At 32.3% G+C, this 208,154-nt stretch overlaps 19 protein-coding genes and 1 long non-coding RNA gene across 59 annotated transcripts; 12 read left to right on the plus strand and 8 right to left on the minus strand.

Moving 5' to 3' along the window:
- The first annotated feature begins 18,562 nt into the window (after positions 1–18,562).
- On the plus strand, positions 18,563–73,505 carry LOC143190712 (uncharacterized). Of its 2 annotated transcripts, none has more exons than XM_076395215.1 (33): positions 18,563–18,724; positions 22,323–22,425; positions 23,369–23,490; positions 31,307–31,463; positions 40,565–40,727; positions 40,786–40,954; positions 42,273–42,392; positions 42,450–42,608; positions 47,366–47,437; positions 47,492–47,599; positions 52,964–53,133; positions 53,206–53,424; positions 53,524–53,598; positions 53,662–53,772; positions 64,299–64,389; positions 64,470–64,639; positions 64,698–64,895; positions 68,198–68,351; positions 68,413–68,564; positions 68,620–68,781; positions 68,839–69,090; positions 69,188–69,439; positions 69,495–69,621; positions 69,676–70,017; positions 70,079–70,311; positions 70,387–70,656; positions 70,707–70,868; positions 70,925–71,140; positions 71,197–71,450; positions 72,274–72,494; positions 72,550–72,734; positions 72,787–72,967; positions 73,100–73,505. In XM_076395215.1, exons 1-33 carry the CDS (start codon positions 18,622–18,624, stop codon positions 73,276–73,278), a joined length of 5,652 nt encoding a protein of 1,883 aa, XP_076251330.1. In that variant the 5' UTR covers positions 18,563–18,621; the 3' UTR covers positions 73,279–73,505. The 2 variants fall into 2 exon arrangements, with proteins under 2 accessions (XP_076251330.1, XP_076251331.1); XM_076395216.1 differs by having other exon boundaries at positions 47,495–47,599.
- Positions 73,506–73,980: 475 nt separating this feature from the next.
- LOC143190715 (dual specificity mitogen-activated protein kinase kinase 7) lies at positions 73,981–83,052 on the plus strand. Its single transcript, XM_076395234.1, has 10 exons — positions 73,981–74,225; positions 74,324–74,583; positions 74,634–74,858; positions 74,915–75,094; positions 75,150–75,370; positions 75,422–75,565; positions 78,077–78,410; positions 78,472–78,667; positions 80,723–80,915; positions 80,972–83,052. Exons 1-10 carry the CDS (start codon positions 74,102–74,104, stop codon positions 81,114–81,116), a joined length of 2,022 nt encoding a protein of 673 aa, XP_076251349.1. The 5' UTR covers positions 73,981–74,101; the 3' UTR covers positions 81,117–83,052.
- A 722-nt stretch (positions 83,053–83,774) lies between these two features.
- On the minus strand, positions 83,775–101,947 carry Sec16 (endoplasmic reticulum export factor secretory 16). Of its 26 annotated transcripts, none has more exons than XR_013004329.1 (26): positions 101,654–101,947; positions 101,245–101,353; positions 99,444–99,617; positions 99,199–99,382; positions 98,335–99,114; positions 98,134–98,277; positions 97,784–98,074; positions 97,609–97,731; positions 97,280–97,544; positions 97,059–97,222; positions 96,711–96,997; positions 96,440–96,645; positions 95,884–95,979; positions 94,162–94,558; positions 93,856–94,102; positions 93,622–93,791; positions 93,233–93,568; positions 92,677–93,151; positions 92,458–92,615; positions 91,983–92,012; positions 89,201–89,449; positions 89,024–89,141; positions 88,805–88,927; positions 85,307–85,515; positions 84,676–84,815; positions 83,775–83,995 (listed from the first exon to the last, which is right to left on the minus strand). XR_013004329.1 is itself a non-coding variant. In XM_076395222.1 (26 exons), exons 2-25 carry the CDS (start codon positions 101,338–101,340, stop codon positions 85,130–85,132), a joined length of 5,346 nt encoding a protein of 1,781 aa, XP_076251337.1. In that variant the 5' UTR covers positions 101,341–101,353; positions 101,654–101,947; the 3' UTR covers positions 83,775–83,995; positions 85,115–85,129. The 26 variants fall into 26 exon arrangements, 16 of the variants coding, with proteins under 16 accessions (XP_076251337.1, XP_076251341.1, XP_076251338.1 ...); XM_076395222.1 differs by lacking the exon at positions 84,676–84,815 and adding an exon at positions 85,115–85,153; XR_013004326.1 differs by having other exon boundaries at positions 88,805–89,141; positions 98,134–98,241.
- LOC143190717 (phosphoglycerate mutase 2) lies at positions 100,179–101,249 on the plus strand. The gene is made up of 3 exons (XM_076395235.1): positions 100,179–100,284; positions 100,335–100,911; positions 100,969–101,249. The coding sequence occupies exons 1-3, from the start codon at positions 100,219–100,221 to the stop codon at positions 101,187–101,189; spliced, it is 864 nt and encodes a 287-aa protein (XP_076251350.1). The 5' UTR covers positions 100,179–100,218; the 3' UTR covers positions 101,190–101,249.
- A 426-nt stretch (positions 101,948–102,373) lies between the features above and the next one.
- Positions 102,374–105,245, plus strand: LOC143190718 (polycomb group protein Pc). Of its 2 annotated transcripts, none has more exons than XM_076395236.1 (6): positions 102,374–102,818; positions 102,884–103,079; positions 103,137–103,295; positions 103,367–103,710; positions 103,977–104,093; positions 104,153–105,245. In XM_076395236.1, the coding sequence occupies exons 1-6, from the start codon at positions 102,759–102,761 to the stop codon at positions 104,393–104,395; spliced, it is 1,119 nt and encodes a 372-aa protein (XP_076251351.1). In that variant the 5' UTR covers positions 102,374–102,758; the 3' UTR covers positions 104,396–105,245. The 2 variants fall into 2 exon arrangements, with proteins under 2 accessions (XP_076251351.1, XP_076251352.1); XM_076395237.1 differs by having other exon boundaries at positions 103,137–103,289.
- Positions 105,246–105,831: 586 nt separating this feature from the next.
- Tbc1d8-9 (TBC1 domain family member 8/9) lies at positions 105,832–115,078 on the minus strand. 2 transcript variants are annotated; one of them, XM_076395239.1, is made up of 21 exons: positions 114,569–115,078; positions 114,349–114,515; positions 114,123–114,290; positions 113,972–114,068; positions 113,692–113,796; positions 113,471–113,629; positions 112,872–112,928; positions 112,080–112,284; positions 111,758–111,975; positions 111,444–111,703; positions 111,278–111,386; positions 111,100–111,221; positions 110,857–111,039; positions 110,621–110,800; positions 110,381–110,478; positions 110,113–110,298; positions 109,641–109,829; positions 109,288–109,577; positions 106,760–106,988; positions 106,529–106,693; positions 105,832–106,468 (listed from the first exon to the last, which is right to left on the minus strand). In XM_076395239.1, the coding sequence occupies exons 1-21, from the start codon at positions 114,610–114,612 to the stop codon at positions 106,253–106,255; spliced, it is 3,447 nt and encodes a 1,148-aa protein (XP_076251354.1). In that variant the 5' UTR covers positions 114,613–115,078; the 3' UTR covers positions 105,832–106,252. The 2 variants fall into 2 exon arrangements, with proteins under 2 accessions (XP_076251354.1, XP_076251353.1); XM_076395238.1 differs by having other exon boundaries at positions 113,972–114,290; positions 114,569–115,023.
- On the plus strand, positions 107,360–108,407 carry LOC143190720 (uncharacterized). The gene is made up of 4 exons (XM_076395240.1): positions 107,360–107,569; positions 107,631–107,864; positions 108,030–108,201; positions 108,255–108,407. Exons 1-4 carry the CDS (start codon positions 107,487–107,489, stop codon positions 108,354–108,356), a joined length of 591 nt encoding a protein of 196 aa, XP_076251355.1. The 5' UTR covers positions 107,360–107,486; the 3' UTR covers positions 108,357–108,407.
- Positions 108,439–109,241, plus strand: LOC143190721 (uncharacterized). The gene is made up of 3 exons (XM_076395241.1): positions 108,439–108,651; positions 108,703–108,946; positions 109,027–109,241. The coding sequence occupies exons 1-3, from the start codon at positions 108,557–108,559 to the stop codon at positions 109,180–109,182; spliced, it is 495 nt and encodes a 164-aa protein (XP_076251356.1). The 5' UTR covers positions 108,439–108,556; the 3' UTR covers positions 109,183–109,241.
- Positions 115,079–117,988: 2,910 nt separating the features above from the next.
- Positions 117,989–119,497, minus strand: LOC143190723 (uncharacterized). Its single transcript, XR_013004334.1, has 2 exons — positions 118,181–119,497; positions 117,989–118,077 (listed from the first exon to the last, which is right to left on the minus strand). It is a non-coding gene; the product is annotated as an uncharacterized LOC143190723 (long non-coding RNA).
- Positions 119,498–119,815: 318 nt separating this feature from the next.
- On the plus strand, positions 119,816–130,537 carry LOC143190724 (uncharacterized). Of its 8 annotated transcripts, none has more exons than XM_076395243.1 (19): positions 119,816–120,260; positions 120,325–120,438; positions 122,321–122,422; positions 122,516–122,572; positions 123,783–123,890; positions 124,001–124,057; positions 126,274–126,309; positions 126,363–126,487; positions 126,539–126,744; positions 126,794–126,982; positions 127,040–127,240; positions 127,292–127,412; positions 127,470–127,672; positions 127,724–127,905; positions 127,956–128,142; positions 128,195–128,400; positions 129,855–130,016; positions 130,075–130,262; positions 130,320–130,537. In XM_076395243.1, the coding sequence occupies exons 1-19, from the start codon at positions 119,999–120,001 to the stop codon at positions 130,443–130,445; spliced, it is 2,832 nt and encodes a 943-aa protein (XP_076251358.1). In that variant the 5' UTR covers positions 119,816–119,998; the 3' UTR covers positions 130,446–130,537. The 8 variants fall into 8 exon arrangements, with proteins under 8 accessions (XP_076251358.1, XP_076251357.1, XP_076251359.1 ...); XM_076395242.1 differs by having other exon boundaries at positions 119,833–120,260; positions 122,495–122,572; XM_076395244.1 differs by lacking the exon at positions 126,274–126,309 and having other exon boundaries at positions 119,833–120,260; positions 122,495–122,572.
- Positions 130,538–131,662: 1,125 nt separating this feature from the next.
- On the minus strand, positions 131,663–132,819 carry MED19 (Mediator complex subunit 19). Its single transcript, XM_076395256.1, has 4 exons — positions 132,560–132,819; positions 132,374–132,505; positions 132,191–132,315; positions 131,663–132,134 (listed from the first exon to the last, which is right to left on the minus strand). The coding sequence occupies exons 1-4, from the start codon at positions 132,738–132,740 to the stop codon at positions 131,862–131,864; spliced, it is 711 nt and encodes a 236-aa protein (XP_076251371.1). The 5' UTR covers positions 132,741–132,819; the 3' UTR covers positions 131,663–131,861.
- Positions 132,820–132,964: 145 nt separating this feature from the next.
- LOC143190726 (3-oxoacyl-[acyl-carrier-protein] synthase, mitochondrial) lies at positions 132,965–134,500 on the plus strand. Its single transcript, XM_076395252.1, has one exon. It carries the CDS (start codon positions 133,074–133,076, stop codon positions 134,328–134,330), a length of 1,257 nt encoding a protein of 418 aa, XP_076251367.1. The 5' UTR covers positions 132,965–133,073; the 3' UTR covers positions 134,331–134,500.
- Positions 134,501–136,609: 2,109 nt separating this feature from the next.
- On the minus strand, positions 136,610–140,694 carry LOC143190725 (gametogenetin-binding protein 2-like). Its single transcript, XM_076395251.1, has 12 exons — positions 140,457–140,694; positions 139,958–140,148; positions 139,758–139,898; positions 139,454–139,704; positions 139,234–139,402; positions 138,324–138,431; positions 138,001–138,265; positions 137,810–137,940; positions 137,620–137,754; positions 137,479–137,561; positions 137,273–137,421; positions 136,610–137,218 (listed from the first exon to the last, which is right to left on the minus strand). Exons 1-12 carry the CDS (start codon positions 140,556–140,558, stop codon positions 137,024–137,026), a joined length of 1,920 nt encoding a protein of 639 aa, XP_076251366.1. The 5' UTR covers positions 140,559–140,694; the 3' UTR covers positions 136,610–137,023.
- Positions 140,695–141,103: 409 nt separating this feature from the next.
- LOC143190727 (transcription factor E2F5) lies at positions 141,104–142,566 on the minus strand. Of its 2 annotated transcripts, none has more exons than XM_076395254.1 (6): positions 142,372–142,566; positions 142,204–142,313; positions 141,854–142,124; positions 141,686–141,802; positions 141,498–141,633; positions 141,104–141,448 (listed from the first exon to the last, which is right to left on the minus strand). In XM_076395254.1, the coding sequence occupies exons 1-6, from the start codon at positions 142,477–142,479 to the stop codon at positions 141,336–141,338; spliced, it is 855 nt and encodes a 284-aa protein (XP_076251369.1). In that variant the 5' UTR covers positions 142,480–142,566; the 3' UTR covers positions 141,104–141,335. The 2 variants fall into 2 exon arrangements, with proteins under 2 accessions (XP_076251369.1, XP_076251368.1); XM_076395253.1 differs by having other exon boundaries at positions 141,854–142,142.
- A 3,653-nt stretch (positions 142,567–146,219) lies between these two features.
- slv (sugar transporter SWEET1) lies at positions 146,220–147,467 on the minus strand. The gene is made up of 5 exons (XM_076395257.1): positions 147,367–147,467; positions 147,242–147,319; positions 146,986–147,187; positions 146,630–146,908; positions 146,220–146,565 (listed from the first exon to the last, which is right to left on the minus strand). The coding sequence occupies exons 1-5, from the start codon at positions 147,411–147,413 to the stop codon at positions 146,464–146,466; spliced, it is 708 nt and encodes a 235-aa protein (XP_076251372.1). The 5' UTR covers positions 147,414–147,467; the 3' UTR covers positions 146,220–146,463.
- Positions 147,468–148,813: 1,346 nt separating this feature from the next.
- LOC143190751 (uncharacterized) lies at positions 148,814–190,781 on the minus strand. Its single transcript, XM_076395303.1, has 5 exons — positions 190,627–190,781; positions 169,631–170,109; positions 150,780–150,987; positions 150,485–150,718; positions 148,814–150,426 (listed from the first exon to the last, which is right to left on the minus strand). Exons 2-5 carry the CDS (start codon positions 170,054–170,056, stop codon positions 150,233–150,235), a joined length of 1,062 nt encoding a protein of 353 aa, XP_076251418.1. The 5' UTR covers positions 170,057–170,109; positions 190,627–190,781; the 3' UTR covers positions 148,814–150,232.
- On the plus strand, positions 148,932–150,205 carry thoc6 (THO complex subunit 6). 2 transcript variants are annotated; one of them, XM_076395305.1, is made up of 6 exons: positions 148,932–149,073; positions 149,128–149,300; positions 149,352–149,477; positions 149,526–149,568; positions 149,624–149,789; positions 149,844–150,205. In XM_076395305.1, the coding sequence occupies exons 1-6, from the start codon at positions 148,964–148,966 to the stop codon at positions 150,162–150,164; spliced, it is 939 nt and encodes a 312-aa protein (XP_076251420.1). In that variant the 5' UTR covers positions 148,932–148,963; the 3' UTR covers positions 150,165–150,205. The 2 variants fall into 2 exon arrangements, with proteins under 2 accessions (XP_076251420.1, XP_076251419.1); XM_076395304.1 differs by having other exon boundaries at positions 149,352–149,568.
- A 1,527-nt stretch (positions 190,782–192,308) lies between the features above and the next one.
- Xbp1 (X box binding protein 1) lies at positions 192,309–194,890 on the plus strand. 2 transcript variants are annotated; one of them, XM_076397367.1, is made up of 5 exons: positions 192,309–192,561; positions 192,613–192,799; positions 192,890–193,182; positions 193,681–193,716; positions 194,217–194,890. In XM_076397367.1, the coding sequence occupies exons 1-5, from the start codon at positions 192,413–192,415 to the stop codon at positions 194,305–194,307; spliced, it is 756 nt and encodes a 251-aa protein (XP_076253482.1). In that variant the 5' UTR covers positions 192,309–192,412; the 3' UTR covers positions 194,308–194,890. The 2 variants fall into 2 exon arrangements, with proteins under 2 accessions (XP_076253482.1, XP_076253483.1); XM_076397368.1 differs by lacking the exon at positions 193,681–193,716 and having other exon boundaries at positions 192,312–192,561.
- A 1,663-nt stretch (positions 194,891–196,553) lies between these two features.
- On the plus strand, positions 196,554–198,437 carry Ref1 (RNA and export factor binding protein 1). The gene is made up of 3 exons (XM_076395312.1): positions 196,554–197,076; positions 197,192–197,633; positions 197,740–198,437. The coding sequence occupies exons 1-3, from the start codon at positions 196,855–196,857 to the stop codon at positions 197,835–197,837; spliced, it is 762 nt and encodes a 253-aa protein (XP_076251427.1). The 5' UTR covers positions 196,554–196,854; the 3' UTR covers positions 197,838–198,437.
- A 158-nt stretch (positions 198,438–198,595) lies between these two features.
- On the plus strand, positions 198,596–207,648 carry LOC143190736 (S1 RNA-binding domain-containing protein 1). 2 transcript variants are annotated; one of them, XM_076395272.1, is made up of 16 exons: positions 198,596–198,736; positions 199,525–199,599; positions 199,649–199,753; positions 199,808–199,894; positions 199,954–200,016; positions 200,072–200,155; positions 200,207–200,463; positions 200,519–200,711; positions 200,770–201,008; positions 201,066–201,222; positions 202,056–202,236; positions 202,298–202,577; positions 202,634–202,833; positions 202,898–203,087; positions 203,141–203,397; positions 207,032–207,648. In XM_076395272.1, exons 2-16 carry the CDS (start codon positions 199,546–199,548, stop codon positions 207,466–207,468), a joined length of 2,784 nt encoding a protein of 927 aa, XP_076251387.1. In that variant the 5' UTR covers positions 198,596–198,736; positions 199,525–199,545; the 3' UTR covers positions 207,469–207,648. The 2 variants fall into 2 exon arrangements, with proteins under 2 accessions (XP_076251387.1, XP_076251386.1); XM_076395271.1 differs by lacking the exon at positions 198,596–198,736 and adding an exon at positions 199,054–199,471.
- The last annotated feature ends 506 nt before the right edge of the window (positions 207,649–208,154 follow it).

The following is a 208,154-nucleotide window of genomic DNA, read 5'->3' on the forward strand; positions in this document are numbered from 1 at the left end:
GTTATACAGTTTGTTTTCTTTTAACATCCTTTCAGTATCCATATATAGACAGTGTTTGTCCTAAACGATAATTTTAATTTTATTAGGTCTCGTTCATCTTTGGAAATTTAATAAAAACATTTTATTGTTTAAAATACTGGTCCCACTTTTAGTTGTAAAAACTTCCAAATTGGCCCATTAAAAGTTTTTGGCATTAAAAAAGTTTTTATTTATGACCATTCGTTTTGTCCATTTTGCTGCCGCTACACCATCGTTATGCTTAGATTATGTCTCTTTTTTGTTGAATATTTTATCGATTTTACAGCCAAATGTCGTTAGAAGTATAGATTTTATAAAAAGTGCAGCTAAATTCAGTTGACAATAAAAATGTAATAATCACTCCACACAAGCCTATTTATAGACTATAAATGGTCAAAATATCTAAATTTATCCTTTTATAAAATGGGCTGGGGAAAATAATTTAGTTTTTTTTATGTTTATGAAGACCATTTTATTCATATTAATTTTAAACAGTAATCAACGATATATTTGCAGTTTTGATGTTTTGCGCCTTTTTTGCTAAAACCGTAATTTCAACACTGTAGAGCTGAAGTTTCTGAGCGAAATATTGAATCATGTCATTTTCGCAAGTTTTGAATGAAGTCGGGTTTACATTATTAAGATATTTTGCAGAGACAGGAACAAAATTAGGGGAATACGACGGTTACATCAAAAGTTCTCAGCCATGTTACATCTCTTCTAATGTTTGCCTGGTCGCTAAATATATACAAGTATGTAGTCAAACGTTGTTCTGATCGAAGAAATATTTCCTTTCCATTCTCAGCAAATATTTAGTATCATCTTCCGCGTCATTGCGGATTTTGCAACCGTTTGGGAAGCTTCTCCATGTTTCGGTTATGATCTCTATTTCCTTCTGTTCTAGATATAAAATAATTCAGCGATACTTGGAAGCTTGCTGGTGAAATAAATAATATAATATTCGAGCATCTTTTGGTATCGTCTTATTTAAATTGTTCAAATCTGTCGTATGATCAGTGATGAGGTCCGTAGCGATGTCGCAAAATGAAATATGTCAGTTTTCCCTGATATTTCAAGGTGACACCAGCTTTCATTTAAGCACTTATTACCATTCGCACCCCATAATATTAGATGGGCCTGTACGGCATTCCTCCTTATTGGATATTAAAAAAACAAATATATAAGGTTTCATTGAATTAGTATTACCAGAAGTATGATAGCTCAAGACCATCCCCATTAGGAAATAGTTATATTACTTTTTTTCTAATTTTATATTTTGTATTTCATTATTCATATTTTTTATTTTAACTATTAATTCATTAAAATACGCAAAACGCAAAAACAATTCGATGGATCGATTCAGATGTGGCTCTATCTAAGAGTGTAATATATATATATATATATATATATATATATATATATATATATATATATATATAAATAACATATATAAATAATATATATAAATATAAATAAATAAATATAATATAATTTATTAAGTTATTAATATATAATAATAAATATATATAAATATATATATATATATATATATATATATATATATATAAATAACTTTGTATCTTAAAATTAATAGAAATTCAAAAAACAAACGCAAAGCAAAGTAGGCGAAATGTCACCAATATAACTAAAAACATTGGGATAAAACCGACACTGAAAATATTACCAGATACCAGAAAATATAACAAACAGTTTTTAATGTAACACATTCTATACATTATAAAAGAACTTAGCTCGCAAATATCTACGAGATCGAATAAACACATTATTGTTCTGTGAATTAAGTTCAGTTTAGCTCGATCTGTCGAAACCAACACGGTTTACTTTCAATAATACAAAAAATATACCAATGTAATATAATATATAATTTATTCTACATGTAGCAACCACCATTATTGCGGCGGTTACCATGAGATTTTGGCTCTAACAGCATTTCTGGCACTTTATCGCAACCACCTACCGGATCTAATTGCGATTATAAACCGTTCTCGAATTCGCATACATACGGACAGAAGAACTATTTATGTAAAGATATATTCATATATTCAGAAAGTTGTCAGTTTTTAGTAAGGTACTCGATTATTAAAAACTCAAAGTTTTTCATGTTAATATATGAAGCAACTTATCCGTCAAAAAACTTTTACTTGGCGCATAATCCGACATATTTGGTTATCAACATTAATAATCCAAACCATGTATGATGATCGAAGAGAATAGCTATTTCTCTAAAAATATGCTGTTGTTGGTGGAGCAAGATTTCTTCAAATATTCTTCACCAAATCTCTTCATAGTTGACAAACGGCCGCAGCTGTAACTGTTGTGGCATCGCACAATATTAGTATCGCATTTTTCGGATCATCCGTCATCATTTCAATCTATGTATTTTTTGGAGCTTTCCTCCTACGTCTTTCAGCCAAAAGGTCGATTTCGTCATGTTCAAAATATTGGAGACATTAATACAGACTCCATTCTTACGTCAACATCGAAGTTATACAACTCTTGGATAATACCAGAACAGGGCACACACTCAAAAATATTAAACCATTTGATCTTTTGTTGTATAGTGTAGTGAGCTACATTTAGTAGAAAAACAATAGTGTTAAAACATAAACATTATTATATCAGAAACTAAGATAGGGCTGATGGGTCCTCCCAGATATATACCTAGTTATCATAAAGACATTCTAGGTTAGTTAGAAAGAACTAATAACAATATCATAAATACATTTTAAAAAATTGCAAACCATTGTAATCTTGATCTCTCTGACTTCAACTATGCGTTGATTATTGAATCTTAAAGTAATAACTTCATTTTTAATATGATATTTAATACCTATTTGATAAACATATATTACCGTTATTTACTCTATAACCTAACCTTCTCTAAAATACTACGACGTGATTTTAATATCTAAGAGTACATAAACTGCATAAGCCTTAACAATATTATATATCAAGATAATATATATATTAAGATCATTCTACACATTAAATAATAATAAGTCCTAGTGACCTTTTAATTTTTAATTAAATTTAAATCTGTCCGAAAAGTTCGGCCGATTACAAACCAATACTCCCACTGTCCCGGGGGACGCGCACCATCTCCTCAAGTATCTTTAAACCTCAAACAACGTTTTAATTTTGGGATCCAACGCGAGAAAAAAATTAATTTCTTACGGCGGAATAACGAAGGGAAAAAATTCAGCTACGTTTCCGGAAAATTAGGTTTAGACATCGCGATGTTTTTGCACGTTTCAAAAGCGAACGACTACGACAGCCGGAACGATCCGTAACAAGTTGTCTTTAATTTTCTGTAGGAGCGGCCTCTAAGTGATGAGCTTGACGACGCCGCGTCTAAATGTTTTAAAATGGAACGCAAAAGAAAAGGGAAATTTCTGTTTGGGTTACAGCTGGTTGTATAATTAAGATAAGAGACGTTGAAACATGACAAAGGGACGGGGATGACGACATGAGGTGAAATTAGAACAGTTTTGATGTTACGTACTGTCAATGACCAGATAAAACAACGAATAGCATGTACTTTGATGCGATATAATAAAAGAAAACAACTGACATTCTACATTATGACACAAGAGCAAATAGAAACGAGTTTGCTTTGAATAATATCGGTTATTCCAGCTTACATATAATAACAATTATTGATTTTATTAGAAGGAAATAATTTTAACTTTACTTCACTGATATTATCGAGTGCGAAATGAATTTGCAAATTCATATTACTTTCTATTTTTATATTTAATAATGTTCGCTATAGGCGCCGATATAAATATTGAAACTTTGATCATTCTTAACTATATAGATCGCATTGCAAAACAATATAGCTTGATAATTAATGAAAAAAGATGATATAAAGTATTGCCAGATTGACATAAAGAACTGACAGACCGCTTTCTATTTTAAATATCAAAGTAATCAAAATATCAATTTATACTTTATACATCAATATTTTAACGAGCAGCAACCACGGAAGGATAACGGCTTTTTGTCGAGCGTTTTTACCATCATCTAACATTAAAAGCTCAATTCATGTTGTCATACAAAAATTAATTATATCATAGTTTGAAAATAGCCTTAAAAATATCAAGAATAGTAAGACGTAAAAAATGTTGGTGTTTATTGTAAATTTCTTACGACGAACCAAACTATCAACAAGAAATTATTTAAATATTATTCATTATTTGCTTCAACCTATATCTTAACTGGCAAAAATTACCGTCCGATTTGTTCATCATAGTAGTCTTTTAATAAGTGAGAAAATACATCATCAGTTAATATAGAATTTTTTAAGAAATTTAAGACCTCAGTGACAGGATACTGAAGAAACACAACATCAAATACATATTTAAACCACACAAGAAGATATCTCATATTCCCCCGACACCAAAAGCTAAAAGAGATTTGCTAGATTTGACCCGTAGATATTGGATCGTCTGCAAATCAGAGAAACTATGAGTATATATGAAAACTGCGAATACAGGAATAAAAGGGCATTAGTGATATATGAGACATGAATATATGGTTCACCTAGTACACACCCTATTAGGAGTGTTTGAGCTTTCTTACTTCGCTGAATCTCCAACAGTAGTAATTATTTGCGAAATAGTGTCTGACTAATTTTCAACAGAATATTGTCCCAGTTTTGTACCAAATCATCCGCCAATTGTTTTAATGATTTTGAAAGTGGAGATCTATCCCTAACTCTCGGCTCTAAAAGTCCCAATGATGGTTCAATTATGTTGAGATCTAACGAATGCGGTAATCAGATGTTCTGATACTTTCCAATCCACTACTGAACTTCTTTTACCATACATATGGTTGCATCATTATGTTCGAATAAGAAAGTTTTTGACAGCAATATGTTAATCATAGCAAGAACTTCATCATTGGATGTCGAGATAATGATTCATAATTATTTCGGTCAATGATGTGAAACCGAAGGGCAGCTGAATACCAAAACTTTGCCACCCATAACGGAAGAACCTCAGATTTGTTTAATCGGGCAATCCGGATCGTATGCTTTTTTGGGGCTTCTCCATACATAAACCTAGCTGTAGAAAATATAGTAAACATACCAGATTATCCAATGTCCAGGTTTTATGATCGTCACACCTCTTCTTTCGCAGTTTAGCGTTAACTTCCGCTATAAAGGGTTTCGCAGTCGCTGCCCTTCCAGTTCTGTGAAACTCCCGCCGTACTATTTTTGTCGAAACAGTATTACTTAAGTGATTTTTGAGTTCTGCTGCCATTTTTCGCCACTATTTCTCTTCGCCGATGATGTTTTACCATGTTTTCGGTGTGCTGTCATAACCCTGGGTACTGCCTTAGATCTGAGTAATTACGCATTTCACCGAGCGCTTGTTTTAAGCATTGCAGGACAAAGCGTATACACTGAAATATAATCTACAAAGCTTGGCCTATATAGAGTAATACAAACGCATCGCATTATTTACAGGGAAACAGTGTCAACATGGAACAATATGTACTATATTGAACGGTGTTCACATTTGTCTATCCCCTGTAATTCCTCATCTAATTTATCACCAACACTATTTTATCTGACGTTTAAAATAAATCGAAAAGGTTCCTTCAATGTTATCAATATAAAAGGTTTTAAACATTTTTTCCCATAATTTAATGCACTACTAAGCAAAAATATTACATATAAAAATATTAACATTAAAAAGATATGATATATACAACAATATCAGTTTTTATAAAAACTAAGACTTAGTGAATTTCTTGTTATAATGTTTTTTTTATTAATTACATCTTACATTTGATATGCTTAGTACAATCTTAATTTACAAATTAATGTATTACTACCATTCTGTTGTACTTGCATTAATATATAAGCAAGGCATGTACGGGATTAATATATCAGTATTTTCCCAAATTAGAATAAATCTAAACTACTTAAGCTAAAGCTAAGAATACATTTATACATTAAACAAGTTCGTGTGATTTGGTTTGCTTCAATCTTCTGATTTCCTGCGTGTTGTCCAGTAGCTGTATTGCTTCCGTGTTGCTGTGATTTAGGGAACTTATTTCAGGTTTTAACGCGAAATCCATTTGATTTCGAGGTTAACGTGCAGCTCTTCGTTGGTTACGTAGCAATAAGCATTGGTAACTAATCGAACTTTATTTTCTGTGCGTTGGATTACTAATTGGTTTAATGTCTCAGTGTCACCCCATATTTGCACACCATTTTTATTTTAGGTCAAGTTGAAAATATCTTCCGACTAACCAGTACAGTTGCATTACTGTTTTAACCATCGAGATACATTCCGACGCATTTATCTGATTCCGATTGAGGAATCGGGCATCCGTCAAGTGATATAGTTTGATAGTGATATAATTCGAAATCATTAGAATAATACGAAAGAACATATTGATGGCTGTTTAAAAATATGTTCAAATTCAAATTAGAATTAAATATATATTTAGTGGAAAGGACAAAACAATCAAACATTAGCGCTAGTCATAAAGATGTTAATAATAACAAGTATGTTGAGTAGTGATTATCTACGAAAATTTTATTAATCATATATAATTTCTTTCTTAAAATTAAGGTCAAGAAAACTTTATATGTCGAATGCATTAATTTATTAACAATTAACAAAAACTTCGAAAATGGATTAATTCTGAAAGAACTATACGATGTCTTCCGCTAAATTAAGACAAAACTTACACTTTAACCATTGGCCATTTACTTTTTCCCCCTGATTTAGCACAAGAATATTCCACATTCCTAGAGACACTTTTAAAAACAACTTAAAAAGCTGATTCGTCATATTTCGTGAATGTAAAATATATTTCTTCTCGGTATATATGTCAGTGCCAAGGAGATAATAAACAACGCTGCCAAAAAAGTCAATATATCCGACGGTTTATATCAAATAATAAAATTCTATAAAAAATCTAAACATGTATTTTGGTGCATCATTCTACTATAATAGTTTTATTAACTATTTTAAACGTTCAAATCGTCGTAAATCAATGTGTGTTCCCGTAGGATTGTGTCGCTAATGCGAAAGGCGTACAAGCGTCAACTAATCTGTAATACACGACCGACTTTCAATTAGGCAATGACGTAACGGTACTGACTACGATGACGAGTAATCGAGGAATCCTGCACTTCTAATCGATTCGCCATATGGACTCAACTGGTTCGACGTATCGCAATTGTCATTAGTCAAAGATGTAGGCCAATCGAAGTGACATTATATTAATGCTACTAATTAGACCAAAAGCTCTGAAAAAAATCCATATTTACACATTTATGGCAGACTAAGAATGAAATAAAATCATTATTTTAAAACAGCAGAGATATAATTATGCTGCTTCTTTTGGAATGTTAATATGAATTACAATAGATACCAGGTCTGTTTATTTAGCACTAAAATTTATTTTATAATTTATTTATTTATTATGATCCAAATTTTAAAAAAAAACATAGGTTATGATATGAAATTTTTTGAGTTAATTAGCTAGTCATTACCGATTTTTTCGAAAAATAAACTACACAATTTTCTAGAAAATAGAAAAATGTATTTATTCAAAGTATTGGTCATTTGATTCTACATATCTTGTACATCTTTCAGGCAATTTATGGATGCCATCCCAAAAAAACCGTTTGCCAGTTGAGTATAACTACTCATCGAGCCATTCTAGGTGCTGCTCCCGGAGCACCTGTTCCATTGTTGCGAAAAATTGATAGTCGAATGGAGCAAGGTCTTGAGAGTACGGTGGGTGCGATAAAATGTCTTGGCCGGTTTTGTTTTATCAGACGGCGTATTGTCGTGTTGTAAAATCACTTTACCGGGTCTATAAGTCCATTCTGGAAGTTTTACGATCAATGCATGGTTCAAATTGATCATTCGTTGTCGGTAGCGATCATTATTATCTATTTCACTAGGTTTCAACAGTTCATAACAGACCACACCACTCTGGTCCCACCAAACACAGAGCATTGTCTTGCGACCGAAACGTTTTGGTCTTGGAGTTGATCGGCCATTCAATTGTGTGGCACCCAACATTCCATCTTTTGGATTTTCTCAATTGCTCGTAATCGGCCGCTAATCTATCTTGCGACACATTTAACGCTTTTGCCAATTGTTTTTGAGTTTGGGTTGGGTCTTCATCCAATAACAGTTGCAGTTTAGCATCTTTTCCTATTATAATTCGGTCTACCTAACCACCGAAATCACCACATTTGAATTTTCAAAACCACGCCTCACATGTTTAGAAGGTTAGAGCACGCTCACCGTAAGTTTCTACCAGCAAACGACAACTTCCAAAGGATTTTTTCTTTTGATTAAATAACAGAAATAGTGCGTGCCGCAAATGCACGTTTTCAGTCACGAAAATTTACTGAAATTTAGTGAAAGAACGTACTTTTTCTTTTATTTTGTAATTTGGTATGACAGTAAAAGTTGATCGCCATCTCAAAGATAAAAAAATTGTAATTTTTTATCAAAAATTGTTAGGTTTAATAATTAAACTAATTTGTTACAGAACAGAAACAAAATGTATCTATTCTGTTATTATCACCTTACTAATAAATAGGACTGCAGATTATGTGGCCTTGGTGTAACTATTTACCGTTTAATTTACAAATTCCATCATTTATTTGAATCTATAGGGGCTGCTGGAGCATGGAATATGATATTTAACTATTTTGTAAATAAGTAATTAAGGGGGTAAATAGGTAAACAAGGGTAGTCGGAATATAATACAAACATTTCTAGTGTTATTATGATATGATTTCCTAGAAAGTCTTATATAGCAGTTCGGTGTAACATATTTTAACACATTGTATATAAATCTTAATATTTTGGTGAACAAGTATATATATGAAACATACGGGTGACCTGAAATATCTATAGTGGTCCTTAAGGCTTAGACGGTCCCAATGCCTATTTAACATAGAAAATGTTCTTTTAAAGTAAAATCAGTCTTGAAAGGCCCTAAGTAAAAAAGCATCTAACTTATTCTGATCTCATCTTAATTCAAATTCAATAATATAAAAGAATCTAAAATTAATTAAAAAAAGTTACAATATATCAATCTACAAAACTTGTAAAACTACTCATCGTCAAACTCTTACATTTGTTTCAATCGAGCCTTCATTGGATCTAATTTTCTATTAGCTGCATGCAATAATGACTTATCCATATCAAAAAGGCTTAGATGAAATTACAATTATTATTGTTACTAAATCCGAGATATATAGGTTTTTGAATTTGGCCTCAATGACATGTTGAAGGATATGGCCGAGCAGAAAACATTTATGATTATACTATACATATATACATATATACATATACATGTATATTATACATGTGAATTGCTAAAAGTATTAGACAAATTGAGGATGTATAGAATTATTGCTAAGGACGCTATTAAGAAGGTTATATTAGACATAAAATCATAACACTGCTGAATAAATGTTGAGACTTGCTGTATTCTCTAAATGACAATTATGAAAATAATTATCGATTGAGTGTTTGGCATGATTGAATGGAAATAAAGCCATAGAATTGATTTTTCAATAGACATTAGCAATCTAATTGCACATATATTTTAAGGTGCTTGAAAATATATTCAAGATTTGAATTTGCCTCTATTTGTCCTCTAAAAAGCTTTTTCAGCATAGCAGTGGATGCAATTATGTGAAATAATTTATGAAAACAGACATAGCGTTTAATATAATACTACAAACAATGAAATATGATGCGTCCAAACTTCACACATCTGATGTTCGCTGATAATAGCGCTATATTCGCTGATATATAATTACAGAAATAAGTGGCCTGAGAATCAATGAAGAAAATATCAAAGTCTTGACAGTATATGGATCACCTGCTATTGTAATTGTAGGAGTTCGGTTATTTGAAATTAGTAATATAACTGAAGAAAGTGGTATCTGCTGGTGAACTAATAAGCCGAATCGGCCAAGCTACAGGAGCTCTAAGATGGTGCGTATGGAAGAGAGGAACTAACTAAGTAATTCGTTTAAGATGCGACAAACACTACACAATCAAGGAAGATATTTTTAGATGCAGTTTATAATGGTTTTAACATATATATCGTTTGAAATATGAACAAATTCCTCACAGAACATCTGTGACGAAATCGACCTTTTGGGATAACATCTCCGAAAAAAACCTAGAACAATATCTTCATTAAAATTACCCAAGTGCAATATGTCTAAAAGAAACGTATACAATTCTGGACATTTGCTTCAGTTCCTAGAAAAAATTGTTACGAATCACTTATAATTCGGGACGGGACGGAATTAATAACAATATTTATGGTTTTGAAATAAAAGAGAACATTGCTACTCTTTTATACATTTTTTAATAGACTCGATACAAATTACAGCGCCCTCTACTAGTTGTTCTTCTTCTTCTCTACATTGGTTCTTATACCGACAAAAACCATTTAACACCCATCTCATTTTAAATGTATCCGACAAATAACCTATTTAACATTATAAACAAATATTAGAAAAATACATTTAAATTGACAGACAAAACTATTACAATCTATATTCAAATTTGTTTGAAGTTGATATATTTAATTGAATAAGTATGCACAATTTTGTGAACACTCTTTAAAAAACTTTAAATAATCAAATCATCAAAGAAATAGCCGCCAAAATACTGTAACTTTTAATACTAATTATTTAGTATCTTCTTGGGCTGCCAAACATACATCTGTATTTGCCTTCGAATGAATTTATTCCCTGCCACTGGGTTGCCTCTATAAAATGCTATGAATCCATTAAAACTTTTTCTAGTTGGTCTTCATAACTTGCTCCTTCTAGTCCACTATCGCCTTGCATTAGTCCATAGTTTTTTGGTACCTTATGGATTTTCCCGTATTCTTTTTATGCTATGCTCTTTGATACATTTTTGAACAGCCTCGGTACAAATTACAGCGCCCTCTACTAGTTGATCTTCTTCTTTTCTACATTGGCTGCAGTTGTAGTTGTTGTATCGACATAAATCATATATATAACGCAGCTATACAATTTGGCATCCGTATAATTTCTCACCATTCAATAATTAAGATACCAGCTATGTTGATCGCCATAAATCAATACTCCAAAACTAATCGGAAATCGAGTAACACTTTTAAGCAGCTGCATGGCGTCTGCAAGCGCAACTAAAAGCCCAATTACATCGAGTTAACACGGTCCGATTGTGCGGTCTTCGAAGTTTAATAGACGTGGAGTTCAAGGAACCTGATGCGCTAAAAGCACACGACCGCAACGTATAAAGAGCTGCTAATGATCCTCATTGATCCGCCCCAGTCTCCTCGGCTTGGTCTTGTCTCCATTAATTTTTAATTGCCCGTAGTCTAGCGGGACTCGATAGATCGCACCCGATATAGGTTAGGTGCAATTTCTTCACCCCGTTAGCCCCCGCGGCATAGTTCACTTAAGTTTCTGGAACGACAAGATGATAACTAATTGGAGTATGTGTCTCTTCTCTCTGTGGGATATTTAGAATGTTAGTCTTAGAAAAACAATTAATAGTTAGTATTTAACAAAAGTTTTATTAGAGTGTAAAACATCTGGTGAAGAAAAATATCAGTTGGATGACATTATGTACAATATTTTGAGAAATACTAATACCAAAGAGTGCTCTGGAAAACATTCACGGATTATTTGTATATGATTTTCCTCGGTATAACTTCTATAATAAGTGAATATTTAGTAACATTAGTGTCACTTTAATAACTATTGACAGAATAGGTACAAAAATCCACCATCTTCATAATCTTGCTCATTTTATTGCAGAAAACACATCATGCTAGACAAAAAAGTAGCAGATCAGACTCTAATTTTGAGTTTGACTCAATTCGTTAGTCGTAAAATACTGCCAATTAAAAAAAGATAAGGTTACTTTCGTTAAGAAGGTAGATGAATGACAGCTACTTAGAAGCAATACAATCACTGAATAACGCTCAAAAATAAGCTTCAATCAGAAGATTGAAGCAAATCAAAGCACACAAACTTATATAATGCTACCGTTAATTTTAGCTTGATTTAACATTAGCTAATTTAATTTTAATTTCGGAAATAAGTATCGATATATATATATCTCGTATTCATCTTGCTTGTAAATTCTTGCAAGCACAACAAAACAGTACCAATAAATTAATTCATAAATTATGATTGTAGTTAGCGTATGTAAAGTATGATGTAATTTAAAAAATATATTACAAGAAGCCTATTATCACAAGCATATTTTGTTTGATAAGAAAATATAAGTTACTTAAAACGCATTTTGAAGTTGTTTTTGTTGAAGCTATTATGTTACGTAGATAGTATCTGAACCAGATAGAGAATGTTTGGTGAATCTTAAGGTAAGAAAACCATCAATTAATAATGACAAACTGTTTCTCTGGTTTAGCTCAAATAAATAAAAGAAATATTTAATTAATAATTAGTGTTATTAATATTCGAAATACTAAGTACTAAAGTAAGGAATTTGGTGTGTAAGTCATGATCATCATCACTATCAGCCAATTAACCGCTGTTGCTGTTCTGGCATCGGACAATGTTAGAAAAAAGGTACAAAGTCAATTTCCACTTTTGTGGCGCGCTTTCTATGATCTTGATCCACGTTTTCTCGGAGCTGTTAGTCTTCCACCCAAAAGGTTATTTTCGCCACAAAAGTCTGTTAGAAAATTGTTCCAAACCAAATTATTGTAATCTGCATCTCCAAATTTGTTGCATAAGTTGCGCACTAATTGTTGCATTTTAAACTCAATGTTTTCATATCTAATGCGATTTAGGAGAGAAGCAGATAGAATTTTCCTTCAGCATTGTGTGTGAAAAGTAAATTTTAAGCATAAAGTATTATATAGAAATTTAACTTAACTAGGTGAAACCGACGACATGTTTTGCAAGGTCCCACCAATGCCAGCATTGAGACTACTTTTTTGATTGATTCGTTTGAATTGTCCTATAAAAGCTTTTGATTGGCTCATTTATATAATGCGATTGTTTGTTTCTACGTTTTTTTTCAGTTTGTCTATGACGCCATTTTTGTGTGCCTGATATACACTATTATTTGATTATAATGTCTAAATCTGTCTGTCTAGGGTTCAAATAGGGCGATGGCAAAATTATATTGAAGGTAAATGTGATTATTCTACGTGAAAAGTTTTAATGAAAAGCCATTCAATATATATATATATATATATATATATTGAATGGCTTTTCATACATATATATATATATATATATATATATATATATATATATGTATGTATGTATGTATATATATGTATGTATGTATTTTGGTTAAGGTAGTTATAATTAATAACTATTCAAGGCTACTTATTCCAGACAGGTGGGAATTTTTTAAGTCTACGTATGGAATCAGAAAAATTCATCCTTCAACAAGTCTATTTAAAAAATCTATTAATTGAATTAATTATGTTGACACTGATTGTATAGACAAAATAGTATCTCAAAATTATTTTATTATATTGTTAATACATCTTTAAGCTGTCTCTGAAATTACTAGATTTTGCCATCATATGAGCACAGCAGTAATTTTAGCACTCCATATACTACTCTCTGATTGTAAATAAATGTTAGTGCCAGGAAAAGTACGTAAAATATTAAATGTGTAATAATATATTGTGTACTTATTAAAATTTCTAACCCTACAAAACTAAATACATTGAAAATGAAAGTGATAGCAGTAGATGTCTGATATGGGAAAAATACACCTAAAAAGAAATAAATATGTTACAGATCTAGATCCTCATATAGAATCGTTTTATTTTTAAGTTCAAAATGACATATTTTGTTATAGGATAGAGTAACTACATTAAATATGAAAATATTTTTAAAAGTTTTTCACCAAAGTGTTAGAAATTGTGTAATCATTAAACATACATTCCACATAATATAATTTAATAAAAACTGCTAAATATATTAAAATATAATCATAAAATTTGTTAGCTTTGTTAATTAATTATGAATAATTTTCAGTTCATCTCCATATAACATAGAAATATATTTGCAACTCTATACATATCAAAGATATGTCATTGAACAATTTAAAAATTTGACTGATTGAATAATCTAAATGAATAGTTAACATGCTTTATCGATAAAAATATGAAAGATGTAAGTAATTTCAAGTAATTTTCGACGAATATTAATAACAAACATAAAAAAATGGTTGAACACTAATCTGATATAACATCTTCCAAAATTTTAAAAGTACTTTAAAATTATTCAAAAGCAAGTAAATATACAAGAATATTATATTATTATAACGAATACACGTTATACTAATTAAACTGTATTTATCCCTGCTTTATGCAAATTAATTTACAAATGTAGTTGGATGTAGTTAGATTTATATTTACTTAAACAACTCAAATTAAATTATAATTTAGTTAATTATACTAAAATGCCAATCCAAAATAAAGATGGAAATATTACAAAAAATTGTGAAATTTAAGGTTATGAATGGGAAATAAATCTTACGAGTTTAGATGACGATTAGACATGATGTCTGGTAATAGCGCATCGCTCTGAGCTCTTGATATTACCTATTAACTGAAGAGAATATAGAGCTACGATTAGATTGAGTGCGTTTTGAATACTTTTTTGTTGCGCGGACTATAGGCTTCATTATAAAAGATAGGAATCTTCTTACGCGTTTGGTTTGTGCGTGCTTTGTTTCGGCGATTTTTATTTTTGGTAAAAAACCCTGCGTGTATATATTGCTAATATACAGGGTCATAATGGAGATTTGGTCTATTTAATAAATACATCGCATTTTATCCCTCAAATTCTTCGTGGTGGTACAAACACATCTTTCTGTGTGTCTCTATATTAGTCTATTTTTACAATAGGAAATATTCCCTCTGGTTAAAATCTCGATGTTCTGCCTCCTGTTCTTAGTGTTTGGATTCTCATTATCTCGAGTGCCTTCCTAGTAAGAGGGAAAGTCTACATGTTCTTTTCGCCCTACATGCATTTCATCTTATCCCAAATAAATGTTCGCCTCTCAATTAATTTTTACACCTAATATATCATTTTAAAGATTGTCGAAATGGGCTGATGAATTAAACCTCTAATTAATGGCCTACAGTTATAAACAGATACATTTTCAGAACAAACTTTCTTTTTTTGAAATTTATTAAAACTTAAATCAACTTAGTTAAATCGTTAAAAAAAGTTATATTAAGACTTAAATCAACATCATAGAGATTGAGAATTCAAATTTAAGGTTTACAAATTTTGAAGCTTAATATTTAATTACTAGGTGGAAAAAATGATACATTTTTGTGTATTTTCGAAAATTAGAAGCTTATTTTCACCCATGAAATACTAAAATTTGTATGTGTGTATGTAACTAACCTTGTCCTAGTTGTTATCAATCTCTGTATCAATCTGTGCATAACTATTATTAAGTTCAATTAAAAAACGAAAAAATGACGGACATGATACAAATTGAACGTTGGTGCGTTACACAACATATCTTAAATTAGACGTAATTGGTTCGCTATATAACCAGTATTGGAAGCAATGCCTCCGTCGGAAGTTAATGACGTGACGAAAACAAAAGAAAACGTTCATAAGGACGGGCGTCGATACTTTTTAAATAAGTATTCGCTCATTGTAAAGGACAAGCGACGAGAGTGATATAAAAATAGCGTTCTCTGTCATTTCTAGATAAAGTGCTTCATTTTAAAAAGGTTTTAATTGGTGATCCGTGCTGATTTGCGATACTTGATGCGAAATAGATAGAGATATTTCAAATACATAAACTTTCTAAATTTTTAAGATATATTGAAAAAAGTAAAATCAACAATTTTCATCTTTATCTATGCGCAAGCATTTTGAGATATTTTTATTAGATATTTGCATAAATTCTGACAGTTACTTCAATTTACAAAATAATTGCGTAAAATTGGTAAAATAAATATTAACCAAAATAATATTAATCATTTTCTATAACTTTTTCCTATATTTAGGCATCTATCAATTTATTCAATCGACCTTTTTCAGCATTTAGCGTACCGTAATTTTCCATTCAAGCTGCAGCAGTATATTCTTCACAACTTTTGTAACGTGTGGCATTTTTATTGCAACAATACCTCAGTCAATTTGTCCGATTCACGTAAGTATCATTCATTTTCGTAAGTATCTCACCATATGCACATCAAGACTTTATGGCCATCAATATTCCGCTTGAATGTCGATGTAAACTATGACTTCTTTGGCTTGAGATTATCATAGTAGACGCATTTTTCATCACCAGTTACAATATGTTATGGTAAATTCCTTTTTTGCTGGAAATGGAACAGCGATGTCGAAACGGTTTCAAATAACATGTTCAGTCAATTCATGTGGTAGTAATCTTTCTTTTGAAACTGTCCCATCGCATGTACACTTCTGGAAACGTTTTACTCACCAACTTCTGAAAATTCTAAAAGTTAGGTTAGATTGTTTAACAATTGTTTAAATTTATACTTCACATTTTCTTCAATAAATATAACTACATATGCAAGCACCTAATATAATAAGTAACTATTTTGTTACTAGTCAGTGGTAAAAGGATTATCTATATATTATAAAAGTGAGTGCTACAATCCAACTAGTAATTACACACTCCAACTAGTACTTAATAATACCAAAGGACGGTAAGAAAAAACACACTATATAAAGTAATACATTCAACAATAATCTACTGTTCATTAAAATACAAGGATAATCAGTTAATAAAGGATTAGAATGAAAGACGCTCTTATTGCAGCTTATAGGGAAGCATTACATTTTAAGAGACAGTCAGCAATATATTTTGAGATCTCCTGGGTAGAATACATGAAAACAAATCAAGAAAAAAATAATGAAGAAAGGACGTTAATTATTTGATAGGAAACAGGGAAGCTCGATGTTACTAGGAAATGGCTTCATAATCTAATTGCTCCTTGGAATTCGATTGCCAGTTAATAGGTTAATTAGTAGATTAGATTAGTTCCATTAATCTTAAAATTCCTTTTTAATGTCATATTTTCAAACCTCAACAGGATTCTAGATCTTCTACACTTCATACCTATATACTATATTTCTATAAATAGTATAACAATAAACTTCCATAGTTATCTGTCTATTACTAAAATACTTGGAAGATTATTTCTGTAAGCCAATGCTGTTTTGACTATTATGTGTATTTCCACTATAATATTAAAATTAAAAGTTCTACTATATTTATCAAAGTTTTTTTATTGGTATCATTGAAATGTGCTATTCGTTCCCTATTGTCTATTTGATCGTTCTAGAATATTGGAATTATTTAAATCGATCTTTATACTACCAAAGAAAATTATCTGTTCAGATGATAACAGGTCACTCTTTCAATATCCCTTGACTTTCTGATCTTCTTGCAGTGTAATCTTTTGAGCTTCGGCAAATTTTGTACTCTTACCTGTTACTCTTTTCTGTTATGTTTCGCGATGTTAGTTCCACAACCTTATTTAATGGCTCAATGGAGAATCATTAATATAACAGCTTTACAATTGTTTCAAAAAAAGAAACTTTAATAATGAAAATGTTTTGGGTGTAATTATTTAAATTAGTTTAATGGCTAAAAATAGAGAGCATTTCCTTTAAGTGCTTGTTTTCTAGTGTAATTTGCTCTTTATCTCATCTGTCATTTATTTATATTTTTACGATAGCCGTCATCAGAAGGTACTTTCAACTTGACTAATGATCAAAAATATTGGTTTATCAGTCAATTATAAAAAATATTTGAACTTATAATGTGCAAACTTATAATGTAGAGTTTAATAGGGCAAATACAGCGTTAAAACATCAAACCGACCGGTAATCTAACGCTGCAAAACAAAAATCTTCGATTAATTATGAAATACTTATCATTATGCAACCAACAAAGAACTGCACGATGATCTCGAAGCAAAATGGATCTACCAGTTTATTCAAAATTTCGCCTTAACACCTGATAAGGTTACCAAACCACAGTACCATACAAGAAATACAACACGGGACAATAAAAAGGACATCAGAAAATTGAAACAAACCAAACCACTGGAACGTATTATTATTATTATTAATCAAATGTGATATTAATATCTATTTATCTAACTAACTCAAGGACTATAGAGAGACAGATACATTTATGTAAATAAAAATAAAAACCCACAACTGGTTTTAACAATCTTAGAAGTCTACAAAATCTACATTTGTTTGCCTGATAATCAAACGCATTATAAAAATATGATTGTTTTAATCGTACCCAATAAGTCGTATCAGTTACGTAACGCCAATTGAGACTGTATCAAGACCAGCATCATTCGAAACGAATGCAAAAAATCCTCATCTATTCCCGTTCGATCGAGATACGCGTCGTGGTATGTGTTAAAGGCACGCACTGTCGTCCTCTGTTAAACCAATTAATATTATGGTAATTTTTCTGTTGCGAACGCGGAGCTGGACGGTGGTGGTACGCGTGCCAGATTTCCGTCGCCTGGATCAGTTAGCTGCTCATCGATGGGTCGAACATGCGGTCGAGAATTAGGCTGAAACGTAACGCTGCGCGTCATCTGCTCGTCGAACTCTTTTGCGGAATTTTATGTCTTTCAATAGTGGCCGACTCTCAAAATGGTAAGCAGCAAAATTTTCTTATTTAGTCTTAATAGAAATATATCAGTTTTTTAATCGATTTTACGCTCCTTATCGTAATGGGATGGCATATCTCTAATTTTTGAGATTTAATGTTAGTTTCCTTAAAGTAAACCAATGATCAGATAATTAAATTAAACCATGTATTATTTATAATCAAGAAATAAGTTTATTTTATTAATGTATCGTGCATGACCTTCTGGATCATTAATTCTTTATAACTCTTGGGTGGCTCAGGTGATATAATCTAATTTATTGATCTCCATAATCTACCATGTTCCTTTGACAGTTTTTGACACTTCAATGCTTAAAAATGATGTAGAAACCGATTAATACAATTTAAAGTCACAACAGGAAGTTCCAATATGACATTGTTTAACCGAAACAACCAAAAATGATTATCTTAAGGAAAATCTTTAGAACCCGGAGTAGCTTTGTTATGTTAGAGATATTTTGGTTTCAATGTTTATTTTGAATTAGCGATAACAATCACTAGATTTTAACAGTTCATAATATAATTCGTCCTAGTTCCACTAACTATTGCATTAAAACGTAACTTTTGGAATATTAATGTACAGTTCTGAGAAAGATGCCAATGTCGATGATATTAGATTGACTCTGTACGTAGATACCTTTATTCTTATATTTGTTGGAAAATCACTAGGTATACATTTTTGTTTCTTTCTTAATAATTTCCATGGACCTTACATGTTTATATAAAGCTTCTCAACTGGTATTGTTGACTGTTTATTGTACAATGTTTTTCAATAAAGGTGGATCGATATTGAGAATGGAATTAAACAATGATATGAGCCGGCCCATTTGTCAAGGCGATAGAACGGTCCTTCTCCTAGTACTGTAGGATGTACCTTATGTTTGTGATTGTAATTGTAATTGTCTTTATACGCAACAGTTGAAAATCCGACATGGAATAACCAACCCAGTCACGCCAGTAACCAGGCTGGGTAAGACCCGATGTCTTCTGGGATGGTCTCTAAGTTGGTCACTGGCCAGTCAGTAGGCTGAATTTGAACAACGAGAAAGGAATCCAAGAATGCCAGTCAATTACTCAAGTTCCGCTCGAATTACCTGTCGTCCATTTTAATACAGTTTAATTTCTACTAAAATTAATTCCGTTGCCATCATACTTCGCCGTTGAAAGTTATAGAATCAGAACCATCGTTTTTGAAAATATATGGACCAGTGCCACCACTAACACAAAATCTCCACTAACCAGTAACCTTTCGTCGATTAATTGTCATCTGATGAAATTTGTGTAGATTGGCGCCTTTTGATACAATTATGCTTTTTAACATATCAAAATTGAGATTCCTTTCCAAACAATCCGAAACTCAGTCAAGAAACAAATGGCATTGTTTAACTATCCCGCTTGAGAAATCCTGATCGAATGTTTCTTGAAAGCATCAATTTTCGGACTTTCCCTAATGGCATCTTACAAAATTTTGCGTATCCTCATCAAAAAAGGAAATTACTGCTCAGTCAGATCATGTAATATCGATCTAATGTAGCAATAATTCCAAACATGAATGTCTAGGAAATACGATGGGTCAGGTTGTATATGTCATGTGTGATTCCATACAGGTTTTTGTGTAGCGGGGTATTATGACCTGATGACTTGATTGTCGGACGATTTGAACTACCATTTTCATATCTTCCAGCTTTTTGAACGATAAAGGCATTCTTAATTAATCACACCAATTCTAAAACATCGAAATGAATGCACGTATTATCAATGAAGTAAGTTTACTCAATGAAGCAAGTTTTCAAGCAGTCAGTAACTTGTAATTGGATACCTACAGAGAAAAAAAATTTTGTTTACATTTCAACAAAATAATCCATAATGAATTACGAAAGCATAATGACAGAGTTGTGAACAAAATATAAAAACAGAAGTGTCGGACATTACAAAGCATAGGTTACATCATCTGTTTTGAATTCTCAATCATTGAATCATATTTAAATTTCTAATAGTGTATTATGTACTGAACATTCTAGATTTTTCAAAAAGCCAATACGCATTTTGATGTTTTATATATGTTTTCTATATTCTACCCAATATTGTTTATTTATTATGTTAATTGATGTTGGTAATCACAAAAAAACATCCTGTTCCTTAAGAGCTTACCCGGTCATTGAGCTCCTCAATATCAATAAAATGTTGTTTTATTCGACCTCATGCCGCTCGCTGCGATGTGCCAATAAGGAAAGGCAGAGAGGGACACAATGACAGTGATCGAAATTAATGCAGAAGGAACTTAGGATGGATGGTTTCAGTTATTAATTGATAATTAATAAGAGATTAATAGAATCGAAAAGCGCTTAGAGATCGTAAGGAATAGAGGCTTCGGCGGCCAATGATATATTTTAATTATAATATATAATTTGCTTTTTTAAATATCTACCCTGTTAATTTTTTTTTTTTTGAAAAAATAACTAATGTTAATAAATATATTTTTTAAGAATAGAAGTCAAGTGTCAGACGGAATATAATTTCTTCCAACGACCAAATTAAAAGGTATCTTGTCATTCATTAAATTGTAAAACAATACTATAAAAACATTTCTTTAAACCACATCATTTTGGACAAATGGATAACACAACCAAAAGAAGTGAAACTAAGCGTCTTAAAAATTTACTAAAAACCCGAAAATAATCAATTATCACAAAACATTGTCCTCCTTTACTCAAGACTTATTTAAAATTAAACGTTGGACAGGAAGTTTTACCACTTCCACCACATAATCCAGAAATGTATCCATGTGGTTATTGTTTTTGTTAATTATTCATTTGTATAAAAAACGATACTAACAATAAAATTATTTGAGTAAAGTGTATAGTAAAATGTTTTAGCAAAATGCTAGAATAAAATAAACAGTAATAAAAATAAACAAAATCAAATCAATCAAATCACTCTGATTGCACCTATTGTAACCGCACAAGAAATGATATGAGCATTAATAATGAATACTACATATTGACAAATCTGTTCTTATCTTGTAATATATTATGTGGACTCTTCATCTTCAGTATAAATTATAATATAATGTACAAATATGTATTAGTTATTTTCACAGGAAAAAAATGTCACAAAAAGAAGAAAACTTCATTAACAAGCAAGTCATAGTTATAATGCAATGTCATGTTAGATCATGTTATTTACCTCGAATCATATCATCTATTATCGGAATAATACACTTATACAAATTTTCTTCCTCGATATGGCAAGATTCTATAGCTGATTAATAACAAAATATAAAGTATCGTGATATATCATCAAACATAATTCACCATATTTGCCAAATATTGCACCTATGCATTATTTTTGTCAAACCTGCAAAAAAGACTAGGTAGAAAAAATGGAATAAATGAAATAATAGTATTTTTAGTGCCGATACAAAAGATAAAGAACCATTACCCTAAGCCCATTAAACTGAAACATTTCAAACTTTCTTTATGTACAGATCACCTCTAAATGAGATAAAAAATAAGCACCACATTAATGATTTTTAAACGTTTTAATGACAATTGTAACGATAACCATTTATTTTGATTATTCCAGCCCGATCCGTGGACATTTTGGATATTGCAGACTTATCCACTGACCCAGGAGATCTAACAAATGTACCAGGACCATGCCCCACCAATAATTCACAAATAGAAAGGTAAACATTTTTAAAATAATTATACATTTTCTTAAATATATATTTAAGTTCAAGATATATAATATATACAATGTTTATCGTTTCTGAAATCGAGTTCGTATTCGAATTCTATTGTTAAAAAATGCGGCACTCATTGTGCACAATAGTCTGTCACACTATGTCAAACATTCAAAGTACAATTCATTTAATAATGCAAAGTAAAAAAAGAATCCGCACAAGTACCATTATCAAAAATGTTAGTAGTGCCCAGTATAATTAGAAACCCATGGATAGTCTTAATCCTTTGATTAAGTGTAATTATTTTTTCTTACTATACACCCATTTAACTCGTGCACTATTACACCAGTTTTCCGGGCTTGATCATCTACAGCCTGCGATCGATATTTTGTCTGTCTAGTAGCTGCAGAGCCTCTGGGTATTCATGGAGGTATCGTTTAGATTCAAGTTTGCCAACGAACATTTTAATTTCTTCTTTGACTATGACGATTGCTTAGTCTCATTGCGTTTTTAGTTTAGTGCCTACATACTAAAGTGCGTTATACCAAATCTTATTGTGAAACATTTAATTATTACTTATTCTGCTGCCCATGGTGTAAACCCCTAGTTGATCCTCTAGTTTAGATTTCCCTCCAAGAAGTTAATCTAATCAAATAAATATTATCTTTAACTCCACTAATTTATTTCTAACATATTCCTTGCAGTTCAATTTGACATCCAACATCATAGCAAAATATTTGATACTATTCTCATATGGACAGCTAGGTTGCTTATTATTTTCTGGTTTAATAGATACAAAATCTAAAAAACCTGTTTCCTCTCCCTATACTAAAAAAATGTAATCACATACAAAAAGAGACACGTATATCAGTGGACAAACAGAGTCCCTCGACGTGGTCTCCACCACCGCGATCGGGAACTAAAAAACGGTTTTTCTTTGTTGCAGCGCCGACAGTATCGCCTACCGATGGAGCCCGACGGCGGAGGTGGCAGTCAGCACCGAACAGCTATTCCCCGACGGCTTTCCCGTCGATTTTTCAATATTAATAGTGGCTCGACCGACTGCTGGTAAGTATCGGCGAAGAACGACCGGCCGACCGCCCGAGAGGGACGGGGGGCACGTAAATAGCGACGATTAATTCCACTTCGGGGGCGTCGAAGTTCGCGGAGTCTCTTAATTAAATCGGCATTACTGTTAATCGTCGTCATTAAAAACATATTTTTGTTTTAATTGAATTCCCACGAAGGTTCCCTCTCCCCACCAACGGCTCACCAAGCCGGTCGGATCAATTGGAGGGGGCGGTGGGACAAGGCGATTCGTAAATCTGGTTAAAAACCGAGGAGAATCTTTTTCCGGTTGATATGAACATCTCAGCCTCCATTAAATAATAAACCACCACTGGACTGACAGAAAAGTGTGTTATTATATATCTCAAATTTGTATTATATTATGGAAAAAAGAGAAATAGAGATAAAGAATATATATAACACATAACACAAGTTACGTTCCGCTAAAATAACGAGTTATAGTTTTATAATTTTCTGAAAATATAGAGTTTTGTCTGCCTCTTCTTATTTCATCAAAAGAAAGCAGCCAATGTCATCGTTTGCTGGTAAGAAAGAACGTGTTAAACGTGGTTTCGAGAATTCATATGTTTAAGTTTTGGATAAAGACCCAACACAAACTCAAACATATTTGGTAGCAAAAATGTGGGCGATTCAACGATTATAAGCGATAGGAAAAATCCAAAATATGTAAACATGAAGGCCACATGAATTAAATGACAATTAGAATATCAAAGAAACGTCTCGAAGATATGGATAAAGTCATTTCTACATCGAATAGTCACGGGTGGTGAAAAATAAATTTATTTCGAAAACCCAAGCTAAAAAAATTATGGTTATCATCTGACGAAGCCGGCCAATTGACTGCAAGACCGTGCTCTGTATTTAGTAAAACCGGGTTGGTGTCGTATATTATGAATTACTGAATTCTGGAGAAACTCCTAAAAAAGATGTTGAAATAAGAATTGGACTGGAAGTTTTGCAGAACCCTCAGTTGTGTCCAGACTGTCTCCGTCTAACTAGCACATTTTTGCATCGATGGGGCTCGCGCTTGCAAATCAGCATTTTGCCGATTTCGAAGATAAAAAATGACTTGATACATGATTTAGAAAAAGAAACTGTTTTATAATGCCTTTGATACATTTTCTGTGAGGAATATAGTTGTAAATAACGTATTTTCTTTAACTAAAAAAAAACGGATATGAACACCCTGGTAGATTATAAAATATTTTATTTCAATTAAGACATTAAATCGACGAATTTACATCAACCATAATGTGTCCCTTTTTAAGGTTTTTCCTGTTTTAAGGTTTTAAAAACAGTATATTTTTTCCATAAGGAGTTTTCGCTCACCTTTTATAAATTATATTGTCATCCAGATAGACATTTATGTTTAAAATTTATAAAGGAGATATTATATCATAGTTATTTCCAATGCACTTTCATAATTTTACCTGTAACTACTTTTCTACTTTCCATGACTTGTATCCAAATATTTCTATAACTTTCTTTTAAATGAATAATAAATTATCCAATTATACTAAAACCTGATTATACTATGAACCTACAAATAAAATTAATAGGTTCATGGTATTTTATCCTACTGATGATGAATGGAAGATGTGTTCATATTTCATATGTTCTTTTTTGTACTGATCTATGCCACGAACAAATTCAGTAGAAAAAGTAGGTATAAAAAGAAAAAACTACGGATGAGAACGTTGGTTCCATAATCAAATACAACATTAATATAAATGAAATGTTTTCAGTTAAATATTCATATACAACTTATATCAAAACTAAATACAAAATAAATGTTAAAAATATTTTTTAAGGAACATTCGAATGAATTAAAATTTCACACAGTACCACAATACTTCAAAAGCAAAAAACTAAGTTAGAAAATGAAATGAATGAATGAAAAGAGGCTTAAAACTTAAATAAAGGATAAGAATATCCTCCATATATCATCCATCTTCCAATATTAATTCTCACATGTGAATTTTTGGAACAAGCATATTAGTAGAGCTGAACGATGATTTAATAAAATAAGTACCTGTAATATACCTGGGTATGAAAAATGACTTTAAATAACATTAATAATTTAGATATTATACTGAAAATTGTGTTGCCTACTGAAAATTAATTCTACCCTATCACATTAAAACGATACCTACATAGGTAATTTGAAAAGCCCAAAGTTCAGTACTAACAGAAAGACACCTTCATGGTGTTAACAGTATACAACTCCTCCAACTGTTAAAAACGATATTAGTAATTGATTTTACGGTTATAATTTTAATGAACATTAAATCTGATTAATGAATTAACAAAATATAGATGCTTAAAATATGCGTACTCTAAAACTTAGAACTGGGTCAACCCGTTTCTGCAACACATTTGCCGCCACGCATCTAGCGCTCCATTTTCATATTGACGGCCCGTGGGCTGTCAGGGATTCAATTAAAACAAAAATATGAACGACGATTAAACAGCAACTCCTATTTAATTAAGAGACTCGTAATTTACGTGCTCCCTAACTCCTACTCTTCGCAATCCCTCATTTTTATAGCTAATTAAAATACCTAACGTGTTATTAGCCATGTGTGTTGTTCGACTGAAGGTAATACAGAATATAAGATATCGTAATTTACGTACTATATGTTGGTATTTAAAATTCATTTTAAATTAATCAACATAAATTTAATTTTTTTCTTACACCCATCTTTCGCATTATTTTACGGTAAATTTTTTCTTCTAAATTCGTCATTAATGTCGCCTATAAATTGCTTTTACAAGGATTCTACCCCAGTTAAAAAAAAAATTACCTATATCTCGAAAATAAATGTTGGTTCTCTTATTCATGCAATTGTACTATAACAACAAGGAAGATTTCTCTTCGCCAGTTATAGACCTTTCTTTTAGAGTTTTGTTTTAGTTTATTAACTACTGTCCAGCAAGTTTTTTGCCTCGATCGATCTAATTTACAGTTTGTTTCTACAATAACTTAAATCTAGGTATATATTTAGGAGTACCCATCAGCCGTATTTTACGTATTAAAATTACAGTTTTTCTATTAAAAGCATCTCACTACACTACACACATTATTAAATGGTTTGATTATTTTTAGTCTGTTTCCTGTTCTGGTGTAATCGAAAATTTCCATCACTTCGATATTGATATGAGAATGGAGTCTTTCCTCATGTCTCCTTGCAACTCTCTAGATTTCCTGTGTGATAGTCGGTATGTGACGGTATCGGTGTAACTAATCAGTCCTGTAATATCTGGGTGCACCTACAATAATCCTTAAGACTGTTCTAAAAAACTTGTATTGTATTTATATTACTTTTGCAGGAAATTCTCGATAATTCCGATCATATATCCATGTAGGTTTCAATACTTTTTAATAGCAATTTGCAATACCAATACGTTTTCTTGTATTTAAACACCAATTCTTTCCTTTTCTTTTTCACATATTCCTTCCATCAAATGTTTGCATCAGGATACTTACCGTTGTTGCTATATGGAATGATAGTATTATTTATTGTTATTAGTGCTTGTGTAGTCTGATACGTAAACTACACGAGCATCGATTTACATTAGTTAATTTTTATTTCCCAGGTTTGGATCCAATTATTTATATTGTCACTTGCCTGTTGTAATTTTCGTGTAACTCCTTCGATATTATCTCATGTAAAAGTAGGTAAAGAATTAGCACCAGTACACTTCCTTGTGGTACACCTGTTTTACCTTGTGTTATTATACAGCAGGCTTGTTCCTCTTGTTTGACTCTGTGTTTCTGTGTGACCACATATATCGGTAATATTTTCTGTAGTTTATGAACAAGACCATATCGAAGGCTTGTGCTACATCTAAGAATATAGCTGAACGTACCTTCTTACCTTCGTAAGACAATTATTGAATGTTTGTTAATAAACCCAAACTAATATATAGGTATTGGGTTCTCTTTCTCTTGTTTTTATTTTTATAAACAGGAGTTTTTCAAATACATTTGATATCACTGGTATCAGTGAGATAGGTCTGTAGACTTCATTCTGTGATTTTATTTGATAATTTTCCAAGTTGTGGGATCTTGATAATTTCAGCCATCTTCCAAACGTCTGGGGTCCGGCAAATTGACATAAAATTCTTCATCAACACTTTTCCCTTTCAATATCTGGATTTATTTAACGTAGTTAAAGCTATTATATTTCGCTAAAAATCGTTTTCCATGCATAGATTTCTTACATGTGCCAATAAGAAAAAATCAGAGGAGCTGACTAACTTCTTGCGACCCGAAACATGGCATCTAAAAAAAATCTCAATTTTCACTCTATGTAATAAATACTATCGTAACAATCTTCTACCATGAAGATGTACAAATGGGTTATTAATTTGTCTGAATGTATTTCATATCCTTCAAATTTTCCCAAATTTTTTGAATACTCATTGTTCAATTTTTGAAATAGTTGAATTAGATACTCCAAATGGCCTACTTAGATTCAATTTTAATCTCTTCAATGATAATGTCTTTGTATTAAATTTAGAAATAGCCAACGGAATTAAATCAAACGACTAGGACATGAGTTGAATATTTGACCGAAAAATCGCTAAAATCCCAAGTTGTAGGAGAGGCCGCATAATCAAAATGAAAACCTAACTAAATCAGACGAATAGCGCAGCGGCCTAACCTTATGAATTTGAACCTTATGAACCTAATATGAATTTTTGACCAAAAATTCGCTAAAAATCCATTTAAGATCCATTTATCTTGTGTAAGAAGTCGCATTATCATAATTGAAACCAGTAATTATCGGTAATGTTATATTCTTGATAAAAATTAATTAATTGATTATTAAATTAAATCATTAAAATAACATATAACACTCAATTAATATTATTTTCAGATTGGTCAAACGAAAGAATTCATAATAAAAAAACGTAAATTATATATCTTACTTAATAGTGATCAAATTGTGAGCAGTTGTTTGATATATATATATATATATATATATATATATATATATATATATATATATATATATATATATATATATATATATATATATATATATATATATATATATTCAGTGTCCGGGTCATAAAGGATGCAAATCAAGGATATAAATTGCAGTTGTTTTCATATTTTATGAATCGAATAACGAAATAATAGTGTCCTCACAAACTTCAAAGACCTAGTGAAGACTAAAGTAAAGAAGTCTAAAAAATTGGAATGATTGAATCTAATTTGAAAAACCAAAGAATGACTATAAACGGAATCAAATTGGACAGTAACTGACAATTAAAGATATCTATGATTCGATAAAATTGTTAATATATATCCTTAATTTTTGTCTCTATTTCATCCATTCACCTTGAAAAAGGATCAAACGCATTAAATTCAACTATTATAATCTCCAATGATCTTAAATTTGGTTATAACTTCCAATTCCGGGCCTGTGTTTAGTTTCACCATTTTACTTCAAAAGCAGCATCATTACCAGTATTTCACGAGTTTGATGACCGACAGCCACAATATTTTTTATATCGATAAGAAAATAAAAAACTCACCCATCATCTCTCTCTTTCTCTCTCATCTCATCTCTTTTTGGCTACATTTAGCGCTTTAATAATCTGCCCAATGGGTAATAAGTATTTCTTATGATATTAGTATATACATTACATATAGAAGATTACTTCGGTAAGTACCCTTCTGTGTGAAATTACTTATTCTAAAATGCGCAAATATAACATCATATTGATACAAAAATGGCAATAAAATATAAGTGTTTGTACAAGCTTGATGTTTGTACAAGCTATTGGTATAATAAAACAATTTTGAAAAGAAAAACGCTTTTGAGCAAACAGGTGATTGAGAATTGCTCACCGATTACCGTCTAATTTTCTGCTGAAATTTGCTAGTTTACTAAAATAAAGGTTCTTAAAAATCAAAGCTGTAAGTTTATGCAATCAAAATAAAAAGTAAAAAGCACGAAACTCTTCGCCAATGTTTGATCAAACTGTACACTACTGGAATTAATCAAGCAGCAAATTGAAATCGCATTTTGTTAAAATATTTACGAGATTAAAACACAGGCATTGAAGCCCAAGGCGTCCTCTCCCGAACGGTTCGAAGAGGCGTATTAATAGAATAAATATAAATAACCAATAAAGAGCTTGTCGTTGATGTACGCTCGCATATATGCATGTGCAATATCGAGCAATTAATTATATTTTTTATTTGACACGTGTCATGTGCATTCGCTATAAGCATTTTTTTCTTGTGGATGCATTCGACGAGCTTATCGACTCCAAGGACCGAATCAATAGGACCGAATTTTTGGTGAAATTGAAACGAAAATGGAGTTCGCTTTTATCGCTGATCCATTTATAATTGTAGTTGTTTTACAATGAATATCCAAAATTGGTGATTTAAAAGCTTTGTACTAATAATTTTTCGTTAGTTTTTTTAAATACTGTATTTAACATAGAGTGTACAAATCAGTTTTGATCGTTTTTTACATCTTTAAAGCTTTATTCAGAAAAAATGGTGCAATGTGTTTTACTCAAAATATCATTCGTATCGATCGTATGACTTTTTCCAATCCTTCAGACACCATCCGAATTCCGTGTGTTTCTGACTATTCCGTCTATTCTGTCATTAAATAATCTATGGAGTTCGTAACTTCTTCATAAAAAGCAAAATGTTGCTCACTTAGGCCATGAGTCATTGACCAAAACAAGTGGTAATCGAAAGGAGAAAAATACGACAGACAGCGAATAGGATCAAACTTTGCTTTACACATTTCCTTGTGTTATTCTATATTGATAGTCGCTACTCTTTTATCTCCCATATTTTAGCCAATTTACGGATTCCGACTCGGTGTACTCGTGTACTCGGAAAAAGTGTACTCCACTTTTTGGTAGGTTTATAAAAAATGAAGCGCTGCTCATACAGGTCACAACTCATATGTCAGAACAAATGCTAATGCATACATGTATTGTAATTATTATGATTTTGTCTCTACATAAAAGCCTTTATTGAGAAAATTTTGTACACGATATATGAACCAAGATACGTTTCATAAGTTTCTATAATTGTTGCTATTTTTCACACAGTACCATTATACAATTCTTTTTATCGGATTAGTATATCTACACGAGGTGCCAAGTCATGCTGCATTGATCCAAGCAAGCGGTAATCAGAAGCCGTAAAGTCTGTTGAATACACAGGGTGCGGCGGAGCTATCCATTCGAGCTATAACAATAACACTATACGAAACACGGTCGGAATACGCGCAACGTCACAACAATGTTATTCTTTAGCATGACAATGCTCGACTCCATATTGCAAAACCAGTGAATTAAAATGGGAAGTGTTACCCCACACGTCATATTCTCCAGACCTGCACCTTATCAAATCCCTTATGCTTAAAGGTAGTGTGGTTGAATAATGACGATATAATAACTTGAATAAACGATTTTACATTATTTAACTAACCGTCTGTTTTTGTTGAATAGAAGAGATTATTCCTACATATATTCAACTCTAGTATTTAATTTTAAGGAAATTCCATTAACTGGAAGCTTGTAATATATAATTTTACACCTTTATTCCGCAATGGCATCCATTATTCGATTAATTTTTGTAATTTCTCACAAAATTAAATATATTAACCTTACAATACTCTAAACGAAAAAATGTTTCTTCTACTCTTAATTTTACTCTTTCGTAACATTTTTGCATCGATGTTAAATTTACAGCAATTAGTTCTTGCACATAACAAGCGACTACTAATAGTAGCTTAAATAATTTCAGATAACAGGTATCCATTGCTCACCCTATACAGCGATGAAGGAGATGAACAATTGGCTATAACCATGGGATCAGACATTTCCTTGTATTACGAAGATATGGATGAAATGCCTATCGAAGGAAACTATATGGAGTTCGATGTTGCCCCAAAAATAGGAGAGTAAGTTATTCTTCTCTTTTAACTTCTATCAATATGTAGATTTTATAAAAAATAAAAGAATAATTATTTATCTGGTACCCAAAGCGTACTATTTATTTTGATTTTCATCAAACACATCCCAGATAAACGTCTCGGGGTTACCTATTCGTTATCGTGTTCTAGTTGTCGTTGCTGGCACCCCGTCCGTGTTCAACATCTGGGATTATATTTCTGGGTACTTTGTTGACCGTTATTCCACGATGTAAAAATCGACATGCCTCAAGGTCGCTACACAAGAATACCGATATGTGAGTTGGATCAAAAATAAAATTACATTATCTAAACTATAGGAAAGGGCATATTTATAACAAGGTTATTTCAATGAGAATATTTAAAAAATCAAAATTGAAAAGCAACAAATATTTATCTGCAAGGTCAAGTTTTGCTCAAATCAAAAGATTTGATGAAACTTTTACATGTAATAACAAATGAACTTACTTTTTAATCTAATAACTTTGTCGTTTGTTTTATTAACACATTCGATTTTTATTCTATGGTAATCAGAGCATCCTAAATATTGTGATAATATACCAAATTCTACACAATCAAGAAATTACTAAAAGTAATGTAATTTAAATTTTTAAATATTTTGCTTCGATTAACCGCTCATTAATAGTGATTGTACTGTGACCATTGAAATTTCTCAATAATCTGCGTTGAGAAATTATGTATTAGGATGCCACGTTAAGATATTATAAAAAACTTGTCCGCAAGCAATAAACGTACATATAACATTATTAGTTATTTATTATGCAAAATATCTATTATGAATTTATGTTCCTTATTCAATGGTGAAGTTGTTTTAATAAAATAATGAAAAAGGTATGAAATAAGTCATTAGAAATTAATGATTGGTTTAGTTTGATTCTTCTGGATAAACAACAGTAATCAAGTAAATAAAGTGATAAATAAAATTTTGAACGACTTCAAGCTTTAGTACAATACGTCAAACTTTAGTTCTAAAATTCTGCATTGTTTTGTATCACCACGTTTTTCTTCCTCCAAACGCTAGTTTCCTTTATGCTAGTCATACGCTCAGGTGCACTCTTCTCACGAATCTTCTTGTCGGTACTCGTTGCTCTAACATAATTTCATTTCATTATTAGTCAGTGTTCTCCTGTCACAACTTTCAGTAGCCCTACATACCTAATTATGTTGTCATATAACTTAAAACTGAATCGTATAACAATTCTGGATTCATAATTTTATTTCGTAACATCTTACTTTAACAACATAATGAAGTTCCCGACCACAGTGACAATATTATCAACAAGAAAAAATTAACAAATTAACGGGATCTTCTTGACTGTTCAGGGTTAATAAATTATAATTGCTGCTTCTTGTAAATTCTCAAAACATGTTGGAGCAATAGACCATTCTAAACTACAGGAGATTGACAAAATTATTATATATTAATATCTTTAATATATAATATAATAATATCTTGTTTCCTGTTGACAACATTATTTCCGTGTAAATAATGCAACGCATATGTATAGATTATATTGTCTGTTACAGTCTATTTCTATGACAGCCCAAACAAACGATAGATACCTTGTGCGATCTCTCAGGCTTCGAAAGACGGCAAATAGTTAGTGGTGAGTTAGCGGGAGCCTCTCTGATGAAAACAGCTGAATTGTTTAACGTAAAACGGAAGTATCACGCAATAATGACATCATACACAAAATATAGTAAAATATCATCAACGAAAAGCAATAGTGGGCGAAATCCAAAATTAACTGACAGAGACTGGTGGGATCACTGCGACTAAATATTTCGACATCCTTAAGAGTGAAGTTCTTCCTATGACTAGCACATTGCTATCAAGCACTATCAAAAAGGTTATCTTGCTTAGAAGAATATCAGAATATCATCGCTAGATCTCCACATAAGTGAACCGCTATGGGGAGTTTTAGAGTAGACATTAGGAGTAGATTTCCATCTTCAGCATTGAAACAATTGGCGAACATTTTGGTACAACAATGGTAAAAAATTCCGTTCCGACAAAACTATTTGGACATTCTACAAATCTACTCCGCGAAGAATTGCAGATATTTTAAAAGCAAATGATGGTTCAACATTTTATTAATAAATAAATATTATGTATATGCCAGATGTTCATATTATTGTGTCTATCCCCTATATGTACGGTATTATAAAATAAAATAAAACTTTCAACAGATTTGTAATATCTCTTCTTAGACGATATAGACTGTGTAGGAAATAAAAGTGATTGTATTAAAAGAGGAAATGCTGTCAATATTAATATTCTTGTCAATTATCTAATCATATATTTACCAAATCCCTTAATATTTTTAGATCAAACTCTTACAAATCATTCAGTAGAAAAACAACCATGCTTCTAATGCAAAAAATCTCTATTAAGTAGACATTTGTAACATAGTTACGTTATAAAATCATTAGATCGTTTGCCTTTACTAAATACAGTATGCCTTACCAACTACATCAAGAGAATTTATGAAATAAAATCGTCACGAACAAAAAAAATTGGGGGCTAAAAATTCGTAAGCACGCGCCATATACGCCTGATACCCTCATTCCGCTCCCCGACAGCGTAGTGCATATATTTTCATGATTTTTAAATAAATTTCGCGGTGATAGCGCCCTCTTCACGTCGCTCTCATTGTATTTGCGGCTCGACCGTTTCGGATATCATCCAAATGCATATCAGGACCACGGCAAGACAGATGTAATGCTGTCGAATCAGTTCACGGTTCCTCGCCGGCGGATTCATATTCAAATTCTTCGACCAGCGCGATAACTGAGGCGAAGAAGGGAGCGCTGGTGGCGACGCAGATGCCTTTTGAGATTTGTTTATTTATTTCATTTAGCACGAAACTGGTGGCTCTTGGGTTTGAACCGGTCGTTCTACTCAACACTTTATCCTAAGTATCTGCACGCTGAATGTCAGGGTTCATGATTGACATACCATATAAGAATAACCATATAAATTAATGCAATAAAACCGAGAATATACTGACGGTAAAAGTGCAGGTTTAATTTTATCTTATACTATGATAATATATGAGGACTATTATAGAAAAACCTTACAAGTCATATATGGTGAAACTTTCAACATTTTGCAATATTATAAACTGGTATGATAAAAATGGTTAATAAAATTCTTAAATTTGAAGCAAATGCAGTTGTTACAATATAGAGAATCTTTAAATGCAGTGCGAAAACCTATAAAATCCAAACTAATCAGAAGATATTCGGTAAAATATTTGGTCCTGTTTGCTATTCACATAAAAATTGAAATCGAACAGTTTCAGTTCATTCTAATTAATTTTTCAGTTATTATTATTAAATCGCCAGTCTTCATTTGAATCCTTCATTTGAAGAAGAACGAATAAGATTGAAATTTGTAACGTGAGTCTAAAGTATGTCAAATACATTATACATAATTTGGGAGTATTTTTCCGACTATAGAGTGGTTATTCTGAGACATACGATAGTACCCTACGATAAAAGCTCTTTGCTTTGGATAATTTTAGTTCTAACTAAACCTTAAATCTTGTCTTATATCTTAAAATATATAATTAATTTACAAATAAAACTTACTTATTTGATGCATTATTACCGACTTAAAACTTTATTTTTAGATTTAAAGAACAGGATAACTCATAAATGTCTTTGAAGATGTTGGAAATTCATAAAAAATAATTCTCTCGCAAACAATATCATCAATCCATAGCATGTTATTGATGCCGTAGGACTTTGAACATCATAGGACATTTCACTAAATTTGGCCACATTTGTTCACGTACCTTATCAGTTTCTTATTTATATTCTCCTATTTTTCCGATTTTTCATTATTTTTTCTTCGTTTTTAGTAATCTTGATCTATATCTTTGTTTTTTGGTAGACATGACAAAATCATTGCAATCTGCGCCTATGAGTACGTTCCTCAACTGTGTCGCATTTTATATGGATGACTTTGTTTCTAATATGATCTCGTAGAAAAACTAGAATAAGAATTTTCCTTAAGCATTGCATCTGAAAAATCTCACAGAGTAAAAATCTCGGAGCGGTACAGAATAATGAGCAAGATAAACGTACGAAAGAGGCAGATATTAGTCTTTATTGTCACTTCTTCTCTTCCACACGCGCCATCTTAAAGCACCAAAAACTACTGCAGCTTTGCAGATTCGGTTGATATAGTAGGTTTGTAGGGTCTAGTCGCATAGAGCATAGTTGCAAACAATAATGTTGTTCTAAAAGGATACCTGTGACGTTGCATTAGAGAAGTTATCATTTCGGCTAACTAGAATGCGCTGAGATGTTGATTTTCATCCATTTGCTTCACGCGTTTATCCATTCAGAATTACATTCTTTAAGCTTTCGGGTCGCGGAGACTTGCCATGGAGTGACAAGTTGGACCGGGTTATGTGGGACTGCCTCTGGGCTTACCAATACATTAAAACGAAACCGCTTGACAGTTGACCCCTGTGGGTCGCTGCTGATACTGCATTAAATTTGGGGATATGGCACCCGCTAATCGGGCACGAGGACCCGGCGAGATAACAGCTAGTGGAACTAACTATTGATTCTCGAACTTGAGTTAACACATGACTGGATACTGTCGTATGGGGGCATAAGTTATGACTATCGTTTCAGTCTGAAAAATAGGGAGGTTAGCGATGACGCGGTGCTAAACTCCCAGCATGTCGACCAGCTTGCGAACAAGCGCATTTTGAGAAGAACTTGAGCTAAATTATTGTTTGTGGAATATTTTTTTTTATTATTCAATTAATATATTGTTACTAGTCGTTTCCTTCTAACATACAATTTGCCTTTATGCTAACTTAAATCTAGGTATATAACTAGAAAGACCCATCGGCCCTAACTCAGTCTCTGGTGAAATAATGTTTATACATGTCACTGCTGAATTTTTTAATATATGCACCTCACTACACATCACTACACAAGATCAGTTGGTTTGATTCTTTTGAGTCTGTGCACCCACAATACCTCTCAGGACTTAGTTCTGAAAAATTTGCATTTTATTAATGTTACTCTTTGCAGAACATCCCCATAATTGAACTCCGTATGTCCATATAGGTTTCAATATTTGCTTATATAATAGCAATTTATTATGTACTGATAATTGTGATTTTCTTCCAATTAGCCAGTACATTTTCCTATATTTCAATTCGATATATCGAATGATAGTGTTATTTAATGTTATTGGTGCTTGTACGGTCTGTTTATAGGTGAACTGCACATGTATAGATTTACTTTCATTAATTCTTATTTTCCAAGCTTGTGTCCAATTATTTATATTGTCACTTGCCTATTGCAATTTTCGTGAGGCTTCTTCACTATTGTCTCCGACAGCTATATTCGCTGTATCATCAGCAAATGTAGCCATCGTGATATTTTCCATTTGTGGTATATCACAAGTGTAAAGTAGATAAAGCATTGGTCCCAGTACACTTCCTTGTGGTACACCTGCTTTAGCTTCTTTTATTGTAGAGTAAGCCTCTTCTTGCTTGACTCTAAACATTCTGGTTGTAATGTATGATTTTAATCGTTCGGTGTGTTGTTTTGGTAGCATTTTCTGTAGTTTATGAACAAGGCCTTCATGCCAAACCTTATCGAAGGCTTGTGCTACATCTAAGAATATAGCTAAGCATACTTTTTGACTTTCGTAGGCTTATTTAATAACATCTGTTATTCTGTGGACCTGGTCAATTGTTGAGTGTTTGTTAATAAAGCCAAACTGGTGTGCTGGTATTAGGTTTTTTCTCTCTATGATCGGTTTTATTATTTTCAACGGGATTTTTGCAAAAACCTTAGATATTACTGGCAGCAGTGATATAGGTCTATAGGATTTTATTTCGTTTGGTGACTTCGATTTTTTTAGAGGTTCGATTTTTATTTCTACCCCTAAAATTATTTTAATACAAAAAATGGTTTTTGTGTCCATATCATGTTCAAAGGCTAACATAAATAGAGGTAATGGCTTCTTGTGAACTAAAATTTCTCCTTTGTTATTTTTGGTCTTTACTTTTTTAAAATACTTGTCGCATTTAAGCATTTAAGCCCATTTTGGTTTAGTTCTGCGATAATTTTTTCACTTTTAGCAATAAATGACTCTGATTGTACTCTTCAATAACTCTGGTTTGTTTGTCTTCATAAGAGTGCCATTGCAGTTTCAGCAACTCTAAACAATTTATTATTTTTGTGAATGTTTGAACATTCGGCGTTCAATTTTTGTTTGTCCATTGTTTAGTACCGTTGCTTTGAATACGATATAGTTGGACCTCAATGTTTCGAATAGCAAGTCAAAGTCGGTAACATTAGTTACGATAATTGGGGGTGGCCTGGGAATTCTAATTTCCTTATTTTGTTCATTATTTTGTTTTATTTTGATTTGCTGTGGTGAAAATCCTGGAGAATTATTTGCTTTTCTTTTTTTATTTTTAACCGTTATCCAGCCTACTTCTTTCTGTAATTCTTCTTCATCTGTTTCGTATGTAACAATTGGACTGCTTTTGTTGGTTTGGTGGTTTATCGTTGTTTCTGGGTTCGTTCTGGGTACTCGTTGTGTTCTCTACATTCAAAACTGCAATATGTTATACGCCTGATGTCGATGTTTCCATTTTATCTGTTTTTTTGTACAGTGTTCTCCATATTTTTATATATTGTTGAAATAATACTGTTATTTTTATGTTTCAATTATCCTACGCCGCATTTGTGGTCCAGAAGTTGAGTTTCCGACCCTTAAGGTTTTATGGCATTTTGCGTTTATTTTCTACGGTATTGACCTTTTTTTCCGATCGCACATTCACTTTTTCACCAGTCTGTAAACTGTTATTGTTAGACTTTTTTTAACGCCGCATTTGTGACACAGATGTTGCACTTTTGTTTCGTTTCACTGACCGTCTCTCCGAACACGTCTTTACTCTGTGAAGCTCAAACGTCGACTGTTTGTGGAATGACTGAGATATGAAGTGCTTGATTTATGGAGTGTCAGTTTTCCTATGAATTTGGTTATTTCTAACAAGCTATGAAACGTTTAACATTCTCCTGAGAAGGTTATTTTGGAAAACTTGAAGCCGTTTCACCTGGTTGGGCGTAACAAACTTGAAGTAGACATTAGATCCGTAGAGGAGTACGGACCGAATTAACATCTTGCAAAATAAGCATCTGATGGATATGGGAAGTCTGCTTGAAGGGCAGATAAGAGAACATAGCAGGTTTGCTATCCCCGAACATTTCTGGAATGCTCTCTGGATTTGGGAATGCCAACCGAACCGTCGATGGAAGTGGATACCTAGGTCCGTAACCTTATCCATCCATGGAATTGTTGCGGTGTCAATCTTAAGTTACGAGACGCGCAATGATATAACGTTTTTTGTGGAAAATGATGGCATGGGTTTTCAGGGGGTTGATTTGCAACCTCCAGAATTTGAACCACTTAACCGCATGATCGACTGCTTCTGTAAACGTTCTTGAATTATTCAAAAAAATCATTTTGACAGAATTATTATGAAGATATTTTCTTTAACTTATTCTGAACATAACGTTCAAACTTCTCTAATGAACGTCGAAATCTTTGTCAGTCTCAAAACTTAAATTATTAAGGTTTGTAAAAAAACACGTAATATTTATTTATAAGTTCTAATATAATAACACTTAATTGGCAATATTTTTTATACTAATAACAAATCTATATAGTAAATAAAAATATATTTTTATGATACTAAAATATCAAAGTTCAATTTCTTACAATATAATTCATACAGTTGATTCTTCCAGTTTATTAAAATAACGAGAAACCGTTATGTACACAAATATCGATATCTGCAAACTGATAAAAGTAAAAAGGAGACACGAAACATCTCAAACAATAAACTGAAAAGAAGCAAAATTATAAATTATTTTGAAGTAAATGATCCACAAATTACCAAAATACAAATAAAACAAATATGAGTGATCTTGGAATAATGTTCAATAATATTTTAATGTTACTCTTATAAGCTTTTATTGCGATTAGAAAGTAAGGTAAAACAAGAGTTTAATATCTTAAAAATGCACATGGTTAAAAAATAACAATGAAAACATTCGGTATTTAATTACATTTTAACAAAACAAGACCCACAGGAAGCATTAATTTTATTTGATTTTTAATATAGAATAAATTAATAGATATCTAGATATACAAACTTCAATATATCTCTCTATAACTGCCTGTAACAACATACTCCTTACTATATTCATTCTAAAAATGGGTGACTGAGTATAAAGAGATTAGAAAAATACTCATAAACTGTTAAATCCTGCAAAAATTATTATATCCAACATAAACAAAAAAGAATGAAATAACACATTGTATTCAACATAATATTCAATTCAAATTCTATACCAAACAATCACTATTTAATAACCGAATTAAGCCTCTGTACTACTACATAAGAATTTGCTAAACATAATTTTTTGATGAACATAACACCTGACATATACATAACATTTATTTGTTTATTAATAAGCTACCATTTGCTTTTAAAACTGCTGCAATTCTTCGAGGAATAATCTCATGGAGTGCGAGTATTTTCCAACGTAATGTTGTGCCGTTATTTTACCAAAATATTCAGCAAGTGAATCAATGATATTGTCTCGCTCACTCCCTAGTCTAAAATTCTCTATAACGGTTGAATTATATTGAGGTATGTCGATTATACTAGCCAAGGAAGATGATGTTCTGATACTACTCAAACTAAGACTAAACCTTTTTGGCTGTTTGTAAGGCCGCATTATAATCCCGGAACATGGCAGTATTTTGCAGAAATATGCATAGTAAAAATTTTATCATGGAGGATATCTAGATATTAAATCGCATTAGCCGGAGGATACTTTCAAGTATTGGATCAAGTATGTTGCTTTGAATAATTTAGATAGAACAATAAGTTTCTAGATTTTCGTATACTTTATAGCATTGTTGATAACAAACATTCTTTGATAAAAAAAAATCGGCAATCAGTCACATAAATGATGGGCCCGGGAATAATTTAACATAATTTATTTCGTTTCAGATGGCAGAGACTAGCTTTCAGTGTAAAGGGAAACTCGGTCAGTCTAATCTACAATTGTGACACTATAGTGACGAAATCATTGCATCGTCCTCCAACATCCAAGCTCAGCAACCAAGGAATCATCAATATTGGGTACCAGTTAATCGAAGATAGCCGATTTCAGGTAGATTTTCCGCTCGACAAGCTAAAATATTTCTTTTAACTTGTTCGTTCGCTATTAGGGTGACATATCCACAGTGAAAATAGCCAACACTCCCGATGAAGCTTACGAGATATGCAAGAAGTATGCCACATGTTTAAATCAAAATAGTCGATCAGCAAACGGTTTCTTCTCATCCTCGTCATACAGTAGTTGGTCAAGTACTGATTCTCAAGGTCAAACAACAAGCGGTAGGATTTGTTCTTTTCTTATTTTAAACTCAGTGAATATAATACGTTATATATTTTCCAAGAGTAACTTAATCATTCATATTAATTGTGCCTACATGCATCTTGATCAACAAACAACTGTTTATAGTGTTTCCAATCGCATCATATACAAACGTATGATTTTATTCAATTATATTCCAATTGTCGGTTTTGGTTTCAATGGTGTAAAAATGGCGATTTATATGCCAATAAGAAAAAACAACCGGAAGAAACAAAAACGTTTCCAAACATAAACAGGCATATGAAAAGTTTCAAAAGGAGATAAAATAGCTATTCCATAAGTTGACTGAAAATGCCATTTCGAAATCGCTATTTCCCTGTTTTCTATGAACAATAAATGTCTTTTGTAACGTAATGTGACTAACTATGAAAAGTAGATGTACTAGGACAATTTTGACCTCAATGAATCATAGATTAGTCTAGAAGAATCATCCATATAACTCAGGTTGGTATATATACATACATATATATATATATATATATATATATATATATATATATATATATATATATATATATATATATACAACCTGAGTTCTTCAACGTCCACATGTTTTTATTTATACCCTTTGTTGTTACTGATTAAGTCAAATATGTGTTATATCTCCACAAATGCTTCTCCAATAAGTGCTTTTAACACCAACCGCTTCGAGTATATCACCAAAAACACTTAACAGTACTCAACTTCAACTACAATTTCACTATTTTTATATTTACACATTTCAAATCATAGAGACACCATTTAGATCATTTCAATAATTTGCAAAAGTCAGGTAGCATTTATCTAGCCGTATCATTTCATATCACTGCATTTTCAAAAACAAATATGCTGCTTCATAAGAATATATGATGCCAATCAAATTGAATACTGTCTGTTAAATATAAAGAACTAAGTTTTCGTTATGTTTATATAGATTGCAATAAATATCAGTTCATCCTCAACATCAATACTAATATTTTGATATATAAACCAGTATATACATGTTATTTCCAATAGAATATGTTCAAATGTTATGTTAGAACACCTTCGGGTAACATAATTTATTTGCATGCAGTATATAAATGCATTGTAACCTCTGAATCTAAATATTATCCTTTAAAAGTTCAAAAAACCTTTTCTGATATATTAATAGTGCCATAATACTTTTTCTAAAATCAGGAAGATAAATACTGGTTAAAGTATTTCTTTTTTATCTAAGTCCTCTTATAAGAATGTTGTTATAAGTTTTTTTAATGCTTAATTTATAATTATTTATTGTAAATATAAAATATTATTTAGGAAGTAGTAATACCTTAACGCAGGCTAGTGGTTTGCAAACAAATGGAGGTATACAAAAAAATATCAACATAATTCAAGGACAAACTGAAAACCAATCGAGTATTTTTGAAGAGGCTTCATGTAAGTATAAACAATTTTAAACAATAAGTTTGCAATATTTATATGATTTTTATTTAGTTGGCGGCAGTAGAGCATCCGGAAACACGGGTAGGAGCCTAGAAATTAGCGGTGGAGGTCGATATGGTGGAGAATTTTCGCAGCAGCTATCAGGAAGCGATGCCAGAGCAACTCTAACAATACAAAAAGAAGGGAAACAAAACCAAATGTCTGGACAAGGTACAATAATACTCTATCACGTTTAAGAAAAGAGACGATTAATCTTTTCATTACTTATCTCTTTGCTATTTATCTCAACATGATCAACAATTAAAAATTAGGAAATACCACTTTTAAATCTTCTAAATTCACAATCATACAGGGTGTCTGTTGGGAAAGTTTATATTTTAAATTTGAATTACGCGGCATGAATTAATATGAGGTAAACGCACCTATAAATTGTAGGCCTACTGTTTACACATGCTCGAATTCCCAATATGGCAGACAACCGGCAAACAAACAAATAGTAATATACAGTCCCTCAAATAAAACAGTGAATGCACATCATAAATGGTGTCGAATATACGCCAAATACACTTTGTGTAAAATTCGTTTTAAACTCGAATTTTTCCTTCTCATTTTACCCTAGCTAAAAAGAGACAGAATGTTGTCTGATGCGTCAATGAAATTCGATTTGTATCTACCCTGTTGTCAAACGTCTACAAAATTCTTTAAAATATTCGTGTTAATAATTAGAGGTTAGGAACCGGAAAACGTTGTAAACCAAAATTCTAAATTAATCCGGCTACATTGCGACGTGCTGACGTGATAAATTTTGATGACGTGCATTAATTGTTTTATTGTATAAAACCCATATTATTATATAAAATATATAAATATTATATAATTATATATAAATTATATGATTGATTCGCTATGTGCATGCACATTTCCAAAATCTAGATCTGGTTTATTATAATATATTGTAGATGTAACAACTCACGTAATAGCAAGGAATGCAAACTGTAACTAGTTATCAAACAGTGTTTAGAAAGGTATGTTAAATGTGTATATATCAATATATATATGTATCAATATTCAGTAAGAATTATCAAATTATATGATGTGTAAGCATATACATTTGATAAAAATATGTAAAAAAGGGATACTAACACTGTTGCAGACGATATTGTACACATTTAGACTATATAAAATGCGTAGATGCTACTAGATGAAAAATATAAACAAAATAGAACCTCACAAACATTTTTTCAAAGTCAAACAATATTGCAATAGACTGAAATTACTTCTCAACAAAATACAGGCATATAAATAATAAAAACTCCATACATAACCAGCCAAATTTCAAATGTCATAAGTGTGCCTGCGTTCAACTATCCCTTTATAGACTACATCTTGTTCATTTCTGTATAGTCTCCACATATGTGTTGTTCCTAACAGGTCAGTGGTCAGTCACAAAGATGTGGCATATGATTACCAGATATTATTTACAAGTGTTAAGTTGGATAAATCAGGTTAAGTTTACTTTTTCATTATTCTGAAGAAAATTAGCAGCCGACTATATAAAAATACGTTTATGAATTTAAAAAAACTGTAGGATATAAATTACTAGTAAAGTGTTATAATATTATAGCATTCATTTTTATTGCCATCGACGTGATGTCATAACGAGCTAGATAGTAGTCAAGAAGAACATAAAACTATTAACTTAACTATTATATGAAGAATGAGGCAAGAAAATAAAAAGCTAATACATTTTTGCATTACAGACTATTTAACAATTTATTATTTATTCAGGAAAATCGACCTCATGATACTTAAGGAGTGTAGTGCAAAAAAAGACAGAAAATTTTTCAACTTCAGAAGTCAGGTTTACCAAAATAGAGATGCAAAATCAGTACTACTGCTTAATCTATTCGAATATCTGCGAAATTATAAAAGTATGTTAAGTATAAAGAGTTTTTACCATTACCTTTGCCAGCATCTTCAAATTAGCCGTATTTTCGTACTATTTAACGTAAATATTAATTTGTTTCTTCAATCTACCAGTTAGTATAACATTATAGCTTTTTAGTATAACTATGAAACAAGTCAATTGAAAAATATTTTAGTCAGCCCTAACCGGCAAAAAGATGCATGTATAAATTTGACAGCTGTCGGACCATTAGTTTGTGAGTTATAGCATTTTGAGTGAAGCAACTTTTGTTATTGTGAAAAAAATTGATAAAAAGTAATTTCGCGTGTTGATAAATTATTGCTTTTTGAAAGGAAAAAATACATTTGAAGCAAAAACTTTGCTTGATGCTGAGTTTCCGGACATTGCCCCAGGAAAATGAACCATCAAGAATTGGTGCGCTAAGTTTAGACGTAGTGAAATGAGCACCGAAGACGGTGAACGCAGTGGACGGCCAAAAGAGGTTGTTACCGACGAAAATATTTAAAAAATCCACAAAATGATTTTGAATGGCCGTAAATTGAAACTAAATAAATTATCAGACACTATAAAGATATCAATTGAATGTGTACATCATATCATTCACGAATATTTGGGTATGAGAAAGCTCTGTGCAAAGTGGATGCCGCGCGAATTCACTTTTAACCAGAAACAACGACGAGGTGATGATTCGGAGCAGTGTTTAAAGATTATTGAGCGTAATAAACTCGAGTTTTTGCATCGATACGTGACAATGCATGAAACATGGCTCTATCATTTCACTCCGAAGTCCAATCGACAGTCGTCCGAGTGGACTGCACACGATGAATCCCCTCCAAAACATGGGAAAACGCAACAGTCGGCTGGCAAGGTTATGGCGTCTGTATTTTGGGATGCGCATGGAATAGTTTTCATTGACTACCTTGAAAAATGAACCTTGTTGACGGTCCAACAGCGACTATTACATAGTGTTATAGAGTCAGTGAGTGAAAACGGTGGCAAAAAAACCATGATTTGAACTTCGAATTGCTTCCTCATCCACCGTATTCTCCAGATTTGGCCCACAGCGACTAGTTCCTGTTCCCAGATATCAGAAGAATGCTCGATGGGAAGAAATTTTCGTTGAATGAAGAGGTGATCGCCGAAACTGAGGCCTATTCTGAAGCAAAGTACAAATCATACTACAAAAATGGTATTGAAAAGTTGGAGGGTCACTATAATCAGTGTATCGCCCTTGAAGAGAATTATGTTGAATAAAAAAACTAATTTTGCCAAAAAAATTAGTTTTACTATGGTAGACCGGGGACTTTTCAGTTGACCTGTTATACCTTACAGTTCCTTAATGCCTTACTTATTAATACATACATTTTCATATTTTTTACTGTTAATTTTTTGTCAGTTTAGTCAACTTATTGAAGTATAATGTACCTACTCTTAAATAACTTAAATTCACCTAAAACATTTAAGTTAATCTAAGTTGACCAGAAATGACCGATCATGGCAGAAGTTAGGACATGCACAAAGAGTAAGCCAATAACTCATGCTTTTTACTGTCACTAGCACTTTTACGGCTGAAGGGTGGTGATTCGTATTTTTGCGCCCCCCAGAAGTGTTGTGTACTCATATACTACTGAACATTACCCAACTAGGATATTCCCCCAGTATCACTTTAATGAAAAGATATATGAACGAGTGCCGTAAAATAGGTTTTACGTTCAATGAAACAACAACAAGACTTGCAACAACTATTTCAACTGAAGAAAACGTGCGCCGATTGCGTAATTCCCTTACTGCAGCTTCACAGTATTCTTTACCTATTCGGTGTTCTAGATATATCTATTAATCTAATTAGTGTAAATTTATTATTAGATTTTGATAGAAACTTGCACTGAAGAATTAGTGGGACTATTTCCTAGGCAGATTTGGTTAAACAACGTAATTTTCACTAATGAAGCCCATTTTTATTTAGGATACGTAAACAAATGAAACGGCAAATGTTGGGCTACAAATAACTGAAAAGAAAAGCATTAAATATACTTAACTGTCTAATATGCTTTATAAGCCTATTTTTACGTATCCAATTTAAAGTGTATATCAATGTGGATGTGAAATATTTGGAGACCATTTTATAGAAACATTAAAGCCGTTAAACTTTTGGTATTATTCATTCAACAATTATTTTTATTTTCTTTATAACTCTTTGAAAAATTAACTTTCCCACTGGACACTCTGTATATTGGAAAAGGTAGTTTGTTCACTCTAAATCCCAATAAGCAAGTATAAAATCCATTATAGTTTTTAACAGTATTGTTAGAGTGTAATTGGATATTTTTAACACAATAAAACTCTTTTGTTTGAAATTACTATAAACAATATAACAGGCTCTATATTCAGCTCTACATTCACTGGATTCAACAAAACAAAAAAAGGAAAAGTGACGAAAACTTCATAACTCAATCTACTGCATTTTTACTATTAAATAGAATATCTAATTCATGCTGCTGCATATGAGATGCAAATTTGTTTTGTTTCATTGAACAAATGAGTAATCGTCATTATCAAGTAATTTTATGTGTTTGATATACAAAAACGAACGTATTGTTTTTGGCTTTTTCATATTTTGTTGAGTTATTAATGTGTATTAATTGCAACGATCACTTATACAACTAAATTATTTTAACCTAGCAATGAAAAAACTATTAAATTTTAAGTAAATCGGATGAATACTCAGTTTTACATTTTTATCATATCAGAAACAGTCAACTCAAATACATCAGAAAGTGTGTTTGAAAAAAATTAATGAAATTTATAACGGAGATAAAAGTAGACAGTTCGTTTGAATTTTAACTATATTCTCCCAAACAGTAGCACCTTATATGCTGTAATATTACAATGTCCTACAAGTATATATTATGAATCTAGAAATGTTTTTGTGTAATTTAACCAAGTAAAATATATTGGAAAAATCTAAAAACACGACATAACCTTATAACAAATAATCACCAAACATATAACAATACTAACTTTAAATCTGCTAAAACAGTTGATGGTGCCCAAGGCCAAGGAAGTGTTATCTTCGCCAATGAACACAGCCAAAACCAAACGCTGACCATACGTAAGTATTGAAAATAATTAATCTACATATAAGAATGTTTATATTTATTACCAGAAGGTGGCACCAACAGTTCGGGAACTATAAATATTAGTGGAAGTGAAAGTCAAGAAAACGGAGAAATTGAAACTCAATTAAATAGTAATAGAATCATCGTTGGACAAGGTAAGATAATTATAGAAACCTTTTACCTCAATAGAATTAAATTGAAGCGCCAGTAATTAATTTAGAAAAATCTCCTGTCGGCATTGTATGTTTTCAATGAAACTATTTATGTCTGATACATTGTATTCCAGGCTTTTGTCTGTTTTGATTTTACTATGCCAGACAAGATATTAAGCCTGAAAACCTTATTGATTAAGTTCAGTAATATAAAGGATATGCTTTACGAGCATTGTACAACATGAAATGGGTAGAATATCTATTATTTGATTTACATTTACAATGTTCTGCAAAAATATAATATGTTTTTAATAAGATGTGTGTTACCGAATTAAGATGTGAAAATGTATAAACTTAGGTGGGCTGTACCAATGACTATTTCTTTATTTCCTTGCAGCTTACATTATCTGATCCTGTTTATTTATATTACTAAAGAGTTACCCTACCTTAGGGCTAACTATTATTTATTACATGTTATTAGCATTTATTTTTTGAAAAATAATTTATCTCGAATAAAATTGACCAAGAAACTTTACATTTATCTCCTTGGCACTTGTTTTTTTATATTATGAGTTTTTTACAGTGGATAAAAGCATCTACTACAGAATTTGTCTTAGATCTTACATTGAAAATTGAATTTTGTGTACCGAATAACATAAAATGTAGCATAGTTAATAATGTCCATTCTATGCAGATCACTATTTCTGAAGTACTACAAGGCCTCCACAATACTTATAAATTATATCCAGATTGCTTTTCTAGACACAACCCAATATCTGCATACCATATGCCCATATAAGCTTTATTTATACAGCAGAACTTACAATACTATATAAATTCTTCTATATAACCAATTGCTAATTGCTTTAAAGTTAATATACAGTTATTCTTTCTTCATTTTTACATGAACTCTTCGGACGAAAAGTTGTCCAATATTAATCCTTTTTTTATCACTCTTAGTGGTTGCACAATCTGGCCAATTGGCAATAAGTATTTCTTATGTATATATTTAGTTAATTAGCGAGTACATTGGGAGTACATTTATTTATAAAGAAAAATAAGTGGCGACTTGTTGAATCGACGGCATAAATACTTTCATTCGTTAGCCGACTTAATTATTAATTGGCACAATGGTTAAGATGAGAGGATATTAATACTATTGCGACAGTTACGGGTTCGAATACTGTTGGAGCATGGTTGTAAATTTAAGTTTATGGTTGTTCTTAATTGTTAATGTACAAAAAGCAAGAGTGCAAAATCCTAAAATGAAAATAATCCAAGTTACGCCAGTAACCAGGCGGGCTAAGGCCGGATGTCTTCTAGGATGATTTTTTTGATTAAGTCGGTCACTCGCCACTAGGTAGTTTTAATGCCGAGGACCGTGGTTCGGACCCCACGTTAAGCAGTAGGTCCGTTCCAGATAATCGCTAGTAGGTAAAAAGGAGACACAAAAATATAACAAAAATGCATTCGTTATATTTTAAATCAGTCACTAGCATACAGAGTTCTTAGTATATCCAGTACCCTACTAATCGCTCAATAGAACATATGTGCACAATATATTCAATGGGAAAATTTAAACTTCAAAGTGTTATAAAACAAAAATAAATGTTTAGTGGCGGAAACTACAGCTTATTGCGAGAAGGGTCCAAAAACAAGTCAACAACGACATCAATCTTATATTATAACCAGTTGCAATCAATCGTCCGTCGTAGTCGCACCAGTCCGCAACGAAGGAAAATGTAACGTGCTTCTTGGTTAAACTAAAAAATTCAAACTTGACATTTCGTGTAGATCATACCAAAATTAATTATGAATGACTCCAACCGAAACAACAATATTATTACGCATTCGCTTCCCTTTTCAGCTGTACATATACCAAAATATCAAAATATCTTAAAAGCACTCCTTTAAACATTTTCGAACTTTCCTTTTAGATATTTTACAAAAAACTAGAGCACCTTGAAATATGTACATATATTTATAAATTGAAAAACACTTTTTCCATTGTCCTTAAGTTATGATATCTAGCCTGAGAGCAAAACGGGGTTGAAGGCATAAATGGGGCATAACGGCGTAACAAATAGCCGACCATATATAATCTGTTCGCATTCACCTGAGTTAAGTAGACATATAGAACAAGGTGGGTAGGCGAGGGGAGGGTGGTATGTTAAGGAAACTACAGGGCCAGCAAGCGATTTATCTCCGACCACGCGGTTTCTGGAAAAGTGAACATGGAAAACTTTCACTCGAACCGGTGCCATAACAATGGAGTCCAAGGCTGTACGAATTAAGGCTCTCCTCGATTACGTATTCGGTTTTGATCGTGAGCGAGCCGCCCTTCCCCCGGCCTACTTCTGTTCGTGTTACGCTCTCCGGCTAATAGAGTTATGAATATGGAGACTGATAGATTCGTGAACGCTGTTGGACAACGCATGTTCAAGGATGAAAGTTTTATTATGTGTAACACTTTCGGGCTTTTTTTCTTCAAATATGTAGGTCAATGCGGTTGTTTCTATTTTCAGACATTCCTTATCGGGAACAATTTAGCTCTTGCACGTTTTTATTGGCCACTACAAATTTATAGTTACAGAGTAGCTTAAAATTGAATACAATTTTTAAGATTATCACGAAAAAGAAAAGCGGTTAAGTGTATGATTAAATGACCCATTTAATTTTAACTTTAACGCCAAAATCCTTATTACCACTAACTTTCAGTGTCTTTAAATAAAAAAGTAATTTTACTCAAATTAAAGTAAATGTAATTGAATATCACATAATACGCAATTGAATATCTCATCGATATAGACTTCTCCAAAACTGGATCAGTCAGACTCCAGAACTATTTTGGCTATATTTTTTTCTGAAAGATATATTATCTAGACCAACTAGTTATTTATAATTGCATAATAAAATAGTATTTAATTGATATAAATAATATAACCAAACAATAGTATCAGTCAGATATAGCCCATCCAAAGAAGTTTTGAACATATGTCGCAATGTATCAAATTTGAGTTTCAACAAAATTCTAATCTAAATAAAATAATTAAACAAAAATACTGTTATCAAATATAATTTATTTTAATATATATTATATATTTACATATATTTAATCTCTGATAAAGCTAACATGAAGCTGATCTTGATTCGTCACCCGCTTCGTATGAATGGTTTTTTCTCGGTAATTTCAAGATTATATTTTTCATTTTTTGAGATATTTCAGTGACCGAGTCCATACTAATATTCAGTGCAGCTGCAACACGTCAAAAATATTTTCAATAGAAATCGCAGCAAATTAATATTTAACATTAAAAATGCTTACTTCTCTAACAAAGTTTACTGGCAAGAGGGTCCTCCATTATCTCGTTCATGTTCAAAATAACTGATTAGAGACGCCATCTGTTCTATCTGGCTTCGGAATTTTCAATCAAAGTACTAATAACATAAGCATCGAAATTTATCAAAACAAACAAAGCATTAAAACAACGTTAAGCGGTTTATAACCTCATATCACTATTGTTTTGAAGAATTTTGCATACGTTTGAAAACCGGACGACTTTGACCGGATAAACTATTCTTAATTATAGCCCCCTCAGTTATTTTTAATTTCTTCTTATAAGTTAGACAAGCAATGAACAATGAAGTAATGTGTTGTGTTTTCATTAAAGCATATTTGTCTTTTTACATTTAATTGATGGAAAGTATTGCTGTGGTTACGTTTCAAGTCATTATCTGGATGTATTTTTGGTATTTGGAGTATTGTATTAATAGCGCGGGCAACGATAGTAGATTCCACAATCTTAAACTTCCACCTATTTAGTCTATAACCAATTATGTAACTTAAAACACCATTTATGATCACCACAACACTCGACCAGGCTTTAAAATATTTCATCACCTAAAAACCTCACCTGGGTCACCATCGCCTAAGAAATGCTAAACTGTGGGCTCCTAATGAATAATTTTTAAGTTCGTATAAAATAAATAACTTGATATATTGAAAACAATATTACCGGTTCGAAAAATCCATCAGAATTATTTCTGAGCTTCCTGATTTATCAAATAAAATTTAACTGAAAGCCCGAGCTTCTGTCGTCCTTAATTAATATTATGGTCCTTAATAATATTACTATTATTAATAAAATAGAAGCCATATCAGCCAACTGCGCATGCGCCATTCCCACCAATTCTACTACCAGGACTCTCTCATAATTGTGGAGTCTCATTTAGTCCTCTCTCGTAGTACCATTTGTATTTGATTTCCAAATAGGCTTTACCTAAATTCAGCGCAATCACTTCAACAATCAAATTTTCATTTAAGCCATAACCCTTTCACTGAAGTATTCTATTTAGATCTGCAAATAGACAGTAGTCAGATCCAGATTATAAGATGCATGACAAAGTAATTCGAAGTGCAATTCGTTCAATTTGACAATCGTTTTTTGTCCATTGCCTTAAAAATAGGGAAAGTACTTTCACTGAAATCATATAACTTTTAAACTTAACTCCAGTTTGCTATTAAACTTTGACACGTGTCATTTGAATGTCAGATCTGAGACTTGTTGAGTTACATATAAATCTTTATTTCAACCTAAAATAAAACGTAACATTTTCCTTGGTTTATAACTACATCTGACCTAAATTAACTTTCACAAACATTAAACTATTAACAAACTAGGTTTTTAATTGTCCTTAGTAATTCAGCGATCTATTTAATGAGACATTAGTATTTATTAGGATAGTTATTATCCACAAGACATGTAGGTTACTTCAATAACTGCTCTCGTGTGCAAGTTATTGGGAAGTATACAGACTAAGACTAATTATACTCGTTATGGGTTCTAGAAGGATATCACGCTGTGTCACTTCATTAAATATATAGTGAAAAGCATTTAGCACGCGGCATTATATTTTGGAACCATTGAACGACTACTTGGATTCAGTAGGACTAAATAAACTTAAATACTGACATGTGTAACAATATTATGTTATCTTATGTTAACGTTTCTCTAACCAATAATTTGGATTAGGTTGTTTAATTTTAGTCCTTAAGGGAACTATTATATATTTACGGACGTATCTACAGAGTTATATCTGCCATCTTCGGATTATCGCAGATATACTTATAGAGAGACTGTACTTTTTAACTATTATATTTTTTGTGTATCCAGCTAAAATATGTTTCCAGTGGCAGATTTGATTAGGTTTACAATCATTTGATACACGCCAACAATCTTGCTAAAAATGACCTGACATTTGATTAATTATTTTTAAATAAATTCGTTTCAGTTTCAACAATAAATTATTGTATATTAATTTTTAAAAATCTACTCGAATATAATCACTTCCTTTCCAATTCGGTAGGATCTACGGCTGCTTCAGGACAGGACCTTTACTTCGTCGCATCCGGACCACAAAATCCCGAAGAGTCTTTGTTAGGCAACACCGATGACCTGCCTAAAAACTTAGTTGGCCCTGATTTCAATCAATCTGAAATAACCACATTTAGTCCAGTAACGGACCGCACCAAAGAAGTATATACTCTTAATTTAATATAAACTGTTATTAGTTGTAATATCTAACACTAACATCCAATAACTTTACAGATTCCAGACCTGGACACAGGCAGTGGCGAATACGATTCTTCGCCAAATATCCCAGATGTTGTCTACGTCAATCCTAATCGAGGACCACAAGGACCTAGGGGATATCCTGGACCACCTGGGGCACCTGGTGCTATCGGGCCTAAAGGTGATACAGGCCGGAGAGGCTTCGATGGAGTCTCCGGTGTTCCCGGTCCTCCGGGACACGTCTTTCTAATACCGGTAGGTATCGCCTGCTACTAATGCCCTTAATTATTGGCAAAATTTAAGGTATAACAAGGATATATCATGATTCTATACTATATTATTGTTTATTTCTAGACCAATCAGCAAGGAAACGAAAAAGGACCTGATCAAGCCGTGGAAGCTTTCCAGCAAATGTTAGCTCAACATATGGTAAATTATCTCAAGACCATTAACAACTATAATTTAAACTGCTTCAATTTAATTTGTTCGTAGATGTCAATGAGGGGTGTCGACGGACCGATGGGTTTAACAGGTTTACCTGGTCCTCAAGGGCCACCGGGAGCTGATGGCGTAAAAGGAGAACCAGGAGAAGTAGGGGAAGCGGTAAGTTTTGACTTAAATTTAAACAAGTTGAACAGGTCGATTTATATCGATATTACGCAGACAATAGTTGTAATTGACGAGATACTTATTGCATTGGATAAATAATAAATTGCCAGCTTCGTTGACGACTTCTGCGACGTCGACTCCTGCTGTTGCGATAGTCGCGCGTTCGAATCCTGCTGTGGAATGGATATACTTTATGCCTGTGATTATAATTGTAAATGTCTTTAGACAAGAATAGAATTTCCGTCAAGGAATAGCCATCTCAGTCACGCCAGTAACCAGGCTGGGTAAGACCGGATGTCCTCTGGGATGGTGTCTAAGTTAGTCACTGGCCAGTCGATAAACCTTTCCAGGTAAACCCTCGAGGTAAAAAGGAGACTTTAAAATATTCAAACCAAGAAAATAATTAATGGTATTATTTATTGAATTACTTCACTTGACGTAATAAGTTTACGGTAGTATTTTCTGAATAATAATAGAGGTAACAGAAATAGTTTGTGTCTGCTAAAATTACTTCAAAACGCTTACATGCGTTCTAATTAAATTAAGGGATTTAGTATATACTTCCCAATAATTTAAATATATTCCGGTCCAATAAGTACTTAGCTTCACCGACCGATAGCGCCATTATCGAAAGAGAAATTTACTATTCTGAAGTACGTTCTCGTAGACGAATCAAACTCGTAGTCTTGTTTTGGCCGCGTATGGAAGTGGGCGTGTCCGGGGATTCTAGAAAAATGGAAAAAGAGCTAGTATGTGATTCGAAATGAAAAAGCGCTTACGACGAGTCTTCTCCTTCGATGGTAACCATCGAAAATTAGTTTGACGAGTTTCAAAGAGGTCGCACGTCGGTTTTTGATGAGCCATGGCCCAAGTGCCCCGAAAATGACTGCCACGGGTGATAACATGACAAAAATCTACGATCTCGTATTGGCAGACCGCCGATTGAAGGTGCGCGAGAGACCTGAAACAGTGACAGTAGGCATCTCAAAAGACCACGTACGCAATATCCTGCGATGAGTGCCGCATTTGCTCACTTGCTTGCATAAGAACAACAGCGAGACCGCTTTAGTGCTTCATGCTTTGAACAGTGTTTGACGCTGTTTCAGAGCAACGCGAAGGAGTTTCTGCGTCGTTTCGTGACCATCGATGAAATATGGATCCACTGGTACACCAGAAACCATGGAATCGCCGAATTGCAGAAAAAACGATTTAATTCGACAAAGTTCTATTCTACCATGACAACGCTCCAGCTCACACCTCCGCAAACGCCAAAACCAAATGTGACCCGTGCGACTTCTTTTTGTTTCCGAACTTGATAAGTCACTCGCCGGGCATAAATTTGAGCCAAATGAGGAGGTCATCGCCGCCACAAAGGTCCAATTGGCTAATCTCGATATAACGTATTTTTCAGACGGATTAAAGAAGTTGGAGCATCGCTGGGTCAAGTGTATCGAAATAAATCGTAATAAAAATAAAATAAATCGTAAAAAATATAAGTATATATATAAATATAAGTATATATAAGTATATATATTTCTATACTACATATAGAAATTATTTTCTTAAGAACTTTGTATATAGTAATAAAATCCAATCGAATAGAGATCTTACTCAAACGAGTCTAACAGACATGCTATGTTCCTTGACATTTTCTTTGATATTTCCGCGAGTTAAAGTGGTCAAAGGTTGTCCATAACGATGTTCTCGACAAACCCTTAAATCCGACTTAAACGCTCTATGTCACTCGTAGACACCGGTCTATTTCAATTAAATTTATTTACCATAAACGGACGACATGTAAAGAATTAAATTATTGCATTCAATAATTGCTCTGTCATTTCGGTGATCAGAATTAATCTCTTTAAATCATGTTGTTCAACATCACCTGATTTCATTTTATGGGATTATCTAAAGCCAATGATCTAAACCAGCAAACCCACAATAACCCAAGCATTGAATGGGGAGATCCAAAACATCAATTCAGTAACATTCATATAAGATGGGTATTAAACATGTCGACAAAAGAGTACGTACGTGATAGCAAAAGCTGAGACAATTTCCCTGATATGTTATTCCATACAAGTTATGGAATATGGAAGGATAAAACTAAAAGTTTTTATTTTTCGGAAGGAACTAGCGACGTGTTGAACGGCGGTACAAAATGAAACTGAGAGTTTAAATATATTCTAATACAAACTAAACCCTTATGTCTAGACGTCGCACTCACACTATACAGTCTTAACATAAACACACTACCTCATTCCTTCCAAATGCATAGTCTCCATAGCCAGGGCCGTATCAGTATCGCAATATAACATATATAGCCATAGTCTATGTAGATTGTGATTCAGTAATATAATTACAATCTAAAAAACAACTGTATTCTTTATTTACTTCAAATTTTGTGTAAACTTTAGAACACCCTGTATTATTTGAAGATTTCTCCCCTTAGAACCGGTGTTTCAGTTACATTGATAGATCACAAAATATATACAGTAACAAGTCTGCTATTGTATAATATAAATTCGTAAATATATGGCCTATATAAAAGTATAATTTATGGCAACATTAAGAGTTCCATAAAACTAACCCCGTTCCCTGTTCAACACTAAAACAAGTCTGTATCGTATGTTGATTGGTTCGTCCTCTACGTAAGAACGCGAAACCTCCACCCACCATCTGAGAAAAACACGTGTACCATCTTACAATAAAATGATTTGTATTTTTGTCGCTTAAAATTTAACTTGAAATAACAATTCTGACCTCGTTTGTCACAACCACCACACAAGCTCGGCAAAAAGGCCAGCAGGAAGTCGAAATTTTAATTAGGCCCAAACCGAAAAAATATTTACAAGAGCGGGAAGTTTCGTCAATGTACTTTAAGTTGACTCAATTTTACTTATCATAAAATTTAAATAATTAACTATTGTGTCTTCTTTAGGTATCAACTCGAGTTTTGATTAAAAAAACGAGGACAGTTGAAGATATTTAAAAAATCTAGAGTCCATTTATTTGGGAAAAAAAAATATTTTATTTTATTATATGGTAAAATTCCTTTCGATAAAATAGACTATGCACATCATCAAAATTTACAATCTTACGCATCAAATTTAAGTTTTGATCATAGAATAAAAAAACTTAGAAGCGCATCTCTTATGTTAAAATTGGTTCTAATTTACACTCGAAATCCCCGAGTAGTTACGGCGGGAAATTTAAAAATGTTTAGCGGGAGTTTAAAAAAATATATTTTAATTTTACTGGAAAAATTAAAAAATAAATATATTTAAATATATTTTATTGATATATTACTATTGCATTAATTTTCCTTGACCATAAAGACATTGATATAATCACAGAGATATCTCCACTACCCAAAACACGTAATCCACTGATATTGTCTTTTCTCTAATATTTAAAACAAACCTAAAACAAATACTAAAATAAGATAACATAACCATTAATGGTTCTGTTGTATTATTTTTTAGAATCAACTAAATTAACAACCTACCTAAATTGAGGTACATTTTATCAAATATGACAGCAGTTCAGTGTATACAGTCAAGTTTCTGAACGAATGACCAAAATTAGAGGTTACTACTCCAGCAACAAAAAGCAACCTTATTCAGTATCTGCATTAATGTTCTTCTAGAAGGCAAGCAGAATATCTTCGATAACAGTTTATATCCTCTGCCACTGCATTTCAATAAGGATAAAGCCATTAGTTTTTCATCCTACCTGAAACGAAGCTAATGGGACAGGCTGAGTTATCCGTAAATGAACATATAAATTTCAAGTTAGAACCTCCACTCTCTAATAATAAACATAAGTTTCTTATTATGTACTTACTTCTGGGTCTCGTTGGGGTAGAAGAATCTCCTATATATCTATCAGCCTCAAAAAACTTATGTGATTATAATATTGCCATTGATGGCATATTTTCCTTGTCTTGTAGTAAAGATAAAGAATCTCAATAAATATAGCTTAATTATTTCAATGCAATAAATCATTACTATTTAATAAAATACTTACTATTTAAATTACTGGTAGGAATTACATCTTGTTTCAGTCATAGCTTTCCACATTTTGGTCTATAGTATTCAACTTTAAAATGATTACAAACTTTCCTGGACCTACATAGGAAATCGTAAGAGATCCCGATAAGGTTTTCTTTTTATTACACTAATAAATTAAAATACACGGAATAATCTAAAGCAATTGTCAAATATATATAACCACATACCGAAAAACTTGACGTAAATAAACAACACAAATTATATCACCTAAAAATGGCCGTTAACTGTTTGGGTTAGAATTATTAATATCGATGCCAAACGAAAGAGAAGCACACATATAGCCATTTAGTTTTTTTTATGCATATAGCTGTTGCATTTCGAGGAAACGGGGATTTCGAAAAGCTTAAACGTGGGACCCGATATTTCCATATAATTTTCACTTCTAAATTTCTTTATTATGGTTTTGGTTTATATTGACTCCAACATAACAATATACTAATGTAAATAATAAAAAATAATGAAAATCACATACAATACAATTTATTTTAACATTATAGTATATCTAATGTATATATAATCGAAGTATTTAAACTACTATTAAACAGCCACAATAACTTTTAGGTTAGGGTTGCTTTATTATATTTACATTTAACTTTTTTACACGCCATCTATGAAATAGAGTTCCAAGTGAATTTATGTATGTAATAAAAAGTAATTAAAAATTATATATCAAAGTAATATATTTTAACTTCATTATAGAGCATATTTACCTTTTTACATTTAGTTCCTGTGTTTCCTCGTTAAGTCATTTTGATATATTTGAATATCTCCTAAGTTTCTCCTGTTAAAAATATAATTTACAAAATTATATTTAATAATTACATTTTTCCTAATGCATTTGTTATATCTGTCTAATGATGATGTATATTCTAAACAATTACACAAATATCAATTCCTGACTGACTATTTAATGAATTTGGTATTTTTAATCAGAATTATTACAAATTTTAAACAATAGTTTAGTAGTAAAAATATATCAAAACAAGGTCTAAAAGAACGTCTGCCGGTTTATAACCACTGATTATTGTTATTAATATTTTGAATAATTTTGCAGATATATGATAAAGGTGTCGACCAATACCACCACAAATGGGATTTTATTTTATTCGAATTATAGACCCATTCGGTTCGTACGCATCACCCTTTATTCTGTCTCTTTTTAAGTAATGTGTGAGTAATACTAATTAGGAATATGAGAAGCAAAAATCCATTCCGAATTTAAAACGTTTTTAATTTTAAATTTTTTTACGTTTTTGCAAACCGAATTTGGCGATACACATTGATGGCATGTATTAACTGTTTAGTTGGAAGGACTATAAATATTCAGCTTCCGTTTATCTGTAGAAATCAAATAGTAGTCAATAGATTGATCTGAATTTTTTACAGAATACTGCATTTCAACAAAAAGGCTTTTTTATACTTTTTATCTCCGATATTCCAACAGAAATGGAAGATTTAGCTTTAGTTTTAGCTGCTGCGCTGACTTATAATTTAATTGGTTAATTGAAATTTCTATTATAGTGACCTACAAAGAACATATATTGTTATGAAGACATTTAATTGATTCTTTGAAATTTGCTGCACCTTTTCAAAAGGCAATACAATTTGGTACTATTCAAATATTGAATGCCTTTGCATTAGAAATCTTCGTGTAGTATAGTCACATTTACTTTCAATGTAATTTTGACATTGTTCAATTTGAATACATATGCAATATTTCCACTTTTTTTGTTGATAAGAACTGGGTAAAATATATGTAAATTTTTTTTATAACATCTTTATTAGATACACTTAGTACAATCTTAATTATTATTATTACAATTAATTTATTACTACTTTTCCTATGTGCTTGGATTAATTAACAAGCAAGACGAGTACGAGAAAATACATCAGTATGTATTCCTCAATTATAAAATTATAATTATTTATTAATTATTAACTTATAGCTATAGTTTACACTAACAATATACACTAAATGTTCACACAAGTTCGTATGGTTTTGTTCGTTTCAGTCTCCTGACATCCTGTGCGCTGTCCAGCAGTTGTATTGCTTCCACGTTAGAATGATTTAGTAATCTTCTTTCGTGTTTCAAGGCGAAATCCTGCACAACTTCGCAAATCCATTTGATTTCCAGGTCATCGTGCAGTTCTTCATTGGTTACATAGCGATAGGCATTGGTAATCAATCGAAGAATCTTGTTTTGACAGCGCTGTATGATTAACTGATTTGAATATTTAGTGCAACCCCATATTTGCACCCCATAGGTCCAAATTGGCTTTATAATTGTATTATAGATCAACCTCTTTGATTTTAGATCAAGTTGGGAGTATCTTCCGACTAACCAGTACAGTTGTTTTATTTTGGTTCTAATCTGTTTTGCTTTTTGTCTAACGTGATGCTTCCAATTTAATCTACCGTCAAGATGGATTCCAAGGTATTTTGCTGATTCTGCTTGAGGAATCGGGCATCCATTGAGTGATATAATTAAGTTTTTATTATTTCGCCTTAATGCAAAATTAACGTGGACAGATTTGGAGCTATTAAGTTGAATTTTCCAATCTTTTGTCGATTTGTAGATTTTGTTGACTGCCACTTGCACTTTTTCTATTGCCCTAGGCAGAGATATATCTTTTGCCATAATAACTGTCATCAGCAAAGGTTCCAAGAAGTGTTTCTTTTGTTGTTGGAATGTCAGCAGTGTAGAGCAGGTACAGGAGAGGTCCTAAGACGCTACCTTGTGGAACTCCAGCCGAGATATTTTTAAATGTCGCGAACGCCTTTTCGTGCGATACTCTAAATTTTCTTCCGAATAAATATGACTCCAGCAATTGACAATAGTTACGCGGTAACAATGTGCTAATCTTACAGATTAATCCCAAATGCCAAACCCGATCAAAAGCTTGTGAGACATCCAGGAATATTGCAGGGCAGTATTTCTTTTCTTCAAACGCTCTTTCAATAGCCGCAGTTACTCTGTGCACTTGATCGATAGTTGAATGGTGATTTCGAAAACCAAACTGGAAATCTGATATTGTTACCAAATGTTTAACACGTTTATATATCAACTTCTCAAATAGCTTTGATATTGCAGGTAGTAGCGAAATAGACCTGTAAGATTCGACTTGTTCTGCAGGTTTGTCAGGTTTTTTGAGCATAATTATTTGTGCAACTTTAAAGCATTCCGGGACATGCTTCAGCCTTAAACAGGCATTAAATATATATGTCAACATAATGATTGCTTTTTGTGGCAGCTCTTTCAATAATCCAGGTGAAATGTCATCTATACCAGGTGCCTTTTTAGGATTCAGGTTATCAATTTCAGTGGCAACTTCCAGTGGAGAAATTAAATTTAGATCTACATCGGGTTGATAAATAGGGGTTGTATCCATGGTAGATTCTATATCATTAGGCCGAAAAATGTTAGCTAAATATTCTGCGAACAATTCAGCTTTTTCATTGTCGCGTCGAACCCATTCATTTCGATCATTTTTAATTGGCGGTACTCGAATAATTGGTCTTTTAAATCTTCGACTTACTTTCCATAGTGAATAATCTTTGTCCGCTTGTGGCCTTAATTCACTTAAATACTTTTGAAAGCAATTCTGTTTATACTCTTTGATCTTTTGATTCGTTTGATTACTAATTCTATTAAACGTAGTTTTGTCAGCAGCATTTCTGGTCCTGTGCCATACTCTTCTAGCTTTTCGCCTTTCTTTTATCATTTCTCTAATTTCGAGGGGGTAAAGTACTTCATATTCTGATTTCTCTCTTGCTATTGGGGTAGCATCTTTTGCAGCTGACCGAATTTGTTCAGTTATATGTTTGGTTTGTTGCTCAAGATCATCTATAGTTTTAAGTCTTACTTTTAAACTGATTTGTTCCTGCAGAAGTGAAACAATGCCAATAAAAAAAAACAAACAATAGTATGAACCATTGAATGAGCCAGTGTATGGGCCATAGTAAGGTGGCTATAAAATAAATAAATATTGTTTTATATATATTCTAAAGTCTCCTTTTTACCAACGGGAATTTATCTGGACTGGACCTACAGTTTAACGTGGGCTCCGAAACACGGTCGTCGGCATTAAGCCTACCTACTGGCAAGTGACCAACTTAGAAATGATCCCAGAAGATATCCGGTCTTACCCAGCCTGGTTACTGGCATGATTGGGATCATTTTCCTTGTTGGATTTTATACTCTTGCCTAGGACAATCACAAATATTAAACAATCATATACATAAATTTACGATCATGCCACTGCAGGATTAGGACCCGCGACTATCGCAACAGTAGGAGGACCGTCCTGTCGCCTTTACCACTGCGCCAACCAAGTCGGCTAAATATCAATTTGTTCGCGGGTCAAGACATATCAATTTAAACGAACCAAAAAAATGACTTAAAAAACACGATCATACTGTCATCTATTCAAAGTTTTTTTATATATGCGTCATGGAAATTTGTAACGTCAAAACATCGCAAGGTTGCCGCATCAACTCTGAGTTCAGTTTGGCTTTAACATACAAGAAAATTCTAATCTAAAAATAATTGAACAAAAATGTTCAATTAAAAATTAATTAATTTATTAATATCAAAACTACAATTAAGAACACAGATATAATAGTTTGTAGGTTAGAGTTGTTTTATTTACATTCAACTCTTTTCCACACCACCCATGAGGTGGAGTTTCTAGGCGCGTTTTTTTATATAGTGGTATCCCCCTAATCTCTCTAATTAATGATTATATATCAAAGTAATGTATTTTGCTTTCATTCGAGGGCATATTTACCTTTTTACGTTTAGTTCTTGTTTTCTTTGATGGTGTATTTACTTGTCAAGTCATTTTGGTATCACTGTATATTTTATTTCTTCCGCTACTATCTGTGTACACTATTCTTCATAAAATTAATCACTGAATTCAGTCTAACACATTTACCATATCTACAAAACAGTTAATATTCATTCTCTCATACATTCTAACCTAATGCTAATTTTTAATTCTGAACAATTACAATCATATCTGCGCACACAAATCTTTCACGCAGGAATAAAGCCATTCTTATTTCCTACTTGAATAATAATATATCTGCAATTAATTATTGATAAATATAATGACCAACAAAACCTAATCGAATGCTATTTAACTTTTACCTTTTTCCATCAGTTTTTGTTGTCTTTACACTTTTTTGTTACTGTCTTGCCAAGAGTGCCCCAATAAACCATTTTGAAATATCCAAGTTTCATCAAGATACACAAATTCAAATAATTTATCTTCCTTGATTTTATTGTAGGCCTTTAAAAATGTAATTCTTTTTAAGGCAATGTCTGGAAGTTCCATTAAACCTCTCCGAGGGTTTATATATATATATATATATATATATATATATATATATATATATATATATATGAATATATTTGTGTTCACATAAATCAAAAAGTAGTCGATTGGCATAACTTGAAACTTGAACGGTACGTGCTAAGCATTTTAAACTTTCAACAAGTTTAGATAAAAACAATTTTAAGTGGATTAAAATCATATTCATCAAAATCATATTCTATGCATAACATCCAAGAAAATAAATAAATAAAAGTATTTGAAAGCTTAAAAAGAATTCAATCGGCAAACACAGTTTCTGAACTTATCGACTTTTGTCAATGAGAAGTAACATCCAGAAAATGTAGTTTTGACCTTCAAGTAAAAGGAATTTATTAAATACAAATTATTAGGGGCTGGCGATCCCTTCCTGATTTTCCTTTTTTCATCAATAATTTGCGATAAACCAATGGTTGGGTGCCAATCAGAATTGACATTGCCCTAAAAATGTTTATCATATCACCAGTTTTCAAAAAGATAAAAGAAAAAATCTTTAGCTGGATTTTATTGGATACAAGTTATTGATTGAATACATAATTTCAAGAAAACATTTTTCTGAGCTAAATCTGACAATATATTGTAAATTGTAAACGAACTAATCTCTAGTTGTTGTTATACCCAAGTTGGCTTATCTCACAAGTACCTTGTCTTGATAATTAATGTCAAAAAGCATAATAAGTCTATGAAACGACAATATTCATAAGTTAGTTGCGTTTTTGCGCTGAGACGCAATTTTCAAGTCAAAAAAATTAAAACACATAAGGCTGTTATGTTATGTAACACCGTAGCTAAATATGTAGTTTAAATTAGAAGAAATAAAATATAATAAAGTAAATTAGAATTAATATAAGTAGGTATAAAACAATAAGTTTAATGTAAATAAGTTATTAGACACTCATATATGTTGTCAATCTGAAAACATATTCTTAGTTTTTTAAATGAATATAAATTAAGAACTACATAGTTAAATTACGCTAGAGAAATTAACCATTACCAAATTATATACAAAAATTGTAAGAAAACTCTCTCTAAAAATATTTTTAAAAATTTATAATTCATTATATATGATTATAGGGACCTAGAGGACCAAGAGGTCAACAAGGAATACCAGGACGACAAGGACGTAGAGGACCAGCAGGCAGAGATGGCGAAAGAGGACTTACTGGTACAAAATCAACTTAAATATTCAATTTAATTAGAAAAACAATATTTCATTCTCATAACCACTTATCCATTTGATTTCAGGTCCCCCAGGTGCCAAAGGAGAACAGGGTCTAATCGGATTACCCGGTCTACCGGGAGATAAAGGCGACAGAGGCTTACCGGGAGCTCAAGGGGAGATGGGCATGCCCGGTCACGATGGAATGCAAGGAGAAGATGGACCCCCAGGTCCTCCAGGTCAACCCGGCGAAATGGTATGTATGTCCAACACAACAACATTAATTAACCCGCTAACGCAACGTGCTTTAACAGGGTCCTAGAGGATTTTCGGGACCAAGAGGAGTACCTGGTCTAGCAGGACCTCCAGGAATACCCGGATCCGAAGGAGCCCCTGGAAGCAAAGGTCATCCAGGCCCAGTAGGTCAACCAGGTACCCCAGGCCAACCTGGACCTGCTGGTCCAGTAGGACCTCCGGGTCCTCAAGGAATGTTAGGACCTCCTGGCGTTTCAGTAAGTGGAAATATGGACAAAATCATCCATAATTAAAAATAACTTACACAATGAGAAGTTCAATTAACTAAATTAACTATTTTAGAAGGTATTAAATGTTTTAGTATGTTACCTCAGATTTATTGAAATAAAAAGATGTTCATTTTGAAATAACACATCTTTTCACTATCAAATATTCCTGAAATCAAAACAGTCTGATTCAATAAATTTAAAATTATACTTACAATAAACTACTTATTAAGCTACTAATTAATAAACTACTAATTAATAAACTAATAAATAAACTACTTATAATAAAAGCATATACTGTACTTTGTAATATTACCTGCGTGCGTAAAGTATAATCATATTTTCATTTTAGAATGGCTTTTATTTTAAATAAACTTGGTATAATATATGTTATGATGAAATGTATTTCATCATTTCTACAACTTTTTCACCACCTTTCAAAAAGTTTGCTATGTGTGACCAAGCTTTCGTCAAGCAAAAGGATACATTTTCCTCTTTTAGGTTTTAATAATTCGGTTTTAATAGCTCGTAATATACTATACCTTGCTGATATCAATAGGCTTTTTCATTCAATTCGTATGGTGGCCATTTTTCCTTTTTTCCGATGTAAATCCAATGTAAATGTAATCGCATGTAAACATTTAGAAATGGTTGATTTATCAACCCTTAATCTATCTGAGAGCTTTTTGAGAATTTGAGTTGGGATTTCATGCAATAAGTTCTGCAGTTAATTATCTTTGAACTTATTTGGTCCTTCAGGCCAATATTTGTTATCAACACAGAATTACCACTTTTGAATCATCGAAAGAGAAATAGACAATTGGATATACATCATAAGTTTCATAAACTTCGGTAGCAGATTTTTCAAATAAATCACCGAAGGTAATGAATGTAGAGAATTCAGTTTTGAGCGTTCCTTAACACTAAATAATTCAGTAATACTAAATAGAAAATTGTTATTTTATGTACAATAATTCTTCTAGATTTATGGATTAATTTTAAATAACAAATTTGTTTTTAAGATTGTAGACTTGTATGAATCACTATATAGTGCGGGCTCCTTTACCATATTCAATTAAAATAGATTCCGATTTAAACATTGACAGTTACACGACAATTTCAATATTCAACAGAGTGATTAATGATTGATTGCTAAAACTAACTTATCGTGTCTAACAATGTGACTAACAATATTATCGTGTCTCGTCTCTCTGTCCAGCTCGAACACTTTTATCAGAATAAACCACTGTATGGCAACTTCGCCATATTGAAATAAATTCGTTTTCAAGGATTAGTCCGATAAAATAAAATTTTATCGATTTTTAGTAAAATAATCGATCAATGCTTATTAACGTTAACGATCTAACGGTCGTGTAAATATTACGTGTCTCGTCCCTGTTGAATACACGCGTCTTGCTCGAACACCATCCGAAGTAATTACACCCCCCACCCCCGCGGTTTATTGCCCACGCCGTTCCGTCGCATAGTCCGATAATTTTATTAAGTATAACGAGAAAACTTTGTTAGTTTGGCTGAGCATCATCATCAGCGGGGCGTCCGTATTGTTCGTCGTTTTGTCATATTTCGCGGTAAGATGACGAAATAAACGGCACCCCATTATGACGACGATACTCGACAATCCGCTCCGACTTCTAAGCTGCAGGAATCGAGTTGAGGGGAGAACGGACGGTTGGCAGTCGTTCGGTTTCGCGGCGACCTTTTGAAAAGTTTCTAATGAAGACTATCTCGTGATATATTTGATTGGACTGGCTGCGCTTTGGCTTCGGGGCGTGTAAACTGTTTTCGGAAATTGTCCCATCTCCGCCCGTTATTAAAAGGAATTATTTTAAGAATAACGACGTACCGTTATTGGATTGAGTAGTTTTGTGGAGAAAAAAGCCACGAGGAAACCAAAACACAAACAGTCATTCACTTAACAAGAGTCTATACATAATAGAAATAGAATAAATTATCTTGAATTTACAAGTTAACATAAAATTTTATTTTTTTGCTGCGAGTTTGACTACAATCATATTTCTATCTCATTTTAAAAGAAATAACTTACCCAAATAATTGTCATACTCTACACATATATAAATATATTACATTTCATATTTCATTCCCTTTTGTATCATTTTTATACCAGTTTTTGTTTTTTCCTTATCCAATTTTAATATGGAGGAACGACTCTATATAAACAACGAGCTGTGATTTTGATATAGTTTGCTTATCAAAATCACAGTTGTGCTTTTGATAAAGCACATCTAGTCATATTTATCTGAATTTAGTACAATATTGAACCCAATTTTCAAAATTAAAATAAAAATTGAATAGATACCCACCAAGATGGAATTTCCTCATATGTCTTTGCACACTAAAACTGCTACAAAACATTTTTTGAAAATATTGATAAATCAATGATTTATCCACTGCCTACTATTGATATTCAAAATATAAATGGTACAATAACAAATAAACCATAATCTAACATATATAAATGTCTCTCTTGAATTGTCTGATTCTAAAACGAATTTACAAATTGCAATACACTAAACATCTTGATGTCGTATGTACAAAAAAAAATTTAATAGACTATATGTATTAGATGCTTGCATGTATCTTGGCAAATCAAAGTAACAATGTAAACAACTAATCTAACTGTTAAATTCGATAGTTCGGCATTTCTCTTCATAAAATAACAGGTGTTATTGAGATATTCATAATATACAGATGCTCATCATGGAACGCTTCAATTTTCATCATTTTCGACATATATTACTTTTGTTGTTCAATTTGTGAAAATCTGCTGGGGAAGCCGATTAAACGCCATGGGAATATGCATCTCACAATTATCGATATTAGTTTCAATTATTTAAAAGTGGTTATTTTGATATCATTGATAACGAATGTCCTAGGTAACCAAAAAGGTTTGAAGACAACGAACACACATGTATATATACCTGTCTCATGACAACAAACTATAAATTAAGCGCTGCCTAAAATATAAGACATAATAGTGTCTAGTTATGGACCTACACCTAACAAAGACAATACACAAAATTAATGCACCTAATTTTTCACAACAAATGCTTGAATTTAGAAAAATATCACTTAAATTGAATGTACAGTCCTTGTGTAGTATAACATTACTTGTATATATAGCTTAAACTATATGTAAATCAAACTGGCAATATTTCAATCACCCATTATATAATATAAACTCCAAAAACTACACACAAACTGACCATTCGATTCGAGATCATATAACATCATCCATTTAATCTTTCCGGTAGGGTCCGCCGGGCAAACCGGGCATTCCAGGACTACCGGGCGCTGAAGGAGTTCCGGGTCCCCCAGGAAAACCGGGTAGTCCCGGCCAAAAGGGCGAAATCGGACCGACCGGCCCGCAGGGCTCCATCGGCTTCCCCGGATCGCGAGGCGTCAAGGGTAGGTCTTCACTTTCGCGTTCGTCCGACCGCAGTTCGATTTTCTTTTACGTTTTTCAAAGGTGACGAAGGTAAGAGAGGTCTCGTCGGCGAAAAGGGAGATAAAGGGGATCGCGGCCTGGATGGGGAGAGAGGGGACGCCGGCGCCAAAGGCGAGCAAGGCCCGCAAGGCAATCAGGGAGCTGCGGGACTAGAAGGACCGGAAGGACCAAAGGCTAGTGCAGTTTAAACAGTATTAACAAACAAATTCGAATCATAACGTTCAATAGGGTTACGAGGGACCTAGAGGTGAAGCTGGACAGATGGGTCCACCAGGTGAAAAAGGTCGAGAGGGGCCACGAGGTTTCAATGGTTACCCAGGTGCCACGGGCGACAAAGGAGAGAAAGGAGCTACGGGAAAACATGGATCACCCGGAGAAAAAGGAGACAGAGTGCGTATAAAGCGCTAATGTTTTAACAGCTTCATATCCCCCTAACGCCTATTTCAGGGTTATCCCGGACAACCCGGTGAGAGAGGTGAAACCGGTCCTAGAGGATTTAGAGGCGCACGGGGCCGAAGAGGGCAAGACGGTCTCCAAGGGCCTAAAGGAGATACCGGACAACCCGGACCACCAGGTCCCCAGGGTGAAGTGGGGCCACCAGGTAACGAGGGTCCGAGAGGATTTGCAGGACTTACCGGTCCACCAGGCAACAATGGAAAGGATGGTCCTCCAGGGCCACCAGGTGAACGTGGAGCTCCAGTAAGTTATATTTTTCAACTTATAATATGTCTCCACTAAATTAAACATTTATAATCAACTCTTCTTACAATATATCTTACATTTAAATATGCATTAGGGCGAACAAGGTCCACCAGGTCCTATCGGATTTCCTGGAGTTATCGGACCTCAAGGAAATATTGGAGAACCAGGACCTATGGGAGAACCAGGCATACCAGGTCCCCCTGGAATACCCGGAGAACCCGGACTTCCCGGTGATATGGGTAAAGAGGGTGCTCCAGGTCCACAAGGGCCGGAAGGTAAATCGGGGCCACCTGGACCCGCTGGATTACCAGGTTTCCCTGGGGAAAGAGGTCATAATGGACTCCCAGTAATACCCTAACAATTCGAGTTTTAATATACTAACTAATACGAGCTTCATAAAGGGAATGCCAGGGCTAAAAGGAGATACGGGACCTACCGGACTTCCTGGACCTCAAGGTGATAAAGGAGCACAAGGCGAGCCCGGACAACAAGGACCTACTGGTCCACAGGGAAGAACAGGACCGCCAGGTGTCCATCTAAGTATTATAGAAAAATATCAAACTAAAAAATAATTTTTTAAAGGCTCTAGAGGACCGGGTGGAGCTAAAGGTGAACGTGGCGAACCCGGACCGCCGGGTCCTGCGGGAAGAGATGGATTACAAGGACTAAGAGGCTTACCAGGAGTACCAGGACCAGTAGGGACCCCCGGTGAAGACGGTGATAAAGGTGATGTTGGACCACCTGGCGAGAAGGGATTTAAAGGTGCTAAGGGAGAATCCGGTCCGGTGGGTAGCCCGGGACCCCAAGGCTTGCGCGGGGAGCCTGGCCCACCGGGACCAATAGGTGAAAAAGGACCACCCGGCGAAATAGGCCGTAGAGGAATTAAAGGGGAAGCGGGACCCGTAGGCTTGCCAGGACCTCCAGGTATCAAACACTAATTAATAATGGAGTAAAATGTTATTAATTATAAATGATGAAATTTAAGGGCCTAGCGGACCTCAAGGTTTTCCCGGACCATCAGGAATTAAAGGAGAAATAGGTGACGTCGGTCAAAGAGGTCCTCCAGGACCCCCAGGTGTACCAGGAGAACAGGGTCCCAGAGGTACAAAAGGCATAGAGGGGCTACAAGGACCAATGGGTCCAGAAGGTCCACAAGGCCCGAAAGGGGAAGATGGATCGCCTGGGCCAACAGGACCACCAGGAAAAGAGGGAAAACCAGTGAGTACAATCGAAAATACATAAAATAATACCGAGAAGTTTACAATATATTAATTATTAATAACATCCCAACAGGGCGAACCAGGCTCCCAAGGTCAAAAGGGAGACGAAGGAAAGACCGGCGCTCAGGGACCACCAGGACCTCGCGGACCACAGGGAGTTGAAGGTCCCACAGGACCACCAGGACCAATTGGATATCCCGGACCCCAAGGCAAAGCAGGACTACCTGGAGCAAAAGGTGAACGCGGTGTTGATGGAGAAGATGGTAAAACTGGTCTACCTGGTGCACAAGGAGAAATTGGACCTCAAGGCCCACAAGGACCCCCTGGGCCACCAGGGCGACCGGTAAGATAAACCTAACGTCATTAGGCAATTAATTAACATTAAGTGCGCAGGGCGTTGAAGGACTAGCTGGAATACAAGGAAACACGGGCCTACCAGGCGAGAAAGGTGATCGTGGACCAATGGGATCTGTAGGATCTCCGGGTAGCCCAGGCTCTCAAGGCGAACCAGGGCCACAAGGACCGATAGGTCTTCGAGGAGCTCCAGGACCTGCTGTAACTATTTAATAACTTTTTCTCTGAAGCGAAAACTGAACTCAATGCAATTTTAGGGAGAAACTGGTGCTCCCGGGAATCCAGGACTACTAGGCGCACCCGGAAAGCCTGGAGAAACTGGTCCAAAAGGGCCCAAAGGTGATCGAGGACGACGGGGTCCCAAAGGGCACCGCGGCGATATAGGTTTGAATGGGTTAAAAGGTGACGAGGGTGAGAGGGGTGAAAGAGGTGAAAAGGGTGATATGGGTCCAGACGGCCCTAAAGGCGACACGGTAATGATTAATAGATTTACAAAATTAGATAATCTTATCTAAAAATTATCCTATAGGGTCCGATTGGTCTGCCAGGTTTGAAAGGAAATGAAGGTCCAAGTGGGTCACCTGGCGAGGATGGACCACCAGGACCTAAAGGAACGCAGGGTCTAACCGGTCCAAAAGGTGAAACGGGTCCGATGGGCCTAGCAGGGCCTCCGGGACCTCCGGCAGACATGCCGCTAATACCACCGGAGATGCTTTTCCAGATTCAAGAATCGGGCAGCAACAAAGGCATTACTAGAAGACGAAGAAACGTCGAAAAATTACTGTAAGTTTACTAGTGTATTAATTAAATTTAACTCTAAAGGATTTAATAGATAATTCACTTATGTATTCACTTAAGCAATTATCTTTAAATTCTTTAATTTTTTTATTTGTCTGATTAGTAATTATATAAAACCTCGTTTTGTCTACAACATTCCTAGTTCTGTGCCATGCTCTTCTAGCTTTTCGTCTTTCTTCTATCAATTCCCTAATTTCGGAGGGAATTTACCTCATATTCTGATTTCTCTCTTGATGTTGGGGTAGCGTCTTTTGCAGTGGACTGAATTCGTTCAATTGTATTTCGGGTTTAGTGCTCAATATCGTCTATACCTTGAGTCCAATATTAGTCTAAACTTTTCCCTGTTAGTAAATTTGTTAGTGAGATTAAGCTTTTTCGTTCTTTTTCAGGATTGTCGTGCCCAATGTTAACAATACTAGAGTGTGATCAGATATTAGTTCGCACTAGCTTTCGATTTTTATTTGATTTGATGAGATACTTTTCGAAATGTAAAATTTCAAGTGTGATATTATATTATTGCCGGTGGGCTAGTAGGTGGTTTCACGCCCTGAATGATAATCAGAATTTGTAATATTAATTACAGTGAATACTTCGCGTTACACGAGCTGAACTCGGTTTAATTGACATTTGATTTCTTTTGATTTAAAGATATTTGCGCCAAATATTTACAAACTTTTGTGGAAATGTAGAGCTTATGAAGCTTCATCATATCGCAGCATAAATTTATTCGTTAAAAGACTATTTCAGCAAATAATTGGTAGAATTAATAGTTTTAAGGTGTAATAAATCATAATGTTCAATTTTGCAGAAGTGAGTTTGAAGACGAACTTAAAAAGGCTAAAATCGACTACGAAAACAGCGAAATAGGTAACAACCCCGATGACATCAACGTCAAGTTCCTTGACATGTACAGCACCATCTATGCCATGCGAATGGAACTGGAAAAGGACAGAAAACCACTGGGCGATCGAGATAATCCTGCAAAAACTTGCAGAGATTTATATTACGGTCATCCCTTACTAAAAGATGGTAATCTATTTGCAATCTCAATAACCACACAATAAAATTGGCGTTTCTTTTCTAGGATGGTACTGGATCGATCCCAACTTAGGAATGATTGACGACGCTATTTACGTGTACTGTAACATGACGGCTGAAGGCGAAACGTGCGTTTACCCCGATATAGAAAGTGCTAGCATGCCCCAAATTCCCTGGAAAAAAGAAGACGTCATAGACGGATGGTATTCCAGCTTCAGAGACGGTTCAAAAGTAAAAGATTCATCTAGCTACGAATCATATACTCTACATTGTATTATTTCAGTTTACGTACGAAGGTATCGGAGTTGTTCAAATGACCTTCCTTCGTCTATCATCCGAGGATGCCTATCAGAACTTTACCTACTCATGTTCGAATAGTCGGGCCTGGTACGACACTAATACCCAGAAATACGACAAGGCCATAAAGCTTCTAGGAAATAACGGACAAGAATATTCCTATGACGGTAAAATCTATAACAAGATATATCTGATAAATCTGACAAAAATATATGCATCTCTCCATAAGAACCCAATTATTACCCGAAAACGAAAGTCTAAAGTATTTTTATCCGCTTTTCTCCATTCGATTTTTCCAGGTCTGAAACCGACAGTCATTTTTGACGGATGCGGAACGCGACAATCCAAAGCCGAAACGATTTTCGAAATAAGAACGAAAAAGTTGGAACAGCTTCCATTAAAGGATTTCTATCCCCGAGACTACGGCAATCCAAATCAAGCATTCGGATTTACCATAGGCCCCGTATGTTTCAAATAAGAAAGCACCGTTTGCACATACACTTTTTGTACTAACATGTAGCTATCATTTTACGATCTTAATTTATTTTGTTTAAGCACTCTGTCGTATTTTTAAGAATTTTGAAAATGTGATATATATTTTAAGACACTGCCCTTAAACTGTATGTAAATATTTAGCGATATATTGATACCGGTATCTAATTATATAGCTTACAACTTTATATAGAAATAAATCTTTAAAAAGTATTTCTAATTATTTGAATACCTATAAATAAGGAAATAATAGCTGCACATATCAGATTTTATATTTAATCACTTATATTTAATGAAATAAAATAAACTAAAAAACTAAATTTTAATCACTTACACAACAAACAAGATTAAAAAAAAATTTAAACTTATTTCACTATTAAAACAATAAAATAAACCGCTGAATATTTAAATAATATCACAGTTTGGGATGTTCTTGTTACTTTCATCGTACTTATTTTAAAGTATACAATAAACAATTTATACCATAGGCCCATAGATGACGCAAGCAACCGATACACTGTTAAAACAACATCCTAAACCTATAAATTTATTATTGTGATACACATGGATCATAGTAATAAATAACTAATATTTAAAATGCCTATAACAAAATGTATGAATATTTAGCAATACAGATATAATGTAGGCCCAAAATCTCTAAAAGAAGACAATATTATTGTGTGTCATTATTGTCAATTAACTGTCAGCTTTCTTGGATTTTTTAGTTATGTCAGATGAAAAAGTTTAATTTTTTGAAAATAAATCTGAATTTTTGAAAAAGTTAGACGTTAATTTCCGGCTCATTGGAGATGTCCACACAACAAAGAATTGATAATCTTCTAGATAGGTTGAATCAAGAACGTTCCCCGAGAAGTCCACCTATGAGTAGCCATTCGTCTTCTGGAGGGCCTCCTACTAGGCCTTCCTTGCCCCGTAAGAATCTTATCAAGAATTAAAAATAGTTTGTTATTATTAGCATAAAAAAAGGTTGTGTTTTATTTTTCGTATATATATTGTCAATTTTTTTCTAGTTGGCCTAAACAGTAACAGTAATAGCCCAACAATGCAAAGGCCACGACATTTAACATTCGTTCAAAGACCAAATGATAATAGTGATATTGAAAGGCGTTTAAGGGAAATAATGAAAATCAGTGGTGATTTAATAATCGATGGACAACTATATAAAACCGATATAAAAGATATGGAACACATAGAAGAACTAGGAAATGGTACTTGTGGACATGTAGTTAAAATGAGGCATAAACCAAGTGGAAAAGTTATTGCAGTTAAGGTAAGTCTTGTAAAAGTTTCTTAAAATTTAACTAATTAATTTTTTTGTAGCAAATGAGACGATCAGGGAACAGTGACGAAGCTAAACGTATAATAATGGATATTGAGGTTGTTTTAAAATCGGACTGCACATGTATTGTAAAATGTTTAGGCTGTTTTATAACTGAATCCGAAGTGTGGATTTGTATGGAATTAATGGATACATGTTTTGATAAATTACTAAAAAAACTTAAACAACCCGTTCCAGAAAATGTTTTAGGCAAAGTCAGTGTTGCCGTAAGTAACTACTCTTTTCTCACTTGCATGATTAATACACATGTATTAAATTTTAGACTGTAGAAGCCCTGGCATATTTAAAAGATCAACACAATGTTATACATAGAGATGTAAAGCCATCCAACATTCTTTTAGATACTAAAGGTAATGTAAAACTCTGTGATTTTGGTATAAGTGGGAGATTAGTAGATTCAATGGCTAAATCTCGAAGTGCCGGCTGTGCAGCTTACATGGCAGTAAGTATTCTATACTCATATCTTTTAATATATGTATACTGAAGTGAAATTGCAGCCTGAACGAATAGAACCTGATCCCCAAAACCCCGATTACGACGTCCGAGCAGATGTATGGTCATTGGGAATTACTCTTGTGGAATTGGCCACTGGGGTATTTCCTTACCAAGACTGTAAGACTGATTTTGAAGTGCTCACCAAAGTAATTGGAACTGATCCCCCATCATTACCTCAAGATAAGAATTTTTCACCTGAATTCAGGGATTTTGTGGCTTGCTGGTAAGTTTGTGAAGATGTAAATTCTAGCTAATCTGATTATCTTAATTTCAGCTTGACAAAAGATAAAAAGCAAAGGCCTAAATACACCAAATTAAAAAATCACATATTTATCAAGAGGTACCAAGAAACCGAAGTGGATGTGGGCGAATGGTATGTAAGGGCATTACAAGGAGCAAGCGATAGGGCATCCACTAGGTACGTCGCATGGTTAGTCTCCCTTTGTCCGACTGATTTTTTAATTCACTCTACTTACCCCTCCTTATTTTAATATGTTTGATTTGTCATTCGACAGTTAGCTTTCAACACCTTTTTTTTTTCTTAAGTAGTTTTTTTTTGTGTACAGTCAATGAGCGATCTGGTTTGTGGCACGATTGCAATATAGGCTGCATACTTAAACGCAATAATACATTGTTAAATAAAAAAGAGTATTTTAGGGAACATGAATTGACTGACAAAACAGCTACGGCTAAATTATTTCCAAACTAAATTAATTTAATACAGCATTATATGTAAAATTAACTCACCTTCATTAGCTAAAATACATAATATAATCGTTTAAAATTTGACCTATTTTAAATTAAATTAGTAAAAATGGCAAGGAAAAATATGCATGTATAATCCTTTTGTGTCGGCTTGGCAGCCGCAGTGATTGTGATATTGATATCGCAGGTGACATGATAGTCGGCTTGGATAGTCACGGATTCAAATTCCATCAAGGAATGAAACTACTTTATGCTTATGATTGTAATTATTAATGTCATTAGGTAACAGTGTAAAATACAACTCACGCCAGTAACCCGGCTGAGTAGGACCGGATGTCATCTTGAATTATCTCTGTGTTGGTCACGGATATAACTTAAAGCTTAATAAAATACATTCCTCTAAAAGATAAAATTTGATGATGCTTTTTTTCGCATTGTTTTTATTTAAACTTGGCAAAACACTTAGAAGCTGAATTTATGTATATTTTTTTTTAAAGACATCAGAATTATAATGGAATCGTAATTATAAAGTCATCCTAAAATAGAAGATGTTACTATTTCCTTTAGGATTTTGGAATAAAAAGTATATAAAACATACTTCTGTTAAAATGCAATGTTTTCAGTCAATTCATCGACTACTCCGAGTTTGCGGACGGAACAGAATATTTATTATATTTTATAAATAAGTATCTCATATTTTAGTTAAAATACTTTAGATCAAGTCATATAGATTCAACAAAAATCTAATGGGACATAATTTTGACACGTTGGTTACTTGTAAATGTGAATTAATATTTAAGTTTATATATTGCCTAGGAATAAATTAAAAAAATTAATTGAAAAATGTGATCATTTTATTTATCTTATTTTAAAATCAGCAATTTAAAATCATTTGATAATACATTTAAGGATGATTTAATGCATTTAAAATACTCAATTATATAGTCTTTATTAAATTTGTAATAGTTATGTTAGAGTGAAAAGAGATGAGCCTGTTGTAGTCGTCCCAAAAACATCGTGAACATCAGTCAGTTCGTTTACTGTACAAGTAGCATTTTGATTATTTAGGAATGATGATGAGGAATATGATCCGTCAATCAGAGAGAATGCAGTGGCCGCGATGCATTAGGTTGCATTTTGTTGTGCTCATCCCCTCTTTACCAAGTAGGTTTGTATGCATTTTTTTGTGGTTATTTTTCCAGACTAGAAGGAAATTCAATAACAGCACTGCTTTGCTCTTGAACTTCTCTGATTATTTTTATCTGTCATCTAACCCACAACACTGTCTTTGAATTTCCTTTTCTGACACAACATGCCTTGGGTATAGCATGTTTCTGTGATACACTTGCCTGATTTTTATTGTTATTTAATAACTGTTTTATTGATCAATATATTATTGGAGAAAATCTATCCCTATTCTAGAAAGTTCAAACTTCATTTTTTACAATTTAGTAAAACTGAGTAAAAGAATAATCTAAGATGTTTCAATTTTTTTGAGGCATTCATCAATTTCTGATTTTCTCATCTGATATACTTGATTATATATTTGTTGATAAGAGCAACCAGAAAAGAACAATAAAAATATGACAAGTCGATTAATAATGTGGTATCTAACATTAACTATCATTAATCGATTAATTATAACTAAGAAATGCATTACAAATTATTTTTAAAATTTTTAGTTGTTTTTATTTCGTATTTCATTGGTGTATGTTCCAATTTAGTATTTTTGAGACCTACTCTTTTTTATTTTATTTATTTCAGTGTCGTAGCAGTATGTAAATAGAATTAAAATAATAGTTAAATGTTTTAAGATATTTGCACATTACAAAGTTAGATAATAGATAAATAATAGAAAACGTATACTGAACGCGTTGCGGAGATATTGTAATGTTTTAATTTACCTTAATTAAAATTAAACAATAAAGAATAAGTAATATGTACAATAATATTAGATAATCTAAAATCTTGTTTTTGATGGTTTGGTAATTTCATATCGAGGAAAAATCTTCAAATTTATAAACTTCCATTTTTGAACTTAAATTTTTTTTAGAAATAGGTTAAAACTAACTTTAACGATTTTATATGGTTTGAAGCCTATTTTTTCTTTGTTCTGTAAATCATATTCAGGCCATGTTCAAGGTGTAAACGTTAAAATATAAGTTATCAACACTTAGCAAAACAGTTCGGTATGCAGCTGACATCCAGCACTTCTGTTCTCTAGACAAGCCCCGCTTGATCCCGTCCGCAGTTTCTTCACGTCACAACCAAGAAACGGCACCAACGTATCCCCCACCAACACAATCACAATCAGCAGCAGCAAGTTCGAAATTCACCCGCGTCAAGCGCCCAGCTACGGTCACAACTCGCGCCTAGATGCGTTCCAAGCGCAGGAAGAACGTTCGCCGCACGCTACTCGTAGCTTCTCGCCACTGCAAGCCTACCAGAACCATTTGGCGGCGTTGCAACAAAGAGACGCTTATTCCACGGGCCTGGGCTCACCGATGCCGCAAAGGAAATTCGTCGGAGGCATCAACTCGGGTCCGTCATCTTTACCGGTACGTAGTCATATAATATATGGGATAGAAGTAAATTACGATAATGATACGTCAATTGCAGGAGACTAGAAGTTCGAGTGAGACCAGATGGAAATCTCCAGCGGGATCGCCACTGCCTCTTCGCAGTCAGTTTCAAACTGAGGAATCGCAATATATCAAAGGCAACACCAGTCCGATAATTCTGCAACGGTTCTATCACCAGCAAAAGCAGCAACAAATCCTCAAAGAAGCTGAAGAAGGTGCTAAATCAGATCCTTGTATGTATTGACCTTTTTTATTTTAATGTTTTGAAATATCCCTTAAAGAGTGCTATCAATATAGATCAATATCGCTATAGATCAATAACTAATTTTATTTATTTTTAATGATATTTAACTTAATGTAAGCATTGTTAAATCTTAGAAAATTAAGACGAACTTGTCTCAAAAAAATTATCAAAAATGTGCCTTTTCTTTCTCTCTCGATTTTACAATATTCAATTAAAAATATTCCTCAGTATTTGGTTCTATGATTTTTAGACTACTAGACATTCTTGTTGGCGCGGATCCATGTTTGATTTAGATTCTTGTTTATAGAATGTCTATTAAATAACCATTCAATTTGTAAATTTAAATAGTTTGCCACGGTACATGCCTAATGGTGGGTACAGATCTGAATGTTCGGTTCCAGCGGATGAGCAGATTGATGAAAAAAGGTCTATACCCACCATAAGCTGTTTTCTTGGTTTGTATTGAAAATTTTGTTCATAAGATTGAAATAACCAATAACCTTCTGTGTTCAATTTAATTTTTTAAATTGTTAAACCATCTTTTGATCCAAAATCAAGCGAAACACATCGAAATGCTACTACTTCTTATCTATAAAAGTGTAATGGGCTTTTCATAACAGCCAATTATTCTTTCCTCTAGCAGTAATCCCAGATCAGTCAGTGGGGTTGCTACTTTTGATTGGTTATATAGAAACTTGTCACAGGGTACTAGGAAATGAAGGGCCAATCAAAACAAAATATTTTCTCTACATCACATTTATTGGCCAATAGTATTCAAATGAACACCAAATTAATTTGTTATCCTAATGAAATCCTATAAAAATATAAATATATAATATAAATGATATTAAATGAAAATAAAAGATATATAAGTATATAAAATATATAAACAAATATAAGTACATAAATGTAATAAAAATACAGAAATATGAGTATATAAGTATAAATGAGAAAAAAGTTTAAAAGCTCAGTACTCCAGGCAATATAATCAAAATATTCTTCTACAATACCTTCTACCTTTGTCTTTGTTTTTAGTTTGTCTTTTAGTTTTGTTAATACCTAACTGTAATTTTTAAAATTTTATTTTTAAAGTCATTATAGATTGGATAATTAAAATGTATGTATTTTTTATATACCTCCAAAAATAACTAATAAGATCCAACAGAAATCTCTAAAAAATATTGGTTAATTCCGTAAACATATATAATTAATTGGAAACTCAGCCAAAATATATTTGTTTAAGGTTTTTTTCGTGATAATATGATATTTACTTGAAATGATGTCTCCGTTCTGTAGCAGGATGAATTGTAATCAATTTTTATATTTATTAATGATTTAGTAACAGTTAATGTAACACAGAAAACATGCACAACCCCAAATGAAGATTTCCTTCTGTTTTATGGCATCCGAATGGCTCTAAGCACTTCAGCTTTTATAAAATGATATAAGCCTGATCAAGATTATCTAATTTTCTTGATGAAGTGGCTTCATGGTTTAGTAGTGGAAATTTATGATTCTGTTCTCCTTCATTTCATTGAAAAATGTTTTATAATGCTGTGTAAGATTGATCTGACTTTTAATTAATTAGAATGGTCAGTGTTATCGTAAATCAGTCGCTTAATCCCCCACGCATTTGTTTATTATTGGTTTTATCTACTGTCATTCTGAACTGCCTAATGTATGTTAATAACTGATAATGTTACTTCTGCATAAAATGAATTACCTATTTGTAATGAAGATAACAAAACAATTTTTCAATGCTTAATGAAGTTGACCAGAGTTTGTAACATTAAGTGTTATGGTGCATTAAGTATTTGTACATTTACCAGTTGAACTGATTTGTTACTTCTGTCTCATTTTCATCCGGTTCCTGCCTTCTTCTATCTATCTTCCCATAACTTTCATAACGTTTGACATCATTGTTTCACCACGCGATTGAATTTAGGACTCAAATGGATTATTCAAAATAATTAAGAGTATATGCTACACTACTTACTCATTACTGCCTCATAAAATACATTTCTATATTCTATATTCGCTTTAGGTAAAAAACGTTTTGCCTCCTATATCAAACTGCAGCTGAGCGGTGACAGGAGCGGCCGAAGCTCCAGACATCAGAGCCCTGAACCACCTCCTCGGCTAAGCCGAGGGCAGAGCGTTGAAGGCCAGAGTCCCTTGGCGTTGCGGAGAGCGTTTCTTGAAAATCACACGCCCAGTTCTCCAGGCTTATCCCGCAGGTAAGATCAAATTATAACAGTCTGAATAATAAAGCAAGTGACGCTTCCGTTTTTAGGTATATTCAACCAACGCCTCCAATACCGCCTCCTAGACGATTATCCGAGAGCACGTCCGTACCCGGTTCACCTCAACACCTACGGGCCCGGTTCCACTATACACCTGAGCCTCAACGACGCATCTTTCATAACGATGTGTCATAACAACGGGCGTGTGGCGCCCCCTGCGCGTGCCTAGTTCGCAAATGTTTCGGCATGAAAAACGTAGAAGGTCGCCCCAACGGATAAACTTCGACATTCAGCCGAAAAAGGGCGCCGTCCCAGTTCGTCCGTTGTGGGCGGGTCTCGACGGGTAACCCGATGCTGCAATTGAACGTGCCTAGACCTTCTTTAGCTAATTTGTACAAATCATTGTTCCCGTGGTGTTTAGTCGGAAAAATTAACCATTTAGCAAAACCTGCTAAAATCAAACAAGGTGACCTTAAGGTAGGAAGATTCTGAATATATTAAAACTTTTATATAAATATTTTCTGTAATTGAAAAATAACAATTGTTGCCTGGTTCCCAGAATAGGACAACACTAAAGCATTTATCAGCTAATTTTCGTCTATTTTATGGAACGCCTTGTTTAAATTAAAAAATAATACCAAAATGGGTGCTTGACTTACATTCAGCGTTGAACTTTCGGCTGTATTTTTTTTTAGTTTTACTATCAAGAGCATTTTCTTTTAATGTCTTTCTGTGTTATTTTTTCTTTGTGACGATTCACGGAGAAAAATCATAGTCAAATACTAGTCTTGTATTGTTAACGCTGGGTTCTTTCTTGTGGTGAGCCACTGTGAAAAAGAACCAAGCTCAATAATGATCTGCCCAAACCTTCTGAAAATAACGAATTGAGCAAACTGGTGAAATAGTAAACAAAAATCAATATGACTCCTCTGTGTTTTTCACTAACTTAATCAGTAATTGTCAATATATAAGTAATATAAAACCTTTTAGTAGTGATATTTAAGCATTATACAGCGACCTATTTCTGATCTTTTTATTTTTAGAAGTGTGATATCTAAAATTATTTTCATCGCCTTTATTTAATTTTTAAAATATTAGTTGTACACGGTATGAATTTAACAAAAGTTGCGATATTTTATTACCTATTTAATCTTATTAACTTTTTTCTTCTCTCTATGAATAGTATTTTTTGTGTAGTAAAACTTAATAAACATGAAATGAAAAACATTAGTTTTTAGATTTTGGAGGTTTTACATATAATCTAATGAAACATATATGAAGTTATATGTTTAAAAATACTAAGTAATAAACAATAGTATTATTTTGTCAGTTTTTATTTATTTTTAATTAAAAGTAAACAAGGTGTAAGGACTGACAAATATATTCATTTATACTGATAATATTAATATTTTCAAGGTACATGCTAAGGTTAATCTTAAAAAATCTTTATAATTATATATTTATCCGGTATTTTCCTGTCTTTACATGTAATGCATGAGTTCATTAATCACTGAAGAGGTCACACACAGTTTGATTATCATTTCAGCAGGCCTCATTGACATCAGGACGTTGGGGCAGATCGACCACTTTAGCTTTAGGTTTGCGAAAACCAAAGACACTTCTTTGCACTGTCGGCTTTTGGTTTTCAGCTTTCTTCCGGTATCCCCGGGTCTAGGGAGCGGCGGGGACAACCGCGGCCGCTCCGCAGAAATTGTGATCCGATCAGACCCGGATCATCGGTTCCTAGTTTTAAGAAGTGATGTTTAAAGAAATAATGAGAAAAAATCATTGACTGATATTTATTTTAATAACGGAAGAAAACGAAGAAATACTACCCTAAACTCGTTCCTGAAGCCTAAAAACAAGTTAAAATGGTGTTTCTTTCTTTTTTAAATTGTGTAACTTCATTTCAAGGCTGTTGATATTTTTTCCGCGAATGTTATATATATATATATATATATATAAATATATATATATATATATTTATATATATATTATATATTTCGGCAATATTGAGTTATTAGTTTCAAATAAATTGTATATTAAGATGCCATACCTGAGATATTACTTGTAGACTTTTATTATGTATGTAAATACGAGTATACCTTAAATAAATTTTATTTTAAAATTACTTCGTGTCATTTCTTTCAAAAAAAGGAACTTATAGCCAAACAAGTGGTTTAATTTACAAAAAAATACAAACCCCCCCCCCCCCCCGCATTATATGGCTAAACTACCATTCCTCTTCTTATTATTTGACAAAGATCTGTACATCTAGACTTTCCAATGTTAACTCTATTATACGAGAGGGTTGATGAATCGTATTTTTTATCACAATTATATATTACAGTCTAATTGCTAAACAGATTTTATTATTTCTATATGATCCTGCCAAAGTTTTACTCCTACTGCAAAACTATAACTATTTATAATCTTTCTCCATAAAGCCTTATATTACCAAAAATGCCGACCATTGCTTTCAATATGACGCTGCAAACCTTGGCCGATCTGATGTTCGCTGACCGGGCTATTTAGCGTTACAAAAGTTGATGCTTCTATATAGTTCTATTATGTAGATATAATTCATATTGCAGACTTAAGAAGTAATAAAGAAAAGCCAAAGACTAAAACAAAATAAATTGCTTGCTATTGCAAATTTTAGAATGAACTGAATTTCAAACAGAGCCCAGTTAGATAAGAGCAAGAGTTCACGTATATGGTCATCTCTTCTTTTCATAAAATAAAATCATGTTTTAAAGCAAATCGATAGCTTTTGCGTTTTAAACCCTTTCATATTTCATAACTTAACACTAAGGTTCAAAGTATTTAAAATAGATCAATAAAACAAGATAATAAACCTGTACTCTCTGTTATAATACCCTTATACAATACAATATACACATCGGCTAATGTCTTTATTACAATATTTATAAGTAGTAAAACCAAAATCAGTTAAATCACATAATAAAGATTTCCTAGATTGGCGAACCATGTCCATATAGAAGCTTCCGATAATAATTTAATGAAGGCCCTTGTTCCTCTTCATAAGCTTCAACTGTATTCAATTATTGTTGCTGCAAAAGAAAACAATTAAATTAGCAGGAAATATTCAATGATAACTTGTTTATGGACGAAGTAGAACTGTGATTAACAGACTTATTTATCAGCTAATTCATCCACGACTACCTAAACAGCTCATGCAGTCAGACTCAAAAATGACAGCAGCTAAAACTTCGCACGTAAAAGCTGTAGGTTTATTTTATGATTTGTGGATTGTCCATCAAACCATTAGGTAGTAAGAAATGTGATTCACAATATTCCTTAATAAATATCATAAATTCATTGTTCAAAAATAATTTAAATAAAAATAAATAATAATTACATAGACCCACCATTTCTGTCTGAAGAAACACATACGCGCATATTATCATGAAGTAATAAAAAAGCACCTTTACGATTTACCAACAATGTGCCCATCTTGCAGGTGTCATTGCCACTTTTAAATCAATGCAACTAAAATCTAATATCAGTGATCTCCGTTAAATGCATTAACAAATAATTTGTGTTGTAATGACAGCTCTAATTGAAAAAAAAGAGAATTTATGATGAAAAACTTTTAACTAAAAATAAAATTCAAAAAAACCGTGAATCACTTTTTCACACACCTAATAAGTGTGTAAAACTGTTAGCAGGTTTTAGTTCGTTAATTAAAAAGTGGACGTAAACAACAGAATAATAGAAGTGATGTACATACCGTAAGAAAAATTGAATCTTGTCCACTAAAACTGTTGTTTTTTTTTGTGTGATATTGATATTTTAATGACGAACGGAATTTTTAAGCATGTACGATGCTACTTCTCTGGATAACGAACTTGTCGAGCTCCATCTAGAAATCTACCACAACCACAAAGACCGTGTCAGAGGTATAATAATGTGCTTTTTGCATACGTCATTAGTTAACGCATCTCGATTCTTTTTAAAGTCGCTGAAATTCAAAGATATCGAGACATGCATAACTCCGACGTACATATTACATTTACCAATAATAAAATTGGCCCACTCATGCAAAAAGAAGAATAATTCATGCAGTAATGAACAACGACCGAAGAAATAAATGTAGGTTAGTGTTCGACGTTTAGTTCTTAAGCTTGTTGTTCTCAAAAATTGTTCCACACTCAAACCAAAGATCTTACAGAGTTTTTCCTTCCTTAAGATGAGTTAGATTTTTTCTTCTAAATAATGAAATTATGTTAGAGCCATAACAGAAGATATGATGGAATCGAACGTTGACATTCTATGGGAATGATTTCATTTGTTCTAGGTGCTTTTGAAATCATGCTCATAAAATAGGCAACAAACGCTGAATGGACTTTCAGTCAAATTACCTGTGGTTCTCCGACTTGTACTGGAGCGCCACCTGGTGTCAGAAAGTCAACCGGAGCGTTGGGATCATTGACGGGTTGAGGAATGAAGAAATTCATCTGTGGTGGTCCGGGAGGCGATTGCTCTAGACCAGATAGTGGCCCTGGGCCACTGGGGGTCGCCGTCGTGGTACCGTTTTGTTTGAACACATTAACATAAGCATTCTTCAAATCTAAAACAGAATTGTCAAAATAAAGATAATTTGAATTATTTATTGAATCGACAAGAAAGTAATTTTTTATTAAAATATGGTTCGTCTAATTACTGAAATGTTTATCGTCCCAAAAGTAAATAATAGATCAATTGGAAATCAGATGGAAGAGTTATACAGGTTATAGTTAATATGACAGGAAAACGAAAAATTCTATTCTGTAGGAAAATGTACGATACAATCAGTATAGAAATTATCATCAAAAAAAAATATTACGTGTATGATTTAATTTAAGATTTTTCAGATAATTTAAATTACTTTAAAAAATAAACAGTAAGCAGCTTATCTACCAATAATGTACGTAATATGCTATCGCAAATGAAACTTGGCGATTCAAGGCAATAAACTCATCGACGACCTTCCAAAATCTTGATTTTTCTCCCATTTAATTCAAAGATTCGAAATAGCGATCTGAGCTATAAACTTGTTACGGTTACATCAGTCATCCATGAGGAAAGACTCTATTATCAGGAGAATATTAAAGTATCGCAACTTTTGGATACCACCAGAACAGGCCACAGATTCAAAAGAATCAAACCATCTGATCTTGTGTTAGGTACATATAATGTTTGCAATTTTGCGCCTTCAAACTTTGGAAACTAACGCATCCATTATTCTGGTTGAAAATGTCGTCACTGTTGTACTATAATGTTAAAATAAACATATATTGAAGATTTTTTTATTATTTAATAATTACATTGTTACTAGTCGTTTCCGACTAACCTACAATTTGTCTTTATGTGATAACTTAAATCTAGGTATATAACTAGGAGGACCCATCGGCCCTATCTCAGTCTCTGGTGAAATAATGTTTATACATGTCACTGCTATTTTTTATTATATGTACCTAACACAAGATCAGATGGTTTGATTCTTTTGAATCTGTGGCCTGTTCTGGTGGTATCCAAAAGTTGCAATACTTTAATATTCTCTTGATAATAGAGTCTTTCCTCATGCCCCCTTGCAATTCTCTTGATTTCTTGGCCGACTGTGGGTATCTAAAGGTTTCGATGTAGGTAGCCAGTCTTATAGTATTTAGGTGCGCCTACAATACTTCTCAGGACTTTGTTCTGAAAAAATTGTATTTTGTTTATGTTACTCTTTGCAGAACATCCCCATAATTGAACTCCATATGTCCATATGTATTTGCTTATATAATAGCAATTTATTATGTACTGATAATTGTAATTTTCCTCCAATTAGCCAATACATTTTCTGATGTTTCAATTCCAGTTCTTTTCTTTTCTTTTATTACTGGGATTAATGTCAGTTTTAATAACTTCGGTTAGCTCCTTCGGCGTGACTAATTCGATCATCTAATTTTCAGCTTCTATGTCCGGCAAATTATATTCAATATTAGTTTCCTTTCGTTTGAAAGTTTTTTCTAGATATTCAGCCCATTTCCCACATAGGTCTCTTATAGTTGGACTGTGTAGACATGAGCGCTTTAGATATTTCGTGGCTTTCCAGAGTGAATAATCATTTTCTTTATCATCTGTATATCGAAGATAAAATAAATTAAATGTCAAAATTAATGCGACAACATTGCAACATTTTGACGTCATAAATTGAGATGACGTGGTTCACTGCTACTTTGGATAGACTATAGATTAGAATATTGTTATATATTAAAGCCAATATGAAACTGAAAGTTGATAAGGTAACATTGCGACGTTTTGACCTCATAAATTTAGATGTCGTGGTCCACTGTTTTTGAACGGACTATATTTTAATATTATGATATTTAATTAAAAGCAAGTCATCAAAACAACAAATCATAAACCCAATATTTGCAGCACAGTTAATAAAATAAGTTATTTTCGTATTTAGGATTAAGTTACGTGTGCATACTAATGTACATTCTTCTCTATTTTCTTAAAGTATAATACAAATTATTTAATTATTATGAGTTATAATATTGTTATATAAGAACGGAAAACCATACGCTCGACGTCGTTTTGCGACGTCCAATAACTAGATATCACTACTATGAACACATTAGTTTGTTTGAATAACTATGCAGAGAGCTACAAAGGCATTTAATTGGCCCATTTCGTTTCTATGGTGCATTCCGACTCCTATTTAAAAATATGTTTTGTAAAAAATTTGGATTAAGCCTGCATGGTCTGTGAAATTGTTTTTACCTGGTATGTATACAATTATATACATAGGACTTGTATGTATATGTATATATATGTATATATATATATATATATATATATATATATATATATATATATATATATATATATATATATATATATATATATATATATATATATATACAGAAACATATTTTTTTGTTTTTTACGTTTACAGTACAGTTTACAGTTCTAGTTCTAGTGATCAAGAATCCTTTTAAAAATTGTATTTAGACTCATGAATTGTATTAAAATTTCATGAAAGAAATACAAGCATGTATGTCCATAGACACTAATTCTAACAAGAAATTTGAAATCCAACCAAATGTTTTCTAGTCAATTAATTAGAACATATGTAATATATATATATATATAGAAAATATTTTTATGTTTTTTAGAAAATTGACCTATGTTTCACCTTGTTGCCAACAAATGGGCGATAGTTGTAAAAATATTGACCGGAGTATAAATATCTTTAAAACATTTAAATAGTGTCAAATTGCATTGCATTTTAAAAATATGCTTATTAAAGTAGCACCAATTTTTAAGAGGTTAGTTTATATAAAGAAATATATTTTGCATTGATACTTAGCATCTTAATCAATATGCTGTGGCATAAGGCTTAAGTAGGACAGTTAGGATTTTTATTTTGGATCTATTAGAAATCATGCTTTAACAATTATGCAAAAAAAGAAGTTATTTCACGTTTGTTTATAATCTGTGACTAATTCAATTACTTGAATGGGCGATTATAACCCCATCTAGATATTGGACGTAGCGAAACTTTTCTCCAGATACCCCTATTTAGTTTACTTTCTATCACTCTATGATTAACATATCGTGTAATACTGACTCTCTTGTTATTAGTGTAACTAAAAATCAAATCGCCTAAACTGAAAGGTTGTGTAACGTAGATGTAAGAACGGAACGCCATTTGAGATTCTGAAACCTTGCGTCCCATCCTTTCAAAATTACCAAAAACAGACAAAATACTTCTATTTCAAATGTAATTCATCATACGCCAAATATACATAAACTTATAACGAATTACTTATTAATAGGAATTACTCGTGTTAAATTGACATTATCTTATTTAATGAGTGACTTACTTCGTCCTCGTTGCATCTTGAACATATTCGATTGCACAGGCTTGGGGGTCGCCTCGTCATCCCCCTGTGATCCGACCATCGCCGGCGACGCCGACGCCGAAGGCAACGATGTCGGTCTCTGATCTGAATAGAACGACCCAACGTTAGCCGTTAAACTAGTGTTGGCACTCGAACTACCATAAACAAAACTACTACTCTGCAAACTACCAAAACCCGTACCTGGCGCTGGCTGCGACTTCATGTCTGACATTTTAGGTGGAGGCTTAAAATCGTTCGCCGGATCGTTTGGATCCTCGTCCACATTTACCCAACGTTTCTTATCTTGATCCCAGACAATCTACAAAGACAGAATATGACCTAAGAAAATTCAAAAACTAGACCCAGTATCCTCCCCACCTTGGGATTCTTATCATCCGGTAGTTTCATTTGGTTCTTAGGTTTCATTGATAGCTTACTGAAGATCCCACCAAACCAACCAGTACTTTGTTGCTTAGACACATCAGGTGCTCTAACCGGGGACTGTGGCTTCGTCATGGGAGATGTATCCTGTTGATTTTCACTATGCGCTGATGGTTCCACATCGTAACTGCTCGTCCTCTTGGACTGGTTCGGCATGGAAATTTTGGGTTGCGGCGGCACCACGTCCTAAAAGCATGACGAAGAAGGAGAAGACATATTACTGGAGCTGTGCAAATGACTGACTAAAAAGCAACACGATTCATAGCGTGTGATGATTGACATGATGTGATATGATACATAAGCTATTTGATTATTATTCAGATTGAATAAAATAGATATGACAAAAGAGAAAAACACCTTCGATTTCATCACTTTATTTTCAACAACAAAGCTTCCAATAACGCATGCTTATATTATTACAAAAAATATACACAGGCTCTACACTTTCACAAATCATCCTTCTTTAACCGTGGCGATTCGATCACGTAACTTAAGAGGCACGGAACGAAGAAAAAAAGGCATATACAATAAATTTTTTAGTAATTAAATATACCAAGGACATATTAATAAAAGACATCGATCTCCATTAGAGAGAAGGCAGACCATCTCTGAACAGAGCAAACTGAAAACTCAATGAAAGCAGAACAGAGGGGACACGTGGTCTTTCTCTGCGACAAGAGAGAGATTTGTACATTCTATTCTGACGAGTCAAGTTAAACGAAAACAAATCTTCGTGATCAAATCCCCTGACAATCATATTCGAGTAATAAAAAGTTGGTACAATTTTCATATTCAAGAGCCTTTTTCCTCCGCGTACTTCATACAAAAAACGTTTATAAAATATTATCCATATTATGATAAATATTCAACAGATTGTTCATAACAATAACAAGGTTATGTCAGTTCAAATTTCGATATAAAAAACGCTATCAGATATTCTTGCCATCATAACACAACAAAAAACAAAATAATATAATGCACCATAACATCAACCTTTTCCCTTATTATATGGGGCAAAATATCGGATATCGTAATTTACTAGTTCAATACATTGGTTACAGAGGGTGGGTATGTGTGCATCAATAAGCAAGACACTGACATTGGGTTGAACATATACGTCATTATTTCATCATCACTAAAATTCGTGTTACTATAAAGCTTCTAACACATCTAAGGATGACTAACAAAAAAAAATCGTGACCAATGCATCGATTCTAATCCACTTTGGCTCCATAAAATCGATGCGATCACCTAGACCCAAAAACGAGGGCTTATATCCAATACAATAAAAATTAAAACTTAATACTGACAACAACGTTAAAAGTAAGGCATCCATGGACTAAAACACCTATCAATTCTACGCAAAGCGACAATCTTAATCATGGTACAATTAAACTATCGACAACAATCAAAAACTGGTCGTGTGTGTTGTTTTGTGTCCGCGATCGTATATCTCGAATTTAAAATTCAGTCGTTAAAAAATTCAGTCCGTAAAAAAATATCACAGTGTCACAAAGAAAAATAAAACAATGATAGTCGGCAGCTTAATGATAAACACTTTTTTGTATTGTAACAATGTAGCAAGATTGAAAACAGTTCTTACGTATAGAAATTGTCTCATGATTATATTCAAAACTAGGATAGTTGTTTTGGTCAAACCACTAGTTCAAATAATAAAATCATATATTCGGTGATCAAGAAGCCTTTTAAAAATTGTATTTAGACTCATAAATTGTATTAAAATTTCATGAAAGAAATATAAGCATGTATATCCATAGACACTAATTCTAACAAGAAATTTGAAATCCAACGAAATGTTTTCTAGTCAATTAATTAGAATATAATGGTCAAACGATAAATCAAGTAAAAGTTTCACCATACATTAAATTGATACTACTATAACGGGAAACAAATATTTTAAATTTGCCCTACATCTATAAAATCTCTTTCACAGTTCAGATATGAGCAATTTGATTAACAACTTAATTGCATTGTATGGTATGACCAAATCAAAAGGATCAAAGTGTGCCTATATGGGCTGATCAATGTTGAAAGTCTTTGGAGGACCATATTCCCGAACTTTGGCAGTTGCCGCGCAGGCGAAGGTCTTCCGCTCGGAGGTTCCTCTTGGTGACCCTCCGATGGGACAATCAATGGGATAAGTACCCCCGAAAATTAACGGCTTATAGACTATTTTCTCGGTGGACGAGGGACTTTTGCTGAACAAGCTGTTTTTCAAATTCGCGAACACGCCTCTATTATTCGAGCTTCTCTTCGCCCACGCGTCCACCGTATCCAGAATCACATCCTGCCTCAGTCTCGGATTCTTGAAGTCCTCCGCCGATATAGACACCTTACTCTTGCGGTCTACATATTTTACTGTCGTGTTCTTGAATTCGCAAACGTCCAGCGATTTGTACTTAGTTAGCTTGCCTTTCTTGCCACGACCGTCAAACGTGTTGTAACTATCAGCTGACACTATCCTGGCGCTGTCCTTTTTCAGCAACAGCAATCGCTCCTCCGATATAGATTTGTGACCGGCCACCGCCGCCGCTCCCCCTCCTTTCTTTTTACGCAAGAAACATTCCGATTCGTCGGAACTATCGCGGGAGGGGGTACGGTCAAAAGCGGAGCCATTCGAACCCGTACTGGACAAAGGAGCGCGCTTGCGCAACAATGTCGGCAATAGAATGGCGGCGGGTTGTGGGGGGCTACTTACTTCGGGAATGATCTGCTTGTCCTGCTCCTGCTGCGTCCCGAGTAAGCAGCAAAAAAGGACAAAATTTCAATTACAACAAGAGAACAACTGAATAGGTATAAAATCAAATACTATCTTAAACCATTTCAATGTTCAAGCTCACCATTATTTCCGATTGAACAAAATAAGGAAATAAAAGTGTCAAATTTTAGTGAATGACCATTACCTATTCAATTTTTAAAAATTAATATAGGTATGTAATTTATACTAAGTACTGAAGTGTATTTATAAATTTATATATATAAATTATATATATATATATATATATATATATATATATATAAATTATATATATATATATATATATATATATATATATATATATATATATATATATATATATATATATATATATATATATATATATATATATACAATTATTCCTAAAATATTGTATCCCTACTCACACTGGACTTTAATATGAATTGGAACTTACCTCAATAAGATTATTTAAATTCTCATTATAGCTATGTGGCTGTTCAAACTGTTGCTGCTCAGGTAACAGTTCTTGAGTATAATGATTAGACTGTTCCGGTTGACCAGGCCAGTAATTTTGATTTTGTTGCTGATCTATATATTGGTTAGTGAGTGTATCTATTCAAAGAAAAAAGAGATATTTTACTACAGGGAAAAATGTAAAGGGAAAGGAAAGTACCATCGTGCGATTGTCCAGGTTCCTCCGGGGGCTGTTCAGGTTGCCATGGTTTCTGAACATGCTCATATTGGTACACAGATTGTTGCTGCTGTTGATGTACCTGCCAGGCCTCATTGCTTTCGTTGTAGCTGTGTTGTTGGTTCAGGTCCTGTTGTATGTAGGCTTCATTATACTGATCTTGAATAAATTTTCCTGCCTGGTAATCATTTTGTATAGCCTTCAGGTCTTTCAACCACAAATTATCCGGTCTACTGGTCTCCAAATCATCGCCGAATCCAGGTTCATCTTCATCGGGATCACCCAAAGGATCATGAAATTTGAGCTTGTCAGCTAGAGAACATACTCTTTCAATAAGCGATAGATGAGTACTAACTGGCTGGGCGACTATGTGGCTAGCTAAACGTTCTAAGTACTGAAGAGCTTTATCCAGTAAACCAAAATCAGCCAATCTTGTCGCCATAATATATTTATAGACCTAGAAAAATATGAAACCATAAATAAAACATGTATAATTATATTTCATTATATATTGGAACGCTAAAGAACATTAAAATACCTGGAATTCATTTATGTGGAAACCTTGATCATTTAAACTGCAAGCAAATTCGTAGATCTCTGTCATGTGTATGGCCTCATTGGTGATGAATTGGGGGTAGGATTTCCTGTGATCAGATCCAAGCAGCACCAATCTGGTGTTCGAATTACCGTGTTGACCAAAGCCCACTTCAGCCATTAAATAACAAAATTGAGCAGCATATAAGCTACCCCTTCCTAGAAGAGTATCTCCCAACTGAGTTATGGCTCGACAGTTTAAGTCGGGCCGTAAAGTAGAATTAGACAAAATCATCGCCAAATGTGGACGCCAATCACCCCATTTCTCGTCAGAGACGCACTGAAAATTGCATATTTCTTAAATAATGAAATATCAGGCATTTAAAATCGTACCGTTACTGCTGCAGGTATTTTGCCGGAAAGTAACTGATAGAGTGACTGCAGAGGGTCATTGAGAGTTAAACCATTTGCGAAACGCATCATGACATTTGCATAGGTCCTTTTGTCCAGCTTGCTGGCTAGGAAAAGTGCATGACCCCATAATCCGCGTTTCATGGCCCATTCTAGGAATACACAAAAAATAAAATTTTACACTATTTTTAATAACAAAGGGCCATTAATTAATACCTAATGCTTCTTTACAGGAACCATATAGCAGGTACTCCCGGAATTTCCTGGTAACCTCATCCTCTTTCATTACCGAATGTGTACTGCCACTTTCGGAACTTCCATGTTGTGGAGGATAATCAGAGTTATCATTCTTCTCTACAGCAGCATTGCTGCTTGTATTGGAGAGAACCGACGAGGATCTTGGAGGCGCTTCAGTGCTCTGATTCTTTAGTAATAATTCAGCAATATCAGTTCCTACGACCATCTAAAAAATAAAAAAAACTGATACATTAAACATATACATTAAATGAATAATGATGTTACCCCATTCTGCCTTATTAGCAAAATAAGTAGCTCCCACATCAAAACGTACGAATCCACATCAGCAATATCCCGATTATAATGAGCCCCTTTTATCTTCTTATCGCAGTACTCGATGACCTGCTTCTTATGGGTAACTCCTTTGACTAAAGGTCCCGGAAACGATTTGAGTTCCAAATAGTCCGGGTCATTATCCAACAGATAATCGAAATTGCGTATCTCAACAGTGGCGCTTTGTCCATCCATAGGATAATGAGGTAGCACACGTACCATCCTACCCGAGGCGATGGAGGCCTTCAAGTGCACAGTGGAAAATTTAGCTGGAGTTAAGCGTTGCGCTACAGTAGACTGCTCTTCATAGGTCAGAGAGAGATCTGTTTGGTCGTAGGTACGATTAAAACTACAAGAAAAATAAGCGGTTTGATACCTTCCTCAAGGATAAATGTTGAAACAAATGTAAATTTATTAAAACGAAAGAATTGATAAAAGTGACCAGAAAGTCGCAGTATAAAACAATTTCAAAAGTTTGATGTGAATTTACAAATCAGCATGGCATATTAATTAGTACTGGGATGCAACACTTGTTTTTTATTTCATTATAAAAAAGCCTCCATCTTAATCATAAATAATAAATGACGAGAATTGCGGCAGTATACTTGTATTCAACAACTGCAATTCGATTAAAGAGCAATTTTAAATCAATTAAACCTTATGACTTTGGCGCTCAAGTTTTTATATGTAAATATTGTTTTACAACCCAGTAGACCTAAAAATTTAAACCACATGAATGAAATAAAAATTAAGCAACTTTACAATTTCCCATAGAACCTAAATTGAACCAAACCATTTTCACAAAAGCAAATAGGCTAAAGATTAGAAAATTGTTAGAGGGTAGGATAGTATGTTTACAACTTAATTTAAGGGGAGTATTAAAAACACACTCATACTAAATATATCAGACCAGTACTACACAGCCCCATTACATTCCATGTAATTTCATATTAACTACAATACCAATTCAAAGCAACATGTTAGCCAAAAATTATCCTCTTTTACGTTTTTGTACAAGTATATGAAAATATTTACAAGGTTAGATATCTATCAAGGGTTTTTGTAACAAGTCAAACTACGTTTTATATCGTTGGTGACCAAAAATTGTCCATTTTTAAATTAAAATTAATAAAATCAATAAATAAGAAGGGTTTTTACTTTTTTTGCAAATAACTTGCGTACCTAAAAAAAATTAAACAAAATTGAAAAAGTAATTGACGCTTGTATCAAATCGTAGGATGGATATAAATGGCTATCATAGCTATCCCTTAACAAACTAGTGGTTCTTTTATTTCCGCAACATTTAATAACAGAAATCAATCAAAATAAATAGATCAATATTATGTTTATATCAGACCATTATGTTTTATTCATAAGTAACATAAATAAATTATACAAATTCCATAAAAAAAAAACCATTTAGAACTGACTTAAAATCACAACTCTATATAACTCTGGAAACGAATTAGAAAAAAAAATCTTACATAATCATGGTGTTAATTGTAGTATACTAAATAACTAAATAAAACAGAAGAATAGTTATAAAATCAAAATAGTGAATAAATTTATGGACAGTTTTTGATCACTCTAATCCCATGCAAGTATGTTGATAGACACCTTTTCAAAGAATATTCATTAACAAAAATTTGGTTTGAAAGAATTGTGGGGGCTCACCTAGAACTGTCAAGGCCATATTGACCGGACAGCGACTGTGACTGCCCATAGTAGTTGGCCAAACTGGACTGACTATAAAAACTTTGCCGTGTATACCTAGACAATGCATAAAGTAAGCTTCAAACAGGATGAGTTAACAGTAGGTACTTGACAACAAAGGGACAAATGAAAGCGCAGAGAAATTCGTCTTGAATCTACTAGATCACAAAAAGCGCACTCTTGATCAAATGCCAATTACAATTAACATTGTTAAAAAAAACAAGGTTTTAATCAACACCATTTAAGATCAATTGTTTATTTTCCCGCAGATATAAAGTGAATATTAAGAAAATGAATGCAGCAATGTCTCATACATTACTAATTTTAAATAATTTTGATTTAAATTATGGTGGCATAACTAAAATATCGGTATATTGAATCTTTTTTTCTTAACAATGCACATCTTTTACTCATGATACTACAAAGTGACAGTGAATTTGTTGCGATAACTCACTTCAATGGTGCTCCAAAACCAAAGTCAGCAGTATTTTGCCCTAACAACCACATAAGATCTTACCTGTCTTTTGCCAGTTCATCGTTAGCGGAACTTCTTCCGGAATGTACAGAACCCCGATCATCAGCAGTGAAGGACACAGTACTACCAACTGTTTGCTGATAATATTTCCTATACCATTCTGCGTATGCCTGCGGATTAGTTCTGCGCAGATTCTCATAATACTGGTATTGTTGATAATATGGATTGTATGGATCATAGGAAAATCCCTAAAAAATATTTAATCATATAATAAAATCTAATATGATACCAAAATTATATTTCAAAAACACACTTGGTAAGGATTAAAACCGTCTCTATGTTCTCTATTCCTATATCTATCCCTTTCTCGGTCTCTATCCCTAGGCCGACGGTCTCTGACGTCTACGTCATGCCTTCTATCCCTATAGGAGTCGTGCATTGAATCGGACCTACTCGAGGGTCGACTAGAGCGATTCTCCGGGCCATAGTCGTCAGCGTACCGCCCATAGTACCTCCTAGAATCCCTGTAATCTCTGCTATCTCGTTCTTTCCTTCGGCGATCTTTTTCCTTACGCAGACTGCTATATTTCCTGTCATAATCTGTGAAAGGGGAAAGAGTTATTTAATTCTTAAAATATACCTGCATTATCTAAAAATTTACCTGGTTCTCGTTCGCTTCTTCCTCGTCTGTCCTTTTCTTTGTCACTATAATAGTCGGTATCTTCTTCATATCTTCTATCTCTGTACCTCTTCTCCCTTTCCCTTCGGTCTCTCCTGTCACGATATGCTTCAGGTGAATATCTATCACTGTCTCTTTCCTTATGCCTTAAATTCGAAAAAAAAACAACTATTCTCGGTTAGATTCATCAGAGTTGCGAATACCTTTCCCTTTCACCATCTCTGTCTCTATAACGATCCTTCTCTTTATCCCTATATTTAGATTTTTCCATGGAACGCTTATCGCGCCTAGACCTGGAAGGATGTTTCCGGTCACTGTCACTCTCGCTACTTTCCTGCCTACTAGGTCTTCGCGGAGAATGGTCATGGACACTGGTGTTCGACGCCTGACCGTCGGTAAGATTTTCACCGACGGTTAAGTTCCTAATCGAATTGGTGATGCTAGACACAGTAGTATCGTTGTTTTGACCTGAAAATATCCCAAGAAGTAGGTTAACTTTTGAATCAGCATGGATATCAGCATGATGTACTACCTTCGACCTTTTCCCGCCGATTTTCATGATGTTCGATCTTCTCCTTGCTTTTGGATAAACTTTTGGATTTGGTATCATTTAACGATACGTTTTTTGGTACGCTGGGCTCAGGAACATCATTGCCTATTAAAATATACAAATAGAGAATCTCATTTAAGAATATAACTTAAATTACCGGAATTTGGGCTCTCTTCGTCACCTCCGCCAATAACTTCAGAACGATTGCTGGGAGGCTGAACAGGTATCACCGGATTAGGGACTCTCGGAGGCGTATCTGCACCAATAGTCGCCGATCGTTGTGGCGGAGCGTTGGTTACATTACTGGAAACTGTATGATTCAGCTCAGATTCAGAATCATTATCATCTATATTCTGTTGATGCAAAGACGTCTCGGGAGAACTGGACTCTCCGGGAATCATACGTCTCAGACCTTCTGGTGGTCCAGTCATATCGTACTGGGCTTGACCTGTATCATAAACATGTGTAAATCAAAAAGCACTTTAAACAAGAAATGCCTAAACTTACCGATGTTGTTTTCTCCTACGACCATTCTACTTAATCCTAGCAATGGTTCATCTGTCCTTCTGTTAGCTTCGTGTTGCTCCAGCTGTCCTGGCACCATACGCTGTAAACCTGGTGGAGGTAGAGTATCATTTCCCACATCATTTCCTATGAAATATAATAAATTTAACTGCTCAAAATTTAAAATAACTTCTGTGAACTGACCTTCATTACCATCGGTAATGCCAACATCAGATAACTGTCCAGTCTCCAAATACTGATTCCTATCATTAATTGGTACCTCGTTGTTTTCAGTTTGAGTCCAATGTGTAGGAGGGCCCCTAGTCGGTACTTTCACCACTTCAACGGCGGGAGGATGATCCGGATGTTCCGAGTTATCTGGTAAAGTCTCTAAATTTACAGATTGTGACGTAAATGACACAAGCGGTGCGTTGCTTCTAAACTTATTGGCCGACTTATGAGACAAGCCCATGTTTCTCTTGTAAGGGTTATTCTTAGAATCATCTGCTGCACCCTGTGGTGGTGGCAGTAAAGGCGGCGTGAGGATATTTTTCGGAGGAGGCAGACCTGAGTTAACCTTCACATCCTGTTTGATTATTTCGACATTCTCAACCTGAGCTTCAGCATTAGCAATCTCGCTACCACCTGTCGCTAAATGCTCATTACCAGAGATAGGAGAGTGACTTATAGTTGACGAACGAGACACCAAATGGCTCTTGTCGCTCTCAGATGTGTGAGCAATATCGTCGGATGACTCCAACGACGGTTGAGATTCGGTAGACCACTGAGGCGTCTCAAGTTTACTACGATTTGCTCTAGACTGTTCAGTCTTTGCTGTTTGAACAGGAGCTTTTTTTATATCACCCACCTTAGGAAATAAGTCGTTCATCCTTTGCTCGGGCTGTTGAAGTTGTGCATTGCTATCAGACTGACGACTATCAGATACACCCCAGTTCCAAGACTCATCATTAGCAAAACTATCTGCTGTGGATACAAATAAAAGCATATCATAATATTATAATGTATCAATACTATGATTTGGAATAACATTTGACGGAGTTAATATACCTAAATCATTAACACCAGCTTGTTCCTGTTGCTGTTGTTGTGATACTATGCCATGAACATTCGAGTTGTCCTCTTCCGACCAGGTCCAATTCTCCCAACCGTCAGCATCATTAGTATGCTGAGCCTGGTTCATGTAGGTCCCGCTCTGATCGAACGGTTGATTGTACTGCAAATTTCCATATGCCTATAAAGAAATCAGTGAATAAAAAAGTTTGTTAAAAAAAGTTCAGTAAACTTGCTCTTACTTGCTGATCATAGTTTTGATAATAGCCGCTCTGATCATGCTGGAACTGTTGTTGATACTGTACTGATGAATTAGCATTGGGAGTATGACTAGGTGCAGGATAAGACTGGGGGGTCTGCCAATAGTTCTGTTGGGTAGGTTCTTGTTTGAACATCGGTTGCTGTTGCCATTGATTCTAAAAAATAATAAGATTGCTTCACAACTAAAACACTTTTTGTCCACTGCGTATCCCAAAAATATTTCCAGTATTATTAACATAAAATAATAGATATTTTAATCAGAACTTCCATTATAGTATAAACACGAAAAACTTACGGTTTTATATTTAAAAATATGAGCAACATTGATAATATCGAAATTATAGTATACAATGTTTTAAAGAATCAATCATACAATCATATAACACAACTAAGAACTCACGTTCAGATCATCCTCTAAGTATAAAAAAGGGCGACTATTTCAGTAAAGAAATCAACAGTAGTAGTTACGCAACGTTTGTACTACACTCAGTATAAAAAATATATAAACATAAGACGTGCAAAAAATATTTTTATAAATAACCCATGTACATGAAAAAAAGAAATCCAATTAAATTATCTTATAACAGTTGTTGAAAAAAAACAACGTACATATTCTTATATGAACTGTGAAACATGAATAACAAAGAGAAAATCGATACTCGTCCAACTTTGCCGGATGAAAAATCGTGCGACCATGCGACACCCGCTATCGCTGACCTTTAATTTAGTCAGACCCGTCATATAAATGTCAAATGTATGTCACATTTTTCCCTTTTAAATATCACAAAACTCTATCAATTCTCCCTCATAATGGCCACCGAAGTGAGGTTAGACACAGCTATTAGTTTTTCCATTAATCTTGTTGATTCCAGGGCAAACGGGGATGCTCCTGTGGATCGAAGACTTATAGAATCATAATGGTACGGCATGGTGAGTCTGAGTGGAACCAGAAGAATCTGTTTTGTGGCTGGTTTAATGCAGACTTAAGTGATAGAGGCAGGGAAGAGGCAGTTAAAGCTGGAAAAGCATTAAAGGATGCAGGGCACACTTTTGACATCGCTTTTACTTCTGTACTAATAAGAGCTCAAAAAACTTTACAGTCCATACTGCAAGAACTTAAACTTGAAGGCATCCCCATTGTAAAAAGCTGGAGACTGAATGAAAGGCACTATGGAGGTCTCACTGGTCTCAATAAGGTGGACACTGTCGCTAAATATGGCGAAGAACAAGTAGCTATATGGAGAAGGAGCTATGACACCCCACCACCTCCAATAACTAAAGAAAATCCCTACTATGATATAATTCTGAATGATTCTATCTACAATGAAGGGCCGCCAAAGAACGAATTTCCCATGTTTGAATCCCTTGAGCTCACAATTAAAAGAACTTTACCTTTTTGGAATGACACCATTGTACCAGCAATAAAGTCGGGAAAAAAGGTCTTAATAGGTGAAAAATACAGAAAATATTTTTATTCAATTTAATTTATTGCTTAATAATATTTAGCTGCCCATGGAAACAGTCTAAGAGGAATTGTTAAGCACTTAGATGAGATGTCCAATGAGGAGATTATGAAATTAAATTTACCAACTGGTATTCCATTTATGTACACATTAGACAAAGACATGAAACCAATACCTGGAGGAAGTCTACAGTTTTTGGGAGATCCCGAAACTGTTCGAAAAGCCATGGAAGAAGTCGCCAATCAAGGCAAAGCAAAAAAGTAAACATTTGCCCAATGTAGTAGAATTTTTAAATAAACTAATTAATAAAATAACTTACCTCTGTGTTGGAATGTTGATTTGGGTTGTACATTTGAGTAGGAGGATTATTGACGGGGTTGGGCCTCTGCGACGACCTCCTTTGCGCCCAAGACATCTTTAAATTCAGTCTGAAAATAGTACAAAGGCTCTTTCTTTGACAGTTGCATAACCTTACTTTTTTATTTTCTGTATAATAATTAATTAAATCATGATTTTTAACAAATATATCATAGACATTGATCGCTGCCAATCGTTTGAACACGTAAACAAATGACAAATTAAAATTTAAACCTGTAATAACCCTACAATATGCCAGGTCAATAAGTTACTGATTTCGATCGGTTTCTGGCCAACTCAAATGACCAATGGAAATGAAACGTGTTCATATTTGAAAAGTAAATAAGTTAGTATTAAAAATTACATCTTACCTTTAATTGCACTTTTTAACACTGACTCTCATTTCCACTTACACTTGCACATAAATCACAACAATTGCATATCGCCAGAATAGTTCAAATGTTATCGAAAAGTTAATTGAGATACGACAAGAACAAAACAGTTTTACTAACAAACAGAAAATACATACAAAATAATGACAAAAATGGTATATTCAAGAGAAAATATGTCTTTCACTTATTGAATGAATATCTACACCTCCCTCCCCATCAAGACTGAATTTTTCAAAGAAGACTCAATGTGATAGACAAAGATACACTATGGCCAAATTGCCTACCTGTAATTTATTAGACTTTCTATGACATGAGCTACGTGGCAATAACTATTATTATGCAACTATGAATACGTCTTTGAACGTAAGATTGCAATGCAGTTAGCATCAGCTATAAAGCAATAATTATAATAATTAACAGTTATTATAATAATAATAAACGCATATTACACAAATTTATTTTTATAATCTATAAACCAATATATACATTTTTATAATATATTTTTATAAAATTTAATCTATGTTATTACATACTTCTTACAGTAATAAAGCAATAATAAATAAATTTAATTTTTATAATCTATAAATTATTACATAATTTTCTGAATTTCTGCAAGAAAACAATACATTTTGATTAATGTTTTGCCTACTCTTGCGCTTCAATTATTATCAGAAAAGAAATCGTAATCCGAACATTACCGAATCAGTCCATTTTGTTCGCGGGGTGAAGTTACATCAAACGGCAACAAACAACAAACTAGGAATTATATATCCTTTGTGTCGTTTTTAAAGGTCTTTTTAAAATGTTTGGGTGAAAGTCGTCATAATAAATAGTTAAATGTCTATAAGAACAGTCAATTGTAATTTTGTTTATTTTATTATTGGAAAATCCGAAGTTTGTTTTGACATTTCAGTGCACAGCCAACTGGATACGAAGTGGTTCGGCAGTTTTAACATGTAAATAAACGTTTTTTCGAGGTAGTTTTGGTCCAGAAAACGGCGATTATTTGTGAAAATATGCTTGAAAGTTTATAAAGCAATAGTGTAAATTGATTCTCAATACACAGAAAAAAAAAGGCCAAACAATGGAACTGGGTGATAGAGTTTATGCCGCGGAAAGAATTATGAAGAAAAGAAATCGTAAGGTAACTTTTTTGACTTTCAATTATTCTGAGTGGACTTTAATTAACTGGATTTGCTTTGCAATTAGGGTGTAGTTGAATATTATGTAAAATGGAAAGGTTGGAGTCAAAAACACAACACTTGGGAACCTGAAGAAAACATTTTAGATAGTCGGTTAATTGAACTTTTTGAGAATTCACAAAGAAATGAAGGAGGCAATAAAAGAGGTCCTAAAAGAAAAGAGCGAAAAGAAGCTCCACGAGAAATAGAGACAGAAGATGAAGGTAAATAACTGAATTATATTAGATTTGAAATGTATTTTTGAACAATTTATAATCTAGGACGTAGTGGCGAAGAAAGCCAAGACGAGGGACTATCTAATCAGCCTACTACCAGCACAAAGGCGGATAAGAAAAAGGATAAAGAAAATCACAAAAAATCTGAAGAATTGGAAATGGTTTCTAGTATTGCAGAGGATGAAGAAACAAGGACAGGTAAAGGTAATCTCTAGTTTTATATTTTTTGTAGTGGAAAAATAATTAATATTTAACTATAATTGTAAAAATTGTAGGGTCAGATGATCAAATAGAATCAACCACCACACCAATGGTTACATTAGCTGATAATGATAATTCAAGTAGTTCAAGCAGTGAGGATCGTAGGCCACTTTTAGCAAGAATTGAAACTGGAACAAAACGAAAAGCTGAAGTGTTATCAAAAGAGAGTGGTAAAATTGGGGTTACTATTACTACAAGTAGTCCTATAAGTAGTAGTCCTCCACCTGCCAAGGTACCAAAACTTTCAACAAGGCCCAATGGAAGACAGTCAAAACATGAAGATGAGGCACCAGCATCAGCCATACCTTGTGCTTCGAGTCCAACAGTTTTAACAGCAACAGCACCAATATCTAATGAGGTTAATTTCTCATTCATAATTAGTTTTACAAACACTGGTTATAATTTAATCTATTCTTAATTTTGCTACCATTTTTCAAAATTTTTCAATTGCAGCAATTTTTTCATATATTCTTAAATTATAATATAAATATTTTATCTAGTTCTATGTTCTTATAGGTGATTAACATATAGATTTAATTATTCATCACGTTGGGCAAATATTTTTGGGAAAAACAAGCAACTTCAATAGGACACTGAATAAGTTAATAAATATATTCTTTATAGGACAAGCGACAAGCAATGGATAAAAGGCAGGTCATTACTGATGCTGCATTACCTCATTGTTCAACCAGGGAAGCGGCATCACCCAATGAGACTGAAAAAAGGCCAGAAAAATTGGAGGTAAATTGTAGAAGTTACTTATAATATAGAATTAAAGCTTGATTGGTTAAATGTTTCAGGTTAAATTGGAAAAAAAAGATGATAAACCAAATATTCAAGTAAATGGTCAACATAATAATAACGATTTCACTGAATTAACCAGTCCAGGCTCAGAATATTGGCTATCTAGGAATCCGGTAGCTGATCAAGTATTCATCACAGACGTGACTGTTAATCTTAAGACTGTGACAATAAGGGAATGCAAAACTGAAAAAGGTTTCTTCAAAGAAAGAGTGAATAACGGGCATAATGACGTGATATGAACTTAAAGCAATCCTGCAATGGTCGGTTCCAGATATATTTTTTATTTACCACGAAATCTCACTTTTTTTGAAGTTTTATTAACTTCGATTGAGGCTGTTCTATATTTTTGACATAAGTGAAATATACAGAGAAAAAAAAGCTATTTTTATAATTAACGTTTAAAGTAAATGAAAATCTAGAGTCGTCAGACAATAGAATGACAGAATATAACGTTTCCAATTAAGTGAACATTTTTTTGTAATCATTCCCATTTTTTTACTGAATTTGGGTACTATTAGCATAATTTGATCCAATTTAAAATATCGTCAATAACAACTGTAAAAGTTTTTTCTAATTATATCTATTTTTACTGTAGATGGTTTTATGTTGTTTTTTATGAAATATAAGTATATGTATATATTTTTATTTATATATTTCAGAAAAATTTTGTGGTTTTATGAGTAGTATCAATTAATTATGAGAAAATATTTGAGGTATATCATTATTACCTTATTATGTTTTTATTATTGAATATATAATTTTTAGATGGATTTTATTTTTTGTACATAAACCTCTTATTAAAATTATAAGTCAATTGCAAATATTTCAAGTTGGATCAATTTATAATGAGCATTATTTGATTAAATCTCTTGTTTTATTTTTTTGTCAGGAAAACCAATGAGTATTTGGCAATATTCACTATTTATTATTTTAGATTTAGTACTGTTTGTACTTTTTGATTTTTATATTATAAAAAACATTGTAAGATAACTATGTTTAGGAAATAAGTGTACATACTGTAAATTTAATTGTAGATTTAGTTGTTTCTGTTATTGATAAGGTATTTTTTAAATAAAATAATGTTTTTAACACCAGTGTTTAAATTTCTCACCAAACAATATTAATAGAATTATCACCATTACATCATTTCAAAGCAGCCTTGGTGCAAACTATATGTAAAAAAAGTTACCAACAATATTTCCAGTATTAAAATAAAGTTAATTTTACAACTGTGACAGAAGACCTCATTAGATTCACTACTTTATTATTGTTATTGTTATTAGGGGTTAGCTCATCCATGGCCCTCGTGCCTTGTCGCGAAAATCGCTTGACGCCCTTCGGAAGCCTACCTTCCTTATTCTCTAGCATACTTACAATTTGATGGGTGCCAGTTTGCTTATAGATAGGACGTTGCTATAAACCATGGATCATTTGCAATGACATATTTTAGCTGACTTGTAGATATAAACTGTATGAGCCATATGAAATTATAACACACTAGGAACACTTGAATCTGTGGAAGTTTGGGTTTTTTCAGTTGAATCTGAAAATTTTAATGTACCAGTTTCGGTGGCAAGCAATTGCGGGGGTTTTGTTTGCTCCAGAATTTACAGTTCCGTATAAGGCCAAGAAACAATTCAAATTTACCAGGTTAAAACGCAAATCAAAATAAATGTCAAATAATATTGTAATATATTTCTCTAATGCTAACAATAGTTAATAAAAATATATTTAAATGGCACTAGATCAGTATATACATAACATACATTTTTTAAACGTTGAAAGATATATAAAAAATATAAAATAAAAACCAGAAGGCATATTATATAAATCGCACAAGCCTATATTCATAGCTCACATCACATTAATATTGCACCAATGCCACTTAAATAAATAAAAAACAGCCTAAATATGCACAAGAAAAATTAGCTCAACATTGTACAAGAAAATGTTGAATACAGATACGCCTGAAGTAGTCGATATTATACAATTGTGGTTGGTATACAATGCCCTGAACTATTTTCCTGTCTTGTTCTACTTGAGAACAATAAATATATCCAAACAAAAACTTATTGCTTAGTTTTGTACAAATGCAATTAAATGTTGATTATAGCTGGAACTTCTTCAATAGACGTTAGCCTGTTAAGTCTCTTGCCTTTCAACGATTTGATGTTGTCGCTCAAAGACGTACGCTTGGAGAAAAAATCCACCAATGGTTCAGCATTCAGAATCGATGCCAGGAATTGCTCCACAGTTATGTACCATTCGATTTCCATCCTTGGTGTGGAGGGATTGCCGTTCTTGTCAGGTGACTATACATTATCATATTACGTTTATATAAGTCTAAAATTATAATTGATATGTATATATACCTCAACTACACTGGCTCCACTAATAGCAGTTTGTTGTTCACACACTACAGCGGCCGCAGAAGCTAAACTATCATCAGATTCATCTCTGTTAATGAAGAACTGTTTTCCAACATCTCCCAACTCGAGAAGTAACGTACCCACATTAGCCAGCGCATGATATGTCTCCTAGAACAGAATAAACCAAATACATTGGAATAATGTATCTTTTATCAGGATCCTAGATAATTTTACCAGATCCTCAGGTTCAGTCTGAAATATATCATAAACTGTTTTCCAAAGGGTGGTAAAGTGGCGCTGAGACATTTTCGGTACGCATTTCAAATTGTTTTTACTATCCTTGGACTGGACTAGATTGCGTAAGTTGGTTAGGCTTTTCGCTTCCCAGTTCAAAGATGCTCCCTGCTCGCTAGACTGGCTGGTTATCGAATTATCCATAGAAGACTGGGAATCATAAGTTTTTCTAACAAAAATGACATTGATTAAAATAAGGAATAAGAGCTTGCAAGGAAAATTATTATGGTACTTATGAATTCTACAAACACGACTAAACTTCGGTTTTCTTAACTGTAATTTCCTAGTTCCTTTCAGAAATGGTTATAGAAGAAAAACTCAAGGACTATCAAACTTCTCAGATATAAAAAATAATAATAAAAAAACAAATTGCAAATATGCTATGATTAGAGTTCACAACATCAATTTTTATTTATTATAAATTATAGTGTTCTTTCAAAGCTTTCATTTTTGTAGTTAAATCGGTGTACCTCTCGATTTCATTGCCACAGTGTTGAAGAACAGGTAAAAGTTAAACAAAGTATTACGTCAAGTCAAAATGTCACCGATGACGACACTAAAATTTTAGCGATGCATCCGCGACTGCCCAGTTACAAAATTCTTGTGCACGAAGACACTATCGGCATCTTAACTAAATACACCTACCGCATCTGCAATAGCTTCCAGAATGTTAACTCTGATCCACCTATTTTGGAAACCTGGAGCTTCCAGCGTAAAGAATTTGGAAAAGGTCACAAAGAGCCCGCTTAGGTAACGTTTCCATTCAAGCCTTCCATTCCGACATGATAATCTGTCCTGTTATGGCTTATAGACATTTCGGACAAAACAGTTGTTCGAAAAAACCGAAACCTCCCCGATGTTCATTTCCGAAGAAAGACGAATGTTCTGATCCGAAGAAACAACCGGATGAAGGGCGCCTTACCGGACAAGCCGAACTAGCGTTTTGTCAAAAGGATTGTCGCATAGGAACACCTAATTTGCCACCAAGAGCATGTTTACCATGGGAGCGAGCTTCAGAAATGTGCCCAGAAAAGGCAACAGCCAAGTAAGCATAAAGAATGGGAGTTGGCTTCCATTAAAAAATTCCAGGGATGAAATATTATTTTACGTATTATATATAATACATAATATTATAGTAGTAGTTCCTTAAATTACTGAAAAAAGGCTATTATATAAATTTATAAGCAAACAAATATAAATACTGCTGCAGGATTCTACACTCACAATGTTGCGAACACACTTGCGAACCCTATATAGGACAAGGAATTATCGACAAAATGAAGATGTCCGTTTGTGAGTATCGTAGATTCAGAAAATGCTACCTGAAACATGGAAACGCTGAAAAGTGTATGAACGAAGTAACAACATTGTACACCCAAAAGGTAAGTTAAATTATCAAGGTAAATAATCGGTTAACACTAGATTTAATTCATAGACCTACCCCATGATGCATGCGTTGTGCAAAAAGTACCTGCCAGGATGTCCAAAAAAATCTCCAAAATTGGTCATGCAAAGGTCTAAATCAGAATGCGATTAACTAATTGTCAGCTCTGTTTGAAATAAACTATTTAATGTCTCTTAACTATAATTCGTTACATCAACGTACTAAATCCCTAAATTGATAATTTAAGGTAATAGTGTTGCTGCGGTGATGATAACTTAATAATCCCATTGTGTCGTTTTTTATCTGTCATCACCATAATAACTCATTAAAACTAATTGAAAAAAAATAGAAAAATGCATCGTAATATAAGCAAAAAACATTTCTCCAGCTTGTTTAAAGGGTGGGGTAGTAAATGTGAGAACGAGTGTCCAAAACCAGAGAATCAAAAGTAAACAAAAACGCAATTGCTTTTTCAAGTTTGACACCAACGATATTGCAGGTATGTCATCCAAAAATCGTGCGAACCGTCCATATTCGAAAGCTGGCAGCCCAAGATTCCGCAGCTAAAATGTCTTGATGAACTTAAGGATGAACCTAGCTCCCACACTCCTGCAGGTAAATGTTGGCCAGGTATGGTAACGTCCAAACCAAGTCGTTGTATTACCGATGCTAACGCTAAAGCATGTCAAAAGAAAAACCATCCCAAATGGATTGCGTTTTGCCCACCAGCATCGAAAACAATTGTAGGTAGTTTCTTCAAGTATCAATGCAATTATGAGTGCGTATGAAACATCACTATTATTAAACCAAAAAACGATTGTAGCAAAAAACACCTCTACCACCACTAATTGATGCTAAAGTATCCTGCAAAACTAGCAAAGGAATAATGGAGAAGAAAAAAAAGCCAAAGGCGCAACGGAAAGTATGCCAGTTAAAGGTGCCTCAAACTGATTGGGATCACGACGGTGTTTTAACATAAAACTCAGCTCTATCGATTATGCACAAGCTGAATAATAAATATAAACTTTATCATTCATCCGTCATTTCTATTTTTTTAAGACTATATTTATACTATGAAACTTACTGCCATTGAAATCCTGACGCCATCGGTGAAGTTGGCGATCTCTCATCTATGATGTTCAACATGTCCAGACTCCTCTCTACATCATCGAAGAAATCTGTAGCTTCTGATGCTATCTCTGTTCCCGACTCATTCTTAATCGGCGACTCGATATCGCTCATACACAACAATGGAGGTAAATGAATAGTGTAGAGCAGTTTCAGTCTTTGAGCCGCTTCGGCCGTGGAGGTCAGTCCTAAGGCTGCCGCCAACTCCTTAAAGTTCAGGAAGCCATCTCTGTTACAGTCCATCAGCTGAAACAGAACAAAATAAATGAGGATAACGAAGGGCAAACGGAAACAAACACTATTACTGACATCAAATATCCTAGCCGCTAACGATTCCGCCGTCTCGCCTTTCCCCCATGGTGATAAAGCAGCGAAGAGCAACTTGAAATAGTCGAAATCGATCTTATATGCCTCATATGGCTGTAAAGTTGGATCATGTCTATCGGTAATATATTTCTTCTGGGTGATATTCTCTTCTCGAACTAGGCCAAGTAAATCCTAAAATATGCATATATGCGACATTACAAAATGTTACACAAGGACTGACAATGTGAAATAAATGAACAAGCATATATAGTCAAATTAACCGGCAAAAAAGTATGTATATATAAATCAAGTCATACCCGCCATGTTCAATGGACGACTCAGATCAATTGTTTTTTTGTTTAATATGAACTATGATTATTTTTCTAAGGCCATACTCATAAATAATTTCAGATTATTCAAGAAAGCCAAATATATATTTTAATAAAAAAACCCAAATTTCAAGTGTACTATGTACCTGTAATTCCTGCAGTGAGAAATATCCATCACCAATGACACATCTTAATACATTCTTCTCACACGTATCCTCCAAGTCTTGCACAACACGTAATCGATGCTTTAGTCTCAATCTTTCAATCTGACCTGTTGATAAAAACCCATATTTACGGTAAGATTCGTATATCAAAACTTGAATGGAGACTGTCTGAAAAAAAAAACGAATAGCTTAAATTAATGGGGTAGGTGTAATGCAATAATGTAACACGATAGCAAGAGTAAATACTTACCCGCTTTTGTTCGTCATAACTCTTATTTCTGATAGCACCACGCCCGTCATCATTGAAAATACCCATTAAATAGTCAGCCAATATTTGCATAGCCTCTCCTAAAATATATGATTATTTAATATATCATAAAATTCCGGTAGTACATCATGAAATACTTATCTACATTAATATATACACTTAAAATATATTAGCTCTTAGTAATAACTGAACAAAGAGTTATTTAAAATTATTTCCACAAACCTTCATCTCTACACTGAAGAAGCTTATCCTGATTCCATTCTAGAAGCATCAAAGCTACTTGAAATATTACTTTAGCACCATCATAAAAGAAGCAGTCCATAACATTAACAGCTGATTCATAAGGCATCACGCACAGGAATATAGTCAGAAACCAGGATAAAGAAATCATATTCATCATTCCTAAAAATTAAAACGATACAGGGATCAAAATATGGATTTTTGTTGAAAAAATTCACCTAATTGAAGCAATTTGTCATGTAGGATAGGTAAATACTCTAAGGTAAGCTCGTCCAAGATTCCCTGATCCACTACGGCACCAACTACTTTTTGGTTATAATAGTCAGGTAGTAGATTCTCGCATAAGGTTACTAAGAGCCAAAATGCTTCTTCTTCATTGCAGTATATTAACAAAACAGATGCTGAATAAAAATAATGCTAGTCAGAATTGAGCACCAATAATTTTTATAAATGGTCATTACCCACAATATTCATCGCTTGGCAATATCCAATACTAGGATTATGTAAAGCATAAGCACAAAGGACTCGCCTCAAGGCATCAATACCGAGACTATTCTGAAATGCTGGATGCTCGGGTAATGATCTTAAAAATGTAGTATATAGTTTACAGTTATGAGCTTGAAATGCAAAAAGTCTCACCTATGTAAATCTCTTTCTATTTCTTCATTGGCGGTAGATCTTTCTGGCAAGGCTTTGTCCACCAATAAACGATAATAACCTGGATGTGCCGCTTTCATGTTCAAAGCACCTATAAATCAAAATAGATACAGAATATAGTGCAAACAAATCAAACAAATACTGTTACCTGAAAACGCCATCCAGATTTCCATACGTAAATGGTCTGGTATGCCTTCAAGAACTAATTTCGCCACTTCTGTAGTTCTGTACATGGATATGCCGCAACCATACATGTTAAAATGCTCTTCCCACTGTCGAGCTCGTTGTTGTTGTTTTTTGTTCACTTCTGGAATGGGACTCAGCGGGAACTCCTTCATAAGTGCCTGCTGATACTTCCAAGTGGGTTTCAAATCTATCAATAGACCATTTGTGCGATCTTGCTGATCGCTGAAACAAATCCGAATAATAATTATCACGACCAATATGCTTCAGCGCTCTTACATTTTCATTTCTTGCGTTTTCGACAATAGTTCGGATAGTTTTGTTACTACGAAGTCCCTGTCAAGTATTTGAGCAAAGATAAAGTTGGTCCGATTCACTTCATTACCAGTGGTCACTATGATGGCTTTGTCAAGAGACTGGTTTGCGCCGCTCGTTTCTATTTTTTCCGCCACTATTACATCCCGAAGGGGAATAACCAAGCTAACTTGGGATTTTACCTAGACATATTAGTTATGTTAAGAAACGTAACTAAAAGTTTTTAAGTCATCAATACACCACCAAACACTTGTTTATTATAAAATGATATAATACATCAACTCACCCGACTTTCAAAACAGATATAGTTCTGCGACAAAAATAATCTTCCTGCAACATATTTCTTATTGTAAGGCGTCAACAGAGTACTGTCTATGGATCCGTCTAATTTTTCACTGGAAGGAAGTCTAAACATCATTCGGTAGGCTTCAGATTGTGCTCTAGCATCCAAATCCCTCTTAAGGAATGAGGCTTTCTTAGGTACATTCTTACTAACAACGAAAATCATTATTATTTTTTCTAGATTCAGCCAAATATATTGTAACTCAATCAAAAGGAAACATGATTTGGGCCAGATATTAAAAGAATCAAGTTCTAATAAGCTCATCAGGTTTTATAGGATTTTGCTTTCTGTTTATACTTTCCGCTGGTCACTCCGAAACTGATAAGAATTTTCAGAGCTGTCGCTCTCGTCTTTTGCATAGTTTTGTATAAATGTTCATTTTACCAATATACATAAACAGTTTTTTAGGAATTAAACCTTTTGTTAATAAGATGATTAAAACAGTGTGAATACCCTTTATCAGTCTAGATATCAAAATTTTGATATTTTGTAAGTTGTTGTTCAGAATAGCAACCTGAATGTTATACCAGTGTTATACTTTTTCCTCATCTATTACGATAGACTCTGGTGTGCATTCATAAACTGTCTTAAATGAGATTGTATTTGTTACTATGCCTTTTGTGAAGGTATGGAGGTAAATCATGGTATATGGTATGCCAATTTGACAGATTTTTATTATTATTACTATTATTTTATTTTGAATACTTTATACCTTATATATTGAGAAATGCTTACCTGAGTTTACTTAACAGTTCTTTATCTTCCCGATAACTTTTCTTGTCGTCTATAAGCCTGGAAAATAAGCAATAACCTGAGAAATGTAATTATGTAAAATCATTAAAATAACAACATATAATATTAACAACCGTAAGAAGAAAAACAACTATCGTTTCGCAATAGAAGTTGAAGCTGATATTGTTTTTCTGATGAGTTTTCTCTGTAAATATATCTATTGCTCTTTAGTAAGGACGGGTCGATATTGAAATAGAATGAAACAAACTAGATGTATGGTATTAACTTTTTTAACTTGCAATCTTGTATTCTCCATTTGGCTTGTCTCTAGCATGAATCTGAATGGTCTAGTTGGTTGGTTGGCATCACAGTCTGCTAACTTCAACCAATTCTTATTTAAAAAAACCCTATATTTAAACATAAGCTAATGATTATTAATACTTTAAACAAAATTAAGCTTATCATTTTTACGAGAAACATTTAATCATTTACTGAGCCATTATAAAATAATAAAACATTTAAACTCTATATCAGATCTCTCTACTATAACTAGATACAACTTTTTCCTATTTTCGATTATGTTAACTATCTTAAAATAATACCTTTTTACTGCTAAATCTACCAGCTGTTCCATAAGACTAAATGTTTCATTTTTACTCAAAAACATACTGAAATAATATTCCTTCTCTCTAGTAGTGATTTTTATTGAATCAGTTAATACCAGATGGTTCTTCTTGCTTAACTTGGTAACTTCTGACCATCTACAACCATTGCAACCATCTAATAATCAATTTAAAGCTATGCAAATAACAAATAGATGTACCTAATACAGACTTTAGTATCTAATCCCAAAATAAAGGCATGAAAACAACAATAATTTATAGACATATACATCCATCCCTGTCTAGGTAACTTTCCCTTCCAATAGCTGAAAAAAAAAATGGAATGCTAATTTATATAAATTGTTTTCAATAAAAATCGTCTGTGATTAATTACAATATGCTGTTATTTATGTAACTAAAATATAATTAAAATTCATTAAAAACTAGGTCAAATGTGCATATTTCAAAGAGAAAAGCTATGCGGAAAAGTTGGGTACGCACCTACACGAGTAATAATTAACCAATTTTTCTTCTTTTGATAGACCAAAAAGTCTTTGGAATTTTTCTGAAGTGATTTTAAATGCTTTTGAATCTTCATCTGAAAAGTATAGAGACATTATACACACTCTGTAATCCTTGATACTACTGTTACCATCTATATCTGTTTCCTGAATTGCAGCTATAGCAGATTCAATTTTGCACATTACAAACTCTGTTATATCTTCCTCTGTTTCAAAGGAATGTAAAGTTCCACTGACATTGGTGAACAGCCATTCCCAATCGTTTAAAATTTCATTTCTAGTCATAGCACATGCTACTACTATAAAATTATTTAAAATACTGTAAAATAATGAGAAATATAGAACTGAAAATCATACAATAATAAAGTTCCGAATTAGGAGTTTGGTGTAATATCCTATAGGGTGTAGGTTTAGTATCAAAAATACTGTACATAGTGCCCACCAAAAGCGATGATAACCCTTTAGCAGCGCCATGGCCCTTTCTATGTTGCAATACAAAATATATGGAACTTTTTTCTGTCTCCCTAAAATAACAATAATAAATGTATTACAATCTAATCCTTATGGTCTAACATACCAAAAAGCATTCGCTATCAATACCTCTTCAGGCTTGACAAACATATTTACGTTAGGCAGTTCTAATTTCCAAAAGCTACATAAATTTAAATCATTTAATCACAAATAATTACAACTACACAATTAACAGTTACTCCAAGAACAATCCTACACATAGGGCTTAATTAATTACACCCGATAAAATCGCATACAAAAGATAACAGTTGTTTATTCAAACTAAAATAGAGAAAAAAAATGTTTTGGTGCAGAACGAATATTAACATCTACTCAGCTGATCTGCTTGTCAAAATAGAAGACAAACATCAACAAACAATACTGTTCACTACATTATTCTAAAAAGTCTCTTTGTTTTATTTGGTTGAATATATAAATAATTTAAGATAGTTGAGATATAAAACTGATTTTGTTTTATTCTATGTAAAAAATATTATTTGTATGGCAACACCGTAAAATAATGTATTCTTATTATCATTACGGAATCGCTGGCACACAAAATAATAAAAATTCCTCTGTTTTTGGGCTGGCATTTATATCCCATATAGGGATGCAGAAAAATTATCGATATGGTAATTCAATATTTTCTGGAAAAAATAACGATATTTTTTGACGCTTTTTTTTGGTGATATATCGATATTATATTAGCCAGTATTTTTCGATATTTTTTCAAAATAAATTAAATATAATTTTTAATAAACCTTTAAAATTGGTCCAAAAGAAAAAATTACTACTCTTCAAAATATTTAGAAAAAATATATTTTTTTAGGCTAATTCTTCACTATTTTTCGAAAAATATCCGTACTTTTTTCTGATATATCGATATTTAAAAAATAAGGGAAGAAATATATCAATATTTCGATATATCGGAGGAAAAAAATATCGATAGCTTTTTTATATAAAATTATAGCTATTTTATATATATTTTTTTTATTATATATTAAAAAAATATATAACGATGTTTTTAAAAAGAAATAAAAATGGTGAAATATTATCAATACCAATTTTAATTTTTTTTAAAAAATTGTATTTAATTTATTCTGAAAAAATATAGAAAAATTTTGGTTAAAAAAAATTGGATATATCGTCTTAAAAAAATATCGATATATTTTCTGCATCCGTATTTTCGACTATGAACGTGTATTCTTCGCCATATTGTTTATGTGCGGTGTTCTGTCCACAAGAAAAAGAGAGTATTCTTTAGATTTTGTGATTCTTTCGATAGAATAAAGAAACTTAGAAGCACACATAGAAAAAATAGAAATTTCACGGTATAGGCGACCTTGGGGAAATGTTTTGTTTAGTTCAATCAACTGTGGCGCTGCGATCGCAAATTGTGATTGGCAGTTTAAATTCCAGGTGCCGCCACTAACATGAAATGTGATTGGTCGATCAAATTGTGTAAAATCAGCATTTTCTATGGGCATCCATTTTTATGTTTGTTGTTTGTAGGTTATGGTTTTTGTTTAGATCACGAAATTTTCGTTTTACGTTGTCCATATTTTCTGTTTTACATTAATTATTATGGGGTAATAATATAAAAATTGATGACAATACGTCAGTGTAGTAAAAGATGTAGTGTACCGGGGTAAAATTCTACTACGGAAATTAGACATCGTTTCCCAATGAATGATCTCGCTCCTTTCCAAAAATGGGTTGCTCAAGTAAATAGTAGTAAGTTACCTGGATAAACCACAATGCAAATATATCAACGTCATGGTGTTTGTTATGGACATATTAGTAAAAATTTAGAATTATCCTTCACGAACAGATATTTGGGTAAATGCATATCCATCATTGGTTTTATCAGGTACATATAAAATTATCTATCTACTACATGTCTGTTTATATATTGTTTGTTTACAGAAATTCAAAAACTTATGAAGATGTTAGTAGTAATAAAATTCAATTAATCTACCAAGTTGTGCGTATGTTGTCAGTGTGATGTCTCTACATAAAGAAGTCTTACAAGAAGGTAATAATTAATATAACTGGATAATTAGTAGTAATACTTTTAATTGTAAAATATCCCTAAAATATTTGCAATACTTTAACTTTTTAGAACAATCAGTGTTCAATCATTTTATAGTAGAGGAATTATATATTTAAATTTGATTGCCTTGTTAAGAAAATATTTGTTATGGTGCCATCAATTAAAAATTTAATTGCTACTTTTAGGGGATTTATTAACTTAAAGAAATCTATTTTGTCTAAATTTACAAATAACTACATTTGTTTAACAAATCTTAACCAAGATTGCTTAAAGATTTTTGTTGGATCTATTAGAGGTCATAGAGGTAGAAACAGCATCCTTCCCCTAGTATGTTCGAGAAATTTTTAAAAGGGCTCATCATTTCAATTTTTTCACATCATTCTCCCGGAGAAAATTGCGAAGAAGATGAACATGTTAGATAACTTATATTCTTTTTTAACGGGAGATCTAGTACCACTTGAGGTTGTTAAATCACCAGTTGAGTCTATATTTTCAGTTCCAGAGAATTTTGCTCTGAGGAAAACAAAAGTCTAATATTGTATTTTAGTCTTATTTCAGGCTATTTAACAAAACTTCTGAAAAAGAGACAACATGCAATATTTGTCTATATTCTATATTAAGTAGTTCCACAGATACTCTAAATAAAAAATAGTTCCGTAAATACTCTAAAATCTAAATATTTTTAAAAAACACATAAATTTTTAGTGTTTCGACTGTCCAATCCATAATGATTTTCAAGACAAAATTTTAAGTTATTCTGAGGTTTGATTGTATTTTTGGTTTAATGTAATATCAACAGGAAAGGATTTAAAGTTTACCTTCAATATATCAAGATAAGTTAGAACTCTAATAGATCCCATAAAATTGATGACACTAAACATATGGGAAGGCCTTATAGAAGAATTATAGATATTTTAATATTGCCTAGAATAGAGTTCATAATTGTTTTTTTTTTTGCTTTTTGTTTATATATATTTATATTATTTACACTTATGTATATTTGTATAGGATTTTATTTTAATAAATTAATTTTAAAATTTAAATTTGATTTTTATTTAAATACTATTGGCCAATAAATGTGACGTCACAAAATAATCAGGGGAAATGGCAGACCAATCAAAGCAAAGTATTTTCCTTACAGGTTTCTACATAACTATTTTAAACTAACCAATCAAATTCGCGTTATCAGCGCCGCCAATGATTGGACTAAGCGAAACTTTGCCCCACTACTTACCATTGCAGTTGCACAACCCTGGAAGCACATGCCCCATGTTAAAATTACTTCTAAGTTACGCTCGGAATCCCCGTGTGAGGGCGCTTACACAGACGCCGTATGACAGTTAATTACGGCGGGAAATTCAAAAGCGTATAGTTAAAAATTTTAGTGGGAAATTTTTAAAAATTCTTTTAATTTTGCTGGGATAAAAAAACAAATATATTTAAATATATTTTATTGATATATTACAATTACATTAATTTTCCTTGGCCATAAAGGCATTGATGTAATCACAGAGATAGCTCCACTACCTAAAACACATAATCCACTGATATTATCTTCTCTCTAACGTTTAAAACATTGTTCTGTTGTTTTTTTTTTTATTTTTTAGAATCAAATAAATTAACAACCTACCCAAATTGAGGTGCATCTCGTCAAATATGACAACTGCAGTTCAGTCCATAGTCAAGTTTCTCAACTAATTCAATTGTAAACGCCCAATAAATGGAATTTCCAAATACTGCTAAATCTGTAAAGTTGCTGCAGTACTTGGAGTAATTACTTCTTTCATTCTAGCCATTTTTTTATCAAAATATCTCCAGATGTCCATACATTCTTGGTCAGTAGTTTTGTCTTGAATTTCGAGTTATGGAACTATATTTGTATTTTTTGAAGATAGAATGGAAGATACCTCTCTTATGATAACTTTTTGTATCGCTTCAGTATTATTTGCTATACCAAATCCTGCTTTTTTAAATCTAGGATTTAAAAATGTTGATTTCCCGCATATCGTATTCATTTCTAAAATTGCCAGTCTTGTATTGATGACATCTAATAGACAATTTAATCATTTTTCCCCCATTCACTTGTTAAATTCTTGGATTTGATAGAATGTTGCAGTCCTCTTATTAACCGTATAATTAAAGACATCCTTGGGATATCTTTCACCAGATAAATCGGTGCTCCTTATTTCAATGGGCTTTAAAGGTTGAACAGATTCTGTTAAGATAGTCCATTCGTTAACAAATAAAAACTGTGGTGCTCTTCTTAATAGCCAACAAAATAAATTGTTGAACATTAAAGTAGAGTTTTCCTATCAGAAAATGTATTTATTACAAATATTTAATATACTTTGTTCACCTCTTTATGGTTAATATTTTTAAAAGTAATTTAACAACTGCTACTGTAAAAAATTCTTCAAGTCGTTTGGATCTATGCAATTTCTGAAACCTTTAGAACCTAATTTTAGTTTTCAAGATTTTAGGAAAAAAGTTTCGACAAAGAAGAGGCTTGGACAAAAATCGTGAAAGTTTATCAAAAAAGTAGTACCTATTATACCAGTCTAAAGTATTACCAATTATGGCAGTCAAAAGTATCTTACTATTTATCATTTACAATTTAATTTTTTTGTCCTCGAAAACTAGCGTTCCAAAATGCTGCTATATTAATTTTCAATATATAGTTATTCACAAGCAAACTACAAAAAAAAACATAAAACCACATATATTACATATAAATCCATATAAGCCTAAATGCGGCGCATTACTTTCTCATTAAGGTCGCGACAAGGACAACACAGCTACATTGTTAAAAATCAGTGGAATGAACTAGTAGAACCGAAAATAGTAATTTATAATATATAAAATAGTAGTTTACTATTTATATTCATTATGCTATGTTATTTAGAAATAGCAATTTATATATTAAAACAGAATAAAACATTTGTGGTGTTATTATCCCATTCCTTTTTACACATCCACAGAACATTCAGTATAAACATAATCCTATTTCCTTTAAATTTATATTATTTATTACATGATAATATAAATTAGTTTTTTTTCCTTTTCTATTTTAAAGTTATCACGTGAATTAATATATATACATCTCTGTCTCGCTTATACTATCATTGAAGAATATAAAGACATTTAAATTTAACTGCTCCAAGTATTCATCTCCGTCCTTTCCTATCTCACTTTTTATACAGACAAGAACTCGTACATCTTCGTCTAATATCTCGAATGGAAAAAAACAGCCCAACCATGCATTTGTGCAAAATATTAGTTAGTATTTTCAGTGGTTATTTTTTACGACTGTTTTCAGTCGATAGTTCCCAACGCTTTTAATAAGTTGGTTCTTGAAGGGGGCATCTTCATATCTGCTCTGCATATTTTTGTGTTATATTAATTGTTACTAAATTATTAATCAGTATAAAAATTAAAAATATCATAATGCATCCTTGTAGTAAAAAATGTTCTGTACCCGGGTGTAAAGATAGTACTGAAAGGAGACATCGTTTTCCAAAGAATGATCCCGCTCTTTTCCAAAAATGGCTTGATCAAATAAATAATACTAAATTAACTGGATTAAGCACGATACAAATATATCAGCGTCATCGTGTTTGTCACAGGCATTTTAGTGATGAATTCAGAATTACCCTTCCTTCACGAACCAGTCTTCGGGTAAATGCATATCCAACATTATTTTTATCAGGTAGACATACTATTATCTCTCTATTATATGCTTATTACATGTATATATTGCTTTTTTTTTACAGAAAGTCAACCTACTTCTAAAGGCATAAGTGACAGTGGGGAAAATATTAATTTGAATAGTTTAGCCAGTTGTTTGAAAGATGGGATGTCATTGCCTAAAGAAGTCCTCCAAAAAGGTAAGAATTAATTAGTAGTTTAGTAATTTTGGAATAGAGCTATTGTATATTTAAATAGAGATTTTGTTCTGTCGATAAAATCTTTGTTATAGTGCCATCAATTAAAAATTTGACTTCTACTTTAAGATTTATTTCCTCAACTCATTGTATTTATATAAGGGATATTAACTAAGATTGTATAGAGTACATTTGTTTTGGATCTATTAGATCACATGGAGTCAGGGATAAACATCCTTCAGCTAGTATGTTTTGAGAATGATTTAAAGTGTTCATCAATTTATATATTTCATATCATTTTCCTAAAGCATATTTTGAAGATGAAAAAGGTGGCTCTTGGGTAATACTCTATTTATATATGAAATGATATTTCAATATTTTTCTCTCAATCCTAGTACAGAATTCGTACATTTCTGTCTGTCATCACAATTGGAAAATGTTGAAGGGTCCATTTGACTGAAATAGTAAACACTATTCTCAGCCGACTACTCTTTTAACTATGGACACAGAATATAGAGATTTATATACATCTTTATATTTTGTGATTATGGGTTAGTTACACTGTTTTGCGATAATCGACCAGTTCGATTACTTTTTTGTTTATCTCTTAGTTCTATTGTTTTGCGACTATCAATAGTTCCCAACTCTATATAAAGTAATATCAAAGAATAAGGAATATATATATGTATATATATATATATATATATATATATATATATATATATGTATACATAAATATATATATATATATGTATATATACATTTTTTTTATGAGTAATATAAATATTCTTATATGATATTAATGTATGCTCAATAGCAAGTAGATTTGGGTCTATTCTTTCCTTATCTGTAATCTATATCTGCTATCAATTATGTCCTTATATATAGTAAGCACTGAAAGCATTCAGATTAATTCAGTGTTTTCCTTCCTGTCGATTTAAAACCACGTCAAATTCGTACGATACGTATATCGAATTTTCCGCCCCAGTCATACTTTTCCACGCACTTTTCCAAATTCACTCAATTACCGTCTGGTGGAGTTTGAATAACATATGTTCAATAGTCTCCTTCGTAACCCCTAGGATTTTAATATCGATATTCGCATTTGCAACTGAAAATATCGATATTTTTCGGTTTTCATATCCCCAATACTATTATTTATGTTAGGTTAAGTACATTGTATATAATTTTATGTATTCTATATACATAGAGAAATCGAGATTTAACTTTATAGGAAATTTTGGGGAAATGTTTCGTTTCGTCCAACATGTAGATGTCGCTACCTTTAAGATACTACTTGTTTTAATCGCTATACTAAGAACCGCGACGGGATTTAATTGATTTGGTTTTGTCTCATCGTTCTACACATTGTTTCTATGCTATGTTTATTTTGAATACCACTTTCAATGTGCCTTATATAGAAAATAGTGTGGTCAACTTTTTATAACGTTTATAGATTAAATTAAGTTATTATTTTATTAGTATATACAGGTCGGTAGTTGAAATGCATTCTCGTTCTAGGAAGTGTTGTGTGCCCGGATGCACAGATAGTGAGGAAATGCATCATCGTTTTCCGTTAAAAAAGTATCCGGCGATCTTTAAGAAATGGGTAGAAAACATTAAAAATCCTAACCTGATTGGGTTAAATATGAAACAAATTTATGATCGTTACCGCGTGTGTCATAGACATTTTTGTGATAAATTTAAACTTTCTGTTCCTTCGCGAACTGGTCTTAGGGTAGATGCTTATCCGACATTGTTTTTACCTGGTAAATATATATATATATATATATATATATATATATATATGTATATATGTATATGTATATATGTATATATATGAATATGTAAATGAATAAACTTGAATTGATATAATTTATTCTAGAAAGTAAATGCAGTACTTATGAACAATTTAGTGATGGTGAGAATAAAACCGCGAGCCCAGAATATATACAAATGGAGGATCAAAATCAAAATGATAGAGAAGGTAAATTGAAGGAGTCAGTCACTTTTCTGTTCATAATTATTACCATTAATTTATAAACTACTATATTTGTAGTGCCTATTTCCATCATTCCAGGCGCACAACCAGGCTGTTCAAAGCAAGTGTCATCAATATTTCAACAAACTCCAGAAGGTAATGGTAAATTTTGTATTAATTCAACCAGTACTACTCTTTTGCTCATCAGTTTTAATTAATTACTAAGTTCCCTTTTCCTATTCCCCGTTTCCAATTTCCTACTTTCATTTTTCTAGAACCTCAAAAAGAATATTCAAATTATAAGCCATCTATGCCTGTACAAATTCCAAGAAAAGGAAAAAGAATAGCTCCTGAATGCAAGCCTTTCGAGGGAAAAACTATAAGTTCGATACACGAATAATGTTGGTACAGAACAATTCAATATCTCAATAGTACAAAATTTTATTGCCCAAGTAAAAACAAATTTGTTAGAGTGTCGTCAGTTACAAATTTAATAATTACCGTTGGGGGGGTTCATTTTATTAAAGAAAAAATTTTGAGTAAGTATCCAAGTAAATATTAAGGACTTAAGGACTCTTAACCGAGATAGTTTGAAAATTTTTTTTGGATCTATTAGAGCTCATGGTTTCAGGAATATACATCTTTCGGCTGGTATGTTGAGAAATTATTTAAATAGCTCATTATAAGTTCTGATGAAAAACATGTGAAGATGAAAAGAACATCTCATTCATGTTTAGGAAATTGTGAAGAGGATGAACATGAGGGTGCCTTAGATAATTTACAATCTTTACTAACAGGGAATGTATTACCAGGAGTTGATATTAATTTGACTCTATACCTTTAATTCCAGATGTTCCTATAAGGGTAAACAAAGTTTTACATTGCGTCATAGTGTACATCTCAGGTTATTCAGTAAACCTTTGGAAAAAAGAAATTAATTGTGATTTGTTGTTTACATGCAATTATGAAGAAATCAGACCCACAAATTGAGGCTGAATTAATAGAGGCAATATCTCCATAGAGTAATAGAGAGACAACTCAGTAGGGGACTCTGGAGAAAAGTTTTGCTTTGCTCAACATGTTCTGCACTATTTAATTCCTGAATCGCTTTACAGCAAGTTTCCTAGTTTATTAAACTTTGGTTAATCCTCTTAAAAGGTTTGCATTTAGGAGCTGTTATTTTAGTGGAGTTTCAACTATCAAATAATTTATCTAAGAATAAAAGTTTATAGCCGTTTATGTCCTTTATATTGTAAATATAAAGCAACTTTGATTAGACTCTATATTCATATGTATACTATTACATATAGACTATATATAATATTGCATTTGATATATATTTTTATTATATATTTATTTCTTGTAGATAGCCAACCGAGTTCTTATGAACAAATATTTGATAATGGTGAAAATATTATCCAGAGTATAAAGCCAGAGTGTGTTGAAATAGAGATAATTGAAAATTGTATTGAAGGTAAATTAAACGTCACCATCTTTAATTTGTTGGTTTTTTTGTTCATTGCTGATAACATTGATTTCATAGATACTTCATATTTGTATTAATGTCTATTTCATTCTCTTTAGAACCACAACCAAATATTGTAATTGCACCAAACACATCTGAGGAAGTTCCATCAAAAGGTAATAGTATAGTTATATTAATTCAAGAAATAGTTATTATATAGCTTTCTGTTGCTCTGTAACATTAAATAAAACATTTGATTATTTCATAATTATGATAAAATTTACTAAAGTTATATTAGCTTCTGATAATTATGGTTTGTGATATATTAATTGCATATCTAATAATATAATATGAAGTATAATTAACATATGGATAAAGGACAATAAAACAATCTGTAAAATAGAGAGATTTTGCCGTAAGAGACCAAATTACAACAGTGGTGAGTAGTATTTGTAGTTCTAAAACATCAGTATTGGTTCCTAAAAATGGCTGTAGATTGATGATAATATATATATATATATATATATATATATATATATATATATATATATATATATATATATATATATATATATATATATATATATGTATATTGATTATGCCTAACACTAAGTTGGTGTTCTATTTAAATTTTTCAGCATATTGAAATCAATTCTTTTTTATTTACTATTACAGGATGAGTTTATATTAGTATTGACTATTTTTCATTATGTAGGTTTACATTCCAGTTGTCAAGTTTTAATGCTCATAAAACCAAAGCTTAAAATAAGCATAAGCTCTTTTGTATTCGACAAATTGAATGTATTTATGCCTATTTACTAGCACTACAACCTTCCTTGCCTTTGTATGACTGCACATACACAAAATAGGGTATACTTTAAGTGCATGGCCAACCATGTTTACCATTAAGCCACATATTTTTGTGGTTGTGTAATAGTGCTCATGATTACCTATTAGTTATATCCAGTACATAACAAGTTCGGGTGTTAGGTATAATCAATATGCTTTAATACGATAAATATTATAGAAATATCTTTTTTTTGTAGCCGCTATATAATTTTAATGTTTTTATTTTATACAATGCATAATATGATATATAATTTATTCTTACATATTTTCATGAACATATTACAAATCACAAATATCAGAATCTTATAAATTTGTAATAATAAATAATAATAATGATATTTTTTATTCTCTTACATAACAATATTGAAATAATATCGAAAATGGAGAATAATCTCGATATTTTTTTTGTGACCGACATCCCTATTATACAAGTGAAGGTTGTATGAGTCAGCTATGTTAGTCGGGAGTGAAATCGTTGATGGTAGCCATAATTTTGATTATTAATATATAGAGAATGGGGTATTTTTATATAATGCAGAAATGCTCTTCTCATAATACATAGGTGTATGTGAAAAAAGAGAAGGGATTCTTCATTATGATACTGAATGTGATTTTGTTATTTTATCCAATATTTTTCGCAAAATTTCATTGTGAATGCATTATATGGAGGCAATCTATTTTATTTGTTCGAGTAGTTTATATAAATTATTTTTTTTGTCAATTTTCAATGTCATGGGCCGCAGACGAGAGGAGCTAACAGCGGAACAAAATGTATATTTTATTTATATCTATATGTTTTGCGACAATCAGGGGAATATCGATATTAGTAAAATATTGGCAAGCAAAATATTAAAATTATGTTTGTCGAATAGTTGGATTTTATTATATATTAGGTTTTTATTTTATTAATCAGACTTTTGAAACATTGTCGATATATCGCCTCCCTGTCTGTTTATGGCTGATCGAAGCTATGAGTCACTGTCACCGTTTAAAGGTTAGATGTCGTTTTCTATTCATAAATGTTCTGGAGACGAAAAGAGTCGCTAGCTAATTAGCTTGTTATTTCTGTGTTTGCTGATTCTGAATAACAAGCAATTTTTCAAGTAGACGCTTTCTGTTTAATAATTCTCTTTCAAATTATAGCAAGATTTCTGATACGATATTAGAGTTGTTGAAAAAATATCGATGAATATTTAGAATCGATATACTATATATTTTGCCACAACTAATATATATATATATATATTAAGCCATAATTGAACAGCACTAATAAATCTCTTTACAAAATATTTGTTGGGTAATTAAGAATGATATTTTACAATTATCGATATATACTTTTTCTGTAACTCGATCTTACAATACTAACAAAACTTTTAAGCTACATTGACAGTTTAAAGATTTATTTTGTAATGTTTAGGTATTGCATTTGAAAAATATAGATGTATGTAGTTGATATGGCAGTAGTTTTATTAAATAAAGCTGTCATGATATAATTTTTAATTCCTTTAATATTTTTTTACATTTTGCTATATTGTTTGTGTAGCTGCAATGGAAATTGGGCTTATTGAAACAAAAGCAAGTATGTATTCATAATGCGGATTAATGTGTTGCAGTATAGCTTTTTTATTTTAGATTATTTGGATTTGAACTCTGTGTGTAGGTGTTGCCTGCAGAATGAAAATTTAAGAATAATGAAAGGAACAATGATAGGAAACATAAATGCAATTAAATGCTATGAGGATATAACTAAAAGAAAGGTAAAGAGAAATTTATGACTACATAATGTGTTATATTAAAAGATATTTTAGGTAGACTTAAGAATCCCAGCAAAAATTTGCACTAACTGCATAAAACAGTTAACTGAAACACAAAAGTTTCTTAAATTACTTGATTGGTCTGATAATTTATTACACAAATCTATGAAAATAGAAACTGACAAGTTTGAATTATCACAGGAAGCTCAAATGGTACTTAAAGATGAAAATATTAACATTTTCAGTGACTTGAGTTTATGGTAAGTAAATAGTGACATCAATAAGTACGATTTAAGTTAAATATTATAGTAATGGGGATGTTATACATTCATCTGATGATGAAAATCCTGTATTAGAGAAAAGTATTAACACAAAGAATAATTTCAAGAAATGGCTAAGTTTCAATGAAAATACTTATGTAAGCCGAATAATTGATACAACTGTACAAAGTTCAGAATGTCATTCACAAATTTGTCCTATTTGTCAGGAGGAATCAAGGTTTTTTTATAACTTATTCTTCGGTTAAGCATCTATTTTCACTATTTATTTTTTTAGCCATTTAGAAAGGCATTTAAATAATATTCATCACATAGACTGGTTAAACTCAAAATGTCTAAAATGCTGCTTTATGACCCATGATAAATTAAAATTATTTGAGCATTCAAGTGAATGCCGTGGTGATGGAAATGTTATTGAAGGGTTTGTTAAATATGAACTTTCAAATGAATGCAGTGGCGATGGAAATATTAATGAAGGGTTTGTTAGATATGAATTATTTATCAGATTAGTTTTATGAATTAATTTCAGACTGTCCAAAAAGAAATCTAAAAGTAGAATTATTAAGGTAATCAAACAAACAAAATTTAACTGTAATCAGTGTAACAACTTAAGTTTTATCACATATGAAGATATAGAAGCGCATTATAAGGTAAGTGAGGTGAATTTATTAAAAGTTTTCACTGAAGGTTTTAAAATATAATTTCAGGACTGGCATAAATCGAGCCTAAATTGTATATTATGTGAACAGGAATTTAGTAACACTTACAGTGTGCTATATCATATGATGGTTAAGCATGGAAGATTGAAATGTTGTAGATTATGTTTGGTTAGTTTTAAAACAAAGGAAGAACTCATGGGGCACTATAAATCAGAAGAACACAATACAAAATGTGTAGTTTGTGATGAACAGTAAGTGTTTTGAAAGTTATCGCGTTTTATACTTTAAAAAAATTGTTATAGGTTTAAAAATAGGAAAGCTTTGTATGGCCACCGCAGGCGGAAACATTTAAATCCACTATTAGAGTATAAGAAGTATAAGTGCCCTGAATGCTCAAAAGAATTTGTGAACAAGCAGAATATCAAAAGACATATTTTAGTTTTCCATAATAATGTTCGATTTTTGTGTGATACTTGTGGACAAAGTGAGTACAAACATTTTTTTAGTGCATTAGTAAGTCATATAATTTTCAAGGTTATACAACAAATAGAAATCTTCAGTTACATATAACAAAGTTTCATAAAGGCCAAAAAGTGGAAATTACAAAGCCCAGAAAAAGTTTCTTTTGTGAGTCGTGCGGGCGTGAATTGAAAATATTCCACAAATATGCTATAGCCCTTCATATGGCAAGACACAAAGGTCATTATTTCGTTTGTAAAAAGTAAGGATTATAACATGACTAGCTCTCAGACAATAAGAGCTTTGCATTGCAGGTGTCACGAATCTTTTGGCTCCAAAGAGGAGCTTAACATGCATATAGAGGAACAAAACCATCAGCTTTTTGAGTGTACAAAATGCCCGTCTCAGTTTGTACGCGAGGAGAACCTCAAAATTCATATGAAAAATCATGATGCACCTGGATGGAACAAGAACTATTTTATACAGTATGGTAAATCTGCAGAATTAAGAAATGAAAAAGGTAAATGAGTAATACTTGTATGCGAAGGATGTTCATTTGAATATTAAATAAAACACGTAAGATAGTAATAATAACAATAAAAATAATTTTCATATAGTATTAACATTTTTACAATTGTAACAAAATTATATGTTTAAATTTTCAAGTGCTTTCAGTTTATGTTTGTGCTAATTTCTTTTCATGTTTTAGTATGTATTAGTTTATTCCAATGTTCTAATTGTCTGCAATGGCTGCTATAGTTTAGACATGCAGACTACATGGCGCTAATAATGCTTTGGTGTGTATAAGTTGGATTCCACTTATATATATAATCTCAGGTGAATCCTGTCTGGTTTCTTGTTCATCAGTAACTCCCCAATTCATCGGGAAAACGACAATAATTAATATCTGGGCACCCTGAAAACAAAATTCTACCGATTGAGCTCTTTTGGTGATTTTCTTCTTTTTTTATATTAATACGGGCGTCATGGGGTTATAGACATCTAGTTTCTGTCTTTTTTGGTTATAAATGAGTTTTTTTGTACCTCTAAAAACGTGTTAGAAATAAGTACATTAAAACAAGACAATGTTCACCAATGCATATATTTTTTAACTATGATTAGCATCCGCCGAAATTGAACCAATTTTTACAGACAATAAAGGTATCATATAAATCGAATATCATTTTAAATCGGTCCAATAATTCGCATTGTTTCGTGTATATAAACAAATCTTTTACTATTTGCTGTTTAACCTGGACGTGACATTATTGCATGGACGGTCTTGTACCTTATATTGATATGATATTGGTGCTTTAACTCTTAAGGTCCATGATTTATTTACATATCATATGACAGTGATGAGCGTTTTGGCAATGAATTTTAATCGTAAATTAGAATAAAAACTTTTTTTTGAAAATATGTATTTCCTGAATATCATCATATATTCTTAGAAAACATTAAATACAATAAAATGTTATAGAATAGCTTTTCAAAATTAAACCTATTTCAGGAAAATTGGTGAATGAGATAAAAAGTTTTTTGAGTAAATTATTGCTTGAAATCTAAATCCAAGAACAACAACTTACTAACTACAAGTTAATTAACTTAATAATTGATTATGAGGGATTCAACAGAAAACACCAGAAAGCCTTAAAAGATGTTAGATGATTTGAAGTAAAAATACTTCAAGTGAATTTAAAATAGTATAGGAAAAATAGGCCAACCACTAAAAGTAAATCTAATGATTATGAAATAGGTACATTATTTTATACATTGTTTAAAATATTTCCATGGGTGAAATCACCAGAGAAGGACATAAAACGTCCCCGCATCATCATAGCGGGCGGTCAAACAAACAATCTGTATAAAGAATGTTTGATATCTGTATTTAGACTAGCTTCTGATGAAACTATGAAACTAAAATCTAGGTTTTTTATATCATAGGAAATAAAATTATGGTAATAAAATTTTTAGGAGAGTTTGAATGCAGCTACTGTCCAAAGGCGTATAAAATAAAACAAAGATTAGACAACCATTTGAGGGTTCACACGAACGAAAGGCCATATAAATGCCAGTTCTGCCAAAAAGCTTTCAAGACATGGATCCATCGAAAAACTCATTTAAATGTTCACCTGGGTAGTTAATGGTCCCTTGAATTAATTAGTACATAATTTGCAAATAAGTTACATTTCAGGAATAAAAAAGTGGCAATGTCGATTCTGCCAGAAAGCCTTTACATACTCCAGTACTTTGAAGGCCCATGAAATGACGCACACTGGTGAACGCCCTAACAAATGTCCCGAGTGCTACAAAGGATTCATATCCACATCGGCCTTGAAAAAACATCGACAGGTTCATTTCAGAAATAGCATTAATTGTCAAGTACATACATAACATACTATGATAGCCATTACTTATTCATTGGTTTGACTATTTCAGGGTATTAAAAATTCTAAGATTAAGGTAGAAATGCAAGAAGAGCAAAGTGCAAGATTCATAAATAAGATATTTATCAGCGATGATGTAAATTACAGCAACCTGACTGAGCCAGAAGATCAAACTTAAGTAAAATTAACCATTTCTATAGTGTCTTAATATTGAACTCAAAAAATTCACTGTTTCATAAAATTAATAAAGAAGTTTATAATGTAATATAATGATTTAATTAGTTGTAAATAGTATTGTATATCACGATATGCCTCTTAGGCATTACTGCCACTAGCTTTAACTTTTTTGTTCGATAAATCACAGATTATTATTGGTTTATACTGATATTGTATTCTCACTATGTCTAAAATAAATTCAGTTAAAAAAAACGCCTTGAAAATTACTTATAATAACATATGATAAACATTAACATAATACATTAAAACCAATTTGGTTGGTGCAGTGATAAAGAAGACAGGACGATCCTCCTGCTGTTGCGATAGTCGTGGTTTCGAATCCTGCTGATGCATGGTTGTAAATTTATGTTTGTGATTGTCCTTAAGCAAGAGTGTAAAATCCAACAAGGAAAATGATCTCAGTGACTGTGGTTCGGAGCCCACATTAAACAGTCTGTCCAGTCCAGATAAACCCTAGATGGTGAAAAGACTTTAAAATGTGCAGAAAAAAGTAGTACATTACATAAAATAATGTGTGTTAATTCTAACTTATGTTAAAGATGCCAAAAATAGAGATTTTTTGAAGTCATTTGAAAAAAGACATCAATATTTTTTATATAATTATTTTATATAATATAAGACATATATATTTATGAATATGCATAGAATGATGTATCGGATAACCGATAATTATCAATGCACAAAAATATGGATATTTATCAAAAGATGTAACAACCAAGGGATACCGGCCAGGAACAAAAATATGAGAAAGTCATTAAATTAGCATCAATACTTTTTTACAATATCGATATCTTTTCATTGCAACCTTAGTTTTTTACACATTTTTTTTAACCAGCGAAAATTTTCGAAAAAAGAGGGAAGATATCTAAAATTCAAACTTCCATAACGAATAAATCTCCGTTCTGATATAAATGTACTGCGTTCGAAATTTATATGTGGAAAATGTTTGTTAACACTGCAGTACTTACTATATTCTTGTTTTATGTCCGCGTAATACTTTTGTTTCGAAATTCGAACGCTTTCAGTTTTTATTATAACACATAGTTACACACAAGTTAGTTATAACCATACTTCTTAAAATCATTGGGTTTTCCGACATTCTACTGCTGGTCTAAAATAAATTATGGGAAGTTGCGATTATACAGATACAGACAACCATATTTTTAAAACTTAATATATTACAGATATACTTTAAAGGTGAAAAATTTTACAGAGATCTAAATTTAAACTATTTTTTTTGATTCAGCTGCCCCGAAACGCTTACAAATTTACATGTTCAGTTCTGTTTAAAGGCAACTGAAATTGCATCCAATCACACTTCACTCTCACTTTGATTTGCACTTTCTTTCTCTGTGGTTCAACTAGAATGTTGGCTAGGCGTTAAGCCACCACTGTGTTCTGGGCTGTGTTTTTGTTTCTTTCTTTTCTTTTCTTTTTTCCGTTTCTTCCTCTCCTTATCTTCATCGTGACGTTTCTGTTTCTTATGTTTCTTTTCATGAGTATCTCCACTAGCGTCTGTTACTGTCATTTCTGTTGAAGGTGGTCCCCCCTCTTTGTGTTTGTGCTTTTTGTGTTTATTTTTATGTTTCTTTATTGGTGTGGCATTGGTATAACGATACTGTTCAGGTAACTGCCAAATAATACCCATTAATACCCATAATATAATAAAACAAACAAAATACTTACTGGTCCGGGATGTAATCTAAAACCCTCCAGCTGCGCACTAGTTAAAGGTAACAAATCCTTCCCACCTACAGGTGGTTTTTCAATAACACTACGCAAAGAACTGTTATCAGCCTGCCCTGGGGAATCTACAATGTTCAACATTTAGCTTTGGAATAGCATAACCCTAACAATATACAGTCCTACCTATAACACCAGGTAAGGTAGGAAGAAAAGAAGATAACTGCTCTTTTAATTTTTTGCCACTAAATTTACTATAAGAATGTTCAAGTCCATAGTAGGCCATTAAATTCGTAGCACCAGTAATTTCCGACTCTCCTGTAATAAACATTATGCAGTAAAACATACCCATTTACACATAAGCTAAACTACCTGGCGGCTCTTTCAAAAGGTAAAATGGTCCACTAGGGACTATGGAAGGATTCTTTCCTAGCAAGATGGTCGTTTTGAGAGTTCCAGATGAATCTTGTCTAGAAACAACGGGGGACCTGGCCCCTCTTGGAGACGATTTTGGCGAATATTGTTCTACTTTTCGAAACTGATCGCCCATCATCTTACAACCGCATCGTTTTGCCAACAAACGACCAAAACGAAGTAACTTGTATTTCTCTTAAAATTGACACTTAAACTGACATATCGGGAAACTGAACTTGTCAACATCCTAATGAGAGCCACTATCAATAAATAAATTAAAGACATTCAATTCATTTAATTTTACTTCTGTAATTGTTTATACAAATATGCATAATAACATTTGATGATATTAATTTGTTTATGATATTCGATTCGTTAACAATTGGCCAGTGTTTTATGAAAAGATGATAGTATGAGGTTATGATTTTGGTTTATATGTATTTTTATTTTGTAATAGAATGTTTATAAAAATATGCACAGACGGGTAGTAGTTACAGGTTTAGGAGTTCTGTGTCCCTTGGGAACTAGTCTTAAGGAGTCATGGAAAGCGGTCATATCAGGTTATAGTGGCATAACAAAATTGGATGGCCAAGAATATGAAACTTTACCATGTAAAGTAGCCGGAATTATCAAAGAAAATGGTTGTAAATTCCAGCTCTCTAACCATTTTTCTAAAAGTGAGTTAAAAAGCATGGCTCCAGCTACCGGTTTTGCGCTTTTAGCGGCTAAAGAAGCTTTAGAAGATGCAGATTTGTTAAAATGTAACGAAGAAGATAAACTTCGAACAGGAGTAGCAGTGGGAATGGGCATGGTAGATTTGCAAGATATCTGTTCAACTTATGAAGGACTAAAAAAAGGTTATCACCATATAAGTCCATTTTTTGTACCAAGAATATTACCAAATATGGCTGGGGGGCAAATAAGTATAAAATATGGTTTAAAAGGACCAAACCATTCTGTATCAACAGCTTGTGCGACTGGAGCTCATGCGATAGGTGATTCATTTAGATTTATTCGTGAAAATTATGCAGATATGATGGTATGTGGTGGAACCGAAGCATGCATTTCACCATTATCAATAGCTGCTTTTTGTCGATTAAGAGCTTTAAGTACTAGTTTTAATAACATGCCTGAAAAAGCATCAAGACCATTTGATAAATTTAGAGAAGGTTTTGTTATGGGTGAGGGCAGTGCTATATTGATCCTAGAAGAATTAGAACATGCACAACAACGAAATGCTCATATTTATGCAGAAGTATTAGGATATGGGTTATCTGGAGATGCATCTCATTTAACAGCTCCAAATCCTGATGGTAGTGGAGCATTTTTGGCAATGAAACGGGCAATAGATAATTCACCTATTAATGTTGAAGACATAACTTATGTAAATGCACATGCTACTTCAACCCCGATGGGTGATGCTATTGAAATAAGAGCTATTAGGAAATTATTCAATAACAACATTGGTAATATCACAGTGTCATCAACCAAGGGAGCACATGGTCATTTATTAGGAGCTGCGGGTAACTTAGAATCGGTGTTTACCGTTAAGGCAATTGAAGAGGGAATTATACCCCCAACAATTAATCTAACTGACAGTGAAGATCCTGAAATTAATTTTGTTCCACTGAAGAGTCAGAAATGGAAAGCTACAAGAAGAATTGCTTTAAAAAATGCTTTTGGATTTGGTGGTACCAATGCCAGTCTATGCTTTGGCCAATTTATGTGACTGTGATGGTTACTTACATATACATATATTTTTACTTTGTTTATTTCTAATAGTATGTTAAAGGAAAAGTAGAAAAAAAATAGGTAATAAAATTCCTGTGTTTTTGTTATTAAAGAAGAATCAATGTTAAATAGACTATAAATATCAATAAAATATATTGCAAAAATTGACTTAAAACATCTTGTAATATTTTTTATTAAAGATTAGAACCGGCATTTACCTACCTGTCAATAACAAATAAGATATGAAAAGCATTTATTTGGAATGTTAAAAACTTGTTTAAAGAAATATCTTATACTTATCCAATGAATGATTGGTTTAACATCCTACAAAGAGGATGCCTAAAAAAGCTTTCTAGATCTATTAACTGTCCGATCAACGGCCGGGCACCCGGGTACCCAATAAGATTAATTTATATAAACGACGGGTTTATACACACTTCAGAAACTGCTTATTAAGGTATTTAGTTAATTTGACTTTTAAATTGATAATAGACAATATAGTTTGTAAATTTTTATTTAAACAATAAATCTTATTATAAACAATAATAATATTATAAACTTCTAGTTGAATCGAGCGGCGTCTGAAGTCTCAATGATACAGATGATGTTCGCTGTTGCGCATTCGGATTGATAACTCGACCAAGAAGAGATTCAATCGACACTTTCGTTGATAAATGCCTAATAATTTGTGCATTATTCGACTGACTTTCAACGAATGGAGTACATATCTCTCTGCCCAATTCCCGATAAAATAATGGTGGTTCATACGATTTATTAACAATCATTTTATTATTCCCATAATAATACAGAAAATATGATGCATGGAAGGTAATATCGAGGATATTGTAAAAAAATGCTAGAGGCCACATTTGAGTTGATCTTTTTGTAGTATATCTACCAAGCATTTTATCCATTGTGTCTACTCCAGCTTTAAACCAGTTATAAAATTCAATAATTTCTGGCTGTTTCTTTGCACTATCACTAATTTTAGCTTCATGATGCATTGATGATAGCATAATTACTTTTTGGCACTTAACTACATAGGGTAACTTTTTCATGAAAGTCAAACACAGTGGATAATTCTTCTCACGTTTTTGCAGCCATTGCTGGTGGAATGTATGCTTTATTTTTCTTCAAGGTGCCAACGATTGTCAAATTCCAAAATAGTAAAAATTTTGCCAGTGGAAGAAATTATCCATTGTAATGTTTCTACCGGATCCTCTATATGGTGCCTGCTTTGACAACTATTTCACCAACATTTTTCAGCATCACATATCCACCATACTTTAATTCCATATTTAGCTGGCTTTGACGGAATATACTGAGTGAATCTAGGTCGACCTCGGTATGGATAAAGTTGCTCGTTAATTGTCAAGTATTCTGTTGGTTTATAATGTTTTGCTAAATTACTATTCAACATTGTCCAAATGTCTCGTATTGGAGCAGCTTTATCATTCTCCAAGCGCTGAGCTTGAGTATTGCCATCATTAAATCGAATAATATTCCAGAAGCGATTGATACTCATTGATGCATGATAGAATGGATATGAATATGGCTGCCACATTTCCCTTGCATTGCCAGTATTGGAGTTATTAGCACCAGAAGTTATCAAAATAGCCAAGAATGCATAAAATTCCTGTAGCTCGAGATTTTTCCACTCCAATTGTTTTTTTTCTGGATTTTTTTCATAATAATTTGCATATGTTGAAATCGCCTTTTTATTAGTATGGCGTATAATATCAGCCATTTCTGGTGTGAAAAATAATCTGAATGTATGTAGATTTGACAGCATGTTGGTGTTCCTATTAGGCCCACATCTCTCTCGAACAATATTAGGCCTCCTAGCTTGGTGTGGTGACGTGCAGCCCACTGAGTACCAGGCATTTCGCTATTGTTATTTCTATGAGGACTATAAACTGTGTCCCTATAGCTATTTCATAGGCCACATAGCCAGTTTACACAGAAAAAAAAATTATTCAGTACACTAATGACTTGCACATCTGTCACGCTATAGTTGAGTACACGGTAATTGAACGAACGGTGAAAGTTTGGTCAGTGATCGGACGGTTAAAATCGACGAGTCTGCCCAATTTTTATTTTTGACACATTTCGCTATTTTCGACTTCTTACCTCGACCTCCCATTCTTATCTCCAACAAATTATCTTTAACCATTTCCATCTTAGTCCTTTCTTTCAAAAATTACTTTTTCGTGGTCTCTCAACTTCGTTTTTTGCTTGGAAAGTCACAAAATTATTTATTTAATAAAAACACAGGTATGTATACTTTTTCTTTATTTACGACTTATGTAGAACGCCGCCGAAGACAATATTACAAGTGCTCCAGCCTAAAATACAAAACAAGTTCTATTTTCGTAACAATATAAACCCAGAATGGAATGCAACAAATACATAGAACACAAATGCTTCTGTACTATCTCTCTTCTAATTTCGAACATAAAAGAAAAACGATATTTTTATTTGAATTCGAAGAACAAGTAAGACAACGAAAATTTCCTTGAAAAAAAATCTGAAACGATTTATAAAAAATGTGTATATAAATAATGCGAACGAGTTTGGGTCAAAATGAGAATGTTTTCCAAACCTGGACAGACATAATTATATATATATAAAAAAACTAATGATCCGGTGTGTTGTGTACTATGGAGGGGATGTGGAAAACACTCGGGTCATTCAATTCGAAGCGTATTTCGTTTGAACGAGTAAACGCGGTACCGTCAACGGCCCGGTTACGCAAAATTGGGCGAACCTCTTCTGCAGAATTTCCCTCAGTTCTTGTCGTTTTTCGTATACTTGTCGGCTTCTGCTCTTAAATTCTCTTACTTCTTCCGCTGTTATATAACACTCTTCGTCATCCTCGCTATGTACCTAGGAGAATGGCATTATTTTGTACTCATATAAGTTTGAAAATATAAAAATTACCTCCAACATTTCTTGTAAACTGAGTCCACCGCCACAAGTGAGTCGACACTGGATTCCAAAATCTGTGGATTCTTTGGGTTGGCAACAGGACTCTGAACAAGCCAATTCTGAGCCTTCTGGAGAACTCGACAGACTAGAGACTAGAGAACCTAAACAATTGAATCATGTTATATTTTGCTAATACAACAAAGGAGAAAAAGATGTACCTGTTTCACAGCAACCATTGTTATTTTCTGATGAGTATCCACAATCATGTGAGTGATCTGATGTAGATCCAGATTCTTTTTTACTGAAAATATATCAAACACATATATACAAATAAATTATTCTTAATAAGTACAATTTACCTATTATTACAATATTGGCTAGTTTCATATGAACTATCACATTTACATAAAGACAGCAACTTCATTCCGTTCCTGTTCAAGTCTTTTACATCATTGTGGCACTTACATTCATCTAACCACAGATCATTGCTACACCTAAATTTAAAAGCTTTAAAATTATTTTGCTTACATCATATTATTATTTCTTTACCCTAATTTGTCTGTTTTTTCATTAGACCGACTTAATTTTGAACAATCCTCATAATCATCAAGCTCCTCACTACTGCATTCACATTCTTCCCTAGAATTTTCTTTATCAGTTGCTAATGAGCATGAACATTCCTTAAATTCAGACATTATTATTATAAATTTGATTAATGCAAAACTAATAAAACAACTCACCTTTTCAATATCATCTTTTGAATCATGGTCCCTTCCGCAACAAAGCTCTTTATCATCACAGTCCATTAATTTTTCCTTTCTACGCTTGCGTCTTATCTTCTTAGCCTCCTTATGTTTCTGCTTAGCCTGTTCTTCCCTTGCAAACTCCTCATATAACAGTTCAAGTTGCGAAACACCCCTAACTTTCTCCACCACTGTTTCAAAACTCATACTTAAACTATGTACTGCTACAGCTGCGAATAGTTGGCACGTTCGTTCTTCTTCTCTGTTAAGAGAGGAATTTTTATTAAGTCACAATACATTTTAAACAACACCACAATTACCTCACTCTCATATGAACCCTATGCAGTCTTTCATACATACAAATTCCTAGACAGGTTAAAACTTCCTCTTGGGCGATCTCTAAGGTTTTTGCATGCCTTTCCCTACGACTGTAAATTAGAAATGAAGTAGTCTCAAGTAAACGGATCTAGTTAAACAAAACTGCGTATAAATAGTAACCATTTTCATATAAAATGGGATAATTAGTTACATACGATTGATAAAGGCTCTTAAGAAGCGATTCTCACATTAACTGTTGTCTAAAACGTACTATATAAAAAAACCTCAAAATAGAAAGCAAATTAAACAAAACTGTATAAACAGTAACAATTTAAAAAAAATATACAAATTGAATTAATCACATACCTTTTCAAAAAGTAATTATTATAACAACATGTCCAAAAGTAACAAAAACCAAATGTAAAACATAAAAAATTAATAGCCAAACCCCTACTGGTGCTAAATGAAAACTGAAAGACCAGTGGCGGGATTTAGACAAAAATACCACCACTGAAATGTCAATCTTAATTTTGACAACCCCCACCTGTTAAACGTTTTGGTGGTGGTATAAATGCAGGGGTTATATATACAATTAAACCAGGAATCAATCATGCATTAACATTTTAGTGTATAAAAATGCTTTGTTATTATTGGATATATGAAAAAAATAAATTTATATATTATTATGAAAAAAGAATTTTGTTTCTATATAAGTGAAAAAATTAATACATGAACCCTTATGTTACATTTTCAGTTATTTAAAATACTTTGATAATACACATTCATTAAAATTTATTTTATTGAAATAAATTCTATAACAATTTAAATCTCCGATATTAAACAAGAATACTTTTATTCAAATATTTTAAGCATAAGCTCAATGCCTAAATTGAATTTTAACGATTTACATACCTGCCCAAAAGTTCTGGTTCTGCCCTATTAATCAACTTGGTTATATATTCTGTTTTAGGATTTAAATGAATGTGTTTATCTTGAAGACATCTTTTAATGCCTGCATATAATGAAGAAACATAACCTTTCTCTTTGGTTGGTTCAGGTTCATCAACTAATAAACTATATGCTAAAAAGGAAATAAAGTTATAAACACATCACTGGAATTATAATTATTTACCTTTCAGAACTTTAGTCTTGCATTCACCACAGAAACGGTGCTTACGTAAATAGTTTTCTAAAGTTGCATACAGATTTGAAGCTTCAATAACACATACATCTTTACGACAATCAATTTTCATGCAATCCCATATATCTTTCCAGACTGGAGTTAATGGACGGCTTCTTTGCGAATCCAATGAATGTAAAAGACACCTTACACTTTTTTTATTTCTTTTTGGTTGAGTTTCAATTAATGTGGCAAGTCTATGTCTGAAATGAAATCATGGTTCTGCAAGTAATTAATTAGACCTTTATATACTTACGAGTGATCATGAAAGATATTTCCTAGTATGTTATAAGCATGTTTCTCTTTCTTTAAGGTTATAACACCATCAGCTTTAACTACAATTGGGTCTAAAGTAGAATGACCAAAATTAAGTAGTTGGTAATATAACCTCTCCACACTACCAAAATATAAGAAAACAATACATAAATAGCACAATTAAATAAAAGATAGGCCCACCTTCTACGACAACCCACACAGGGCACATTTCTATTTAAAACATCCATCAATTCATTTTTAGTGATTTGCAAAGAATTTTCAAATTCTTCAGGTGATAATATATCCAATTTTGTAGCAAATTCATTCAATTCCTTTCCACTAAGCGTCCTAGTGTCGCATATAATATTTGAATTCTTTATATCCATTACAAGCTGAAAATATATATTTTAAAAACTCTTACTGCACTGTAATTATTGAAATAAATAAAAACAAGAGAAAGTACTACTAAATAAAACAGTTTAAAATTTAATAAGTGTGAAAACAATTATTTATATCAAATAATCTTAAACAAAAACAAAATAAACTAGTACCTAAAAGGAACAAGTTTTTTTAGGTCATGCCACCCTAACAACAATATTGTTTTGTGTATGTCGTTTCTTTATCTTTTTACTAATGAACTATTCTATTTATTTTTTGCAAAAAAATTAAATACAGCACATAAATAGAATGTTATTCGTACCGTTAAATTTTCATCCACCATCAAGGGTAGTTGCCTAGATTCCAACTTAATATTTGGCCGATACACGTCTATCAGCTTAGGAAGTTTTTCCATTTTACTCATAACACCAATTCGCAACCTTTATAACGCTTTTTTTCGATACTTTGACCGTAAAAACAATGTTATTCTCTTAAAAAATATATGGTAAATATTTTAGTGCATAACACAATCTACCATATCTAAACAAGTTCTGCCAGATACGTCAATTACTGTCAGTTGGTAGTACGATGTTAGTTACGCAATTCAAAAATAGTGTCAATAATCGACATATGGTTAAATAAACAAAGCTACCTAGAATTAATATATTTTATATTACGATGGAACAGCTATTCTAAAAATATTTAAACCAAAAACGATACATTTTAGTTTGGATAATGCTAGTGAAATAGATTATATAAATACTAAAAGAAGATAATCTGATTGTAACCTTATCTCAAATTTTAATTTTCAGAATAACCCGCGGTTATCACCAGAGTAAATTATTTTTAAGAGTAGACTATCATAGTAATTATTGAATTTAGAACCAAATTATCGTCCTTTCTTACCTATGAATAACTAACATTTTTAAGGAAATTCAAATTTAAGAATAGCTAAATAAAAATACAGAATTAATAACTAATATTAACATTTTTATTGCTTAAAGTTTTTTTACTAAACACAATATATAATTTTTAATCACAGTTAAATATATGTTTTATAATGCCAAAGCTAAAATGCTCATAAAAAGTTTTTCATTTCATTTCATACAAAGGGTGTTAAGGCATTTAGGCAACAAAATTGTTATATTTCAACAAGTCATAGTACAAATATAATAAAATTTACATTGCCAGTCAGGTGTTTTTAGCTTAATTTTGGTATGTCAAACAGATCACAAGCTCCTTCATTTTCTAACAGACCAAAACAGTAATCAGAGGAAAATGGAACTGGACTTAATCTAACGAAATGTTTATGTCCTAAAAATTAAAATCAGAATATTGGACATATTTTAAATTATAGAATTACCTGAATAATGTTCATTTTTTTTACTACACCTATCTCTAGAAATTTTCTTAAATAAAATTTCTGCTGTTATTATGTCTGGATCATCATAAACTATCCTCTTTTTAACATCTAGTTCTTCAAAATCATCTTTTAAACTCTAGAATATAACAAGTTAAAGAGAATATTCATAGTTACATACACATACTCACATCACCAGACCTCTTTCTTGATAATTTTTGACAATCACTTATTTTTTCTGATAAAACATGAGCTATAATTGGATTTTTTGAAGATTTGATCCTCAAGTTAAAAGAGTTGTATCCATTCTAAAACAAACAGTAATTAATTTATAAAAAAATAGTTTCTAATCTACTGACTTGATACTTAATGCTAGTATCATTCACTGGTGTATTAATAATAAAAACCGTCCTGTCATTAGCATAACATTTCTTAAAATCATCTTTGGTTAAATATAGATATTTTTTTGCATCAATGTCTTCAGTTGTATTTTTTATACTTTGTTCAATCCATAATTTATGTAAATCAAGCTGGTGTTCATATTCATCTAATTTTGCTAATTCTTGTTTTAATTTCCTAATTCTAACAGAAAATTCTGAATTGTTTGTATTCCCACTAGGAGTATATTCTCTATAAAAAGAACATGGTCTAGAATATGTAGAAAAACGGCAGTTATTTGTTATTACTAATTATGAACTAATTAACGTACTTCCACTGAATACTGTTTTTACTCTTCTTTTCTATTAAGCCGATTCCTTCCAACACATTTGTAATGTCATAAATACGTCGTTTCTGTCTCACCTCTAATATATCTGCGGCCTTAAATGAAAAAACTTTATTGGATAAAAGATAACATATTAGGCATTGATAATCATACCACTTTTAAATCTAAAATACCGCCTTTTGATTTTTGTAACAAAGTAACAAATTTTGTAGTTAATAAACCCAGAGATTTTTCAAAGCGGCTTTGTATATTATCGGTCATCTTATTTTACTAAAATAGTTAAAAAAACATAAACTTCATAGAAAAATACACTTTTTCAAATTACAATAAGAAACGCCAAATGCTTCACTACTGACATATGAGCAGTCGGTAATACAGGAAATGATAAAATAATAAAAATTAATTTTTCGAAAATTTCTTCCAATAAATTACAAAACGTTGAAATATAGTCCGTATATATTGTGCATTAAATTGTTAAATGTTCTTACATCAACTTATATCATTTTTTTGTTTTATAGAACTAAAATAGTAAATTTGAAATGTGCAGTACAAAAATTGTTAATAAATCTTATTACTTTATGATGTTAAGATTTCGATCTATGAAAATATTATATATATATATATATATATATATATATATATATATATATATATATATCTACATATATATATATATGTATATATATATATATATATATATATATATATATATATATATATATCTACATATATATATATATGTATATATATATATATATATATATATATATATATATATATATATCTACATATATATATATATGTATATATATATATATATATATATATATATATATATATGTATATATATATATATATATATATATATATATATCTTTCGATATTATATTTCGATATATTCGATATAGTGTTGGGAACAAACGACTAAAATAGACTATCGACTGTTCAGTAATTGACTACTTTTTACTATCGACTATTACAGTCGCTATTTTTGGTTCGACTGATTTTATTAACATTTACTATGAAGGGGTTCATTTACTTAAAACAAATGTATAATGGTCAATATATTTATAATTAATATTTTGGCTTAAGGCTCCTTAACCTAGATAACTTTTTCAACAATGTGAGCTTGATTTTATAAACAAGAGATTATCATGCTTGTTTTATTATATTGTTAATAGATGCCTAGGCTGTCTTTTTAACTCCTCGATTTTACCATTATAAGAGCACAGCAGTAATTTTGAAATATATCATGTTTTAATTTTTTGTTGCTGTTCTTTAAAGTATTACTTTTTGGTATGTTTTCACTAATCTGACGTATATAATACGATTTAACAGTTTTAATTATCCATTTCATCATTTTCGCAATACCATTGTAATTTTTTTTTATAACATCTTTATTAGATACTCTTAGTACATTCTTAATTATTATTATTATTATTATTATTACAATTAATTTATTACTACTTTTCCTATGAGCTTGGATTAATTAACAAGCAAAACGAGTGCGAGAAAATAAATCAGTATGTATTCCTCAATTATAAAATTATAATTACTTATTAATTATTAACTTATAGCTATAGTTTACACTAATAATACACACTAAATGTTCACACAAGTTCGTATGGTTTTGTTCGTTTCAATCTTCTGACATCCTGCGCGCTGTCCAGCAGTTGTATTGCTTCCATGTTAGTATGATTTAGTAATCTTGTTTCGTGCTTCAAGGCGAAATCCTGCACAACTTCGTAAATCCATTTGATTTCCAGGTCATCGTGCAGTTCTTCATTGGTTACATAGCGATAGGCATTGGTAATCAATCGAAGAACCTTGTTTTGACAGCACTGTATGACTAACTGATTTGAATTTTTAGTGCAACCCCATATTTGCATCCCATAGGTCCAAATTGGCTTTATAATTGTATTATAGATCAACCTCTTTAATTTTAGATCAAGTTGAGAGTATCTTCCGACTAACCAGTATAGTTGTTTCAGTCGCTATTTTTGGTTCGACTATTTTTACTAGTGACTGTTTTCAGTCGCTATTTTCGGTCTGACTGATTTTATTACTATTTACTATCGACTGTTTCAGTTGTTTACTTTTTGTTACTATTGTTGGTTCTACTAGTTCATTCGATAATGCGCCGAATTTATGCTTATATAGATTTATATGTAATATATATGGTTTTTTGTTTTTTTTGTAGTTTGCTTGTGAATAACTATATATTGTAAATTAATATAGCAGCATTTTGGAACGCTAGTTTTCGAGGGCAAAAAAATTAAATTGTAAATGATAAATAGTAATATACTTTTAACTGGCATAGTAGGCAATACTTTGGACTGGTATGATAGGTAACACTTTTTTGATAAACTGTTACGATTTTTTGTCGAAACTTTTTTCTAAAATCTTGAAAATCAAAATTAGGTTCCAAAGGTTTCAGAAAATGCATAGATCCAAAAGATTTGAATTTTTTTTTATAGTAACAGTTGTTAAATTTCTTATAAAAATATTAACCACAAAGAGGTGAATAAAGTATATTAAATATTTCTAATAAATACATTTTCTGATAGGAAAATTCTACTTTAATATTCAACAATTTATTTTGTTGGCTATTAAGAAAAGCACTACAATTTTTATTTGTTAATGAATGGACTATCTTAACAGAATGTTTTCAACTTTTAAAGCCCATTGAAATAATGACCACAGAGTTATCTGGAGAAAGATATCCCAACGATGTCTTTAACTATACGGTTAATAAGAGGACTGCAACATTCCATCAAGTCCAGGATTTTAACAAGTGGATGGGGAAAAAATTACAATATTGTCTATTAGATGTCATCAATAAGACTGGCAATTTTAGAAATGATTACGATATGCGGGAAATCCACATTTTTAGATCCTAGATTTAAAAAAGCAGGATTTGGTGTTGCAAATAATGCTGAGGCGGTACAAAAAGTTATCACAAAAGAGGTATCAAATACAAATATACTAATTATGTAAAAAATACAAATATAGTTCCAGAACTCGAAATTCAAGATAAAACTACTGACCAAGAATCTATTGACATCTGGAGATATTTTGATAAAAAAATGGCTGGAATGAAAGAAGTAATTACTCAAAGTAATTAAGCACTGCAGCAATTTTACAGATTTAGCAGTATTTGGAAATTCCATTTATTAGGCGTTTAGAAAACACATTGGATTTTTGGCAAACCCATAAAATGAAACTACCTGAATTATATCAGTTACACGTAAAATATTCCTCTATACCCGCAACATCTGTCCTCTGGGAACGAGTTAATTCAAAATCTGGGCAAATGATTAAAGATCGAAGAAATCGCCTCACGGGAGAAAAGTTGAACATGATATTGAACATTCAGTATAAAAGTAATCCTACTTCCTTTAAAATTATATTATTTATTACATAAGAGTAATTAGTAATTTTTCATTTTCATCTCGCTTATATTACCGTTAGAGAATATAAAGACATTTAAAATTAACTGGTCCAAGCATTTATCTCCGTCCTTTTCTATCTCACACTTTATATAGACAAGACTTCGTACATCTTCGTCTGACTTCACGAATGAAAAATGCGTCGAACCATGCATTTGACTGTGGTTATTTTTTTGACCATCGACTGTTCCCAACGCTAATATATATCGATACATTGCAACTTACAAATATATATATTTATAAGGATATCATAGAGTTTTTCTATGGATATTAATTATGTTTATACTGAAGAGAACAGGATGTTCCAGAGAATATCTAATTGCTGAAAAACTGTCGATATTTTCTATATATACTGTACTGAATAAAAAAGTTCCACCTATCCATACTTTTTGACAACTTCATTTCGATCTTTAATATTTGCGGCATGTTTATGTTTTAAATGTGGTGCTCTTAATATATAAAGATATAAAATTTATAAAGTAATATCAATATATCTAAATTGTTCACCTCTCATATATGAATAAACTCTTACTAATTAATTGAAAATAACTGTTGCTTAAAATGCATATATTTAAATTTTTTCAGTGTTGAAATTATTATTAAAGCAATACTAGGGTTAAATCACAAAATATTTGGTATCAAACCTGAACATTTTGGTTATTACAATCAATTGACATTCTTATTTATTATTCAATATGCTTCTCCTTTCAGTCTTTGTAAATCCTTATATAATAAAATATATCAGAACCAGGTCATATTTGACAAAAATAAATTTTACTGACTACAGTAACTAATCCTATATAATACTGTTGGAATAATTCTTCTGATTTTTGCTTGGATATATAATGAACAGTCCTAACTGTATCAAAGAAAGCAAACTTCCAATAAAATTAGGTATCTAAAAATATAAATTTATACGGTAAGGTGCTTTTAGGAGGTTATATGTATTAACATTAATTTACCTGTATAAAAGTGTCCTCCAATAAAATACCGTAGACTAACCATTGTAAACTGACAATAAAGGTAGATGCAATTAAATAAAATGGCAGACTTTCAGTGTTTTTTACTTTTATAACATGATATAAGGATGCAAATGGTGAAGCAAAAAATAAAATTGTTACACCACTACTGATGAAACCTAAAGTCTGTCTACTTTCATCAACATTGTCTATTCTGTGTATTCTCATTAAAATTATAATGAGCACCAACAAGCTGATTAAAAATTGTCTAGCAATATTGGACTAAAAATTAAAAATTCCTTGTTTAAGATGTATAATGATAAGATAAGAATTTAGTTGATTATGTGGAAAAATACTACCTTTTTAATACTGTATATGAAAAAGACTGCAACACAAGAAAAAAATATTATCGCTCCAATTGTATTTACTGCAATTAGTGAATTATCGTCAATTAAAAATCCATATTTAAGCCATAAAGATGTTGATAGCAATCCACTAACAAATGGAAATGCTGAAATATCTCCTGTACTTTTATTATGGATTATTTTTCTTGCTGTTAATCTTGAAAATTATTTAAAAAAAAACTGATTTTTGGTTACGAAGCATTATACCTACAGTCCTGTTGAAAATTGTAATATAGCACAAACAGAGGCTGATGTGGCCAATATGTTTTTAAACTGCATTTCAATAATGCTACAATAATATTAATTTAGTAAATATACAAAATTTTAAAATGATACCATTTTAAAAAACACCCATTATATGCATACTCTTTGATTATATGCATAGAGTAACACTCTACGATAACACTCTATGATTATATATTATATATAAATATAAATTTGACAAGAATAATACAGGCTAGGGATTAGTGATGCAGAAAAAATACCGTTAGACTTGGCCGATGTATCGAAAGATACTTATTTTTCGCCAGTTTTTTTCGATATTATTTCTAAATAAATTAAATATATTTTTTAATAAACCCTTAACATTAGTACTTAATTTCAAAATTAATTACAAATTAAAATTTTGGTACTTAATTTTAAAAGTCTATAAAGAATATCATAATTTTTATTTTTTCTTAAAAATATTGATATATTTATTGTAATATATCGATATTTTTTAAACATGTTGCAAAAAATATATCAATATTTTTTTCTCTATATATCGATATATTGATAAGATAATAAGGAAAACGATCTTCCGAGATTTTATAAAATATTTTACACAACACCCGTACTAGGATGCCAAGCAATATCGATATATATATATATATATATATATATATATATATATATATATATATATATATATATATATATATATATATATATATATATATATATATAAATATGTATATATATATACATACTTTTTAGTCTTTTTTTTTTAAATTATTTAGAATTTACCGATATTTTTTATGCCAATATTTCAATATTTTTAAATTTTTTAATTTTTTGTAAAATATCGATATATTTATAGTTGTTGGAAAAAAATATCAATATATTTTTTCTTGGATATACCGATATTTTTTTAAAAATATCTAAAACTGTATATCGATATTATTGTAATACCGATATCGCTAAAACCCAAATTTTGCCACAGAGTAACACACGTACTGACTTTTATAACCTGCCACTGCACGATAAAGAAGAGGGTTGGGATTAAGGATGGCAAAAAATTACGTAGACATTTCAATCGATATTTTTTGCAGAAAATATTGGTATTTTTGACCTATATTTTGTTGACAGATATGTCGATATTTTGTAAACCTAAATTTTTTCAAGAAAATTAAATAATTATAAAAACCATTTAATTATTTTTAATAAACCTTGATACTTAATTTTAAAGGTTTAGTGTATTTTGCAAAAAATTATTTATATATTTTTTTAAATATCGAAATTTTTTTTATTATATCGACATTTTTCTTAATAATGTTATAATTATATAACGATATTAAACTCTGTGGCTGACACCCCTAGTAGGGATGTCAGTCATAAATGAAAATATCGATAATTTTTTTATTATTGATAGTTCTTTAATTGGCTTTCGATAGTTTTGATTCAATATTCTTTTGTGTTGGGGCGTGTGGATATATAAGAAAGTCTCTATATTCTATGAGGCTAGTCTCTAAATAAAAATGCGTTTATAACTATCCATATTATTTTAAAAAAATACTATACTAAATATTTTTCTAAAAATATTTATTATAAAAAATATCGAAATTTTTTCGACACCTCTGAAAAGGGTTGTTTGTTTTGTGGTTAGGATAACTATATACATTGCTTAGGAATACCAAGTATGCTTTATATTTTATGATTATTTATTTATATCAGGATGACTAAAATGAATAAGGAATTTTATAATACAATATTAACTCAGACTATAAGCCCTTGTGGTAATTATTTAATTACTGGTGATCTTTATGGCAATTTATCTATTTTCAAGTAAATATCAATAAACACCAAAGTATTGCATTGTTCTCTGTATATTGATTTTAGCTTACTAAAAGTCCTTAATCCAGAAACTAACTTAACAAAGGAAGAATTGATACCAAAAACGAAAATTACTGTTAAAGCAGACTATCAAATAAATAGTTTGGTAAATACACCTGGTCATCTCTTAGTTGGTGTATATGGAGAAATATATGCATATACTTGGAAAAGTATAAAAGGTAAAAGTAATATACTATTATTAGGATATTCCTATTTTTAGAAACTTTTAGGTTCTAACCGAAACCTACACGCATCTTGGTCAATTCCTATACCTGATGGTCAGGAAGAACTTAGTAAAGCTGAAGTAAATTCACTAATATTTGATAAAGAAAGTGGAATATTATATGCTGCTTGCGGTAATAAAATCTATATTTTGAATATTGAAACTAGGAAATCTATTGTAGTTTTGAATGGACATGGTGATTATATTCACAGTATCGCTAAAAAGTAATAATTAGTTTGGTATTACTTTTATTTAATCACTACAGGAAGTGTTTTATAGTGGTAACAATGATCTTCTTAGTGGTGGTGAAGATGGAGTGGTTAATATATGGGATTTAGGAAGTAACAGAGTAGTAGAAAAAATAGAGCCATATTTAAATAGCGAAATGCAAAGAACAAACCTGGGCAAATGGATTGGTGCAGTGGACTGCAATGAGGATTATATTGTAAATTGCAATTTTTATCTGACCAAATTCTATGAATAATGTTTATTATTTTAGTTATGTGGTGGTGGTCCAAGATTATCTCTGTTTCACTATAGATTTCTTACTCATTCTACAGTGTTTCCAATTGATGATGGAGGAATACATGTTGCACATTTAAATGATGATAAAGTGTATGTTGGTGGTAGATGTAAACTGTTCTATCAGGCCAGTTTAAATGGTAACATAATAAGTGAGATCCCCACCAGTGGAGCATCAACCTATAGCATGGTAAAACAAGAAGAGCCTTTCAGAGTCATGTGTCTAGCAGGTTCAAGCTCGAAGATTGATATTTCCACCAATTTTATTTATAAAGATCAACAATTAAGTTTGTATTAAGTTCTTTAATATAATACATTTAAAAAAATAAATTAATAGAATGGCAGAATTTTCTTTGGACCTAATATCTATAGGAACCCATGACCTGCTATCACGGATGGGATGAATCCCTCTTGCCCCTCCTTATTCTTTACATAGAACCAGCCTTTTATGCTTGCATTTAGTAGAAAAACAACTTCATTTTTGGTCACTCTTATGGAGCTTTTTCCTATACCCTCATAGTTGTCATTAATTACCAATAAAGTATGCCTCGTTCCTTTACCTATAAATGAGTGAGTAATCATTAGAGGCTTTATTAAATAGTATATTGATGAGAATACCTTTAGCTATTGCAGTAGCTCTAAGGTACAGTCTATCGACGCTTTTCTCGCCACATGCACTAAAGGCACTTCGGTATTGGTCCCTATCTGAGTAAATTTCCTCTTCATTACCGCATTCTGACTGACAGCTGAGTTTCTCCGTATCGGTCATATTACCTGAAGGTTTCGGAAAAACATCGGTCGATTTTTCCCAACATGGCGACGATTTGTCATCGTCTGGCGGCGGTATAATCCCTAAAATTAACGAACCAGTTTTAAAAGACTACTCTTTAAAATAATGTGAAATGATTGTTACCTAAGGGCAGACAAGCGGAATATGTCACGTAACCCTCCTCGGCGTGCGGGGTCTGAACATACAACCAATTCTGGTTTTTGAATACAGCGTTTACAACCATTCCCAGAGGCAGGGAGATTTCTGACTGATACCCACCGATCCTTGTCTGGTACAGGATCGTGGGGAAAGCTAACACCACCGGTATATTTGCTGGTTTATGTAGAGTTGCCTGAATGAATTTTGATATGAGACTACTAAAGTAAATATTATTGATATAATGAAAATGTTAATTTTTTTTATAACATCTTTATTAGATACGCTTAGTACAATCTTAATTTACAATTAATTTATTACTACTTTTCCTATGTACTTGGATTAATTAACAAGCAAGATGAGTGCGAGAAAATACATCAGTATGTATTCCTCAATTATAAAATTATAATTATTTATTAATTATTAACTTATAGCTATAGTTTACACTAATAGTACACACTAAATATTCACACAAGTTCGTATGGTTTTGTTCGTTTCAATCTCTTGACATCCTCTGCGCTGTCCAGCAGTTGTATTGCTTCCACGTTAGTATGATTTAGTAATCTTCTTTCGTGTTTCAAGGTGAAATCCTGCACAACTTCGCAAATCCATTTGATTTCCAGGTCATCGCGGAGTTCTTCATTGGTTACATAGCGATAGGCATTGGTATCGAAGAACCTTGTTTTAACAGCGCTGTATGACTAACTGATTTGAATTTTTAGTGCAACCCCATATTTACACTTCATAGGTCCAAAATGGCTTTATAATTGTATTATAGATCAACCTCTTTGATTTTAGATCAAGTTGAGCGTATCTTCCAACTAACCAGTATAGTTGTTTTATTTTGGTTCTAATGTGTTTTGCTTTTTGTCTAATGTGAATCCAATTTAATCTACCGTCAAGATGGATTCCAAGGTATTTTGCCGATTCTGCTTGAGGAATCCATTGAGTGATATAATTATGTTTTTATTATTTCGCCTTAATGCAAAATTAACATGGACAGATTTGGAGCTATTAAGTTGAATTTTCCAATCTTTCGTCCATTTGTAGATTTTGTAGACTGCCACTTGCACTTTTTCTATTGCCCTAGGCAGAGATATATCTTTTGCCATAATAACTGTGTCGTCAGCAAAGGTTCCAAGAAGTGTTTCTTTTGTTGTTGGAATGTCAGCAGTGTAGAGCAGATACAGGAGAGGTCCTAAGATACTACTTTGTGGAACTTCCGCCGATATATTTTTAAATGTCGAGAACGCCATTTCGTGCGCCATTCAACTCCAGCAATTGACAATAGTTACGCGGTAAGAATTTGCTCATCTTACAGATTAATCCCAAATGCCAAACCCAATCAAAAGCTTGTGAGACATCCAGGAATATTGCAGGGCAGTATTTCTTTTGTTCAAACGCTCTTTCAATAGCCGCAGTTACTCTGTGCACTTGATCGATTGTTGAATGGTGATTTTGAAAACCAAACTGGAAATCTGGTATTGTTACCAAATGTTTAACACGTTTAAATATCAGTTTCTCAAATAACTTTTTGAGCATAATTATTTGTGAACTTTAAAGCATTCCGGGACATGTTTCAGCCTTAAACAGGCATTAAATATATATGTCAACATGATGATTGTTTTTCGTGGCAGTTCTTTCAATAATCCAGGTGAAATGTCATCTATACCAGGTTCCTTTTTAAGATTGAGGTTATCAATTTCAGTGGCAACTTCCAGTGGAGAAATTAGATTTAGATCTACATTGGGTTGATAAACAGGAGATGTATCCATGGTAGATTTTATATCATTAGGTCGAAAAATGTTAGCTAAGTATTGTGAAACAATTCAGCTTTTTCATTGTCGCGTCGAACCCATTCATTTCGATCATTTTTAATTGGCGGTACTCGAATAATTGGTCTTTTAAATCTTCGAGTTGCTTTCCATAGCGAATAATCTTTGTCTGTTTGTGGGCTTAATTCACTTAAATACTTTTGAAAGCAATTCTGTTTATATTCTTTGATCTTTTGATTCGTCTGATTACTAATTCTATTAAACGTAGTTTTGTCAGCAGCATTTCTGGTTCTGTCCCATACTCTTCTAGCTTTTCGCCTTTCTTTTATTATTTCTCTAATTTCGAGGAGGTAAAGTACTTCATATTCTGATTTCTCTCTTGCTATTGGGGTAGCATCTTTTGCAGCTGGCCGAATTTGTTCAGTTATATGTTTGGTTTGTTGCTCAAGATCATCTACAATTTTAAGTCTTACTTTTAAACTGATTTGTTTCTGCAGTATTAATCTGAATTTGTCCCAGTCAGTATATTTGTTGGTAAGATTAGGCTTTTTTGCTTTTCTTAGGGTTGTCGCGCCCAACGTTAACAATACTGGAGTGTGATCAGATGTTAGACCACACAAGCTTTCTGTACTAATTTGATTTAATGAGATGCCTATTGTAATATAGACATCCAGGAGGTCTGGGACTTTATTGCTGTCTGTGGGCCAGTAAGTGGGTTCGCGCCCTGAATGATAATTACAATTTGTAAGGTTAATGGCTTTGAGTAATTCGTTTCCTTTTCCAGGTGTTATTATTCGTGAACTCCAAGCTGTATGTTTAACATTAAAGTCTCCACCAACCGTGGGCCTAATTTTGAAAAGATACCTTTATATTGTTGTTGTGTCATTTTATGTCTTGGTGGACAATATATAGCGCCAATATTTATTTCAGCCCCGTTTTTTTCGATACTAATTATCGTAGCTTGTATTTATTCATTTTTAATCTCTTCTTGTTCGAAATGTTGTATATTTTGTTTAATTATTAAAGCTGTTCCGCCTCGAGCCCGTTCACTAGGGTGTAGTGTCCAGTAAGCATCATAACCCCGTATTTTAATGTAGTTTATTTTAGAAAAATGTGTTTCCGATATGAGAGCTATATCTATGTTATTTGTTTTTAAGAATAATTCTAGTTCCCGGACTCTTCGATTTAGTCCTTTTGCGTTAAGTTATAATTCTTAAAAACGAATTACTCATTTTGGTTTCTCTTTAGCTTGTTTTGGGTAGTTTTCCCCAATCCGAATTTTTCCAATTTTTCCACCCTGTCTGCTAACTGACTGAATTTCTGAGTCATTTCAGTCTGGAATTCTTTGAGCAATTTCATCATGTCGACGATAGTTGGCTCGTTGGCCGTAGCTTTCTGCGGTTTCGTATCAATTTGTTTATCATTTGATATTTTGGCGTTTATATTTTTGACCGATGGTCTTACGGTTTCATGGGTTTTTTATTTTTAACGGTAGATGTTGTTTCAGAGTTTTTAGCTTTGTCAATTTGTCTTAAGTGTTGTTCTGCTGTAATTTTCTTTGGCTGGAGTTCTTTTTTTTTTGATATACTGCACATCCTTTATAATTGGCAGGGTGACCTTTTTTATTGCACAACACGCATGTCGCTACACTATTGCGTTGTTTTCTGCACTGAGTTGTGTGATGTTTACCGGCACATTTCACACATCTTGGTTCCCTACTGCAAAAATTTTTAGTGTGTCCAAGATTTTGACAGTTTGTGCGTTGTGGTATATTATTATTTTTCTTCGGAGGTTCCACTTTTATCCTACAGTCTAGTAAATAATTTATGTCGTATATATTTTTAATATTTTCGTTTAGTGTCATGTCTACGTAGAACAACGGAAAAGTTTTAATTTGTTTTTCGCCATTTACATTAGTTGTCTTTTTCGCTATAGGAGTGACGGTCACTAGTTCGTGCCCGCAAGCCCATAATTCCGATTTAATATCGCCCCGATTTGTTGTGGACGGTAATCTCTATACTACTACTCTATACCACTTATCACTTTTTAACTGATAAGTGTGGTATTCGAGTTTATTGAATGAATTGTTTTTCTTCATCTCAATGAGATGCTTTTGTACATTCCTGTAGTCCGTTTCATTGCTAAGGGTTACGTTAATATCATCGTTAGACAAAGCTTTAAACTGCATTCGGTCAGAGGCTACTCCCTTTATTTGTAATCTAAATAAATTAAAATTGCCAACATTACTTACCTTGATCGGAGGGGGCAGAGGGATTTTGTCTTCTTGCTTCTTTTTTTTTAAATATTTATAGCACTTTTTGCGATTGGCGAAGGCGTCATCTCAGACTTCTTCCTCTTTTTATCCTTCTTGTTTGTTACTTCGGTCCAGTCAGACTGTTCCCCTACCTCTAATGCTAGTTCGTCTTCATCAGTGTAGTAGTCTTCTGCATAATTAGTATGCCTTTTTGGTGTATCTTGCGTGTGACCTTGCAGTTGCAAACGGATAGCAGCCATATCCTTAGATAATTGCAACAGTTGTTGGTTCAATTATTCGTTCTTAATTCTTTGTTTTCTTTTAATAATATATTTCAAATCCATTTTGTTTTTCATCATGTTGTACTGTTATAATTAAATGTTTTTTTCACTAACTTTCACTTTTTCCCCTTTTTGGAAAACGTAGAACGTCCTTTGTTTGAGAGCACGTATTTCCTTCACTTTGGATTGGCCGTACCTGGGAGTTCTTTGAAACCGTTAACCGAAGTTGACTGTAAAAAATACATAGATGTATTTTTATTTGATGTTTACGGAGACTCGTTTTCAGGAATGAAAAAACACGTCTTGACTCTATGAAGGTCGGGACCGAACTGAAAATATTAATAATACAATTTTAATAACACGGAAATAATAGATCATCATTTTTATTTAAACAGGGATGGTATAGTTGTGTATAGTGATATCCGAAGCAGCAATACACGGAGAAGAAAATTCAAAATCACAATAACGGATTTATTTTGATTGCATATTTTGTTGATGTTAGTATTGGTTATGTAAAAATATAATTAGATATTAATTTATAATGGAAAATATTTTCAATTATTGGACGTTTTATGAAATATCATATAGAGATGTATATAAGTAGAATATGATTCAGATCAAAATCAGGATCCCGATTATAAAAGTGATAATAATAGCATAAAGAAATAAGCCACTAATTTGATTATAAACTATTGCGTTATACTTATATTGGAAGTTGTAATAGTAGATTTATTAGTAAACTATGAGCTAAAGAATAATATCAGTGTTAAACGGCGTATTAATATAATGTTGTACAAAAAAGTATTGCTTGGCATCTCTATCAGGTGGGAATAAGAACGGCGACTCTTGTTTCAATCGGCCGAACGTCCATTGCAGACTAGATGATCGGACGTGGAGAGGATGGAAGGCGCGTACAATTATGAATCGAAACGCGGCAATTACTGTTCCGGCGGCCGATTTGGGCGATGCGTCGTTTTTTACCTGTTCGCCGGGCCGCTGTAATTTAGATTAATAAATATCGATAAGTCGTGGGTGGGATACGAGACAGATGGGCACTATCATTAGCGCAGATCACGCCCGCCGATTTAATGCCAATTTGTAAGCCGACGGGCTGGCTATTCGGGTTCGTCGAAAATTGCCCAGTCGACTGTCATTGAAACGTCACGGACAACGTTTCGGGCCCATACATCTCAGCCAATGTAATTGCTACGTTTTAGAATTGCCGGTTGCTTCTGCATGATCGTAAATTATGACAAGAAAAGTTCTAACTGCAATCCGGAAGTAAAACATATTGCAAAATAGCGACCTCTAAAATATATTTTTTTTAAAATCATCTTAAAATTGTAAAGTCTCCTTTTACCAACTATAGGTTTATCTAGACGAGACCTACAGTTTAATGTGGGTTCCGAACCACGGTTCTCAGCTTAAGCCTACCGACAGGCGAGTAACCAACTTTAGGAAATCATCCCAAAAGACATCCGGTCTTACCCAGCATGTTTACTGGCGTGACTGGGGTCATTTTCCTTATCACACACATACATTTACGCTCATGCCCCAGGAGGATTCAAACCCGCGGCTACCGCAACAGTAAGGGCTATCGCCTTTACTACTGCGCCACCAAGCCGGCTTAAGATGATTTTGTTGTATATGGTTCATCAGACTATCAAGATTATTTGATGGGAAATTTTGTTGCAATTTGCAATAGTTTGATCAATTTTTTACTTCATTCAAAAGTATTTATTGAGAAAAATTGGTAGAATCAACCAAAATATTTTTTATAACTTTTCCCTATCGCTCGGACAATAGGCGATATCGTATCGAAAAAACGATGTTGTTTTGTTCGCGATAAAATCATCGAAACATTTTCCTAAATCTTCAACAATCGAAATCCTGTAAGTCATGCTGCATCGATTTGAACAAGTGGTAATCGGAAGTAGGGATGTCGAAAAATACTGATATTTAGATATAAATTTTTTGGCGGTATTTATTGTCCGACATATCGATATTTTTTTGGACTGATATTTTTCGATTTTTTTTTATCAAAGTATCGATAGTTGTAAATGATAGTATCGAACCTTTAGTTGCTAAATCAAATATTGATATTAAAGACCTAAGGTTGTTGAAGCAGAGTATCGAACTTTTGGTTTGGGATTTACCCCCTCCCCTTAATCAAGTGAATTTTGCATCTATATATCCATATTTTTAAAAAAATATCGAATCGGAAGGCGCTATGTCTGGAGAGTACGCAGGGTGTGGCAGAATTTACCATTCGAGCTGTAAAATTCTTGCTACGCCCGGTCAAGGATTTTCATGCAAGAGGATGAATTTTTCTCTGTTAATCGCTATTGCTCATAATTTTTGCAATAATACGTCGGTAGTGATGTCGGTAAATATCTGCGGTAAAAGTATCATTTGAATTTCCCATCACGTAATACTTGGTGATCCTATCATATTCACATCAAGAGTTGTGTTATGTTCATTAATATTCCGCTTTGGTGTCGATGTGAATAACTCTCATTGACTAACGCGTGACTTTTTATCTTTTCCAATTTCCATCTCTCTAGAAACACACCTATATTACTGTTATTCCGAAAAAATGAGACAAATCAGCAGCCTCCAACTAGTTTTCTGAGCTCACTATAAAAAATTGTTGAGAAAGTAATTCTTTACGCTATTATACGCTCAAGTAATATTTCTATTCTCTCTTCTTCGAAAACGAAAAACATCATTCAAGACGAGCAATTTGGATTTTTGACCTGGCTCAAATTTTGGAAACAGAAAATTAGTTCATGAAACCCAAATGATAATTTTTCACTGTAAATGTTCCCTTATTGATATCAATTTACTTAACGAAAAACATCCCATGCTGTGACTACATATCTCGACTGGACCATCTAACCTGGACAGATCAAATACAACAAACCACTTCGAACGTTACGGTGTATCAAGAGCATTGTTTCCTCTCTTATGTAAATCAAGTAAACTACCAATTTCAATTAAAATCCTTATATATCAGGCTATGGTAAGTTCCGTTTTTGTATATGTTTCGAAAGTATGGTTTCGATTCCTTAAACCTAGCAAAACTGCAAGTGTTCCACAATAAGATGTTGAAGAGGATTCCGAATGTTCCATGGTATGTCAGAAACTATAAAATATATCGAGAAATTTTACGAATCACTTATGATTCGGGACGGGACGGAATTAATACACCACTTATGGCCTTGGAACAAAAGAGAAACTTTATTTTGATCCCTGGTAATTTATACCCACTCGATACAAGTCACAGCGCCCTCTACTAACTTTTCTTCCTCCTTTCTATACTGACTCTTGTATCGAGACAATTCATATATTTGACACTTCCCTTCAATTTAAATGTACTATATAACTTAACCTAATTAAGATTGTAAACAAAGATTACAAAAGTACATTTAAATTGCCAGAACAAAACTATTACATTGTACATACAAATTTGTTCGAACTTATAACTATTCTATTTCTACATCGCGAGAATTTTAACTTTAATTAATAATTTAATCAAAAGAATCTACACAATTATGTGATAAACAAAGGTAACAGTCAGTTTTCTACTTAAAAACAATTCTCTTTTTGAACAATCATAGAAATAGTCGCCAAAACACTGTCCACTTTAATATCGATTTTATAGTTTGTTCTTGGGATGCCAAACATACACATGTATTTCTCTTCGAATTAATTTTTATCAAATGGTATGAATCCATTAAAACTTCCTAGTTGGTTACCATACCAGTCTTCATAACTTGCTCCTTCAAGTTCCCTTCTGCCTTACATTAGTCCATGGTCTTCTGGTATTACTGAAGTATCATAATTAATTGGTCACCACTGCAGTCTGCTTAACTTGTTCCTTCAGGTCCACTTCTACCTTACATTAGCCCATGGTCTTCTGGTATTACTGAGGTATCATAACTAGTTGATCCCACTATCTCCATTTTCTGCTTCTAATATTGTACTCAATTTTGTTTTCTCCAGTTTTCTACCTTTATTATCTTCACCTATTAGTTTCAACTCAATTTCACTTTTTTTTCTTTTCTTTTAACATTCCTCACAGTTCCCTTTGTTTTATTCTTATTTTCATCTAGACCAGATTCATCAGAATGAAATCCTAATATTTTGTTATTTCCATTACTATCAGAATCATTATCACTCCATTTTCCAATTCGAAATCAGAATCTTTTTAATATAACCCAGAACTGTCTAAGTGCATTAGACTTTATCAAATCTTAAATATTTTTGCTTAGGGCTTTCTTCTTCATCTTCGGATAAAGCTAAATAATCAGGTTCTTGATCCATTACTTTTTTTAACTTTCTCTTATCATTGACTTGTTTTAATGAAAACATACCATAACATACCATGGTCGTCTAATTTCCTTTCTTCTAGAATTGGTTTCCTTCAATTTAGACAAGATAGGTTCATTTTCATCAGGTTCATCATCACTGTCTGTTATCTGCTCTTGAAATTTTTTTTTTCATCACTCACATTCTTGTTTTCTTCTTCCTGTTGCAAAACTGTCTGCATCGGTTTACTCACAGATTCTTCTTTGGAATTTTCTATGCTCGCCTTATATTGGTCTCTCTATATATTTTCTAAACGATATATCTTTAATTATTTCTTTACTATTATCCATATTGAAGTTGACTTCCATTGGTTTGCCAAATTGATCTTTTAAATTATAACTAAATTATTTTCCACTTTTGCTGGTGTTAATATTAATTTCAATTTGTGTAATAATCTTCTATGTAGAATTCCTCAAGCAGTCAGTAAATTATGTGTTTTTGATGAATCTTAATCTCTTCTATTGCTGCTTTTTTGATTTTTTTTTCACTTTGGATCCAGTTGTATTGAACTGATATTTATATCAATTTTAATGCTTTCTAACTAAACTCTTCTTTATTAGGTTCAATAGCTTTTCATTCTACCTGTAATTCTGTTGGACCCCTTATTTCTAGTTTTCAACACTTATCTGGTCTTTGCAACTAATACATGGTTGATTTTCTAATCTCTTCTCCATTACTAATTGCTTCATTGATTACAATGTTTCTTTATCCTACCGATAATTATGTTGGACCCCATGTTACTCATTTACTAGTGTTTCCCTGGTCATTGTAAATTATACACGTGGTTGATTTTCTAAACTGTTGATTACTTCATTACTAATTACTACATTGATTAGAATGTTTCCTTCTATCCTACTGATAATTCTGTTGGATCCCATGTTACTAGTTTACTAGTGCTTCATTGATCCTTGAATATTATACACGTGATTGATTCTAAACTCCTAATTACTCCATTACTATTTACTACATTGATTACAATGTTTTCTTCCTTCTTACTGATAACTCAAGATCACATTTTTCTAGTTTTCTGGTGTTCCTTCTGATGGTCATTGATCTTTGAGTGCTTTAGTGCTCCGAAATTAATTTCCGTCTGTTGCATACAGCCATCTTGTTACTTCCACTTTCCTTCGTGTATATATAATTATATATATACTATACCGAACTAAAAACTTTATCTAATCTTTATTCCCCTGCACTCTCCGTCGTAACTTTACTACTTCTCATTTACACCGAGAATTCTGGGCCCATAACCTTTTACGAATCACTTATGATTCGGGACGGGACGGAATTAATACACCACTTATGGCCTTGGAACAAAAGAGAAACTTTATTTTGATCCCTGGTAATTTATACCAACTCGATACAAGTCACAGCGTCCTCTACTAACTTTTCTTCCTCCTTTCTATACGAGCTCTTGTATCGAGACAAGTCATATATTTAACAAGAAACAGGGGTGCCATTCACAAAATTCACTAAATTCACAAACTCAATCACAGAAAGGTTCATAAAAGGACACTTCCTGTATTAATAATACGTGAATTCGCGCCATTTCGACCCTAAATCCTCGTGTACAGAAATTAAAAAACACTCTTTACTCATTATTTGGGTTTCCTACCACAGTGCTAATTCTAAATGGTAAATTGCACACTGCAAGACCATATAACAAGACTAAAAAAATATTTTTTGAACTTGAACCTGTCTTATAACCATTCATAATAATTTACAGAAAACTGAAGCGTGTCAAGCATGCTGAAATTGTTCGTGTCAGTGAATTCGTGAGTGTGGTAGCCATTTTCCCCTTTTTGGGTCTTCTCCATCGTGTATAGATCTCTGGAGATTCTCTGATTCATCATCTTCCAAGGTAGCTGAAAGTTATTTGAGAAACATTTTCATCCAATAACTCTTCAAATGAAACAAGAAAAGTAATGAATGTAATTAAATGTAATTCTGAGAGTTCCATAGTAGCGTCGGTATACCCTGCATAAAACAATAATACTAAATAGAAACATGATCTTTTATGTAGAGAAATGCTAAAACCATCGAATTTAACTTTCTATAGTTCCTCCAATAAAACAACCAATGCACGTCATCAACAACGTAACACCGTTACAACACCAATAAAAACGAAAAATCCCTTTTAAACTCGGGGCATTTTTCTTTCTCATATTACTCATATTAATAGATTAACATAATATAATAGGGTCCAAAGTTTGGCAAAGAATCTTCGAAATCCTAGAGTATAATAACTGCGTATTGATGAAGATCTAGACATTTTCTTTTAGTGCTAAAGGTTGATATTTTACAATAGGCGTATTAACATTGTCATATTGCAAAGTTACATTACTCGGTCGTATTACGTTATTGCATATATTTAGTTAAGCGATATATATATATATATATATATATATATATATATATATATATATATATATATATATATATATATATATATATATATAGATACCTTCGAAAAAACAGCCAATGCACGTCATCAAAATTTATAATGCAACGTTGCCGTGCCAAATTTAAATTTTCTTTTATTTTGACCCTGACAACAAAATATAAATGTAAAAGTATAAAATATAATTTATTTTATTATTGTAGTACATCTAATGCATATAAGGATTTTACATTGAGGAAACTACAATTAATTAAAATAGCCACAATAGTTTGTCGGTTAAAGTTAGATTTGGTTCCATGTTGGCACGCATTATACTTCATTCTATCTCTTTTTAACTAAAGTGACGCTAATCTTTTGGATCCATAATATAATTTATTAATCCATTGGGGCTTACTGTTGCGTTGCCCGTTAAAAGGTGGATTTGGCCATATAAGTTAGGGATACCAAAAATATCGATATATCGATATTTAAAAAAAAAAAATTTTTTGCCCCATATTTTTCGATATTTTTTCAAAAATATAATATAAATAATAAAATATATGAAAATATAATGTATAAACCCTTAAAATTAACTGATATATATTCGGTTTTCTGATATATTTTTAAAATATCGAAACCGATATATCAATATTTTTCTCATACGGCCTTAATATATCCTTAATATAAGTATGTGAGGAATATATGACGAACTTATCACCCAACAAACATTTTCAAATCACTTAATATGCGTTTTTGGAAGTGTTCTTCGACTGTTGAAACCTTGTTAGAAAGATAGACATAAAAACATAAAATTAATGAAATAATTACGGTCGAAAGAAAGTGTGTACCAAATACTTGAATTCATAGTTAAAATAATAAATACATTATTTTACAGCGAAACATTAACACATTACAGTAAGCTAATTACCGTTTAAAATATTTATTAATAGGATATAATAACATAAATGCCATCGAATTGATTGGATTTATCTATTGACTGCTCATTAAAATTCCAGCTCTATATTGATGGCGACACCTTTTTTATTAACAGTAATAATGGCGCATGAAAACGTTAACTAAAAGATGTTGCTGTATATTTACCTACCAAATTATACGTTGTAGCGTGGGAAACACCGAGCTCTAGCAACCCGTATATTCCCCTTAATAATTGTGACGACTTTGAAAGATGCACGTTCACACAGCGAATGAGGTTTTCTACTTTTGTGGTTATTGTGTTACGGGGCAATAAATATATATGATTGCTTTGTTTAATTGTTACAGTTGTCATTGAGACAAAAGATTTTTAAACGATACTGAAAGTCGACAGGGCCAAAATTTCATTTGTTCACACCGTACATGCGCACTTCCGAAATTTTTAAAAATCCGTCTGACGGTGAACAATTGACAGAACACCACCTGATTGGAATAGCGGTATTTACGATTTAGGTTACTGGCTGATATTTTTGATTAATAATAGAAAATTAACATATATGGAGAACTATGAATCTAATTTGATAATTTTTCTTTGTGAATTATGTTTATAGGGATAATAATAATATTTGGTAAGTTTTGATGGAATGGAATTTATAAATAACTTAACGAGGTACATATAATTTTACGGTAATGTACTGTATATTTGTTTTTTAGGTATTACTTAAGGGATGAGGGGGCCAAAAATACAGATGTAAATACCAACATGGCAATAGAGTCTCTCAATAATTTGTTGACGATAAATCATTTGCAAAGAAAATGTATGATGATAGTGAAAAAGCTACTGGATGCCTATTTATCCTTATATTAATATTTTTTAGAGTTTAAATAATAGTTTTGTTCATTAAGTTTTAATCATCACATTAAGAATAAATCACAAATTTCTTCAAATTAAATTCAAATTGCTTTTTTATTTCTCTTTACTAAGTAGTTTTGTTGATATCCAATTTTAATAAAGTATTACTAATATTTACCATATAGGAATAATACTAAAATAATTACTAATTTTAATTTTACTATTGCTTTTATTAATATAGGTAATTTCAAAAACTAATTGTATGTTTTTTTATACAAGATACTTTTCTGTTTCCTTTTCTTTCAGCATTTCTTTACTGGATTTTCATTTTAATCTTACGAAAAGTTATCAACAATTGCTATTTAGCTACTTGCTATATCTTATTGTATATTCGATATCTACAATTAGAGTAGAAAAGTAAACATACTTAAATATAAAAATTGTTAAATATTACCTTTATCATGGTTTTCTATCCAGTTCCTTCTTGTTTGTAAAATACAGCATATTGTACCATTCCTTTACTGTCATATGAATGGCTGTTATTTCATTCTGATTCCTAATATAATGTTAATATTTTTGTACAGATTTCCTAATAGCCTTCGGACATGTTACAAATAATAAATGTCCTTTTATATTATACTCTTAGCTATAAAATAACAAAGTAGAGGGTAACTTAAACTTAAATTATTAATCAAAACTTACCAAATTTTATTATTATCCCTATATATATATAATTCAAAAAGAAAAATTGTATCAAATTGTTAGATTCATAGTTATCCATATATGTTAATTTTTCTATTACTAATTAAAATTATCCGCCAATAACATAATCGCAAATACCGTCATTCAGGTGGAGTTCTGTCAATTTTTCGCGCTCTGACGGATTTAAACAAATTTCGGAAGTGCGCACGTGCAGTGTGTGAAACAAGTGAAATTTTAGCCGTGTCGACTTTTACTGTCGTTTCAGATTTTTTAAAGCAAGATTTTTTTACGCTTGTTTCTTTTTTGTAAATACGGTCAATGTCATACTTATTAGAACCCTTTAAATATGAAATTATTAAATTGAAATTTGAACGTTTTCACTGGACACACAGTATAATAATAGAGCTCTACATTGAATGCGCTGGACACTGCGATTGTTATGTAACGAGTAAATAAAAACATGGAAGCAAATTGACATTTTTGGAGATTTTAAGTGTTTTAAGTCCAAGTACCGAAAGTATTAGGTGATTGCATGTATTCTGGTGTTTTTATTACTTTGAGCACACACTTATTTTTTATATTAATTACATCTTACATTCGATATGCTTAATACAATGTTAATTGACAAATTAATTTATTACTACTGTTCTTTTATACAAGCATTAATACACAAGCAAGGCGAGTACGGAATAAACACATTATATATTTCCCAAATTAAAATAAAATTATACGACTTAAGCTATCCTTTTCTAAGGTCTTTTAAGACGAAACCTTCTGATTTCCATTTGAAATCCATTTGATTTCGATTTTATCGAGCAGTTCCTTATTTCTTACGTTATTACGTTTTATTATAGCGACAACTATTGGTAGTTAATCTGGATTACTAGTTGGTTTGATGTATTAGTGCAACCGTATATTTAAACATATGTTCAAATTGGGTTTATATTATGGTTTATGTTATGATATGCACTAATTGAGAAAAATTGGTACAAATATATATTAATAAAAATATAGATCTTTCTAGCAACATCGTGATACCGCATCGAAAGAACGATGCTGCATTTCGAAACTGTATGCTAGAAGACAATGCTGAACCGATCTGAATAAGTTATTGATGTATTCTTCACAACCTCTGCAACGTGCGGTGCGTTTTCATGCAAGACAATAACTTTGCACCTGTTACTCGCTTCTGTCAGTCTTTCCGGACAACAATAGATCATTTAATTTGTTCAATTGATTATTTGTTGTTTTATCAACTCGTAACGCACTAGATCTTCGTATTCATAGAAAGACCTTATGACCTTGCATATACCGCTATGGTATCGATGTAAAGGGCCCTCATGGGCCATCATAAATGACAATATGCTTCAGAAAAATCTTCATTTTTTGCATGGCAAAATTAACAGCAATAAAATTAAATTTTCAGTCAGTTCCTGCGGTAGCAAATTTCTTTTCTTTTATATATTTTTTGTCGCGTATAAACAAACGCCTGGAAACAGTTGATTCATTAACTGCTAAGTTATCTGGAAGTTTTTTGAGAGTTTGAGCTGGGTTTTAGAATCACCACAAATCTCTAAAACTGTCTGATGTTTTTCGGTAACAAATTTCTCCGAATTAAATAATAAAAGTAATACCGAAGGGAAAACTGCTTTTTATGTAGAGAAATGTGAAAATTCATCATAACTGTCATTGAATTTTACAGTTAAGTTGTTTAATAGGTATTCACATTGATATTTTGCATTTTCACTAATAAATATGGATTAAAATACATGCAATCACCTGATATCAGCTATTATTACCTGCAATGTACATGTCACCAGGAATCCAGAGACATATATACAGACCTAGAATACGTACAGATCGATTATTTGAAATACATTTTTTAAAATTAATTACGTCTTACATTATATATGTTTAGTACACTTTTAAACTATAAAATTTATTTTTCACAATTGTTCAGTTATACTTGAATCAATATGTAAGCAGGATGAGTGTGGGATAAATACATTATTAGTATGCATTTCCCATATTAAAATTAGACTATCAGAAACTAAAACCAAGATTAGTTACTTATACAAAATACAAGTTCATGCGGTTTAGTTTGCTTCAGTCTTCTGATTTCTTGCATGTTATTTGCTGTGTTAGCTGTATTGCTTCTACCTTGCTATGATTTAGTAACCTTATTTTATGTTTTAATACAAAATCTTAAATAACATTGTAAATTCATTTGATTTCGAGATTATCGTGTAGTTCTTTCTTGGTTATTTAGCGATAAGCATGGGTAATTAATCGAGTCATTTTGTTTTGGCCTCATTGGATTACAAGTAGGTATGTTTTTAGTGCAATCCAATATTTGAATCCATAAGTTCAAATAGGATTTATAACAAATTGATGACCGAACTCTCTGATTTTAGATCAAGTTGGGAGAATCTTCCGACTAACCAGTATAGTTCCTTGATTTTGAGCATGATGTGATCTGCTTCTTGTCTTACGCGATATTTTCAATTTAACTGGCCATATAGATGAATACGGAGGTATGTCACTTATTCTGTTTGAAGTATCGGGGATCCGTCATTACGCATATTGCAGGGCACTATATCTTTTCTTCAAACGCTTTCTTAAAAACTGCTGTTATTCTATGTACTTGCTTGGTTCCATTTTTATAAGTGTTTTAAGACATTTTAATAGCAGTTTCTGAAATAATTTGGATATCGTAGGTAACAGTGAGATGGGTCTGTAACATCCAATTTATTCTGCCCGTTTGTCAAGTTTATACAATAGTATAGATGACTTGGCAACTTAGACGATCTGAATGAAGAAATTCAGGAATCAAGAGCAATTGATGATTTGCTTACTTTTTTGGTCTAACATCATTCATATTCGATGCTTAAGACCAATTCTACATTATTCTCTTTTAAATTAGATTAAATTATTTAATTACGATGCCATAATCTCAATTATGATTTGATTGATTCCACAATCAGTATGAAGTTGAGACCTGAGACTGAAACTTGCTGATCTTTACAGACTGAATATGATAGAGAGCGATCTGAAAAATATGAGACTAACAAGCATTTTCCAGGTCAGAACAGTTGCGACCGATCGTCAACAGTGGCGAGATTTACTTAGATTGATGTGATGGTGGTTCCGACTATATTAAGATCCAAAAACTGTGATATTCATTATAATTTCCTTCTCTTTGGTCAAACTATCAACATATAATATTTTTTAAGTGTTATGCGGGATCGTTATGGACTAATAAGTCCAAGTTTTTTTTTATATAGTTTGTGGTGTTCTTAATATGGATGTTATGTTTTATGAAACGGGTAATCTTAGGAATAAATGTTTTAGAAGTAGTGATTTTGAACTTAGTATGAGAACCCTCAACTTTACGTTGCTCCCTTCACTTGGAAAGTCCTGTTCACTTCCAAACTGAGAAATATTCGTATTTTTATATGAAATAAATTTGATGATGATGAAGTGACGAAGTTTGTACAAATTAAGTCATAAACCTAATATTTCCATCTATTTTAATCAGAAAATATCTTTTCGGATTAAATTCATTATTATTATGAAAGAAATAAACAGAATTGTTTAATTTGGAGTAGGGCAAGTCAAAGTATTAGTCACAAAAAAATAAAGATTTTATTTCACAGGCAATTTCCGGCAAATGTTTCGCGGTGTCCAATATCTAGATGTCACTGCTTTGAACCTATTATTTTAATTTCTATGTTAAGAGCCGCGAAAGCATTTGATTGGTTCATTTCGTTTCTATAGTACGTTTGTTGTTTATTTATTTGGTGCGCCATTTTTATGGAGTCTTACGTAGGGAAGAATGTATAATATTAGTTGAGGGTACGATATAATGCATTCTCGATTTAGGAAGTGTTGTGTATCCGGATACACAGATAGTAAAGAAATGCAGTATCGTTTTTCTTTGAAGAATTATCCGGCTGTCTTTAGAACAATGCGTTGTTAATTAAATAGCTCCTGAATTCAAACCTTTAAAAAAAGGATTAACGGTAACCATCAATACACGTGGAATGTTGGTGCAAAGTGATTCAGTACTTAAATCAGTATAAGTTATTCATCACTCAGTCATCAGTATAAGAACATTTTCACCCTTTAAACTTTCAGTATAAGAAAACAAAAGAGACACTTATAACCAAATGGTATTTTGCTGTTTGATGTTATTTCGGGTTTCGGATAGAGAAATTTTGCGGACGACAGAGACCCTGGGATTAACGTAATTGGTTTAGCTATCGAGGTTTATGGAAGGGTAGGGATGCCTGATTCGAGGTGGCTCTTCACGTTCCTCATAAATAATGGGACATTGAGTCACGCGCGGACTTTTTTGGAGTGGAACACTTGGAGTAGTGCAAGTTATCTCTCAGAGACGTCCCTGTACCACACCTGTGCCCCGTAGAGGTAGACTGGACGGACTAGCATCTTATACAAAATCGCTTTCTGGAGGATTGGGAATTTGCTTTTTCTGCAGAGGATTTGATTTGATTTGGAGGCAATAACCGTTGATCTCCTTACGGTGGAACAGAATAGCATGAGTTTTGCTGGGGTAAATTTTCCACTCGGGTAATTTGTACCATATCATATCACAACAGTCATATTAAAACAGTGCTTCTAAAGGATCGTAGAGAAGTAAATTCTGATTTGCACACAACCATTTGTTTGCCAGAGGTAAAATAAGGAAAGCAAACAAGAGCCGCCGGATTGTTCCTCATCATAACAATGTGAGCACTCAAAACATTGAATTGATGGGTCATCCGCCGTACAACCCTGATTTGGCACCCAATTACTTCTTTTTGTTCTCATCCGTAAAGAATAAACTGCGTGGTTAACGATTTTCATCGCCCGAAGAAGCTATTGAAGCGTTCAAAAATTATGCTTTGTAGATACCTCATTCGGACTGGAATAAATGCTTTGAAAATTGGTTTAAGCGTATGCAAGTGTATCGATCATCGTGGCGAGTACTACAATATACAATATATATATATATATTCGCAACTTCACTATTTGTTTTTTTTCTATTCCCGAAATATAAATAGTGACCCTAATATATATATATATATATATATATATATATATATATATATATACGACATGACATGATTTGATGACAACTTTATTACTTCAACCATGTATCAACTGATATATAAACTATTCGAAGTTGCATTTATAAACAGCGTCATTAAAAATCGCCTAAAATAGTTGCCGGTATTTTAATTGAAAGAACTGACGATCTATCTTGTTGGATAATTTTGAAAATTCATACCTTAGCGAGAAAAGAATCGACGTCTTGTATTTCATAACCGAACTGTTGTATTTTCCCGTCATGTGGATCCCCCCGGATTTTCCTGGATTTCCTTCTGTGTTTCGGTCGTTCAGTTCCGAGGTTCGGCTCGCTCTTTGTTCTCAACGGCAATTTCACCTCTTCCCTTGTCGCGTTCCGACGAGCCAAATGACCGTCGTCGGTCGCTTCCGTGCAATTTCGTATGGCTCTAAGCCGTCCGATCGGTTTAATTCGGAATTTGTCTGGTGATGTGGATGGTGGCTCGGTCGTCTGTTTCTTCGTCGTTTTGTACTGAAATTTGATGGGCTGCTGAGGGTTGGGGTTGCGTCGCGATCTAGTTGCCAGGAACGAGGACAGTTTGCGGTGTAGCAGGAAGTTTTTCCGTTGTCGGGATGGTTGCTGGCCCATATCATTTGGAGGCACCTAGTTGACTGTGACCGAGAAAGCATGGCTTACTTCGACTAGAAAATAAAAAATAAGATATTTTTTAAAGTATTTTATTATAAATTATTGTTATATATAATTACAAGGGTCTACAAGAAGATATTGACATTATTTTGAATCTATTTGATCTAATTATTATATATTTATTAAATATTCATCTTAATTATAAAATTAAAGAACATTTTATGTGTTCTTTATGAAAATAATGGAAGCTGAGAAGCGATGTCTACTGAATTCGGCTGGTGATATTAGCGATGAGCTTTTAGTGATTTAGTGTGAAAAAATACCTTCGCATATTCAATTACTGTTGTGATACTTAGTTTAATGTATTTAATTCTTCTTTAAATCAATTTTAGTAATTTGTTAGAGAAAAAGAAATAAAATTGACAATTCAAAGCTACTTCAGTCCAACTGAAGACTAGTAGTCTTACGCCTAGATCCGCGATTATTATCAAGAAAAATAAAGCAATGCACATCAACATCATACAGTTTTTTTCTTAATAACTAAATTAATTCTGATTAAGTAATTAATTAAATGAACTGCATCAGTCAGTACAGGATTTTAAAACAAAAACTTTTATTTTACTTGAAAATTAATTTATTTAAATGAAATAATTGACCATTTTGAACCACTACTGAAAGCCTAGTCAACACTACTGGTTCAGTTGCATTATAATGTAAACGGCTCTTATAATGTAAACACATCTTGTTTCCCTGTTTTGTACGTTGACATTTTCTTTTCGATGAATCCAATATTACGTTGTTTTTAATTTATCCAGTGATTTTGCCATTTTGTCTATTCTAGCTGCTGATTAGAGACGCAATCTTTTCCGTACTGACTATTTATTGGCCTTTTCAGTCAAACTAACCACAAATATCAAGTGCGATTTGAAATTTATAAAAACAAGCAAAGCACCAAAAGATTGTTTGGTGGTTTACATTTAACAACCGAACGATTTTATAGGCTGATGAGGTATATCTTTTTAACTAGAATAAAATGAGTTGGAAAATATTGTCTTGTATTAAAACGAATTTAGAAACTGCAATAGGCAATACATTATACATCGTAATGACATGACTTCATTGTTATTTTGAATAGACTACAGATTTGTTTTTTAGTGTCTAAATAAATAATGTTGATGGTTCTTCGGATACAGAAAGATGCGACATACAGTTGGCCACGTGAAGAACATGGATCTTCACGATTGATGCCACAAACACTTAAAGATTGCCCTTGTGCAAAAAATCGTCTGTGAAACGCTACTTCAAAGATATGATCGGAAGTCATTTCTGCCTCGAATAGTGACGGGTGATGAAAAATGGATTGATTTTGAAAATCCTAAGTGCAAAAAATCATGGTTATCACCTGACGAAGCTGGACGATCAACTCTAATGCCAAATCGTTTTGGTCGCAAAACAATGCTCTGCGTTTGGTGGAACTAGAGTGGCAGTATGTATTACGAACTGTTGAAACCTAGTGAAACAACAAATCATCAATTTGAACCATGCATTGAGGTGTTGAAAAACGCCCAGAATGGGCTCGGAGGTAGGGTAAAGTAATTCTACAGCACGATAATGCACCGTCTAATAAAGTAAAATCCGTCAAGCAAGCGTTGAAAGCACTTGGATGGGAAATATTATCGCACCCGCCATACTCTCCAAACCTTGCGGTTACCGACTATCAATTTTTCGCATCAACACAAGTTTTGCAGAGCGGCACTTCACCACTTTCGAAAAAGTTTGAGAGAGAAATTTGAAAAAAAGAGAAAATTGTTCGATAAATGGTTTTGCTCAAAGGAAAATTGCCTAAAAGATGAGCAAGATGTATAGAACAAATGACCAATACTTTGAATAAATACATTTTTCCATTTTCTTGAAAATCACGTGTGTTTTCCTAAAAAAAACCGGTAATGACGTTCCAGTGGTAAACACAACCAAAAAATATCGTCAAAATCGGTTCCACTGTTTACGAGTTCAGTGACTAACAAAATCACAGAAAAATGATATATATAAAGATAGATTCCATTATTAAATTAGATAATAATTAGATGCAATGGAATGGTTTAAACACACATTCCATTATTAAATTAGTATGTAAGTTCGGAAATTATTTATTTATCTTCAAACTTGGTTTAAAAATTCTGTAATTCAAACATTGAAATGATCCATAACCAAATCTTTTTATATAGTGCTCAAGTTATAGTATAAAATATTTTTAAAAGATAACCGACATCAAAAATAAATAAATAAAAATAAACAAAAAACAGTTATATTAAATTAGATTTGTATTTTCCGTAATTTAAATTTGTGTATATTCCACAAAATTATATAATTATTTTGTTCTTGTTTGGGCTCAGTACCAACTTCAAACTGATACTGATAACTAGATAAAGATAAATGGGTTTAAGTAGATATTAAGCTAAATTATGTGTACATAGTAGAATATTTAAATACGTGTAGTAGATAGGTTAAATAAGGTTTTTGTTTATTTTTATTTACTTATTAGAACAATTATTATGTACATATTTTATTTTAAAACATTTTTTTTGTGTTAAAAATCTAAGTTTAATTATATTTTATTTTTTAATGAGTTTCTTATTATTTTCGGAGTCGGTTAATTCCTTTTTTAAATATTTTCTTTTTTTCTTTTTTGTTTTAGATATTTATTCAGTTATTTTATTAAGTATTACAATGAGTCAAGTAAAGGTGCAGCCCGTATGATGAAAAATAGATATAAAGAAAAAAAGATTAAAAAGAAGAAAAAAAAACGATTAGAGGGGATTTGACAAATGTTTTAATCAAGTTAGACCAACAACAAAAAGCCATTGCCTCCGCAGGGAATCAAACCTGCGATTTCCGCGTGTGAGCCGAACGCTTTAACTACTACACCATAGAGGCGATTGTTTGCGGTATTTCTACGGCTTCTCTTATGATATGGTTAATGCTTAAAAAGCAAACTGAACGTCTTTTCAACTGAACAACTTTAGTCAGCAAACCCTTACTAAAAACTCCTCAAAAACCCCTGAAGGATATAACGGTCCGGTCCCTGCGTTCATCATCAGCTTACATAAATTACTTCAAAGTATAAAATTAGTTATCTGTAAGTCCTCATAATATTTAAAGAAATATCCTCTAACTCCTAACCGTTGAGGAGTTGTGTTTCCGTCACATCAGCTCACCAATAACATTATATATAAATATCTGGTTATTTTAGATAAGAAAATATGTGAAATCATTGTACGTGCCTTTGAAATCTGAGGGTTTCTCTCGATTTTCCAATGGGACTACCTCGGAAGTGCACTCTTTCGAATAAAAAAAGAATTTTGAAAATCGGTCCATTATTGACGGATAAATCGGTTAACATATAACTATATATGTAGTCGAACATAGAACCTCCTCCTTTTTTGAAATCGGTTAAAAATAAGTAAAATTGGTGTGCGAAATGGAAACCCAAATACGAAGGAAAACCATATTAGTGAGAGTACCACCTAGCCGAGCCGTTGCTTATCGAAGGTATAATAAAATGCATCAGTCATAAACCAGCGAGATTCTCACCGATATGTATGTTAAACATCATCGATTTCTATGGGCCACCTGCTCAACACCAAATATTTCATTCGGAATAACGGATTTTTTCCTCATATTCGAGCGAATATTTGGGATTCCGCTCCGTTAACAAGGAACTTATGGTTTCCGTGAAGTGCGTTTAATTAAAAAGACGAATGTTTGTGCACCGCGACTGCCGTCTAGATTAAATTAATTGGTCGTTTCACGGCACAAAAATGAGAAATGACCATGTCGTGGAATCACGGAACCGACATTTTCACTTAAACTAGAATATTTCGTCAAAAAGTAGATGATGAGATGTAGTATTCATGTATTCATGTATCAATAAGTGTTAAACACTCTCACTTATTGAACAATTTAACTGTTAAATTTGATAGTTTTCCATTTAGTGTTTAGTGTATACAGACGCTAATCATGGAACTTTTGTTGTTTGATTTGTATAAATCTGCTGCAGAGGTCCATCAAACACTTTTAGAAACTTATGGCGATGGAACCTTTGACAGATTTGACAGAAATGACAGAAAAAATATATTGGCCAGCAAAAAAGAAAAGTTTTTTTTCTGACAATGAAAAGTGGATCTACTACGAGAATCCCAAGGGCAAAAAATCATAGGTTAGTTCATGAAGGTCTTGCTGTATCCATCGTGGAATCAACTAGGTGTATTTTATTACGTGTTGCTAAAACCGAATGAAATGGCTACTGTACATGTCAACCGATATCAATTCAATAAATTGAACGAGGTAATGTTCCAAAAAAAAACCAGCGACCTCTTGCATGACAACGATAGGTCACACATTGCAAGATTTGTGAAGGTTATTGCAGATCGAATGGATCGGAAGTTCTATCGCACCCAGCGTTCTCAGAAGAAATGCCACTATCTGAGTATCCGAAGAAATACAAAAATGGATCGATGAATGTATCGCTGCGAAATGTTGGTTTAGCTTATTTCGACACAGTATCACCATATTGCCAGAAAGATGGAAAGTTTTTTGAATAATATATATAGTACCAATTCTTCTTAGCGCCTTTTTAAAGCAAAAGTATGATCAGAAGATATGCTTATTTATCATTGTATATGCAATACATATTGATTTAGTGTATTAGTGTATGTATTTTATCTATATTGATGTTTTTAATTCAATTTAATTAATAAGCCCTTAGACTAAGAAAATAAAACAAACTTAGCAGATTTTTAAAAATGTTTCCTCTGACCTCTATAGACCCTATATATTTTGTTTGTATAATATTTTAGGCCTAAAAAATTAGATTTCGTATGGTTTTTTATTCGACATGAACCCTAGTTAAGTCATTTTTGAAAGTTGGGGAAAATTATTGGAGCTGTATAAATAACGCGAGCATACGATGGAATTTGAATTATTATCAAATTTTTATTTTATGATTTTATTCTATTGAAAAGCCATGAAAGGTCAACACTTCACACCTTTAAAAGTCACGTAGATGTTAGCGTGGGTTTACTTTAGTATTTCGTAGCATGGGCAAGGGTTGAAAAATCCGTAGAACGATGTATACACACCTGAAACCATTTCAGTATCTGGTATAACAAACGAGTGCATGCTGGAAGTGGTCATGGCACTATTTGAAGAGAAGATGGTTTGATAAACTTGCTAGAGCAATAGAATGGTTAAACCTGACAAATAGAGATAATTAACTTGCAATAAGTTTTTTTTCGTTAATATGTATAAAACTACATCCATCGAAGAAATTTGGGGTAAAGATGTTTCAGAAAAGTTTGAAAATTGTAAAAAATTGGCTAGGATGATTATCGCGAATATATATAAGCGAATAGTCTCACCATTCATTATATGGATTGTCCTTAAGATTATTATGATCACTTTTTAAACGAACTATTGTACATTTTCATATTTACTATTTCAGTACGAATTTCCACTACACTTTAAATCATTTTTTACAAATAATTTAATTAATGCCTGATATTCATTATGTTTTAATTGTTAAAAATGCAAATAAATAATGAAGTGACCTATGAAAAAGTGAATAAAAAAGGAAATATTAAAATTGCGCCGAATTTTTAGTTCTAATGTTAATGATTACATGATATTCCGCAGACTGTTGGACAACCTAGGGAGCCATTGATTTATTAGATAAGACGATTTGGGGAAAGGGGTAATGACCATATATTATTTTTCTTTACAAGGGTAGAGGTAGTATTATAAGGGGTCTTGATAGTTCGTAAGTTACACGACATAAGACATATCGACATAAGATCACAAAAATACAAAAGTGATACAAAAAAATAAGTTAAGGTGGCTTGGTGGCGCAGTGGTAAAGACGATGAGTTTAAAATTTGTGAGTGTTCTAGGCAAGAGAGTAAAATCCGACAAGGAAAATGAACCCAGTCACGCCAGTAACCAGGCTGGGTAAGACCGGATGTCTTCTGGGATGATTTCTAACTTGATCACTGGCCAGTCTGTAGTATATATATATATATATATATATATATATATATATATATATATATATATATATATATATATATATATATATATATATACTACTTCATATATGGTGCATCATTTATTTCTCGTTAGTTATCAGAGCAGTTAACACGTGAGGTAGTTCGTCACAAATGCTTCTTCGACGACATAAGTCAATCAAAGATCAGTCAGTCACGGGCTAAATTTGTGACTAAATAATAATAAAGTTACAAAGTTTACTCGATCGTAACTAGAATACGATTTGAAATTACCGTTAGCACATTCGCTCATAATATGATATACATATATGTCATTATTTTTCACTTCATTTTTACGTTATCGAATCGATGCACTTATCAAAAATTGGTACTTCTTATATTGGTATCGTGGTTAAATCGTGCTAAAATGTTGAATGACCATAAAATAAATTTTCAAACTCGCCCATAAATATTTGACTACCAATATTTGACACTTTTGATGATAGCAACAGTGATATATTATATGGGAAAATAAAATGTTTATTTTTAATATTTTTCTCACAATCATTCCATATTTTTTACGATATGAACCTTCCCGGGACTTATATATATATATATAAATATAATAATAAAAAATATATATAAAAATATATATATAAATATATATATATATATATATATATATATATATATATATATATTTATATATAGTTCATAAGAAAGAAGAAATCAAAGAATTGATCTGTGGTTTCAGTATATAATCATCAATCAACTGACGTAGATAAACAAAAAACAAGCGGCAACGTCGCTAACTTGATAAATACATCGAAATTATGCCTCAAGAATAAAACATTACATCTTAAATTAATTTATAATCCTGCTGGTAATTTATACCACTTAAATCCAATATTCATCAATGGTCTCCTGTTATACGCGGTAATTTCAGTTGCTAAAAAACACCAGGAAAGAATGAACAAGAGAATTTATTCGATTATTTTCTCCGGCCGATCGAGTCGTATTGCAGATGTAACAACAATTGCGGACATCATTTTTCTCTATTAATCAGGAAATATAGCGACCGCTGGAGATACGGGGAACGTAACGGGCATCGAATAATAAAAAAAAAGAGCGCATAATGTTTATTCAAAAGTACAGTAATTGTTCCAATAATCGAATCGAATGGCCGACGGAACAAGCAGAAACAACGAGAAAACCGTTCCTGTTAAACACATTCTCAACAACGCGATTTAATTGTGGTTCAGTTATTGCTTCGGCGGTTTTTTTGCCGCGACGTTTAGTCTTGTTTCTAGTTCTGACGCCCGATTCTAATCTACGAGAGCCGAACTTAAAGTACGAGTCCACTTAAAGTACTATGCTTTATATTAGGGATTTCGAAAAAATGTCGATACATAGATATATCGATACTTTAAAAAGATATCGATATTTTTTAATGATATATATTTGGGTCGATATTTTTCGATGTCATTTTTAAAGAAGTATCAATAGTTGTAAATGAGAGTATCAAACTTTTACTTGTTAAGAAATATATCGGTATTAAAAACTTAGGGTTTTTGCAGCACAGCATTGAACTTTTGTTTCGGGATTTTTGCCTCCTCGTTCATCAAGTGAATTTTGCGTGAAAAAATAGGATTGAGTCTGTATTCTGTTGTGATGTTATCCAAGAGTTCTATTATTCTCTTGATTTCCTGGGTGACAGTCGGTATCTGACGGTCTCGATTTAAATAATCAGTCCTGTAGTATTTTGGTGCACCTACAATACTTCTAAGGACTTTGTTCTGGTAAACTTATATTAGATTCATACTAGTTTTCGCAGAACATCCCCATAATTGTATTCGATATATCCATATAGGTTTCTATACTTAAATATTAGCAATTTATTATGTAATGATAATTGTGATTTTCTTCCAATTAACCAATATATGTTCCTTTATTTTCTTCAGTTCTCCAGTTCTTTTCTTTTCTTTTTCACATGTTCCTTCCAGCGAAGTTTTGCATCAAGGTTCATTCCGATATATTTAGCATTGTTGCTATATGGAATGATATTATTATTTATTGTTATTGGTGCTTGTGCCATTGATTATATGTGAACTGCATACGCACAGATGTACTTTCGTTAATTATTATATTCCAAGTCTCGGTCCAATTATTTATATTGTCACTTGCCTGTTGTGTAATTTTCGTGTGGTTTCTTTGCTATTTTCTCCGACAGCAAGAATCACAGTGTCACCAGCAAATATAGTACTCATGATATTTTAGATTTATGGTATATCACATGTGTAGTGTGTGTCTTTGGGTACACCTGCTGTAGCTTCTTTTATTGTAGAGAAGCTTTCTCGTGTTTGATTCTAAACATTCTGTCTACAATATAAGATTTCAATAGCTCAGTGTCTTGTAACATTTTCTGTAGCTTATGAACAAGGCCGTCATGCCATTATCGAAGGCTTGTGTCAAATTTAAGAGTATAGCTGAACATACATTTTTACCTTCATAGGCTTTTTCAATTATTTCTGTTATTCTATACATCTGATCAATCGTCGAATAATTGTTAACAAACCTAAAATGATGTGTAGATATACTAATATATTACTGGTAACAGTAAGATAGGTCTATAGGCTTTTATTTCATTTCATAATATTGCAGATTTTGGTATCATTATCATTTCATTTATATTCATCTTCCAAAGGTCTGGGACATTTTTTAGTATATATGTATTTCTCTAGATGGTCAACAAATGCTTCAGCGTTTTCTTGATTGCTATTAGAGAACTTACTATATTAAAGTATGTCTAAAAACAGGCTTTGTCAGGTACTTGATGTTAAGTATTTCAGTTGCATGTTCACAGAGCTGTTAAAAAGTTAAGAAAATCAAGCATTTTCACTCAAATGTAAACAAATACAACAGTTGAACAAATATATATAATTTAAACCGTTTTTTGTAAACCCTGTAAAATACATTTGCATTTGTATCTTGGAATTATCATCATAAAATGTTTTTAATAGGTTTTTCAATATTTTTGTGATTCTTTATTATAGTCATCTAGCTTATTGTTTATGTTGTGATTCGTTAACCATAAATCTATAAAGTTACCTATAACCTATAAGTTGATTAGTGGTTGACCCCTTAGTGTATGAGTTTTGCCTTTGTGAAAAATATATGTTGTAGAAAATAAAGTTACGTATTTCAGTGTTTTCATAATTATTGAAAAAAGGAAATAAGAAAATATTTATCAGGAATTCTACGTCTTACAATTTACCATCATATAGTAATTATATATATAGTAATTAAGCCATTCTAGTCTAAACACTTGAAACAATCGATTTTTATGCTGTTATGAGGATTTTTCAATTTTTAAATATTTTCTGGATATTAAAGCTGTTTTAATAAAGCAGAATCTAAAAATAAATCTTAAAGGCGTTTTTATCGAAACTATAATTTCAAACAAATGACACGATATATCCAATTTCTACTGAAGGCATACTTGAAGTCAGGTGTAAGTCTTCTTTATACATTTTTCTATCGTCAAAGCAGAACTATTTTTTAAAAAATCGCTGGTGAAAATATCTCTTTTTCAGTTACTAGGAAGGTTGCAATCGTACCAACAATTTTTTATGGTCTTTTTAGAGGTCTGTTAATTAGTTTCGATAATGTTATTATTGGAAATATTTGGAATTTAGAAATATGGAATGGAATTTATAAATCCACTAGATTTTAGCTAGGCGGCTAGACCTTTAAAAGTCTAATAGACCAATGGGTCAATAAACATTATTGCACCTACCTAAATGAGTTTCTTACCAAATTTAAGAATTAGACAAGTACAAATACTAAAATTAATAAAAATGCGGATTTTCAAGTCAACTCAATATATTTGTATAATTCTATATTTAAATAAATTATAATATATATATTAATTATAACAGTTCGTAACAATAATTTGTCAAATAACTCTAGTTCCGTTGGCCAACACGCCATGACCTCATTAAACATTTTTTTTTGAAAAAAGTTAAAGACAGATCATTATTGATTTACTCTCCTTGGACACCGTCAAATTTATAATATCGTTTTACTTTTGACACTTAATAACATTTTGTCAAATATTATTAGTGTTCACGTGTCTTAAACTATTGTCCAAAAACGACAAATCTTTCTTCATTACAATAACGATTTAGTAACTTTAGTTGACAGCCATAATGCGGTTGAGGTTTATTCACCGACAATCCATACAATCGAAGTGGCTATTATATTGTCGGAGAATCTAGTAACATATAATGAAACGACCAATACATTAAGATTGTTTCGATGACGAAGATCATATTATAAACTAGGATCTCTTTTTTTGGAGCTTGAAATTATCAGTTAATAAGAATAAGTTTCTATTAGCTAGGCGGCGAATGTGATTCACCGCTTGTGAATTCGTTTCTCAATGTATTTGGGTATTTATGAGAAACAAAGGGGTAGGTGGTCAGAGATAGGATCTTGTTCTGCACTACCTGAAGTTTTTCCGGATTGATGAATTCGAACCAGGTGTTTAATCCGTAATAATACGGATTTGATCAACAACCTCGATCCTTGTAAAAAAGTAAAACCTTAATCGATGATCATAATTTACTGTTACTGCAGATGAGGGGATAGAGGCCGGAGTAACTCTAAATTAAGACCAAGATAGGTGACCTTTTCTCTCCATAGAATTAGGACTTTTCTACCTCCAGAATTGAAATCACTTGACCGCGGCATTTAGTTGGAAATGTTTTTTTTTTCTGAGTGGTATCTACTGAACGTGCACTAAGGATAAAGGCTGTGTCGTCCGCGTATTGCCCATTCCATATTCTTCTTAATAGGAATCTCCGACATGAATAAATTAAATAATTCTGGTACTAATGGAGAATCTTGAGGGACACCGCCTTTGACTAATTTATGAAAATCTGATCTGAAAGGACCGATGCTTTCAGAAAGGCCGCAATAAAATTATTAGGTCTTTGGGTATACCTGCTTTTATGGCTTTAAAGATATAAGCGCACAAAGCTTATCATTCACATGAATCAACACATGAAGCTCAAGTCAGACTCAAATCTATGAACTGTACTGGCTAGTAGGAAGATACTCCTAGCTTAACCTGAGATTAATTAAAGAGATTGATTTATCAGTCAACTATAAAGCCTATTTAGACTTATAGGGTTGCACTAAAACATTAAATCAACTAGTACCGTAAGCAATCTAATGTAAGGTGTAACAAAAAATATGTTATCGATCTGGCAACATTGTATTAAATATATGGTGTTCATTCATCTGTTATTTGCCGCGTTTATGAGATGGTAAATAGATATTCTTTTCGGTCTTGCCCGGTAGTTATAGCGCGCAAAAGTTACTTGACCTGGACCGGTCGTTTTTTCCCCTATCTCATTCGTCCATTACCTATCATTAGCAAACCTAAATATGTTTGGTTAAGTAGGAAATTTATTACATTTATTTATATATTTCAAACGGTACCCCAGGCGTAGTAAATGTCGAACATGGAAAAAATACGCGAATATTCAGTTATGCCATTAATTTCTCACGGGCCTCCATTTTAATATAAAAACAGCATCGACGGTTTTTGCGTCCGTAGATTATGTAGATTGTCGCCCGAGTCGATTTGTTTTTGTTTTTAACAGTAAAAGTCGTTTTGCTATATAGAATGATGTATTTATTGATATACAATAAAAGTTACTGGAACAAAGAAAACTTGGCAACAAACACTAGGCAAGTACCATTTGATCAAGATATAACCAGAAGTCAAGATATCAACCCAGAAGAGTGATAATTTTCATTAATAAGTCTGCTGTAATAAAATATTTGCCATCTGACAATTAATCGGCTCACTGATTCCCGCTAATTTTCAATAAAGTTCGATTAGGTTCAATGGCTGACCTCCCGGAGTGTCCCAGTTTATATCTTGGAAGGTGATCGAAAAGTACTATTGAAAGTATATGGAACATAATGAACGTCATAATAAGGATACCATTGTAAGTAGATATAGAGTGTAATCTGACTCAATTTGTTGATACGTTTCATATTTACCTACCCAAAATAATTAGTATATATGAAAATAACAAGGTACTGATAACAAACTGAAACCGAATAAAACAAACTATATAGACTCAAAATTAAATTAATGACAAATATAAGAGAGATAAGCTTAAACAGTTTGGCCATATCTGTGGAACATGATGAACGTGAAATTTCGGAGCCAATGTATTAATAAACTTATCTGGTCTATAATAAGATAACGAAGGTTATTGAAGACGAAGAAACAAGATTATAATATAAAGAAGCCTGTGATCTTCCAGCTGTGTACAACCATATGATTCATTTTAAGCTAAAGATTAGTATAAAGTATAATAAATATACTTATACATACATACATATATAAATATATTTATATAGAATGTATATTTGATTTGTTATTGTAACGCTTATCCATAGATGTGCCAAACTTTCAAAATTTGAACTTGTATTTAAAGAGATATTTTAGATAAAATATAATTGTATATACAATAACAAACGTGGCACATTTTAGTACGCACGTCAGGTCTCCCTATGATTAGACTCTTATTAAAAATTCGATTAATCAATATAAATAATTTAATCTAATTGTTAAATTCCATGGTTTGGCAGTTTTTCAGTAACATAAACTGTTAATATTATTGAGTTATTCAGTATAGACGCTAATCATCGAACGTTAAAAATTGTATTTTCAACATTCATTACTTGTGTTGCTTGATTTTGAAATCTGCTGCCGAAGCCCATGAAACACTTTCAGAAACTTATGGTAATACTTTTGGTTTCATGGATTTAAAATTGATGTTAATAACAAATAACAGATTGGAGGACCAAAAAAAGCTTGAAGTTAAATATTAAATATTATTGTGCATATAGTGGGATCACCAAGGGCTAGTTGTATTACGAACTGCTAAAACTGAATGAAACTATTAATGCAGATATCTACCGATGATAACTGAACAAAACTAACGACGTATTATTGCATGACAACATTAAGCCACACATTGCAACTCGAATAAGAAATTCTATGATACCCAGCATACGTACCAGGCGTAGTTCCATTTGATTACCACTTGTTCAGATCAATGCAGCATGACTTGCTTGGAAAATGTATCAATGAATGAGTCCTTGCCAAACCAACATCAATATTGCGACAAGCTATCGCCACGTTGCCAGAACGATGAGAAAAAGTTGTAAATAGTTATGGAAAATATATTGATGAATATATATGGTATCAATTTTCCTCAATAAATGCCTTAAAGGTAAAAAAACGTTCAGAATACCTACAAGCACATAATAAAACAGATAACTCTAGTATCTAGTTTTAGTAATTTTTAATTGGATTTGCTAAAAATATGTTAAACCGTATATAAAAAAAAATATGTGGAAACCTCTCGATCGATAAAATAGATGCCTCTGTTCTGAAAATAAAAGAAAATTCTCCATAATAATAATAGAAAAAATCGATTCTGGCTTCAGAATGATAAATCTGAGAAATCAATAAATTATTAAACAGACCAACCGCCCTGTAGGAAATAAAGTTGGATGAACATAAACACTTGTTCATCCCCAACTCAATCTCTTGGTTCGTTTACGAATAAATTAAAAATGCGTATATAGCCGTAGTTTGAATCCGATATCAATAACATTATTAACTATTTTACATTTTTATTTATTAGCGCACGTCTCCATCTAAGAAAGAAAGTCACATTTAAGTGCCTTTTCCTCTTCAGTAATAGATCCAACCTTCTGAACCAACAGACACAGGGCAAGACTACCACTTTCTCGGTTATTGATTCAGATTACTTGGAGGAATTCATCACAGTATTTCTGCAATGTAAACTATTTGCTGCATCTTAGGTTATAATCACGGTAACAATTGGAAACTATGACAAACTTCTACCTACTTAAATGTCTATACGGCATTTTACTGTTATTGTATCACAACAAAAAGAGACCTTGGATAGATTTGATACGTGAACATGGGTTGTCGTCAGAAAGCATCACAACGGATGACAAATAAAGAATTGAAAATCTTGCAATTTATACAAAATTAAGAAAAATATGAAGTAATATCTGGAAGTAACAGGAAAAGCAGAATTTATTGTTTGCAGTTTTGTTGTTTTTGCGGCCAGAGGATGCAAAAAAATTCAATAAGAGAGTACAAAATATTTGGCTATTGCTGTAATTAAAAAAATGTAAATGATGAGTTTATGTTGGTCTTGTGGTACAGAATACTTAATAAATTCGATAATGTTACCAAGTTGTTCTGCAAACAAAAAATTTAATATTTCAAATTTAAATTTAATAAATTTAATGTTTCACATTTTTTATTAAAAAAAAATATATAACATGTGGTTCAGATAAAGTGTTTAGTAACAGGTTCGTAGATGCCAAAGAACTAGTATCTTGCTTGAATAGATACGAAACCCAAATATTCAGAAATTCAAACCACGAAAAGTAAAAGAAAATCCTAAGTTAAGATCAGCCAAAATCGAAACGAACATATATAAACCTAACAGAGCCTTCACGTGAATTACAATTTCTGCAAAATTGCTATAAAAATGTGACGTCGTCTGTAATATAACACACAAACATTCAATTATATTATGATAAATAACTTAACTCATTCATTCCCAAAAATTACTATTCCATTACATGTATTATTACCTATACCAATTTTTGTAGCTACAGCTAAGAGGCCATTTTCTAAATAAAAAAAGGAATATTAACGATGTAAAGTGGTCCAGTAGCTTGCTAGTTAGTTAGAGCAGTTAGCTTGCAAGTTAGAAAATTTTGCTATCATTTCTAGAGAGTCTGACTATTCAAAGCAGCTGAATATTGAAAACCTTAACATATATTCTAAAAGTAAAGCTAGAAAAAAATTTTTATTTATGTGGACATTTGTGTAACAAAATTGGACAATCTCAATATATTTTATTGAATGTATTTTTTATAATAATTTGGGATACATGTTTGATATCTTTAACACTGTTATTTCGTTACCGTGCAATAAAAATTTTACTCTCATATGACAGTAAAAATTCCCGTTGATCTGTTTTGTCTGTCAGTAACATATTTTTAAAAAATACCAGTGAAATTAATTAATACACCTGAACCTCACGATAAATTATAAACTCTACCAGCGTTGCAAATGTTATTTATAACTCTCCATTGGACACCGATGTGTAAAACAAATGCAAGTTTATTGGATGTTAGAGGTGGTCAATGAGATGGCTGAAAATGCATACAATTAAGAAAGCGCGCGCGTCTAATATCGAAGAAAAAATGACCGTAAATAAGGATGGTAGCTCGTGTGGGTTGAGATGTTTGATAGCGTCGTAAGCCATCCACTGGTTTCGTTCGTACGGCATCCGATACGAATGTTTAGATAACGCGCCGAAGACATTATTAAGATGCTGCTTTATCCGTAAACAGCCGGTAATAACTACGAGAAATCTCTTTTTTACCTCTCGGTCCTTGTTTATTTAACGCGAGATGAAACCGCATTAATGATACGGACTCCATTCAAATAGTAATCAGACAAATAATTTCAGAAACAATATCAAAACAAAAAATTTATACAAACAAGTAATTTATAATCCATTCAATAACACCCACTGCACGTCCTAGATGACGTCAAATATACTGTCAAATGTAGTTTGTAATGATGATTTTGATCAATGATTTTTCCTTATCATTTTAACCTGCATAAAAAGCGTCGGGACATCTAACCGAATCAATTATTATAATTCGTTTTATGTTAGTAATGGTCGACACTATGTCAAATGTCTACAAAATTCTTCAAACCGCTAGTAATAATAATTGGAGGTTATAACTCGACAAACGCTGTAAACCAAAAGTCCAATTTGATGCGACAATGTACGATATGCTAACGTTCTTGAATTTTGATTATGTGCATTGGCTGTTTTATTGGATGGACTAGGATATGATGGTCTAGGACTAGGATGGTCCGTTCATAGAAAAAATAGAAATTTCACGGTATAGGCCTTGGGGAAATGTTTTGTTTAGTTCAATCAACTGTAGCGCTGCGATCGCAAATTGTGATTGGCTAGTTTAAATTCCTGGTGCCGTCACTAACATGAAATGTGATTGGTCGATCAAATTGTGTGAAATCAGCATTTTCTATGGGCGTCCATTTTTATGTTTGTTGTTTGTAGGTTATGGTTTTTGTTTAGATCACGAAATTTTCGTTTTACGTTGTGCATATTTTCTGTTTTACATTAATTATTATGGAGTAATAATATAAAAATTGATGACAATGCGTCAGTGTAGTAAAAGATGTAGTGTACCGGGGTAAAATTCTACTAGGGAAATTAGACACCTTTTTCCAAAGAATGATCTCGCTCCTTTCCAAAAATAGGTTGATCAAGTAAATAGTAGTAAGTTACCTGGATAAACCACAATGCATGTTGTTATGGACATTTTAGTGAAAAATTTAGAATTATCCTTCCTTCACGAACAGGTATTAGGGTAAATGCATATCCATCATTGGTTTTATCAGGTACATATAAAATTTTCTATCTACTACATGTTTGTTTATATATTGTTTGTTTACAGAAATTCAAAATCTTATGAAAATGTTGGAAGTAATAAAATTCAATTAATCTACCAAGTTGTTCGTATGCTGTCAGTGTGATATCTCTACATAAAGAAGTCTTACAAGAAGGTAACAATTAATATAACTGGATAATTAGTAGTAATAAATACTACTTTTAATTGTAAAATATCCCTAAAATATTTGCAAAACTTTAACTTTTTAGAACAATCAGTGTTCAATCATTTTATAGTAGAGGAACTATATATTTAAATTTGATTGCCTTGTTAAGAAAATATTTGTTATGGTGCCATCAATTAAAAATTTAATTGCTACTTTTAGGGTATTTATTACCTTAAAGAAATCTATTTTGTCTAAATTTACAAATAACTACATTTGTTTAACAAATCTTAACCAAGATTGCTTAAAGAATTTTGTTGGATCTGTTAGAGGTCATGGAGGTAGAAACAGCATCCTTCCCCTAGTATGTTCGAGATATAATTTTTAAAAGGGCTAATCACTTCAATTTTTTCACATTATTCTCCCGGAGAAAATTGTTAAGAAGATGAACATGTTAGATAACTTATATTCTTTTTTAACGGGAGATCTAGTACCACTTGAGGCTGTTAAATCACCAGTTGAGTCTATATTTTCAGTTCCAGAGAATTTTGCTCTGAGGAAAACGAGTCTAATATTGTATTTTAGTCTTATTTCAGGCTATTTAACAAAACTTCTGAAAAAGAGACAACATGCAATATTTGCCTATATTCTATATTAAGTAGTTCCACAGATTAAATACTCTAAAATTTAAATATTTTTAAAAAACACATATATTTTTAGTGTTTCAACTGTCCAATCCATAATGATTTTCAAGACCAAATTTTAAGTTATTATGAGGTGTGATTGTATTTTTGGTTTAATGAAGTTAATGCAATATCAACAGGGAAGGATTTAAAGTTTACCTTCAATATATCAAGATAAGTTAGAACTCTAATAGATCATATAAAATTGATGGCACTAAACATATATGGGAAGGCGTTATAGAAGAATTATAGATATAAATTATAAAGGTAAAGGTAAAGGTAAAGATACAAATTATAGGATTTTATTTTAATAAATTAATTTTAAAATTTAAATTTGATTTTTATTTAAATACTATTGGCCAATAAATGTGACGTCACAAAATAATCAGGGGAAATGGCAGACCAATCAAAGCAAAGTATTTTCCTTACAGGTTTCTACATAACTATTTTAAACTAACCAATCAAATTCGCGTTGTCAGCGCCGCCAATGATTGGACTAAGAGAAACTTTGCCCCACTACTTACCATTGCAGTTGCACACCCCTGGGTCCGTTAGATAAAACAGTGAACTCGCGTCAACTAAATTTATGACGCAATGTTGCCGAATCAACTTTGAGGTTTAGTTAATTTTTTAGTTCTAACTAAGTTATAATTTGAATAAAATAATGAAACAAAAAATGTTATCAAATATGATTTATATTAAATAATAATAAGCAGCAAGTTGAAATTTATGAAGACAAGCAAGGCGTCAAAACAACGTTTGCCTGTTTATAACTTTTAATTATTATCACAAATATTTGATGAATTTTGCAGATGTTTGACAACAAAGCGAATTTTGTAGCCTGATTCGGTTACATGTTCGAACGTATCAGCTAGCACTTTTAACTAGAATCAAATGAGAAGAAAAATATTGTTTAATTTTAAAACAAACTTATACTTACAATACAAGTTTTCAGCCAAGTTTTGAAACCAGCTCAATACAAGTTTTCTAAACACAAAAATGTTCAATTGATAATGACATTGACAAACTGACAATGAAATTTGCTACGAGTTTTGATAATTACGGAATATTTTAAATTTATTACTTACCAATAATTCAAAAAGACAATAAATATTAAATTCTCATACAGAAAGAATCATAAAAAACCAAAGCTAATTCTCTAAAATTTGTTTTTAAATATAAATTAATGAAATCACTTTATATTAATCGTAAAAATAAAAAATGTAGCAGCAAGCATGCTATTAATTTCGGGGGCTCTTATTGAAAAAGTTACTATTATCAACTCTATAACTTAATTTTAAACGGTTTACAACAGATGGTGTTACTGTATATCAAATCGCATCGGGTTCATTTGTAACCATTTCCATTTCCAACTATTTCGTCGAATTGTGAATCAAAAAAATGTACGGCGCCGAAAATGTCTGAATTTTTTTAAAAATATATTTTAAAGTCTTCTTTTACCAACAATGGGTTTATCTGGACTGGACCTACAGTTTAACGTGGGCTCCGAACCACGGTCCTCAGCATTAAGCCTACCGACTGGCGAGTGACCAACTTTAGAAATCATCCCAGAAGACATCCGGTCTTACCCAGCCTGGTTACTGGCGTGACTGGGATCATTTTTCCTTGTCGGGTTTTATACTCTTGCCCAGAACATTCACAAATTTTAAACAATCACAAACATAAATTTACGACCATGCCCCAGCAGGATTCGAACCCGCGGTTATCGCAACAGTAGGAGGACCGTCTTATCGTTTTTATCACTGCGCCACCAAGCCGGCAATGTCTGAATTTGTGCCGAGTAAATCGCATTTGCGGGAAGTTTTACTTTTTACTTGAATATGAAGGAAAAGGCAGCTGAAGGTCATCGAATGTTGTGTGAGGCTTATGGCAACTATGCGCAATCGTTTTCAACATATGAATAGTTTCGAAGAAAGTGGCGATTTTGACATCAAAGGCAAAGAGCGTTCTTGACAGTCAAAAAAAATTAAGAAGAGAATTTGAAAACGTTACTCAATGATGATCCGCGTAAAACGCAGGAAGAATAAGCAGAACTGTTGAGAGTAACACAAGAAACCATTTTCAATAGCTTGAAGAACATGGGAAAATCCACAAGCTTGAATATTTTGTGCCGTATTATTTGAAGCCAAGAGACATTGTAAGGCATTTGGTCATATGTGATATACCGCTTCAACGGCAAAATTATAATGGTTTTTCGCATGATATTGTTACTGGCGATGAAAAGTGGATACGTTACGCTAATCCAAATTTATTATTCCAAGCAAATGCTCTGCATTTTGTGCTAAAACCTAAGATACTATCACTGGGGATTGCTATCGACTACAATTGATGCGTTTGACTCGAACACTGCTCGAAAAACAGCCAACACACACACATACATATACATATTATTTTTTGGCATAACAACGTTTGATCACATGTTACAAAAACGGTGAAAACTTCGAAGCATTATAGTGGGAAGTGTTATCACAACGCCGTATTCTCCAGACTTGCTCCTTTCTTTTTCTGAATACTACTTGTTCCGATATATGAGTCGCGAGCTGTCTGAGCAGCGCTTCACTTCTTATGAAGATACCAAAAAATGGGTCGACTCGTGAATATCCTTAAAAGATATATCGTTCTTTCCAGATGGATCTGAAAGTTACCCGAAAGATAAGAAAGTAGTAAGTACTACCTCTTGATTACACGAGGTATATATGTTATACGTCTAGGCATAGTGGATTTGTTTATATTGGAATAAATGTAAACCCTCAGTATCATTTTATGCTCGTCGTTTGACAGTCGCTATTTTTTTCCATAAAATAAAATAGCTTTTAAAGTAAAGCAAAAGTTTTTATTTTAAATCCTTAACTTTTTATAACTTTTAATAATAAATTATAAATTAAAATTATATCTTGAAATTCTATAACCGTGTTTAAATTTAAAAAAAATGTTACCTATTTATAAATAACGTAATAATACAGGTAAAAATTATAAAAAATTGAATAGAACTATTTTCCATGGAGAATGGAATAATAAACAGAACTATCCAAGAAAAAAAAGTGTTCATATTTAATGCAATTGAGTGTTTAAATAACATGTGTGTGCACTTACCCATCTTAAGAAAATACGTAAGCTTTGCTGGTTTGATCCCTGTCAAAAAAAAACATACAACTAAATAATTAATTAGTGGGGATGGCTGATTGTATAGTGACGGTACCGCACTGCGCGCACTACTCACGCGGTCGACGCATTGCCATCTACTGATCGTGACTACACGCGATTCCCACACTTTGCGGAATCGCCGCACCGGACATGCTATCACGACTTTTTAGCCCAGAAGAGCGTATCTACTCCCCTCCAAACAGATCATCCTTCGAAAAGTCTCAACAATCTTCTAGTAATCCTTATATACTATGTTCATACCATCTAATTAAATTCGAAACACACAAAGTAAAACATCATATTTTCAAGAAAACACCAACGAAACAATCCCATAAGGGTCACAGAATAAACAACTTATCATTAACACTAACTTTCCAAACCCTCAAATAATCAGAATAATTAAAAAAAACATTATATCCATTTGTACTAAAATTAAAACTATCCCTAACAGTATAGCCCTCATCTAACGAAATCTTTCAGTCTTTGTATTAATTCAAAATGCAGAAGAAATAGCCATACACAACAGAATTCTAAGAAAATAATCTTCACTTACAGTGGCCTTGGGTATATTTATAAAGATAAAAAACAAAAATTTTGATCAATATTCTATTACTGTAACTAATATATTTCATCAGACTCTTAATGCGGAAGAAATAAAATTACCATTAGCGTCATCTATAGAGTTACTTTGTACTATTTACAAAATCTTAAAATATTGACATTATTTTATAACACAATTTGAATAAATTATAATTTATATTATATAATTCTAAATATATAGTTATAACACATTAAACAAGAACATATTATCAATTATATACTAGAGATAAAAGACTCAATATGAATAATGTTATAACAACACAGCGTCTAGATAATTAGTTTCATATCTAGATCACAAAGTTACGAAGGGATAACTTGATGATGATATTGATTCAATATTTATGCCTACTTAGTCAAATTAAAATCTTAAATTTTAATCATATCTAAACGAGCTAGGCTTTTAATTGGTTACCCTTATGACATTCGAACAGCAAATTAAGCTGGGACGCGCATTATAAGATAACGGAGACTGTACCGATTGTGATCTGGAAACCCAACCCTTTCGAATCATTAATAATAGTTGGCGTCGCACCGTCAGTTGTCGGTTATTGTTACGGTATTATTGAGTCGATTTTATTAGCGTACGAAGACTTATCCGAAAATGTTCATTATCGATCGATGCCGCCCATCTTCTTAATTTTGCCTTGCCGAAAAAACACCACTTGGTTATTACAGGCCTGGTCCGTTCCCAGGAGGTCGGAGGGTCAGTCCAAGGCTACGCCCCATGACACGCAAACAAATTACCATCCTTTTTTCAAGAATTTTCGCGAAAGCGAAAAAAAGAGACATATTATGAAACTCTGTTTGGTCGTTATATTTTACTGTAATGAATCATAGCCTATTATTGGTGTTTAATTATTTATATTGTCCTATGTTGGCTTTCGGAGAATATCGATTTTTCAATCTCCCGCGAATATCGCTATAATTTCATTGGCTAGCAGCGATAGACTTACTTTTACCAGCCAATACTATTATACCACGGTGGCGGTGATATGAAACGTCACGTACTGCGGATTGTCTATTGCGCCGATTCTAAACAGTTGCATAAGAAATTTCGGTTTGTGAGTATCGTGTATGTTTTAAAGGTCGTAAAAGAATTTTATATAATTAAAGTGCAATAAAAACAAATAACGTAATGATGACAACGCTACCGGTGCCAACAATTCTTAATATATTAAACGACGAAAACAACAATTATATGATGGATCAAAATACGGACACACCTGTAAGGGCCAGGAAAAGACGTCTGGATCATTTATCTTGGGAAGAAAAAATACAGAGAAAGTAGGTGATAAAAATATTTCCTAAATTAATTGTAATGGTTTTTTTCAATAGGAAACTTAAAAACCGAGTAGCAGCCCAAACATCAAGGGATAGGAAGAAAGCAAAATTGGAACAGATGGAAAAGGCTATACAACAATTGTTCTCAAAAAACGAGAAGCTTATATCCGAGTGTGAGCAGCTCAAGGTCACAAATGAAAGATTACAGGCAGAAAATGCAGAGTTAAGAGATCGTCTTCAGGTAAAACAAATATTTAAAATTCTTAAATAGTATTTGAGTTGATGCATCATTTGATAAGTTTGACATTTAATAAATGACGTGTTCATTTAGGGTGTGGAGCAGTGTCAATGTCAAAACCGGCCTGTCGTGTGCAAATCCGAATGTGGATCAACCGAATCCCTCCTTCGACCGAAAGGAACGGGCATGCACACAGCAGCGGCTTTGACCAGCCGGCGCAGAACCATTCTCCTGAAGACAATCCTGACCTGCCTTCTCTACCGGACCTGCTCGACGAACTTGACAGCGAGGCGGTCGATCTCAACGCCCTCGAACAACTCACCCAAACTTTGCTCGAAGACATTGCTCGGGATCTCGAATGTGCTTCGGAAAAAGCAACTCAACAGGTTAGTGGTTGACTGTCGCATTCACCATTAAATAATGATTTTTGTTTCTAACGGTTACGTCAAAAAAATGCGTTTTCAAAATTAAATTGTTTCATGTAATTTGCTTTAATATATAAACATTACATAAGCAGTGCATTAGTATACACTATTTAATGACACTACGTGATTTTTTCAATGTGATCAGCAATTTAGCATTAGTTATATAACAAAAAGGACTATTCTAAATTATTCTTGATGATGTTATGTTATGCAATTAATAATTTTTATAATTTTCTACTTTATAATAAGGAATAATGTTGACGTTATCTAAAATATTTATTAGCTTAATTTTAAAAGTCGTATTTAATACATTTTTAATATCATGCTTTGATTTGCTATTTTACAGTTTTTTTATTTGAGATTTTTTGAATAGTGTATACACGTGCTTTAGCTGAACATCGCTATACAAATATACACCAACCTGTTCAACACTTGGTATTATTATTATTTTTCTTCTAGATGTGTTGACCATAATATAAAGTGTTTTGTTGAAAGGTAAAAATATGACACCTGAAAAATTCTCAATCATTTTGCACCATATTGTGCTCGTATTTATATTTAACACCATATTATATAGAAAATGTAAAGGACATTATTTTAAGCTATTAGGTTATATTATTTAAATGCTACTAGTAAATGTGAATGTAGAATTTTTTTGAGACACATTATTTAAATATGTTGCAATCATTATATCTAACCTTAAACCAATCGCTTAAATTACTTAATAAGAGCATGCCATTTGGAGCTTGTTAGCCATAATTTGAACAATAAGAATTTTAAAAATATATTTAAAGGGTTATCACTTTTAATTATTGAAATAATTATATATAAGGCTTCGTAGAGATACCTTTACATCTCCTTTCACTCACTGAAATATTTGAATCTATAAAATGTAATAACCTTTTAAATCCTGCAATGTTTAGTATGTCTGGCCAAAAACATGTATGTATTATTCCTATTTGGCATTGTTCACCAAGTTGGGTTAATTTTTTTAGGAAACAACAGCCATCTGCTCAGAAAATAAAGTTGGGCAAATGGTGGGGACGACATCAGAAAACTTGGAATCCAGTCGAAGCAAAGTGCTAGACAATAAGAACACTCTGGAACAGGATATTTCAGAGTACCTCCTGCTTCACCACAACTATGCCAAATCGCCAAAGCCAGATACGTCTCGTCCCAGATCTGGAATGAGGAAATTTAAAACCATCCGACCGAAAACAAAAAAACGCATTCAGGTCACCCAGCCAGAAGTTATGTATGGCACATTACAGCCGATAACTATTTTAATCAACGAAGATAGCACGCCACTTAATGAAGTGGTAATCAAGCAAGATAGCCCTCTGGTGGTGGACACAAATCTCCTACCTCTTCCCAAATATGAATCTGGTGTTTTATCACCTATATCAGATCGAGGTTATGAATCAATTGATTCACCTCAAAGCAGCTCTGATATCGACAGTTGGGATCAGAGTGTCTCTGAACTGTTTCCTTCATTGATCTAGACATAAGCATAAGCATTCCTTATTATACTTGATATTAGTTCAATTATTTTTTTACTGTTCGTATTAGTTCTAGGGTGGGACGTACCTGTAATTTAATATATCTTTGAATTTTTGTATATATTGATTGTTTTAGCGATAAATAAACTTACTGTGTGTGAAGTGATAAATTTTGATTTTTATTTTTTGTTTTAGTTATCAATCACTAAATAAAAAATCTAAAAATGCGATTACTCAAAATATTTTTTATTTGGTAGATACATTTAACGAACAATGTATAGTACAGAAAATCTATTAAGATGTTTATTTGACAGAATAAGTTAACATCTTAGTAAAACGGATTTGGATGAATTAAATAGTGTATCCATTTGATTAATCAAATATATAATAGTTTAATAAAAAAATCAATAAAGTAATAATATATTATGGGAGATTCACGTAATGGTCGAAAATCATTACATTAGTATTTAGGTTATTAATTAGTTTGGCAATATATTTGCATTGACTTATATGGCAATAAAAAAATTACATGCCAGCTTGGTGGCGCAGTGGTAAAGGCGGCAGGTTCACCTACTGTTGCGATAGTCGAGGGTTCGAATCCTGCTGGGGCATGGAAGTAAATTTATGTTTGTGATTGTACTAGGCAAGGTTGTAAAATCCGACAAGAAAAATGATCCCAGTCACGCCAGTAACCAGGCTGGGTAAGACCGGATGTCATCTGTGATGATTTCTAAGTTGGTATATATATATATATATATATATATATATATATATATACTATTAACAAAACTGCAACCAGGTACAATTCATAGAGTACCATTGCACGCCATCTGTAAAGGTACAATTGCCTGCGATTATAAAATATGTAAATATTGCTAGATAGTGTTGGGAACTATCGACTGTAGTAATTGACTACTTTTTACTATCGACTGTTTCAGTCGTACTTTTAGTTACTACTTTTGGTTCTACTTGTTTCATTCGACAGATTTTTAACGTTTTGGCTGTATCGTCCTAGCCGCGACCTTGACAAAAATGTACCCAATTTATGTTTACATAGATTTATATGTAATATGTGTAGTTTTATGATTTTTTTGGTAGTTTGCTTGTAAATAAAAATGTATTATATATTAATATTATAGCATTTTAGTACGATAGTTTTCAAGATTGTTAATGTAATAGGATAAAAAATAAAAATTGGGAATGACAAATAGTAAAAAATTTTGACTGTATGGCAACCATACATAATATTTCGATTACTCTCTCGGTTTTTGTTAAAAAATATTTCCGTTCAATATTAAATAAAGCATTTATATCATTTCATTCGGATCATTTTTAATTATGCTATGAATTAGTTCTTTTTCTATGATTAGGTATATGTTCAATTTTTATATAGTATTTATGATTAATGTACAGCTTCAGTTTTTAGGTTTTGTTTAAGTTCTAATGTATTGTCTATATTTATTATAGTATATTATTTGAAAATAGCGATTAACACATTAAAATACAATAAAATAATTGTGGGGTATTTTTCCATCCCATAGAAAAATTACATTGTTTTTCAGATCCACAGAACTAGTATTCCTTTTCTTTTTTAAAGTTAGTTCGTGAAGGAATTTATACATCTCCATCTCGCTTATACTACCGTTGTAAAATATAACCACATATATAATTAACTGCCCCAAAGAATTATCTCCGTCCTTTCCTCTCTTACAATTCGTCTGCCATCACGAATTGAAAAAAACAGTCGAACCGTGTACACTAGTTTTTTGACTATCGACTGTTTTGCGACTATCGACTGTTTTCAGTCGATAGTTCTCAACGCTAATGCTATATTGTGAAAAACTTTTTAAATAATAAGATGGGATTTACAAATAAAAATATATAGGCCTAAAATAAAATACTTTAGTCATTAAATTTCTAGATATATAAGGTTATCAATCCCTCAACCAGTCATAGTTCGAAAATAAACTACTATTCATGTAGCGAGAATTTAGTGCGTAATCTGACATTTCTTCACTTCCTTTTCGACATTGACGGAGTGATCGCCATTTTGTTTTTGTCGTGTACGTGAGGTCGAGCGTCGTCTACTTAACGTTGTTTTTATTTGTTTCTTACCGTTATTAGTACGCGAAAAATGGTCGACAAAGTGGATATGAGCCTTGACGATATTATAAAATCAAACAAACCGGGACGCGGCCGTGGGGGTAGACGGGGTGGCGGAGGTGCCGGTGGCCGAGGCCCCCAGGTCAGCAGAGGCCAACGAAGAGGAGGCGGAAATTTCAGGAGGGGCGGCGGCAGTGCAGGTGTGCAGAGGGGCCGCGGTAGAGGCGGCAGTATCTCGCGCTCCTACACTCGGGTAATGTTTTGACAACCTATTTTACTAATTATTTTGAATTTTGTGAGGGAAAAATGACCAAGGCTGTGCGTCTCGCCGAGGCTTGGCTTAGCTGACAACAGACTTTTTCCTTTAGGGAGACGTGAATGGTGCTTGGAAGCACGATCTGTTTGAGGGCTATGGCCCTCGTAAAGTGGCGGCGGCGCGTGCTGCCGTCCAGGCAACAATGGGGCCCACGAAACTGATGGTTTCGAATTTAGATTTCGGCGTGTCGGATTCCGACATCCAGGAGCTTTTTGCCGAATTCGGGCCCCTGAAAAGTGCCGCCGTACATTATGACAGAACAGGCCGCTCTTTGGGCACAGCAGACGTAATTTTTGAGCGCCGAAATGACGCCATTAAGGCTATGAAACAATACAATGGAGTACCTTTGGATGGAAGAGCCATGAATATTCAGCTCATTACAAATGAAATACCACCCCCACCACGGAGATCCATAGCAGCTGGACTTGGAGGCCCATCAGGCAATAGAAAATTCAGGAGTCCCAGAGGAGCACCTAAAGGCCGGCCCAGTAGAGGTTTGTTATTTATCTTTGCATACAATATATAAGAAGAAAATTTAATTGTTAGATGAGTTTTTATAAGCAGTAAGTTTTATATATTAATTTTATGATTTTATTTCAGGTCGTAGAGGAGGTAACCAGAGAGGTCAACAACGAAAACACATAACACCAGAAGAACTAGATGCAGAATTAGATGCCTACAGCAAGGAGGGAAACTAGAACATATGATCATGTATCAAGGACTGATTATCATCAATCATTTTTTTATGACAATGGTGTTTCAGTTTATTTATTGGATATTAGACGCGCTATATTTCCTCGTTAAAAATAATGTTATATCTTCAGTGAAACCGACAGTGTGTGATTTTTTCTTTTGTTTTGTTCAAATGGAGTGAAATTCAGTTTTAACCAATGATCTATCTAAAGTGTGTCTCGCCAATTCTTCTTTGCGATACCGACTGGTATCATGATGTTTAAGATAACATGTAAATTTTATTAGATATGTTAAGTTAGCAAGGGGACGCTAATTTTACTTAATTGTAATAAATAGATTATTTGATATCCAGTGGATTGTTATATATAAAACCTAGACCCAATTCAAATTTGTATTAAAAGAGTTAATATTTTTCATATGGTATTTAAATAATACTTTTTCTGTGAATTCAGGTTTATTTTAATTTCTGGTAGAAGACATAGAAATTAACAGTGTATTAACCCCATCTTTGTTGTGTTCATTACCATTTTCTAAATCAATAAATTTAATTGTATACTTTAACTAGTAAGATCCCTTAATTTTTAATAAAAATTATATTAAAATAATTTAATATGTATTTTAATTATATATAACATAGAACTATAAATAGGTGAAATTAGTTTTTGTTTACAAAGTCATTTTCCAGATACATAGATGTGAAGCAAAAAATAATGAATCATGTTATATTAATAAACGTGGGAGAATGCACTTTTTTAAAAGCTATTATTAACCGTTAGAAAACTGGATGTCATACATATTTATAGTCTAGTTAAATATTTAGAATTAACTTTGAATATGAATTTATTTTCATGTCTACTTATCTGTATCGATCAGATTAGTGATTGATACTTTGGTTTTATTGAAGGTGAGTGGCCAACCTGGTAGTCATTACTGATAAAACAGGGAATGATTTAGGTGTTATAAAGCAACTGGAAGTAATTTTAAAATCACTTGACCTTATCAATTTGGTCACTAACATGTGAGAAAATTATATTAAATTTTGCACTCATAGGGATATCTATACCCTGAAGAGGTAATTCTGAAAAATTTACAATTGTAAAAAATAAACAAAGGTTCAATCCAGTAATTATAAACAAATAAAAACCTACTCTGCCCCAGGGAATTTAAATATTTTCTGTCTTTGTTATTGCTATGTTTACACCTTCAAATGGAATTATTGTCATAGTAAATTTTTACAATGAAGTTACTAAATATTATTATTCTTTTGCGATATTTTGTGGCTTAATAAGTACTAGTCGTTTTGAAATATTAAAAGTAATAAGTTATTACTAATATAGAAACAATTATAAATAATTTACAATTATAGAAATAATTAACGTTATCCGTTACTACTTCTATTTAAAAAGAAGTTGAAACGAACATAACCTAGATTATATTTAAATTGAGGACTGTTAGAGGCTTGCGGATTTTATCACAAAATACGGAGGAATTTTCAATATTCTCAAATTTCAATTTTTAATTCTCAATATTTTTTGGATTTTATTTAAAATATTTTTAAACCGCTATGAGTGCCAATATTTTTATAAGTGATGATGATAGTGATGCCCCACAGACTAATGGAAAATCAACTCAAAGAAGGGTAAATTATAGACATCTAATTGATCTAAACATAAATTTTTATTTAAAATTTAGAGAAAAAAGGTAAACGACGTGATGACTTCGGATAGTGACGATGAAATCGTTTTCAAAAAAGTGAAAAAAGAAAAGGTATTATATCATAAGGATTTAATTATTATGTTGATTGAGTATATTTTAGAAATCAGAACAAAAGATGCTGGGAGAAATATCGCTAATAAGCGATGAAGAACTACCAGAGGACAATGTTAAACCTAGAGTGACGAGAAGACCGCGAAGAGTACAGGTTTTTACTCATAATAACTTTATTTGTAATATTTGTCTAATAAATATTTTTTAGAATGCTATAAAAGTTATAGATGTTATGACTAGTGATGATGAGGATGAAGATTATGTTGAGAAACCTTCTAAAGAAGTAAAACCTAGGGTAAACATTTTTGTTCTTGCAATTAAAGTTTAATGTTAAATTAAGATAATTTTTATTAGAAAACAAGACTTCAAAGTACAAAGACAAAAGTTGCTGGAGGTGAATTAGATATAAGACCGAAGGTAAATGAACCCATGAGTACAATTTTAAGTAAAAATTTTCAATATATTTTTACAGAAACGTAAAATATCAAATCCTCAGAAGCAAGTTACTGTAAAAAATGATGAATCTGATGAAAGTATACCTGATATAAAACCAAAGGTAGAGTTATTCAACTGAATGGTGAATTGTTAAATAAGTTCTACATTTTAGAAACGTAAGTTGCAAAGTACGACAGTTGCTCCAAAAAAGACAAGAATATCAAAAAAAGTTGTTAAAAAGGAAACAAAAAAGGATGTTTCTCTTAATGCATCAGATCCAGGTCCTATTATTGATTGTAATGATGCCAGTGTAACTCCAAGTTGGACTGATTTTGAGTTACTTGCTGAAAGAACATGTGTTGAAAAATACATAGCTAAAAATATATTTGACTTATTGAATGATGGTAATACAATACCATTTATTGCTAGGTACGGACAAGAATTCATATGGTTTACCAATATTTTCAATGTTTTTTGTATTTAGGTACAGGAAAAATTTTGTTGGAAATATGAGCCCTGAAGAATTACGAACTGCAAAAGAGCATTTTGATGATATATGTGCTTTAAAGAAAAAGATTTCTACAGTTATCACCACTGTGGGAAAGATGGGAAAGTTGAATGAAAAACTTCAACAAAATATTTGTGCTGTTAAAACATCAGAAGAACTGGACCATATTGTGAGTAATATCAATATTGTTTCTTTAGATTTTTTATAGTTGATACTTTATGTTTTAGTATACCCCTTTTAAATCAGTTGGGTCTAAAAAATCATTGGTTGAGAAAGCTAAACAGCTTGGATTAGAAGTTCCTGCTCTTCAAGTATTGAATAATACAGCTCTTGTAAATGTATTTAATTACATTAACCCAGAAGTAAAGGACCTAAAGACACCTGATGAGGTAGAAAAGAACATAGTGCACATCATAGCTTCTGAAATTGCTACTGATTCTGAGTTATTAACATTTTTAAGAGATTTGTAAGTTCAAATTTCAAGTAATTCCAGTATACCAAACATTTTTATATATATATATAGGAGGTGCAAAACAAAATTTGTATTGGAAACCAAAAGAGCCAGACAGACAAAAGCATCTGATGTTGATCCAAATAAAAAGAACTCTCAAATTAATGAAATGAAGTTTGAACAGTATTTTGAATTTTCCCAGCAAGTGTTATTTTTAAAATCGCATCAGGTATATAAAAGATATTTATTTTACTGACTTCATAGTTAAAAATTCGATCTGCTATTTTAATTCGGTCTGTTTAAATGCTGTATAAAATGTGATGTTTGTGTATTAACAGGTTGTACTATGTTAATTTTTTACAGCCATAAATAATACTCAAGAATGTTATTATATGAAATCTCCCTTGGTGTTACAGCTCCCGCAGTTTTTGCTAGTATAAATCCCTTGTTTTTTTTTTCAAAATATACATATAAGGCGATAATTTGAGAAATAACGGTAAATGCATAAAATAATTAGACGCTTAATTGAAGAAACATGCCTATGACTAAATGTGATCCTAAAATTTACGTAGACATGTTTCATGCAAGTTCTTCATTCACTTTTTTGGATATTAAACGTATATGTTTAATTAGCACTGCAATTGCATTTTTCAGCAATGAAAAATTTCTCTAACGAATTTATTTTTTTAATACCTTAAAACTCTTAATTTTTCCAACAAGGCACCCATGCAGCACCCTTATTTTTATTCATATAGGCTTGGCTCAAAAGCAGGATAAATCGTTAGTGTTTACAAGCTTCGTCAAAAATCAGGATTGGCCAGGTCTATCTTTCGTCGCCCCACTGTCTTGAACAGCAAGTACATATATATACTTGCTGAAATCAGGATTTTGTATTCAGAAAAATATATATCAAAAAAGGTTTTTAGCGCGTTAAGGCAGCTTAGGATTTAACACCACAAATATTTATTGCAAAATTTCTTGATTTCTTATTACTTAAAATTATATAGTAGAAATATAGTATGTAGCTATATATAATTAATTTAATCTTTATATGTGTATTAGATCTTAGCTATCAACAGAGGGGAAGCTTTGAAAATACTTAACGTTAAGATTAACATCCCCGACTTTTTTGAGCACAAGTACAAACAATTCTGTTTCAACAAGTGGTTGCGGAATTCTTCATTTGACTCGTTCAGGAAAAGAATGATGGATATGGCTATTGATGATGCATATAGGAGATTAAGTAGGAGCACATAGCGACGGTATGTTGTTTCTAGATTTTAATTACTTTTGCTTTCTTTCAGTCGTTAACTTCATCACGAGAGAATTGAGGCAGGAACTGAGGCAGAAGGCGGAGAAAGAGTCTTGTAAAATTTTTAGCGAAAACTTAAAAAATCTTCTTCTAAGTCGACCTTTAAAAGGTAAACCAATTTTGGCTATAGATCCTGGATATAGTAACGGTTGTAAATTGGCCCTTATATCTGAAACTGGTTCTTTATTGATGCACAATGTAATATATCCGCATAGTAGGCGTTCAGAAAATAGGGGAGAAGGCATTATTAAGACTATGTTGATGAAACATAAGTATTAACTTAAATGTTTAAAACATAATGAGTATTTTTACAGAACTTGTTTTTCAGTTGTGAACTCATTGGAATCGGAAACGGTACTGCTTGTAGAGAGACTGAAGAATGGATTGTGACCTTAATTAAGACAAATTATTTCAAGCCTTTAAATGTAAATTACATAATCGTGAATGAAGACGGAGCGTCCATTTACAGTTGTAGTCCGGAGGCTCGCAAAGAATTTGGAGATTTAGATCCTAATATAATAAGCGCAGGTAATTTTTATATTGGAACATTACTGTATTGAAATAATCTTGTTTTATATTACCTGTTTTTTAGTTTCGCTTGCCCGAAGAATGCAAGATCCAATGGCAGAACTTGTTAAGGTCGAACCATCTCACCTTGGAGTTGGAATGTACCAATTGGATATAAAAAAGAAACAGCTGGAAGAGGCTCTTGGACAAGTAGTATCGGAGTGTGTCAGTTTCGTCGGAGTCGACTTGAATACGGCATCCCAATGTTTATTGAGGTATGGGCTTTAAACTGGAGGTGGAACTACATATTGAGTTTTTTTGTGTCCAGGCGTGTCGCAGGTTTAACTGACAGTAAAGCCACGCAGATTATTTTGTACCGGGAGAAGGAAGGTTATTTTCAGCACCGTAGGCAATTGTTAGAAGTATATGGTATAGGAGAGAGGATATTTGAACAGTGCGCGGGTTTTTTGCGCGTAGGGCCTTTGAATCCTCATGACAAATCTTTCTACAAAAATAAGCAGACTACGCCGCTTGATGCGACCATTATACATCCGGAATCTTATCACATAGTAAGAAGTCTCCTAGGTAAGTGTGTTTTATTGGATTTAAGGTACATTCACACCTGACAGTTTTTAACTTAAATTCTAAAATAATAAAAATTATTGTTTCTATTATAATCTTCAGTATTTTTTATACAATACTAGTTACCGACATGTAGTCGAAATTCGACCACAATTTATTAAATTAATCACGATTTTCTCATAACAGAGTAAAACATTAATTAAAATAATAAATGTCTGTATATAAAAATAACTCTCATGTAATTAAATCTAATTTCCATTAAGTTTGAATAATCAACAAAGTACTGATAATACAAAGTACTTTAAATTACTACATCACTGAACATTATAACAAAGTATCATAAGAAACATTATTTTCAAAAGTATAACAACTTCAAAGCATAAAATATAAGTATACATGATCTCTCTTTACTTTTATAACTTATATTATTGTTATAAACATACATATGGAATAATAAATGAAGTAATTCATGTTTGTATCTGAAAACTGAACATATTTGAAAACTATTTTGACATTGATATTGGACTTCAGCATGTATATTAAAACAATAACGAATATTATTAGGTAATTTATTTTTTACAATTTACAACCGCAGTATTTAAAATCATGAAATTAACTATTGAGTTTCAAAACTTAAGCCTATAAAGTAAATAATCAAAATAATTGATACAAAGTTCAAACAATAAAATGTCACAGAGTCTTAAAACTATCTATAACAGTAATTGTTATACATCTTAAGAGTTTAAATATTGCAAAGAATATTAACCATCATAAAGTAACGTCACTTGGTGAGTTGTTAGTTCTCGCGTGGGACATAAGACAAGGTAGAAAGCAGTAGATAAACATTAGCTACAAGCTATTTACCGGGGGGAGACCGAAGAGTGGAATAAATAAGCAAAGACTATGCCATTTTAATTAAAAAATTAGATAGGTAAATAAATTATTCTATTAATCAGCCTGGTATATTTATTGTTTTTCCAATATATATTTTAAGTGAGAAATATAAATAAAAGATAAGACTATATTAATACATAAATGATGTAATGAAAATATGCAGCAGATATATATATATATATATATATATATATATATATATATATATATATATAAATATATGTGTGTGTGTGTCTTATGTCCCACGCGGGAACTAACAACTCACCAACAAGTGACGTTATTTTATGATGGTTAATATTCTTTGCAATATTTTTTTAAACTCTTAATGCACAAATTAACGTGTTTATTATCTGTAGTATTTGGTTAATGCCTTGTTTAAGAAATGCATGTACTATAGAAACCTGAAATGAATCAGGAGTTAATGCCACTAAAATTTATTAAAAAAATCTCAATAACCTTTAGAATTACCTCTAGTTCGATGATATACTATGTCATCAGAACCATATCGATTACTATCAGTTCTTAAGCAAGAACAAATTTTCTTAGCTTCTCTTTTCACCAGACATCGAATTAAATCAAAAGCTGATTTAAAAATTCTAAATATCTTGTAAACAAACACGCGGGAACTAACAACTCACCAACAAGTGACGTTATTTTATGATGGTTAATATTCTTTGCAATATTTTTTTAAACTCTTAATGCACAAATTAACGTGTTTACTATCTGTAGTATTTGGTTAATGCCTTGTTTAAGAAATGCATGTACTATAGAAACCTGAAATGAATCAGGAGTTAATGCCACTAAAATTTATAAAAAAAATCTCAATAACCTTTAGAATTACCTCTAGTTCGATGATATACTATGTCACCAGAACCATATCAATTACTATCAGTTCTTAAGCAAGAACAATTTTTCTTAGCTTCTCTTTTCACCAGACATCGAATTAAATCAAAAGCTGATTTAAAAATTCTAAATATCTTGTAAACAAAGAGTTCAAATTCTTGAGATGAAATTTTCCCATAGTCGGGTTTTTCTTTTATATAAAATTATATTTTACGTGATCGTACTAATCTTAATCGTTTTTCGTCCACACTTGCCATAACATTTTAATAGTTCCATCAATACGGGAATAGCCGAAAATAACATTGCTCTGCTCACTTTCTGTTTTATTATCGTTTGAAATATCGATTTTTCGTATATTATCTTTTGTGGTACAGTTCTGCCACATTTTGATTTTAAAAATTAGGCGTCCGTAGTTGATTTACGCACAACAGAAACGACGAATAATCTACCGTACAAGAGTTATAGTCAGCAGCGTATCAGCCAGAGCCAGAACCAAAGAAAAATTTAATGTATTTATTTTATAGTCGTCCCAACACATTTGTGTTATTTAGCGACTTTAAACACCCACTTAATTTTTACGAACATTATCCTCTATTATTCTAGGACGTTATTGTTAGGGAGCCAAACTCTTAGCCCGCACCACTACCCGCAGAGTACCTAAAATATTGGTTTATATATTTTGTGTCACTGATATGACAGCAGCTATACCTGCTATTATACTTGGTCGCTTGATTTGAGCATTTTTCATTTTATTGGAATATATTTATTTGTAGCCTAGATTACACAAACATTTTAAGCTTAATTCTTTCTCAATATGAGCTTTAATGGTGCCAAGTTTAACGCCGTGAAGTGTCCCCGTTTTCTTTAAAAAGGGAGACAAAATTGTCGGTAAGCCCATTAAATATACATATATATATATATATATATATATATATATATATATATATATATATATAATTAACATAATTTCCTTCAAGTGTGATACACTGATTATAGTGATCCTCCAACTTTTCGATACCATTTTTGTAGTACGATTTGCCTTTTGCATCAAAACAGGTCTCAGTTTCGTCGATCACCTCTTCATTCGACGAAAATTTCTTCCCAACGAGCATTCAACGAGATCTGAGAACCGGAAATAGTCGCTGCGGGCGAGATCTGGAGAATACGGTCGATGAGGAAGCAATTCGAAGCCCAATTCATGGATTTTTAACACGGTGTATTGTCTTGATGAAGCAGTATTTTCTTTTTCTTCAAATTCGGTCATTTTTTGGCGATTTCGTCCTTCAAACGGTCTAATAACGCTATGTAATAGTTGCTGTTGATGGTCCTTACTTTTTCAAGGTAGTCAATGAAAATTATTCCATTTGTAAAAATTTTTTTTTCAGTTTCAATTTACGGCCATTAAAGATCATGTGGATTTTTTAAATATTTTCGTCGGTAACAAACTCTTTTAGGCGTCCACTGCGTTCACCGTCTTCGATGCTCATTTGACCACGTTTCAAACTTAGCATACTAATCCTTGATGGTTGATTTTCCTGGGGCAATATCCGGAAACTCGGCATCAAGCCAAGTTTTTGCTTCAACTGTATTTTTTTCCTTTAAAAAGCAATATTTTATCAATACACGAAATTCCTTTTTATCCATTTTTTTCACAATAACAAAAGTTGCTTCATTCGAAATTCTATAATTCACAAACTAATGATCCGACAGTTGTCAAATTTATACACGCATCTTTTGAGGGTTTGGGCTAACTAAAAAACATGGATTTAATTCTAGTAGCGCCACCTATGTGTCAGGCCGGGGTACTTTTCAATTGACCTGTTATGTAACAAATGTCAGATGTAAATGTACTTTTATATTCTATTTTAATTGTAACATAACTTACATATTTGTGTTCTAGTGAAAATGGGTCTGAAGGAACAAGACGTAGGATCCGATAGTTTTATAGCTACGTTTAAATCTAAAAGACCAGCACTGGACGTAAACGCCTTGAGCGCTACCTTTAAATCCGACAAGGAGAACATCAGCCTGATCCTAGATGCCCTATCCAAGAAGTTGAATCATGATTTACGTTCTGAATCTAATAACGGTCCTTTGTTCCGTAGAGATATTACCTCATTTGAAGAACTAGCCTCGGGAACAGTTCTGACTGGACGGGTGAATAATGTCACATCGTTTGGTGCGTTTGTTGATATCGGAGTAGGTACTAATGGCCTACTGCACAATAAGTTCATGAAAGGTGTCATTGTCCAACTAGGTGACGTCATCGAGGTAAAAGTAATTAACATTAATGCTGCCAAGAGACATATTAGTTTGGAGGCGTTAAGAAAACTTTAATTACATCTGTAATTTTCTATATTGTTCCCAAACATGTTTTTAAGAATATATGCCTGATTATAAATATCGAATTAAATATTTTATGAATAGATGAATGGATGGTTGCAGAATATTATAGTATGATTTGTATATAGTGAACCTTGAACTTGAACTGATTTGTAGAATAAATTATTAAATATTGTAAGGAAATTTAATTCATTTTCTAATCAAATCAAATCTCAATGTTCATAGTAATGCATGCAATTATGAACTTTCCTCATCCTTAATATTATTATAATTTTTCTAATACCAATGTTTCATGTGAAATATTTGAACTGGCTATGTTGGTAATTTTTTTGTCGTTAATTATGGAATTTGTGGGGATAAAATATTTCAAGAAGGCTATTACTAGAGATAGGTAGTTTCAATGAATTTCAATTTCAAGAAGCAATAATGAATGGAAAGTTAAATCTATAAAATATAAAACATCATTTGCTTCAATATCACAATTATATTTAATTGAATCTAATGATTGTGATAATTATGACACTATATCTTGGATTCATTATTGTTGATAGAATGACTATATAGACGATATGACAAACACTCAGCCTTTCATCACGCCCATCGGCTGGACGCAAAAATCAACTTTGCTTTTAACCGACGTGAAAGACTTGGAGCGGGCTTTTTGGACCTAACCAAAACCT

This window comes from Rhynchophorus ferrugineus, unplaced genomic scaffold (genome assembly GCF_030347505.1).
Source record: "Rhynchophorus ferrugineus isolate W39M unplaced genomic scaffold, kcgeb_rfMv2 rfM2, whole genome shotgun sequence".
Lineage (NCBI taxonomy): Eukaryota > Metazoa > Arthropoda > Insecta > Coleoptera > Curculionidae > Rhynchophorus > Rhynchophorus ferrugineus.

Coding starts and splice junctions, on each gene's coding strand:
- LOC143190712 (XM_076395215.1), top strand. CDS start 18,622: ATGCGGTCGAGAATTAGGCTGAAACGTAACGCTGCGCGTCATCTGCTC. Junction 53,773..64,298: donor CAGGAGAAGTAGGGGAAGCG/GTAAGTTTTGAC, acceptor ATATGATTATAG/GGACCTAGAGGACCAAGAGG. Junction 71,141..71,196: donor ACGGCCCTAAAGGCGACACG/GTAATGATTAAT, acceptor ATTATCCTATAG/GGTCCGATTGGTCTGCCAGG.
- LOC143190715 (XM_076395234.1), top strand. CDS start 74,102: ATGTCCACACAACAAAGAATTGATAATCTTCTAGATAGGTTGAATCAA. Junction 74,226..74,323: donor TACTAGGCCTTCCTTGCCCC/GTAAGAATCTTA, acceptor ATTTTTTTCTAG/TTGGCCTAAACAGTAACAGT. Junction 74,859..74,914: donor TAGGCAAAGTCAGTGTTGCC/GTAAGTAACTAC, acceptor ATTAAATTTTAG/ACTGTAGAAGCCCTGGCATA.
- LOC143190717 (XM_076395235.1), top strand. CDS start 100,219: ATGTCACATTTTTCCCTTTTAAATATCACAAAACTCTATCAATTCTCC. Junction 100,285..100,334: donor CCCTCATAATGGCCACCGAA/GTGAGGTTAGAC, acceptor TGTTGATTCCAG/GGCAAACGGGGATGCTCCTG. Junction 100,912..100,968: donor GGGAAAAAAGGTCTTAATAG/GTGAAAAATACA, acceptor AATAATATTTAG/CTGCCCATGGAAACAGTCTA.
- Sec16 (XM_076395217.1), bottom strand. CDS start 101,340: ATGTCTTGGGCGCAAAGGAGGTCGTCGCAGAGGCCCAACCCCGTCAAT. Junction 97,223..97,279: donor AGAGATGGTGAAAGGGAAAG/GTATTCGCAACT, acceptor TTCGAATTTAAG/GCATAAGGAAAGAGACAGTG. Junction 93,152..93,232: donor TCCACATAAATGAATTCCAG/GTATTTTAATGT, acceptor ATATTTTTCTAG/GTCTATAAATATATTATGGC.
- LOC143190718 (XM_076395236.1), top strand. CDS start 102,759: ATGGAACTGGGTGATAGAGTTTATGCCGCGGAAAGAATTATGAAGAAA. Junction 103,296..103,366: donor AGAAACAAGGACAGGTAAAG/GTAATCTCTAGT, acceptor TAAAAATTGTAG/GGTCAGATGATCAAATAGAA. Junction 103,711..103,976: donor CAGCACCAATATCTAATGAG/GTTAATTTCTCA, acceptor TATTCTTTATAG/GACAAGCGACAAGCAATGGA.
- LOC143190720 (XM_076395240.1), top strand. CDS start 107,487: ATGTTAACTCTGATCCACCTATTTTGGAAACCTGGAGCTTCCAGCGTA. Junction 107,570..107,630: donor GTCACAAAGAGCCCGCTTAG/GTAACGTTTCCA, acceptor TATGGCTTATAG/ACATTTCGGACAAAACAGTT. Junction 108,202..108,254: donor CAACATTGTACACCCAAAAG/GTAAGTTAAATT, acceptor TTTAATTCATAG/ACCTACCCCATGATGCATGC.
- LOC143190721 (XM_076395241.1), top strand. CDS start 108,557: ATGCATCGTAATATAAGCAAAAAACATTTCTCCAGCTTGTTTAAAGGG. Junction 108,652..108,702: donor CCAAAACCAGAGAATCAAAA/GTAAACAAAAAC, acceptor ACGATATTGCAG/GTATGTCATCCAAAAATCGT. Junction 108,947..109,026: donor CACCAGCATCGAAAACAATT/GTAGGTAGTTTC, acceptor AAACGATTGTAG/CAAAAAACACCTCTACCACC.
- Tbc1d8-9 (XM_076395238.1), bottom strand. CDS start 114,612: ATGTTTGTCAAGCCTGAAGAGGTATTGATAGCGAATGCTTTTTG. Junction 114,516..114,568: donor TTGATAGCGAATGCTTTTTG/GTATGTTAGACC, acceptor TTGTTATTTTAG/GGAGACAGAAAAAAGTTCCA. Junction 106,989..109,287: donor GCGTCAGGATTTCAATGGCA/GTAAGTTTCATA, acceptor CATTTTTGTTAG/AAAAACTTATGATTCCCAGT.
- LOC143190724 (XM_076395242.1), top strand. CDS start 119,999: ATGCATCCTTGTAGTAAAAAATGTTCTGTACCCGGGTGTAAAGATAGT. Junction 122,423..122,494: donor AAATCAAAATGATAGAGAAG/GTAAATTGAAGG, acceptor CTATATTTGTAG/TGCCTATTTCCATCATTCCA. Junction 130,263..130,319: donor GAAATAGCATTAATTGTCAA/GTACATACATAA, acceptor TGACTATTTCAG/GGTATTAAAAATTCTAAGAT.
- MED19 (XM_076395256.1), bottom strand. CDS start 132,740: ATGATGGGCGATCAGTTTCGAAAAGTAGAACAATATTCGCCAAAATCG. Junction 132,506..132,559: donor CCTTTTGAAAGAGCCGCCAG/GTAGTTTAGCTT, acceptor TGTTTATTACAG/GAGAGTCGGAAATTACTGGT. Junction 132,135..132,190: donor TTAGATTACATCCCGGACCA/GTAAGTATTTTG, acceptor ATTATTTGGCAG/TTACCTGAACAGTATCGTTA.
- LOC143190726 (XM_076395252.1), top strand. CDS start 133,074: ATGCACAGACGGGTAGTAGTTACAGGTTTAGGAGTTCTGTGTCCCTTG.
- LOC143190725 (XM_076395251.1), bottom strand. CDS start 140,558: ATGAGTAAAATGGAAAAACTTCCTAAGCTGATAGACGTGTATCGGCCA. Junction 139,403..139,453: donor CAAGACTAAAGTTCTGAAAG/GTAAATAATTAT, acceptor TTTCCTTTTTAG/CATATAGTTTATTAGTTGAT. Junction 138,432..139,233: donor GAACCAGAACTTTTGGGCAG/GTATGTAAATCG, acceptor TCTAATTTACAG/TCGTAGGGAAAGGCATGCAA.
- LOC143190727 (XM_076395253.1), bottom strand. CDS start 142,479: ATGACCGATAATATACAAAGCCGCTTTGAAAAATCTCTGGGTTTATTA. Junction 142,314..142,371: donor GTATTTTAGATTTAAAAGTG/GTATGATTATCA, acceptor TTTTCATTTAAG/GCCGCAGATATATTAGAGGT. Junction 141,634..141,685: donor CAAGAAAGAGGTCTGGTGAT/GTGAGTATGTGT, acceptor GTTATATTCTAG/AGTTTAAAAGATGATTTTGA.
- slv (XM_076395257.1), bottom strand. CDS start 147,413: ATGCATATAATCAAAGAGTATGCATATAATGGGTGTTTTTTAAAATG. Junction 147,320..147,366: donor AATGGGTGTTTTTTAAAATG/GTATCATTTTAA, acceptor ATATTATTGTAG/CATTATTGAAATGCAGTTTA. Junction 147,188..147,241: donor TTACAATTTTCAACAGGACT/GTAGGTATAATG, acceptor ATAATTTTCAAG/ATTAACAGCAAGAAAAATAA.
- thoc6 (XM_076395304.1), top strand. CDS start 148,964: ATGACTAAAATGAATAAGGAATTTTATAATACAATATTAACTCAGACT. Junction 149,301..149,351: donor TACTTGGAAAAGTATAAAAG/GTAAAAGTAATA, acceptor AGAAACTTTTAG/GTTCTAACCGAAACCTACAC. Junction 149,569..149,623: donor ATTCACAGTATCGCTAAAAA/GTAATAATTAGT, acceptor AGTGTTTTATAG/TGGTAACAATGATCTTCTTA.
- LOC143190751 (XM_076395303.1), bottom strand. CDS start 170,056: ATGGGCCAGCAACCATCCCGACAACGGAAAAACTTCCTGCTACACCGC. Junction 150,719..150,779: donor TTCCGCTTGTCTGCCCTTAG/GTAACAATCATT, acceptor CGTTAATTTTAG/GGATTATACCGCCGCCAGAC. Junction 150,427..150,484: donor AGCTACTGCAATAGCTAAAG/GTATTCTCATCA, acceptor ACTCATTTATAG/GTAAAGGAACGAGGCATACT.
- Xbp1 (XM_076397367.1), top strand. CDS start 192,413: ATGATGACAACGCTACCGGTGCCAACAATTCTTAATATATTAAACGAC. Junction 192,562..192,612: donor GAAGAAAAAATACAGAGAAA/GTAGGTGATAAA, acceptor TTTTTTCAATAG/GAAACTTAAAAACCGAGTAG. Junction 192,800..192,889: donor AGTTAAGAGATCGTCTTCAG/GTAAAACAAATA, acceptor GTGTTCATTTAG/GGTGTGGAGCAGTGTCAATG.
- Ref1 (XM_076395312.1), top strand. CDS start 196,855: ATGGTCGACAAAGTGGATATGAGCCTTGACGATATTATAAAATCAAAC. Junction 197,077..197,191: donor TCTCGCGCTCCTACACTCGG/GTAATGTTTTGA, acceptor TTTTTCCTTTAG/GGAGACGTGAATGGTGCTTG. Junction 197,634..197,739: donor TAAAGGCCGGCCCAGTAGAG/GTTTGTTATTTA, acceptor ATTTTATTTCAG/GTCGTAGAGGAGGTAACCAG.
- LOC143190736 (XM_076395271.1), top strand. CDS start 199,397: ATGAGTGCCAATATTTTTATAAGTGATGATGATAGTGATGCCCCACAG. Junction 199,895..199,953: donor CTAAAGAAGTAAAACCTAGG/GTAAACATTTTT, acceptor AATTTTTATTAG/AAAACAAGACTTCAAAGTAC. Junction 201,223..202,055: donor TATTTTTAAAATCGCATCAG/GTATATAAAAGA, acceptor TATGTGTATTAG/ATCTTAGCTATCAACAGAGG.